This window comes from Ochotona curzoniae, unplaced genomic scaffold (assembly GCF_017591425.1).
Source record: "Ochotona curzoniae isolate NIBS_2020 unplaced genomic scaffold, NIBS_Ocur_1.0 scaffold_274, whole genome shotgun sequence".
NCBI classification, from domain to species: domain Eukaryota; kingdom Metazoa; phylum Chordata; class Mammalia; order Lagomorpha; family Ochotonidae; genus Ochotona; species Ochotona curzoniae.
This window is the reverse complement of record NW_024467101.1, coordinates 3,764,596-4,043,539: the sequence shown is the minus strand read 5'-3', so window position 1 is coordinate 4,043,539 and position 278,944 is coordinate 3,764,596. Positions and strand designations below refer to the sequence as shown.

The window sequence follows — 278,944 nt, the reverse complement described above, 5'->3', positions numbered from 1 at the left end:
CAGGGAGACCTGGACCTAGCTCCCAGCTCTCGCTCACTGTCTGCCTCTCACTCACTTTAAGAATTGAGACAGGCATTGGAGGCATTTGGGAACTAAGCCAGCAGATGGAACTCTTTCTCTCTGCCTCTCAGATAAGACCACGAGGGTGGAAAGAAGCTGAGGGAGGTATCTGGATTCTGCATCGGGATTTTAGGATGCGGCTGGATTGTGTTAGGATCCTGGCTCCCTCCAAGCCATTCTGTCACGGGATCTTGAAGAAACAGGGGTGGACACACCTACTCTGGCAGTGTGACGCTTTATGTCTCCTTGGGTTCTGCCAGAAAGAAGGATTATTCCAGGCAGATTTCCTTCCCTTCAACCGTCTCCTGGGTCAGGTAGATGTTTCGTTAGAGTAATACAAAGCTGAGAGATGCACCTGGGTCAAGTGCAGCTCGTGCCCCCCCAGGGACACCCCTGCCCCCATCCCCACTGTCCTTGGGAACTGGAGACGCATGCTTAGACTTAAGGGTGTGGCGTAGTAAGCTGAAAGTCTGCCTGCAGTGCCAGCATCCCAGGTAGATGCCGTTTGTGTCCTGGCTGCTCCACTTCCCATCCAGTTCCTTGCTAATGTACCTGGGAAAGCAGCAGAGAATGGCCCGGGTCTTTGGGCTCTTGTACTCAATGAGAGAGACTCAGAAGAAGCTCTGACTCCTGGTTTCAGCTAGGCTTCACTCCAGCCATTATAGATGTGTGGGGTGTGAACCACTAGTGGGTAGGAAGAACCCCAATACAGTGGCGTGGGGACAGGAACAAAGCCAGGGACAAAGCCAGGTGGAGGGCCCGGCGGCACCGTGGCCTAGCAGCTAAAGTTCCCACCTTGAATGCACAGAATCCCATGTGGGTGCTGGTTTTAATCCCTGCACCCCCACTTCCCATCCAGCTCCCTGCTTGTGGCCTGGGAAAGCAGTAGAGGACGGCCCAAAGCCTTGGGACCCTGCACCCTCATGGGAGACCTGGAAGAAGCTCCTGGCTTCGGATCAACTCAGTTCTAGCCGTTTTGGTCACTTGGAGAGTGAATCATCTTCCTCTCTGTTTCTCCTCCTCTCTGTATACCTGACTTTGCAATAAATAAAAATAAGTAAATCTAAAAAAAAAAAAAAAAAATCCAGGTGGAGCCCAGCACCAGGCCCAAAGGGTGGCTTCCTCACTTCCCACCCAAGTCAAGGACCTGGGGTTCCTGGGTCAGCAGGGGGTGGGAGATGACCAGCTGGCCGGAACTGCCCTCGGCTCTGTGGCATCCTGGCCTGGCACACCGGAAGTCGATCACGTCAGCTGTGATGACAGGGCAGCCCAGTGACGTCCCCAAGATGTCCCTTTCTTTAGAACAGGAATAGCTGTCCTCAGACAGGGCCCCATCCTGGGTTGGGTGACAGCTGACTGCTGCCCCTTGCCAGCCTTGGCACCAGGAGGAGCCTGGGGGACACCAGCTCTTGGGGATCCCGGGTACCTGCAGAAATAGAAGCAGAGCCTGCACTGCAGCTCACTTCCTAGCTCCTGAGAACACCACAGAGGCCGCAGATGATGATGGAAGCTTCTGGAAGCTTCCGTATTGATGACAGGGTGAAACATTGGTAAAAGTGGCCAGTGCTCTGTCCTAAATTTTTTTTTCTTTTTAAAGATTTATTTATTTTTATTAGAAAAGCAGATTTACATAAAGGAGAGACAGAGATCTTCCATCCGCTGATTCACTACTGAAATGGCCACAACAGCCAGAGCTGAGCTGATTGGGAGCCAAGAACCAGGAGTTTCTTCTGGGTCTTCCATGCAAGTGCATGGTCCCAAAGCTTTAGGCCATCCTTTCACTGCTTTCCCAGGCCACCAGCCAGGAGCTGGAAGGGAACTGGAGCAGCCAGGACATGAATCAGTGGATGCTGGCGTTTGAAAGTGAAAGATTAGCCTGATGAGCCATCACACCAGCCCTCATCCTACCTGTTTTCCTGCTGGCTTCTGTTTTGTTCTTTTTAAGAGGGATGGGCTCTCGGTGCAGTGGTGAAGGCACTGCTTTAAATGCCCTGCAACTTCTATTACAGTGCCTGGTTCAAATCCCAGCTCCACTGCTGACTTCAACTTCCTGCTAATGCACACCCGGGAGACAGCAGGCGGTAGCTCAGGGACTTGGGTCTAGGGACCCATGGGGGAGACCAAGATTGAGTTCCAGGCTGCTCACTTCAGCCTGGCCAAGCCCTGACTGTTACAGGTATTTGGGAGTGGATAGCAGTCTCTCTCTCTCTCTCTCTCTCTCTCTCTCTCTCTCTCTGGCAGAAGGGCTAGGTGTTAACCGCAGTTAAGCCGTTGCTTATAATACCACCATCCTAGCTGAGTGCCTGTTTGAGTGCTGCTAGCTCTGTGCCTATTCCAGCTTCCAGCTAGTGAGCCTTACAGAGTGGCAGGTGATGACCCAAGCAGACCTGGATTGAGCTCCTGTCTCCAGCCCAGCAGGTATTTGGAGGCATGAACCAATGGATAGGACTTCTCCATCTGTTAGATTAAAAGAACAAGAAGAGGAGAAGGGAAGAAGAGGAAGAGGAGGAGAAGGTGGCAGAGATGAAGTCATCTGGGATGGGGGAGGGCATAGTCCAGGGCCCTTGCAAGGTCATGTTTCAGATCTGGCTTCCCAAGCCGGGAAACACATGGCTTGGTGTTTGATTGATTCTGTTGCCATCTTATCAGCCCTGCCAAAGGAGCAAAAACAGGGTATCTGGGGCTCTCACGTGCCCTGAGGGACTGTGGACAGCAAGGCCTTGGCACATAGCCAGCCCTTGCCCATGAGGTGATCAGAGCCCAGAGCCTACAGGTGTGCCCTTGGTGTGTGTGTGTGTGGATGGGAGAGATGGCATGGGTGGGGTGTTTGCCAACCATGCCCTCATGTTCCCAAGATGCAGGTGCCACCCAGGTCAGCTGACTGCACGTGCAGGTACTTCAAGTGGGGGATACGTCCACCAGGTTGTGGTGCCTGAACTGCTCCTCGGGCAGTATCCTGCCCAGGACATCACCCAGCTGTCCTACGCCAAGATCCTTGGCCTCTGCATATACTCCATATACCTCCAGAGGCTGACTAGGGTCCAGTCATCCTGCCTTATTTTCCCGGATCCTTCCCATCCAGCTTCCTGCTTGTGGCCTGGGAAAGCAGTCAAGGACAGCCCAAAGCCTTGGGACCCTGCACCCACATTGGTGACCCAAAAGCTCCTGGCTCCTGGCTTTGGATCAGTTCAGCTCTGGCTGTTGGGACCAGCTGGGAGTGAACCAGTGGATAGAAAAATCTCTCTCTGTTGTCTCTTCTCTCTCTGCCTTTCAAGTAAAAAATAAATAATCTTTTAAAACGAAGATTTTAAAAGTGGCATTGCACCTGCCACTTGATATAAATATTTCAGTGGCAGAGTGAAGCTTTACTGGAGGCAACCAGAAAGGTAACCGCTGTGTCTTGACATAGATATGCATAGTTGAGGAACATCTAAATTTAATCTCAGCAGCACAGGGCACACACACGTGAGCTGCAGACACCTCTGCCCACGACAGCTATACAGCACGCAGCTCTGAACTGTTTACAATATCATGAGAGCACCGGTCGCTGGGGAGCTCAGGCCGCCCTTTGAAGCTGCCTCCGGCTGACCACACAGGCAGGAAGCAGCTATGTGCGCTTTGATTTGTTTAAAGTAAATGAGACACAACCGGCAGCCATGTTTCCTCTCACTCCGAGGAAGTTACCAAGGGTCCCAGGACCCAGAAGTGTCAGGTGACTTTGGAATGAGGAGCTTCAGTTTTCCAGGGCTAAGGAGAAAACAGATACTGCCTGTCCCATCCATCCCGAGACTTTTCACTGATTCAGGTGTTCACTCTCCCCCAGGTACCTTGAAGACCCACAACAGCCAGGATTGGAAGCCAAGAATCCCATCCAGATCTCTGATGTGGGTGACAGGGACCCAAGTACTTTTAACCCAACACCTGCTGCCTGCCATGATGTACATTAGCCAATAAGGTGTCCAGAAATGGCATGGGTTTAATTGTGCTCCTGTGTGTAAATTGTCAAAGGCCCACTCACCAAGATATTATCAGTGACACTAACTCTCAAGCTCATGTTGGTGATAAAAGCCATCCTACAGGGGCAAACAATGCCTCAATAGATTACAGAATTCTTAGTGGGGTGCTTGAGTGTCCATGCAGCCAGGGGGTAAAACAGCGTCAGGGTGGTCAGACAGAAATCCTGCCAAACAGCTGGAAGCTCCCCCGGGCCCTGCCAAACAGGGGAGCTGTTCTCTTCACACCTTCGTGCCATCCACACCTACCGCACAGACCCCAGCAAAGGTGGGTCTGCATGTCCCCTCCTTGGGCCCCTCCCTGGTCCTGTCTCTTTGCTTCCAGGCTCAGCTCCTCTCGCCCGGCCTCACTGCTATCTTGTCTGCTGACCCATCTCCCTAGGGAAGCGCCCACCTCTCCACCAGCTCCAGGGCCACCTCTAGGTCCCAAATGCCTGAAAGTTTGTGGGTGCCTGAAATCCTGCTCCAAGTTTCAGATCCTTTATTCTCCTGGCTTCTCTTGGGATAGCCTGTAAGGCAAAGGCTGTTTGGTGGAGTGGTTGAGATGTGCTGTGTCCCAACCCTGGAAAGCCTGGATCCCTTGCCTGAGTCCAACTTTCTGCTCAGTGTAAATCCTGCAAACCAGGAACCTCTATTAAGTCCTCAACTCCTGGCTCCAGTTCTACTCAGTCCAGTCCTAGCTTTTACATACATTTGCAGAGTGAACCAGTGCATGGGGTATAGACTCCACCTCCAGAGTCAGAGAGAGAGAGAGAGAGAGAGGTTTTCCAGGCACTGCTTCACTCCCCAGATTGCTGCAACAGCCAGGGCTGGGTCAGGAAGAGACCAGAAGCAGTGAGTTTGTTCTGGGTCTCCCTTGTGGGTGCAGGGGCCCAAGCACTTAAACAATTTTTCACTGTTTCATCAGGCACATGAACAGAGAGCTGGATTGGAAGTGGTACAGCTGGGACTCAAACAGGATTGGGGTTAGGGCTAGCATATTGGACGCTGGCATGGCAGGCATGGCAGCTTAACTTAACACACAGGCTCTTATGCCCTAGTGTTATGATTGTTAGTATTAGTAGTAACAGTATTGAACCCTATCTTTTGGGTCACTCCCCACATGCCTGCGATGGCCAGGGCTCCTGCAATCCAGGAGCCAAGGACTCCAACCATGCTTCCCTGAGGGTACTGAGAAGTCCATGTGGCTCCCAGAGTTCACCTGAACAGGAACTGGAGTACCAAAGCCAGGGATCGAACCCGGGTCCTTTGAGGTGGGCACTGAGCACCTGAGCCTGCATATATGCCATGAGGCCAAGCATCTGTCCCAAAGACCATCTCTAGACCCACCTGGCAAGGACTGACATCTTTCTCCTGGGCATGCCAGTCCACCAACATAGCAGAGCGCTCCCTCCATTGAGGAATTCTTTTGTCTCTTTCACCAGCATTTCACAGCTTTCAGCAGAGTCAGGTTTATGCCTGAGTGGGTCCTGTGATTTGGTGCCATTCTGAACGGAAGTGTTCCTTAGTACAGTTTCTGTGTTTTCTTGCTAATAGAGTTCAAAGTGCCTTTGTGAGTTTGCATAGCTTTTGTGTAGATTCCAATGTGTTTGCTACATTAAAAAAAAAAGTGAGGGCCAGGAGCATGGCATAGTAGGCTCAGCTTCTGCCCGCAGCACCTGAATCCCGTATGGGTGCTGGTTGTAGACCTGGCTGCTCCACTTCCCATCCAGCTCCCTGCTAACGGCTTGGGAAAATAGCAGGGAATGGTCCAAGTGCTTGGGTCCCTGCACCCATGTAGGAACTCTGAAAGAAGCTTCTGGCTCTGGGTTTCAAACCAGCTCAGGTCTGGCTGTTGCAGCCATTTGGGGAGTGAACCAGCATGATGGAGGATCCCCTCTTTCTCTCCTTCTCTCTGTAATTCTGCCCTTCAGATTAAAAAAAAGAAAGAAAAGAAAAGAAAAAGAAAGAAAAAATATCTGGCAGGGTGATGAGCGGACTTTCTAGTCTAGTTTGTTCCAAAGCAGCTCTACCTCACTTTCAGTAGCTAAAAAAACAGATTTTATCAAAGCCCCGATGCCAGCAGTTGGTCCTACTCAGACAATCACACAAAGGAAAGCAGGAAGTGACCCAGTGGCTCCCTGGAGGCTGAGAACACGGCCTTTCTGAGCCAGCTTCTGGTGGACCCAGTGTGCAAACAGGCGGTGCCAAAACCCATGTGGCCCCACGGCTGCAGGATGCAGCAGTGCAGAGGTGCCACGCCTCTACAAGCAGAGGGTGGAAAATGTGACTTATGAAAATCTATGCGTGAATTGCATCAAAATCTCTCTTTTTTTCTGTTTAGATTTACTTATTTTATGTGAAAGGCAGAGTTACAGAGCGGGACGTGGCAGATATCTGCTGGTTCACTCCCCAAATGACCACAATGACCAGGACTGTGCCAGACCAAGGTCAGGGGTCAGGATCGTCATTCGGGTGTCCCATGTGGTTGCAGGGGTCTAAGCACTTGGCCCATCCTGCACTTCTTTCCCAGGTGCATTGACAAGGAGCTGGATATTCAAGCATAGAAGCCAGGACTGGAACCTGTACCCATTCGGGATGCCGGCATAACAGGTGGTGGCTTATCCACTGCAGCACAGCCACTCCTAAGTGCACAATGTCCATTTTCCATGTGGTTCCACGAGGACATCCATGGACTTGAACACTGACCATTGGTGGGTGTTCCGTGTCTCAGAAATCTACCTGAAAGCTTCTGATTGTTCAAGCCATGGGAAAAAAATAAAAAATAAAAACAATGACGGTGAGGGTGGCGCCAGGCCACACAGAGGGTCTGCACTGGACCATCGCCATGCCTCCTGTCACAGATCGGGAGAGTCAGGCGCCGGGACCAGCCTCCAACACTCGGTAGCAGGTGCACTGTCATCCCCATGAACTCACCATCACTGGACACAGTGCTCAGCTGCACGCTTCTACAGGCACGTGTGGGAGAAGAGTGCGTGTGGAAGGCCCAGCCAGGGGCCTGGGCGAGCCTGACACAGCATGCTGGAGCCCAAGGCGTCTCTGGGCCTCTGTAAGCCTATGCTTTCAGTTCTGTGAGAAGAAGGAACTGTGCCGTGGTCACAGGGCTATGGCTGCCCTGCCCCTGGCCTTACGGTCTGCAGCATACATGTAGCTCTGCTGTCCTTGCCTCGAGCCCCTGTGATTTAGCCCCAGCTTTGGCTGCAGTCCCACTGGACACTGAGGGAGCCCAGAGGCGAGGTGGGGGTGGGAGGGACTCAGGTGAGGGGTGTGGTTTGCAAAGCTGGTCAGTTTCAGACTTCTGTGACAGTGATGGTGGCAAAGAGCTCTCTCTCTCACACACACACTTACACACGAACACACACATATGCTCACGTGCAATACACCAAACCCAATCACTACACTCTGGTTTGCCTTATGAGATTTCGGGGTGGTAGGAAGCTCTGTTCATGGCTAGACTGTGGAATGGTGGGTCACCTGTTCACCAGGGAACCTGGGAGTGACAGCTTCCACTCAGCCTGGGATCCCACTCTAGGCAAAGGGAACAGCCCGTCCCAAGGACCTGAGGCAGGCAGGGCACCCTGGCTGCCAAGGTGGAGGGCATGACAGCAGGAGGAGATCTTGCATGGTACCAAGTGGCAAGGCTGGCCAGCAGGGCTTTGCACTTATCTATAAGTGAGTAGGAGCCCGCACTGGGCTTGGAGCCCAGATCACGCTGATCTTTGGACTCATTTCCTGTGTCACACTCAGCTGGGGCAAGTCCTGGGATGAATGCTGGGTGAGTATGCTCCTGCTTCCGGCCTAGGGCTTCCCCAGCTTAGCACCTGTTGTAGCAGGGGCCAGTACTTAGAAGGAAGATAAGGGACCAGCGCTGTGGCATAGCAAATAAGGCCACCACTTGCATAGCCAGAATCCCATAAGGATTCTGGTTCAAGTCCCAGCTGCTCCACTTATTCTTTCTTTCTTTTTCATAAACTTATTCATTTTTATTGGAAAGTCAGACATACAGAGAAGAGGAGAGACAGAGAGGAAGATCTTCCATCCCCAAGTGGCCATAATAGCCGGAGCTGAGCCAATCCAAAGCTAGGAGCTTCCTCCCTGTCTCCCATGTGGGAGCCATCCTCGACTGCCTTCCAAGGCCACAAGCAGAGAACTGGATGGGAAGCGGGGCTGCCGAAATTAGAACAGGCACCCATATGGGATCCCAGTGCGTGAAAGGCGAGGACTGGACCATAGTGCCAAGCCAGTGTTCCACTTGTTTTCCAGCTCCCTGCTAATGCACCTGAGATGCCCAAAAAGTCTTGGGGCCCTGAACCCGTGAGAGACCAAGAAGAAGCTTCCCTCTCCTGCCTTTGACCCAGACCAACTCTGGTCATTGCTAATGGGGAAATCCCCTCCCCACCCTGACCCCCAGAAGCAGAACGAAATGCTTATTCACCTGAGAACTGACTAAAAGGGGACATTTCCAGGAGGACAGATTTCAGTTTGCGAATGACATCGAGTGTAGTCCTATTAGGAGAAAGAGGCAGGGACAGAGCTCAGCTTCAGTTTGCTCCCTGCCACCTCCCCTCCCATCCCCTCCCATCCTCCCCTCCATCCTCCCCAGTTGCCTAAGGTCCTAGCATTCCTCCGTGCTCCGGGGGGGGCGTGGTGGTGACGCCATCGGGCAGGGCTTCCGTGCTTGGTGTCCTGTTGCTGTTGCCTGGAACTGGCCACTCAGTCCTGGGAAATCCCAGCCAGGCACGAGCCAGGGGACCTCGCCCCAAACCCCTGGTGATCTCACGGCTGGCTTGCCTGTTTAGCTGCCTGAAGCAGCCTCTACAGGCTCATAGCTGGAAAAACAAGTTGAACACGTATTGTCCAGTTCCACAGATGGGAATGTCCAGGAAACGCCCATTAATACAAGCAGAAAGGGGGTTAATGGCCATCCCTACCCCTCTACGGGGTTAGAGTGGGGAGACACGGGAGTGGCTGCTTCCTGGGTATTGGAGTTGCCATTTGAACTTGATTGTGGTAGCATGGCACCTTTCAAGAACTGGCAAAACCACTGCCTTGCACAAGGTGACTGTGAAAAGCTCCTGCAACAAATGCAGAGTGGGAGCTGGTGCTGCATCACCTGTGAGGCTGACATCCCCTGTCAGAGCGCTGGTTCGAGTCCCAGTTGCTCCATTTCCGATCCGGTTCCCTGCTAACAAGCCTGGGAAAGCAGCGGAGGATGGCCCAAGTGCTTGGGTCCCTGCACCCATGTAGGAGACCCCAATGATGCTCCTAGCTCCTGGCTTTGGTCCTGACCTGTGTGGCCACTTGGGGAGTGAACCAGCTGATGGAGGAGTTTTTTCTGCCTGTAACTCTGCCTTTTAAATAAGTCAATCTTTACCAAATAAATACAAAAGTTCATGGAAAATGAATATTATTTAAAAAAAAAAACCCTATGGTGAACATCAGAAATCTTTTGCAACAGAATAAGCTTACCCTGGGGTGGGCGCTCAGGTATAGTGGTTAAGTGTTGGTTCACCCCCAGCCCGCCTATGAGTGCCTGAGTCCCGACTCCACTGCTAACTCCAGATCCCTGCTAGCATGCACTGTGAGAGGCATCAGCCACTAACTCAAGTAGTTGGGTTTACCCAAGAAACCCAGGTTCAGTTCCCGGCTCTGGCTTCAGCCTGGCCCAGCTCTGGCTGCTGTGTTTACTTGGGGAGGGAACCAGTCGAAAGATTTTTGTCTCTGCCTTTCAAATAAACAATTAAAAATTTAACTTCTTTTTCATCTCAATTCCACAAACTTTTTAAAGATTTACCCGTCTCTTTGAAAGGCAGGATCACAGAGAGAGTGGGATCTTAGATCTACGGGTTCACTTCCCACACTGCCACAATGCCTGAACTGGGCTGGTCTGAAACCAGGAGTTAGGAGCTTCTTCTGGGTCTCCCACACAGGTGCAGGGGCTCAAGCACTTTGGCCATCCTCTACAACTCTCCAACATCATAGCAGGGAGCTGGACTGGAAGTGAAATAATAGGATTTAAACAAGTTTACAAACAGGATTCTGGGGTTATGCCTCTCGGAGGGACCAGCACAGTGCTCACATTAGACACCGCATAGTGGGTTTCTGTGGGTCATCTGACTAGGCAATAGCACCCACTGGCGCCCATGAGAGTCGGGTTTGGGGCCCACTGGACCAACATCTCAGAACAATCCAGACCATTCATGTAACACCCTTAGGACATCCCCCCACCCCGTCTGGAGGTCTCTGGGATAACATGAGAAACCACTGCTGTTTGCTGGCATCGATGGGATCTGGCAACAAGGAGAGACACGTGATCTTCTCCCCTACCCCTGACCTTCTCCCCACTCACCTCCAATTGTGGTCACAGGGTGGGAACCTAGTGACATGACTCACTGTCTTAATTCTCACCTTACAAGCACCAGGGTCCCGGGCCCGGTGGCGTGGCCTAGTGGCTAAAGTCCTCGCCTTGAATGCCCCGGGATCCCATACAGGTACCGGTTCAAGTCCTGGATGCTCCACTTCCCATCCAACTTTCTGCTTGTGGCCTGGGAAAGCAACAGAAGATGGCCTAAGTGCTTGGGACCCTGCACCTGCTTGGGAGACCCAGAAGAAGCACCTGGCTCCTGGTCGGCTCAGCTCCTGCCATTGTGGCCATTTGGGGAGTAAACCAATGGGTGGAAGATCTTTCTTTTTCTCCTTCTCTCCATAAAATCTGATCTGCCTTTCCAATAAAAGTAAATAAATCTTTAAAAAAAAATTTTTTAATTAAAAAAGAAGGTGAGTGGGGCTTCTCCCCACCCCCATCCCTCTCTGTCCTAATCAGTTGCCCACATGGTCGCTAATCCTCTCACCTCTAATATTTTTAAAAACAAAAATGAAGTTAAAAAAATGTAAAAATGATCAATTGAATTTGGTGCCAAAGAAGATTTTTTTTTTAATTTGGAAAATGAAGCAGAGGAAGAATCTTTAGAAAGTTCACAAAGTTCACAAAAATGCCTGTATTTCAAAGTATTCTATATGCAAATCCATTCCTTTGTTTTGTTCCATTTCCCAAGACCTTCTCAAGCAGAAAGGGCTGTGACAACTCAATAAAGAAAAAGAAATCCTCCCAAAGGAAAACGGAGAGAGATCTCGCATTCTCATGCAAGCTGCCCAGAGCCAACAGACAGCCTAGGAGCGATGGTCCAGTTCGCCAGTCCTCAGCAGAATGTAAACTCCAGCAGGCACAAGATGACCCTTTTTACGCACCAGATAAGGGCAAGATTTATGGGGGAAATCCAGGACTGCAGAAGTGTGGGGAACAGGCCATGGACAACCTTGTAAAACCCAGAAAGGTGCATGCCCTTTGACCCAGAAATTCCACTTGGAGCCTACGTAAACACACGAGCTCACAGCAGGAAATACAGGACAGGCCCTGCAGCCCGCAGTGCGGCCTGGGACACCAGGAAAGTCTACAGGCGAGGGAAAGGCCCTGCCAGTGAGAGCTGATGACGTCAATAGCGGGGTGTCTGTGCAAGATGGTGCTGAGTAGGGACAGAATAGGTGGCGGATGGAATGTGTTCCTGGTGTCGGTGTGTGTGGCAGGGGAAGGGAGCTTAGGGGAAGACCCCTCCTAGACTCTGTTGTGCTATCAGAAATAATATTAAGCCATGACAAGCTGTTGGGATATGATCTTATTAATGCAAGCATATGGGTTGATCTATATATTGCATGTAACTAGAAAGAAAATGGGGCTAGGGGTTGGGATCATGGTGCTGATGGGGTAAAACCAGGCTCCAAAAGTGTAAGAACTCAATATCAGTTATTTAGAATCTACCAAGTCTACAGTACATTTTGTGATAACACAGACTGAGATAAATACTACAGACATGGTAACTTTAAAAACAGTTATTTTATTTGTATTTGAAACTCAGGGTTACCAGACAAAAGAAGAGAGAGAGATCTATGCACTGATTTACTCCCCAAATGGCTGCAATGGCCAGAGCTGAGCCAATTTGAAACCAGGAGACAGGAGCGTCTTCCAAGTCCCTGACATAGCTGCAGGTAGCCAAGGATTTGAACGCTCCTCCACTGCTTCCCAGCCCATAAGCAGTGAGCTTGATTGAAAATGAAGCAGCTGCAATACAGTGTAAGCAACAATAAAAAAAAAAAAAAAAAAAAAAAAAAAAAGAAAATGAAGCAGCTGGAGCTCCAACCAGGACCCATAAGGGATGCTGCCATTGCAGGCAATCACAGCGTGAAAGCTCCTGACCTGTTTTATTTATTTATTTATTTATTTGTTTTTGGTTTGTTTGTTTTAAGAGCTGGAGAGCCGACTGAGATGGAGCCAGCCTGCAGCTAGAAGCTGGGAACGCAGTGTGATTATTCTCTCTCATGGGTGGCAGAGATGTGACTACTTGGACCTGCCAGGGTCTGTGTTGATGGGCAGGAATCTGGCATTGGCAGCCAGCGCAGGGATCAAACCTAGGTGCACTGATAGGGGTTACAGGCTTGGTGACCAGCCGCTGAGCCAACTGCTTGTCCCATCATTTGTGTTTCAGCTCCATTTTCCATGGACTTTTTCCAGGCACGCTTCTGCCCTGCGAGTCTGTGCAGACTCTCACACCTTCCTGTGTTACTCATAGACACTTGAGCGAGGACGTAAATGGTAGACTTTCACCCACATGCGTGCACGGCCCCCGGGGGTGGGGGTGGCCAGAGGTCAAGGTCACACGTAACTGGAAATCCTTGCTTGGACCTGCTGGCTTTCCCACATGCTGTTTCTCAAGAATCAGAATCGGAACTCATCAGCATAGTGATGTAGAGGAACTACCTCATACTTCAGGTGGTAAAGTTATTTGGCTGCCAGCCGGGTCACTTGCTGCGGCTCTGTCACACCCTTCCCGAGCAAACACAAAGAGATGCGTCCCCCATGAGAGTCACCTAGTTGGCTGAACCAGGCACCTGCTCGCCTTGCAGGAACGCTTCCTTCGCGGGGGGTATTTTTCTTCCCCTGCACAAAGCTGTGCCTACGATGGACGGCAGCGGCGTAAACGGCCAGTGACAAAAACAGGAAAGCCCCATCTGGGGAACCAGGGACGGCTCAATAATGGGACCTGGCTGCTCTGCAAATAGGATCCCACAGAAAACAAAGCATGCCATTCTCTGTGTGTCCTCTTCTAAATTAAGCCCCACAGTCAGAAGGAGCCGGCACAGGCTTCACCACGTAGAAGCTCTGAGCTCCTGCAGGCTGTGTGAAACGGACAGGGATGCACATACTTACCCCTGGCAGAATCAGCAGGCACCCCACTGTTAGGTCTAGCAGCTGTGACCTGGCGATACCACAGGCTTATTGGCATCTTAGCCTTCTCCCTACCTGCAATGGTTGATATTTAAAAGCTCGGCGCCGTGCTGTAGTTTGTTAGGCTTCTGTCTGCGGCGTCGGTATCCCACACGGGTACCAGTTTGAACCCCAGCTCTGCTCCAGTTCAGATCCCATTAGCTCCCTGCTAATGTCCCTGGGAAGACAGTGGGCCTCTGCATCCAATCCATTGCTTTCCCAGTTGTATTATCAGGGAGCTGGATGGGAAGTGGAACAGCTGGGACACAAAGCAGTGCCCGTATGGCATGCCAGTGCCACAGACTTAAGCCTAACTCACTATGCCACAACGGGCCATGCTGGCCATCTCAAGCAATCACCACAGTGTCCCTGGAGGGCAGAGGCCCTTGTCTCTCACCCTTCGGCTTAAGCATCCAACATGCACTGCTTGCTCCTCCCCCCAAGTCCTCAGCAGATTCCCCTATTGGTTGGACTACAGACAGAGGCTGTCTATCCAGGACTAGCGAGGCCAAGAGAAGGCCTGCAAAGGCAGTTCTTGGTCTTAGGGCAATAGTTTTAAATGTTGAGCAACTGCCATTGTTGCTGAGACTTCAAAATTTAAAAAAGAAAATAAAACGTCGCTTGCCTAGAGGTCAAGTTTGAGGTCCTTAAGCCAACAGCTGATTTTTCCTCTTTCAAACGTGATCTGGCATGTTCAGGGTGGTATGGCCATAGACTGATTCTTCCTCTTTCAAAAGGAATGAGCTCGGTTGGGTCAGTTATTCCACCCTGTCCTAGCCTCACTCGGCCTCATCCCACCCCTGCTCCAACCCTAGCCATGCTAAACAACTTTCATCCCCTTATCCTCACCTCACTCTGCCTTACTCCGACCCAAGCCCCACTCCATCTGACTCCAAGCCCAGTCCTCCTCACCCCACCTCACTCTGGCTTCACTCCCGCACCTCCTGCTTCACCCTTCCCCACCCTCCTCCATCTCACCCCAATCTTCTCCCATCCTGCTTCACCCCAGGCCAACCCAGCCCTCCTGTACTCCATCCCCCTCAGTCAACATTACCCCATTCTCCATCTTGGCCCACCCTTACCCTACCTTCCTCCTATACCTTGCCATAATATTCTGCCACCTAATCCCTCCTGACCCAACCTAACCCTTCCTGACCCGACCTGATCTCAACCTTTCTTCACTTCACCTTACCTGAACCTTGCTCCAACTCACTATCAGTCAAAATAGCAATGGTGATCAACACCTATGCCTTGGGATGTGGTGAAGATAAAGTAAGAAAATATACACAAAACACTCTATGAATATTAACTTTTAAGAAAAAAGTTTTATTTATTTTTTATTCAAAAGGTAGCTATAGAGACAGAAGGGGAAAGAGAGAGCGAGGGAGGGAGAGAAAGTTGTTTTCCATCTCTTGGTTCACTCCCCAAATGGCTGCCAATGACCTGAGCTGAACCAATACAAACTCAGGAGCCAGGAGCATCTTCCAGGTCTGTCCGTGGGTACAGAAACCCAGGGACTTGGGCCATCTTCCACTGCTCTCCCAGGCACATTAGCAGGGAGCTGGATTAGAAGTGGAGCAACCAGGACTCAAACTGCCACCCATATGGGATATCGGCACTACAGGCAGAGGCCTAATGCACTACAACACAGCATTGCTCCAAGCAGCATCTCTTTCCTATCCTCTGATCTTGTCCCTCGTGTGCCTAGGATCTCTCATTTCCCTAAATCTTAGCCCCAATCCTCCAGGAAGTCTTCCCTCCCTACCTGTCCCCTCTCCTGGTTCCCCAGGGAAGGACAACTACAGGTCTAATGCCTTGTACCACAAGGTTGCCCAAATGCAACTACCTGGTGATGTGCCTGCCTGCCCTTCTTCAACAGCAAACCCTTTGCAGGCCTGGCGCCAGCCCTGTACTCATCAGAGTCTGAGGAGTGACTCAGCACACGTAGCAGTCGTGCCGGACTCCACTCAGGCCCGGGAACCAAGGATGCACGTCAGTGAGCAGCTTGAACCCCCTGGGGAATCCTACCTCCTTCTGCATCCCTACTGCACCCGCAGGCTCCCAGCCGCATTATCTTCAAGACTATGAGACTCACTTCCTTCCTCCAACATCCTCTTTGGACAATTACGGTTCCCGTCTGGCTCCCGCCAGGATGTCTTTCCTGAAACACATGGCGGGCAAGTTCCCGCTTGGGACCCTCTGCTTTTCCCCACACTGCTGGCTGATGTGGGTGGCTTTCCCTGTCTGCCTGTTCCCCCAAGCCCACCTCTTACCCTACACAGGGCTAGCAGCCATTAGGAAATCCCCCCAGCCTCTAACTCACCCTCCCCCATGCTGTATGCATGCTTCAAGACCCGCTTTTTCGCCAGGGACACTCCACTCCCTGCTCATTCTTCCAGGTCACCTCCCCTACGAGGACCCCATAGCCCCTTCCTCCGATCTGTCCCCATCCACACTTCCAACAGCAGGTCCCTCCTCAATGCCATCTTGTACACCCAAGGCAAGTGGCCGTCTGTTTAAGATGTTGAATGCCTCCCTTTCTTAACAATGGGAAAGGGGCTAGCAAGATGGCAGAGCAGGTTGATCCTACACCTGTAAGTGCCAGAATCCCATATGGGCATTGGTCAGAATCCTGACTGCTCCATTTCCAATCCACTCCCCTGCTCATTTGCCTGGGAAAGTAGGAGAGATTGATCCAAATCCTTGGGCTTCTGCATCCACATGAAAGATCCAGAAGAAGCTCCTGTCTCTCGGCTTTGGAAGGCCCAGCTCCAGCCATTGGGTTCATTTGGATAGTGAACCAGCAGACTGAAGATCTTTCTCCCTCGCTCCCTCTCTCTCTAACTCTGCCTTTCGAACATCAATCAATCAGGGATAAAGAGCTCCAAGACCACGTTCTGGCAGAGCTGGAAGCCACACTATCTGTCAGACACACCTGGCATACCAGCAAGACCTCGGGAGGAGCCGCCAGGGAGCACACTCCAGCGGGTGCGTGCTTAGAGAGGACGCTCTGGAAGCTTCCCCTCCTGCGGACTCTAGTCTGTCCACTGATTCAGCATGTGTTCCCCTTCCACACTTCAGGGCCTTGGAGTTATGCTTTCTTTCCCAGGCGCTTGGAGAGAGCTTGGGAGGCGCATGGAAACAGGGAGTGCTTCCGGTACCCGTATCCAAGGTGCCCAGATACGCCCAGCATCTTGTCTGAGCCCAGGGCGGTACTGCTCCCTACACGCATTTGCGCCATGCCTCCCTGGCGCCCCGGCACGTGTGGACCAGGCAAGCCGTGCCAATGTATACGCAATCCTACCCTAAGTCCGGGCCCTTGGCGGCTCCAGGTGGTGGGGCTTAGTGGCCTTGCGTCCTGGTTGTGCTGGAAGTGGCAGGACCTCGAGTGGTGCGAGCCCCACTCCACTGCAAGCGTAGGTGTAGGTGCACAGGCGGCTGCTACTGGGCTTCCAGCAGCGGTGGCGGCGGTGGTGCGGGGAGAGGGGCTCCCTGTCCATCATACACAGTGATTATGTTGGGGAGTGGGTGCTCAGGGATGAGGGGACAACCCACATTTCCCACACACACCTCCTCCCACCCCCGGATTTTGGTTTGCGCCCCTCAACGCAGTGGCTGTGTGTGCGCGCGCGCATGCATGCCTTGCAGCTGGCTTCGAGAAGCAGGTGTCAAGCTCTGTGTCCCGCTGGCTGACCTTCTGACCCTGAGCACTCCCTTGGGCCTCTGGGCAGTGCTGGTATGACCCAGCTTCCCGGGAAGGTAGCTAGAGAGGAGGGAGATGGCTGTTGGCACAGATTGCGTGTTTTGGTGCTTTTATTGCTGTTTTTATTAGAGCTGTGTGTAACGGGATGTTTAATGGGCCTTTTCCTGTTAGTGAGTCAGGGCAGAGAGGTGAGGCCCCAGAGGCATTCAGGATCCCCCATAGGAAGGAGAGTTCTTCACGAACGAGCACCCAGAGCCACCCCAGGGCGGCCCCACCCCAGGACAGAGACCCCCTTAGCAGCCTTAGCCGGGTTGACTAGGCTGGGGAAGGGTGCTGGACCATTCCTGCAGCTACCTGGGTGTAAGTCCCACGGGGTGACTCCAGTGAGCCCAGGGGCCTGAGAAGGAGAGACCAGTGTGGACACGTAAAGTGGCTAACTGGCCCCTCCACATGGTTTTGCTGCCATCTAGGAGACTCAAGAGAGCCCGGTGGGTGGATGGGCTAAAGCTGGTCTGTGTGCTGGAGATTGTCCAGTATAGCAGCCCCTCCGCCAACCAGCCCCGGGGAAGCTCGGGTGATGAAGCCAAGTGGTACCAGGAGGGAAGGAGGTGGTGCCAGAACCGAGTTTCCCATCAGCAATGCTACAGAGGCAGCTTGGAAAAGATTGTGAAAAGGAAGTGTGTTTGGGAGCAAAAAGGTTTTGAAAGGGAAGGGGTGTCTTCAAGAATTCATGGAAAAGTGCATGTATTATGAAAAAAAAACCCCTATGTATGAATTCCAAATATCTTGTTCCACAATTAATATTAAAATTTATTTATTGGGATGTACAGGCTAATCCTCTGCCTACAGTGCTGGCACTCCAAATAGTTTGTGATTGGAGTCTCCACTACTATACTGCTCACCTAACTCTCTGTTAATGGCCTAGGAAAGCAGTAGAGGATGGCCCAAGTCCCTGGGCCCCTGTACCCACACGGGAGACCCAGATGAGACTCCTGGCTCCTGGCATTAGCCTGCCCCAGTCCCTCATTCTTACCCACCCAACCACCACCCACACACACAAACACACTGTGACTTGCTTGTGGGTGGCTCAGCTCATCAGAGCAGCCAACTCTGTGCACCATGGGGAAGAGGAGTTTTGTGGGTGCACCTGTTCTGAGGCTTTTTCCCAAGTGAGCCCGGGATGCTTGGGGAGAGGGGCACAGTTGAACTGCAGAAAGGATATGGGCTTCGCCTGGGGGAGGGGAGCTGAACCCTCAACCAGAAGCCTGCTCTGCAGCGCAGGGTCCATGGTCACTCCTACCTCCCCCTCAGAAGCAGCAGTCAGTCCCACCCACACATGCCCACACCCCTGCCTGATCTCCCCCTGCCGGGGCCGCCCCTCCACCGCAGACCTCTGAAAACACTTGGCCAACTGCCCCCTAGCCAGGCTGGCTTCCAAGCAAACATATGTTTTGGACTTTTATAAGTGGCCCAAGATTAGGGATGGGTTCTGGGAAGGGCCGAGTCTCTGTTACGCGACCTTGGGAAGGTCCCTTGAAACTCTGAGATTCCATGTGTTGCTGTGGCTGGTGCCTAACCATCTCTCTAGGTGCCAGAGCCTGTCTCTGGAGGCAGGTTGGAGGCTGCGGGTTGAGCAGAGTCCAGGCGCCCAGCTCCATGCTGTGTTTCCCAGGAGGCAGGTATGTAATGCTGGGGCTGCAGCTCCCAGTGCATGCATACATGGACTGCGAGTCCTTGGCCATGAGCCCCTTCCTCCCAGCCGCCCTGCTGTTGTTTGTATTGGTTTTGTTACAAATTAGCAACCATCTCTGAGGAAGAAAAGCTCACACTGGGATATTTGCCAGCTCCTGCTCTGGCATCGCAGGCGGTAATCAGTCCTTCTGCACCAGCCCTATCCGCTGAGTGAAAAACGACACCTGGGCACTATCTCCCGTCCTCCCAACCTTCCAAGCCTTTTGTTACCTTTAACACTTCCGAGGGTGGGGGGTGGGGGGGGCGTCTCTGAGGCTGAAATGCAGGTTCCCAGGCCCCTGAAAAATTATCTGAATTTGCATGGGCCCAAGGAGTCTACATTGGCAGTCCTCGCCCCTAGTTAAGTGCTCAGCACTTTAAGGCTTGAGAGGCACCCTCAGTCCAGTATAATTAAGTCTGTCCCCGGCAGGGATGGTTTTCCGGAATCTCAGAAGCCGACATACCGGCTGGTATCAGTGAAACCAAAGAGGGAAAAAAAGCAATGAAAAATTGCAAACAGCCCAGCGCAGGAGCCTAATGGCTAAATCCTTGCCTTACATATGCCAGGATCACCTATGGGCACTGATGTGCATCCCTACTGCCCCACTCCCTTCCAGCTCCCTACTTGTAGCCTAGGAAAGCAGTAGAGGCTGACCCAAAACCTTGGAACCCTGCATCCATGTGGGAGACCCAGGAGAAGCTCCTGGCTTTGGATCAGCTCAGCTCCAGCCATTGCAGCCACTTGGGGAGTGAATCAGCAAATGGAAAATCTTTCTCTCTGTATCTCTTTCTTTCCATAGATCTGACTTTCCAATAAAATCAATCTTTTTTTTTAATTGCAAAAAAATTGGATAGTTATATACTGAAAGGAAACCAGGACTCCCATCTCACACTGTGAATACAAACTGTCTGAAAAAGGACTAAATAGGGCCCGGCAAAGTGGCCTAGTGGCTAAAGTCCTCACCTTGAGTGACCTGCCGGGATCCCATATGGGCACGGGTTCTAATCCCAGTGGCCCCACTTTCCTTTTCAGCTCCCTGCTTGTGGCCTGGGAAAGCTGTTGAGGATGGCCCAAAGCTTTGGGACCCTGCACCCGTGTGGGAGACCTGAAGGAAGTTCCTGGATCCTGGCTTCAGATAGGCATAGCATCGGCCGTTGTGCTCACTTGGGGAGGGAATCATCGGACGGAAGATCTTCCTCTCTGTCTTTCCTCCTCTTTGTATATCTGACTTTCCAATAAATAAATAAATCTTTTTAAAAATATATATTCTTTTTAAAAAATTAAATTTTATTTGAAAGGCAGCACTGAAAGAGAATCTTCCATCTGCTGATTCACTCCTCAAATGGCCACAAGGCCAAGGGATTGGCCAGGCCAGAGCCAGGAGCCCGGAGCTTCACTTGAGTTTCCCATGTGGGTACAGGGGTCCAAACACTTGAGCCATCCTCCACTGCTTTCCCAGGCTATAAGCAGAGAGCTAGATTGAAAGTGGAACAGCCAGGATTCAAAACAGCATTCATATGGGATGCCAACACTGCAGGCAGAGAATTTAGACTGCCACACCACTGCGCCCATTCCTCAGTTCAGCTTCTGCATTCTGGGTTTCTGCCAGTGCACACCCTGGGAGGCGGCAGTGATGGCTCAGTTAGTTGAGTGACCACACCCTTATGGGAAATAGGGACTGAGTCCCTGCTCCAGCTTCAACCTGGCCCAGCCTCAGCTCTGGGTGTTACAAGAGTTTGAGCCTTCTCCCTTTCTCTATAAATGAGCTGGCTTAAGGGAGAGAGAGTGAGAGAGACAGAGAGCTGTAGGCAGCTGCCATCAGGTGTAAGCTCTTGAACTTGGACCCCAAGTCTCAATCATGACCAGCTTCCTTTCTTTATGACTTACTGTGTCTATGGTGTCGTTTATTAGCCGCCAATAGCGATAACGGACTGAGCCGCAGCCCCTGCTGTTTCCTGCCAGGCCCTGCCTTTCTTGCCCCCCAGCTGCATGGGGCAGTCCGGCTGCTTCCTCCCCCGCCACAGCCCTAGGCCTTGCGTGCATGCGTGCAGTCAGTCAGGGGCCCCTTTCACTCAGTTCACCCTGGCGACCCTACACCCAGCTGAGGGTCCCCTCAGGTCCCTGGCTCCAGCTGGGCCCTGCAGTGTCCTTCCCTGTGATGGCCAGTGCTCTCCCTTAACAGAAGTGCTGGAGCCTTCTGGTCAACCCGGCTGTTGCTCATGCTTGTCATTTTCCATGTTACCATGTGCTTTTCAGTGTTCGGATTTCCTCTGTGTCGTATTAAACGGGACTTGAGCGGGAAAGGCAAGGATGCACTGGTTCTGCCAGCTGCCGGGGACCCTTCCCAGGCCAGTCCTGAACCTCGTGTGCTCTCGTCTCTCTGATCCCTCAGAGCCCCCAGTGGAGCGGATGTGCGTCCCTTGGTGGTGGAGTAAGGGTGGTCCCTGCATGTTGCTGAGTCGGGGGTGTAATGCCCCATTTTCTATAGCCGCAGTAAAATTCAAGAGGCCAGCTGCTTTGCAAAGAAAGCTGTGTCCTCTGCAGTGCGGACAATTGCTGGGCCAGCATGCACTGCAGCGTCAAGCCAAGGTGTGAGGAACAGGTGTCAGCAGGAGGCCAGCGCCGTGAGCCAGGCTGCTGAATTACAAGCGCGGCAGCAGCACCCACACTCCAGGGCACGCCAGCACCCCCACCCCCAACCACTGCCCAGGAGGTACAAGCTAATGCGCATGCCCGATGCATCCAAGCGTGCGGAGCAGGGGGCTTGGTTGCCCCTAGGAAAGCCTGCTTGTGCGCTGGGCGTGGTCTGGCCTGGCCCTGCGTGCCCAGCTCTGGCTCTTTGTTTGGGCAGATGCTGACCCGAGCCAGATCTGAATGCCAAATCCCGAGGGCTGGACAAAGGCAGGAGAGCCAGATAGGATCTGGGGCCCCCACTCCTGGGAACGCTGTGGGTGCCCGCCCAGTGTTTGCTCGGTGGCTTCCTGCCCCTGGGCGCTCTGTCTGGTGAGCAGGGTGTGGCTGCCGTCTGAGTAGGCAGCGGGTGGGGGCATCCTCTCTCAGCCCTCCCAGCGGCCTCTCACAGCTCGCCCAGCCAAAGCTGGGCAGCAAACAGGCACGGTGAGCTTGAGTCCAGATCCTCGGGGGGGCCCTGCCGGTGGGAGGCTGGGGAGGGGCAGAGTTGGGAAGGGGGTCTTCAGAGAATTCATGGATTTTTATTTTTGCACTAATATTAAAAGACTTTTAATTATATTTCTCCACGGACTCTTTAAAAAGTTTTCGGGGTTTTTTTTTGTTGTTATTTTATTTTTGGTTTTGTTTTTGTTTTTAATTTGAAATATAGAATTAGAGAAAAAGGGAGATATAGGAGCCTAGAGATGGAACCTGTACGGTCTCCCACGTGGGTGCAAGGGCCCAAGCGCTCAGGCCATCCTCCACTGCTTTTCCAGGTGCGTTAACAAGGAGATGCATCAAAAGTAGAACAGTGGGGACTTGAACTGCCACAAGTACTACAGTTTCTGTCACCCATGTAGGAGACATGGATGGACTTCCAGGCTCCTGGCTTTGGATCAGCTCAGATCTGGCCATTGCAACCATGCGGGGAGTGGAAAAGTGGATGGAAAATATCTCCATCTCTCTTTCTCTTTGTAAAGCTACATTACAAATAAGAATAAAATAAATTTTTTAGAAGATTTCTTTGTTTTTATTGCAAAGTCACATACATAGAGAGGAGGAAAGAGACAGAGGAAAATCTGCCCGCTGATTCACTCCCCAAGCAGTCACAATGGCCAGAGCTGAGCCAATCCGAAACCAGGAGCCTGGAATTTCATCCAGGTCTCCCACATGGGTGCAGGGTCCCAAGGCTTTGGGTTGTCCTCAACTGCTTTCCCAGGCCACAAGCAGGGAGCTGGATGGGAAGTAGGGCTACTGGCATTAGAACTGGCACCATATGGGATCCTGGCACATACAAGGCGAAGAATTTAGTCGCTAGGCTATCACGCTGGGCCCTTAAAAAGAATTAGAGAAGGTTACTATGTTCAAAATGAACTTCTTTTGCATTTCTATACATTAGCAGAAATCAGTTAGAAAATAAATAATTTTAAAAGTTTATTAATTTGAAAGGCAGAGCAGCAGAGATAAGGGAGAGAGATTGTCTATCCAGTGGTTCTCTCCCCTCAAATGACCACAGCAGCCAGGGCTGAGCTAGACCCAAGTCAGGAGGCAGGAATTCTATCCCGCTTTCCCACATGGGTGGTAGGGACCCTGGGACCCAGCTCATCCTCCACTGCCTCCCCAGGCACATTGGCAGGGAGTTAGTATTCTGCTACGGGACGCCGGCATTGCATTCGGCAGCTTAACCAGCTGTGCTACAATATCCATCCCTAAAGTGACTGATTTTAAAAAGTGGGCGTTTCATATAACACCATATCATCATGCCTGGGTTCGATACCCAGCTCTTGTTCTTGACTCCAACTTCCTGCTAATGTGTGTGGCCCTGGCAGGTGCTTGAGAGCGCTCTCTCTCTCTCTCTTTCTGCCTCTCAGAAGAATGAATAAATGAAGGAAATGAATTAAATAAATTAGATGCAATCTAAAATACAGAATGAGCATCAAAAATTCTGAAGTGTCCCTTACTCTGGAACATGAGATGCAACCAATTTTAGACTTTGGAGTTTCAGCTTAATAATGCTCAGCCAATAGAGTCTTTGTAAATATTCCAAAATTTTATATTCTGTGACCCGAAACACCTCTGGTTCGCACCATTAAAGGATGCTTAATCTGAAGCAACAGGAACAGAAATAATCCAGGGAGGCCAGCATGATGGTCAAGCGTATTAAGGCACTGCTTGGCACACCAACATCCTGTATCAGAGTATGGGTTCAAGTCCCGGCTGCTCCACTTCTGATCCAGCTCCCTTCGTAGGTAGGCAGTGGAGGATAAGCCATGCACTTGAGCCCCTGCCACATACATGGGAGACCCAGATGGCATTCTGAGTTCCTGCCTTGGATCCTGGCATAACCTCAGGGCACTGTGCCATCTGGGGAGTGAATTGAAGGAGGGGAAATTTCTCTTTCGTAGTCTCCTCCTCTGGGTCACACAGCATTTCAAACAAATGAAATCTTTTCATTTTGAAGGAAGGAAGAATCCAGGAGCAAATCTAGCAAAAGTGTGACCCCACACCATAGTAAAAATAAGCCTCAGTCTATGCAGCAGCTACGACTTTGTATGCTCTCATACAAGAACCAACTCAACCCTCTCCCTACCCTGCACCTTGCTTCTGAGGGAGCTGGTCTACTCACACTGCACTTGAGCATCAGAGCAGAGGATTCAGGTCCACACAGCCCAGCCCTGGGACCTGCATCATAGCCACCATCTATGGAAAGCAAAATTAAAAATCATTTGCTTTGGTGCCAAAATGTTTGAAACCCATGCAGTTTTTCTCCTAATATTCATTTTCTATGAACTTTAAAAAAAATTTTATTTATTTTTATTGGAAAGTCAGATATATGGAGAGGAAGAGAGACAGAGAGGAAGATCTTCCATCCGAAGATTCGCTTCCCCAAGTGAGCGCAACAGCCTGTGCTGATCCGATCCAAAGCCAGGAGCCAGGAACCTCCTCCAGGCCAACAACAGAGGGACACCTGGAGACCCATGGACATGGGAAAGCAGCTGAGACTGAGGAGTGATATTGCAGTGATTAAATACCCCAGTGATGGTTAGCAATTGGGGATCAGAGCTCCACCAGTGGCCACATGGGAAGGAGACTTCACCAGGAGCTCAGGAGGTGAACCCTGGCATAGAACTGTCAATCTGCTGACTTGCTTGATTCAACCAGAGCAGAACTGGCAGAGCCCAAGCAGGCCAGTACAGGAACAGGATGGAGTTCACAGCCCAGACCCCCAAAGGATGCCACATTGGATGCCATTTTGTATACTGAAGAAAAGGCTGTGGGGCTGGAGGGACAACATCGAGCTGCACAAGCACTAAGCCAAGAGTGAGTTCATTTCTGGCTTGACACATTGCACTGCTCCCACAGGGAAAGCAGTACTGACTTGGCATCCTACAGGTGCCACCCGAAACAGGTCCAGGTGGCCTTCAGACCTAATGGCCAGCAGGTTCCAGCAAGACCAGCAACCCAGTGATTTATGACAGCTGGTGTCTCCCTAATCTTGGCCAGTGCTCCAACTGGGCTATGCAAGCAGCAATGTAGCCACAGCACAGGATCACAGGGGGTAGAAAGTGGTGAGCCAGGAGCCAGGGCTATGGAGAGCATAGTGGAAGCCTAGCAGGAAAGCCTAGGACTGAAACTTACTGGAGAGAGTGGCACAAGTGACTGCAAATGAAAAACTGGGTACTGAAATCGACCTGTAGACCAGTGGGCAATGCAGCTTAGAAACCTGCCCTAAGGAGAGGAATCTGCTGACCAGAATAGCAATGGCCACAAGCAGAAGAAGAGACAGAGGTACAATGAGTATTACTGTTACCACCTCTGCAAAGGAGCAAAAGCCTTTGCCAACCTCAGAGTTAACTGAGAAAGACATCGAGGAAATGGAAGATAAGGCATTCCAAAAACTTATTACAAAGCTTCTTAGCAACAAAGAGAAGCACATATGGAGTTCAAGGAATTTAAAGAATATGTCATACAGGAAATAGCAACACTGAAACAAAATCAAGCAGAATTATTTGAAATGAAGGACACAATGGATTCAGTGGAGTCTCAATAATACAGTGAGTGGGGCAGAAGAAAGGCCCTCAGAATTGACAGATATTTCTTTCAACAATGGGGGAAAAATAAAAAAGCTGGAAGAGGAGCTGAGTCAAGCTAAGAAAAGTATTCGAGAATTAAGGGAGACCTGGTGTCATAGCCTAGTGGCTAAAGGATCTCTCTCTTGCATGCACCAGGATCCCATGTGGGCGCAGGTTCTAATCCCAGCAGTCCTGCTTCCCTTGCAGCTCCCTGCTGGTGACCAGGGAAAGCAGTCAAGGATGGCCCAAAACCTTGGAACCCTGCACCCACGTGGGAAACCTGGAAGAGGCTCCTGGCTTCAGATTGGCTCTGCTCCAGCCGTTGCAGGGTTTGGGAAGTGAATCATCAGACAGATGACCTTCCTCTCTGTCTCTCCTTCTCTCTGTATATCTGCCTTTGCAATAAAAATAAATAAATCTTTAAAAAAAGAAGAAGAAAATAGAAGAAAATTCTTCCACAGTTAAAAGAAAAAAGCTCAAAGAATTCTCCTCTTTCAAATCTGCCCTACAAATGATACTTAAATATGTTCTATTGACAGAAAAGGAGTAGCACCTACTAAAGACAAACGTGGAGGACGTCTCAGTAAAATGACAAAAGAAGGCTAAAGCAAACAATTGAGAATTTAGTGTTAAAATGATGGCACCAAATTACTCCCTATCAATATTAACCCTGAATGCAAAGTGCTTAAACACATCAATCAAGCATCATAGATGAGCAGATTGGATCAAAAAACAAAATCTAGGGCCCGGCGCGGTGGCGCAAGTGGTTAAAGGTCCTCGCCTTGCACGCCCGGGATCCCATATGGGCGCTAGTTCTAATCCCAGCAGCCCCGCTTCCCTTCCAGCTCCCTGCCTGTGGCCTGGGAAAGCAGTCGAGGACGGCCCAAAGCTTTGGGAGCCTGCACCCGCGTGGGAGACCCGGAAGAGGCTCCTGGCTTCGGATCGGCATAGTATCGGCCCGTTGTGCTCACTTGGGGAGTGAATCATCGGACGGAAGATCTTCCTCTCTGTCTCTCCTCTCTGTATATCCGCCTTTCCAATGAAAAAATAATAAAAATAAATCTTTAAAAAAAAAAAACAAAATCTATCTGTTGCCCACAGAAGACCCATCTCACCAACAAAGGTTTGCAGAAACTGAAAGTTAAAGGGTGGAAAAAAGATATTCCAGGAAAAATGAGCTGGTGCAGTCATTCTAATATCAGATAATATAGAGTTCGATGTGAAAAATATTAAAAGCGATGAAGAAGGACACCACATAATGATCAAAGGATTGTATTGTGCAAGATCACCTTACTAATTTGTTATAATGTTTTCATTCTCATCTCTAAATTTTACTTGAATTTTCTCTCTTGCTTTTCTTTGGCCAAAAGTTAGTTTTACTCATCTTCTTAAAAAAAAAATTGCTCTTTCTTGTAATTTGTCGTTTTTAGTTTCAATTCCATTTATTTTTGCTGTGATTTTTTATCATTTCTTGCTGCATGCTCATTTTTCTTTAATAAGTTCTTGAGATTTCATTGTTAGATAATTTATTTGAGGTATTCTAATTTTTTATAAGCACCTGATGTGATAAATGTCCCTTTCAATACTGTTTTTGCTGCCTCTCATGAGTTTTGATATTTTTGTTTTTATTTGCATTTCTTCAAAAAAAGGTTCTTTTATTAATTTCTTCAGTGACACATACGTCATACAATAGCATTACTTTCTTCAAGAAGATTTTTGATTTTCTTTTTCGTTTCTTTCTTTTTTTTTTTGGATTTATTTTCATTACAAAGTCAGATATACAGAGAGGAGGAGCCACAGAGAGAGACCTTCCATGTGTGTTGTGGGGAGTGGCAGGTTGGGATGGGGTGGTGTAGACTGGTGGTGATGTTGTAGCCCAGCAGGTTAAGCCTATAACACTAGCATCCCATATCAGAGTGCTGGTTCGAGTCCTGGCTACTCCACTTCTGATCCAACTCCCTGCTAAGGTGCCTAGCAAGGCAACAGAGGATGGACCAAGGCCTTACGTCCCTACACCCAAGAGGGAAGCCTAGATGGAGTCCCCAGCCATTGCAGCCATTTGAGGAGTGAATCAGCACATGGAGGATCTCTCTCTTGCTCTGCTTTTCAAACAAACAAAACAAATCCAAATATACGTGAATGTGCAAGAGTTAAATAGTTAAAATGCTGTAACATGGAATTTATTGTCATCACCATGTCTTAAGCAGACACTTGGTTAGTCTCATATAATTTGGTATTCTGCGACAGATCTCCTAAAGCTGAACATGTGCATCCATTGGAGAGCTCCCGCCCCAGCGCTCCTGGCCCCTGGAAGTCACCATCCTCGCTGCGTGTGCGTGCTGTCATTGCAATGGGTCTATTTATTTCCTTTGAGACTTCCTCTTTGGCCTGCGGCTCATTTAGAAGCACGCTGTTTACTTTGTGAATTTTTGGCATTTTCCTGTTATCTTTCTGCTATTGTATAATTGGTTTCCAAAAGCTCTTCCTGTGCTGTTACATTTCTTGGGGGATCTTGCTTTCACGACTGAAATGCACATGTTGAGGCTGTGACGCAAGTGATTTAGCAAGTTATTTCTTTCCCTGCAGTGCCAGCATCCCATATGGTTGCCTGTTTGAGTCCCGGCTGCTCCGCTTCCAATCCAGTTCCCTGCTAATGGCCTTGGAAGGTAGCAAAGCACGGCTCAAGTCTTTGGGCCTCTGTAGCCATGTGGGAGACCCAGAAGGAGCTCCTGACTCTTGGCTTCAGATTGGCTCAGCTCTGGCCATTGGTTTACTGGGGAGTGAACCAATGGGATGCGAGATCTCTCTTTCTCTGTATTTCCTCTCTCTAGAAATCTGCCTCTCAAATAAAAAAATCAAATAAAATAAATCTTTAGATTCTTGTGTTACTCTTTTTGTTCTGAACAGCTGCCCAGAGCAGTAACTCGCAGATCCTAGAGCTCACCATTTTCAGATGCACATCAGGGTTGGCTGGCAGCTGAGCCTCTGTCAGGACGCCTGCAGCCCACATCGAAGGGCTGAGGTTTGATGTCCTGTCCTCTATCTTCCTGCTCCTGCAGACTCTGGGGAGGCGGCAGTAATGGCTCCTGCGAGTGCATCCAGCTTCCTGCCACCCACGTGGGAAGCCTGGGTTGGGTTCCAAACTCCCAGCTTTGAATTGGTCACTATCCACTTGTTTCACATTGGATTGGCACACTTCAGTTACCTAGCAAGCAATGCACAAGTCCTCACACCTCATGTCTCGTTTAACAAGGATGCGACAGCCTGCACCAGCATATCATTCCTTTTCATGACTGACTAATATTCCTTTGTGTGGATTCACCACATTTTTGCTTATCCATGTACCAGTTCATGGATATGCCGGATGTTGTGTGCAAATTTTTTTAAGTTTTGCTTTTTTTATTCCAAAGACAGATTTTACAGAGAGGAGAAACAGAGACAGAAGGCCTTCCAGCTTCTCCCCACAGGTTGGCAATGGCCACAGCTGAGCTCAATCAGAAGGGGAGCAGCCAGGACACAGACTGCCTCCCATGTGGGATACCAGCACCACAGGACAAGGATAAGTTTGCTGTACCACCATGGCAGCCCTTGCACCTAACTCTTAGAACTGAGTTGGGCAATGCCTTCTTTAATATAATACCGAAAGTACAAGGGACACAGGGAATCAGAATAATTGGTAAAACATTTTTTTAAAAAAAGGCAATTTTCATTTTTGCATATCTCATAGGGAACTTCTATATAGAACACATGAAAAAAAAAATCTTACAGCTTGGTGACTGAAACAATCCCTATTTAAAACATAGGCAGAGGGCTCGGCGCAATAGCCTAGCAGCTAAAGTCCTTGCCTTGAACACACCCTGATCCCATAAGAACACCAGTTCTTTTTTTTTTAAAAAAGATTTATTTTATTTTTATTGGAAAGGCGGATATACAGAGAGGAGAGACAGAGAGGAAGATCTTCTGTCCGATGATTCACTCCCCAAGTTAAGAAAGCAATTCTAGGGCCATCGCACCGGGCCTAGAATTGCTTTCTTAACTTTCTATTGCTCATAGCTAGTGCTCAGAAATACAATTTTTTAAAACTGGGTACTATAGGGCCCGGTGTGATGGTGCAGTGGTTAAGGTCCTCGCCTTGCATGCCCGGGATCCCATATGGGCGCCGGTTCTATCCCAGCAGCCCCGCTTCCCTTCCATCTCCCTGCCTGTGGCCTGGGAAAGCAGTCGAGGATGGCCCCAAAGCCTTGGGACCCTGCACCCCCTTGAGAGACCCGGAAGAGGCTCCTGGCTTCGGATTGGCTCAGCACCAGCCATTGCGGTCGCCTGTGGAGTGAATCATCGGACGGAAGATCTTCCTCTCTGTCTCTCTTCTCTGTATATCTGTCTTTCCAATAAAAATAAAATAAATCTAAAAAAAAAAACTGAGTACCATAACATGCCTCCTGGATAAACTCTGCTCATTGGAATAATTTTTAGTGGATTTTCTAGGATTCTGTATATGACATTTCAGTTGCAAATTACAGGTAGCTTCATTTCTTCCTTCCCAATATGGATAGCTTCTGATTTCCTTCATGTGTAGTTGCCCTTGGTTACAACTCCAGTACAGTGTCCACTGTTGGGACACTGATTAAGCCCTGGATACCACTGCTATTTCTTATGAATGCCAGCTCAAGTTCTGGCTGTTCCACTTCTGATCCAATTTCCTGATTTCCCGCTCATGCTAAAGAATATACTCCCTGGATATACAATCTTGAGTTGACCTTTTAATTTTTTTCCAGTTCTTGAGAAAATGTGCTTACAGAGGCAGGCATTTGGTCTAGCGATGAAAACGTTGATTGGGATCGGGTCAGATCCCTGGCTCTCCTCCTGAGTCCGGTTTCCTGTAGTTAAGGACTCCAGGGACAACACTGGGTTCAAGGGTTTGGATTCCTGCCATACTGGGATTGGAGTCCTGGTTCTGAGCTTTGGCTTCAGCCTAGGGCTGGTCCAGGCATTTGGGGGAATGCTTTAGCATATGGTGCCTCTCTCCTCACTTGCTCTCGCCTCACTCTCTCTCACTCTGCTTGCGTTCTCTCCGCCTCTCAGATCAAAGATGATGGAAGGAAAAATAGGGGCTGACATTGGATCCCTACATGAGCTTTTGGCTCCCCATACTTTGCCTGGGTTGAGTGGTACATCTAGAAGCTTCTGACACCCTTTTCCTGTACCTTTGGGAGAACAGGCTTTGCTAGGACATTTTGACCTAAATGCGTTTGCTTTTCTGGGTGCCTGGCTTTTCTCCTTCTTCTCCTCCTCTTCCTTCTTCTCCTTCTTCTTCACCAAAATTTATTTACTTATTTGAGAGTCACAGGGAGAGGGAAAAAACAGAGATGGAGAGAGAGATCTTCCATCCGCTGGTTCACTTGTCAAATGGCCACAGCTCCCAGAACTGCGCCATCCGAAGTTAAGGCCAGGAGCTTCTTCCAGGTTTCCAATGCAGGTGCAGGGTCCCAAGGCTTTGGGCCGTCCTCTACTGCTTTTTCAGGCCACAAGCAGGGAGCTGGCTGGGAAGTGGAGCAGCCAGCACATGAACTGGTGCTCACATGGAATCCTGGTGCTTGAACGGGGAGTATTACCCAATTGAGCCATTACTCTGAGATTCATGCCTGACTTTTCTAATGTGCTGCCTGGGATCCTGTGCTAGGTGGTTAGCCTATGATGGTTTTTGAATGTACTGAACACAAACACTCTTTTCTTCCTTGTCCTTCCCTAAGTCATCTAGGGTAACAGCGATTCATGTAGCATTTGCATTGTATCAGGAATCATACATGATCTGGAGATGATTTTAAATGTACGGAGCAGGGCAAGTGCTGTGGCAGTGTGTCAGGCTGCTGCTTGGGATGCCTACAGCCCATGTGACAGCGCTGGTTTGAGTCCCAGCTCCTCCACTTCCAATCCAGCTTCCTGCTGAGGATCACCCCTGGAGGCAGCAGATGTAACTCAAGCGCTTGGCCCTTTGCCACCCACCTGGAAGCTTTAGGCTCCCGCCTTCAGCCTGGCCCAGCCCTGACCATCGTGGACATTTAGAGAGTGAGTCTCCCTCGTGGTAGAGAGGCCCAAACACTTGGGTCACTTGCAGCTTTCCCAGGCACCTTAACACGGAGCTGGATTGACAGTGTAGCAGCCAGGACTCAAACGAGTGTCCCTGTGGGATGGGGATGCTGGCATCAACAGTGACAACTTTACCCGCTATACCACAACGCTGGGACTGACACGATGCCATTTGGGATAAGGGATTTGAGCAGGCCCACAGAGAGCCCTGGAAAGGGTTTTCCCTGCCTCCCCAAGACAGGGAGGACCAAGTGTGACCCCCTCACTAGTGCTGACTCATACCCACCATGACCCTAGCATGGCTTCCCCCTGGGCTCCTCAGTTTGGCTTTGATGTCCAGCCATTGTCACTCCCACGTCTCAGAACCTTCCAGGACAAATTGTTCAGGGTCACACCCGTCCTTGAACGCAGTCAAGGGAGATTTCAACCTGCTACCAGTACCCCTGACCATGAGGGTGTCCGGGGCCAAGGAAAGAAGGGCTCACAGTGCAATGCCGAGTGGAAAAAGTTGATCCTGACTGCTTCTAAAACTTACTGATTTGAGAAGCAGAGAAAGTGAGAGACAGAGAGAAAGAGCAAATGAGTGGTGGCTGAGCCCAGCGGGGAGAAGCCTGGAGCTTAGTATGGGGTCTCCCACGTGGGAGACCGTGACCTAAGTGTACTTGAACTATCAGTGTTGTCTCCAAAGGTACACAGTAGCAGGAAGCTGGAGTTGGGATTGGAGCCAGGAATCAAATCTAGATCCGATTGATGTGAGATGCCGGCATCTTAACTGCTAGACTCAATGTCTACCCCACCATGTGGCTTTGAGTGGAAGGGAAGAGATTGGATGAGGAAAGAGAACAGCAGAGTAAAGATGAGGGTTGGGGAGGTGGAGGTTCATTTCGAGCTTGGGGAATGGAGGCACTACTACTGCTTTCTCTGAACCTTGGCTGACCTCCCGGGGTTGGTGGGAGTGGTGAGTGAGCTTAGACCAAGCAGGTACCCCTAGCAAGGGCTCTGGCAAGCTCCTGCCTCTACCCTCTTCCCTGTAGAGGAAATACAAGCCCATAGGCATATCCAAGCTGGACCATCAGCAGAAGCTGCCCTGAGAGGTTGGTACCAGTCAGGTTGACAAGGTGCAGCGAGGCAGCCAGGAGGCCTTGGGAACATGGTGCGTGCTTGGGGCTGGCCGCAGAGCCCCGGCCTGACAAGGAGGCAGTGCCACCTGCGCTGCTCAGCACTAATCAATGTACAAACAGGGCCCGGAGCAGACCATATCTTCAGTCTAGAAGATTACTCTCTGTAAGAGCAGAGCCTGTTCTATTCCATGCTTACTGTTGGTCTTTTTTTTTTTAATCCAATTTATTTGCAAGGTAGTTACAGAGAGAGAAAGGGAGAGACAGAAAGATCTTCCATCCACTGCTTCACTTCCCAAATGATCCGAATGAAGCCAGGGGCCTGCAACTCCATCCTGGCCTTCCACATTGATACAGGGGCCCAGGCACTTGAGCCATCCTCTGCTGCTTTTGTATGCCATTAGCAGGAAGCTGGATCAGAAATGGAGCCACCAGGACTGGAATTGCTACCCACATGTGACGCTGGCATTGCAGGAGGCAACTTAATCTACTATATCACAACATCCAGCCTCTGCTCTAGGTCTTTTTCCTTTTTAATAAAAAGATTTGTTTATTTCTATTGGAAAGGCAGGTCAGACTTGTGGAGAGGAGAGTCAGAAAGATCCTCCATCCGCTGGTTCACTACGCAGGTGGCCGCAATGGCCAGAGTTGAGCCAATCTGAAGCCAGGGGCCTAGAGGAGTGGCAACAATCTCCCAGTGGGTACAGGGTCCCAAGGCTTTGGGCCATACTCTACTGCTTTCCCAGGCCACAAACAAGCAGTTGGATGAAAAGTAAAGCATCCAGGAAATAAACTGGTGCCCAAATGGGATCATGCTGCTTGGCCAGTAAAGTGAATCTAGGCTAATCCTCCTCCCTGTGGTACTAGCATTCCATATGGGAACTTGTTTGTGTCCCGTATGCTCTGCCTCTGGTCCAGCTCCCTGTTTTGTGGTCTGGAAAAGTAATAGCAGACAGCCCAAGTGTTTGGACCTCTGCATACATGGGAAACCCGGCAGAAGCTCCTGGCTCCTGGCTACAGGCCTGCTCAGCTCCAGCCATTGCAGCCACTTGGTGAGTTAAACAGTGGTTGGAAGATCTTTCTCTGTCTCTCCTCTCCTTCTAAATCTGTCTTCCAAGTAAAAACAAATAGATCTTGAGAGAGAGAGGGAGAGAGGAAGCAGACTTGTTTTGTTGTTAGCTGGGAGCTTCCCTGAACCCCTCAGTCCTTGTGCAGAATCTGGAGCCTAAATTTAGGCTGTCCTCAGAAGGTCACCGGATTCCCCCTCCCTGGGGGCAGGGTCAGCCAGCAGCTGCTCCAGATAAACTGTTTCTGCCGACTAAGGCCTTTCTCTCACACAATTAATGAGATCCTGCCTCACTTCCCCTTGGGAAAACAGAACAATAGCTGTGAATGAGCAGGTGGCCTTGGCTGGGATTGCCAGGCCAGCTCCCTGCAAGCTGGGGAGCAGGGATTCACCCCTGCCCAGCCATGTGCGGATAAACGGATGCCCTGTGACCTTAGCCCGTGGACCCCATGGAGGGCATCCTGCCATACAGGTGGCTTCTAATGCCCCTTCCGGCTCAGGATCTCACACCAGCTGCTGGAGTGGCTTTCCTGGGTCCCTGCTGAGATGCAAGCCTCTAAGAGAGGTGTGCCCTCCCCCAGGTCTGCAGTGGGTGTGCAGAGGGCAGTGCCAGCCCCAGCTGGCTCCCTGGGTCTCATTGAAGTGGTGCTGGTTTCTTCCACTACAGGCTGGGACCACAACCAGCATCAGTGGATGACAGGTGGAGCCTGTGGCCACTCCATCAGGACCCTGAGATGCTGGGAGGTTGTTGCTACCCTTCCCCCAGGTGCCAAACTGGAGACGACGGATTTAAAGGGCACAGTGCCCTGCATCATGCATACGGGAGTCTCTTGTGTTGAAATTCATTCCTGAATGCCAGGCAAGAAAACCAACAAAGCCAACGGCCAGTGCCGATGTGGGCATCCGGGAGCCATGCTGGGGGACACAGGACAGACAGGTGTCCTGGGAAGTAACGTGAGGGACTCAAGACTTAAGCCAAGGCACAGGCATTGCAAGGTTAAGTTTTGGCGGAAGAGGCCATGGATAAGAGGCCGGATGGTGGCTGAGAGGAAGGCAGATCAGCTGGAGCATGAAGAGCATGCATGGGGTCACGCTGAGCCCAGCTGGCTGGTCCTGATGTGCACAGGACCATGCTGGTCCGGGATGCTCCCAAGAGCTGGTTCTTTATCCTGGAGCAATGTGAGATGTGGAGGGCTTTAGGCAAGTTGACAGGGGGTCCAGAAGAGGGGCCTGCCAGAATGTCCCCAGTGGCCAAGAGTAGAGGCTAGTTTGGCTGTGGAGTTGGATTGTGTGGCAGGTGGCATAGAGAAGAAAAGACCAGGAGAACAGGTGCCTGGACTTGAACCCCAAAGAAGCAGGGTGGAGTGAGTCCCTGGGAGAAGATACCCAGAAGAAGCCTGCTTCTGGGGGACAGGGAGAGGCCCAGGAGCCTGCCGCTAAGGAGTTGGTGGCTTGGAGCAGCACCCACACTGAGCAGGCAAGGTGGGTCAGAGTCCTCAATGAGCAGACATGGGTCTATCCCAGGAGGATGCAAGAACTGGCCCGGGAGAGAGACTTAACACAGCTCCAGCATTGCGAAGCAGCCTCTAGCAGAATCACAAGGCCACCAGGAGCAGGGAGTGTGGTGGGGCAGGAGTTGGGGGTGGATGGGGGAACCGAGCTGCATCCAGGGCCCGGAATCCAGGCTTTGCTGGAAACAAAGGGACCAGTAGGGAGCAGGGAGGGGACTGCCAGAAAGAGGCTGGTGCCCCCATGGGGTGCGGACCTGGTGCCCCCACCTGAGCCTCAGGGGGCCCCTGCAGTGTCCACCCCAGTCGACTTTTCAACAAATGGCTGGGCCATTGTGAAAAAGAATGCCAGGAAATCCAGCACCTCCCTCCTCTAGCGAGGATGGGGGCGCTTCCTCCCAGGGGCCAGGAAACTCCAAGTTGGCTTCCGGAGCTGGGGGGCTGGGGTGGCAGGGGCGCGCTCCTGTCCAAGGGCCAGCAAGAAGACCACAGTCACTGCAGGGGCAGCACAGTCTGAGTGGGGACTTCCAGGGGTGGTGGGGGCTGTGTAGCATCAGTGGAAAGGTTGAGGGGGTCTGGAAAGCCCCCTCTCCAGTCCCTAGCTTCCTGTCAGAGCCTTCAGCTTCATGCAGACTATGAATCGTGTAGGGGTGTTGTGGTCCTGGGCACGACCTTAGATGAGACTTGGGGATCCTGAGAGGGCCCCACTTTCAGGCACAGGCCAATCAATGCTCTCCACTAGTGGGGGACATACAGCGCCCACAGCGGTACTGCTGGGTGAGAATGTGCCCAAGAAGGGGCTTGGCTGAACCGGGGGAGAAATGAGGTTGCAAAGACTCCGCCATGCACACCTCATACACCCTGGTGGTGGTGGTAGTAGTGATGGGGCGTGTCTCCCACGGACCTTGGTCGAAAAAGAGCTGACGGGCTCGAAGGGATCATCAGGCTGGGTTGAGGTCTTGGGGTGAATAGGGTGGTGGTGGGTGGTTGGGTGGAAGGAGAGACTGCTGTGCAGTTTGTAAGGGGAGCGACAGGGATGCTGCGGGAGGCGGCACACTCCAGGCCAGCTCAGAGCGCTCTGGACAGCGACTCCAGCAGCCGCCGCCGGGTGGAAGTCTCAAGTCCCAGGCCGGGCGAGAAAGCGGTCCCGCGCTCTCTAGGTGCTCGGAGCCCGTTCGTTTCCCTAACTCCAGCGGCAGGGGTGAGGGGTGGGGGCTATGGTTAGCTACGGGTCAACGGCTCGCGCCAGGATTGGCTGCTCGCGTCAGAGGGGCTGCGCCGGGTCGCGAAAGGAATCCGCCTTCCGAGGTTTCAAATACAGAGCCCCCCCAAAGAAGACCAGCAGACGCGAGATTGTACTGCACACCGGCAGGGCACCTGGACGGAGAGGTGGGCGCGCGCCGGCGAAAAGGCATCAGGACCCAGCGTAGGGCTCTAAGCCGCACCACCAAGGCAACGCCACGCTTACCCCAAGGCCCCGTGGACGTCGGGCAAGCACTTCACCTGCAGTCATGGGGTCGGCAGCGCTGGAAATCCTGGGCCTGGTGCTGTGCCTGGTGGGCTGGGTTGGCCTGATTTTGGCGTGCGGGCTGCCCATGTGGCAGGTGACTGCCTTTCTGGACCACAATATCGTGACAGCGCAGACCACCTGGAAGGGGTTGTGGATGTCGTGCGTGGTGCAGAGCACGGGCCACATGCAGTGCAAGGTGTATGAGTCGGTGCTGGCGCTGAGCGCAGAGGTACAGGCGGCGCGAGCGCTCACCGTGGGCGCTGTGCTCCTGGCGCTCGTCGCGCTCTTCGTGACCCTGGCGGGCGCCCAGTGCACCACCTGCGTGGCCCCCGGCCCAGGCAAGGCGCGTGTAGCCCTCACCGGGGGCGCGCTCTACGCTCTCTGCGGGCTGCTGGCGCTCATTCCGCTTTGCTGGTTCGCCAACATCGTGGTGCGCGAGTTCTACGACCCTGCGGTGCCCGTGTCGCAGAAGTACGAGCTGGGCGCCGCGCTCTACATCGGCTGGGCGGCCTCGGCGCTGCTCATGTGCGGCGGTGGTCTCGTGTGCTGCGGCGCCTGGGTTTTCGCTGGCCGCCCCAACCTCAGCTTCCCGGTGAAGTACTCGGCCCCGCGTCGGCCGGCAGCGACCAGCGGCGACTACGACAAGAAGAACTACGTTTGAGGGTGGGCGGACCCCTCTGGGCAGGCAGCCAGGCCGGAGAGCCTAAGGACCGGTGTGGGGAGCCCATGTGGAAGGTGGTCTTGAATGGGTTGCGCGGCGCACAAGCCCCGCGGAACGCCAGGCTTTGCGCGCAAATACCACCCTGGGACCAGCCCCTGATCGCGCTGTATCCTGCAGTCCTCTCTCGACCGGTGACCATCCAGCCCCTGCTCTGAACAGATGAAGGGCTCTTTCGAGGACTTAATCGGCTTTCCTTTTCTGTGAGCAGAGGTGGCCACAACCTGGGTGGGACTCAGCCCAGTGGGCACCACCCTACAGACGCCAATTCCTCCTCCCATCTTCCGAAGTAAGGCTGCTTTCTAAGGGCAGGCGGGGAGCCCAGGGTCCCAGCCAGGACTGCTGGCTTTCACCCCAACCGGGACTGGAGCACAAGGACCCCACGGATGTGCCTTGGACTTCTGTTGTCCCACCCAGCAGTAACCCAGGCAGGGCTTGCGAAGGGTGGTGGTGGTTGGGAGGGGAGGCGGCCCTGCCTGCCTCCACAGCTTGTGGGGTGGGAGTGGGGAGGTTAAGAATTTGCTTAGTAAATGGTTTGAACATTCTCCCACCTGTGTGCCGTTTTCTGTCCTGCCTCCTCCCGGTTCGTCCACTCATGGACACCGTGCTCTCCCACCCCATCTTCCATCCTCTCGCCAGTCAGCACAGCTACGGGGGGGTCGGGGGTGGTGGGGTGGTTGTTGGGGTGGGGCCCTACAGAAGATGCAGGCTGGAACCCCACTAGGGGGAGTGAGGAAGGAAAATGTACCAAGGTGGGCAGCTGTGCCCCTGGCCTCTCCCAGAAAAAGGCCCAGTACCCATGCACCACAAGCTGTTTTTCACCCTCCCTCTTGGGACTGGCCCAGCTCCGGGGCCTCTCAAGTGGCCATAGACATCTGCACAGTGACCAGTCAGGACCTCTGCAAAGGTGGGGCGGGAACAGGGGTCAAAGCAGGATGTGTGCCCAGTTCCAGCAGGGCCTGTTGCAGGCCCACCACAGTGTTGTCATGGGGAAGAGGCACTGCAGTACGGCTGTCCCAAGAGTCCTGGGCTAAACTCCAGACCCTTGTACTGGCTCCCTTCTGCCAGATCCAGCACAACCCTGCGTGGGGGCCTGTTCCCACTGTGCTGGCCTGGGCAGCCAGCCAGACTGGTGCCAGCCATCAGCACCCCTGTCAGCCTTTGCTGGGAACACCCTGTTGTCTAGGGGTGAAAGCTGGCCCCTGCTGGGTACTGGGCAGAGGGTGGAGGGTGAGGTGGAGTGCAGGGGTGCTGGGAGAACAGGAAAGCCTAGGGCTATGTCATCACTGCTGAGAGTTCATTGTTTCCAGTCCTGTTCCAGGCACTGTGAATGAAAGCCTGGCTGCTTTTTGCCAGAAGGTAAGGAGCAGAAAAGAGCAGTGGAAGAGCGGGCAGCGGCTGCGAGTCCAGCCAACAGGAAGACTTGACATCTGCTCTCAAGTTTGGCCTGAAATGTCTGGGGTGTACCTGGCCGCTAGAAGACTCTCAGGCCTAGCTGGGCTCCCCACTGTGGGCAGGAGGGAGCAGCCCAGGCATGTGGGTGTTGAGGGGGGCTCAGGCTGGCCGCTGTGCCCGCTGTTGCAGATTCCCGGGGCTCACGGTGGAGCCAGCAAGTGTGAATTCCAGATTATGCCTTCTCAAAATCTGAGCTCCCAACAGTGGGCCGCAAGGTGGGGCCCCGTGGCCCCAGGGTCTTCAGCAGGTCTATGCAGCAGGTCTCTGAGCACATAACCCTGGGCGGGTCTCCCAGCAGAGATCTGATACTACCGCACCTACTGGCCCACTCTTGAGGGCTGGATGGTGCCAGTCTCACACCGAAGCTGCCCAGTCTCTGATCTTTTCCAGGTGGGTGGGCAGCCCATCGGCCCTCGGGAGCCAGCTGGCCACGCAGCTGGCCCATGCCAAGAGAATTAAAGGCAAGCTGTAACTTACTGCTAGTGCTGTGACTAGCCAGAGGTCAGGGGACAGGAGCCAGCCTCCAGTCCAGCTCTGACCCCACTGGGATGACGCCCTTTCCCACGGGCTCACATACACCCAGTCCCAACCCCCTTGCTGGCCACCCTTTCCAGACCCTACCAACTCCCTCCAGCACCTGAGTCCCTAGGCGGTCTCCTAGGATGAATTCTCTCCACCAGGAGGGGTGCCAGAGAACCAGCTCTCCCTTCTAACCCAACATTCATGGTGTGCAGGGGACCCTGGGAAGGGTGGGAGAGCTGACTCCTGACTCCCAGCGGGGCAGGGCTCCTGGCTCTGCTGGCCGGAGATCCCAGTCAGCCTGGATCTGTAATCAGGATGTGGTGGTGCTAGTGGACCTTGGGGTACCCTCTGCCAGCCAGCTGGGCCTTGGCAACCTACAGTCTTCCTCTCACTGGTCTCTGCAGTGCAGGCTGCCCACTCTTCTGCCTATGGGGGTGGGGTGGGCAGGTGCTTGGATGGTGCAGAGTATGAGGCAAGGATGGCCAAGAATATGGACTGGCAACATTTTGGGGGCCTATCAAGTGTCAGGAAGAGGGCGGACAGAGGCAGGGGCTGGTCGTGGTCAACACAGGTGCTGTGGGGAGCATGCGCAGTCCTAGGGGCTGACCTTGAGGGCCCTCAAGGTCCAGGACAAAGCCCCAGTTCCACAGAAGGCACAGGACAGCCCCCGAGCACTGGCCCCAAGACCAGCATCGAAATAAAAGAACCTAAAAATAAGCATTTTATTCCCATTAAAAAACACATCCCTGTCCCTACTCAAACTCCACCCATAAAACCCTCTAAAGAAAGTCAATTCATATAAATAAGGAGGAAGAGGTCGGATCTGAAGACACCAATTTCTGGAAAAGGAAAAAACAAAAAGAGAAGTAAGTTTCACAACAATCCCAACACCCCAGTTCAAACTGTTCAGGGCTTCCCTCTGACACGGGGGACTACAGTTTCTGAGTTGCTTCAATGTGGGCTGAGGCATGGGTGTCCATGGAAGAGCAGACTGCCCCAGGGTAGGTACTATGGCACAGTGGGTTAAAGCATTGTTGGGAAAACCACATCCAGTGGTTTTTGCTGGTTCCAGTCCTGGCTCCTCTGCTTCTGGTCCAAACTGCCACGTAGCATATCCTGAGAGGCCACAAATACCAGTGCTGCACCCACACAGGAGACCCGGAGAGAGTTCCGGCCTCCTGGCTCTGCGTTTCAGATAAACATGCATTGAGCAGGCTGTAGGAACGGATCAGGTGGTTGAAAGAGGAGTCCCAGCCCAGGCTCCCTGTTCTTGAGGCTCCACCCCTGTTAGTTGAGGAAGTTTAGCCCCATTTCCAAATGAGACAGAAAGCCCAACCTAACGAAGGCGTGGCTAATGAGTGCCCAGAGCAGTGAACGTGACAGACCCACCCCCAGGTCCTATCTTTGGGGGCCTTCTCCCTGAAGCTGTAGTAGTACCTGTCCCCCAGAGCGCCAGGAGGAACAGAGGCCCCCACAGCCCTGGCACAAGGAAGCCTTGGCCAGCCATGCTTCCAGCCTGGGCTCCGAGGCAGGACAGGGTGGCGCCCACAGTGGGGCACCCTGGGATGAGGTGGTCCTGTAATGAGGGTAGGAGGCCATGGGGCAGCATCCTGGGCATTCGTGGCCCAACAGTGCCTTGGGACATAGCTCTGCTTTCGCCAGGGTCTGTCACACCAAGGCTCCAGTCTGTGTGCTGGAGACCCTGAAGGCTGCGGGGCGCCTCCTGAGGGCAGCAGCGGGCAGTCAGAGTGCCACTTGAAAGTGCCCAACCCGTGGCGTGGTCAGCAGAGGGCAAATGACTGTGTCTTTCTGAAGGAATCACAAGGACTTCATTGAATTGGCCTCCTCAAAAATACCCCATGGTGGGACACACTCGGGGACCCCGGCGCCAGGCAGGGAGTCAGAGTGGGGCTATGAGAAGGGTCATATGATGGGGCTCCCTGAGGGCTCCTACCCCAGCTCACCTCAGGACAGGAGGGAGACGAGGGCGTCCAAGAACTTGTTCCGGTCTTCAGCTTTGAGTTCAATTACTGAGGTAATGAAAGAAAAACACCGGGAGAGATGGAGGAGGGAATGAAAACAAGGCCGAGCGCACAGTGGCCCTCCCCACATGCAGGCTGGAGCTGCCGGAGCTGCAGCAGCCTGGGGGTGGGGGGGTTTCTGCTGTTTTGTCTCAGTTATCTACCACCCCGGATTCTTTGCTGGCCACGAAGGCCAGAGCTGTGGCCTACAGGGAGGGACTGGGGGCAATTGGAGGAGACCCAGGGGATGTGACAGCTACGAGTGACACACCTGGATGGTGAGCTTGCCCAACACAGACACCTGCCCTCCAACGGCCTGTGGGAGGCCCCGTGGTGGGCAGGGCTTCAATTTCCAACGTCATCTTCTATGAGGTGGTCGGGGCAGGGAAGGGGAACATAAGGCAGATTGTCTTTGTTCCTGCAGCGCCACTAGAGGCCCAGGGAAGCACATGGTCTTGCATCAGACAGCAAAACCAGGCCTGGTCCTCATTACCTTGCCCCGACTCCGAGAGTCCCAGGCCCACCTAGAGCTCCCACTGCCCCACCCCTGCCATTCCCCCTCCGTCTCTCCATCCCCGAATCATCCCTGTGAACCCCCTCCCACAGGCATGAACCCCAGAAACAGGGTGAAAGAACACTGCCCAGGGCCACAGCTGGGCTTCCTGCTGCTGGAGGCTGGCTCTGAGACAGCCGAGGCCTGCCCAAGGGTCATCACGGGCTGGTCACCGTGAGGGTGTAGGGAAAGTTTAGAACAGGCCCTTTCCGAGATGAGGGGTTTTGGGGGGTAGTACTCAACAGTGTTCCTGCCAGCTCCTGCTTTGGAGTCTTGACCCTTGGGACCCTCCAGAGTGCAGGTAGATTCAGAGACACAGCCCTCAGAGAGGTGAGGAAGGTAGAATAAGGACCTCAGGTACATCTGCATCCCTCCGACGAGACTGGTGTCCCCCTCAGAATGGACCAAGATGCAGAAATACACAGAGGCACAATGCCCGTGGGAGGAACACCAAAGAGAGGCTTCAGAGCACACCCGCCCTGCCCCACGCTGGGCCCGAGATCAAAGCAGGCGACTTTGGCTTTGGTCCCCATCCTGTGGCATTGCTGTAACGCAGTGTCAGCAACTGGTGGGAGTGGAGTGGTACCAAGAATCCCTTACCTTATGCAAAGACGGCTAAACATGGAACTGTATTCCATGCTGCTGTTGCCAGCGTTGGGGAAGGGGGAACACCAGGTGGAACCCTGCACTCTGGGTTTATCTGACATGGAAGCAGGGCCTGTGTCAGGTGGCCAAGCAGTGGCCTCAGGCAGGACCCTTTATGACAGTACAGGCCTCTAGAGCGGGGGATGGCAATGTTCTCGGGTGGCCACAAGGCCCTGCTATCCCCCTGCCCACACCATGGGTGACCCTAATGGGCAAGGCTAGTGCCTATAAAACAGTGCCAGCTAGTCCTCCAGGACTGGTGGGAAAGTTAGTCTCCTTCACAAAATACCTTTGCCTCTTCCCAGGGCCCCCCAGACCAAAGATGCTGGGCTAGGCTGGGGGGGGGGTGCAGGAAAAGGCGGAGGGTCTCGGGTTTTGCAGGACTCCCTGAGCCACCCGAGCATCTAGGGTTGGTTGTTGGAGGACAAGAGAGCTGCCGGTCAAGTACCTCTGGCACTTCCAGCTTGCCCAGTTCTGGGGTCAGCGCCGACCATAAAGGCTCAGGCAAGGAGAACTACGGCCAAGGGCCAGGGTCTCTCACCTGAGAGGTCAAAATGGTTGTGCAGTGTCCGGGAGCTGGTGCTTTCCGCAGCCTTCTCAAACGCTCGCCCAAAGAAGCTGCGGACAGAGGACAGGCATGGTGCAAGGGGCCCTATCCCTCCCCCAGCCTCTGTGACAGACGCGGAGTGGCACATGCCACTCTACTGGGCAGGCCTGATGCCCATCCCCCAGCCCAGGGCACCTTCCAACACGAGGCGATGCCACTCACTTCTTCCTGTCCGAGCTGTCCGTTTCTGGGGGGATGCCCACCATGGTCACTGTGCCATGCTCCACACTCAAGGGGGCGGCCATCACCAGGGGCAGCAGCTTACAGCGCCGGTTCTTTGTCTGCAGGGACAGAGGGACACCCTCAGACCAGTCATGGCACCACAAAGACCAGGAACACCAAGAAGTGCCCGGGGACTTTGTCACGGGAGATGGACTTGAGTCCCACACACCTACACGTGCTCCTGTGGGTCAACCACCCTGCTTCCTCCAAGTGTAGCCACAATTGTTACCTGCACCTGGGGGTCCCAGCCTTTTCCACCAGTCCTGTTCCACCCTCTGTGGCATGTGACCCCATCTGAAGCCACACCTGACATGTGAGTTCCCACAGGGTGGAGGCGGAGTGCTTCTTTCACTGCTTTGCCTCACAGCACCCACACTACGACCATGGTGACCAGCCATCCCCATCTACCTATGACTTAGGGATGGCCAGTCACAGGAGCTGACAGGTGGGAGTCACCCAACAGATATGGGACTGGTGAGTGGATCCTGGAAAGTGGGTATGTGCCTGTCCATTTTACAGATGACACAACTGAGGCTCCAAGGCCAGAGAACCTCAGAGAACCCTGCCCTGATCAATGAAACGCCTGAGATCTGAATCCAGCTCAGAGGACCCTCAAGCTCACACCTTCCGGCATCAAGGGCGTATCTCAGAGACAGCTATAGGGGAACTATCTCCTATATAACATATAAGGCCTTAAGTCACATTGTATGTTCTGGTGTCCCAGCCCAGGGGAAAGCTATTTATCTGACCTTGTGGCCTAAAACAAAGTGTACCATGGCATCATGGCCAACCAAATCACGTATATACAATTAAACTGAAAAAAAAAAAAAAAGCTTCACTGCTAAAAACAAAGTAATCATCCATCTATCTGAGCTCTCAAAAAGTGGCATAATAGATTTGCTCAATTCAATGCAGGGTGGACAAAACCCCTCAATCTATAAAAAAAAATTCATAGCAGGAAAAGAAAAATCTGAAGTGCAACAAAGTCAACATCAATAAAGTCAGATCTCCAGGCTTGACCACCTTCATAGAGCACGTGTGCGCGGGAAGATGGCGATGTCACGTGACGTGACACATTCTGTTTACCGTGGCCCTCGGCATAAACCCTCAGCTGGAGTCTGAGCAGGACTTTATTAAAGGTGTGGGACCGTCCTGCCCATAGTCACATCCCATCCTCAGCCAGGTCAAGTCCTGCCCGCAGGCTGGCTAAGTTAGGGTGTGTGCTTCCGGCCATGGCCAAGAAGAAGAGGCCACGGAGTTAGACCAAGTTCTGAGATGCGGGAGGTGCATGTCACAGCCTGGCAGTGGAAGGCGAGCTCGGCTCCAACTGGGGGAGTCTGTGTGGTCTGGGCAGTGAGTGGTAAGATCAGAGCTGGTGGGAATCACAAGGTTCCTAGGGATCGGCCGAAGGAAATCTGACTTAGAAAATCTAAGGGATCTGCCCAGATCTTGCAGCTGGTGAATAGTGACAGACACTGCCAGGCCAGCATCTCAGCACCCGGGATGGTGCCCTCCCAACACCTGCCTACCCAGCTCCTTACCGAACACACAAAGGATTTGAGCAGGTGTCTGCTGAGCAGGCTCAGGGACGCAGGCTTTGAGAAGAGTACGGCGTCTGGGGTGCCCTGGGAAGGGGGGGACAGAGGTCGAGTCAGAGGCTAGCCGCCAGCGCGGTGTAGCCGGTGCCCCTGCCTTGTGAGAAGTCTGACCTCCATGAGGGAGCAGTAGAGGAAGGGGCCCTGGGAGATGACGAGGTTGGTGCAGAGGCAGCTGGCGATGGTCTGCTGGGTGGCACGCAGCTGCTTCTTGGCGAGTTCCAGGCCGTAGTACAGCTTGTCCAGGTTACTCCTATAACAGGGCAGACACCCGGTTGTCAGTATCTTTTGGGGAAACAGGTCTTGGGAGAATCAAAGAATCCACTTATTTTTTTATTGGAAAGGCAGATTAACAGACTGAATGAGAGACAGAAAGATCTGTCTGCTCGCTTACTCCTCAAGTGGCCGCAACGGCTACATCAGCCAGAGCTGAGCCAAAGCCAGAGCCAGAGCTTCTTCGGGTCTCCCATGTGGGCACAGAGTCCCAAGGCTTTGGTTCATCCTTCACTACTTTCCCAGGCAACAAGCAGGGAGCTGGAAGGGAAGTAGAGCGGCTGGGATACGAAGCGGTGTCCACATGGGATGCTGGCATATGCAAGGTGAGGACTTTAGCCACTAGGCTACTGTGCCAGGCCCTAACATTTATCTGAGAGAGTTACAGAGACTAAGGCGAGACACAGAGAGATCTTCCATGAGCTAGTCTGCTCTCTAAGTGGCACAATGGCCTCTCTCTTTCTCTGTAGCTCTGCACTTAGAAACAAAAAACAAAAGCTTCCAAATAACCAGACATGGAACATTAAAGCAAAAAACATAAGACAGTATCATTTCCGGACCAAAGCAACCTCATGGAGGCAAGACAGAAACCCTCGGCCTGAGGGGCTCATGGGAGAAACCCGGCAGAATGCAAGATGCCAGGTCCACACCAGGAAGCCTACAACACCGAGAATCAAAGAATCCTGATGGCTTCTTGGGCTGGGCTCAGGCTAGGACGCTTTCAGAGGAACAAGAATCGGCCTGGGCCAGACTTCTGCTTAGCAGCAATGGCTGCTGGGAGATGGGGTCCAGTGGGATCCAGTCGGTGGGCATTTGCCTTCGGACCTCAAGTCTACTTGATCTGTGTTAGCAATCAAGTAAGGCAGGACGGGCGAGAACTCGGGAGGTTTGTCTCTTGCGCACTCTTTGTTTGAAGGTTGAGAACTATGTTCGGGGAAAGCAAAGAAGCAAGCTGAATGAAGACATCGATGCCAAGCAACACTGCATCTTAAAAGAGGCACGGCCACAGGACATCTGTGATGGCAGAAGGCTGCAGGCCCGGACAGCTGCAGTTTCAAGCTCTCTAGGGAAAAGGGGGTTCGGAGAACTGGGGTGGGGAGGAAAGGAAGTGGTGAAGGAAGTCATTAAAAACTCCATGAGGCCCGGCGCCATGGCCTAGTGGCTAAAGTCCTCACCTTGAACGCGCCGGGATCCCATATGGACGCCGGTTCTAATCCCAACAGCTCCACTTCCCTTCCAGCTCCCTGCCTGTGGCCCGGGAAAGCAGTCGAGGACGGCCCAAAGCTTTGGGACCCTGTACCCGTGTGGGAGATCTGGAAGAGGTTCCTGGCTCCTGGCTTTGGATCGGCATAGCATGGGCCGTTGTGCTCATTTGGGGAGTGAATCACCAGATGGAAGATCTTCCTCTCTGTCTCTCTTCCTCTCTGTATATCTGACTTTGTAATGAAAATAAAAATAAATCTCTAAAAAAAAAACTCCATGAAAGGGATGGGTACTACGGCACAGTAGGCTAGGCTGTTGCCTGCGGTGCCAGCGTCCCAATGGGCACTAGTTTGAGTCCTGGATGCTCCATTTCCAATCTGTCTACCTGCTACTGTGCCTGGGAAAGCAGGGGAAGACTGCCCAAGTGCTTGGGACCCTGCACACATGTGGGAGGAGACGCAGATGAAGCTCTTGGCTCCTGGCTTCAGACAGGCTCAGCTCTGGCCATTGCAGCCATTTAGAGAATAAGCCAGCAGACGGAAGGTCTCTCACGCACTGGTTCTCCCCTCTCTCTGTAACTCTGCCTTTAAAAAAAAAAAAAAAAAAAAACTTAAAAAAAAAAAAAGCTCAGGAAAAAGAGCCAAGCACTAATAAGATTATATATGTTATATTATGATATATAAGATTATATGTGTATATATTACATGTAAGTTTATATATATATATTATCTCTGGAATAGCTTATTATCTTATATAAAGGAAAAGAAAAGCATTTAGTCTAGTGCTTACAGATGGCAGTTAAAGGGGCTGATGCAATGGCTCAATTGGCTGATCCTCCACCTTGTAACCACTGACATCCAAATGGATGCCGGTTCTAATCCCGGCTGCTCCACTTCCCATCCAGCACCCTGCTTGTGCCCTGGGAAAGCAGTAAAAGACAGCCCAAAGCCTTGGAACCCTGTGCCTGCATGGAAAACCCAAAGAAGCTCCTGGCTGTTGGCTTCAGATTGGCTCAGCTCAGACCATTGCGGCCGACTGGGAGTGAACCAGTAGATAGAAGATCTTTGTCTCTCCTCTCCATAAATCTGCCTTTTAAATAAAAATAAGTAAAAAAAAAAAAACCTTCCTTAAAAATGCCAATGAAGACACCATATTCCGTATTGGGATGCATGCGTTTGACTCCTGTCTCTGTCTGCAGGTTCCACTTCTTACTGATACATGCCCTGCAAGGCAACAGATTAACAGCTCACACATTTGGGTCCTTGCGACCCATGTGCGAGATGCTGGCCGAGCACTTGGGGAGTGAACAAGCAAAAGGGAATCCTATCTCTCTAACAATTAAAAAAAAAAATCTAACCTACAACGAAAGAGGAAACGTCACCTATCCTGCTGTCTACCCAAAGATTAAGCCTTCTCAATCTTGAAAACTTAAAAGCACACATTTTAAAGACTAGGAGACCCGAGGAGCACAGTAGTGATTTAGCATCTTTTCCTTTTGTTTTGTCTAAATTGAGAGAGAAAGTGTGGGTGTGAGAGAGAGAAAACACACACACTAGCAACAGAGAGACAGACGGAGAGAGGCTTCTTATCTACTGGTCTAGCTTCCACGTCAGGGGCTGGCAGTGTGAAGCTGGGACCTCAGGGCACGTCTCCCACACGGGTGGCAGGAACCCGAGCCCTTGAACCATCACTGCTGCCTCCGTATCAGCAGGAAACGGCAATCGGGAACAGCAGCCGGGAATTATGGCCAGGCACGCTGACGTGGGTGTGGCCATCCTACCCGGTGTCAACCCCTAAGCCAAACACCCACCCTGCCTTTTTCTTTCCCTACAAGAAGGATGGCAACGAATTGCTGAAGGGAGATGTAGATGTTACTAAAAACAGTGACGAGACTGTACCAACAACAGAGACGGAGGACAGGAAGTGGATAAACATTCTTTGTCATAGCAGGAAGTCACTACATAATGTCTTAAAAACTGACTGGTGGATGATGGAACGACAGGGACAGTGGCTTTTGCTCTCCTCCGAAATGCTAGATGAAAGACAGGGCAAGTGGAATGAAAAACCAAAAACCCAGGACCCGCTTTTGCAAGAAAACAAGGTAACACCACCAAATGCTAAGACACGAGCAGGTGGGAGCAGACCACCAGGCAGCCACGAGCTTGGTGTAATGTGATCAGTGTAGGACAAAGTGGAGAGGGAGCAGGGGAATCTAAGGACAATGAAAACCTCCAGGATATCAGACAGTGGTACAGAACAAAAATGGGATCCTGTCGCAGGCTACAGCCAGGGCAGGGCAGCTAGAAAGGAGCGGATAAGGAAAAGACGACGTCTCTCCTGGCAGGCGACATGACACTGTACACAGAAAGGAATCCACGAGGAGGACTATCAGAACCAAGACACAGGGTTAACAAGAATGAGGGCTATAAACCAAGAAATAAAAGGCAGGAACTAATAAACGCGGTTAACAAGGCTGCAGGATACAAACCAATAAACAAAACTCAGTTTGCAGCGCTGGGTGTGAAGTGCTGGCATGGAAGATTAAGTCACCAGCTGAGACTTCTGTATCCCACACGAGAGAGATGGCAAGTCCCAGCTGCTCTGTCTGCAGGCCAGCTCTCTTACCAACTCCCCTGTGGGAGACACGGATGGAGCTCTGGCCTTCTGACTTGGGCCTGGTCCGGTGCTGGAGTTGCAGCCATTTGGGGAGTGAACCAACAGATGGAAGATCTCTTTTCTCCTTCTCATTTTTGCACTTTCAAAATAAATAAATGTTTAAAAAAGGAAGGGAGGGAGGGTAGGAGGAAGCCAAGAGACTGGTACATTCACTGATCCTTCACCTGTAGTGTAGGCATCCCACAGAGGCACCAGTTCACGTCACAGCTGCTCCACTTCCGCTCCAGCTCCCTGCTTATGGCCTGAGAAAGCAGTGGAGGATAAGCCTGCACCCATGTGGGAGACCTGGAAGAAGCTCCTGGCTCCTGGCTTCGGATCAGCCCAGCTTTGGCTGTTGTAGTCATTTGTGGAATGAATTAATAGATGGAAGTATCAGCCTATCCGGGCCCGGCGGCATGGCCTAGCGGCTAAAGTCCTCACCTTGAACGCACCAGGATCCCATATGGGCGCCGGTTCTAATCCCGACAACTCCACTTCCCATCCAGCTCCCTGCTTGTGGCCTGGGAGGGCAGTCGAGGACGGCCCAAAGCTTTGGGACCCTGTACCTGTGTGGGAGATCTGGAAGAGGTTTCTGGCTCCTGGCTTCGGATCGGTGCAGTACCGGCCGTTGCGGTCACTTGGGAGTGAATCATCGGACAGAAGATCTTCCTCTCTGTCTCTCCTCCTCTCTGTGTATCTGACTTTCCAATAAATAAATAAATCTTAAAAAAAAAAAAAAAACCCGGCCTATCCTCTCTCTGTAACTCTGCCTTTCCAAAATACTTAGAAATAAATGTAATTAAAGAAATATAAAGTCTATGAGCAGGTTAAGCCACCACGTAGGAGGCCTACATCCCATATTGAAGCGCTAGTTGGAGCCCCAGCTCCACGACTTCTGACCCAGGTTCCTGCTGAGGTCTCCTGGGAAGCAGCCAGTGATGGGTCAGTACCTGGCTTCCTGGCACCCATGTGAAAGACCCAGAATGAGTTCTAGGCTTCTGGCCAAGCCTGGCACGCAGCCCTGGCTGTTGCAGAGGTTTGGGGAGTGAACCAGCATTTAGGAGATCTCTCTCCCTGTCCGTCTGCCTTTCAAATCTTTTGTTTTTTAATATATTTATTTGAGCCCGGCGCGGTGGCCTAGTGGCTAAAGTCCTCTCCTTGAATGCGCCAGGATCCCATATGGAAGCCAGTTCTAATCCCGACAGCTCCACTTCCCATCCAGCTCCCTGCTTGTGGCCTGGGAAAGCAGTCGAGGACAGCCCAAAGCCTTGGGATCCTGCACCTGTGTGGGAGACCTAGAGGAAGTTCCTGGCTCCAGATCGGCACAGCACCGGCCGTTGCGCTCACTTAGGGAGTGAATCATCGGATGGAAGATCTTCCTCTCTGTCTCTCCTCCTCTCTGTATATCTGACTTTGTAATAAAAATAGATAAATCTTAAAAAAATAAATAAATAAAATGTATTTATTTGAAAGTCAGAGAGAGAGGTTTTTCACCTGCTGGTTCACTGTACAAATGGCTGTACAGGATGGGGCTGGGCCAGGCCAAAGCCAGGCGTCAGGAGCTTCCTCCAGCTCTCCCATGCGGGGGGTGCAAGCACTTGAGCGATCCTCCACTGCTTTACCCAGGCGCATCGCAGGGAGCTGGATGAGAAGTGAGTGGAGCAGCTGCGACTCAAACCAGCACCCACAGCAGGTTGAACTGGCTATGCTGCTGCAATGCCGATACCATGCAAGCTTTTTCAAATGTGCTTGGGCACGGAACAGCCAAGTCCAGAAAGTAGGTTTCTCTCCCTCTTTTTTCTTGCTTTTGTTTTGTGAACCACTGTACAAAAGCAATACAAGTGGCAACTCTGTGGAGTTGGAGAAGCCTTCTCGTGCCTCTTCCTAAAAAGAGAATCCATATTCAAACACCAAGGTCAAATCCCCTCCATGACCTTCAGACGAAAGAGTAAGAACAACCCCCTCTCAACAATGAAAGGCACTGCAAAGATGTGCCAAGAAAAGATCAAAACGGTTCTATTTTAAAACAAACTAAAAGACACAGAAAAATTAAAAAAAAAAAAAAAACCCTTAGGTATCTCAGGAAGTGAGATAAAAAAAATCAGCTCTAAAAGGAAAATAATTAAGAAATGAACACCAGATTAGAACTATAGGAATGAAAATATAAACAATAAATAATGCCTTAGGAGATACTGAAGTTGAAAACAAGGAGGGAGCGTCTGGCCAGGAGGTTAGGCCGCTGCTTGGCAGGCCTGCATTGCAGAGGCTGGGTTCAAGGTCTGGCCCCAGTTCCAGCATCCTGCTTATGTGGTTCCAGGTTTGCAGCAGGCGACGGTTCAAGTACCTGGGTGCCTAGGAGACACGGGTTGGCTCTAGCATTTGGCCCATTAGGGCGTGAGTCAGAAGATGGGAGATCTTGGTCTCTCAAATCTAAGAAAAGAGAGATGACAGGACTCAGGAGGTGACAGACCCCGAGGAATGGCAGTGTCATGTGTGTGTGTTGTGTCCAGAAGCTTTCTGTGTGGGTTTTTGTTGTTTTACTTTTTTAAAAAAAGATTTATTTGAAAGGCAGAGTTACAGAGAGAATCTTCCGCCTGCTGATTCTCACCCTGGCCGGGGCTGGGCCAGGCCAGGAGTCAGGGGCCCAAGTACTTCAATCATTATCTCCCCCTGCTTTCCCAGGCACATTAGCAGGAAGCTGGATTGGAAGTGGAGCATCCAGGACCTGAACTAGCATCCGTAGGGAGTGCCAGCGTCGTAGGTAGTGATTTTATGTACTATGCCACCAGAACACTGACACCAGGCAGTGTCATGTTTTAGTGTCCATGTAACTGTCACTCTCACACTCTGGGGTCCCCACCACTGGCAGGGTGAGGCTGAGGACTGGAGGCAGCCTCTGAAATGGGCAGCCACCCACGGTCATAACACACTACCTGGAGAGACTGTCCAGGGCCTGGATGAAGTGATCCGTCCCCGAGCCATCCTTCTCGGGGCTCTCCATCAGAGACATGGTGGCAAAGACCACGTCACTGGCCAAGAACTTGTGTTTGAACCCAAAGTGGATGCTGAAGGTCTGTACACGCATGTCCTTCATCCTGTCACGGAGGGAAGAGATACAGCTGTCACCCTAGTGTTGTGGGAGAGCTCCTACAGCCAGGCCAGGCCGGGCCAGCAGATGCCCTGCCACCCCTCACAGACCCTAGCCAGGGCAGGTTGGAACACCAGGACATGCCAGCCCTGTAGCTGCCTTATCTGCAGAGGCTCCACTGGGCTCCACGCATGTGCAGGCTCCCTCCCTACACGCCAGTCAGGCCCACTGGCAGGGGCAGGTGCAGCCTGACACACAGGGGCCTTCAAAGTGACCAAGGACCTGACGAGGCAAGGGTCACCTGACCCGACCCTGACCCTGGTGGTCCTTTGCCCGTCTCCCATGAAACACAGGCTGGATCAGCCTTGGGTTTTAGGAATCCTAAGTTCACAGGCCCTTTACTAAAGCCCATTTTTAACTCAAGAATGCAGAACTTTAGGAATGTGTAGACTCAGGTCATGCTCATTTGTACATCTTTGGCGTGTGAGTTTTGTTTTGCTTTGTTTTATTTTAGGAATGAAACTAAAGCAGTAGCCTCGTCTTCAAGGTTAATCCAGAAAGGGGGGAAAAAAAAAGTGTTTACCCAAATTTATTTGCAGACTCTTCGATCATTTCTCGTAAATTCTCCTTCAAGGCCATGTCCATGGAGTGAAACTTCTGCTTCACTTGTTTCAGAGGAAGTCTGGAGAAAGCAGGCCCACGTGCCTGGGTGAGATGCAGTGGCACTGCCAGCAGGGAGGGGAAAAAGCTGGGGCGAGGGGCGCCCTGGGCCAGGCAACACAATCCATGCATGCATGTAGACGCCATGCAGGGGAGCAGACACACCTGTGCCAGGGACGGCCCAGGCTGGGGGATGGGGAACTGCTGATGGCGGCTGGCACTCACCCCATGTCTGCCAGGAACTCCTGGAGCTTCTTCTGCCCGTGCACCGACCAGAGCTTGAACCTGGCCGCAGTGTAGCTCGTGTTACACAGGCTGTCGTGCAGGGACCAGTGCTGATAGAGGGCTAGGCGGAGGCTGGGCCGAGGTCAAGGAGCACACATGGAGCCTGATGCCCACGCCATGCTGCGTGGTGACCCATGACTTTGGCAGTGTCCAACAGTACCTGTGGAACCCTTCCTCCTTGCTGGGACCTGCCTGTAGGGGGCCTGTCTGGACAAGCAGGGCTCAGAGCTCTTCTAAGTTCCACCTGACTTGCTGCAGGAGGCCAGTGAAGTACTGGACGCTGACCAAGATTCTGCAGAGCCGTGTCCTGTGGTCACCAGTGGTGGCCGGTCCCCTGTCCTCCCTGCACTTCCTGCTCTGCTCGGCCCAGCCTTCCCTTGTCACCCATCCCTACTGCCATGGGCTGTCCCCAGTGGCCCCCTTCTCACACTGCACTGTGCACAGCACTCTGTGTGTGTGAGTAAAGGTACCCCCCAACTCAGACCAGCCCTGTGTATTCCCCACTGTTGTGTGGGTCCTCTGGATACCTCGTCTGGCTACCCTCACTGCCACCACTTTCTCTTGACTCACGGGCCTCTGGGCTGGCCCCCGCCTTGACTCTCAGTGGCTTCCCCAGGGCCCAGACGCACAGCCCTGTAACCATCCAGAGGACAATGCCCAGCGCAATACAGGCCACACTCCCTGAGGGATGACAAAGCCGGGGCACCCTCAGACGGCAAAGCACCCTGAAGATGGGGGCTGGTGCCTCCTGCAGAGGCCCCGTCAGGCCCCCAGGGCGAGGATACTCATACTCGAAGGAGATGCGTGTACAGTCCACGGATAAGGTATTCTCCTCATCCTCGTTGCGGTGGTTGTGCCGGGACACGTGACGCTGTAGGATGCCAACGTCGGTCACGTACTTCATCCTGGGAAGAAGGCACCATAGGTCTGGGTTGCCGGCCTCCGGCCCTCACCAGGGCAGCCAGGGGGCAGGCTGTGTCCCCGTCTGCCTCCTGTAGAGCCAGCCTCTTCAGCTCATGAGGTCAGCAGTGACAAGAAATCAGAGCAAACAGGAGCCTGGCAGCCAAGCCTCCCTGCCCGTCCCCCACCAGGGCTGCCGCTTTTAGACCCTTTGCACATACCCAATGCTACCCTCGAGAACACCTTGCTTAGGCCCAGGTGGGCCCCGGCCCTTCCTGCCCTCAGAGGCAGCAGCAGGGCCCAGATGGGGCTGGGGTGGGAAAAGGCAGGATGCGGGGGTAATGTGCACATGAGGGGCCATCTCATGCCAGAGGGGATGGAGCAGGACCATCCATTAGCAGGGTTCAGAGACTAACAGGTGGGGAACCCCCCACTGCAGGAGCCAAAGGTCACTACACCTCAGACCAGCTCCTACCCCATCCAAGCGGGCCTTCCCTTGTTTCTGAGACCCACTCCCACTCCCACTCCCTGGCAGAGCAGCCAGGGCCTTTGCTTGGTTGGACACCTCCTCTTGTTCTCCCCCAGGTCCTGCACCTTGCCTGGGCCACATCTCAGTGCCTGCCTGAGCCAGCCTTACTCCGGCAGAGAACGGAGGAGCACCGTCCTTTGCTCGCTGGTGCCACCTGGAGGGCACGTCAGAGTAGAGGCCGAGGCCAGCCCAGGCCACACTCTTCCAGGGCTCCATCTAATGCTAAGCCTTTCCTGTGTGACAGCTCCCTAACTCCTTCTCTCTGGGACCCCCGTTGAGAAGCTGCCCATCTCTGTACTGTAAGCTTGGGAACCCTGCACATGGCCACAGCATGGAGCCGGTCATAGGAAGTGAGGCAGCGTATCCTTACTGTGTGATCTTGTCTTGCACCCACTGGTCTGTTAGTCCCACGATGGCCCACCTGGAAGGAGAGAAGGCAGTGGAGTCTGGCCCTAGCCCACAGGCACTATGGTAAGGGGAGAAGTATCAGCACCCACGGGCCCAGGCTCCATTCTCCAAGAGCATCCTACCAACACGGTGAGACCCCGGCCTGCTTTCTGACAGGGGGCCTCCCACCTTAAGGTGGACAAACAGAGGGCTGACTTCTGACAGCAGGGTGACGAGTGTGTCCCTGGGCCTGTGTGGCTCTGCACCAGGCCCAGGCACTCGAATGCAGATCACGCTAAGCCTCTGTTACGGCCATCAGCAGCAGAGGGCACGTGGCAGGCAGCAAACTCGAAGATCTGGGACCCCAGCAGAAGGCGAGGCAGTGCAACCAGGCCAGATTCTGTCTCTCCTAAGCCCTGCCCGCAGCCTGCACCGCAGACTCGGAGAAGAGACTGCCTCCAAAACTCAAGCTCCTTCTGCATGAGGGTTGCTCCCCAGCTGCACCCTCAGGCCCTCTGTTCTGATTTTGGATGAAATCCTTAGGGTCTCCCAGATGGGAAGAAGGCCTGGGAGTGCACAAGTTCCCAGTGAATGCGTAACCCCAAATACTCCCTGATGCGGATGAGGTCAGGAGCTCTCGCCATAGGCACTGATTCCCCACACAGGCCTCCCCGGACTACGTACCATAACATGTCGTTCAGGTCCTTGGACATTGTCCATGCCAGGTCGAACATCACCATGGCCGACTGCAAGGAAGCAGAGAAGCCTGAGAAAGGAAGCAGCGTCAACAGCAAGCATGGGGCTGGATGGCAGTGGGCGGAGCTTCCTTGGGTGGAACCTCTGAGGGGCGGGGCTGGATGCCAGTGGGCGGAGCTTCCCGGGTGGAGCCCCTGCGGGGCGGGGCTGGATGCCAGTGGACAGGGGGCTGCCCTAGCAAAGCCACTGCAGGGATGGGGCTCTTCCCAGCTGAGGCACCTAAGCGGGTTCCCGCCAGGCACGGGGAACAGGTGTATACCAGACTGCAGGGAAGAAGGGCTGGGAGCAGCTCAGCTGACCACCACGCATTTCTCGGCTGGCAGAAGTCACTGCTACCTGTGGTGTGGAGGGAGGCAGCTCCGGCCAGCACTGGGCAGGGACTTGCACCCCAGGCAGGCACCGATGCCTGATGCCTGAAGGCCAGCAGACCCGGTCAGCCCCTGGGCCTAGCTGCACTTCTCCTGCCTGGCTGGTAGCCTCAAAGATGTTCCTGGGAAGTCTGGGCCCTGGTCCAAGGAGGGAGGGGGACCCAAGACCCTCTGTGAGGACAATTTTTCGGAGAGGACTCTCCCAGGTGAGTAGAGGGTCTGGGTTTGGTGGGAGAAGGTTCTGTGAGGGGGCTTAGTATCTGTAACCTTGCTATAGTGTGGGTGGCCAGTTCCAGTCCAGGTTCCCAGGGGACACAGCTGGGAGATGTAAGGAAATTTGTTTTTTTTTTTTTCCCTTTTTTAAAGATTTATTTATTAACTTGGAAAGCAGGGTTACAAATAAGAGACTTATCGCTTCCACCCAATGGTTCATTTCCCAAATGGCTACAATGGCTGGGCTGGGCCAAGCTGAAGCCAGGAGCCAGGACCTCCATCTGGTCGTGGTCCCCCAGCACTTCGCTCATCCTGTTCAGCCTTCCCAGGAATATAAACAGGGAGCTGGATAGGGAACATTTCAGCTGGGACTCCAACTGGTACTCCAGTACAAGATGCTGGCATCACAGGTGGTAGCTAACATGCTGTGCCACATGGCTGATTTCTGTAGGTAATCGGAGGTGGAGCCCAGTGTGGGGGTGGGGAGATCCTCAGGTCATCTGGGGTTCTTGCAATGAATGATGGCTGATCTCCTTAAAAAATTGTTCTATAGGGCCCGGCGGGGTAGCCTAGTGGCTGAATTCCTCGCCTTTGTACGTACCAGGATCCCATGTGGGTTCCTAGTTTGTGTCTTGACGGTCCCACTTTCCATCCAGCTCCCTGCTAGTGGCCTAGGAAAGCAGTCAAGGATGGCCAAAAACCTTGGAACTCTGTACCCGTATGGGAGTCCTGGAAGAAGCTCCTGGCTCCTGGCTTCGGATTGGCTCAGCTCCAGCCAGTGCAGTCACTTGGGGAGTCATTGGACAGCAGATCTTCCTCTCTGCCTCTCCTCCTCTCTGTATATCTGACTTTCCAATTAAAAAAAAAAGTTCTATAAAGAGTGAGCCTAGAATACAGACTAAAAATTGAAATGTCTATGAAGAAGTCACAGGATGTAGTTAAGTAAGAACCCGCATTTTCCTATTAACATACTGTTAATCAATACCATGTCAGTTAATGCCATAAGGTTGTAAATGGTTGTTGATGTTATGTCGGAGCTTCTAATTGGTTGGGATGAGACTTTGCCAGCTTTACCTTCAGACCAGAGATGGTCTCACCAAGAAATTGTTGAACCCACTGGGATAATAAGACGCTGGACTTTATGCTTGGTAAATACTCCCAGTGCCTTTAACATTGTATCACATGATGCAATAAAATTAATTAAAAAACAAACAAACAAAAAACAATGTGTTTCACCAGTTTAAAAAAAAAAGAGCCTAGAGCCTGATGCAGTAGCCTAGTGGCTAAAGTCCTCACCTTGCACATACCGGAATCCCATATGAGTGCCAGTTCTAATCCCACCAGCCCCATTTCCCATCCAGCTCCCTGCTTGTGGCCTGGGAAAACAGTCGAGGATGGCCCAAAGCCTTGGGACCCTGCACCCGCGTTGGAGACCCAGAAGAAGCTACTGGCTCCTGGCTTCAGATCAGCTCAGCTCCAGCCATTGCTGGAGCCATTTGGGCAGTGAATCATCAGATGAAATATCTTCCTCTCTGTTTCTCCTCCTCTCTGTAAAATCTGACTTTCCAATTTAAAAGTGAATAAATCCTTTTTTTTTAAATTGGAAAGACGGATATACAGAGAGGAGAGGCAGAGAGGAAGATCTTCTGTCCAATGACTCACTCCCTAAGTGAGCGCAACGGCCGATACTATGCCGATCTGAAGCCAGGAGCCTCTTCCGGGTCTCCCACACGGGTGCAGGGTCCCAAAGCTTTGGGCCGTCCTCGACTGCTTTCCCAGGCCACAGGCAGGGAGTTGGAAGGGAAGCGGGGTTGCCGGGATAGAACCGGCGCCCATATGGGATCCCGGGCTTGCAAGGCGAGGACCTTAACCACTTGCGCCACTGTGCTGGGCCCTAAAAGTGAATAAATCTTAAAAAAAAAAAAAAAAAAAAAAAAGAGGCCAGTTCAAATCCTGGCCACTCCACTTACAACCCAGATCCCTGTCTGTGGTCTAAGAAGGGCGCAGAGGATGGTTCAAAGCCAGCCTGGAGGAGCCACCTGGCTTTCTACCTGTTCAGTTCTGGCTTTTGTAGCCACTTGGGGAGTGAACCAGTGGATGGAAGATCTCTCTCTCTCTCTCTCTCTCTCTCCTTTTCTCTGTAAATCTGCCTTTCAAATAAACATGGATAAACCTTTAAAAATGTGAGCCTAGAGGCCGGTGCTGGCTGAAGCAACCACCTTCAGTGCCAGCAACCCATAGGCGTGACCATTCCAGTCTTGGCTGTTCTGCTTGATATACTTTTTAAAGATTTATCCATTTCTACTTGGGAGACAGTTATAAAGGGAAGGAAAGAGAGAGGAACGGATCTTCCACCTGCTGGCTCTCTCTCCAGATGGCTATCATGGCTGGAGCTAAACTGATCTGCAGCCAGGAGCCAAGAGCTTTTCCTGGGTCTCTAGGACATGGGCCATCTTCCACTGCCGTTCTAGGCCGTAAACAGGGAGCTGGAGCAGAAGTGGGGCGGCCAGGACTCTAACCAGCGCCTGTACGGGATGCTGACGCTGCAGGAAGATTAATCCAACACACCACTGTACTGGGCCCCGATCTACTTCCCATCCCGCTCCCTGCTCATGGCGTGGGAGGCCGAGGAAGATAACCCGAGTGCCTGGGCCCCTGCACCCGCGTGGGAGACCCAGAGGGAGCTCCTGACTCCTGCCTTCAGCCCAGCCCAGCTCCAGCTAGTGTGGCCTTTGGGGGAGTGAGCCAAAGGTGGAAGACTCTGTTCCTTCCTCTATATAAATCTGCATTTCAAGTAAAAATAAGTAAATCCTTAAAAAAGAAAAAGTAAACTGAGCCTAGACCCTCCCTTTCCCTCTGCTTCCTGCACGCACGCCAGCCAAGGCTTACTTTCTGCACTTTGGGCCTCCCCAGGAGCTGAATCAGGGCCCCTGCCCTCAACCACCAGAGTTTACACTTCAAGCCAAATAAGACTTTTCTTCAGAAAGCTAAGATGATACCGGTCCCCTTAGCCATCTCTGCTGAGCCTCGTCCAGGCCCAGCAGCACGTCCAGGGGCACACCCTGCCCAGTCCTGAGACAAACATCCCTGCGGCAGCTCAGCACCCTCCCCAGCCACTGCCTGGAATGTTCCATTCACCAGGGCTGAGCAGAGAAGACTGAAGGATGAGCTGTCAAAGGTCATAGTCAAAGGACACTGGGAAGTCGGGGCTCACAGGTCTAGGTCCTAGGCCCAAAGGTCACAGTGCAGAAGGCTGGAGAGCCCAGACTGGAAACAACTGTTTGTGTGCTCCCAACTCCATGGGGCTCGGGCCAGGGGGCGGCAGGTTAAGCCACTGCTTGCAGCATCGGCATCCCATACAGGATGCTCCACTTCCAATCCAGCTCCCAGCTAATGCGCTCAGGAAAGCAGAGGAAGGCAGCCCAAGTGCTGGGGTTCCTGCACCCGCGTGGGAGACCTGGGTGGATTTCCAGGATCTAGGCTCTGGCTTGGCCCGTCCCTGGCTGTTACGGTCATTGGGAAGGTGAACCAGCAGGTGGACTATCTCTCTTTGCCATTCTTTGTCATTCTCTCTAATAAGTAAATCTTAAAAAAAAAAAAGGAAATTTAAACGCTGAAAGCCCATGCTCCCTTCTGCCCTGGGCCACTGACCCCTGCAGTCAGAACTGCGTGTGACTCATACCCACTCGTACTTACTGATGTCCCGTGATATTCATACTGCTCGTAGTCGAAGAGGATGTCTCTCCTGGAATGACACACAGCAAGGGTCTTCAGCAGCAGGCAACAGCCCAGGAAGTCAAACACTGGGGAAGATGCTGCATTCGGGGGCCGGTGAGATGGCTCAATTGCCTAATCTTCCACCTGCAAGCCCCAGCATCCCATATGGACACCAGTTCATGTCCTGGTGGACAGACTCACCTCCGGGCCTCCCATTCTCTCCGCTGCCTCCTCTTCGTAGTTCGCTCTATTATCTCCTGCGACAGGGACAGAGAACAGAAGGATGACAAACACTCCAGAAATTATCCCCACAGCCCAAGAAAGCTCCAGCTGGGCAGAACCTGAGGGAGAACACACATCATTCACATGTCCTAGGTGCACCTGCTCCTGGAAAAGGAGCTGAAACCAAGGACAGCCAGAACCTCTGCTGGCCGCCGCTGAGGGACACTGCAGACAGGAGGAGTGGTCCTGCCACTGGCATTGCCAGCCTCCCATACAGGTGTCAAGTTCAAGTCCTAACTGTTCCACTTCCAATCCAGCTCCCTGCTAATGGACCTGAGAGTGCTTGGGCCTCTGCCACCCTTGTAGGAAAATCTGACCGAGTTCCAGGCTGCTGGTTTTGACCTGGGCCAGCCCTGACCATGTGGTCATCTGGGAAGTGAACCGGCAGATGAAAGATATCTATTTCTCCCTTTCTTAACTTTGCCTTTCAAATAATTACTTTTTTAAAGGAACAAGCAGAAGATGAACAGTGTAAGCTAGAAGTATATAACTGACATTTCCAGAACACTCTATCAATAACATACTACATCCCCCTTTTTCTGAGTGATCGTAATTTCCAGTTTTTTTTTATTTAAAGATTTATTTATTTTTATTGGAAAGTCAGATATACAAAGAGGCGGAAAGACAGAGAGGAAGATCTTCCATCCGATGATTCATTCTCCAAGTGGCCACAATGGCTGGAGCTGTGCTGATCTGAAGCCAGAAGCCAGGAGCTTGGGTCTACCAGATCGGTACAGGATCCCAAGGCTTTGGGCCGTCCTTGACTGCCTTCCCAGGCCACAAGCAGGTAGCTGGTTGGGAACCAGAACATAAACCAGTACCCATATGGGATCACAGCGGATACAAGACAAGGACTTTAGCCGCTAGGCTACTGCATCAGGCCTGTAATTTTTCGTTTTATATTTAGTTTGTATTTTTTTACTTTGACTTTTGTTACCCCTGAGTTCACCGTCAGTACAGAAATAAGTGACATCTATATAATTCTATGCAAGTATGAAATACACATAGAATGTGTCTCACTGCAAAGCGCATCAAGCTCCTTGGAGGAAAACTGAACTATTTACATATGCAACAACCTGGATGAATCACCTGGGGATTTACCATGCGTGAAGAAAAGCCAATTCCATTTTCCACCTGCATAACATCATTGAAATGACAAAACTGGAAAAATCGAGATCTTTAGTGGTTGCTAGGAGCTCGGGAAGGAAGCTGGGTGTGGCTAGAAAATGGGGACAAGAGCTATCCTATGCAGAAAGGCCGACTCTCTCAGTGTCAATGTTCTGATGAGATGATACTGTGTTGCCACTGCAGGAAACCAGCAAAGTATCTAAGTGATATATATATGTATATATACTGCCATGAAGGAGCCCTTGGCATGCATGGAACAGTTCTCTTATGATGGCAGGGGTGGCGACAGATTTTGTTTGTCCATCTCATCCAGCTGCATAGCCGGTGTGGAAATGAAGCTCCATGAAATTTTACGAAGAACGCCTCCACAGTTTGAGATTTCTGGGACCCTCTCCGCACCCACACAGTGCATGGTGGAGTCCTGTCCCTTCTGCCTGTGGCTAGAGCACGCCCCGAGGACCCCCAGGATGGCCAGAGGAGTCAAAGACAGCCGTCCCGTGGGGACTGGACCGTTCATGCTGCGAGCCACAGCTGCCGTGTGCAAAGGAGAGACCTCGCCTGGGGTCGTAGTCCTGGCTCTCTCATTGGTCGCTTCACTTCCCACTTTCTCCCAACAGCCGGGACTGGGCCAGGCCGAAGCCAGAAGCCAGAAGCCAGAAGCCAGAAGCCAGAAGCCAGGTCTCATGTGTGATGGGCAGGGACACAAACACTCGAGCTTTCAGCTGCTGCCTCCCCGGGATCCACTTCACCTGGAAGCTGGAGTGAAGAAGCGGAGCTGGGAATCAAACCCAAGCACTCCAACGTGGGGTGCAGGGGCCTTAGCCGCTAGGCCAAAGGCCTACCCCAAAAAAAGCTTCCAGGTTGCACACCCAAGGATCAGCAGAGGGCACAGCTGCTACACCGGGAATTCTTTTTCTTTTCTTTTATTATTATTATTTTTGTACACTGGGAATTCTAAACGCTGGAATAAACACAGCCCTGGCAATAGAGGAAAAACCACCTCCTGCTCCTAACTGCATCTAACAGAAGCCTTAGCACTGGACAAGCCCCCTCTACTGGACAAGCTGAGTTCCTACAGCTTCTCTGATTCCACAGTGAGGAATGCTGGAGGGGAATGGAAAAGAGGAGGCTTGTGCTATTTTATTGTTTATTCCTATATCTATTTCTATATGTTTATTGTTTATAGCTATTTCTACATGTTTATTCTTTTTCTATAGCCCTTAAAAAATGCACTCTGATATACAGGGTTAAGCAATAGCCTGCAACGCTGGCATGCCGTATGGGCACAGATTTGAAGACTCTTCCGCACTTCAGTCCACTTCCTTCGCTGTGCCAGGAAAAGCAGCGGAGGATGCCTCAAGAGCTTCGACTCCTTCAGCCGCGTGGGAGACCCAGAAGAAGCTCCTGGCTCCTGGCTCCAGACCAGCCCAGATCTGGCTATTGCAGCCATTTGGGGAGTGAATCTTCATATAGAAGACCTTTATAACTGCCTTTCAGATAAGGCACGGTAGCCTAGTAGCTCAGGGCGGTAGTCTAGTGGCTGAAGTCCTCGTCTTGCACACGCTGGGATCCCATATGGACGCCGGTTCTAATCCCACCAGCCCCGCTTTCCATCCAGCTCCCTGCTAACGGTCTGGGAAAGCAGTAGAGGACGGCCTAAAGCCTTGGGACCCTGTAACCGTGTGGGAGACCCGGAAGAAGCTACTGGCTCCAGGTTTCGGACTGGCTCAGTTCTGACCACTGCATCCACTTGGAGAGTGAACCAACGGATGGAAGATCTTTCTATCTCTCCTTCTCTCTGTAAATCTGACGGTCCAATAAAAATAATTTTTTTTTAATGCCTGCTACTTAGCTGCTAGGGTTTGGATGCCAGTTTGGGTACTGAAAGAACCCCAAAAGCCGATGTGTTAAAGATCTGATTCCCCAAGTTCTTAAATTCATGACATGAAAAGGGCCGATACTTAATCCAATTATGGTGGCTGAGGGAAGGCCATCTTAGGAAGTGACCAGGTTGGACTGGGTTATTAGAGTGGAGACCCCAGGAATAAAATTGGTAGCCTTGCCTGAGACTACACAGACACAGACGCACGTTCCTTTCGCCAAGGGGCACTGACTGCCAGCAGGAAAGCTGTTGCTAGAGGCAGAAGCAAGTGGGAGACATACCAAGTGGGGGGGCTTGGAGTGAAGACCTCCAAAACTATGAACCCAAACAACCCTACCGCCCTAAGTCGGGGATCCTGTGTAGCGGGGATCCCCCACCAGCCGGAACGTCACTGCAGTCAGCGGAACCCTACCACAGAAACAAGGAAACCACAGCTCAGAGGGCTCCAGCCACCTGTCAGGGGCCACACTGCGAAGGGGCAGCAGAGTCTAAGGTAAGGTCAGCAGCTGCACCTGCCAGACTCCCAGCAGGCACCATGGCTGACCTCTGACCTCGGGATGTCAGCAGAGGCTCCACCCACCTCCTCTAAGCGCAAGCGCTTTCCAGAAGGTTCTTCTGCCCCTTGGTCGTCGCTGTCCTCCCCCGAGTGCTCCTCATCCTCTTCATCATCCCTAAAGATTTCCTCGTAGGCGGGCACTTCGAGGTCATCATCTTGCTTAATGAGCAACTTGATCTGTGTGAGAAAAAAAAAGCAATCGAGTCGCAAGCCTTTTCGCCTCCAAGCGCTCTGCAGCCTCCTGCTGAAGAAGCCACCCTCCTCAGGTGTGGGCTTGTTCCCCTCACTGCTCAGTGAGGTGCTGGGCTCACACCCTACGGCTGGCATCGATGAAGACAATCGAAGCAGCCTTTGAAGAAGCATCTAGAATCCCAACTCATAGTGTGCCCTCTGACCTGGAGATTGTGCCGTTGGCTCCCCGAAGGTTCCCATGCTGGAAGCTTAATTTCTAGCCTGGTGCTTGGGTGGTGGGAGCCTAGTGGATGCTATCTAGGCCTTGGGGGGGTTCCGCCCCTCACAGACAGGTCAGGTCTCACGAGAACAGATGAGTTCTCGCGAGAAGAGGTTATTCCTGTGGGAGCTGGGCTTTCTAGGCGCTCTCTCTGGCTTCCTATTCCACCACAGGGCACCTCTCTCTCTCTCTATCACACGTGTTTCTGCCACTGGGATGCCACACACCCTGGGCCTCACCAGAGCTCGGCAGATGTCAGTGTTGCCCTCTGGCAGAAGTTTCCAGAACTGTGCCCCAAGACCTCTTTTCTTCATAAAGGACCCAACTTTGGAGGGAGGGGGAGGGGGGTCTTAAAAAAAAATAAAGGGACCCAGCCTGAACTATTGTATTACAGTCACAGAAAAAAAAAAAAAAATGAACCGAGAGAAGCTGGAACGCAGTAAGTGAACACAGCTGCTTCTGGAAGCCACGGCAGGTTGGTGTCTCTTGCAGAAGCTCCTCCTGTGAGCCTGGCAGGGCCAGGCATGCAGGGGTGGGAGAAGACGGAGGCATAGAATGCTGGGGGGGCACTGCTCGGGGCTAGGGTGGGCATGCTCACGGCTCAGGGCTTCCAAGAAGTGCAGTCCTTTTAAAGGCTCCAGGGCAAGCAAATTCTAGAAGTGGATCCCAAGCATCTCCAAGGACAAGGTGCCTTATCTGTCAGCTCCGATAGGAAAGGCCAAACTTTGGGGTTCAGCTTGCTCCCCCTTGGAGAACCGGCCTCGGAGGGCTGGGTAGAAGAGGGTATGGAGCAGCAAGGGGCATGGGCGGGTAGAGGGGGAGCGAACTGGAGAGGGGAGAGGCCCCTAGAAGGCCTCAGTACCTGGGTGTCATTGTACACGTTGATGACATTGATAGGTCTGTGGCTGTCACACACGAAGAATACAGAGTGTTCGTCTGGCTGCAGGATATCCAGCAGGTCTGCGTTGGCGCCGCAGTTTATAAGGATAAAATAACGGAACTGAAAGAAAGACGGCAGTGCCCAAGTTACTCTCCAAGTAAACAGCGAGGAGGCCCCCGGCCCCGGCCACCCTCAGCCCGAGGCTCGCGCTGACAAGTTCAAAAAGATCTTGATCATACAGTGGTACATCGAGCGTCTGTTCCTTATGCACACTGAATTGGCCCAGGCCCCTCATGACAACAGGAACCCTAGGCAGAGATGTCACCCCTGCCAACACGGTTCCAGAGACTCCAGGGATGCTGGTCCACGCTCCCCAGCCCCCCAGCCCCACGCTGTGAGGCCCACTGTGTCCCAGCTGACGTAAAAGTAGCAGAGATCCTAGCTGTTAGCTTTTACCCACAAACCCAAGCTGCCGACAGATCAAGAGAGCCACGTGAGAAGTCTGTATTTCAGCGAGAATCATAGCGTGGGTTAGGGAGAAGATGAGAGCAGGGCAGAAAGGAGGGGGGGTGGACAAAGAATAGAGCAGAGAGAGAGACGGAAGAGCACAGCACAGGAAAGAAGAAAGAACCAAGGGGAGAGGCATCTTTTCCGGCCTTGGGGTAGGGAGATAGGGAGTGCAGGGTCAGGGAGTGGCAGATGTGGCCCTAGGTAGATACCAGGGATGGGATAAAAGCCTCAGGAGACTGGTGCAGTGCACAGTTTAAACTTGAAGGTCAGTAGGCTTAATTAGGCAACTGGACTTTAAGGGGGTTGAGATCTAGGAGGTTTACGGTAGTGCTGTGCAACCAGGTATTCAAGGGGACGAGACCTAGGGGGTTTAAGGCAGCACTAGGTAAACAGGCCTTGAGGCATTCAATGTGGCAGAGTCCAGGATGGTGGGGTTAGTCTTAGGGTCACTATTTGAGTCACTCTTTATACTAACTGTTTTATTCCAGGGGCCAGGACCCAGCACGGTAGCCTAGCGGCTAAAGTCCTCGCCTAGCACATACAGGGATCCCATATGGGTGCCGGTTCCAATCCCAGCAGGCCCCACTTCCCACCCTTGCCTGCTTGTGGCCTGGGAAAGCAGTAGAGGATGGCTCAAGTCCTTGGGACCCTACACCTACGCAGGAGACCGGATGAAAGCTCCTGGCTTCAGATGGGCCCAGCTTTGACCATTGCAGACCCAACAGATGGAAGGTGTTTCTCTCTCCTGCTTTTATATACGTTTTTAAATTCCAAAGAGAACAGAGTAACGTTTGGCTCAGTGGTTAAGAAGCCAATATCCTATGTCAAGGTAGCCGGGTTTGACTCCCGGCTCTGGCATCCAACTCCAGGTTCCCGAGAACACGGACCCTGGGATGCAGTGGCGGAGGACGCAGCTTGAGGGTCCAGCTTCTAGCTGCCAATCAGCATTGCCCATTGTGGGCGTCTGGGACGTAAACCAGGGAAACGAAGCTCTGTCTAATAAATAAATCCATCCCAGAAGAAGTTATATGCCTGGATTTCAAGCTGGAACATGGGACGGATTCTTGTGTAGAGATAACAAGACAGTAGTTGATTTATTTATTTGCTACAAAGAGAGGAAGAGACAGAAATCCTCCATCCACAGGTTCGTTCCCCAAATGTCCTCAACAGGACCGAGCCAGGCTGTTTCTTCCAGGTGCCAGAAACTGCAACCTTCCCTCCAGTGACGGGGCTGGAGCACCTGCTGCCTTCCCAGGTGAGAAAGTAGGAAACGGCATCAGAAGCAGAAGCGTCATGGGCTGTCGGCATGCCAAGCAGTGGCTTAACGCACTGTGCCACAAATGGCAAACCCCTCGCCATCAGATTTCCACCCAACAACTTCCTAACCTTTGGCACCTAGTCATTCCAAAGTGTTTCCTGCGTACCTGTTCTTTATGCTCAAGAAAGGCAGTTTCGAGTTCTTGCCACCCAGAAACCGGGACCAGCGTGTACTGTACGTGATCGCACTGGAAAAGGGCCTGCAGAGAGAATTTCAAAGCCGACCTTATTTACAACAGCCGCCAAGTGACCTTGACACACGTCAAAACAAAGCTAAAACAAAGGATGGAATGACCCCAAGTGAGTGAAGCTTTCCCGGCAGAAGCCAGGGGTGGGGCAGGTTCTGGTAACTTTGTTGCTGGTAGCTTTGTTGCAACTCCAGAAACAAAAACAAACAAAAAAAAATTGAACCAAAACAAAGAAACAAAAAATTTAATCACAAATAGTTTTTTTTTTTTTTTCAAAGTAAAATGCTGGGAGTAAAGCTGATCATATTTGCAGGTCTTCTAACAGGTTGCTAACCCAAAAGCTGAGAAGCTCAATGTCAATGTCAAGGACTTCCCTCACAGATCAGCAGGCTCCCCTGAGGCCACCACTGCCCCCCTCAGCTGTCAGATTCCCCTCAGGCCACCACAGTTTTGTCTCCCACCCAGGCTATTGCAAACACTTGAACTCGTCTACACCGGCGGTTCCTCCGCTTCACCTCCCGCCAGCCAGCCCCACTCTTCCCCTCCCCTCCCCAGCCCACCCAGGCCCCCAGAGCTCACCTGAAGGATCTTGCAAGCGCACAGAGCATCCACGTCCGAGGCCACAAAGAGCAGGACCCTCTGCCGGGGAGGGGGAAGGGCGGGCGGGCTAAGCGCGGCGATCGGAACCCCCGGCCACCCCTGGACCACCACCACCTCCCCGCCACACACGACCTTCCGCCCCCCACGCGCGCCAAGGCCCCGGCTGTGAGGTCCGCGCTCCGCGGGGGATCGGTCACCTGGCTCTGGACCAGCTCATAGAACTCCCTGCGGAAATCGGACACAAACATAGCCACGGCCGCCGGACACCCCGCGCTCCAGTGGGACACCACGAGCCCCGCCTCCAGTCAAGACTCCCGCCAAATCGCGGCTCTTCCCATTGGCCCAGAGCCCCCAACCAATGGCTTTCCGAGTCCCAGCCCTTCCTCCGTTGCGATTGGTCAGCAGCTCCGCCGCTCACACCTAGAAAGGTCCGGCCCATTCTCCCAGCTGGCAAGCCACGTCAACTCGGAGGCCGGACGCAAACATTGTGCCCTGATTTACCCAGAAACCCCGGCGTTCAGTAGACATCTTTACTTCGGGAAGGGAAGCTTACGATTTCCCACCGGGAAGTCCAGAAAACATTTCACATCTAATCATACATGAAATTTAGTTAGACATTAATTGAGGCCGGCAGTTGTGCTTACAGTACCATGTGGATCCAGTTCAAAGTCAGATGTGTAGCTTACTTCCGCCCGAATCTTCCCTGGCTGAGGCAAAGGCCAAGAAGTGTGGCTGCATTCTGGGTAATGTAGTCAATAACGAGAATGGGCTATACCAAATTCGCTAGGAGGGGTGTAATGCTAAAACTTAATTTTAAAAGATTAAAATGTACCTTAGGAGGAGACATATGCTAGTGAAGAGCATTTTTCCTATTTACGTTTAGTACGTCTCCCATGACCTTTACCTGGCTTTACCCCGTTTGCAGCAGATTCCTGGCCTCGGCGTGTCCCCCCCACTCCGGGTCCCAGGTTCGGCGCTTCCGGTAGGCGTCCGGGATCCTTCCGGGGCGTCCGGGCTTCGGTGAGGCGGCGGCTACAGACGGTCAAACTGTCGGCTGGTTTCCATCGCTCGGTTCTCTGGGAGCAGCGGCGTCGGCGAAGCGGGGTTCATCATGGTGAGTGAGCGGCGCGGGGCGGCGGGCGGGACGCGCCGCGCGAGGCCGGGGCCCGGCGGGGAGGGCCGGGGGCGGAGATGCCGAGTCACCGGAGCGGGCCTGCGGGCGCCCACGGCTGCACCCGGCGGTGGGCCGCGAACCCGGGGTCCCCCGGCAGAGCAGCGGGGCTGTGCCCGACGCCCCCTTCCCCCGGCGTCGCGCTTTCGGGGGTGCTGAGACCCCGGGCAGCTGTGCAGTGCTCACAGCCGGTCCTCGCGGGGTGACAGTCCGAGGAATGGTCAATGTAGCAGGGTCAGGTCGCTTGCGCTTCTAAGGGGGTTCCTCCTACAGACCCTGGGTATCGGGTCAGAGTGCCTGGCGTTGAACTAAGCTATCAGTGGTGTAAAGAAGAGATACAGGAGCCCGGAGAGGTAGCCTAGTGGCTAAAACCTTGCCTTGCAAGAGCTGGGGTCCCATATGGCTCCGTGTCCTGTCCCGGCTCCCCCGCTTCCCATCCAGCTCCCTGTTTGTGGCCTGGGAAAGCAGTCAAGCAGGGCTCAAAGACTTGGGATCCTACCCCTCGTTGGAGACCCGGAAAAGGTTTCTGGCTCCTGGCTTCGGATCGGCTCTGCTTTAGCCGTTGCGGCCGCTTTGGGGAGTGAATCATTGGACAGAAGATCTTCCTCTTTGTTTCTGCTTCTCTCTGTAAATCTGACTTTGCAATAAAAATTTTAAAAATAAATCTTTAGAGATTAAAAAAAAGGGAAGACAAGAGCAGCGGGTCCCTGCTCAGGCTCATGGATAAACTGAAGGGAGGTTATTCACAATATAAAAATGGCTTTATTTGAAAGTCATAATAATAACAGAGAGATGGAGAGAAACAGATCTTCCATCCACTGAAGGCACAGGTTTTAAATACCTCTTTAAATTTATTTTTATTAGACAGGCAGATTTAGGAAGAGAAGGAGAGACAGAAAGATCTTCCGTCAGTTTGGCTCACTCCCCAAGTAACCACAAAGGCTGGAACTGAGCCAATCCAAGGCAGGCACCTCTTCCAGGTCTCCCATGCAGGTGCAGGGTCCCAAGGCTTTGGGCCGTCCTCGACTGCTTTCCCAGGCTACAAGCAGGGAGCTGTATCGGAAGGGGAGCATCCAGGACGCAAACTGGCATGCACCTGCATGGGATCCCAGTGCGTGCGAGAAGAGGATTTAGCCCCTGAGCCATCACACGGGGCCCTGCTGAGTCCCATTCCCTCAGGTGACTGCTCCACTCGTGGTTCGCTGACCTGTCCAGAGCATCTGGGTGGCCGCCACCTTCCCCCGCTGGGAGCGCAAGTGTGCAGATGGCTGCTCTAGATGCTGCTTTCTGTGCTTGTGAAAACATAGCTTTGTAGGGGCCTAGCAGGGTGCGTGTGAGTGCAAGTTGGAATCTGGAGCCGTGGCAGGACTGGACGAAGGCCACTGGGAGTGGGTGACTGTCCCGACCAGTGGTGTAGCCACTACACCAGCCACCTGCGCTTTTATTCTCTTCAGCACTGTCGTAATTCCCATACGCTCGGACTCCACCTTGATGTGCGTGTGCCAGGTTGGCAAAGCTTCCCTGGAGTCCGTAGCTCAGTTTTTCTCCTGATGTGACTTTGCTTGTTGACCTGTGGAGCGCAACCCGTGTACCTGCTGTGTGCTGGGAGAGCACGCTGGACAGGCTCGAGGCCCAGTCCTGGGGCAGCCAGGCAGTGTTCCTGGAGAAAGGGCAGGAGGCCTGAGGAAGGCACCTGTGCGTCTTCCTCTTCACGGCCTGGCTGCCTGTCAGGCCACGTGCCACTCTGCCCCTCTGCTCAGCGTCTCTTATGGAGCATTCCCGGGGACAGTGCTGTGGCATAGCAGTGCCAACATCTTGTCCGGTCCAAGTTTTGGCTGCTCCACTTCCAGTCCCGCTCCCGTTGTACAGATCCATCACTCTCTCCCGTGCCTGGGAAAGCAACAGATAACTCAAGTCCTTGGGCCCTGCACCCGTGTGGGAGGCCTGGAAGAAGCTCCTGACCTCGCTCTAGCCATCTGGGGAGTAAACCTAGGAGTGAAAGATCTGCCTTTCAAATGTTTTGTGATATAGCCCAGTAGATAACAGGCACTTAATAAAGAGATGTTTTTAGGAGCGGGTGATTTTCCAAGTAGAGAACTAGCCCAGCAGGTGCAAGGCAGGTTTGGGAGCCTGTGGGACTGTTGGTCACTAGTTCACACACAGTGTGCTAGGGATCCTAAGGTCAGGAGGCAGACGGCAAGGGGTGAAGGGCAGGCTTGGCGTGGCCAGGAAGACCCCACCAGATGAATCTGTAGAGACTAAACTCGGGGGCGAGGCTGGGCCCCGCAACCAGGAGGCGAGGTTCCCAGGCCATTGTGGTTGATCTTCAGTGACGTTTGGCGACACCGACGCTGACCCTGAGGGTTGCCTGCGCTCGCGTCCGCGCGAAGCACAGTCCCAGCGTCCTGTCGTAACATCAGCCTTCCCTTTTCTCCTCCTAGTTCTCGTTCAACATGTTCGACCACCCGATTCCCCGTGTCTTCCAAAACCGCTTTTCCACACAGTACCGCTGCTTCTCCGTCTCCATGTTCGCCGGGCCGAATGACAGGTCAGATGTGGAGAAAGGCGGGAAGAGTATGTGCTCGTTTCTATTTTGACTACCATAACCTCTCCTGTCCCGCGTCTAAATGCTTGTCAGCCTTCCCCAGGCCTCACCACACCCTCGGGGACCAGAACAGCGCCTGTGGGAGAGCGTGACTCTTCCCCGGGGCTGGCATGGTGGGGGGGTGGGCTGCGGCTGCGGGGTCCCCACTTCAGCTCCCCAAAATAAATGAGGCCAAGAAGATGCTTCCTGAAAGATGATTATAAAATTCTGACTACCCTTAAATTCCACTTAAAAACGTTGTTTGCAAAGACAGAACAGAAACCACATCTTGCCTTGGTCTGTCCTTGTTTGTTTGTTTATTTATTAATATCTCTTAAATGTTCTTTTTTACAGTAATTATGCCGCCCTCGGCCCTGGATCAACTCAGTAAGTATTTTCCGGGTGACTTGACAAGTCTTAGGTCATGTCATGGATAGCAGGAGTCAACCTAGGCTCCCCGAACATCAGGCCCAGACACCCTGTTTCCCCTTCTGACCAGGAACTTACCCCGGAGAGCACCTGTTTGACAGGGAGGCCTGAGCCCAGGGCACCCAGGGTGGAGAGAGGGTGTGCTTGTGGCCAGGGTGCAGGCCAGGTCACAGAACCCTGAGTGCCTCAGCTTCCCTGTGGGTGGCCTTTAACATGATGGCAGGGGACCCCAAATGCTTTGTGCTGCGCCTGCATAGGCGCCCCAGCTTTTCTTCTAAGGGAAAACATGATCTGACGCCAAGAGGATGACCCCAGCAGCAGGTTCCTCCCACATTTATTTTGTTTTTTTAAAGACTTGTTTACTGGAAAGTCAGATTTACATAGAAATGGAGAGATAAAGAGAAAGATCTTCCATCCACTGGTTCACTCCCCTAAGTGGCCACAATGGTCAGAACTGAACCAGTCTGAAGCCAGGAACCAGGTCTTCCAGGTCTCCCATGCAGGTGCAGGGTCCCAGGCTGCAAGCAGGGAGCTGGATGGGAAGCGGGGTGACTGGGTCACGAACTGGTGCCCGTTAGGAACCCAGTGCCTGCAAAGCAAGGACTTCAGCCATTAGGCTACTGTGCCAGGCCCCAATGTCACCTTTTCTAACCAGGGCCATCTATAGTGCCACTGGATGTGTGTGTGTGTGTGTAAGAGAGAGAGAGAGAGAGAGAGAGAACAACCCCAGCCCATCTGGCCCCAGCCACAAGGAAATTGGGGTTACCTTGAGTCAGCACCAGCCATGGCCATACCCAGCAAAGTGGACAGTATCTGGCGGGGTTCCCTGTCATCAACAGACCTGATATAGAGGCAGGAACAGGCCCCAGGAAGGCCTTTTGGGATAAGCTTACCTAGGAGCTGGGCATTGTTTGTGAGCCTTGGCCAAGTGCCCAGGAGAAAGCCAGGCAGGCTTGGGTCACTGACCAACAAGATTCAGATCCTGAGTTGATCGAGCCCTTAAAACGGTGGAAACCACTGCAGGGCATTCTGACTTATAAGATAACGGGGTTGGAGGAAGGGAGGGGATACAGAAGGCTGGTGGAACCCCCAGGGCGCTCCTGTCTGGTACAAGAAGAAGTTTGGGGGTCCCTGGAAGGAGCCATCTGGGGCCCTTGGCTGGAGCCCATCTAGCTGCACCACCAGTGAGCATCCTGCAGATGGGGCTGTGGTCCTGAGCATCAGCAGCCCTGGGAGGTGCACTTGTCTGGCTAGTCCTCCCCTGGAGCTTGCTGCCCCAGCTCTTGGGCTCTCCTTGGTGGGGAGGGCCCAGATAGGGCCTGCTTTAGGTCCTAAAGCTCGGTGGGAATTCTGCTGAGCCTGCTAGTCTTCACCTCCAGCAGCCGTAGTGGTCCAGTTCCCAGCCTGAAGCCAGTGACTTGGCTGTGTGTCCCAGAACTGAAGTCAGGCTGGGTGACCCTGAGCACGTGACATAACTTGTGGGCTTGGTTTCCCCATAGATGAAAAGGGGCAATGTTGGGACCTGCCTGATGGCCTGGAACATCCATACCATCCATGCTTTCTCAGACTCCTCCCCAGTGTCTGGGGTCTCTGGGATTGCTGGCAAGCTTCTCCCTAGGATCTGCTGACTCCCACCCTCTGAGCACCTCTCCCTGTGTGGGGAGCCTGCCGAATCAATAGCAAATGCTGGGCTCTGGCACTAGATCCTCCTGGGCGGTGGCCCGGCCCAGCCTCCCTCCCCAGTGCCAGGTCTGTCTCATGCAGCTGCCAGCCCTCACCATGCCTAGGCTGCCTACCCTGCCTGAGAGTCTCTCCCTGGCCCAGCGGCTCTGCCCTACCTGGGGGCTCCCTCCCCACAGCATCTGCTACATCGGGGTGCACCTGTGTTCTTTCTCACCTTTGTCATAGAAACCTCTTAAGGAGAGGATTTTGTCCAGCACGTGGCATATAAATTGCCTATGAATGAGTGAATGAATGTGTCACTTTGAAGAGTAGCGCTTTGAGGTGATCGCACATCAGTGCCAGTGACTGTGTTATAGGGTCATCAGGTATCCCCAGGCTGCTGTGTGGGCCACATGCTGTGCTGTGCCCCGCCATTACGCAGGTGATGCCTCCAGGGACTCGGGGGGCATGCTGGGTGGTGGGAAGCTCTTTCCAGGGAGGGCACTGGGAGAGCAAGTGTCTCTCCCTTCCTGGGAGCCGGACCTCAATGCCTGTGTCCTGTGTAGGCCGACTTAACATCACCTACCCCATGCTGTTCAAACTGACCAACAAGAACTCAGACCGGATGACGCACTGTGGCGTGCTGGAATTTGTGGCCGATGAGGGCATCTGCTACCTGCCCCACTGGGTGAGTGGGCCTGCCGCGGTCTCGAGAGGCTCTCTCCTCGCCTGCTCCTGCTGTGCTGCGTGGGTGTGCGCGCCCTCGCACTCCCCCTCTGGGGGCACAGGTCGTGTCCTGTTCATCAATAGTGCACCTGCTCACAGAGGCCTCTCTGGGCAGTTGAAGCACAGGCAGGGGCTCCTCCCCAGTCCCCTCTGCACCCGCACAGGCCCCCTCTGGCAGCTCACCTGTAGAGGTGAAGGGCGTGGGCCCTGGGAGAATGTCATAGCTCAAAGATTCTCCTGGACCTCGTAGAGCTGGGGGGCTGCGAGCTGCTTTGGGTGAGAACACGGAATGAAGCCCCGTCTGTAAGGTGCATCACGACTACCAGGATGCCACTGGGTGGGCTGCGAGGCCCCCTGTGTCTGCTGGACCCCCAGGGTGTGTGAGCAGAGACCTGGTCTTGGCCCGAGACAGCTCCGTCCACCTTGAGCCCCAGCTCCTCCACAGGCAGCCAGCCAGGCCTTCCCCTGCTGAGAAGCCTCTATTCCTGCTTGAGCCTCTCCTGAGTGCCCACCGTGCTGTGTGTGCTCTGCTGGGCTGGAGTGGAGTGCCATCTCTACTGCTGACCTCCTTGCCACCCTCAGGGCTCTTCCGGCAGGTTGGTTCTCCCTCCCAAGCCCTGGCCTGGCCCTGTCTCCTGCCCCTGCTGTTCACACTGCATGGCTATGTCCTGCTTCTGGCCAGGCTTCCCTCAGGCCTGCGTGGACTTCACAGCCCCTCGTGCTGACACTCAGCCGCCTTCTACTCACTGCCAGAGACGTCTCCCTAAGGGGCTGGGTGCTCAGCCTGCAGCAGATCCACTTTGATCAACCTGCTGCACCTACCCAAGGCATCCGGCAGGCAGACCGCCCTCTGTTCCTGTCATGTCTGGAATGCCGCGGTCCTTTCCATGCAAGTGTGTTAGGACATCTGTAGGCTCCTCTGGTTCCTCCCCTAACTGCAGCAGGAGGTGATGCCCCCTGGCATCTCAGGCAAGCCAGGGTGGGAGGGACAAGGGGGACAGGACTCTGGGGAAGAGAGGAAATGGACCATGGTGACCCCTGTTGGTCATCACCATGGTCATCAGGACCAGGCGTGCAAAGCACACTTGCACCATTCTCCCTATGTGGATGCCTGACATTCTCTTGAAGAAGGTTTATGACAAGAGAAGCAAATTGACCCTGAGCTGGGTTTTGGCCCCCTGCAGTGGACCCTCAGGTCCCCACAGGCTCTCTCCACCTCTCTGTCTTGCTCTTCACCAGGGGTTTCACGGAGGCAAGACTTAAGAGTTCTCACTGTCACTTCCTTTATAACCCTCTCCAGCAGGCCTCAGCCTGCCTCACAAGCAGTCCTGTTTGATCCCGGCCCCTTGTAGGTTGCTCTCCATTCAGGGCCTCCTGGAGCTAGCACCCAAGCCGGCCAAAGGCAGCAGGCTACAGCCCCAGGGACATCCCTTCTCTCACTCCTGACGTCACATCACAGTGGACTCGGCTGCTGCTTCCCAGCAGTCCAGGTGTCCCTTTGGTCTGCTTACTGCGCTGGCCGGCCGGCCGGCCATGGCCTATAGACTGCCTGGTTCCCAGGAGCCTCAGGCAGCCTTGTTCATGGTTCCAGATGATGCAGAACCTGCTGCTGGAGGAAGGAGGCTTGGTCCAGGTGGAGAGCGTCAACCTGCAAGTGGCCACCTACTCCAAGTTCCAGCCACAGAGCCCCGACTTCCTGGACATCACCAACCCGAAAGCAGTGTATCCTTTTGAAATGAGAGGGCCACTAGGCAAAGGAGGGGTGTGCTGCCATGAAAGATAAGCTTTAAAAGATTAATTTATTTCTATTGGAAAGACTGATAAGACCTAGGGAGAAAGGGAGAGATAGATTCTCCACCACTGGTTCACTCCCCAAGTGGCTGCAGCATTCGGGGCTGTGCCAGTCCGAAGCCAGGAGCCAGGAGCTGCTTCTAGGTCTCCCACATGGATGTAGAATCCCAATCGGGCTGGCCTCCACTGCTTTCCCAGGCTACAAGCAGGGAGCCGGATGGAAAGCAGAGTAATTGGAACAAAAACTGGCATCCATATGGGATCCCGGCACTTGAAAGATGAAGAGTTTACCATTGAGCCATCACACCAGGCTCAGAGCTGCCTTTTCATGTAAAATCTGCGAACTGAAAAGGACCACATGTTTTGTGTATGCACATGAATAGGCTGCCCCCGTATGAACACTACCAGTGCCCATATGGCTTGCCCGTGCTTGAAGGGGGAGGATTAGACAGTAGAGCTATTGCACTAGCCCCATGGGTTTCTGTTTTTAAAGTTTCTTTGAAAGGCAAAGTTGCAGAGACAGACGGACCTTCCATCTGCTGGTTCACTCCATAAATGGCCGCAGTGAACAGGACTGGGCCAAGCCGCAACCAGGAGCCAGGGCTGCTTCTGGTCTCCCACATGGGTGCAGAGGCCCATGCACTTGGGCTGTCCCCTGCTGCTTTCCCAAGCACCTCAGCAGGGAGCTGAATTTGAAATAGTGTAGCTAGGACTGAAACCAGTACCTATATGGGATGAAGGGCTCTCATTCCATCTTCTGTGCTCCACAGGATTTTTTTTTCCATGCAGTTGTATTGAGGCCTAATTTACACATTAACACACGTGCCTAGTCCTGTTTGATAAGCATGTTCACCCGTGCCATGGTTTTCATGAGTTTTGTGAAGTTTCCACCTTGCCTTGGCATTAGGTGTGTGTATAAACAATGCTCCCATCTTGTACTAGGGGTGCGTGTGTGTGCGTGTGTGCGCGTGTGTGTGTGTGAGTGTGTGCGTGTGTGTGCGTGTGTGTGTGTGTGTGTGTGTGATGTTCCCATCTTGCTTGGCTTCTTGACACTGGGTATCCAGTTTGGAAAACGCGCTCAGGAACTTTGCCTGTCTGACCACCGGGGACGTCATTGCCATCAACTATAATGAGAAGGTAAGCCTGGCTTGCACCCAGCAAGAGCCACTGCCATGTCCTTTCTGGTGTGGGTTGGGGCTTTTGTATGAGCAAGGATCCTGAGCCCTTAGCCCCTCGTTACTGCCTTGTAGTCTGAGTTAAGGCCTCCTTGGGCCTGGGTCCCCGACCTTGTGATTCCTGCCTGTGCTATGGCAGTGTGTTCGGTGTTTCTTGTAAACTGTCTTCCAGTTTCCCTCTTGGCAGCCTCCATCTGTGACCCGCTCCTGCTGTGACCTAGTACCTGTCCCAGCAGCAACAAGCCCCAGCGCTGACTGGGTAAATATGTCACAGCCACTCAGTGACACATAGCCCCACTGGGCCCTCTTGGGGTTTCTTTCATGATGGAACTCTCCAGATCTGTGTAAAATGATTGCAAAAGCGAGATGCGGTCAAGGTGCAGAGAAGGAAGCTGTGAAGGTGGAGGACAACGTCCAGGGGCCGCCTCTGCCTTCTTTACCCTCCTTTGCAGGCCTCAGGTCAGCCCAGACACAGCAGCTTTGCTGTTGGCCACACGGTGTCCCCTTGTGTAACTCTGATTTGTTCATGTGGGGCAGAGAAAAATCATTCAACTGATCTATGCATAGGCATTTGGCAACGTTGGAGTGAGCACCTTAGGACTTTTCTTTCTGAGGACTCAACTGTTAATTTACAATAAATGCCTGGCAGGGAACTTCTGACTTCCACCCTCTTCCCACAGATCTACGAGCTGCGGGTGATGGAGACCAAACCTGACAAGGCTGTGTCCATCATCGAGTGTGACATGAATGTAAGTGACTGTCCAGTTTCAGGGAGCATGAGCCCTGAGAAGGCAGGCGGTTGGTGACACCTGCCAACTAGGGCCCGCAGAGGGTGTCACACAACCCCTGGGACCACTTGGGTGAGGAGGAGGCCAGCAACCTGGTGGCTGTGGTAGGGTCTACCCCCCCAGGGCTCAGCCTGGAACTGCCGGAAGGGTGAATGAACTGTTCAGATCGCGGGAGGCCCTCCCAGCTTCCTGAACGGGGCTGGAGTACCCCTCGCCTGTGGACTTCAGAGCCTTCCTGGAAAATGGAACTGAAAGATCAGCTAGTTTCAGTGCAGAAGTATTTGAAATACATGCATATGAGGGAGCTGCAAAAAAATGGATATTATGAAAAATGATGGATTCTAGACTGAGAGAGATCTTCCATCCGCTGGTTTCCTCTCCAAGAGCTAGGCCAGGTTGAAGACAGGAGCCTCGCACTCCATCCTGATCACCCCGTGGGTGGCAGGGACCCAAGTCCCTGGACCATCGTCTCCCGCTGTCCCAGGCGCATTAGCAGGGAGTTAGGTCAGAAGCAGAGCAGCCGGGACTTGAAGCAGCACTCTAATATGGGATGTCAGCCTTCCAGGCATTGGCTTAATCTGCTGTGCCATGGCACCTGCCCCTTTATCTTTATTGAAAAGGCAGATATACAGAGAGGAGGAGAGACAGAGAGGAAGATTTTCCATGCGATGATTCACTCCCCAAGTGGCCACAATGGCCAGAGCTGAGTCAGTCTGAAGCCAGGAGCCAGGAACCTTCTCCAGGTCTCCACGTGGGTGCAGAGTCCCAAAGCTTTGGACCACCCTCCACTGCTTTCCCAGGCCACAAGCAGGGAGCTGGATGGGAAGCGAGGCTGCTGGGATTAGAACCAGTGCCCATACGAGATGCTGTCGCATTCAAGGCAAGAACCTTAACCACTACGCTATCACGCTGGGCCCCACTAGCCGAAATTTATTAGTGGTATCAAGCTTTTAAAGACTGGGGATGACATAGGATAAGGGAGGAGGTATTGAGGAGCTTACATAGTTCCCATAAGCCTGTGTATGGAACCCATCAGTTGATTCCACACCTTTGAAAGTGTCTGTTTTGTATATCCAATCAACTGTTCCCATTCAGATGGTGTCCAATCAATTGTTCTCATACAAATGATGTCCCATCAGTTGTCCTACACACACACACAGTGCATGGGTCCCTGCCACCCACATGGGAGACTAGGGTGTAGTTTCTGGCTCCTTGCTTCAGCCTAGCACAGATTTCGTTGAGGCCAACTGGGTAGTGAATCATTTGGTTGAAGAACTTTCTGTGCCTCCCCCTCCTTCTCAGTTTCTCCTTTTCTGGTACTCTGCCTTTAAAATAAATTAATTTTAGGGGTCAGTGCTGTAAGTTCAAGCCACTGTCTATAACATTGGCATTCTGCATGGTTGCCGGTTTCGTCTTGCTCGGCTTCTGATCCAGCTCCCTGTCAGTGGCCTTGGAAAAGCATCAGGAAAACATAGGAGACTTGGAATAAGTCCCTGGCTTGTGCCACGCCACGCCCAGGCTGTGGCAGCTATTTAAGAAGTGAACCGGAAGATGGAAGACCTCTTTCTCTCTCTCTCTCTCTGCCATAATGCTTTTCAAATAAATAAATAAGTCTTTAAAAACCAAAACAAACGAGAAATCCAAATAGGGTCGTGTTGCAAAGATTTTACTTTTCATCTTGGCAACCTAGGTGGACTTCGATGCTCCTCTGGGCTACAAAGAACCCGAGAGACAGGTGCAGCACGAGGAGTCAACAGTGAGTGACTTCAGCGACGCGGCCCCCGCCCCCCCCTCCGCACCCTGCACGCTTCCTGGTTTGGGTTCTGGGACTGCTCTGAGTTGTCCAGCTTTCTCCAGGCCTGTTCTGGGGGGTGGAGATGGGAGACAAGCGATATGGGATGGCCCGGTGTTGGGGTGCAGGCAGCAGTAGACACGGAGGCTCAGGGAGGGGCTTGGCAGGCCTCTTGGGAAGCTCACCCCGGGTCCCTGTCTCCCCAACAGGAAGGCGAGCCTGAGCACAGCAGCTACACTGGAGAGCTGGGCTTCCGCGTGAGTACTGGACCCCGTCACCTTGTCTGCTGGTCCCCACCAGGCCCTCTGCTGCCTCCACCCCAGGCATCCTCTGATGCTGGGCCATCAGCAGGGGCTGAAGCCTGCCGTCTGCTTAGTTACCAAACCCCTTTACACCCACTTTCTCCTGGAGTGCTCCCAAACAGCCCTATAAGGTGGTGCTCAGTTCTTCCTTCCCCAGATGTCTCCCCTACCATCACCAGGCACACACGTGTCCTTTCCTCAGGTTCACCACTGTCCTGTTTCCCTTTGCCTGTCCCATTTGAAGGCGAGTATAGTCAGAAACAGCCGCCTGGCCAAGCTTGCTGGTGACCAGGTGGCAGGGGCTCAGCTATGAGTACTCTGTACTTGCTAGCAAGTAGCAGCTGGCCAAGAGAAAGCTGAGCAGGAGTCAGACACATCAGAGGCCGACAGGCCAGCTCCTGCAGAGGCCGACAGGCCCATGAATGCATCCATGGCTGCCAGCCAGCCAGAGGGACCTCCTCAGCTCAGCCTGTGCAGGGCAGGTGGAGAGCGCTCAGCAGTCAGCCCCAAGCACCTGGGGAAGGAAGAAGAGGAGGCAGCCCCCAGCTTGCATCCCTGCAGCTGTCTCAGCACAGGGCACTTGGGTGTCAATCCGGGGGCTCAGCACCTGACCCTGTGACTTGCCTTCCTAGGCCTTCTCCGGCTCTGGGAACAGACTGGATGGAAAGAAGAAAGGGGTGGAGCCCAGCCCCTCCCCACTCAAGCCTGGAGACATTAAAAGGTGAGTCTGTCCTGGCTCTGCTCCTGGTCGGGGAGCCATGCTGTCATGTAGGGAAGGTCCGTGCCAGCCACTCCCCCGGGCAAGGGCAGCCTCGCTCTAGCTCCTGTGACAAGCCCCAATGGGGTGGACTCAGCCGCCTCCTGTTCCCGATTGGAGGGAGAGTCCCTGTGGGGTCCCAGCACCCTCCCAGCAGATCCCTCCCCTGGCAGCCATCACAGCATAGACAATAAGAAATGGGGTTCCTACTGAGTCTCCAGGGGGGAGTGTAGCCTTTTCAGACCTCCCGTTATGTCCCTGTGACCCTAGAGTCTGCAGTGGCCTGCCCTACACTCAGTGTGTAAGCCAAACCTGAAATCTGTACTTCCCTCCGGTCTCCCTGCTGGGAGGGTGCTGCAGTGGGATGGGTCCCCAAGGAGACGCTGTCCTTCCTGCTGGCCTCGCCCTTGACCGTCAGAATCACCGTGCGTCCTCTCCTGCCTCTGAAATGAGCGTATCTCCTTCTCTGTCATTACAGGGGAATTCCCAATTACGAATTTAAACTTGGTAAGATCACTTTCATCAGAAACTCACGTCCACTGGTCAAAAAGGTTGAAGAGGTGAGTTTGTTTCGTGGGTAGTGAGAAGCAGTATTTGCTGACAGTGACTGGGGGTGGGGGAACCTTACCATTCTTAATGGCATTGTTCCCATCATAACTACCCCCATTTCCCATTTCCAAGACCCGCCAGCCCCCGTGGCCTGCTTTTCCTGTAGAGCCTGTGTGGGCATGTGCAGGCTTTGCCACCAAACAGCAGGGTGGCTCCTGTGGGTCACATTCTGTTTGCTCAGTTGTGCCAAGGTCAAGGGCTCTTTGGGAAGCCCTCTGCAGCACTAGCGGCAGGGGAGGCCTGCGCAGCAGCAGGTATGGGTGGGCCAGGCCTGGTAGTTAGCCCTTACACCCTGGCTCCTCCGTCAAGTGCTTTCCAGGCTTGCAGCAGCTAGAAACAGGCTTCTCACAGTGTCTGGCTCAGCCCCAGGCTCACCCATTGCCCGAGTGTAGATTTACTAAAGTGACGGTGACACCAGCAGGCCAGATGTGTTTTATCCACGCATAAACCCTACAAGAGTACTTATTAAACATGGAAGTTAGACACACATGCAGCTCCCTAGCCTCAAACCCAGTAAAGCTGAGGCAAAAGAGGAGGTGGGTGCAGCAAGATTTCAGAGGCTTCACGGCAGAAAATGGTGCGAAAACGTGCGCAACAGACTTGGGAAGCCACATCCTCTGGCGGCGTGCAAGCATGCGCTCTGGAAAGACAGGACGGAAAGTCTTATCAGAAAGCAGTTAGCGTTCCGTCCCCTCCCGGCCACTGCCCCACTAGGCCTGGACCTCCACCTGCCTCAGCCCAGGAGAAGGCGGCACGGAAGGCCTCCTAGACGGGGGACCTTGACTGGTCAGTCAACAAGATGCAGGTTAGGGAGTGGCACTGTGTGTCCTCAAGGTCGGTGTATGTGGGACCCAGAGCCTGGGCCCTGGCAGCCAGGCCTGCTCAGTGTAGTCTCCGAGTTCATTTATGCTGCACTAGGCTGGGCAGCTGTAAAGGAAGGAGGCCTGTTTGCCCAGGCTTCTGTGAGGGCCTCTGCATGCACAGCATCACGTGCCAGGAGCATGACGCAGGAGAGAGAGCAGCGAGTGGCACATATCGCAGGAGGAGGCAAGAAGGCAAGCTGAGAAAGCTGGACTCTCCACAGCAACCCTCGGGCCCTAACCCCCCACCTAGAGTCCGCCCTGAAGGCCTTCCAAGAGCAGCAGTGACCGACTCACCTCCCACACCTCCCCAAAGTTCCATCACCTCTCAGTTCTGTCATGTTGGGGACCACCGCTGAAAACAAGCCCCATCCAGGCTGCAGCACAGCTGGAGGCTGGGCAAGTTGGGTCTGATCAGCCTGAAAGGCCCAAAGCTGATGATAAGCAGCAGCATAGACACAGGCAGAAGAAGGTGCCCAGTCCTCACACGCGCACAGTAAGAGCTGCTGCAAAGAGGGACCAGAGACCTCACCTGGGAAACAGCTGCTTCAGAGCACCGATTGGAAGGGCCCACTGGGCTCTAGCCAGGGAAGGGCGATGGCGCCACCCAGAGGCCAGGAGGAGACATCCATGCAGGACACACAGGAAGCTGAAAGATCGCCAAGCCCACAACCTTAGAATGGGGCTGGATCTTTTTGTAGAGAAAGAATCCTGTTTGGAAGGCAGAGATATGTTCCATCTGCTGGTTCACTCCAAAGGCCTCCAGTGGCAAGGACAGGCCTAGCCAGAGCCTGCAGCTTAATCTGGGTCTCCAAGTGGCTAGCAAGGACCTAGTCACTCGAGCCATCGCCCAGTATATCCGAGGGTGCATATTGTCAGGAAATCAAAATCAGGACTAGAGGTGAACTTAAACCTAGGCACCCCAACATGGGGTGTGGGTATTCCAAGCAATGTCTAAACCCACTGAGCAGATAACATGAGCGTTTGCCTGCTGTGATCCAGCGAACGGAAAATAACCTTGACCTAGCTTTTTGATAATAGTTGCGGGAAAGGCAACTCTCTGGCCATCGCTCACGTTCGTGGTTGTCACCACAGAAACTGAACCGCCCCTGGGAGGTACCCAGTGCTTGTGGGAAACAACAGGATGCTTGTCCTGTGTGTGGAGAGTAACCAGATTATGCCCCATACTGTCCAGCAAGGAAGCTGAGGGAAGTACCTGCTCTTCCCAAACGTTGAGATAAAATGAGCCCTTTTCTTGCCAGCAACGGCACAGCAGCCTGGAGTATTCCTGAAGCTGGTTAGTCTTGGTTAGGGCCAGGACACCTTTCTTCTGCCAGGGGCCACGTGGGTATTTACAGCATTTTTCGCAGGGCCATTATCAGCCCAGAAATGAGTCAGCTACGGATTGGCTGCATTCTGATCTTGCCACAGGATGGTGCCATGGCAGGGCCAGACTCAGTGATTTCATGCAGGCTGGCAGAGCTGCACCCCTGCTGTCCAGTTTTTTTGTTTTTGTTTTTTCTTATCATTCAGAGATTTTTTAAAAAGATTTATTTATTTTTATTGGAAAGGCAGATATACAGAGAGGAGGAGAGATAGAGAGGAAGATCTTCCACCCAATGTAACCGCAACAGTCGGTGCTGTGCCGATCAGAAGCCAGGAGCCAGGAGCTCTTCCAGGTCTCCCACACAGGTGCAGGGTCCCAAGGCTTTGTGCCATCCTCAACTGCTTTCCCAGGCCACAAACAGAGAACTGGATGGGAAACGGAGATGCAAGGACATGAACTGGCACCCAAATGGGATGCTGTCACATTCAAGGCGAGGGCCATAGCCACTAGGCCACCACACCAGGCCCACTGCCTAGTTTTTTGTTTTTTATGTTTTGTTTTTGTTTTGTTTTTGTTTTTGTTTTTTTAACCTTTTTAGGACCAGTTAGAAGCATGGCAGACCTTAGGCTGCAAGCATGCAATTGAAAATGCTGCAACGTGTTAATTGCAACAGCAATTAAGGCACTACTTGAGATGCCCACCTCCTATACTGGAGTGCCTGGGTTTAAGTAATGGCTCTGGCTTACAATTCCAGCTTCCTTTTAGTACGCACCCCGGAAGCAGTGAGAGGTGACTCAGGTTCTTAGACCCACCTTGGAGACCTGCATTGAATTCCAGACTCCTGGCTTTGGCCTCACTCAGTTGTAGCTATTGAGGGCATTTAGGCAATGAACTAGTAGATGGGCATTGGGTGTGGTGTAGTGGGTTAAGTCACTGCTTGCAACACCAACGTCCATATCCCGGTGCCTGTTCAATTCCTGTGATCTAGCTCCCTGCTAGTGTGCTTGTAAAGGCAGCGAGTGATGGCCCAAACATTTGTGGGAAAACAGGGTGGAATTCCTAGCTACTGCCGCTGGGCTGGGCTGGCCTGGTCCAGCCACTGTGACCATTTGGGGCATGAACCACCAGATGAAAGATTGTCTCTCTCTCTCTCTCTCCCTGCTTTTCGTGTGTGTGTGTGTGTTCACATACGTACATTCCAAAGGCTGCTGACAATACTGTCACACAAAACAGTGCATCTTCTACCATGGAACAGTCTCATTATTTCCAGGTTTACAGTATGTTTGTTTATATATACTATATATAAACAGCACATATATTATATATGTATTACAGTATGTTTGTTTATATATTATATATGTATACATAATATATATACACACACATGCATTGGCTTCAGAATCAAGTGTGAAGACAGCTTATATAAGCATGTGCAGAAAAGTAACTGGAAATATTATCTTTGTGTGGCAGTGCCAGGTGACTGTGGGGTATAATTCATGTTTTTTTACATAGAGCATGATTATTCTGTGAAAGGATATACATCTCTTCCCCAGCTTACAATGGTTCAACTTGGTAATGGTGGAAAAGCAATAGATACCCCAGTCTGAATTCAGGATGTGGATCTTTTCCTGGGTTAGTGCCATGTGGGACAGGAGCCGGTGGCTGTGCTAGGCAGTGGGAAGATCCCAGCTTCCGGTCAGCTCCACGGTCACAGCGGGGTCAGCAGGGTCAGCAGACGCCGAGGTGCACTGTGCTGCATTTGCCAGGTCAGGGGGACAACAACGCCGTCGCTTTACGGGTGTTGTCAGGATAGGATGGCTGTGATGGCTGGGCCCCTTGGAAGCTGAGGAGCATCTGATACTGCTCTAGGTTCACCTCTCCAGGCAGGACATGATGGTGTTTATGTTTGTAGTTGGAAGTTAGGAGAACGGAAGGCTGGTACATGAGTCACGTGATAGCATCCGGGAGTTTGTAACAGAGCATTTGATCTTCACACCTAGGATGAAGCCGGCGGCCGATTCATCGCTTTCTCTGGAGAAGGACAGTCACTGCGCAAAAAAGGAAGAAAGCCATAAATTGGGACTTTGGTGGCTGCTTTGAAAATAAAAGAAACCCTGGCAACATACTGGCTTTTAGTTACTGGCTTGGACAGGGACGGGGCTGCTCCACTGGGCTTCTTAAGGTTTGTTCCCCAAGATGTTCAGATCCGCCGGGACGTTGAGCGGCTGGATGCATAGTTGTGAGCTTGACTTTGGAAAAGAGAACGGGCTGCTGGAGTTGCAGAATTGCTGTGGACAGCCACCTCCTTTCTGCCTTTTGTTGCTAGCCTTGCGAGGGGACAGGGCCTCTCAGAGAGCAGAGGCCACCCCCCCCCCCCCATTTGTGACAAAACCAGCAAAGAGGATGGAACTGCTCTAACTGGAGAGGCTTTCTCCTTTATTTCTCCTTTTCCCAGGTTGATTACGTCCGCATTGCCTTTGACCTAGAAAAAAAAATGGTTTCAATAAAAACAGTTGTTCATAAATGATAGCTGTCACATTACTCTGGCTGCAATTTAAGTATCTGAGAATTTTCCTGTTTTTATTTTACATGTTGATTTTTTTTTTTTTCCTGAACATGCCACTTGGCAGAATGAAGCCCGGATCTGAGTAACCTTACCCTTCTGTTGTGAACGCGTAGGGCCACCAACCCCTCGTGACAGAGAGGTATTAGAAATGAGTGAATGCTACCGATGACGCCCCTTTGGCTCCTCCTCATAGTGCCCAAGCCCCCAGCTTTACTGGTCGCATATTCCCAGGTTCTGCCAGCCTGTCTTTATTTTGGATCAGTACCCATCTGGTCTCAGATCACTTTCTGATATGCCAATCCTAATAATTTTTCCATTTGTTCCTTCAGAATAATTCTAAATCCGTGAATTCCAAATAAAAACAGTGACCAAACCCTGCCTGTATATGCTCGATTGACAGCTGGCTGGATGTTCCAGGCAGGCCCCTCGCGGGTGCCCCATGTGTAGCTTCTGGAAAAGAGACAGGATGCCCTGAACCTGGTGACAGGAGCCAGTGATCAGGCCCAGCCCACTGCCCGCATGTTCCAGGGGCTGCTCTGGACGGGGTGGCCTGCTCTCGAGGGATCTGCCCTGTGGCACACACACACTGCCCTCACCAACCGCCACATAGGAGACAGAAGCCCTCTAGCTGCGTGATGGTGTTGGCTGACAGATGTCTGCTGTGACGTTTGGGGCCATGTGTTGTCACCACGGGGTCGCATGGAGCCTGGTCCAGCCCTTCCCCTCAGTATCCTGTCCACAGTGGGTCACTGAGCCAGCCGCCTCAACAGCCTGCCTTCCTGGTAGGGGCCCAGCCACACTGCCGTGGAGATGATTCTGCAGACAGACCCCGGACAACCGCGGCCTAGAAATGAGGGGGATAATGTGTGTTGCCTTCATTGTCTCCTAATCAGACACCAGCTATGCAGTCTCCGTGTCCCAGGACACACAATGCACCCGATCGGCCTCCATCGTCTTGTGAATTCGCCCGTCCCCTGAGTGGATGCCCAGGCGACACCACAGTAGCTGCTGTGTCTGCAAAAATAAACCGGATTTTAGCTTCAGTAACAAAGCTGCTGAACAGAACTGGCCTGAACCGTGCAGTCTCAGCGTTCGTGACGTGCCTGGTTGTCCCGGGCGCCAGCGGGCCACCATGCAGGTGGCGGCTGCCATCCCCGGGCCGAGGTGCCCGCCACTTCCTCCGTCTCCCGGAACACGCCTCTCCTCGGCTCCGCCCCCTGCTGTAACGGGCTGCATGGTCCAGGCGACATGATGATTGGTGCACTTCAAGGAGGCCATCTCTTGCGCTTATTGGCTCTTCTAGCCGTCAATCAGTACTTTCTTCGCCTTTCATTGGCTAGGAGGTTCAGGCGGGCGGTTTGGCAGTTGCTTCAACATGGCGGACGGGGGCGTTGGGGGCGGTGGCGGTGCTGGGGCCGGTGGCGACGCTGGCGGCGCTGGGGGCGCTGGCGGCGCTGGCGGCGCTGGGAGAGGGGGCGGTGGCGGTTGGCAAGTGAGTGTGGGCGGCGTTGGGGCGGGCGGCCTCTCCCGGGGCGTGGCGGGGCTGGGCGGGCCGGAGGGTGTGTGCGAGGCCGGCCCCGCTCAGGCTTCGCCTCTCCCGCAGCCGCCGCGCTCCTGCGAGGCCTACCGCGCCGAGTGGAAGCTGTGCCGCAGCGCCCGGCACTTCCTGCACCACTACTACGTCCACGGCGAGCGGCCGACCTGCGAGCAGTGGCGGCGCGACCTGGCCCGCTGCCGGGAGTGGGAGAAGCACGGCAGCCTGGAGGCCCAGGTGCGCGGGGCCCGGCCATCCCTCACCCTCGACGTGAGCCTCCGGGAGCGGTGCGAGGGTGATCCTGCGGGATGGAGCGGAGACGGGGAGCCCCACAGGGCAGGCGGGGTGGTGGGCAGGCCTAGCAGCATGATTTGACTTACTTTTTTTTTGGTAAAGATTTGTTTTTATTGGAAGGTCAGATTTATAGAGAGAAGCACAGAGAGGAGGATCTTGTGTCTGCTGGTTCACTCCCCCAAGGGGCCGCAGCGGCCGGTGCTGCGCTGATCCGAAGCCGGGAGCCAGGAACCTCCTCCAGGTCTCCCACTCGGGTGCAGGGTCCCAAGGCTTTGTGCCGTCCTCGTTTGCTTTCCCAGGCTACAGGCAGGATGGGAAGCAGGGTGGCCACGACACTAATGGGTTCCCATATGGGATACCGGTGCATGCAAGGCAAGGACTTCAGCCACTAGACTCCTGCACTAGGCCCTGACTTACTTTTTTTAATTTCTTGAAAGGCGCTGCACAGAATGCTCTATGCGCAGGTTCATTCCCCAGATGCCCAGGGCTCAGCCAGGCCAAAGCCAGGAGTTTCATCCAGATCTCTCCCATGTAGGTACAGGTGCCGTCTTCCACTGCTTTCCCAGGTGCATCAGCAGGGAGGTGGATCATAGGAGGAGCAGCCGGGACGCGAACTAATACACATATGGGAAGCTGGCAATGCAAGCCATTGGTTTACCTGTACCAGGGCCCCCTGGCTGTGGAGAATACAACACCAAAGCAGCAGGAAAGAGGATGGGATGTAACTGCAAGTCAGACAGGAGGACTGGAAACAAAGAGGGGAGTAAGCTGGCAGCTTGTGTGGCAAGAGATTCAGAATGAGACTGATTGCGTGAGCATTTGAAAGAAAAATGGAAAGATTTCAAAATTTTTAAAAAAAGAGAGAGAGAGGCCAGTGTTAGCATCCCCTGTGGGCACTGGATCCAGGCCTGGCTGCTCCACTTCCCATCCCTTCCGGCTCCCTGCCTGTGGCCTGGGAAAGCAATTGAGGACGGCCCAAAACCTTGGGACCCTGCGCTCCACTTGGGAGATCTGGAAGAAGCTCCTGGCTCCTGGCTTTGGATCAGCTCAGCTCTGGGTGTTGTGGCCATCTGTGAAGTGAACCACCAAATGGAAGATCTCTCTGTCTCTCCTTTTCTCTGTAACTCTGACTTTAAATAAAAATGAATCTGAATAATAATAATAACAATGAGCAAAGCACACCAAGAAGCAATTCACTGGAGAAGGAAAGTAAATAGAGACAGGTACACAAGTTAGAAATGGCAGGGTGTGGATGAAAGGTTAGAGACCCCCGGTTCCTTGTGTAGTGTTGGGGGTGAGGGGCGAGATGTAGCATTCTGACCGGCCATATGTCAGTGCCATACCTTTTAACCCCTAAGTTTTCTCTCTAAAATTTCATCCTAAGGGACGTAAGTGTATCACACCACCCGATGAAGAGATCAAAATATTCCACATGTCACTCTTTGCGATAGTGCGGAAGGTGACCTAAATTTCACCAACAGGCATGTGGCCAGATCATGTTTTCCACACAAGCAGGGTACAGTCTAATCACTTTTTAAAAACAAAAACAATTTGAGTAAGAACAGACAGGCAGACAGATTGCATTGCTAGGAATTGTCTAGCTCCTGACTCCTGGCTACTGCACCCCGTCTCAGCACCCTTCCCTGTGTCTGTGTTTGGGGATACTTGCTAAAAGGAGCTGGTGAGTTGCACAGTCACACGTCTGTAGTCAGGACACCTCCTGCTTTTGCTTCATCTGCCTCCCTTGCCACCATGCTTCTCTGTAGTACCCCTAGCCTCAGCCCAGCAGGTGAGCCTGCCCTAACCTGCCCCAGGTTCACCAAGGGCAGCTGCAGCCCCTGAGTCCCGAGACCCACAAAACGTATTTCCAGATCCCTCAGATTATAGTGGCAACAGCCTGTGAGAAAGAACCCTCCCGGTCCACATGTGTTAACATGGAACCGCTCGCCAGGCTACTTTAGCTGCAAGTGGCTAGCTGAGATGTGGAGTTGTGCAGACCACTCCGTCCCCAGCGCGTCCATCAGCGCCCAGTAAGGTGTTGATGCACAAGGGTGGTCTGGGAGCCATGGGGGGTGCTGGGGACCTTGGGGGCATGCGAGGGGAAATGACCCAGCTCCTTCTTGCACAGCAATCCCTCTGTGAGAGCGAGCGGGCTCGGATGCAGGCTGCGTGGAGACAGGTGTTGGTGTGGACTCCGAGGCAGAACCCTCCTGCAGACTGGCACCTCCCCCTGCCACAGGAGAAGGACAAGTGACAAGCACACCTCTACCCTTGGCCTGTGTAGCAGTGTCTGATTTCGTTCAAGTGACACTGTCACACAGCTCTAAGGACTGTAACCAGACCAGGGGTCCTGCTGGCTCCCTCCTGGCCCAGAACAAAGAGCAGAACCCCAGCAGCCTGACATACCCCCTCTTCTATACCTCAGGGCTTCCACCACCATAATGCTTTGAAGATCAAGTGCACCCACCCCATGGCTGCTAAGACTTCAAGCACTTTGGCAGGATCCTGCCCAACCCCCTCAGGGATAACACCCCAGAAATGGCAATCTTTAAGGCTAGCAGTCTCAGGCAAACTTGACCGGGAGCCCAGACCCATATGGGCCCTGAAGCCACCATACACCAGCCTTGGTGACTCCTGTGTGTGGCCACAAAACATGGCACTCCCTTCTGCTCAGCTCTGGTTGCTGGTGCACTGGCCCCCTCTACCCAGCACACTTAACCCCAGGCACCAGGGCAGACTGTGGACACTAGGTGAGGTCGGGTGCAGGGACTTGGAGGAGAGGCGGGTACTCCCTAAACCCCATCTCAGTTATCTGCACATACTAGGTGGGCTGACTGTGCCAAACCAGGAGTTGCCGAGACAGCTCAGACTAGGGAGTGGGAGGGTCAGGCCACACCCCCAGAACGGGACATGATGGTCACATGAATGCCCTCATTCAAGACACCTCTTTACCAGTCCAGACACATGGGTCTCCCTGTGCCCCTCCCTATGTTCATGACTGTGAACCAGAAAAAAAAAAAAAACAACTTGAAAATCCCAAGCCATTTCTCATAAAGCTAGTGTCCAGTTGGACACTCCATAACTTACCTGTGGGCAGTGCTTTCCTATTGTTTTGCTTTAAATAAAAGTTATGTTTCTGTTATGCTTGTACTTGCTTCCTAGTTGTTTTTTTTTGTTGTTTTTTGGTTTTGTTTTGTACGAAGCTGTGAAAAAAAAAACACTGAGCTTCACTGGTAACACTGGATTTTAAGAAATATGCTGGGCATGGCATGGTAACCTAGCAGCTAAAGTCCTCATCTTGCAAGTGCTAGAATCCCATATGGGTGCCGGTTCATATCCTGGCTGCTCTACTTCCCATCCAGCTTCCTGTTTGTGACCTGGGAAAGCAGTAGAGGACAGCCCAAAGTTTTGGGACCCTGCATCTGCGTGGGAGACCGGAAAGAAACTCCTGGCTCCTGGCTTTGGATCAGTTCAGCTCTGGCCATTTGTGGAGTGAACCAGCAGATGAAACATCTTTCTATCTCATTCTCTCCATAAACCTGATCTACCTTTCCACTAAACATAAATCTTAAAAAAAAAAAAAAGATTTCATTTCCAATATGAAAAGAGATCTCCAGGAGAAAAGCACCTTCGTATCATATATTATTGTTTCTTTTACATCATTCTAGTAGTATCTACTCCACTCCAACTTTAGGCAACTGCTTAGGTTTTATTGAACTCTCTCCTCTCTGCATATCTGACTTTGCCATAAAAATAAATAAATCTTTAAAAAAAAAATTTTTGCCTTCCATGCCAGCATCTGCCAGCTGATGCTGCAGCAAAGCCCAACTCACCCACACCCACTCTGACTTACACATATACCAGAAGGCACAGTCAGGCTTTCCCCTGATCCAGCTCACATACAGGCCATCAGCTGTTGTGGCCCTGCCCGACCTGGTCTGTCCCCATCCCAGCTCTCATGCTCTCCAGTGGAAGTAAGTGGCTCAGTACGGGGACCCTTGTAGCCCCCCACTGGGTCCACCCCACCATCTCCCAAATTTCACATGTGCTCGTTGGGTGCTGTGGCCCAGTCTGCAACAGCCTGCCTCACCTCAGCATTTGCCAGTGGGTGCTGTAGCCTGGCCGGGCAGGCCCGGCCCACCCCCATTTCCAGTTCACACTGGTGGGGGCAACTGCCTATCCCAGCCCCGCCAGTCCCCACTCCTGGCTCTAATGTGGACTTTCTGATATTGCATCCCAAACCGGCCTAACCCACACTCCATTCTGGCTCTTGGATTTGCCAGCGGGTGATGTGAACTGGGTCAGCCTGGCTTGCCCTTTATCTGTGCCAAATATATACTGGTGGGTACTGTATTTTGGCCTGGTTTGGACTGCTCCCCATCTTGGTTCTTGCATTCACCTGCAGGGAGTGTGTCCTGACACAGGAGTTATCCAAGCTTCTCCATCAGGATCCCTCCCAATGCCAGATCTCACGCACACTGGTGGATCCATGGGCCAGCCCCACTTAGTCCACCTCCTGTCCCACAGGAACAGTGACCTGTCCTGACCAGCCCTCACCCATTCTGGTTCTTGTTGGGTGCTACAGCCCAGCCAAGACTGGTCCGCACCGAGACACAGCTCATAGATGGCTCAGCAGGGGCAGACATTTAGCCTTGCCTGTCCTACACTCACCCTGGTTCTCATGAGCACCAGTGGGTGCTGGAATCTAGCCCAGTTCGGTGCATCCCAGACCCAGCCCACACCCATGCCGAGGGATCCTGCAGCCATATCAAGACCAGACCTCAGCCCCGACTCTGGCCCTCATGCTCACCAATGGGAATCACACCCCAGCCAGGGCGTACCCTTAGTTCCCCAACCAAGCCTGTTCCCATCCACAGTTCTCGCACATGCCATGGATTGCTCTGATCTGGCCTGGCATAGTCGCTCATTTGTCTTAGCCTTTGCCTTCAGATGCTGCAGCCTCACCTGTCCTAGCCAGTCCCCCAGTCCCAACTCTCACTGGCGGGTACTGCAACCTGGCCCTGCTCAGTCTGCTCCCATCCTGGCTCATGTAAACCAGTAGGTGTGATACCATAGCCTGGCATTACCTGCACTCCAGCCTGCTTTCTGCACTCACCAGTAGGCTAAGGTTTGTTCAGCCCTGCCTGGTCAGCCCCCTTACAAAACCAACTCACACACTTGCCAACAGATGGGGCTATCTTGCCCAGCTTGCTCAACCACTAGATCTGGACCATGTGCTCAGCTGTGGGAGCTACGACCCCATGTGGGAGTTTCCCAAGTTCCCCTACTCGGCTCACTCCCAGATCTAAGTCTCACATGTGCCAGCAGGTGCTAGGCCCTTGCCTGGCATACCCTGTCCCTCCATCTTGGCCTTTGAGCTGGTGGATACTGCAGGATACCACCCCACACCTCTTTTAGGATGCACGTGCAGGTGCTGCAGCTTGGACCTGCCCAGCCTATTCTCAGTCCCATCACCTGTGAGTGTTGGCAGGTTCCGTGTTCACACCTAGCTCAGCCCATCACCACCCCAACCCTTGAACTAATCAGTGGAATTTGGATTTCCACAGGGTTAAGCCCACTTGTCCCCTGTGGAATTTACCCCCAGACCTGATTCTCTCGTGTGCTGGTTAGTGTCACGGCCCCACCTAATGTGACCTGTCCCCTGTTCCTCACCTTGAACGCACTGGATGTCACATGGGTACTGGTTCTAATCCCGGAGGCCCTGCTTCCCATCCAGCTCCCTGCTTGTGACCTGGGAAAGCAGTCAAGGACATCCCAAAGCCTTGGAACCCTGCACTCGCATGAGAGACCTGGAAGAGTAAGCTCCGGGCACCTGGCTTCAGATTGGTGGAACATCAGCCATTGCGGCCCCTTGGGGAGTGAATCATCACATGTCAGATCTTCCTGTCTCTTGTCTTGTTTATCTGTATTTGCAATAAAAATAAATCTTTTTTAAAAAAGAATATACCTTTTCCAAACCTGCCCTACAAATGATACTTAAAGATGGTCTCTTCACAGAGAAGAGGAATAGCATCCATCAAAACCAAAGGTAAATGCAAAAAACACCCCAGTAAAATAACAACAGAAAACCAAACCAGTTAACAAGCCATTGCTAAAATTACCACCCATAGTATTTTGGGATCAAATTGCCACCCATTCATATAACCCTGAATATAAAGGGTGTAAACTCATCAATCAAACATCATAGATTTGTAGATTGGATTAAAAACACAAAACCCACCCATTTGCTGCCTACAAGAGACATCTCACCAAAAAGACAGTGGAAACTGCATCTCATGGATTTTGATTTTTTTTTAGCTTTATCTCTTTGAAACACTTTATTAAATTCTTCACTGACTCATAGATCATACAGTAACAATTTCTTCAAGAAGATTTTTGACTTTTTCATTTCTTCAGTGACACACTAGTCATTCGGTAGCATGTTATTTAACTTCATGGTAGTTTTAATTTCTTTTTTTCTTCCTGTTGATTTTGTTTTGTGGCTTTTCATTTAAGGAGATGCACAGTAACTATGTAATAGAGATTATCATATCCAGTAGCATGTTATTTAAATTCATGGCGTTGTAAATTTCTATTTTTCTTCTTGTTGATCTTATATTGTGACTTTTCATTCAAGGGGATGTATAGTAACTGTGTAATGGAGACTATCATATCCAGATGTGAGGATACAGTGCAGTATGCATCTGTTTCCATATCAAAGATGGACTTCCACTGAAACTGTTTACTATATCTTAACAATAGGATGCTGGACTCCCTGCCATTGTCCATGGCCACAAGGATGGACATATGATTGTTTATGAAGAACTATACTATAAGAATAGCATAGGGGAATTCAGTGGGTGAGGGATTGGATTTAGGAGAAGGTAAGGGAAATCTCAATGGTGCAGCACTAGCCATTGCAGTCACTTGGGGAGTGAATCATTGGACCGAAGATTTTGCTGTCTGTCTCTCTGTCTCTCCTCCTCTCTGTATATCTGAGTTTGTAATAAGAATAAATAAATCCTTAAAAAAATCTGCCTTTCCAATAAAAATAGAGCCCGGTACAATGGCCTAACAGCTAAAGTCCTCAGCCTTGCTTCCCATTCAGCTCTCTTCTTTTGGCCTGGGAAAGCAGTCAAAGACAGCACAAAGCCTTGGGACCCTGCACCCATGTGGGAAACTTGGAAGAGGTTCCTGGTTCCTAGCTTCTGATCGGCACAGCACTGACCCTTGCGCTCACTTGGGGAGTGAATCATTGGACAGAAGATCTTCCTCTCTCTCTCCTCCTATCTGTATATCTGACTTTGCAATAAAAAATAAAAAGAACAAGTCATCAGGGTAACTCTATGGCAGTGCTTACTAAGAGATCAGGTCACAGAATAAGGGAGGGTGTGAGACCACATGGAGCTGGCCACCTGCTGGTCACGGGGAGGGTGTGAAGATGCAGGAAGGGGGCCCCTTGATGGTCATGGAGAGGGTGTGAGGATGCAGGGAGTTGGCCCCTTAATGGTCATGGAGAGGCCATATATGGAAATGGGTGTGGTGCCTCCACAGGCTGATCCTTCATTTTACAGCAGCAGTTTTACAACGTGCAGGTTCAGGCCCCACTTCCAATCCAGCTCTCTGCTTATCACCTGTGTATGCAGTGGAGGATGCTCAAAGTTCTTGGGACTCTACAGGCATGTGGGAGACCCAAAAGCAGCTCCTGGCTTCAGATTAGCTCAGCTTTGGCATTGGTAGTCATTCGGGGAGTGAACTAGCATGATGAAGACCTCTCTATCTCTCCTTCTCTCTGTAAATTCTGACTGTCAAATAAAAACAAATAAGACATCCTGAAAAAAAAAAAGGGAAGACATTTCCCAATTTCTTGACCTTAAGAGCTGCAGCCCATGCTGAGAACATGCTGACCTGGGCTCCGCAAGCAGTAATAATTCGTTGTGAAGTCCCAGTGGACTCAGGTCCGCTGCTCACCCAAGCAGTCAGTAAAGAGACCAGGTGCCTGCACCACCCGTTTCAGAAACTGCTGCATCCCTGGCTTCTAACCCAAAGGCAGCTCCTCGGGACTCCAGCTCCCAATCTGTGCACCCTCCACCATCCCTCCTGAAGGCCTCCTGTCTGTGCACCCTCCACCTCACCTCCTCTGGCCTCCTGTCTGTGCACCCTCCACTCCACCTCCTCTGGCCCCGCTGGAGGTGCCTTTCAGCTCATACTGGAATCTTTCTTTAGTCCCATTGGGGTGCAGTCACTGACATCTTTGCTTTTCTCTTCCAGGAACCCTCCAGAGGTCCAGCAGAGTGGCCCACCCCATTCACCCTCAGGTGAATTAAGTTTGATCCCAACACAAGACAAGCAGATATACCGGACTGAACTTTTATTCATCAGCAGCGCATAATTCTATGGAGAACTTGAATCAGATTGTCCTGACCCCATGGAGTGGGGCGTGTCGAGCTGCCTGCAGCTCTATCTCTTGAACTCTACTTGTGTGTACACCTTGGTGATGTCATTGTACCTGCCCTCAGGGGGCTGGTAGCCGGGGACTGGTGGTGTGTAGTGGGGTCCTTCTTTCTCAAAGGGAAACAGGCTGGGGTCCCGCTTGATGGCCTCACTGTAGAGCTCCGGGGACTCAAGCTGCAGCTCCCGCAGGGCTTCCTGCTGGGCCTGGCACATGGCCTTGATGGCGTCCCTTTCCAGCGCGTGTTCCTGCTGCTTGTACTGGGACCATCTCTTCAGAAGCAGGGCTCTGCGCTCACTCTCCTCATAGGACAGCTCCACCTCCGGCCTCTGTCTGCAAGCAAAGCAGGAGGGGATGGACTGGGGTGGGTGGGGTGTCTGCCAGGTGCAAGTGGCATTCGGGGACGAAAAAAGTAGGAGGCCTAGACACATGTGGGAATGGAATGTTAAATGTGGCAGTGGCTGCAGCCTGGGCTGGGGGTCCTGCTCTCCCCTAGGTGAGGAGACAATGCCCCAAGAAACCAGCGGAGCTTCCCTCTGCCATCGCAAGGGTTCTGGAACTCCGGTCCTAAATTCTAGAGAGTCGAGGGCCTCTGCCTGCCCTGCAGTGCCCCACTGGAAGGCAAGGTGCCACTCGACAAAGTGCGCACATGCAGCAATACCCTGGCAAAACAGGGGCCTAGAGTTCCTGACCAGCGGCCCGCAGACCCAAAGCCAAGGCATCAGTCTCATGCCACTGGGGACCCTGATAGCAGTGCTACCCCCAAATCTCTCAATCATCTGGCCTGGACTTGTCAATTCAAGAGTATCCAGGACATCCCCAAAGAAGCCAGAATCAAGGGAAGAGATGCTGGGAGCGGGGCGGGCTTACCAGTTCACAATGACACCCGAAGGGCCTCAGACCCTACCTCGCCTTATCCAACAGCTTCACGGGCGTGATGAAGTCCTCGATGGGAATGAGCTCCTGGGTGGCCTTCTCCAGCTTCCGGATTCTCTTTTTCAAGCGGTCCTTTGCAGCCTGGTCTTTTTTAGGGTCGACCTTCTTCTTCTTCCGCAGAGGTTCTGCTCTGTCATGTGAGAAGCCAACGTCAGGGGGCGCTGTGGTGGTATAGTGAGTAAAGCTACCTGTGGTGCTGGCATTTCACGCGGACGCTGGTTTGAGTCCTGGCTGCTCCACTTCTGATCCAGCTCTCTGCTAATGTGCTTGGAAAAGCAGCAGATAGCCCAAGGTCTTGGGGCCCCTGCACCCACTTGGGAGACTCAGAAGGAGCTCCTGGCTCTTAGCTTCAGCTGTTGTAACCAACTGGGGAATGAACCAGCAGATAAGGATCCTTTTTTTCTGTGTCTTTCAAAGAAATAAATCTTTTTTAAAGAAAAGGAAACTCCTAACCTAATGTTCTAGAAGCTTATCATTCACATTTTATTACTCCCCAAGTGGCTGCAACAGTCAGAGCTGAGCCGATGGAAAGCCAGGAGCTTCTTCCAGATCTCCACATAGGGTCCCAAGGTTTTGGGCCGTCCACCACTGCTTTCCCAGACCACAAGCAGGGAGCTCGATGGGAAGTGGAGCAGCTGTCACCCACATTGGATGTCCCTGCTCACAGGCTGAGGGTTAGCCAGTTGAGCATTGTGCCAGTTCCACTTTGGGTAATTTCTTAACACTGGCAAGAGTCCGAGTTACTCTTAGGAACACATCCTTGTACTTTATGATGAAGAATCGAATGTTCCAGCCTGCTTTCCCAGGCGCAGTGGCAGGGAGCTGGACAGACATCAGCCTAGACTGGAAACCACACTGAGGATGGCAGGGTAGCAGTGCACCTGCCCTGCGAGCCATGCCCTTTCAAACGCAGAAGATCGCTCCCACACACATTGGGGTTGAAGCTACTCTCAGGTTTCATTTTAAACACAGCAACGCAGAGTAGAAAGAATGTACAAAAATCCGCCAGGCGTCCACCCGAGTCGGGCAGCGAGAAACACCGCGCAGGCTGTCGCCTTTGCACACGGACGGACGGCCTTGCTGCATCGTCGCTCCACACGCACCCGTGCAGACCGCACTCTCCCAGGAAGAGTTTTACCTCATGGGAACGAGCTCCCAGAAAGCAAACAACGAAGCCCGCTGGTGAGCTTCTCGAAGCTGGGTCCGCCACACTCCCAGCGGCCTGAAAAAGACAAAAAGTGTCTGCAGAAATGCCCGACCCCTACAGGCAATAGACAGAATCCACAGCGCCTGCGAGCCCAGGTCAGGCGTGAAGGCTGACAGCAGGATCAACCGGAAGGAGGGGACGTCTCACGGCAGCCCCGCTGTCGCCACAGGCGTGCGGACTAGCCAGGGTTTTCATCCACCAGAGCCGCCTCATCACCCCCCCGCCCAGAGGCCCACGGAAGGAGCGGCCGGAACAAGAACACGAACCCCGACCCCTTCACAAACGCCCCCGGGGCACCCCGAGGCTCGGCGGGCATCAGCGCTCACCCGATCTGCGGGCACAGGGCCCGCGCGCCCGCACGCAGCACGGAAGCCGCCATGCCCCTGCTGCCGCCCACCGGCCGCTTCCGGGCGCGCGCCTCTCGGCGGTCCGGCCTCGCGGTGCCACAGCCAGGAGTCCGGCCAGCTCGTTGCCTCGCATTCCCGCGTTCCGGCTGCAGAGGTGGGGCGAGGGATGTGGTCAGGCTCCGCCCCCTCCCGACGCAGCCCCGCCCCCCGACGTCCGCACGTTCGGGGCGCCTCTCGCCGCGCGGGGCGCGTGCTCTTCCGCCTCCGCCCCGTGCGAGCGCCGTTGCGCGTGATCGCGCTCTCACCCCGGCGCGGCAACCTCAGTGGCTGCGAGGGCATGGCCTGCGCCCCTCGGCGCCCGAGTGTCCACGTGTATGAACTCGGCCCCACCTGGCAATAAACGCGTCCGCCCGCCTCCCGCCGCGTCACCCTCCCGGGGGCTCGGCTCGTGCCTCGCCAGCACTCGGGCCAAGGGGTTGGTGGCTGCCTCGCTGGGCCTGGAGCTGCTTAGCGGCCCGCCTGGGCGCCCCGACGAATGACCAAAGTTAGTTAAATCATACGAAGTGGGACTCGGAGCCCGTCCCTCCCCCGCCCCGCCACGTGCAGCCGCCGTCGTCGTCCCTGCGCGGCGACTCCCCTTGGCCCTCCGAGCAGCCCCGGGCGGCCACGGCCGCGTGGGGCGCGGTTTCCCGCCGAGGCGATTTGGCAGGTGCGCGCCGTGACTTCCGGCGTTGCCCGGGAGCCGCCGCAGGAGGAGCGGCGCAGGGGATGCGGCTGTGGTGGCGGCGGCGGCGGCCGAGCGCGGGGGGCGCCTGTGGCGGCGGCGGGGGGCGCAGGCCGGCGATGGCGCGGCGGCGCTGAGGGCGTGGGGCGGGCGGCGGCCGGAGGGCGGGCGGCGCGGGAGGAAGCGGCGGCGGCGGCCCCATGGCCCGGGCGCGCTGAGGGACGCGGCTCTTGCCACAGCCCGGCGGCGGCGGCGACGACGGCGGCCGAACAATGAAGCTCCTGAAGCCGACCTGGGTCAACCACAATGGTGAGAGTGCGCGCGGGGGTCGCAGGAGTCCGAGGCCGGAGTCGGCGCGGGGGGCGCGGGGGACCCGGGGTCAGGTCCGGGGCGGCGCGCGCAGGCCCCTTGCCCGGCTGGCTGCTCCCGGTGCCCGGGGGAGCCGGAGCAGGAGGAGCCGGCGGGAGCGGACTTTGTCCTGCGTCCCGGCGATCCGGGGGCACGTGCTCCGAGCCGCCCTGGATGCACTCCCCCAGGCCCGGGCGCCGAGCCCCTGAGCAGGCCTGGCACGTCCCGCGGAGCCGGCCAGGGATGACAGTGCCCTCAGCCGGATTGGGGAACCGGGGCTGGGCTTGCAGCACGGGGAGAGCTCGCAGGGTGGCCGGGGTTGGGGCGGTCGGGGCGCGCAGGTGTGTGTGTGTGTTCCCGGGGAGCCGGGGTGGCCGCGGCGCCCCAAGCCCGGCGCGGAGGGAGGAGCGCGCGTGCACCCGGGGTGGGACTGGGCTCTGCTACAAAGAGGCCAGCGGCGGGCATGGTTGACAACTCCTGCCGGAGTTGGTGTTTGCTCTCGCCTACCCCCACCCCATCCGCTGACAGCGCTCAATGCGTCCCCCCCACCCCCACCCCAAGGGGACTGTGGCCCCGATTCGCAGCCTGATGATGCTCCCGTCTTGCGGCTTGCAGTGTGATCAAGCAGATGTGATGTAGCTACTTTTGCCTTTTTCATCCCTGCAAGTTTTTTATTTTTTCCCCGTTTTGAACCTGCCCTCTGTGGGTGCAGCCGAATAGAACTGTGCACGTGTTATCTCCCCGGCCTTCTGTCTGTGTGTGTCAGGGCCCCACTGCTTTGTGAGGTGGTCTTGTGTCGGAGCCATTGCTGCCCGGTTACCTCGGGTGGGTGTTCCGCGTCCCTGGCCCCCTGCTCTGCCTCCCGTGGAAGCTCAGGGAGTACCCCGTGTGCCCCACGCTGAGTCGGCGGCGGCCCACCAGCGCCTGCCTCACCCTGGGTATGTGACAAGTGTTGGCTAAAAACGGATGGAAGTTGGGGCTTCCAGAATTTAGACAGTCTTTTCCGGGCTCACTGTGCAAGAGAGCGGGGACGCTGAGCTTCTGTTTGGTTTCTCGTGGTGATCTCCAGGAGCACTTGTTGGTAGCAGGGTGCAGGTCTTTCCCCTGGAGAACTGAGTGCAGGTTGCCTTTGTGGTCAGGAAATGTTTCATTATCACCTGGTTTGCTTTCTAAGTGAAACGTCTGAGCGAATTCCTATTTTTTTGTTTGTGTTTTGTCTGAATCAGTTTGTATAACCTACCTTTCCTCTCCCAAATGCCCACAGCAGACGGATGTGGCAGGGGCCAAAACAGGGGGGCTGGAGACTCAGTCCAGGCCAGCCGCGTGGGGAGCAGGACCCAACACCTCCAGCTGTCACCACTGCCTCCTCACGGGGCCTGCCATGGCCGGGTGCAGGCATCGGGCGCTCAGAGCAGGCCCCCTGTCGCAGGCCACGGGTGTCTTGGCTGGTGTCTTCATCATATGAACGGATTCCTGCTTTCTTTGCCCTAGTGTCCACCCTGGTCTGGTGGAGTCTTCAAGGGCATTGACAAATCACTGACCACTGTCCTGGCAGAAGTGTCGCCGGCTGAGCAGCCCTTGGCAGACAGTAGGGGTTAATGGAGGATGCTGGGAGCTAAGGCCGCGGGGCCAGAAGCCTGCGTGGTGGACAGTGGCCAGTGAAACTTGTCTCAGTTTGGATGAAGTACTTAAGAGAGTGCATCTTTGCACTCCTGCTTCCTCAGCCTTTCCATCTCCCACCTTGCCTGAGCAGGAGTGGAAACCTTAGCTTTTTTTCCCCCGGGAGTCGGCAGACAGGCTGTCATGGCAGCAACAGTGGTGATGGCTGAGAGCAGAGGGAGAAATGTGTGTTAGAGTATATGCCTATCCAGGTCTTCATGTTTCTGGATATCTCAGCCCTTTGTGCGTTTGGGGCCGTGTGGTTGATCTCGGGACTGCCGTGTGTGCTGCCGGGTGTCGGGCAGTGTTCCTCACTTTCCCTGGTAGAAACCGCAACCACCTAGATGTAGCCATCAGATATCTGCAGGGGCCAGCCTTGGGGTGCAGGGGTTAGATCACCTGTTGCAATGCTGGCATCCCTTATCAGAGTCTGGAATGCTCTGCTTTCAGTCTAGCGCTTTGCTAATGCAACTGGGCAAGCAGCTGTAACCATTTGGAGAGTGAACCAGCATATAGGAGGTCTCTTGATCACTCTCAGCCCCTCTCTGTCTCTTGTCCAGTCTTACAAGTAAAGACATTCTGAGGTTGATGCCGTAGTTTACCATGCTGGCCCACTGCCTGCTGGGCTGATATCCCACGTGGACACGAATTCCAGTTCTGGCTGATCCAATTTCAGTTCAGCTCTCTGCTGATAGCCTTGGAAAGCAGCAGAGGATGGCTCATGAGCTTGTCTGCGTGCAGGACACCCAGCGGTGGTTCCTGGCTCCTGGCTTTGAATAGACTCAACCCCAGTTGTTGTGGCCATTTAGGGAGTGAAGTAGCAGATGGAAGCTCTCTCTCTCTCTCTCTCTCTCTCTCACTCACTCTCAATCTTCTCTGTAACTCTGGTTTTCTAGTAAAAATAAATACTGAATAAATTTTTACTTAAAAAGAAATTATTGAAAATAAAAATTTTAAAATTATGTCTCCAGTCGTTGCCAACATCCTCTGCTGGCAATGCCCAAGTGAGAATTACTGATCCAAGATTTGGCTTGGCTAGTTCATTGTGAAGTTGTATCCCGTGAAATGAGCTTTGAATAGAATCAGATTGGATTTAAGATTCCATCATTTACTAGCAATGAGTTCTTGGGCTTGTGACTCTACTTCTGGACCGTAGTAAAACTGTATAAAGACTCATCTTTTCTGTTTCACTATGTACCCAAGAAAAATAGTTAAGTCTTTTTTTAAAAAAAAGGTACATAGTAGGAGCTCATATTGTCTGTCATCTATAGAGAAATGAGTGTTAGGTATTGTCCACATATATGAATTTGACACTTTTTTTTTAAAGATTTATTTTTATTACCAAGTCAGATATACAGAGAGGAGGAGAGACAGAGAGGAAGATCTTTCGTCCAATGATTCACTCCCCAAGTGAGCCGCAATGGCCGACGCTGTGCCGATATGAAGCCAGAAGCCAGGAACCTCCTCCAGGTCTCCCACACGGGTGCAGGGTCTCCATTCTTTGGGCCATCCTCGACTGCTTTCCCAGACCACAAGCAGGGAGCTGGATGGGAAGTGGAGCTGCTGGGATTAGAACCGGCACCCATAAATCCCAGCGCGTTCAAGGCAAGGACTTTAGCTGCTAGGCCATCGCGCCGGGCCCAAATTTTACTTTTTTTTTTTTAAGGATTATTTTTGTTTCTTGGAAAGGCAGATTTACAGAGAGAAGAAGAAACAGAGAGGAAGATCTTCCATCCACTGGTTTATTCCCCCAAATGGCTGCAACGGCTGGGGCCGAGCCAATCTAAAGCCAGGAGCCAGGAGCTTCCTCCAGGTCTCCCACGCAGGTGCGGAGTCCCAAGGCTTTGAGCCATGTTCCACTACCTTCCCAGGCCACAAGCAGGGAGCTGGATGGGATTCACGCGTCCCAAGCAGTTACGTGTCTGTTGCATTAGATGCCCTCCCCTGTAGTGTTCTTTATATATTTTAATTCAGGCTGGACAACAGTAAACCTCAGTTAGATGAATATCATAGATTGATTGGAAAGGAGAGCAGTTGGGTTTTACAGTATTTTGTCTATCTAGAACATGCCATCAGATTTGCCACTGTGCCATCACTGGGCCTTTTCCTGGCAAAGTTTTCCTGGGATTGTCACTCCTGGGCCAGCAGTGCTCATGTCCAGCCTTTGGAGAAGCCCGTCCTGACCAAGGCAGCCAGGGTTGAGAGAGTTCGTGTCCTTCTTTGCCTCTGACAGCATCAGGAAAAAGGTATTTGGTCATTTTTCAGTAATGGGATAATTTGCCAGTCAGTCATTTTGCAGTGTGGGCTTTGTTCCCCAAACCCCTGTGCTGTTTTTCACTCTCTTTGCAAAAAGGATTTTCAGGCATCCTGAAATGTATACTACGTGAGTGTGAAAATTAATGCAGTAAGCAGTCCATATGTAAAATACTTAGAGGAATGGTGTGGTACTAGAAGGTTAATCTTCTACCTGCAAGTGTTGTGACAGCCATATTGGTGATGATTCAGATCCTGGATGCTTTGACCCGGCTCCCTGATTACAGCCTGGGAAGGCAGGGAGGATGACCCAGGCCCTTGGGCACCTGCTCCGGCATAGGAGGCTCAGAGGCGGCTCCTGGTTCCTGCCTTGGTTGGCTCAGCCCTGACTGTTGCAGCTATTCAAGGAGTGAACCAGTGGATGGAACATCTTTGTCTGTGTCTCTAATGTGTTTTTAATGTCTTTCAAATAAAAATAAACATTAAAAGAGAGGTATAGGGCCCGGCGGCATTGCCTAGTGGCTAAAGTCCTCACCTTGAAGACCCCGGGATCCCATATGGGTGCCGGTTCTAATCCTGGCAGCTCCACTTCCCATCCAGCTCCCTGCTTGTGGCCTGGGAAAGCAGTTGAGTATGTCCCAAAGCCTTGAGACCCTGCACCCATGTGAGATACCTGGAGGAGGTTCCTGGATCCTCGCTTCGGATCAGCATAGCATCAGCCGTTGAGCTCACTTGGGGAGTGAATCATTGGACAGAAAATCATCTTCTCTGTCTCTCCTCCTCTCTGTATATCTGACTTTCCAATAAATAAATAAATAAATCTTAAAAGAGAGGTATAGATGTACTTTTTTCTTTCCCTTGCCACTGTTTGTTTATTTTTTAAAATTTATTTGTTGAAGGCGAGGACTTTAACTGCTAGGCTACTGTGCTGGACCCACTTCTTGTTACTCTTGAGGAAAGCATAGATACAGGCTAGTAAGTGGGGTTCTTTAAACATTTGTTTTTCTATAACAAATTACTGAAAATGAGCTTTCATTTTGTCAGCAGATTCACTGTTAAGCAGCTTAGGAGGGATTGTTGAGCAGCCCTGGTCTGGCCGTGACCAATGAGGCCAGTTAGTGGATCTGGTGCCATTGTGCTGATCCTGGGTCTTTGCAGTGACCAGGGAGAGGACGGGCTGGGTCTGCCTTGTCCCCGCCCTTTTCCCCAGAGTGTGGCAGCCTGTCTGTCCATTCATCTGTTAGGTGTGCCTCTAGGCTACAGGTGTCTAGAAAGTGAAGCAGAGACCTGGTGTGAGCCCTAGGCCCCAAAACTTGATGCAAGTACATTTATCACCCTGGCAAGATGAGCAGCAACATCCGGAGAACCGAGTGGGACCCTTGGCATGTCCATCTTGCTCAGAAGTGGAGGGGGTGTTGCAGCTCCTGTGCGGTGCCTGTCCTCTCCTCTTCTGACAGGCCAGGCTGTAGGAGCAAGTCTGGAAAGCCAGGCGCTGCTGGGGGCGGGGGAGTGCCAAGGGGTTTGTTGAGGAATGGCCCCTGGTGCCGTCCAGCCAGGGAGGTAAAGGAGAGATTTGTTGGGGATAAAAGTGCCTGGCAGGCTGATCCCTTCTGCTGGGCCTCCTGGGTCTGCTAGTGGCGGCTGGCTTGTGACCAAGAGGACGTTACTCACCCAGAGAATGACGGCCCGCTGGAGGAGTGTGGCTCTGCCAGCTGCCTAGGTAAGGAACCTTGATAGTGCCCTCTCTCAAGATTACCTGGAGTAATAGAACACTCTTGGCAGTGGGTGTTGTGGTGTTAGCAGATAGAGTGGCCACTTGGGATGCCAGTGTCCCCTCTGAGTGCCAGCTTGTGTCCTGGCTGCTCCACTTCCGATTCAGCTCTCTGATAATGGCGTGGGAAAGAAGCAGAGGATGGCCCAAGATACCTGGATGAAGCTTCTGACTCCTGGCACGACTTAGTCCAGGCTGTTGGCAGCCATCTGGCAAGTGAATCAGTGGGTGAAAGATCTTTCCATCTCTGCTCCTTCCTTTCCTTTGTAACTGATTTTCAAACAAATAAATCTTCGTTTTTTAAAGATTTATTTTATTTTTATTGCAAAGTCAGATATATAGAGAGGAAGATCTTCCATCTGAAGATTCACTCCCCAAGTAGCCACAGTGGCTGGAGCTGTGCTGATCTGAAGCCAGGAGCCTCCTCTGGGTCTCCCATGTGAGTGTAGGGTCCCAAGGCCTTAGTCTTTCCTCTGACATTTGCACTCCATGGCAGACCATGGATCCTGCACTTCTCTTCATGGTTGGGGTTCTGAGTCTGGCAGTTTGGGGAAATCCCAAAGAAACTTTCTTTGAGGTGATCCCAGACCAGATTCTTGCGTGTTCTTGCCAGTACAGGGCCTGGCTGGCTTTTGTTTTGTTTTTGTTTTTGTTTTTTGACATCTTTACATAGTTAATTAGGGTAAAAAAAAAAAGTACAAGGGCTATAGGAAAGACTATTATTTCCATATGGTTCCCTTCATGTATCTGAGGTAAAGGGAGATATTGAGGGAGAAGCCCCACCCAGTTTCCCACCCACCCCAGGTCCCAGATGTGGGGCACGCTCCGAGATTCTTGCTCAAGAGGTTTTGATAGTTCACCAGTTAGGAATCTCTGCCCATCTCGCCACTCCAAGCACGATGAGGTCGTTGAAGAATCCGCCGATTGACATAGTCCATCATAGAGTCTCCATTTGCGCAGTATTTTACTGCCAAAATATAGCTGAGGTGGTTGCTTGACTTGTTCCGTTTCTGTCATCCTGGTCAGGGTTCTGGGTCCGGCATTTTGATTGGAGAGATCCCCAAAGAAACTTTGTCTGAGGTGTTCCCAGACCAGATTCTTGTACCTACTAGCAAATACAGGACCCGGCTCAGTCCATCGCCGTGATCAGCTGGTGGTTGCAATTGCTGGGTTGGTTCTGTTTTCCGCCCCGACTTCCACTGGAACCAATGGGTGTTGCAGTCCAGCCTGGTTCTGCCCAGCACATACTCGGCATCACTTAAACCAGTGGGAGCTATAGCCTGGTCAGAGCGACCACAATAACCCCCACCAGGCCCGCCCCCTACCCTAGCTTGCCAGTATGTATAGCAGATCTGGCTGGCTCTTATAATAGATCAGATTGTGTGTAGTGAGGGAGGCACCCTGTCCTAACTCTTTTCCTAGGAGCTCCTTATGTGATCGTATCTTTCAGACCTTTTAGGAAGGGAAGTAAGTGACACAGAACAGATAGCGACTAGCCTGGAACACCTCTGGTGAAGAGGAAACCCATTTAGATCAAAATGTGTTGCCTGAGGGCCTGGAGCAGTAGCCTAACTGCTAAGGTCCTTGCCTTGCAAGTGCAGTGATCCCATATGGGCACCGTTTATAATCCCTGCTGCCCTGCTTCCTATCCAGCTCCAATAAAGAAAACAGATCTTGGGCCCGGCGCGGTGGCACAAGTGGTTAAAGGTCCTCGCCTTGCACGCCCGGGATCCCATATGGGCGCCGGTTCTAATCCCGGCAGCCCCGCTTCCCTTCCAGCTCCCTGCCTGTGGCCTGGGAAAGCGGTCGAGGACAGCCCAAGGCTTTGGGAACCTGCACCCGCGTGGGAGACCCAGAAGAGGCTCCTGGCTTCGGATCGGCATAGTATCGGCCCGTTGCGCTCACTTGGGGAGTGAATCATCGGACGGAAGATCTTCCTCTCTGTCTCTCCTCTCTGTATATCCGCCTTTCCAATAAAAAAATAATAAAAATAAATCTTTAAAAAAAAAAAAAGAAAACAGATCTTTAAAAAAAATTTTTTTTTGGACAGTCACATTTTTTTTTAAACTGCAGTTTCTTTTTTTAAATTTTTTAATTTTATTTCATTTGTTTTATTTTATTTTTATTGGAAAGGTAGATATACAGAGAGGAGAGACAGAGAGGAAGATCTTCCGTCCGATGATTCACTCCCCAAGTGAGCGCAACGGCCGATGCTATGCAGATCCGAAGCCAGGAGCCTCTTCCAGGTCTACCAGTGGGTACAGGGTCCCAAAGCTTTGGGCCGTCCTCGACTGCTCTCCCGGGCCACAGGCAGGGAGCTGGAAGGGAAGCGGGGCTGCTGGGATTAGAACCGGCGCCCATATGGGATCCTGGGGCGTGCAAGGCGAGGACCTTAACCACTGTGCCATCACACCGGGCCCTGGACAGTCACATTTACAGAGTGAAAGAGACACAGAGGGATAGATCTTCCACCAGCTGGTACATTTCCCAAGTGACCACAATGCCAGAGCTAAGCCAATCCGAATCCAGGAGCCAGGAGCTGCTTCCTGGTCTCCCACACAGGTGCAGGGTCCCAAAGCTTTGGACTGTCCTTGAGCACTTTTCCCAGGCCACAAGCAGGGAGCTGGATGGGAAGTGAAGCAGCTGGGACGTGAACCAGAATCCACATGGGATCCCAGTGCAAACAAGGCCAGGACTTCAGCCACCAGGTTACTGTGCTGGGTCCAAAACTTTCTTCCTTTTAAAGACTGCATGATATTCCATTGTGTGTCTAAACTTGTTTATTTATTTATACATCCATGGACGTTTGAGTTGCCTGTTGACTATTGTAAATGATGCTTCTATGAATATGGATATGTAAATAAATATCCCCTCATTTTAAAGTTTTTTAGTGTTTAATATTGTTTACAGAATTGAAAGGGATGCATCCCCATGTGGGCTTCTGTTAGGGTGGGGAGGGTCAGGCATGGAGGAAGGTTGGTTTTTCAGGGTTTTTTTTTTTTTTTTCCTTTTGTGTCCACAGTGGGGAAAGGGTTGCTCTTTTTGTCAAACTCTACCAGCGCCCAGGGATGGGGGATGATCATGTGATAACCCCTTAGAGACCCCTGATAAGCGGAAGAAGGTTCCAAGGGTGTTTCTGGGGTGGTTTCGATAGTTCACAGAAGTTTTTGGTTTCATTTCCAGGATTGAGACAGTCTTTCCAAGGTCGGTCTGGTTTTGGTTGATAGAGTCTGCCTTAGGGTATCCACAGCCCCAGGAGCGTGCTGCAAAGCTTGGCCTACTCTGCTGTCTGTCCTCTCACAAGGCAGTCCACATCCCCTGCTGCTCTGTGTGCCTGTGGGCATGCTGTCCACTGCCCAGGCATCAGCAGCTGAAGAGGCCCGATCCAGATAACATGCACTCCAAGGTCTGGCCGCACAGCCCGTGGCCAGGGACTGAGTCCCCCAAGAAACCTCTCCTGCAGTGATCTCAGACTTGATTCCGCTGTGTGTGTCAGCCAGTTGAGGATCGGGTTTGGTCTGTCTCCCACACTAGACAGCTCAAATACTGGTAGATACAGTTGGGTGGTCAGTTCTGTCCCAGCCCTATATCATGCAAATCGACAGGTGCTGTGGCCTAGCTTCGCTGGTCCACCATAGACCCGGTCCTCACACGTACCAGCTGTTTGCATGGCCCATCCAGGGTGACCCCTAGTGCTGGTTTTTGCACATGTCAGACTCTGCTGTGGCCTAGTCCAGCCCAGCCCACATTCCATTCAGCTCTTGCACATACCCATGGGTACTGTAGCTTAGTTCAGCCTGGCCTGTTCTGTTCCCAACACTCATGTATGCCACCAGGTGCCGCCGCCTTGTCCAGTCTGGTTTGATCTCAGCCCCTGTTCTTGGACTCAGCAGTGGTAGGTATAGCTTAGTAGCGCAGTGCCCATCGTTCTACTAGACATGCTCCCCGTCCTGGATCTTGTGCCTGCTATGGAGTACTGCAGGCCAGTCTGACGTGACTCGCACCCAGTCCTGGCACCTGCCAGCTGTTGCAGCTTAGCCCAGCTGGCTTGCACTTTTATTTTGGCTTTCATAAGCACCAGCAGGTGCCGCAGCCTTCCCCGCCTGATCCACTCACAGCCTCGTCTCTCACGCTCTCCAGTGGGAACTGCAGTCCAGCAGGAGAGTCCCCAGAGTTCTGCTGCCAGACCTGTTCCCAGCCCCAGGTTTTGCATGTGCTGATGGGTACTTTGACCCAACCTGGCATGGTCACTCACTGGCGGGTGTTGCAGCCAAGCCTAGTCTAGCCAGGTACAGCCCACGCCCTGGCTGGCCCTGCCCCCTACCCTCTGCCCAGGCTCTTGTGTTTCCCAGCAGGAGCTGCAGCCTGGTGGGGGAGTTCACCAAGTTCCCCTACCAGGCCTTCTCCCACCTCCAGATCTCAATGATCCGATCTCAGTCCTGGCCATTACATGTGCCAGTGGTTGCTGCAGCCTGACCCCACCCAGCCTCCTTCCAGCCCTAGCTCCTGCAAGTGTTGGGTGGTTTTCTGTCAGGTGAGTTCTGTAGTCTGACTTGGCCTGTCACCTGTAACCTTATATAGGGCCTGGACATCTTTTTTTTTTTTTTTCCTAAGCGGGTCAGCAATGACAATGCCATCAGTATAGTAAATTACAAGTTTTTGTGGGTCTAGTTGGGAATCTGTAAACCAGGACCTACCTACTGGTGGCACATTAACAGAGGAATGAAGGTGTTTCTGCAGAAGTAGAGTAGAAGTACACTGCAGACTATTCCATGTGAAGGCAAAGAGGTTCTGATGGCTGTTCCCCAGGAGGACGGAGACAAAGGCGTTAGCCAGGTCAGCACCAGTCTCCCATGTGGACCTTAATTGCCTCTGTGACAGCAACAATGTCAGGAGCTGCAGAAGCTCAGAGCAGGGCTCACAGGGGCAAGCCCACAAGTCCCCTACAGAATCTGCCCCCAGATATGGTTCTTTTGTATTCTGGTGGGTGCTGAGGTATAGCCCCACTCTGTTCTTTTTTTTTTTTTTTTTTTTTTTTAAAGATTTATTTTTATTATTTTTTCATTGGAAAGGTGGATATACAGAGAGGAGAGACAGAGAGGAAGATCTTCCGTCCGATGATTCACTCCCCAAGTGAGCGCAACGGGCCGATACTATGCCGATCCGAAGCCAGGAGCCTCTTCCAGGTCTCCCACGCGGGTGCAGGTTCCCAAAGCTTTGGGCCGTCCTCGACTGCTTTCCCAGGCCACAAGCAGGGAGCTGGAAGGGAAGCGGGGCTGCCGGGATTAGAACCGGCGCCCATATGGGGTCCCGGGCGTGCAAGGCGAGGACCTTAACCACTTGCGCCACCGCGCCAGGCCCAGCCCCACTCTGTTCTGAAACATGTGGGAGGGTACTGCATCTTAGCATGCCTCCCCAACCATAGCTTTTGCAGCGCCAAAAGTGCCCCAGTATTGTGGGTGATGCCATTTAGTCAACGCAAGTCTCCCACATGGCTGGGTGCCTTTGCCTAACCCAGACATGCTCTCTCAACTACATAAACAATGTTAAAACTAAATAAATGTGTAAACAGTATTAAAAATAAAATTTAGGCCGTTGAACTTATCTGGACAATAAGATGCTGGACTCTGTGCTTGGTATATGCTTGCAATGAAAGAATCTCAACTGAACTTGAACTGTGGTTATGCAACAAGGTGAAGAAATCCACCATGGAGGAGGGGTGGGGGGGAATCCCAGTGTCTATAAAACTGTGTCTTATAATGCAATGTAATTAATTAAAAAAAATAATAAATAAAATAAAATTTAGAGGTTGGTAGCCTATTGGCTAAATGCTCACCTTGCATTCACCTGGATCCCATATGGACATTAGTTCGTGTCCTGACTACTTGGCTTCCCATCCAGCTCCCTGCTTGTGGCCTGGGAAAGCAGTAGACCATGGCTCAAAGCCTTGGGACCCTGTACCTTCATAGGAGACCTACCAGAAGCTCCTGGCTCTTGGCTTCAGATTGGCTCAGCTCAGGCCATTGTGGCTATTTGGGAAGTAACCAGAGGATGGAAGAGCTTTCTCTCTGTATCTCTTCTCTCTCTCTATCTGCCTTTCCAATAAAATAAGTAAATCTTTTTTAAAAATTAAAATTAAATAAAAAGTGAAAAATATTAGTGGTAATTACATTGAATGTATAGGTCACTTTGAGTAATTTTGACTTTGTAAAGATACTGAGCCTTCCAACCAGGATTTTGCTGTGTGTTCCCACTGATTTGTGCCTTGTGAAGGTACCCTTCTGCCATGCTTTGTAGCTTACAGTGTACAAGCAAAGGTTTCCCTGCTTAATTTACTCCCAAGTTTTTTGTTTATTTATTTGTAATTATTGTAGATGGGATTACTTTCTGGATTTTTTTTTCAGGTTTTTCACTGTTAATGAATAAAATCATAGCTAGTTATTATTGATTTTTCATCCTGCATCTGTCAAATTTATCTATTAAAATCAATGCTTTTTTCCTGTGGAATCTTCAGAGTTTTCTACATACAACATCATGTCATCTGTACCCCCCTGCTATTTTAATATTTTTTAACTTCCTTTTATTATCATTTTATGATACAATTCCATATGCACTTGAATTTCCCATATCCCCTCCCCAGTTCCCTCCCTCTTCACTGAGTTCCCTATATCATTACTATAATATAGTACTTCATACACAGTCATATGTCCATTATTGTGGGCATGGACAATGGCAGAGAGTCCAGCATCCTATTGTCAAGATACAATAAACAGTTTTATTGGGAGTCCATCGTTGTCTGGAAGTAACAAGGTCGCAGTGTCCTGAGAAGGCCAGGGGCCTCACCTGCACATAGTACACTCCAGCTTAGCAGGTGGGCTTACCACACAGTGCCAGCTAGCACTCTGTCCTTCCCTCTCCCGCCTCCTGTGTCTCTCACCATGGCCTCTGCATGGGCTCCCCCAGGCAGTGTCATCTTCAGTCTCAGCAGACCCAACCCTGTCCCTGTACCACAGCACGTAAAGCCGCAGGCTCTGAGCTGGAGGTCTGGATGCCTTGGGCAGGAGTCCTGATCCCTCTGCGTCTCCGTGCTCAGTTTATTACTCAGCTCTACACAGATTTCAGAAGGTGTTGAAGTTTAGGGAAGGTGGGTTCTGGCGTTGGAAAGGCAGAGTTCCCCTGGACATGCCCTAGGGTGGCTCTGGCTGGAAAACACTCCTGGAGGCTGGCCGGCTGTGGCTTCGCCAGCGGGCCCTGGTGAGGTAGCTTTGCTGGTGGGACTAGGTCTCCTTTCTGCTGCTGTCTTTACCGTTCTTGAAACTTTTGTATACTGAATTTCACAAGATTCTTAGAGATGCTAGTTGATCTCTGCCCTCTGATGTCCAGTAGGACTCATAGCCTGAGTCTCAGTGTTGGGTGCCTCAGTCAGTCTTTTAAGGATTTGTTTGTTTAAAAGGCAGAATTACCCAGAGAGAGAGATTGAGATCTTCATTTGCTAGTTTATTTCCCAAATGACTGAGTCAGGATCCAGGAGCTTCCTTTGGGTCTCCTATTTGTTGTAGGGGACTAAGCACTGTAGCCATACTTTGCTGCTTTCACAGGTTCATTAGCAGGGAGCTGGATTGAAAGTGGAGGGCCCAACTTGATAGCCTAGTGGCTAAAGTCCTTGCCTTGCATGTGCTGGGATCCTTTATGGGCACTGGTTTGTGTTCCGGCTACTCCACTTCCTGTCCAGGGAAAGCACTAGAGGATGGCCCAAAGTCTAGGGACCCTGCACCCATGTGGGAGACCCAAAAGAAGTTCCTGGCTTCAGATTGGCTCAGCTCCAGCTGTGATGGCCACTTGGGGCCTCTCATTCTCTGTGTAAATCTGACTTTTCAATGAAAATAAACAAATCTTCAGAAGAAAAACAAAAGTGGAGTGCTAGGACTCAACCTGGTGCCTTTATGTGGTACCAGTGCTACAAACAGTGGCTTTATCCACTACACCACAAGAGCCCTGACTCAGCGCTTTTATCACAAACGACTCGCAGCCTTTGCTGACACCTGTCCCTGGCAGGTGGCAGGTGGCTGGTGCTGAGACGTCCTTTGGGGTGCATCACTGGTACTGATGGCATGGTTGGTCCCACTGTTGAACTCGTGCATCTAATGTTGCTTGATGTCTTCCAGCAGTTAGGAGTAGATAAAATCACTGGTTTACCCACAGATAACTGGTCCAGAGCTTCTTACTGATGCCCTAGCTGTGGTGGTTAGAAATATTACTTGAATAAACAGTATTTTAAAATTTTGAGTGTGTTGCTCAAAATAAAAGCTAAATGACACATGTTGATTTTTCTCCTCTGTTTCCAGGCAAGCCAATTTTTTCAGTTGATATTCACCCTGACGGGACCAAGTTTGCAACTGGAGGACAAGGTGAGGTCTGGGAGTGATCGCTGTCCTGCATTGCTCCACCTCCCGCTGGTGTCTGCTGAGCCGTGGAGAGAATGCCTGCTGTTTTAGTATGAATGGAATGAACATAGCTTAAAATGAGTGGTTATAATCTGTTCTTGGTACAGGTTTCATCAGAATCCTTTTTGCAATAGCATTCACTCTAAAAATGTTGGTGCCAGGGTTCTCATCCTGATTCGTATTTATTGACTAAATGTTAAAATCCATTTGGACGAGCCCAGAGCGATAGCAGAGTGGTTAAAGTCCTCGCTTTGTGCATGCTGGGATCCCATATGGGCTCTGGTTCGTGTTCCAGCAGCTCCACTTCCCATCCAGCTCCCTGCTTGTGGCCTGGGAAAGCAGTTGAGGATGGCCCAAAGCCTTGAGACTCTGCACCCGCATGGGAGTCCTGGAAGAGGTCCTGGCTTCTGGCTGTGGATTGGCACAGCCCTAGCCATTGCAGCCGCTTGGGGAGTGAACCAAGAAGATCTTCCTCTCTGTCTCTCCTCCTCTGTGTATATCTGCCTTTCCAATGAAAATTTAAAAATCTTTTTAAAAAATCCATTTGGACATGCAGACTGAAACTTGTAGAGCTAACGTGGCTGTGTTTGGAAACACAGTGCATCTCTGATGCCGGAACACAGAGGTGCACACAGTGCATTCCTCCTGAGCAGCCACAGCCACTTCTCCTTGGGGGCGTGGCATACACTCAACTGTGCTTCTTCAGGTCAGGCTTGGCTGCAGAGACCCCTGCCTACTGGCAGCCAGCAGATGGGGAGTGCAGGGAAGCTGTGGGCAGGAGGGCCTTACTGCCCTTCTGCGCACTGGGCATGAAGCCTGCAGCCTTGCGTAAGCACACTGTGCTGGGCTGGAGAGCACAGCGGGTTTGCCCTTCGCTACCATGCTTATGTCAGTGAAATCTAGGAGAGATGTTTAGGAAATTTGCATGCTGCCCAAGAGGAACTGGTGAGCATGCCTCACTGTGACTTTCTTTTATTTTTTTTTTTTAAAGATTTATTTTTATTTTTTTTTAAAGATTTATTTTTTTATTGGAAAGGCGGATATACAGAGAGGAGAGACAGAGAGGAAGATCTTCCATCTGATGTTTCACTCCCCAAGTGAGCGCAACGGCAGATGCTATGCTGGTCCGAAGCCAGGAGACTCTTCTGGGTCTCCCACGCGGGTGCAAAGTCCCAAAGCCTTGGGTCATCCTCGATTGCTTTCCCGGGCCACCGGCAGGGAGCTGGAAGGGAAGCGGGGCTGCCGGGATTAGAACTGGCGCGCATATGGGATCCCGGGCGTGCAAGGCAAGGACCTTAACCACTGCGCCACCGCGCCGGGCCCCACTGTGACTTTCACATTCTCATTTCCAGAGGTTCGTTGGCTTTTGCCCCTGATGGGAAGCTGAGGAAGAGGAAGCATTAGTACAATGCACCACAGTGTATGAGCTTCTGACCACGGAACCATTCAGTCCCCTTCTCAGTTGCTCTCTCTGCTGGAGGTGACCGCAGAGGTCAATGAGCCCGTGTGCCTGTGTGGAAGGCACATTTCCCTCTGGGATCTCAGGGCGTCCAGGCCTGTGTGGAGCAGCCATGGATTCCCTGCAGCATCTAGGAGGGAAGGATGCCCAGCAAGAACTATGCTTCCCTCCTGGCTTTCTGGGTTTCCCAGGCACAAGCCTCAAGGGTTCTGGGACACCAGCTTTGCATCTTCTTCATTTTGCAGATGACAACTCTGGGTCCTGGGCAGGAGTGAGGACCTTCCAGAGAGACCAGCGCTCGGTCCCCTCCTGATTTCTAATGGAGTTTCTTTGCATAAAATCAAATTAGACTCAACCTCCTGCTGAATCCATGTTGTCTGAGGCCTCCATGGTTGCTTATTTATCTTCTCTGTAGTACGTTAGTAGTCAAATCCAGTTTCCTTAATCTAGTCTGATCATGGTTCGTGGAAGCTGAGTAAGGATTTCCCCTGGTTACTATGATATGTCGTTGTCCATTTTTTGCTGCACATTGAGCTGTTTATGCTTCTTCCCTCCAGGGCAGGATTCTGGGAAGGTTGTGATCTGGAATATGTCTCCAGTCCTCCAGGAGGATGACGAGAAGGATGAAAATATTCCCAAGATGCTTTGCCAGATGGACAATCACTTAGGTATTACAGAGTGGCCCTTTGCAGGCTTTGCGTGTTGGCAGAGTGCCCAAGGTTAGCACATGTGTTTGTAATTAGAAAGCTAAGGCCCGTGCGGCGGTAACTCCCCTCGGCCTGCTGTCTGAAGGCACAGATGTTGGCTACACACCTGGGTGAGTTACTCGGCAGAAGACTCGGCCCGCTCACAGAACCATCTTTGGACAGTCTGCAGGTACCTCTGGTGATTTCCTGCTCATGAGTCGTTACTGCCTGATTCCATGGGGCTTTGGGGCCAGCGACCTGGACACAGTAGGGTTCTAGGGAAGGGGCCGACACTGAGTCAGGACACTCTGGGTTGTTGGACAGTGTCATGGTTTCCTTTCCTGCTGTAATACCTTAGTTTCCCAGCCCTGAGGTGCTCCATTAATAGTTGCTGGCCCTTGGGCATCAGCCCCTCCCTTCATTTTGTGTGTTCTTGTCCCCCAACATGCCTCTCGGCGTCCTTGGACCTGGAGCACACATTACTCAAGAGGCCGAATGTGGGCTACAACTTTAGTCGGGTCATCATATTTCAGTTCCCCCAAAGGGTGAACTGAGAGTCGTCCTGGAGACTGACCCCTCCGGAGACTGGAGGAATGTCTGCTGCTCTTAGCCTGCAGGAACAGACTCAGTCAAGTCACAGTGCTGACAAACTTGGAAATTGCAAATGTAAAAGGGCTACCCTCTGATATAGTGGAGTCAGAAGTGTCATACTCAAATGACTGCCCTGAAAGTTCTGAAAAGTACTTGTTGGCCTTTTTAGCACTTATTGTCATTTTTGAGAGTAATCTCTACTCAGAAGTCTATCTCATTGATAGATGGCTCATTTGGAATAATTAGATAATTAGATTTAGTCATCATTTATCACTTTCCTTGGGAATCAGCCTCTTGCTGATTGTTTCATTCAGCACTGACAGTTCTCAGATGACGTGTACTTCAGCCCCCAGACTGTTCTGATAACTGTTATTACAGCACAAGTAGGTTAGTATTTCCACTGAATTGTTTTTCTGGGACTCTCTTGCAGTAGATGCCTTACATAGATTAGACAGAATAGCTTTTATGAACCCTTTACATCTTGTCAAACTCTGCATAAAGCCAATGGATGTGACTATTGGATTTTCATCACTCTATTTTTTTTTCTTCCCAGCATGTGTGAACTGTGTGCGGTGGTCAAACAGTGGGATGTATTTAGCTTCTGGGGGAGATGACAAACTGATAATGGTGTGGAAGCGGGCTACGTAAGCATCATTTTCCTTTATTCACACTCTATTTTTAGAAGCTTCTTTGCTGGTCTTTACCAAAGTCATCTTTCCCACCCTGCTGCTGAAGTCTCCCCAGGCTCCAACTTCCATTAGTGGCAGGGAACGCATGTAAGTCAGGAACAGATGAACTGGGGGGTCGGAAGCTGCCCCCCCTGCAGGACCGTGGGCTCCACCTGGCAAGAGGGGCTGGCTCCTACTCCTGCCAACAGGATGGCTTCACTTGCATGGTCCTTCAAATGAGAGTTTACCTGGAACCCCAACACAGAAAGTGGCTAAGGGTTGCAGAGCTCTGGCGGGTACGGCTGGGCAGTCCTGAGCCCATCCTCTTGGCTACTTCCTGTATTCTGTGCCACTGTACAGCTTGAGCAACTCCTGCTCTGCACCCATGGAGCTCAGCATCATCCACAAGTTATTGTTCTTTACCCCTAAGCAAGAAGTGTCCCTGAGTGGATTCTAGGGCTTCATCCCATAATATGTTCCCCCCTGCCAGGTAACTCTGGGGACCATCAGACCTCACACCATTGCTCAGCCACTGTGGCTCTTCCTGTAGTCATCCAAGACAGGACTGTTTAATTCATCAGAGAGGGATGCTTTTGCTATCTGAAATACCCAACATAAGTATTTAGTACACAGTTTGGGAAAGTAGAAAGATGCAGAGAAATAAAAGAATCTGAAAATCTCACCACCGATGGTTAATATCTTGTTGTTTTTGGTGCGTGTCCTTCTGACCCTTCTTCCACATCTAATGATAGCCTTGTTGCGTGTATTTGTCTCTCTGCATAAGTGCTATAGGCAGTATCGTGTTGTCTCGGATATACTGGGACCTACCTCTGTGATTACCAATTCCTTAAGAATGCAGTCCCATGCAACGTTTGCGAAGGCTATATAGTCTTCCGTCAGTGCGTGCATCATAATCTATCCCTTCGGCCCTTGTGTTCAGCAGCCACTCAGTGCTTTCTGGGTCTGTGTTTGCTTTGTTCTGTCTGCTGTGATAAGCTACGCTGCAGGGAGCATCTCTGTGCAGCGTCTGGAACCCCCACGCGTGCCTGTCTGACTGCTCTCTCACACAGGTACATCGGCCCCAGCACCGTGTTTGGCTCCAGTGGTAAGCTTGCCAATGTGGAGCAGTGGCGGTGTGTCTCCATCCTCCGGAGTCATTCAGGCGGTGAGTGGGACAGCCTGTTGGCTGGGTGGGCTTCCCTGGCAGCTGCCTCAGGTCAGTAGCAGCACCTGCACATCCCCTCTGCGGCTGTTTGTCCTTAAAGCTTGCCCTCTCTCTGGGTTGTCCCTCCCCTCACCATTGGTCACCCCTGCCTGTCCCTCAAGGCCTGTGCAGTCGCCATCTCCACTGCTGCCCTCATGGGGTGTATGTTTATATCTTTAATGTAGAACTTCCCACCTTCTGCTGTTTATCCTGCTGAACGGAATCAGTACCTTCATCAGTGGATCACTGAGTCCGTAAGCGCACTTTATTTATTCCCCAGAAACCAGCCCAGAGGTGCCCAATGACAAAATTTCTCAGTTTTACCTAGAGTGTGGCTTTAAAATGTTTAAAACAGACTTGGTATGGAAAGAGGCACATTTTTCAGAGTTAGACTGAAGAAGAGGAAGCTCAGTGGATGACAGCGTGAGCCAGTGCCCTGGGTGCCCGGGGGAAGGCAGGAGCTTAGCCTGCTCTTAGGAAGCCTAGGGTCTAACTCAATGGTGGACTAAAGAATGGTAAAAGAAGCGAGAAAGGTTTGGCGTGATTGGTGGGTTGGAAGAGTTTAACTGTGGCTGACCCTTTACAGCAAGGCAAGGAGCAGCCCATAGTAAGGCTGGACAAGTGTGTGGGACTAGGTCATGGAAGGCTGCCATACCCTGGTGGAGCAGAAGAGACATTGGCCATTAAAAGTAGTGCTGAAGCACATGAGGGAGGTTGTTGTCAGCTCTGTGAAAAAAAAGTTAGGATTCAGTGGGTCAGGGGAGAGCTGCAGGAGTGTGAACTAGGCCTAGGATAGCGGAGAGATTGAGGAGGAAGGGGAGGCTGATTGGGAAGTTCCAGGTCAGATCATAGGGAGGAATGATGTAGGTTCTCAGCCAGGTGCCTGGATGGCCAGAAGTGTCTTCTCTGGAGCACTGACCATGCGGTGTGGGATAGGCCAGCTGGGGATGGGGAGGAATGGCAGGAAACTCAGAAGTTTGAGTCCGGAGTGCAGTGGGCAGAGGATTAGGATGAGTGGGTTGGGAGGTCTGACCTCCCGTATCCCATGGCAGTATATGCTCAGCAAGTGCTCTGTAGACAGTTGAAAAGTGAGCAAACCGCGTCTCGGTGACTGCAGGATGAGTCCACAGTTTGAAAGGCTGGAGTAGGAGCTATGTATTATTGTTTGGTATCAGAGTGCATCATTTGCCCTTGTTTGTGTCACGACAGCTCATAGAGCATTTAACTTACCCAGCCACTCATGTAAGGGGCTGGTGAGTTAATCCTCTGCCTGCCGATACCGGCATTCCATACGGGTGCTTGTTTGTATCTTGGCTGTTCCACTTCCCATCCAGCTCCCTGCTTATGGCCTTGGAGAGCAACAGAAGATGGTTCAAGTCCTTGGACCCTTGCACCCGCATGGGAGATCCAGAAGAAGCTCCTGGGTCCCAACTTCTGATTGGCGTAGGTCCAGCCGTTGTAGCCATTTGGGGCATGAACCAGCAGATGCAGAGCTCTCTCTTCCTGTGTCTCCCTCTCTAACTCTGACTTTCAAGTGAATTAAATAAACCTTTAAAATAAATAAACAAATTGACTTCATGTAAAATCAGTTGAAATTCTTTATCTTTAGGCTGTCTAATAATAAAAAAGGGAACTCTGGTGCCCAGGCCTAGCTTTAGCTATTTCAGCCATATGGGCAATGGATCAGCAGATGGTAGATTCTGTCTCTGTCTCTCCTTCTCTCTCTGTAACTCTGCCTTTAAAGAGAAAGCAAAACAACAACACTTTAAAAAAAAAAAAAGGAACTCTTATACAATAGTATCAAAAATCAAGAACACCAGGAATAATCTTACTGGAAATATTGAAGATCTCTAAGACAAAAAGTACAAACATATATAAAATAATCACTTTATAAATGGAAAAACTAACTTATTTATTTACCCATGTGGCAAATATTTATTGAGAGCCTGCTATGTTCCAGGTAGAGGGTGTGTGTATGTAAGGATATTTATTTAAAAGGTAGAGTTACAGAGAGAAATCTTTCCTCTGCTGGTCATTCTCTATATTGCTGCAATGGCCAGGCCTGAGCCAAGAGTTTCTCCTCAGTTCCGCACATGAATACATGGGCTAAGGATTTGGGCCATCCTCCACTGCTTTTCCAGACACATTAGCGGGGAGCTGAATCAGAAGTAGGGCAGCTGGGACTTGAACTGCCACCCATATGGGATACTTTCATTACACCTGGCTGCCTAACTTGCTGTGTCACACTATAGTTTCTTCCCTGATGGAGTTTTCTTTTTTTAAGATTTATTTATTTTTATTGGAAAGGTAGATAGACAGAGAGGAAGATCTTCCATCCGATGATTCACTCCCCAAGTGAGTGCAATAGCTGGAGCTGCGCTGATCCGGAGCCAGGAGCCAGGAAGTTCCTCTAGGTTTCCCACGCGAGTGCAGGGACCCAAAGCTTTGGGCCATCCTCGACTGCTTTCCCAGGCCACAAGCAGGGAGCTGGATGGGAAGTGGAGCTGCCGGGATTAGAATCGGCGCTCATATGGGATCCCTGCGCACTCAAGGCGAGGACGTTAACTGCTACACTATCCCGCCAGGCCTGGGTTTTCATTTTTTTAAAGGGGACTGACAGTGAAATCGTAGTCATACAGGAAACTTGGGAGATGAGCACTAGGGAGAGAATTGTGGAAGACAATGTTGGGGAGCTCTACATAAAAGGGGAGCCATTGTAATGAGGGTCTTCAAGAAGACCTCCCTGAGAAGGTCACACTGGATGGGTGACCACTGAGAGGTGGGGAGGTAGCCCTGTTGCCATTTAAATTTAGGAGATGTAAGGGCAGGGCCCTGGGGCAGAGGTGAGGAATAGGGCAGGCACCAACTAGCGGAAGGACTGCACCGAAGTGGCCTTTGGCTCTTGGCAGTATGAAGGCATTACTGGGCGTCATGATGGCCTGGGCGCACTGAGCTGTTGGGTGTGCAGGAGGGCTGCAGTGGAAGCAGGGCGGAAGCTTGCAGTGCCATGACTTGGAAGGTCTGTGTACACAACTATGGGGATAGATGTGGTAACCAAGGCTATCTAGAGGAAAAATTTAAGGAACGAGGAGCCCTGAGTGTTAGAAGGGTGTTGTGCACAGGGAGAAGAAAAAGGGATGGTATGTTCAGTCTGAAGAGAACCTGCAAACCCAGAGTGTAAGGAGAAAATAATGTCCCATTTGTGGATTTGCTGAGGACTTAGCAGCAATAACCCAAGCCACATGGGCAGAAGTTAGGTGCAGACAGAAACACTTGGTTTCAGTGCTGGTGGGGCACACTGACAGGTGCAGTGTACCCAGAACTTGGTGAGTTGTTTTGGAGGGGTAACTTAGCAGAAACAGAGGGGATTGTTCCTAGATGTTACGAAGTAATCGCTAAGCAGCTTGTGAGGGATGAGAAATCCGTCTAGTATACCAAATAGAGCACACACCAAAATAAATCCCAGATAGTAAAGGAATAAAATCTCTAAAGTCATTAAACCTGAAGAAAATGGAATTAAACATTTATCAGGCTTCTGCCAGAGGGATATTTTCCAAAGTGAATAAGCAGTACAAGAAATGGCCGAGGAGAGTGTGGAAGAACATTGACTGCATTGCAAAGTCGAATGTGTAGCTTATGTCTGCATTGTAAATAATCCTTGGAAACTGCTTCCCGTGTTTCCACCTGACCCTCTCTTCCCTGCCCCAGGACCTGGGTACTGGCGGCAGCTCCGATGTGTACGTGATGCCCCTTCAGCACTCCTCCCTCTGAAGAAAGCTCCTGTTTATTTTGTAGGCATCGTGTTTCTGTATCTTACCCACTGTACTGGAAGGCCTCCCAGTCATCATATGTGAGCATTTAGTTCGTGAAGACAGTTCTAGAGACTAGAGAGACTTAAGGAAACTTCACTTTCACTATTCCCAGTACAGTTTGTCAACATTAAAGGCAAAGGGGTCCATTTAGCCTAATGGTTAAGATACCTGTGTCCCACATCAGACTAGCAAGGTTTGGTACTCAGCTCTAGCTCCTGACTCCCGCTTTGTGCAGTTAACGCTCAAGGAATTGGGTTCCTGCCAATGGAAGCTCCTGGCTTCCACTTGGCCCAGCTCTGGCCATTACTGCCATTTGGAAAATGAACCAGCAGATGAAAGAGCTCTCCTCTGCTTTCTATAACTACCGTTCAACTAAATAACTCTTTAAGAATAAATAAAAGTGATAAAAGTACATGTAATAAACTAGAAGGAAGAACATAATCCTTGTTGTATTCTCCCTCTAGAGATGTGGGGGTATAAAAGTAATTGGAGTTAACCTGTAATATTTAAAGATGTATTTATTTTTATTGGAAAGGTAGATATACAGAGAGGAGGACAGAGATGAAAATCTTCCATCCAATGATTCACTCCCCAAGTGACTGCAACAGCTGGAGCTGTGCGTATCCAAAGCCAGGAACCCAGAGCCTCTTCCAGGTCTCCCACATGGGTGCAGGGACCCAAGGCATTGGGCCGTCCTTGACTGCTTTCCCAGGCCACAAGCAGGGAGCTGGATGGGAAGCGGGGCTGCTGGGATTAGAACCGGCGCCCATATGGGATTCTGGCATGTGCAAAGCTAGGACTTTAGCCACTGAGCTAAATTAGTCCAGTCCCAATCCATAATTTTTAAACACACAATAAAGTAGTACATGTCTATTTATTTATTTATAAAGATTTATTTTGTTTTTATTGGAAAGGTAGATCAGATTACAAAGAAAAGGAGAGATAGAAAGATTTTTGCATCCACTGATTTCACTCCCCACATGGCTGCAACAGTGAGGGCTGAGCTAATCTAAAGCCTGGAACCAGGACTTCTTCTGGGTCTCCCACGTGGGTGCAGGGTCCCAAGGCTTTGGGCTGTCCCCTACTGCTTTCCCAGGCCTCAAACAGGGAGCTGGATGGAAAGTGGAGCAGCCAAGACACAAACTGGCACCCAATGTGGGAATCTGGAGCTTGCAGGTGGAAGTTGAGCCTGTTAAGCCATCATGCCAGCCCCAGTACTCAGTGTTAATTTAGGTCTGCTTGTAGTAGTCAACTTATGGCTCCGAGCGAAAGCAAAGAAGATATGAAGAGCGCACAGGCAATTAGAGTGTGAAGTAAGCATGCCAGTGCATACACAGTGTGAAATAGAGTGCAGCACAGTGCACAGAAGTCTGTGGCACTGCCACGGAAGTTCAAAGAATAGTGCGATGGAATTCCTAATATTCTGCTTGCATCTCCTTTTCAAAACGTTATAGGGGAGAAACTAAGCAGCTGGTAACTTGCCCCTCTGTTTTCCTCAGTTCACCAGTCGCGCTTGAGTACACTTTAGAGAAAGAGACCGAGATGACGAGATGGGCATGGGGTTTGGCATTATGGCAGACCCTCACCAGTGCCTTGGTGTGTGCTACAGCACTTTTGCACGTCAAAGCCTCACCACAGCCTTGTGTTTCCTCATCTGCACTTAACAGATGAGATAACCGAGTGTCAAAGAAGAGAGTGTGATTAATTTTCTGCAGGGAAAGGGGTGCAGGGTGCTCTTGGCAGGTCTTCGAGATCTGGTTCCTGAGCAAAAGGGCCCGAAGATGGTGTCTTTGAGCTGGCCTGACTGCGTCTGTTGAGTGTTCGGAGGGTTTTCTGGGGAAGGCCTGGTTATAAGTGCAAAAGCAAGCTAAGTTAGGAAGGAAGAATGTGCCAGAAGCCTCCAACTGTGGTTGTACTCATACGTGCATACAATGGCCACGTGGCAACCAACTCCTGAAATGAATCCTCAGTTATTTTGTTTATAAAAGGAGCGGGGCTCTGGGGTCAATTAAATGCTTGAAATTCTATGACCAGTTAAAGGGTCTTGGTAAGGCAGTTTTTCTGGTTGGCTTCAACAAAAGAAGTCTAGCGCAGACGGTCGCAGTTCAAGAGCCCTCAGAGGAGAACTCCAGGAAGCCGGGCCAGCAGGCAGAGGAGGATGCTTCTGAGCTCTGCCCTTGCCGGAGTCGGTGCCGGGTGGAAGTGCTCACCACCAGCCCCTCTGTCTTGCAGATGTGATGGACGTGGCGTGGTCTCCCCACGATGCCTGGCTAGCCTCATGCAGCGTGGACAACACTGTCGTTATCTGGAATGCTGTCAAGTTCCCAGGTGAGGGTCTGCTCCGAGCGGCAGACCCCAGAGATGGGCTGCTGGAGGCAGAACTGCCTGTTGGTATCTCAAGTGTGGGGTCGGGTCAGGGGGACCAAGAAGGCCGAGGAGTCTTATCTCCTTAGCCTTGGTGGTGTCAGATGCTTCCCAGTGACTGAGAATTGGGTGTCTTAGCAGTGATGCAGTTCTTCATTTCCTCATCAGTTATGTTTATAGTGTGAAAGCAGCTTTGTGCTAAGGGGAAATAGAAGTGAGGTGATGTACGTGTGACTGGCACTGGGGACCCAGTGCTCCCACACAGGCTGTGTGTGCCTGCCACCGTTGCACTCTGGCCTCCGTTCAGTGGCTGTCTCTATGAAGCCCTTGAACAGGCGCAGGCTAACATGAAGACAGTTTTGCGAAAGGTAAGTTTTCCTTGTTCATGGCGAAATCTGTCCTATGATGCAGTTTGTACCTAGTAAAGTACTTCTGATGTCCCCGCGCTGTGTCTGGACTATGTGCTCCTCCTGGACTCAACTGCATCATCCACAGACTGGGATCCAAGTGATTTTAACCCTCTTTCACATGCAGACCTGTAAGAGGCCTTCAGCTATGAATTTGAGGAGACTGCAGGGACCTGCTAGGAAGGCTCACCTCAGATGTGCTGACGTCACAGCCCAGCCGGGCTGACACAGGCATGGCCACCAGCTACAAATAAGAGATGGAGGTTCTAGTCTGTTGCCTGACCCTCTGGAGGCACATGAGACCTTAACCAGCCCAGAGTTAGCTGTGTCTGGAGGGAAGTCACAGTGCCCTTCTCAGGGTGCCATCCTGTCTGGGGGTGGCTTTTGCCTGGGCACAGATCAAATTAGGGGGCTCTTGTGCTTGAGCCAATGTGTAGGGGCTGCTTAGGGCAAACTCCTGAAGTCTTGCTTGTCTGTGCCGTGACCCAGGGATGGCAACCTGGGCTTTCTGTTATCAAGTCATGTTTTCCCCTAGGTAATGCTTTTCATGTTTCTCAAGGATTTTTTTTTTCCCCCACAGAAATTCTTGCTACACTAAGAGGTCATTCCGGCTTGGTGAAGGGGCTGACCTGGGACCCCGTGGGCAAATATATCGCCTCTCAAGCTGATGACCGCAGCCTGAAGGTGTGGAGGACCCTGGACTGGCAGCTCGAGACCAGCATCACCAAGCCCTTTGATGAGGTAACAGGGTGGGCAGAGGAGCAGGGGCCAGCAGCTCGCCAGCCCCTTCCTGGCCTCCGTGGGTGTTCAGTTTAGTGGTTTAGGTTCCCGTGTGCTCTGTCCCAGCGCCTGGCTTTGATTTCTGACTGTAACAGCTCAAACAGTTGGGTTCCTGCCACCCACCCACCTTGGAGACTTTGATTAGCCTCAGCCCATCCCAGTCCCAGCTGTCAAGGAGATTTGGGAGTGAACCAGTGATTGGGAGCGCTCTGTCTCTGCTCTCTCACTGCCTCCCTAATAAATTCTTTTTTATAAAAAAAAAAATCAGTTCGGAGAAACCACTTAATAACAAACTTTGAAGTGAAAAAGTTTCATAGCTGTTAAAGGTGAAGAGAATCTTAAGAATGTCCCCACATTGCTGCGTCACCCAGTTCATTGCCACTGCTGCAGACATGAATGGAATGGTGACCTTTCATTACTGTGTGACATTACCTTGAGGTGCCCTTCGGCACAGCTTGCTGAAGGGAGCAGGGGAGGAGTCTCTGGCCGTGCCTGGAGCTTTGCTGCCCAGTGTCTGCTCTGTGAGCCAATTCTCTCTTCTCCTTCAGGGGAGTTAGATGTAGGCTTTGCAGAATGTTCGGAGATGGTGAATGCACATGGCTTCTGTGGTATTTGACTGTCTCATCCTTTATCAGATTTCATATAGAATCAGTTCAAGGATGATGTATTTCAGTAAACACTCATGAAGTGCCTAGTGTATGTAAGACAGCAATGGGTGTGGAGACATAAAAGTGGGTTGAAATGGAGTTACTCTCCTTCCTGTGTATAGTCTTATTGGGGAAGATGGACAGTTCTACCAGTTGTGAGTGTGGTGATAGCATTGTTCAGATGACCAGAAATGTCCTGGAAGGGACGGTCCTGTCTGGGCAGCCTTCTCAGAGCAAGGGCCACATGTATGTGAAGATTGGCATGAAGAATAGGCTTTTGCCCACTGGGCAGTGCTTGCTGCAGAAGGACCACCAAAATCATAGGTTTATTTCTTTTCTTTTTTTTTTTTTTTAAGGTTTATTTATTTTTTATTACAAAGCCAGATATACAGAGATGAGGAGAGACAGAGAGGAAGATCTTCCGTCAGATGATTCACTCCCCAAGTTAGCGCAACAGCCGGTGCCGCGCCAATCTGGAGCCAGGAGCCAGGAACTTCTTTCCGGGTCTCCCACACGGGTGCAGGGTCCCAAGATTTTGGGCCATCCTTGACTGCTGTCCCAGGCCACAGGCAGGGAGCTGGATGGGAAGCGGAGCTGCCAGAATCAGAACCGGCGCCCATATGGGATCCCGGCACATTCAAGGCGAGGACTTTTAGCTGCTAGGCCACGCCACCGGGCCCCATAGGTTCATTTCTACTGCAGACAACACTGGCTCTTGGCTGCATCTGTACATGCCGATTTTCATCTATTTAATCCTGCCCTCCTTAGCAACAGCTGCCTGCTTCAGGTGACCTGTGTACTCACTCAGGCCTGCTGGAATCTCTCAGGGCTCTAGCACGAGGCAGCTGCCAGGCTCTTTTCAATACCCTTTAGCAGTCTCCACCAGACCATCTATTGGGTTATCCATCTCACCTTGGGTCAGTGGCCTGTCCTGGAAACTGAAGCAACACTCAGACCCAGTTTTTTTCATTGGGAAAGACCCACCTTTCCCATTCTGGGGCTGTGAGTCAAGAGATTAATTCCAGAATCTTCAGGGCTGTCCATGGATGGCCTTGAACTACAGGGGCCATGCGTTGCACCTGCATCCTCTCCCTCGAAGGGAACCTCTCCTTCAGGCCTCAGGCCTTGTCTTCTGTACTGCCTCTTGCAGTTTTTACAACTTAACGAACATCTTTTTTGTGGTTGTCTTACCACACTTGGATGAAGAGACAGATTCAAGGGTGTAGTTGGTTCTTTCACTTGTTGGCTGCACCCCATTTCAGGCTGCTGATCCAGGCTGCACGTTTCTGGAGGATATTCTGCAGATGTCACTCAATGAGGTACTGAGACCAGAATTGGCCCCCGCAGAGTTGACGGCTCAGAGGCGGCCTTGCTGTGAACCCCACAGGGCTGAGCTTCCCTGCCGTCCTCCTTGGAGGGCAGAGGGTGCTGCAGACGCTGCACCTCTTCCCCTGAGGGTCTTTGTCTTGGACCACCTGGAGAGCCTGGAGTGATAGCTGTCAGCATAGTATAGCCTGCAGCGTGGGCTGCATTGCTCAGCGGCATACATTTGTAGACTGAAGACTGATGCCATCTTTGATGCCAGAGATGTGGTCACGGAGTTGGCCTTGTGCTCCATTCACGTGCAGGTGTTTCTTTCAGTGTGGAGGGACGACCCATGTATTGCGGCTCAGCTGGTCCCCTGATGGGCATTACCTAGTGTCTGCCCACGCCATGAACAACTCTGGCCCCACCGCCCAGATCATTGAACGGGAAGGCTGGAAGACAAACATGGATTTTGTTGGGCACCGGAAAGCTGTGACTGTAGTGGTGAGTGCGCGTGATTTTGGTTCTAGTGGTTCTGGGCACTGTCCCTGTGTGGCCTATCATATTAAGTATCAAAACCTAATCCTAGTCAGGTGCTGTGGCTCATGCCTGTGGTCCCAGCAGTCGGAGGCTGAGACACATTGACCCAGGAGTTGGGCCATAGTGCAGCGTGCCAGTGCATAGTTCAGGTGTCAGCATGGTGACCCCTCTGGCAAGGACCACCAGGCTGGCTGCCTGCAAAGGGAATGTGAGTCCACTCAGGTCAGTATTGGGATCTTGCCTGGAAATGACATACCCCTCAGCCTGGGCAACAGAGTAAGACCTTTAAAAAATTCTTAAAATTAAAACTTAATTCTATGAAGCAGAACACATGCATTTTCAGCCAGTGTTAATGTGGTGACTGTCGCCCAGGGCAGTCTTTGTCTAGGAGCATTGCCATACTGCCATTTACACAGTCTGGCCTACTTGCAGGTGCTCCAGTGCCTCACTCCCCTCACCCTGCCCTTGGGACCACAGTGCTGGGGCTGGGCAGTAGTGGGCACTTACACACCTCATGTGGTCTGTCACAGCTGCCAGGTGATGCTGTAGCTCCCTGTACTGCCTGCTCAGCTGGTTTTGTAGGGGCCGGTGGAACATGCTTGGCGGTGTGAGCTGCCTTGGATTCTTTGGACTCCTACTCTTTTTGCTTCTGGCTGACTAACTGAAGTGTGTCCCAAGAACACATTAAGACAAGCAGCTAAGTACTCCTCATGGCAAATAACCCATGAGGACCAGGAGTCTCAACACCAGGCAGTTTGAGCATTGATGAGTCCAACAGGGTCATGATTGCCTGTGTTTGCATTGGTAATCGATGCTGTTCCTTACAGTGTGAAGTATGCATGAATGATCCTGCTGGAATCTGTTGGATGTTGCTTCACACTAAAGCCTTGTAGTTGGCACAGTGCCTCTGAGTAATGCTCTCCTGTGGCTCTCATAGCTTTTTTGAGAACAGCTGATAGCACAGAGCCTGCCTCACACAAAGGCCCACTCAGTGCTGATGGGGACTGGAGCCCAGGGTGCTTTCCCTGGGTTGTGTTCTCCAGTTTCTTCACCCCTGGTTCTGCTAGCACCTGGAATCAGAAGCCCTTGAGGTCAGTTGACCCCAGGCTGAGGAGCCACCCCTTTTCCATTCTCATAGCCTGGGATTCCTAGAGCTGCCACATCCATTTAATCAGGAAGGTGACAAGGGATTCAGTGTGTGCCTCCAACCGTTCCAGAGTCGACAGCCAGCTCACTCTGGGTGGCTCCCAGGGCTGGCTGAGCAGTCAGTCAGGTACATTTCTGTGAGGCAGCCATCATCCTTGGCCCCTTGAGGCTATAGCAGCAGGTCCTGCTGGACAGCTACAGTGCCGTGAGAAGAGGCCACAGTACTGCAGTGCTGCAGGCTGTGCTGCTGCCTACAATACCAGCCTCGCATGAGCGCAGGTTCTGGTCCCGCATGCTCAGCTTTGATCCAGCTTCACGCGGATGCACCCGAGAAAGCAGCCAAAGATGGTCTACACAATTGGGTCCCTGCCTCTCACATGGGAGATGTGGAAAGAATTCCACGCTCCGGGCTTCCATCTGATGCATCACTGACCTTTGCCACCCGTTGGAGAGTAAACCAGCAGGTGCAAGCGCTCTCGCTCACTCGCTCGCTCACTCTCCCTCTCTCTCCTTCCCTCTTCTCTCCTCTCTAACTCTTCTTTTCTAATTTAAAAAAAAAAATCTTACAAAGCATTTTAAAAGACATTCATCACATTCATCTCCTGCCAGTCCCTTTGCCCTCCCTCAGGAGGTGAGAAGTGAGAAGTGAGCAGTTCCTGATGCCAGAAGCACCCTTGCAGGCCCAGCTTCTCCCCAGACCCTAGGGACAACACTGACAGTCCAGAAGGACCTGAGAGGACCCAGCTGCTGGCACCTCAAGTGCACAGTTTGATAAAGGCAGCTTTGAACCTGCACTTAACCTCTTAGTTATTTTGTACCTGTGCCACATTTCCTGTCTTCGCTGAGCCTCCTAGGTGTTCAGGAAGATGGAATGGGGCATGCCTGGGGTCTGGGCTCAGGCTGGGTGGGGCTCCCACTGGTGGAGTGGGACTTGGGGGTCCTTTAGTGCTGGGGCACAGGGTACATGCTTGATGTTTGGTCATCATTTTGACGTTGGCTTTGTGGCTTCAGAAATTCAACCCAAAAATCTTCAAAAAGAAGCAGAAGAATGGGAGTTCTGCGAAGCCCAGCTGCCCATACTGCTGCTGTGCTGTCGGCAGCAAGGATCGCTCGCTGTCTGTCTGGGTGAGCCCCCTGCCCTGAGTTTACACTGCATGGTGGGAGGTATGGGCAGGGAATGAGACCCCGAGACCCTGCAGGCAGGAGAGACCGCTGCTGCCCCGCACCTGGGCTCAAACCTCCTCAGATGCCTGCAGTGCAGCCCGGGGAGGCCTCCCTGCCTCTCAGCTGCAGGAATTCTTGGGTCCAAGCTCAACATCTGGACCTCTGTGATCAATGCCACGGTTAGCATGCTGTGTTTGCTTGCTGTGAGAAAAATGTGAGGTGTACTCTACTGCAGCTGAGTGAGCTGTTATAACTGTGTCACCACTACCCAGAATGTTCTTTTCCTGTTAAGTCCCCATCCTCATGCCAGGGCAAGCTACTCTAGCAGCCTTTGTGACACTGCTATTTTGCCTGCTCTTGACCTTCATGGGAATGCAGTTTGTATACTGTTTGGGTTCTTGAATCCTGCATTTCTTTTTCTTGGTGTAGTGTTTGAGATTCACATATGTATGTATATTTGACAATAGTATATTCCTTATTTCTGTGATGTTCCACTGTATGGATATAAAACAGTTTGTTTATACATGCTCCTGTTGACCATCATTAGACGTTCAGGTTTGAGATTCTGTAACTGAAGTGGTTAAAAATATTTTTCATATTCCCTCTTGTGGAGGTAGTTTCACTTGGAATTGTTACGGAAAGAGAAGTAGAGATTGAGAGAGAGATTTTCCATCTGCTGGATCACTCTCCAATTAGTTGTGAAGGCCACAGCTGCGCTAGTCTGAAGCTGGGAACTAGGAGCTCTTTTCCATGTCTCCCACTTGGATGTAGGGCCCCAAGGTCTTGGGCCATCCTATGCTCCTTTCTCAGGCCATAGCAGGGAGGGAGCTGGATCAAAAATGGAACAGCCAGGACATGAACCATCGCCCACATGGGATGCTCCATTGCATCAGCCCACTTCGTTTATTTTTGAATTCAGATCTAGAATCGTAATAGCTAAAATTTTAAAAAAATTCAAGATGTTGACAAGGAGATGGTTAGCAGACAGGAATACATTGCTGATAGGCATTTAAGGTCATACAAGCTGTTTGGCAAAGTGTTTGGCTATTTCTACTGAAGTTTTGCCTAAGGCCACACAGTTAAGCTCCTCAGGATATAAGGACTGATCCGTGCTTGCATCCGCCAAAGCCATCTGAGGATTCCCCAGGACTGACTTGTTAGTTGATTCCATTCAACTAACCTTAGGGCATCTTTGTCTTCTATACTCTGTGACAACCGTGAGAGAGGAACCTCACCTTTGGTTCCTTAGCTTCCGCCCTTCCCACCTCAGTGCCTTCCAAGGAGCCGGTAGTGTGTGGGTGGAGTGTTAGGGCCCCTGAGTGTTGATAAGTTGCTTACCACCCAAGGGGCTGGCATTCTATGACCTCAGATTATCTGGCCTTCACATGTAGTGCCCACAGAGGCCCTGCCATTGATCATTGAACCACTTTCTTGGCCCATGTTTGGTACAGGGGCCGGTGCTGTGGCATAGTAGGTAAAACTGCTGGCACACACCAGCATCCTGTATGGGTGCTGGTTTGAGTACTGGCTGTTCCATTTCTGAGCCAGCTCCCCACTAATGACTACGAAAAGCAAAAGAACTTGGCCCAAGTGCTTGGGCCCTTGCACACATGTGGGAGACCCAGAGAAATGCATTTCTGTAGGTATTGTGACTTTGCTTTTTTAAGGCCCACAGTTCATTTAACACACTTACTGGAACTTGAACCACAGTGCCATCATGTGTGTGGTTTTCTTAGGTTCCTGTCTGCCAAGGCCTGTTGAAGGCATATGTCTAAAACAGCCCTTTGTTAGCTGCTCTTACGTGTAAGTGCTTGGGTCAGGTCTAACAGGGCTCCGGACTTCTCAGGGGACTTGTTGACACTTTTTAAAGATTTATTTCATTTTCATCGGAAAGTCAGATATATGGAGAGGAGGAGAGACAGAGAGGAAGATCTTCCATCTGATGATTCACTCCCCAAGTGGCCGCAATGGCCAGAACCGAGCCAATCTGAAGCCAGGAGCCAGGAGCGTCCTCCGGGTCTCCCATGTGGGTGCGAAGTCCCAAGGCTTTGGGCTGGATGGGAAGCAGGGCCACCAGGACACGAATCAGTGTCCACATGGGAACTCGGCGTGAACAAGGCAAGGGCTTTAGCTGCTAGACTACTATGCCAGGCCCTGTTGGCACTTTTTAAATACTTATTTATTTATTTGAAAGAGACAGAAAGAGATCAGTCTTGCATCCACAGGTTATTTCCCAGATGTTCGGGCTGGTCAGGGTTAGACCAGGCCACAGCCAGGAGCTTTATCTAGCTCTCTTACATGAGTGGCTGAGACCCAAACACATGGACCATTTTCCACTGCCTTTCCCAGGCCATTAGCAGGTAGCTTGTTCAGAAGTGGAATATCCAGCATATATAACCAGTGCCCGTATGGAATGTTGGCATTGCAGGCAGCAGCTTTATCTGCTTGCCACAATGCCAACTTTATTTTTTTTTTTAGATTTTTTATTTTTGTTGGAAAGTCAGATATACAGAGAGGAGAGAGAGGGAGGAAGATCTTCGTCCACCGATTCACTCCCCAAGCGGCCGAATGGCTGGAGCTGAGCCAATCCAGAGCAGGAGCCTCTTCCAGGTCTCCCACGCAGATACAGGGTCTCAAGGCTTTGGGCCGTCCTCGACTGCTTTCCCAGGCCACAAGCAGGGTGCTGGAAGGGATATGGGGCCGCTGGGATACAAACTGGTGCCTTATGGGATCCTGGCATGAGCAGGACAAGGACTTTAGTCACTGAGGTACTGTGCCGGGCCTCACAATGCCAACTTCTGTTGGAAAATTTATGGTAAGAAGTTGGAGATATTTTTTTCTGGAATTTGGTTAGTTGCCCCTCCAGCCCCTCCCTAGGATCACACTGTAGCCTCCAGCTGCAAGTGGAAGGTTCCACAGTGCATCACCCCCTGCAGGAGATACAGCAGCACCCTGGGAAGCCCAGTGCCCCACAGAAGAACTTGTGTCCAGCAGGCCACTGTCCTGTGCCCCAGGGTCAGCCTCTGTACATAGAAGTGCCATAGTTACGAAATTGTGGTGTTAGAACACCTTCCTACATTAGAGTGGCTAGCTGGGAAATGACCACATGTTATACAGTCATCCAGAAAGGAGTTTTGCAGAATTCTTAATTACGTACTCATGTAATCTGAAAAAGCAGACACAACTTGTGCCTTATTTTGAAAAATAAAAGACAAAATATACCAGAAGAACATAATTAAAGTATTAGCAGTATTTAACTTTGGGATTGGTTTAAGGACAATTTTTGCTGTCCTGTCTATAGAGATTATAGAGAGTGAACCTGCATGGCTTATGTGACCAGTTCACACTGTACTTTGTTTAATGTCTCCTAAGGCTCCATGAGCCGGAGAAGATGTCCTGGGTTCTCTCTGGGGCTGCCTTGTCTCTGGCAGCCTTGGCATCTTGCCTGCTGCCCCATAGATCCTCTGAACTCTGCCCCGGGGCCGTCCCTCTGCTCAAATCTTAGCCCTTCCACTTTACCTCCTCCATTGCTTGTCATCTGCACATGAAGCCATTTCCGCTTTTAGATCACAGCAACCCTTGAGGCAAGGGCAGCTCTGGTGTCTCTGGCAGTCTCTGGTTTGTACAGTTTGGGGTCTCAGGTATTTACTCTTTGAGTTGAATGTGCTTCGTCTATCAGCAGAAACTGACCACATCAGCCGAGTGCACAAAATCCATTCTCAGTGATCCCATTGACCCTTTCTCCTTCTCTTCCAGCTCACGTGCCTGAAACGGCCCCTAGTTGTCATCCATGAGCTGTTTGACAAATCCATTATGGATATTTCCTGGTGAGGTGGATTCTTTTTAGGATCTGTAGGCTATAAGGAAGAACATGAGGCCCTGGGATGGGAGGAGAGCCAGGTGGCATGTGGGGCACAGATCCCATGTTGTCGTTTGCTAGTCATGACCGACAGTCGTGCACCTGCCGCTGTGACCATGTCCTGCCCCTGTGGGATTTGCCACTAGGAGATGCCCTCTCAGACAACTGGGGTTTGTTTTGAGACAAGAATACCCGCACCTTTGAGTCCTTGAGGTTTCACACATGCTGTCATTACCTGACCTGAAAGGATAAGGCCTCTGCTTCTCAGCGGCCCTCTGTAGAATATACGTCCTCAGATATTCTTAAAATGATTTCCAAATGATGGTAAACAGAACAGAAAATTCTTGGAAAATGTGGCAAGAAATAGCTTGTACCTAGAAGCAAAGGGTACAAGGACCCTCTGGCACACAATTGGCTTCCCCCACCCTTAGGCCACAAAAGGTCACCAGATGTTTCCAACATCTACTCAGAGCACCATCCCACTGTCATCCTGGGCCAGCCCTTGTATCTGGCTGGCTACTGACGACCATCTCTTTCAGGACGCTGAATGGTCTGGGCATCCTGGTGTGCTCCATGGATGGCTCTGTGGCGTTCCTCGACTTCTCCCAGGATGAGCTCGGAGACCCACTGAGCGAGGAGGAGAAGGTAGGCTGAGGGCCAAGAGAGGCCCCTTTGACTGGACTCTCCCTTTGTAGGATACATAGTCACAGCATTTGTTAAAATTACCTGGAACAGTCACCTTCTGCAGATAGCAGGCTTTCTTTAATAGATTAACTTAAAAGTAAGTCTCTGTTCATGTCAGAAACAGGTCCTGGGATTAAGAAGCAAAAACAATGTGAGATGTCATCTCTTGCAGTGATAAATAGAGCACCCCCGGGAGGTTTTCACCCTGGAAGACAGCTGGGGTACTCCTCAAGGGCTCCTCTTCATGGCAGCTTCTCATCATAGTTATCAAGTCCTGATATCACACCAGTCAATACTATTTATCATTTCTCTCTTTTTTGAGGAGAGAGGGGAGTTTAGATTTATATAGTTACTTGTTTTATTAGAAAGACAGATTTACAGAGAGAAGGAGAGACAGAGAAATAGCTGGAATGGCCAGAGGTAAGCAGATCCAAAGCTGGGAACCAGGTCTCCCATGTGAGTGAAAGGTCCCAAAGATTTGGGCCATCCTTTTTTATTTTCCCAGGCCATAAGCAGAGAGCAGGATCTGAAGTGGAGCAGCCGGGTTTGAAGCAGTGTCCATATGGGGTGATGGTGTGTCATAGGGTAGAGGATTAAACTGTTGAACCATGGTCCCACTGCTCGTCATTTCTTAGCCCAGTTGTGTACCAGGCTCTGAGCCATGCTTTAATTTTTTTTTTTTAATTGAAAAGGCAGATACACAGAGAGGAGGAGGAGGAGGAGAGGAGGAGAGACAGGAAGATCTTCCATCTGATGGTTCACTCCTCAAATGGCTACAGTGGCTGGAGATGAGCCAATCTGAAGCCAGGAGCCAGGAGCTTCTTCTGGGTCTCCCCACGCATGTGCAGGGTCCCAAAGCTTTGGGCTGTCCTTGAGTGCTTTCCCAGGCCACAAGCAGGGAGCTGGATGGGAAATGGAGCCACTGGGATTAGAACCGGTGCCCATATGGGATGCCAGCGCATTCAAGGTGAGGACTTTAGCCACTAGGCTAAAGCACCGGGCCCTGCGCCATGTGTTTTGCATCTTCTGTTACTTCACTTAAATAATACAAAATCCTTTAAGGTGAGGCACATCTGTGAGGTCACTACACCTCAAAATAGCATGTTCCCTTGCTCTACAGCCACATGACCCTTGAGTAACAACAGTAGTTATGAGCAAGACCTGCTGCCTTTGGGCCAGGCCTTCTTTGCTCTCTGCTGTGTTAGGCCGTCCTGGGGCTTCAGAAAGGCTCTGCTATGCCTGTCCCAGACCTCAAAGCCTGCTGTTGCACAGTCAGGCCATTGCCCACACTGAGTGGCATGTTGTCAGTGGTCTGACAGGAGCCCTCTGCAAGCCCGGAGCAGGTGAGTACTCTCCTCAGCATGGGCTCTTGCTGGTGGACGCTTCCTCTGAAGTCACACATACAGTCCTGCAACATGCACCAGAGGGATCCCCCTAATAAGTCAGGAATCCATTGAGATGGAGATCTGCCTTGCTGGCTGCTCCTAGAAGGGAGTCTAGCTCCCCATTAGTCATTTCTTCTCTGTTTAAATTTTACTTATTACAAAGTAAACATAACAGTTGGAGCCGGGTCAGGCTGATGCCAGGAGCCTAGGAATTCCATCAATTTTTCCCATGTAGATGGCAAGGGTTCACATACTTTGAACATCCTCTGCTGCTGTGCATTGTGAGGGAGCTGGATTGGAAGCAGAGCAGCTGGGACTTGAACCCACACTCTGGTATGGGACGCTGGTATTATAGGTGACAGCTTGACTTACAAAACCACAGCACCGGCGTCAGAAGGAGTAAGTATCTCAAGTAGCCTCAGGTCTTGGAGCTGTCACTACTGCCAGGAGCCCTGGGATTGATGTGTGATCCCCTGTGGGGACTGTGTGACAAACTGTATAGTTAACCTTGGCCAAACTGTGAACTTTGCATTGAAATTATTTCAGGGGTAGATCCAGGAGAGGTGGAAGGAGCCAAGATGGCAAGGAAGGGAGGGAGGTTCCTGGTCACCTGCAGGTCTTAGAGAAGTGAACCCCAAGGCACCTTTTCTGGGAAGCTGCCTCCTGCCTACCTCAGTGCCCATGTCCGGTTAACCTCAGGAGGTCCCTGCTCCTGAGCAGAACACGGAGCCAGTCATTTGTACATCCTGTGTGAGTTGGCCCCTCTTCACTCTTTGATGAGTGTCAGTCACTAGAGTGTGCTGGGAACATGTCCCTGCTCTCGGAGGCTCCTGCTTGCTTGCTTCAGCACAGGACCATCAGGGTCTAGGAGGATGAAAGGGGCGGGCTGCTGTTGTGAGGGATCTAGACACGTTACGTGGCACCTCGGGGGAGCAGAGAAGGTGCTGTAAGCAGACCTGTGGAGACCTACCTACAGACAAGAACAGTGGAAGACTTTTGGTTCCAATGTCTTGATTTCTGAACATTGTTTGGAGTCCTTGGCATGATTCAGGAGCCTACAGTTAGCAACTTGAGTGTCTTTGTTTCCTTTGAAACAGTGTTTATTGCCATTTGTTCTGCACCAGCTGCTGTGGCAGGTGTTTTCCTTAAATCAGGTATCTTGTTCACTATCATCCACGGCAGGTTGCAAACAGCTGGGGAAGGTTCGAGCTCAACAAAGCTGTTTAAGCAGAGGCACACAGCACAGGCTGGGGGAGGTGATAAAGCACTGGCACCCAGACCTCTTCTGTTCTGAGTCAGGAGAGTCTCCTGCTGGGCCCCTGTTGCTGAGCAGTACTGGCCACAGTGGTGCTCAAAGCACGGTGTCAACGCCCTCCCTGCCTCCTTAGAGCCGCATCCACCAGTCCACCTATGGCAAGAGCCTGGCCATCATGACCGAGGCCCAGCTCTCCACAGCTGTCATCGAGAACCCCGAAATGCTCAAATACCAGCGGAGGCAGCAGCAGCAGCAACTGGACCAGAAGAGTGTGGCAAGCAGAGACACAAGCTCAGCCTCCTCGGTCGCAGGTGTTGTCAATGGGGAGAGTTTGGAAGACATCAGGAAGGTAAGGGCTTGGCCTGGCAACACTGAGGATGGTGGCAGAAGCCCAGGGCAGGACACAGGGGCCAGGCAGCCAAAAAAGGGCACAGAGATGGGCTGGGGTCATAGGTGTGAATACTGGTGGGGCGGTGTGTGCTGAGCCTGCCACAGGACCCACAGTTTAGCCAGACAGGGGCCAGTTGGTCTCAGTGGCTGCAGCTACATGAGGTGTGAAGGTCTGAAGCACTAAGACCTTGTCCTTGGTGGCTGTGGAGACTGTCTTCTTAAGGAAACTTCCAAACCTTAACCTGCTTACCTTTCTTGGAGTTTCTAAATGCTGCAAACAGTGGGTTTTATGCTCCACCCTTAGGCAACTTCTATACGCTCCCTTTCATCTGGAAGCCCAGGAAGGCACATGGAAATGGGGCAGGATCAGAGTGGACAGTGTTGGAATCCCTGGGTTGCCCACATCAGCTGCAGGAGCCTTGGCAAACCTCCAGTGCGTAGTTCTTTGAATGCTCTGCGGGAGAGAGGATTTGAGGATCTTTCACTCACCCTGTGGTGTCAGCCTTTATTTAGTTCCCTCACTGAATCCTAAGACCTCCCCGCAGGGTGGCGGGCGGGGTATGGGGGTGTGGCCAGGCTGGGATGCTGCCCAGGTAAAAGGCACCCATGATAGGAAGGGAGGTACTTGGGCCTGGGTATGTCTCTGGGTTTTGTTTGTTTGTTTTGTTTATTTGTTTTTGTTTTTTAAACAATGCAGGAAGTCAAACACCTTGCTATAAACTGCTTGTGGTTTGATTAAGTTTAGGTGTACCTCAAAGGCTACAAACTTTGAAAGGGAAGTTTGGTATAGACGTATAATTTATGTTTGAAAAAGTACATGTTTAATACATAGAACTTAACAATAAGTCAGATATGGAAGGACAAATGCTGTATAATACCACTAACATGAGCCAGACTTGTGGAAACAGCAGACTGGTAGGAGCCAGGTCCTGTGGGCAGGAGGAAATGGGCTGGTGTGAGGGTACTTCCAAAAGTTTATGGAAAATGGGATTAAAAGTATGAATTAATTTTGGTTCAGACTTTTTATCTTAATTCACAGAAAATGCGTATTGTGAAAAAAATGAATTATAAGAGAAAAAAGTGGTTTTGTTTTGTTTTTTATTTTAAGCAGAAACAAGATTTATTAAGACAGAAACCGACTGCAGCAGTCAGGAGGAGAACCTTTAAGAGAAAAAGAAAACTTAATGAAAGTGGAATCTTTTAAGCACAATTTTAGGAAAAAAAAAATAAAATAACTGCTAACACTCACCAGAGGGTGTGGACAAAACGTATGGAAACACTGGAATTAGAGTCCTGACCTGTCTGCCCTTGATAAAAAAATACAGAAGGGTGGCATAAGTAACTTGTTTCTATTCACATGATGAATGGAAACCTCAGAAGGGTGGGCTCACTACTTCCTTGCTTTTCTTTTATTTGAAAGACCGGCAGAGAGAAAGAAAAAGAGATCTTCTGTTTTCTAGTTCACTCCCCAAATGGCCGCAGCGGGAGTTGTGGGTCAGTCAGGAGTCTGGAACCCCATGTGGGTCTCTCAGTGTGGGTGGCTGTTTTTCTTTTTTCCCCACCTGAGAGGACGACAGACGCATCTCCTATCTGCTGATTCGCTCTGGGCGCTCACAGAGCCAGGAGCCCAGGACTCATGGAGATAGGGTAGCAGGGACCCAAGTCGCTTGAGCCATCAGCACTCTTTCTAGGAGCTGCATTTGACAGTCAGCTGGAATCAATAGCCAGAACTAGAAACCCAACTCAGGCAGTCATTTGGGATGCAGGTGTCTCAACCACTAGGCTTACCACTCAGCCACCAATGTGTACTTTTCATCCCATTTTCCATGAACCGTCCTAAATACCCTTGTATTAAAAGGTACAGAATTTCAGTTGTATAAGATGGATAAATGCCAAGAATCTGTTCAGCATTGTGCTACTGTTAATACTGAGTTACACATTTAGATCTTATTCCAAGTGTTCTAATCACAGCCAGAAAAAAAAAAAAAGTAAGTTTTTTTTTTTTTTTTTTTTTTGCTATGTGGAGACAGTTGGCAGAAGTTTTACCATTATTCATGTGACTCTACTTTGCCAGAATCTTCTGAAGAAACAAGTTGAGACTCGGACAGCAGATGGTCGGAGAAGAATCACGCCTCTCTGCATAGCACAGCTGGACACCGGGTACTCGCTCATTCGCCCAGCTCCCTGGGGCCTTCTCTGGGGAGAACTGGCACTCTCCTTTCTCCAGCTAGCACTTCCATAGGCTCGTGGGCCAGCCTGGCTGGGAGTCAGGTGCAGCAGGCCGGCAGCCTCCGAGCCCTCGCACACGCTGGACTTTGCAGCTGGCGGGAAGCTGCTGAGCCAGCAGTGGGCTCAGGCGCCTGTGCAGTGCCATACTGCTGGCAGGCATGTTAGGACACCCAGGGAAAGCAGTGATGCTAATGTTTTTCTCTCCCCTCCCCCCACCTTTTGTAAGCTTCTATTAGGAAGAAAATATATAATACACATTGTTGAAAATTTACAAAATAGTAATGTCTCAAAGAGCATCATCTGTAACCTACTTGCTCTAAAATATAATTGATTAGCATGTTGGGATCTGTTTTTCTAGTCTTTTCTTCTCCACTTGCTGCTGTGTTTTTGACCTTTTATCCATCTTAATAAATGGTCCTCTGACATATTCACTTGCCAATTATACAGGCTCCTGTCCTGTGGGTTCATGGTGACTTCCTTAACCAGCTCTTTCATGTGTGGCTTTAGCATTTGTTCAGTTTTTTATGATTGGAATTGAATCTTTGTGCACACCTGTGACTGCTTCCTCAGTGTGTTTGCTAGAAATGAAAATGTCTGAGACAAACTTCTCTGGGGAAGTAGATCTTGTGTCGTTTCTTGACTTGGTTCCTCCAGTCAGGCTTACTTTTGTGTTGCTCTACAGGGGCACTGTAGTCAAGCATGTACCTTAACTCAAGGAATGCTAAGGTGCTTCATGAGAGGGACAGAAGGCCTGGTCACTGTGGGTTTTCTACTCATGCAGCCATCCTGCTCAGAGTATCTGTATGTTCTAAATGGAGACCTGTACAGGCAGCCTCTGTGCTTTCCTGGGTCCACTCCTGAGCCCCCCACAGTGCCCCTGCAGTGCGGAGACCTCCACTCATGGGTGCTGGCACAGCCTCTTACATTGAGGCCATGAGGGGTAGAGACCTGGCTGGAGCCAGTCCTCTCACTGGAGCCAATGACTCTCCTTCGACCAAGCCTTCTTCCATCTTCGGGATAATGCCACCTACCTTTTGTTAGTGCCAGCCGAGACCAAGTATGTGAGTGTTCTTTAAGTACTGCTGGGCTAGAAGGAGTAAGGACGGTGGTGTTAGTGATGGTGGACTTTGTTCTGTGGATTCTTCCACGCCTTATCTGGTGAGAAGGTCAAGGAAGGAGGGATTTCTAGCCAGCTTCCTGCCACAAGAGTGCACCACAAACTGATTTCTCCCATTTTAACTTTATCGTCTTCCTGATTTCTATATTTAAACGAGTAACAGCAGAACAGCTAGTTGTTAAGGCTGGAGTTGTGGCACACTGAGGTAAAGCCACTGCCTGCGATGCTGGCATCCCATATGGGTGTCATTTCAAGTCCTGGCTGTTCCACTTCCAATCCAGCTCCCAGTTAATGTGCCAGGGAAAGCTGCGGAAGGTAGCCTGGGTGCTTGAATCCCCTCTTTCTCATGTGGCCGGCCTGAATGGACTTGCAGGTCCCTAGCTTCGGCCTGCCCCAGACTTGGCTGTTGCACTGAGGAATGAACCAGTAGATAGCAGATATTTCTGTGTCTCTCTGTCATACTGTCCTTCAAGTTAAATAAATATGTTTTTTTAAAGCAGTAAGTAATTATCTTAACTAATCAAGAAAGAAAAATGTTCAAAATAGTTAACAGTGGGAAATAATCACAGATAAAGAATAAATCAAAAGAGAGATTTCTTTGCTAAATGCTATGCAAATAGATTTATTGAAGAAAATAAAATTACTGGAAACTGAAGAATTATTGGAGAAATGTTAGGAACACGATTGAAAGCATAACCTCATCAAAGCCATCAGACTAAGAAAGCTTCATTGGGAATGTCTAACGGACTAAAGGAGTGGATAACTCAAATACTGTTTAAATTATGTATTAGAAAAAGAAAAGTTTGCAAATTTTTTGTTAATGAACACATTGACTCCAAAGTATGACCCTCAAAACGTAACGTCTCATTTCTAGATAACATTGGGAATCCTAAACCAAATAGTAATGAAAGGCAGATATACTATGATCAAGTAAGTTTTCTTTTTTTCTGGAAAAGGAAGAAGTTCAAATTTGAGGGAACTGTTAATTTGATTTATGTCAGTTGTTCAAAAGAAATAAGTCTTCGTCGATGCCTAAGAGATTTTTTTTTGACAAAATTCAACATTATTCTGATTTAAGCTCAATTAAATGAGCTTTCCTTGATTGCTTCCTTAACTCTTCTAAGTTATCTTATTTCCAACTGAGTTAAAAGGTAAACAGATTGCTGCTGCTCTTGTAGGTATAATTTAACACTGCATAGAGGTTCTAGTCCATTCGGTTAGCTAAGAAGGATGATACAATTTCTAAGAGAACCAACTGAAAAAACTTCCCTAGGCAATTAAGAAGACAGTAAAATGGGTACAGTCGGCATAATGAGATTAAATAGTGCCAAAGAAGGAATCATTCACAAATGAAATGCTTAGACTGTGATAAGAAATAAACATCTTTTTAAAAAAATGTTTATTTTTATTCAAAAGGCTGAGAGAGATCTTCCATTTGCTGGTTCACTACCCAAGTGCCCAAAGCAGTGGAGGCTGGGCCAGGCTGAATCCAGGAGCCAGGATCTCCCTCTGGGTCCTTTCTGTGAGTAGCAGAGACTCAAGTGCTTGGACCATGATGCACAGTAGCAGCCAACATTGCAAGGAGAGATAGGCCTCAGACCAAGGCACTCTGTGGGAAGCTGGTGCCCTTACACGTCAGCTTAACTGAGGGTACCACAAAGATCACCCAGAAGTACAGGCTTTTTAAGAAGAAAACTTTTCAAATCCTTCTGAATGGCCCATAAGAAAACTCAAAATTAGAAAGGCATATCATTGATTAGCTAGAACAACTCAACATCATAAACCTGTAAATTTCACATGCACCAATGCAAATAGGTTTAAAAATATTTACAGTCAGAAAATGTGGTTTTGAAGTTAAATGGAAAAATAATAATAGCTGAAATATTTGTGAAAAGCAGGGTAGAATGACTGTAACAGAGCAAGGGCATGTATTGTGGCACTGCAGGCTAACCTATTGTTTGGGGTACCTGAAGGCAGCAGATGGCTCAACTGCTTGAGTCTCTGCCACTTATGTGGGGGACCTGGATGGAGTTCCTGACCCCTGCCCTTGGCCTGGCCCAGGCCTGGATGATGTAGGCTCCTGGGGAGTGAACCAGTGGATGGATGCAGCCTCTGCTGTACTGCCTTTCAAATAAATATTTAAAAAAAAAAAAATTTTGTGAGTAGAAGAGTGAAACAGAATATGGGGTTTTCAAAGATAATGTAGCACATCAGTGATGAAATCTTGGTTAGCTGATTGAGTAGGTAGGAATGAGGACTCCCTTGTTTCTTTTACTGCAACCTCGCAACTTACTGTGAAATACAGTCTAAACAGCTCAGAGGCGGATTTTTATGTTTGTTTGATGTTGATGTTTAATTTTTTATTGCTTAAAATCTGAAAATCTTGTCATACCACCATCCCAGCCCAAGGTGGGATGGTAGTATGACACAGTAGGACATGCATTTGACCTTGTGGATAAGACACATCCTCACCCCCCACAACCTTCCCCACCCTCCTCCCCATAAAAATGACGTGTCCCATATCAGAGTGTCTGGGTTCACTCCTGGCTGCAGCTCCTGACCCCACCTTCCTGCTGAGAGAGACCCTGGGAGCGGCAGGTGATGGCTCAGGTGATTAATGCCCGCCACCCACATGAGAGACACGGATTGAGTCTCTGGCTCCCCCAATTGTAGCCTGGCGCAACCTTGGCCGCTATGGACATTCGGGGAGTCAATCAGTGGAGGGGAGGAGGTTCTCACCTGTGCATGCACCTGTGCTCTCTTTGCAATTTTTTTTTTTTAAGAAAAAAGGTTTGAAATATTTTTGCTTTCAAATTTAAGATGATCCTATGGAAGAATATCTGTGTGGTTTCAGAGACAAATAAGTTTTGTTCAAAAATGATGCAAAGTTTAGATCACTCAGGGGCAGATGTTTGCTGAAGCCATTAAGATTCTACTTGGGACACCTGGAGTACTTGGGTTCAAGTTCCAGCCTCGCTTCTGATCCAGATTCCTGCCACCGCACACCCTGGGAGGAAGTAGGCGATCGCTTAAGTATGTGGGTCCCTGCCACCCACATGGAAGGTCTAGACTGACATCCAGGCTCTTGACTGTGGTGTGGCCAGCCCCAATTGTGACAGTCATTTGAGATCAAACCAGCAGATGAGAATGTTGGCATGTTGTCTCTCCCCACCCTGCTACCTCTGTTCCTTTCAAATAAAGTGAAAATAAACAAATTTTTTTTTAAAAATGACAAAAATTAAGAACCTATTTAGGCCATATAAAAATGACCTCTCTGTGGAAAAAAAAAATATGCCTCCCTTAAAAAGTCAAAAAACAGTGCCCTGAGAAAATATTTCCTACTTATAAAAGAAAAATATGTTCATATTTCCAATAATCAAGACCAGGAGTGAAATAGAGCAGTGGATAAGGATGGGGGAAAAAAAGCAGTATGCGCAAAAAAGAAAGATGTTTCTGTGTGGAGAAAATTTGTCTTCACACACAACAAAGCTGGAATGGGTATTTTTTTATGTGTCATATTTTGAAGTATTCAAGAAATTTGATAGAACTGTTAGTAAGGGCACAGTGAAATGGGTGTTCTCTCACTAGGTTTGAAATTTAAACCTCTGAGGAGGGTTTGTTTCATCCAGGTCTCCCACATAGGGATGGTTGGTTCCAAGGCTTTGGGACATCTCCGCTGCTTTCCCAGGCCATAAGTAGGGAGTTGGATTGGCACCAAAGCAGCCAGGACTCAAACCCATATCCCAGTGCCATTGCTGCAGTGAGCAGCTTAATCCACTGTGCTACAGCCCGGGCCTAGAGTCCTCAATCATAACTCTTCATCATCTTGCTTCCTGTCGCAATGATATCTTTCCCAGAAAAGTCTGAGATCCAGCTCTGTCTTTCCTCAGTGAAGTCTTGGTGCAGTTTGTGTATCTGGGCAGTGGTGTGTCCCCAAGCATTAGGGAAGGGAGAAAGAAGCTTTCTATATGGGGCATTGCAACTGACCTGAAATATAGGCTCTGCAGTAACGCCTCTAAGGATGGTCAGGCTGCACTGTCTGATCAATGGCATCTGAAAGAATTAGCGGCACTGTGTTCTTGTTTTCTGGTACATACAATACCTCTTAGATTCAGATAAGTATAGGGTATTAGGTGATCTTTGTTTTGTTTACTTTGCTGTAATTTTCTGAATTATTTCCCATGAGAAAAAAATGGGTTGCTTTTGCATCCAGAAAAAAGTTGTTTGGGATTTTGTCAAAGTGCTTGTTGCAGCCTCTGATTGCCACAGCTGACTCCTGTTCTTCCTTGACGACAGGGACTTCTCCACGGCATTCTTCAACAGCATCCCCCTCTCAGGCTCCCTGGCGGGCACCATGCTCACCTCTCACAGCAGTCAGCAGCTACTGCCACTGGACTCCAGCACCCCCAACTCCTTCAGCACCTCAAAGCCTTGCACAGAGCCCGTGGCAGCCGCTGGTACCAGGCCTGCGGGCGAACCTATCAGTAAGGACAGGTTAGTGGATGCCAGGGCTTGCATCCATCCCTGGGGAGAGTTCAGGGTCTAGACACAGTTCTGGAGACAGAGAATTGTATTCTGGTCGTGCTTCGTGGCCTCCTCAGTTAAAAAGGGAGAGATGAGGGCCTGCGTGGAAGCGAGGGCTTGTTCAGATAAATTGTATACCCAGGACTGTGAAGGTTTCACAGAGTCTCATAACTGACAGAAGCGGCTAAAGGTGGGTGCCAGCTGTTGAGGAGCCCCTCCTTGTGGTAGGTCTATACTGGAGCATGCGCGCTTTCTGGGACTTTGGTCCCCACCCTGCTCTGTCTAGAGCATCACCCACTGTTCAGCCTGGTCAGGACATTCATGTGTGAGCCTGCTGACTCCCCTCACTGGCGGAATTACAGTCACACTGCAAGCCTGTTACTTCACTGACCCTCACCTGGAAGCCAAGCTAGGAGTGAGAAAAGATGAAGCAAAATTGTGAGCAAGAGCCCAGCAGCAGCTCTGGGCCAGCCCATGTTTCCATGTTTGTGTGCTAGCAGGAAGGAGGCAGCCACACAGTCGGAGGTCCCTTGGCATCAGTGACCAGTTGTTGGGAGAGGGATCAGGGCAGGTCTCAGAGAGGGCGTCCCGCCCTCGGCCCATACATGCTGACTCAAGGAGAAGGTATAGGAAGTAGCCTCTAAGGAGAACCAGAAAGGAAGGAAAAAGACTGGGTTTGTGTTCTGAGCTGGATGGTCTGTGCTCTTCCCAGAGCAGCCAAAGAGGCTTTGGGACCTGCAGGGAAGGCAGCTGCAATAGGCAAGGATACCTGAATATGCCCCTGCCCTGCCATTCGTGCCTGACACTGCTGGTGCAGCTGAGAGCTTGTGTTATCACAGCCTCCTGCTTCTGGGTCTCCATTTCTTAGCTGTGGAGTTGGGCACCAAGCATCTGGTGTCACCACTCTGAAGGTTCCGTGAAACGTGTGAGAGGATGGATTGGGGAGGAGACTGAGCAACAAGATCAGGCTTCCTGGGGGAGGGCATATAGCAGGACAGAGTCCCAGAGCTGAGGACTTAAGCTGACCTCCTGGTGGTGCTCCTGTCTCAGGAGCTGAGAGGGAGAACTGTCCGGGGTGTTAGTAAATGTTTGCTGTGAGGTCCAGAGGGTGGGTAACGGTGCCCTGGGTGTGGTCAGTGGGAGGTCCAAGCCTCATTCCAAAGCATGTCGAAAGGCTTGGACAGAAGGGAAGCTGGGCAAGCTGAGGCCTGTGAAGTGGAAGGCAGGGATGATGAGGTGAGCTCCTGGAGGAGGGTATCAAGGCTTTGTCATCACAGTGAGGGGTAGTGTTACAGCCCAGGATGGAGAGGCATGACTGATGATGAAGGCTGGAAACAGGCCGTGACTTCAGGATCCCAGATGAGGTCTTCACTCTTCAAACCCAGTGTTGAAATGGGAAAAGCTGGTGGTGGGAGTGGTTTGACAGGTAGATGCTATGCTTGATTGTGGAAATGGGTTCGTCTGGTTAGAGTAAAGGGTCAGACGTGTTCCTGGGGCTCGGGCTATGCCCAAAGCTCTCAGACAGTGCAGCTGGGAAAGGTGAATGTACTTGCTTCCATCTGCTCACATAGTCTTTGCAAAATTCTCACACGTGGAAATTATAAAGAAATAGAAACCATTGAGTGCATTTTGACATTTTTTGCGTTTTTGGAAGCTTGATGTCTGTGCTCCTTTGAGAAGTCTCCAAGCGATGCAAATCGTGAACATCCTGATGTGCCTCCTCTTCTTCACCCCTAGTATGAATGCTACCTCTGCTCCTGCCGCATCATCACCCTCCGTGTTAACAACCCCGTCCAAGATTGAACCCATGAAGGCCTTTGACTCCCGATTCACAGAGCGATCTAAAGCCACGCCGGGCCCCCCTGCCTTGACCAGTGTGACTCCACCGACTGTTGAAAGGTAGGTGTTCGGTATAGGGGACCCAGGGAGACCCCCCAGAGAGAGCAGGTGCCACCAAAAGCCAGTGGTGCAGGTTCCGCTCTCCTGTTATACAACCTGCTTCCTGCAGGGAGGCAGACCCGGTCACAGGGGACATGGAGCAGGACTGTAGAATTGCTGGTTTTGTCTCTGTCGCTCTGTCTTTCAAATAGTGAATGAAAAAATTTTGAAGATCGTGGAATGTGATGTATTAATTCAAAAGTATTTATGCATTACAACAGGGACAAATCGTAAAGACATTCTGCTAAGTGACAGAAGCTAGTTACAGAGAACCATGTGTGCCATTTATTAAAACGCCAACAATAGGAAAATCCATAAAGGCAGTTAGTCAGCAGTTGCCAGAAGTGGGGGAAATGGCAGGGCAGAGCTTGTTTGCTAATGGGTCAGGAATTTTTTCTTGGTGTTAGGGTTGGGAGCCTCGAGGCCACATGTCAGGAGGCATTAGACAGTGGTGATGATTACAAAACTTTATGAAGATGCTAAAAATTGCTAAATTCTGTACTTTTTTTTAAATTTAATTTTAAATATTGTTTACATAGTTCAGAGGGATGTACGCCATGTGGATTGCCAGTTAAAGTGGAAAGAGTTGGGGTATGAAGGAAGGTGGGTGGGACAAATATTTATTTATTTATTTTCCTCCTGTATCTATAGCCAGTGGGGAGGAATAGGAGGGGACTACTCCTTGCTGTCCAAACTACATCAGCGCCTGAGGTTAGGAGATGGTTCCTTGGTGACAACTTAGAGACCCTAATGTGGGGAAGAGTATTCTAAGGTTGTTACTTGAGTGATTTGGATATTACTGAGATGTCATCAGCTTTGTTGTATCAGGGTTGAGAAAAATATTTCAAGCTCTGTTGACTGACCAGGTCCACCTAAGTGTATCCACACACCGAGGAACAAGTCGCAAAGCTTGGCCAGTAGAGTGGTCCATCCTGCACTGCTTTCCATCCACTGAAGCCCTGGGTGTCACCTACTTGCCTAGATGACATTACTTTCATGTCCCCTGTGTGCATCTGGGCATTCTGTCCACTGTGCATGTGTCAGCAACTGAGGAGGCCCAGTCCAAATACATGCACTATAATGTCATACTACTTATATTGTATTCCCTGTGGCCAGGGTTTGAATCCAGCCATCTAATTCGCGAGTCCCCCAGGAAACCTTGCCTGGAGTGACCTCAGACTTGACTCTTGTGTGCACCAGCCAGCGCACGTACACATGAACGCTGCAGCCTAGCCCAGCCCAGCCTGCCACCGACCCAGTCTTCATGCACACTAGCAGATGTCATGACGTAGTCAGGGCAACCCCTAATAATCTCCACCAGGCCCACTCGCAGCCCTGGTTTTTGTGTATGTTGGAAAGACCAAATGGGATTGGAAGTGAACCAAAAGTAATATTAATAAAAAAAATTAAAATTGAAGTCATAATTACAGCAATTTTAGTCAGTGTAGGGGTGAGCATTTGATACAGCAGTTAAGTTGACTCTCAAGACACACATGGATGGGCACTGAGACCCCTGCAAGCTTACTAGCCCTTCTCAGCCACCAGCTTCAGGTGTGTATGGGAGCTGATAGTTCTCTCCCAGGTACATGGTGAACTTGAGGAGCCTCGAGGCCACATGTCAGGAGGGGCACGATGGGATCTGAGGCGGGTGACTACAGGCAAGCTGGCTGAAGCGCACATGACCTAGAGGGAGCCCCGGCCTAAGTGAGGTGTTTCTGGTGTCTGCTCCACGGCCTGCATGGAGCCCTGGGACTGTGGTTCCTGATGGGCCTGGCTTCAGGTGCCCTGTGCAGGCCGTCCAGCAGAGACACAGGTTGGGAGGCTCCCAGTGACTCTCCGAGGTCTGAGCCGGGCAGTGCCAGCTGGACAGAGTGCCCTTCAGGGCCAGCGTTGCAGTGATCAAATCATTCAAATCAAAATCAGGGATGTATTTGGCAATTTGATTTTGCCGCAACATTCTTATTGCATTTTAAAGATTTATTTTTATTGAAAAGGCAGATTTACAGAGAGGAAACAGAGAGAAAGATCTCCCATCCACTTGGTCACTCCCCAAGTGGCCGCAATGGCTGGAGCTGATCCGATCCAAAGTCAGGAGCCTCCTTCAGGTCCCCCATGTGGGTGCAGGGTTTCAAGGCTTTGGGCCGTCCTCTGTTGCTTTTCCAGGCCACAGAAAGGGAGCTGGATGAAAAGTGGAGCAGCCAGAGTACAAAATGGTGCCCATGTGGGATCCCACCACCTACAAGTCAAGAACTTCAGCCTCGAGGCCATCGTACCAGGCCCCTTATTGTGCTATATAAAACCATGATTAAGCTCTATTGTGGAGTGTAAAAATGAGAAGCAAGGGCTCGATGTGGTGGCCTTGTGGCTAAAAGTCCTTGCCTTGAACCCACTGGGATCCCATATGGGCACTGGTTCTAATCCTGGCAGCCCCACTTCCCATCCAACTCCCTGCTTGTGGCCTGAGAAAGCAGTCGAGGACAGCCCACATGGGAGACCCAGAAGAGGCTCTTGGCTCCTGTCTTCGGATTGGAGCAGCACCTACCGTTACGGCCACTTGGGGAATCTACCTGCTGATTCTCTCCCCAGATGGCTGCATTGGCAGTGGTTGAGCTGCTCAGAAGCCATGAGCTTCATCGGGGTCTCCCTCGTGCGTGCAAGGTCCCAAGGACTTGGGCCATCTGCTGTGTTTCTAGACTACAAGCAGAAAACTGTATGAGAAGTACAGCAACTGGCATACATGCCAGGCCCCAAAAGCTCAGATGTCATGTAGTATCCTGATTTCATTTCCCTATTGTCTTTGGGATTCCCAAGAATGCCTTTCTTCACTAGAGTCTCGTGTTTTGCACCTCTCTGTTTTAATCCACTATGTTACATTAGAGCCTTGTTGATTGGTGAAGTACCGGGGAGAGAAAACAATTTTTTAAAAATATTTTTGGCTGGGCCTGACGCGGTGGCGCAAGTGGTTAAAGGTCCTCGCCTTGCACGCCTGGGATCCCATATGGGCACCGGTTCTAATCCCGGCAGCCCCGCTTCCCTTCCAGCTCCCTGCCTGTGGCCTGGGAAAGCAGTCGAGGACGGCCCAAAGCTTTGGGACCCTGCACCCGTGTGGGAGACCCGGAAGAGGCTCCTGGCTTCGGACTGGCATAGCATTGGCTGTTGCGCTCACTTGGGGGGTGAATCATTGGACGGAAGATCTTCCTTTCTGTCTTCCTCTCTGTATATCCGCCTTTCCAATAAAAATAATAAAATCTTAAAAAAAAAAAAAAAAGTAGAAGTGCCTCTGCAGTGGAGTGGTGGCTCAGCTGACTAATCCTCCACTTGCTGTACCAACATCTGATATGATGCCAGTTCCAACAGTTCAGCAGCAACATTTCTAATCCAGTTCCCTGCTTGTGGCCTGGGAAGGCAGTGGGGGATGGCTTGAGTCTTTGGGCCCCTACAAACATGTGAGAGACCCAGAAGAAGCTCCTGGTTCCTGGCTTTGGATCATCTCATTTCTGGCCCAATTATCTGGGAATATACCAGTAGATGGAAGATAACTCAGCTCACAATGAAATCTGCCAGCTGAACTCTGGCACCTCAGGTCCAGGCCAGCTATGGCTTCCTGTCATTTTCCTCTCTAAGAGTCCCGGTGGCTGTTTGTCCTTTCATTTAAGATGCATTTTGTTTGAAAAATAGTATTATAGAAAGAGTGAGATTTTCCATGCACTGGTTCACTTTGCAAATGGCTTATTCTGTGCTCACTTTGGCAGCACATATACCAAATGGCTGGGCTGATTTGGACCAAAAGCTAGGGACCTTCAAATTCTGTCTCAGTCTCCCACGTCAGTGGCTAGGATACGTAAGCACTCGAGCCAAACTCTGGTACTCTCTCAGGCTCATTAGCTGGGAGCTAGACCGGAAGTGGAATAACCTGTACTCAAACTATCACTCAGACAAGATGCCGGAATCTCATGCAGCACCAGTCCTGATTTTTTAAATTATTATACAGGTAATAAAGATGTGGGGAAGTCATGCATGGCTGTGTCTGTTCAGGTTGAAAGAGCAGAACCTTGTGAAAGACCTGCGGCCCCGGGACCTCCTGGAAAGCAGCAGTGACAGCGACGATAAAGTCCCTCTGACCAAGACTTCCTCACTGTCCAAGCGAAAACTCGAGCTTGAGGTGGAGACGGTGGAGAAGAAGAAGAAAGGGCGCCCTCGGAAGGACTCCCGCCTCCTGCCCGTGTCTCTGTCTGTCCAGGTGAGGCCCAGAGGCTCATGCTGTCTCCAGCATGCTGTGGTGCACCCCACCAGTGTGGGCTTCCTCAGGAACATCCCCCCCTCCTGGAATGTACCATGGAGGCCACACTGACGTTCTTTCAGGCAGCCCAGAGTCCTTGGGGTCAGCCACCTTGCTTTTTTTTTATTATTATTATTATTATAGCCACCTTGTTTTAAAGGTGAGTGTCCTTCTGGCCGCCCCTGTGCATTCCTCCTCACTAAGAATGTAGACATGGCCTGGTGGCAGGCCCAGCCTCGCCTTGAGGTGAGCTGTGTCCTTTGCCTGACACTTACCTGGCAGTGCCAGGCAGGGTTCAAGGACGTTTCTGCTTCTTCAGTCCCCAGCTGCCCTGTCGGAGAAGGAGGCCATGTGTCTGTCTGCACCAGCACTTGCCCTGAAGCTGCCGGTTCCAGGCCCCCAGAGAGCGTTTACTCTCCAGGTAAGGCCCCGGCCCTCCACCCACCCTCTCCCTGGAGCATGCACACATGCTTTCCCGCAAGGGGCACTGTGCTTTGTGACTGTGGGGCTTGTTATCCCAGTGACACTCCCGTTCTGTAGGAGGTCAAAGTGATCTGGGCATCACCAAGACCAAACACGATCGCTGGCTGCCTCGCCCATACCCCATAGCCTTTCCCTCTGCAATCCCAGCTGTGGGGCTATCTTTGCCAGAGCGTTCTCTGGTGCGCAGCTCCTTCAAGACTCATCTCAGACGCACCTTTCCTTCTCCTGGCACCCTCCAGCTTCGTGCCCATGGGACTGTGTGGCTAGAGTCTGTGCCCCAGTGGTACTGGCCTTTCGTGCTTTACAGTGCCAGGCGCAGTCATTATCAGAGCTGTTTAACATCTCAGAGAAGAAGCTTGTAACCAGAGCCAGTGATCGCTCATACCCAAGAGGCCCTCTGGTCACTGATCTAGGCTAGCACCAGTGTCCAGACCTCACCCACTATAGTCCCCTTACAAAGTCACCTTTTGGCATGGCTTTTGTACCTCAGCTCAGGGACCTTTGTGTAAAGGTGGTTCTTGCTGGCTATACTGTTCTAGGCCCAGGCTTGTCCTCCACACAGCAGGGCGCAGATGAGCCTGTGCCAGTTACAGATCTCTATGGGCTGTGGTGCAGCCACAGCCTGGGTCAGCTGCTCCTGTCTTGTTATGGTTTGCACCGCTGAAACGCCGGCTCCCCCAGCAGATGGCAGCACTCACTCAGGCAGGACCTGATGCAGATGCTTTCCTTGATGGCCTGTTCTTGGCCTGGCCTTCAACGCAAAACTCTCCCCACATGCTCTTCCCACCTGCCCTGCAGTGTCTTTACCATGGACAGCTGCTGGAGGCTGTTCCCAATTTCTGGTGCCTGTGTCGGGGCACAGATCCTGCCACAGTGACCCTTGGCTCCAGCTCACCTCCTCATGTGACTGTACTGCAAACCACTTATTATGCTGGACCTTTGCATCTGCAGCATCTGCAGCATCTGCAGGTCAGGCATAGCCTGAGTCCATTGGTGCCAGGAACTAAAACAGATGCACCTGCTAGACCAGGGACACTCCTGCCAGTGTCCTCAGACAGCAGTCATGGGGTCTAGAGGGCACCTTGAGAGCTTCTAAACTTTCCCTCTAAGCACCAATACCTGGTCTGTTCTTGTCACTCACACTTACTACGTCTTTGAAGATTGTTCTGGAGAGAAACTGGAAAGTTGAGTCTTGCTCCTGCTGTCCTTGGCTGGTCCAGTCCTCAGTCGTGTCTCCTGGCAGGTCACTCACCTTCTCTGCAGCTTCCTTGTTGAGCTCATCCTCCTGTGCCAGTGAGCCAGCCAGCCAGCCCTACCACGGGGTCCCTGAGCATCTCACCTACCCAGCAGACCCCTTGTCTCCCCAATACACCTGTGCTTGCTTCCCCCACTCAGGTGAGCTCTGACCCCTCCATGTACATTGAGGTGGAGAATGAAGTGACGGCTGTCGGGGGCGTGAAGCTGAGCCGTCTCAAGTGCAACCGGGAAGGGAAGGAGTGGGAGACGGTGCTCACCAGCCGGATCCTCACTGCGGCGGGCAGCTGGTAAGACCCATGTGCTGCCCATGGGGATGCCATTATCATCCTGGAATGTGGCCTTCTGTAGGAGGTCCCACAGTGCCTCCCACCCAGCTCAGGCGTGTGTGTCACAGAAGTCCCCACAGCATCCCACACGGTTAATATCACTAACCCACGTTACAGAGAGCAGACTGAGTCTCAGGATCACCCAAGTCAGGCTTTGAACTGGTGATGAGCTTCCTTTCTCCTGGCAGACCTCTGAGGCCTTGGGTTCTCGAGTGCCTAGCTAGCTCTCCGTGACCTGGGCAGCCCCAGTGCAAGCCCTGCCAAGCTCATCAGCCCTGTGGACAAGAGGGACACAGAATCTCCTTCACCCAGGATCTCGGGCAAAAACCCAGCCTTGCTATCCCAAGCCTGTCCCCTCTCTTCCTCTGGCTGCCCTTGCTCAGGGTGATCCCATGTCAGGCCCAGGCAGCGCAGAGAGATGCTCTGCATCCCCAGAGCTGCTGCTGCTGCCTCAGCACCTGACCCCTGTGACGCCTGTCCCACCTCTGCCTCCCAGCGACTTGGTGTGTGTTGCTTGTGAGAAGAGGATGCTGTCAGTGTTCTCCACCTGCGGCCGCCGCCTCCTCCCTCCCATCCTCCTGCCGTCCCCGATCTCTACTTTGCACTGCACGGGCTCCTACGTCATGGCTCTCACAGCTGCAGCCACACTGTCCGTCTGGTGAGAGTCAGGCACAGGGTGGGACAGGCCCCAGGCCCGTGTTAGCTCACTGCACGTGTGGAGACGGGGTGGAGAAGGTTGGCCTTTAGGCCTAGATGGAAGCCCTGCCAGCTTGCAGTGTTGCTTGTGTTGGGTGCCCATGTGGGCGGGAGCTGAGGGGGGTCTGTGTGAGGTCAGGTGAAGACCCCAGCCTTGCTCTGACCCTCACAGGAGCAGACCTCATGCTTCCCTGGCTTCATAGCTGTGCCAAGGCCCTTAACTGCGCCCATCGGCAGTGAGACAGCTGATGCCATGGCTGCTGTAGCCAGCTTCCCCCCATTGTAGATGTGGGCGCTGGGTCCCCGATGACTCAGGCCTGGGCTTCTGTTACTGAGACGTGCAGAGGGCCGGGGCCGTGTGCGAGGACCTTGGTGTGGGAGCAGCCACGACCTGCCCTGTCGCAGTGACTTGTGTTGGAGAGTAAGCGGTTCCTGTCTCTCTCAGGGATGTTCACAGGCAGGCAGTGGTGGTGAAAGAAGAGTCTCTACACTCCATCTTGGCAGGTAACCCTGACAGCGGGCCCTCCTGTCCATGGGTGCCCAGGGGGTGACAGAGTCTGGTGGGTGGCACCGAGAATGGCTGGCACGGGACATTAGGCAGCCCATGCTAGTGGCTAAGTGGGCATACAGGCACTTGCTGCAGGACTGTGGGAGCCAGGGTTCAGATTCTTCCTTGACTACATGTGCCTGTGCACCCGAACTTATGCCCGTGCTGTCTCCCAGGAAGTGATATGACGGTGTCGCAGATCCTGCTGACACAGCATGGAATCCCCGTGATGAACCTGTCCGATGGGAAGGCATACTGCTTCAATCCGTCACTTTCTACATGGTAAGCAAGCTACCCTGCTGCCCAGGAGATCCTCCATCTGCTCTGGGTGCTGCAGCACAGGCTCCAGGTCCTGTGGGTTCAGCTGCCTGGCCCTGCTTTTCCTGGAGTGTAGGCCATAACAACAGCCAGGGTGTGCCCTGCCATCCCCATGGGATACTGCCAATGTCCCCAGAGCCTGTGCATTATTTTGTGGGGCCACATTTTTAGAATAGGCATTTTTTGTTTGCTGTTGAAATTTTTTTTCCCCTCATCTACTTGAAAGGTAAAGATGGGAGTATTCCACCCACCGGTTTACACCCTAAATGCCTACAACAGCCAGTGCTGGACCAGGCAGAAGCCAGGAGCCCAGAGCTTTTACATGGGTCTCCCACATGCGTGGCAGTAGCCAAGAACTTAAGCACCATCCACTACCTAGTGGGATGCATTAGCAAGAAGCTGAATCAGAGGAAGGGCAGCCAGCGCTCAAATCTGCATTCCAGTGTGGGGTGCAGGCACTGTGAGTGACATTCTAACCCACTGCAGCACCTGCCCCAAACTGTCTTGTTTGGGGTTTTTTTTTTTTTTAAGATTTATTTATTGTTATTACAAGGTCAGATATACAGAGAGGAGGAGAAACAGAGAGAGGAAGATCTTCCGTCCGATGATTCACTCCCCAAGTGAGCGCAACGGACAGAGCTGTGCTGATCCAGAGCCAGGAGCCAGGAACCTCTTCTGGGTCTCCCACACAGGTGCAAGGTCACAAGGCTTTGGGCCGTCCTCAACTGCTTTCCCAGGCTACAAGCAGGGAGCTGGATGGGAAGCAGAGCTGCTGGGATTAGAACCAGTGCCCATGTGGGATCCCGGCGCGTTCAAGGCAAGGACTTTAACCGCTAGGCCACGCCGCTGGGCCCTTTTTTTTTTTTTTAAAGATATATTTATTTTAATTGGAAAGACAGATTGACAGAGAAGTCTTTTAAGATCTTTTTTTTTTTTTTTTCCCCTCCATTGGAAAGGCAGATTTGAGACAGAGAGCAGAGACGGGAAGATCTTAATATGGGTTTCCACACAGGCCCTATTAGCGCAGCTGAACTCCAAAGTAGCCCTGCCAGCGCCTGTCTAGCCTAGTGGAACAAGGTAGACCTTCAGACTTGGAGAACTACCAGCGGTGCAGTGTGGTCTGTTCTCTTGCCCTGCACAGCTTGGGCTTTGGAGCCCGTCCTAGATTTGTAAAATATCTGAATTCATAGACCATTTTATGTTAAAAGTTGCCAAACAGGGCCAGTGTGTGGTACAACAAGCTAAACCAGCCGCTGTGACACCAATATTCCCTATGGGTGCTGCATTGAGACTTAGCTGCTACGCTTCCAGTCCAGCTGCTGCCTGTTAACATGCCTTGGAGGACGGCCCGAGTCCTTTGGTCCCTGCACCCGTGTGGGAGATGCAAAAGCAGCCCCAGGCTCTGGCGAATGAAGCCCCGGACAGAAGAGATCTCTTTTGTCTGCCTTTCAAATAATAAATAAGATTTTTTATCAGGACAGAAACAAGAGCCAAGCACAAGTAACTGTTTCTTAATCGAACTGAAAAACGTCTATAACCTGTTCTCCCAAATTGCAAAAAAAAAAAAGGAGTGTTACATGTGATTGTCATAATAATGGGTACAAGCCCAGTATTTAAGAAGTGTTGATTATAGGCATCTTTGTAATTTGGATGCACTTTCAAAAGCTTCCAGGCGTTTTAAAACTGTGTGAGCCACTTTTAAGATGAGAAGGATCCAGAGAAGGTGGCAGAACTGCCTGCCCAGGGATGTTGAAGTCCAAAAAGGCTGGAGACCTGGCACTGCTTGGCTGCCATCCAGGCCACGCAGGTTCCTGGGCAAGCCATGGTGGTGTGTGACTCAGCACTGAGAAACACACTTTACCCACGGAATTCCTCATCTGTCCTGCTGAAACCAGGGAGCTGGACTCTTTCCCAGTAGAGCACTGTTGGCACCATCACTGCTGCAGTCTTTCTTCTGGAATAGTCACTTCCCAGGCCCATCACCAGGGTATGGGCCAGGCCTGGGCACCAGTGTAGAACTGCAGTATGGCTCAGGGTGGTTTGGTGGTAGAGCTGCCTCTGCCATGGCCATCCTGCCAGCCTCCTCTGACTGACTTACTGATGTTTCTGAGCTTTGCTCCTCCTGCCTTTGCCTCCTCAGGAACTTGGTTTCTGATAAGCAGGACTCCCTGGCCCAGTGTGCGGACTTCAGGAGCAGCCTGCCATCCCAGGATGCCATGCTGTGCTCAGGACCCTTAGCCATAATCCAGGGCCGCACCTCCAAGTACGTGAGCTGAGTACCATGGCCACTGTCAGCCAAGGCAGGCTGGGCGGGACTGCCTGGGGGGCTGAGATTTGTGGGCACTCATTGGGTGATACTTCAAGGAGGTGACTTGCACATATGCCTTGTCATTTCAGGGACTCGGGGGGCAGTCTCTTGAGTGCTGAGGGTCAGTATTTTGGGTCAAGGGAATGGGTCACTGGCATGTCATCTCAGAAGCCTATGGCTGGCATACCTCTGAGAACTCCACGATGTCTTTCAGCAGACAGCCTAGTAGATGGGAAGCCTCAGCTGCCTGGCTGACCTCAGGGGTCCTCAGGCACAGGGGACAGCCCCCTGCCCCTCTCTCTCTGTTGCCTGCTACCTCATCTTGTGTGTTCTGCCCACCCCTACAGCTCGGGAAGGCAGGCTGCTCGGCTCTTCTCTGTGCCTCACGTGGTACAGCAGGAGACCACCCTGGCCTATCTAGAGAACCAGGTCGCAGCGGCACTCACCCTGCAGTCCAGCCACGAGTACCGTCATTGGCTCCTCCTCTATGCGCGGTACCTTGTGAATGAAGGTGAGCGTGCTGGCAGCCCCACGCAGCCTTGTCCTGCCCTTCTGGCCTCCCTACACAGCTGTGCCCCTTTGAGTTGGGTGAGATGTGTGTGGGCCCAGGGTACTCTGCACTCTGACCATTGCCAGTCCCACCTCTTAGCACAAGACGCTGGCTGCCTGCCCAGTGTGCTCATCCCTTCAGCCCCTCAGTCCTCAGCCTAAGCTGCACTCAGGGCAGTGCAGCAGCAGCCAGGCTGCACAGGAAGAGTCAGGGTTGAAATGAACCCTCTGCAAGGCAGATGCCACATAGTCCACCTTCGTCCCTCTGATCATGTGCCTTTTGGTGATGCTTTATGTTCCCATGGCTTCAGTTACCGTCAGGTGCTGACAGAACCCTGATTCAGCCTCCACCCTTGGCACTGGCTGCACCCAGGATCTGGTGACTAGACCCTCGCTGTGCGCCCTCTCAGCCACCCCTCCTTAAGCAGAGCCATAGCCTCTCTATCCCCTCAGGCACCTCACACTGCCTGTCATCCTTCCTCCAACAGGCCTCACTGCCATTCTCCTCCTGCAGTTCCTACACTACCCAGTCCCTTGGGAGGGCCTCACAGAGCTGGCCACATCTTGTCTGTACTGCCTTTCCAGCACACAAGTGCTGATGCTGCCCAGGGAGTGGGCGAGGGAGTGAGACGCTGGGGTCCTGGTTTCACTGCCCCACGCTGAGATGTGTGCAGAGGGGTTTTGCATGTAGTAAGCAGTGACAGGCATTCATTCATTTCTTTTGGTAGAACTACAACAACTTATCCTTGATTTTTTTTATTTTTCTTTGTAATGTGTCCCTATTTCTGTTTTGTTTTTCTGTAATTAGGGTTTGAATATCGACTCCGAGAAATATGCAAGGACTTACTGGGTCCAGTTCACTACTCCACTGGAAGCCAGTGGGAGTCAACAGTAGTGGTAGGTGCTGCTTTCATTCTTGCTGCGAGAATTTCTCTCTTGAACCATGGAAGTAGAGATGTTAAAAGTAAGCCAAAGTGCTCCCAAGTTCGTCCCTGCTGGTGCTCTCCAGCACCCTGCTTAGGTCCTGGTGCCAGCACAAGGGGCAGGCCCTCCTCCACTGGAAAGGTATGCAGCCCTTGGCATCAGGAGGTCTGTGTCACATGTCGGTGCCAAGGGCAGCTACCTGTAAGGTGCTGCCAGACTGGAGGAAGGCAGGTGTAAACAAGCAGAAAGGTAAACTGACAGGAGACTGAGACTGAGTTACTGCTAAGAAGGCATATGCAGGGTAGTAAGATGCCAGTGCCCAGGGAGGAGTGCTGAGAAAATGGCCCAGGTGAAGCCCATGGAAAAGGGGTCAGCCTGCAGAGCCGGGGACAGGGCCCGATGGTGAAGAGACGACCTGCCATACCCCAGGCCACTTTGGCTGGCACAAAGGAGGCAAGAGGAGAGAGGAGTGGGTGACAGACAGGTAGGGAGATGAACAGGGGACCATGGCAACCTCAGGAGAAGCTGCGGCAGCATTGATGTGAGATGAAATGGAAAATTGCCCTGGGGCAACCAGGATACAAACCAATGCCCATATGGGATCCTGGAGGATGCAAGGCGAGGACTTGAGCCACTAGGCTATTGCACTGGACCTATATTTCACATTTTTTATGACTTTTCTAAGAGCCCTCATATGCATAGACTTCAGTTTCTTTTACATAAAAATAAACATCTTTTAATTTCATTCTCCACAAAGCCTTTTTTGTTGTTGTTAAGTTTTTACTTTTTTTCCCCTTAAGATTTGTTTGTTTATTTTTTGAAGAGGCATATTTACAGAAAAAAAAGAGCCTCCATCTGCTGCTTCACTGCTCAGATGTCTGTAATGGACAGAGTTGCACTGATCCCAAACCAGGAGCTCCCTCCAGATCTCCCACACAAGTGCAGGGTTCCGAGGCTTTGGGCCATCCTCTACTGCTTTCCCAGGCCACAAGCAGGGAGCTGGATGGGAAGTGGAGCAACTGGAATACAATCCGGTTTCCATATGGGATCCTGGCACTTGGAAGTGGAGAATCTAGCCAGTTTAAGTATTCTTGTGTTTGAGGGTAAGCACAAGTGCTGAGTGTGAAAAGAACAGCTAAGCCAAGGGCAGTGGGCAGGCCAACGAGCCCATCCTCCCAGGGCTTATAGAGGCTTTGCATACAATGACCTCCTGTGTTGTTCACTCCGTTTTAAGTGTGGTTGCAGTGTGTCTTAACTTGGTTGAGTTATGGTGTCTTAAGTTCAGTCTGTTCATGTTGCTGTCCTGCAGCGATGGGCTTGGTGCACGGAGCCGATAACATGTGTGGATTCTGACTGATGGTCAAAAACCAAGGTTTATGGGTTGCTGACTCGATGTGAGGAGATCAAGTTGAGTCCCTTAAGAGCGGGGAGAGAAAAGCTGTATGACAAGGTTAGACAAGATGCATAAAAAAGAAATATTCATGCTGCAAGCATTTGCATGGCAGCTAAGACGCCGCTTAAGAGCCTGTGTTCCATATGGGAGTGGGTTCGAGTCCCAGCGCTCCAGTGCACCGAGGGAGGAGGCAGCCGGTGAGGCCCCTGTGTCCACCTGGGAGATTCTGTATGTCTTCGCCCTGGTCTGACTGGCTGCTGCAGCGTTAGGGGCTGAGCCAGTCCTGGGTGGTCTCTCCCTGTGTCTGTAGGTTTCAAATAAATAGATCTTCACTTACCCCGACTGTAAAAAAAAAAAAAAAAAAACACAAAGCCAAGGTTTATTAGGGGCATCAGACTTTATACAACAAGGGTCACATGGGATAAGGGAGGAAGTGTTGAGCTTATCAACAGAATCCATCAGCTATTTCTGTACTTTTGTTTGGAACTCCTGTTTTGTATATTCTACGAAGTGTTCTCATTCACATGCTGTCCACTCAGCTATTCTCATGCAAATGATATCCATTTAGCTATACAAAAGGTACACAAATGATGTCCAATCAGTTATACAAAAGGTATCCTTTCAGTTGTTCTCATACAAATATTATCCAATCAATTGTTGTCCTCCTTGACCTTCTAGTGTCACAATGTCTTTCTACGTGTTCCTCTTAAATCTTTGACAGTATTCTTCCCTGGACTTGTAGCATCCCATGTTGTATAAATGACTGATTTACAATGCTTTCTAGGAATTCTTGGGATCCTAGACCTGGTGCAGTAGCCTAGCAGCTAAAGTCCTCGCCTTGCAAGCACCTGGATCCCAAATGGGCACCAGTTCTAATCCCAGTGGCCCCGCTTCCCTTCCAGCTCCCTGCTTGTGGCCTGGGAAAGCAGTCGAGGACGGCCCAAAGCTTTGGGACCCTGCACCCGCATGGGAGACCTGCAGGAGGCTCCTGGCTCCTAGTTTTGGATTGGCTCAGCTCTGGCTTTTGCAGCCACTTGGGGAGTGAATCATTGGACAGAACATCTTCCTGTCTCTCCTCCTCTCTGTATATCTGTCTTTCTAATAGAAGTTTTAAAAAATAAATCTTAAAAAATTCAAGAATCCCATCTTGTTTTGAAGATTGACAAAACATCAAGGCCTTAACCCTTGAGGACAGACAGCAGTGACTTTTCTTTGATTCTTGTTTTTGTTTTCTTCATTGTCTGAAAGGTGAAAATTGCACTTCGTAAAAATTTGCTGTATGCATATTTATATTTTCAACTGTCAGATTTTCAAGTGAGTCGTTTCTCTGCTGGAGTTAACTGGGTTATTTATTTTGGAAGGTAGTGAGCATTTATCCCCCCAGCTTACACTCAGCGTGAACTTGCCCCCATAGTCTCAACTCTCAAGACTGCCTTTGCTGAGGATGCATTCAGTGTGTCAGTGAGGAATCAGTGTTCAGATCCAGAGCCTGATTCAGATTCTTTTGATATTGTTCACACACTTGACAAGAATACAGGCCCATAGGGACCATCAGATCGGGTGGGGAGAGTCGTGGAGTGGGGGAAGATGAGCAGGGCAGTGGCTTCCAATTTCTTTTTTGTCCCTTTTCTCCTGTATGGGGTGAGGGGAAGGGAGGAGGAAGGGACTTCTCCCAACTGCTAGGTCACACCAGTACCTGGGGATGAGGGATGCCTGCTTGATACTATCTTAGAAACCCCGATGTGAAGAAGAATGTTCTGAGGTTATTGCCTGAGTAGCTTTGAGAGTTCCAAGACACTGTTGGTTTCAGTTCTCCGAGACTGAGAAAACCCTTCCAAGGTCCATTGGCTAACAAAGTCTACCCTAGGGCTCCACTCCTACACCCGGGCATGCTGTCCACTGCACAAGCATCAGCACTTGAGGAGCACCAGTTCCAAAACACGCATTCCAAGGTCAGACCACTAATTCTTTTGGCTGTAGTTTTGAGCCTAGTGATCTAGTTGAGAACTTCCCCCAAGAAACTTCTCCTGAGGTGACCCCACACCTAACCCTTGATTGTGCCAACCAGTAGAGGGTCCTGTTTAGTCTGTCACCGTATTAGCCTACACACACGTACACATACAAACACTGGTGATTTTAGTTGCCAGGTCAGTCCTGTCCCCATCCCCACGTCCCATGAAAACCAATGGGTATTGCAGCCCAGCATAGCGTGCCACAGACCTCACCCTTGTGCACACCAGAGGGAACTACAGCCTAATTGGGGTGACCCCCCAATAACCCTCACCAGGCTAGCCCCCAGCTCCAGTTCCTGCACATGCTGGTATGTGCAGCAGACTAGTACAATCCGTGCCACATCCAGTTGTGCTCTTGTATGTTTGTGGCAGCTTATTTCAGCTCACCTGACCCCACAAACCAGTCCACACATTGCCAACGAGTGCAACAGAGCTTGTTCAGCCTGGCCACCCCAGCCCTGGCTCTCCTGTCCACCAGCAGGAGCTACAGCCCAGCAAAGAAGTGCTTGCAGTTTCCCTACTAGACCCACTGCAGTCCTAGATCTTATACTTTCCAGGGAGTATGGAGATCCAGTCTGACACGACCTGCACCCTGTCCCAGCCCTTGCCAGTAGATTTTGCAACAAGGCCCAGTTGGCACTTATCTCGGCCTTTGCATATGCCAGCAGATGCTGCATCCTGACTCTGGCTGTGACAAGCCTGCCCCTAGTCCCAGCTCTTCTGGGAGGAACTTCAGCTTACCCCAGACTGGCCAACCTCCAGTCCCAGCCTTAATGTGAACTGGTGGATACTGTGTCCCACTCTGGCATGGCCTACACCCCGTCCTGACTCTCACATCTTCAAGTGGGTGATTCAGACTAGTCCAACCCACCTCACCCCCAGACCCGACCCACATGTATGCCAGTGGGTCCTGTAGCCCAGCCTGGACTGGACTGCCATCAGCTTCAGTTCTCCCCTATCTGACTGGTTCTGAGTCACAGATATCACACACAGTTGTGGGTGTTTGGTTTAGTCCTACATGGCCCACCTCCAGTTCTGACCTTCATCAGTGGGTAGTATGGCCTTGCCAGACCAGCTCACACCCAGTTTTGCTCTCACTGGTGGGTGCTACAGCCCAGCCCTGCCTGGCCCACCCCCAGGTGCAGCTCTCATGTGAAGCAGCGGGTGCCACAATCTATCCCAGCCCATCCCACACCCACTCTGACTCGCGAGCACCAGCAGGTAGTGTATAGTAGCCCAGTCTGACACATTCCTAGACCCAGCCCAGCATATGTTGAGGGATCCGTAGCCATGTTCAGCCTCATTCGTCCCCATTCCCAGCTCTTGTGCTCACCAGGGAGAACCTGCAGGCTGAGAGATCTTCCTGTCTCTCCTTTTAAAAAATACATTTTTCAAAAAGAAAGATAAGAATTATAACAAAGAAGGCTACATTTAAAGGTACACACACACAAAAAGTATATACACAGTTTTGGAAGTGAAATTGGTGTTATAAGACTCATTCACTCAAGAGATATTTTCAATATTTGAAATTTTTCTTTTTTTTTTTTTAAGATTTATTTTTATTATTTTTTTATTGGAAAGGCAGATATACAGAGAGGAGAGACAGAAAGGAAGATCTTCCGTCCAATGATTCACTCCCCAAGTGAGCGCAACGGCCGATGCTATGGCGATCCGAAGCCAGGAGACTCTTCTGGGTTTCCCACGCAGGTGCAGGGTCCCAAAGCCTTGGGCCGTCCTCGACTGCTTTCCCGGGCCACAGGCAGGGAGCTGTAAGGGAAGCAGGGCCGCCGGAATAGAACCGGCGCCCATATGGGATCCCTGGTGTGCAAGGAGAGGACCTTAACCACTGTGCCACCACGCCAGGCCCCCAACATTTGAAATTTTTCAAGTTAAAAGAACAAATGTGACAGTCATTTTTAAAATGCTATGTCTAAAAATGCATTTGAATGTAATCATCATCATTATGTTTATTTCCAATGACCTCAAATTATGTTTCAAATTAAACTGCCAAGTTGAGGTTCCTGGAAGATGCCTGGAAGATGTTTCCATGCGTGTTCATACATGTGAATTGCAGCCAAAATATCAAGTCTGTGTCACACCACAGCAGTTACTTCGAGAGCACTGCCGCTGAGTTCTCCAGTGGCAGTGGAGCACACCTGGAAACTCGGTGCCCATAGCAACATCCTCAGGTAGCTTGAAGCATTCCCGTCTCTTACCGAGGTTGCAAGCCCAAAGTTGGCAGATACTCTGAGGCTGGTACAGTGAAAGCACAGGAGAGTCTAAATGCCAAGCATCAGAATGTACACTGCATGGAAGATCTGCTTCATGACACACTTTGATGTGTGTACTTGTGTTGCTGGGCGCACACTCCCCCTTGACAGCACCCTGCAGTGGTGGCGACAGTGGCAGCAACAGCGATTGCCCATATATACCTCATGCCCGCAAGGGAGAATCAGGGGCCATGTCCCCACCGTGCTGTGCTGTGCTGTGACCTCTTGCTGATGGTTTGGTTTTTGGTTTTGGGGGTTGTTTTTTGTTTTTGTTTTTGTTTTGTTTTTTTGAAGATTTATTTATTTATTGGAAAGGCAGATATACAGAGAGGAGGAGAGACAGAGAGGAAGATCTTCCGTCAGATGATTCACTCCCCAAGTGAGCACAACAGCCGATGCTATGCCAATCCGAAGCCAGGATCCAGGAACTTCTTCCAGGTATCCCACACAGGTGCAGGGTCCCAAAGTTTTGGGCCATACTCAACTGCTTTCCAAGGCCACAAGCAGGAAGCTGGATGGGAAGTGTTGCTGCCGGGATTAGAACCGGCGCCCATATGGGATCCCGGGGTGTTCAAGGTGAGGACTTTAGCTGCTAGGCTGTGGCGCCGGGCCCTGATGGTTTGTTTTTAAAAGTTGATGTTGGGTAGTTCTGGTGTTGGGAACTCCAGTGGGTCTGTCCTTGTTACCTACCAGTGCTTCCAGTGGTTGTCACTTGCACTGTTTTATCTTTTGTGACTTTTCTTTCCCCATCTGCTGGACATTATATTTAAATATTACTTGTAGAAGTTACTTGAGGAGCTGGTGCTGTGGCACAGTGGGTTGGACCTGCCATGCCAGCATCCCGTGTAAGAGCTGGTTCCAGCCCCGCTGCTGCACTTCCTAATGCACCAAGGAAGCAGAAGACAGCCCAAATGTGTGGGTCTCTGCATCCAAGTAGGGAATCTAGATGGGGCTTCTGGCTGCGGCCTGGCTGAGACCCAGCTGTTGCAGCCATTTGAGAAATAAATCAATGCATGGAAGAGATTCATTCTTACATTTCTCTCTCTATCCTTCCCTCTCCGCCACTCCATCTCCTACCCGTCTCCATAACTCTGCCTTTTAAATAAACAAATATATGTTTTCTAAAATCTGGAAGTCATTTGAGATGTGAGGTAATGTTATATTCTTCCACAAGGTACTTTTGCAAAGATTCTTCAAAACATGAGTGGAAAATATATATTATGAAAAGCCAATGCCTAGAGTTCAAAAAGCATGTGTAACAAAACTTAGGCTTAAAAAATGGTTTATTTTGAATTTATTTGGAAATCAGATAGGAAAACAGAGATCTTCCATCCACTTAGTCCCATCTACCTATTCCCCAAATGCCTGCAGAGCCTGAGGTTGAGCTGGGCCCAAGCCAGAGGCCTGGAATTCAGTCGGTCTGGCACCTGGCAGCTTAGGTATGTGAACCATCACCTGCGCCTCCCAGGGACTATATCCGCAGGAACTGGTCTGGCGGCCAGAGCCAGGGCTCAAACCAGGCACTCCGGTGTGGGACATAGGCGCCCCAAGTGTTGCCATAACTGCAGTGACAAGCACCTATCCCAAAATTTTACTTTTTTTTTTTTTTTTTATTGGACAATCAGATATACAGAGAGGAAGATCTTCTATCTGCTGCTTCACTCCCCAAGTACCTGCAACTGCTGGAGCTGAGCCAATCAAGAGCCAGGAGCCTCTTATGGGTTTCCCACGCGGGTACAGGGTCCCAAGGCTTTGGGCCATCCCCGCTGCTTTCCCAGGCCACAAGCAGGGAGCTGGATGGCAAGTGGAGCTGCCAGGATTAGAACTGGAGCCCATACGAGATCCTGGTGTGTGTTCAAGGCGAGGACTTTAGCCACTAAGGCCCACATTGGCCCTTAATTTTTATGTTTTTAAAGATTTATTATTTGAAAGGTAGAATTAAAGAGTTGTTTCTTTCCATGCGTATGGGAAGAACGTGTGTGGTGTTGAGTTGTGGTGCCTCCCCCTGTGTGTCTGACACCATCAGCTCCGGAATGGTGCAGAGTCTGCCCTCTGCCCAGCGCTGGTGGAGTGTGCACTGAAGTCTCCCTCACAGGGTGGTCCCCTCTGTTCCGAGGCTCTTTAATGCCACGCGCGGACTTTCAGTCATTGTAAAATGATTTGGCTTTGCACCATGCATATCTTTTTCCAACTTCAGCCTTCCCAACTGGATATTTATGTTCCTGGTTCATGTCTAAGAAGCTGTTTACTCATGGCTGCATCCATCCAGGTGCATTTTGGCTGGCTGGCTGGCTGGTTGGTTGCCTTTGGGCTTTTGGACCTAGGTTAGCTAGGAGAGGCTGGATTGTGTTCCCTCTGCTCTGCTTTTAGCTTCTTGTGAGTTTCTCTCCTGTTACGCTTACTTCCTTTTGACATTTTCAGGGGGGGTCTTTCCCGTGATCAGTCTCTTGAGGTTCTATAATCCTAAAATGTTTGTATTGCCCCCTGGTATGTGAATAATTATTTAGTTGGATAAAAGCATTGTAGGTTAGGAGATCTTTTTTCCCTAGCATGTTATGAATCCTGACATTTTCCCTTTGAGAAAATTTCAGAATCTGTCTTTGACAGCCTTGAAGCGTGTCTGTTTCATCCCGATGTGTCCGTCTTCTGTCACTTGTTTGATCAGCATTCTGTGAGGCCTTCAGTCTAATGCAAGTCTCTTGACTTAGGTACAGTGTGTCTGCCTCATTTCCACATCGACCCCCCCACTGTGTGTCAAGCTGCCCGTTCTTCCCCTGCTCTCCGCCTTGACCTGCCCTTGGCCGGCTTCCCCGCTGCCTGCCCCTTCCACTCCAACTCATACTTGAACCCTTGCTTCTGTTGCTCGTCCCCTGCAAGGACTGCTGCTCAAGCCTGGTAGCTGCATGTCCTTCTTTCCCTTCATTTCATGCCCTGTTACAAGCATAGCTGTCATGGGTTTTGTTTTTGGTTTTATCTTAGACCCTCCCTTTCAGTATATCTGACTACTCTCCCCATCACCCCACCTCCCCCTGGCCACTCCACTCCACCCTGGGAGGCAACTATGCATTTTAGAGGTCTTGGTTTTTATTTTTATTTATTTTTTTGTTAAGACATTTTTAGGGCCCAGCGTGGTGGCCTAGTAGCTAAAGTCCTTGCCTTGAATGCACAAGGATCCCGTATGGGCACCGGTTCTAATCCGAGCAGCCCTGCTTCCCTTCCAACTCCCTGCTTGTGGCCTGGGAAAACAGCCAAGGATGGCCCAAAACCTTGGGACCCTGCACCCACATGGGAGACCTGGAAGAGCTCCTGGCTCCTGGCTTCGGATTGGATCTTAAATAAGATTTATTTTTTAGTTGAACGGCAGAGTTACAGAAAAAGGAGGGAGAGAGAGAAGCTTCCATCCTTTGTTCATTCCTCAAATGGCCACAGGAGCCAGGGCTAGGCCACTGCAAAGCCCGGAGCCAGGAACTTCTGGCTCTCCCACGTGGGTGCAGGTGCCCAAACACTTGGGCCATCCTCCACTGTCTTCCCAGGTGCGTTATCAGAGAGCGGGATGGGAGGTGGAGCATCCAGGACACCAACTGGCCTCCATATAGTATGCCAACATGGCAGATGGAGATACAATCTGCCTCACCACGGTGTAGGCCGCAAAGGTCTGCTCCTCTGGTTGACACAGCGAAGACTGCATGTGGTGGGCTGTGTTGCCAGTGTGTTCAGGCATGTAGACTCTGGGAAGAGACTAGCATGTAGATTGGTGGGAAGACGTGAGTTAAGATGCCCATGTCCCACATCAAAGTGCCTGATTTGAAACTCGGCTCTTGTTCCCAGTGCCAGCTTCCTGCTAATGGAGATCTTGGTACCAGGCTGATGGCTCATGCGATTCAACACCTCGCTTGTCCTTGCCTCCTCACCCTCAAATAATTAAAAGCAAACCAACAGAAAGCACCACCATGCAGAGCGCAAGCACTGACACCAAAGTTACTCACTGCCCCAGGTCCCTGCTTCCCCCAGAGTCACACAGCAGGCTCCGAGGGAGGGCCCAGGGAAAGACGCATTCTCACAAGGTTGCAGGCCAGCCTGCCTGCTGCCTTAGAAATTCCTCTCCATCTTTCCCTGGAAGGCCAAGCCATTGTCCAGTCTGGAGGGCCAGTGACAATTCTGTCAGCAGCCCCAGGGCTGACAGAGGAGCAGCACCTGCCCCAATCCTCACCTCCTTCCACTTGCCACTCATCCCCCCGGGCACAGCACACATGGTCAGCTCTGCCGCAGCTTTTGCTGTGTGGAAAAATGGCTCTCCAGGCTTCCCCAGTGGGCAGGTGCCAGGGTCTCCGTGAGGCTAGGGATGCCCTCGGCCTTCTCACTCACCTGTCACTCCTGTACCCACAGGGTCTGCGCAAGAGGGAGCTGCTCAAAGAGCTGCTGCCAGTCATCGGGCAGAACCTCCGCTTCCAGCGCCTCTTCACTGAGTGTCAGGAGCAGCTCGACATCCTGAGGGACAAGTAGCACCCCCTTGCCTGCCCCGACTGCAGCTGGGGCAGGGCCGCACCGACACCACCCAGGGCCAGCTGTCCCCGCCTAGCCCGGCCCACAGGGAAGAGGAGACATGCACAGGAGACTGTGCTCCCCGGCAGATGGGCCCTGTGACCTGGGCCTGATGCCACCAGAGAGGCGGGCAGCCCAGCCCTCCCTGCAGGCACACCTGTGCAGACCCAGGACCTGGACCCGCCCAGCTGCCCTGAAGCAGACACTCGTCCCTGCCCGACAGATGTGTGCTGCTTCAGCTACAACAAATGAGCCATTTGTGAGAGCAAGAATCCAGACCCCTTAGGTATCACGCAGTCAGCCGACAGGCGACCAGAGCCGCAAGTGAACAGAATGTTGTTCTGACACACGGACTATTTTTGTACTAGGATTTGCTAACTTGTAATATGGAATTTTCCTTTGGTCAATAATCAGGATTTCCCTATAAGTTACTTGGACATTGGTCACTTGTAGGAAATTTAAACTCTAATTATGACAGCTACACTGAAAAAATAATTGTACTGAAATTAACTTGTCTATCTTCATCTGGTTTTAATTTTTAAATGTTTGTAAAAAGAGACTGTTTTTTGGGGGATGGGGCAAAGGGGTGGGCAATTTCTTTTGTAAGTGTAAAATAAATGAACACGCATTGGATATCAAACTGCCCCCGCTTCCTCCTGTCCTACCGACGTCCACTCTCCTCCCTGTGCTGAGGGGCCTCCTGAATGGCCAGGGACAGAACACGGGAGCTGCAGGAGACCTTTCCCTGGCATCGCATCCTCCTAGCCCCACACCCAGGCCACCTTCCTGGCAGTGCAACACCTCACCTACCCTGGACCAGTAGGTAGCCACTACCTTGCACAAATCACCTCTCAAGTGAGGTGCCCCCATCCTTGGTTGGTTCTCATGTTGAGGCCAAGTCCCAATCACGCCGGACACCAACACCTGCAGGATGACGGCTTAGCCAATTTTGTGTGAAGAAATCGATCCAAGACAGTCTCAGATACACTAAGGGGTTTTCTCCGTGAGTGGACCAAGATGCTGACCCACTGGACAGGAGAAAGAATCACAGGGTCTTGAAGCCTGGATGGTGGCTTGGCATCCTCATCCTTGGAGCCCTACCTCCCACCTCAGAAGGCCTGACGTCTCAGGCTGCTTTCCTGTCTGCATGCCATCTCCTATTCCAGTCTCGCACCTCGGGCACCCAGAGGAGACCCCGGTGCTCACGCATACCCAGGAGAGCCAGCACGCGCTGTGTGGATGCATCAGAAACCAGGCTGCTGTGGGGACTTGGAGTGAAACTTAGGCCTCGCCATGTGGTGGTTCTGGGAGGAAACACAACCACAGGACTGTGGTAAAGTCTGCAGTCGCAAGGACCACGTAAGCAGTGCCTTTTCTCTTCGACAATGCTCCTTGGAGGGAAATGTAGGCAATCATGAATATCACCACCACTGCTGTGTGGGAGGGATGGAAAAGCAACAACAAAAAAACTGAGGCCAGGGATTGCCACTTCAGCCAAAATGGAATAACAAGAAACAGACTGACCTTCCCCCTGAGATGGCCGGGGAACTCATCAAAATGCACAACAGTGACTCAAGGAAAGGAAGGATACTGGGTGAGTCCCATTATGGTCGCCTCTGCTCTGGGTCACAGCATAGGCAGCCAGAGCGCAGGTACAGCCAGGGAGATGAGAGGCCTGTGCTGCTGACATTCATGGGACAGAATATCAGAGAAAGTTTCACAGCATGACAGCCCCCAAGCAGGTGAGGGCTGGCTGGGTGCAGTAAATTGCCATATGAGGCAGTACAAAAGCCAGACAAAAGATAGGAACAAGACCCAAAAGAGTCCTACTAACTTTAATTGCATCGCAAAGCCAAATTTAAGATTTATACGAACCTGCAAAATGGGGCTGCCACTGTAAGGCCATCACCTGCAACACCAGATCCCAGAGGAATGTGAGTTACCTGACGTGGGTGCTCTACTTCCAATCTAGCTCCCTGCTAATGCTTCTGGGAAAGTAGTGGAAGATGGCCCAATTGCTTGGGCTGCTGCATCCATATGGAAGACCCTGATGAGCTACTGTCACAGCCTTAGCCATGGCAAGCTATTTGAGGAGTGAACCAGAAGATGGGAGATTCTCTCATTCTCTTTCTGTAACTCTGACATTCAAATAAATCTTAAAAAGAGGGGTGGTGGGGAGAGACAACACAGTAGCCTAGTGGCTAAAGTCCTCACCTTGCATGTGCTAGGATCCCATAAGGACACCAGTTTTAATCCCAGCAGCCGTACTTCCCATCCAGCTCCCGGCCTGTGGCCTGGGAAAGCAGTCAAGGATGGCCCAAAGCCTTGGGACCCTACACCAACATGGGAGACCCCGAAGAAGCTCCAGGTTCCTGGCTTTGGATCAACTTGGCTCCAGCTGTTGCAGCCGCTTGGGGAGTGAATCATCTTCCTGTCTGTCCTCCTCTCTGTATATCTGACTTTCCAATAAAAATAAATAATTTTTTTTAAAATCCGTGTTTTCTTCCTTATTACATCACATTCTTGCTTTGGCTTGGGTTTCTAATTTTTTTCTGAAATTTCTGTTTTGTCATTTCCTTTACTGTTTTAAACCTAGAATACTTCACCAAAGATACCAAGGTAGTAAATTAAGATGTCTGACAAGAAAGTTTGCCACCACATTGGGAAGCAGAATGGCAGTTCATTGAACAGCACATCATAGAGCTACATGACTTGGCAATGCTCGAAGGAGATGCATCCAAGAGGAAGTTATGCCCACTCAAAGACCTGTACAGCACAGCACTGTGACCCACGACAGCCATTCGAGCATCAGAACAGTCCAAATGACCACAGGAAGTGCCAACGTGAACAAACGTTGGTCTGTCCACTCGACGGTCTATTATTTCACCTTCACAGGAGTGACAAGCATGCTGACAGCCCCAACACACCATGTATTCCATGACCTCATGCAAGTGAATGTCCTTCATACACACTGGATGGCTGGCTTCCAAGGGATAATGGGGCTAGGGTTTCTCTTTTTAATTATTTTATTTTGATAATCTTTACATAGTTGATTAGGACACAAAAGGTCAAGGGCTACAGGAAAATGGGTAAGATTGTCTTCACATTTTTTTTTTTCTGTATCTGGGGGAAGAGGGGAATAAAAGGGAGAAGCCCCATCCAGCCTCCCAACCATCGCAGGGTCCCCGACGTGAGATATGCTCCAAGGGTCCTGCTCAAGAGGTTTTTGATAGTTCAGCTGTCCTGAATTGCAGCCAATCTTGCCATTCCAAGCACAATGAAATCTCTCCAGAATTTGTTCTAATTTGTTCTGTCCTCCATCCTCTGTTGTGATACCAGGTGTCCTCTGCAGGTTCTGATGGATTCCCATATCCTCCATGTCCAGCTGGATATGCTGTCCACTGTTCCATCTGAGCCTCTGAGGAGGCTCAGCTTTGACACATGCACTCCATGGTCAGGCCATGGAACCTTTTCTTCATGGATGGGGTTCTGAGATCAGAAATTCTGACTCATACAGATGTTCTAGTCTCTCCCCTCCAAACCACCAGCCGGCCCCTAGATGCTCATTTTTCTTTGAGAGTATTTTGGTAGGGCCCAGCACAGTGGCCTATTGGCTAAAGCCCTCGCCTTGAATGCGCCAGGAACCCATATGGGCGCCGGTTCTAATCCCAGCTGCCCCGCTTCCCATCCAGCTCCCTGCTTATGGCCTGGGAGAGCAGTCGAGGATGGCCCAAAGCTTTGGGACCCTGCACCCACGTGGGAGACCCAGAAGTTCCTGGCTCCTGGCTTCGGATTGGCACCTGCACGGGAGACCTGGAAGAAGCTTCTTGCTGTGGTTTCAGATCAGATTTCAGCTGTAGTCACTGCAGCCATTTGGGGAGCAAACCAGCAGATAGAAGATCTGTCTCTTTGTAAATTGCCTTTCTAATAAAAATTAATAAATCTCACCATATAGGTGCCAGTTTGTGTCCCAGCTGTCCCACTTCCCTTTTGTCTCTCTGCTTGTGGGAACGCAGCAGAGGTTGGGCCTCCCTCACTGATGGAGGACACCTGGAGGAAGCTCCAGGCTCCCAGCTTTAGGTGAGCTTAGCTCTAGACACTGTGGCCATTTGGCAACTTAAACAGCAGATGGAAGATCTGTTTCTCTCCTTCTGTCTCTCTGATCTGCCTTTTGAACAAACAAATGACTATTTTAGGAAAAAAAAAAAGGTTAATTTTTATTGGAAAGGCAGATTTAAAGAAAGGACAGAGAAAGGAAAATCTTCCATCCCCTGGTTCACTCCCCAAGTGGCCACAACATCCAGAGCTGAGCCAATCTGAAGCCAGGAGCCAAGAGTTTTTTCTGGGCCTCCCACATTGGTGCAGCATCCCAAGATTTTGGACCATCCTCTGCTGCTTTGCAAGGCCATAAACAGAGAACTGGATCAGAAGTGGAGCAGCTAGGACACAAACCAGTGTCCATATGAGATGCTGGTGCTTGCAGGTAGAGGCTTAGCCTGTTGAGCCACCACATTGGTCCCTAATAATTCTTTCAAAAAGAAATACATGGGCCTGGCATGGTGGCCTAGCGGCTAAAGTCCTTGCTTTGAACGTGCCAAGATCCTGAATTGATGCCGGTTCTAATCCCAGCAGCTCCACTTCCCATCTAGCTCCCTGCTTGTGGCCTGGGAAAGCAGTTGAGGAAGGCCAAGGCCTTTGGACCCTGCACCCGTGTAGGAGACCTGGAGGAAGTTCCTGGCTTGAGGACTTGAGATATCCTCCTTTGCTTTCTCAGGCCACAAGCAGGAAGCTGGATCAGAAATGGAGCAGCCAGGACATGAACCAGCACACATATGGGATGCCAGTGCTGCAGGTAGAGGCTTACCTTGCTACTCCTCTAAGCCAGCCCTTGTGTCTTGCTTTCTTTAATTACTGGTTCACTTTGTTGTTGTTACCTTTTTTTTTTTAGACAGAGTGATTATTTTAATGAAGTTATTTATTTTTATTAGAAAGTCAGATTTACACAGAGAAGCAGAGACAGAGAGGAAGGGCTTCCGTCCAATGCCTCACTCCCCAAGTGGCTGCAATGGCTGGAGCTGAGCCAAGCCAAAGCCAGGAGCCAGGAGCTTCCTTTGGGCCTCCCACATGGGTGCAGGGTCCCAAGGCTTTGGGCCATCCTCGGCTGTTTTCCTAGGCCACACACAGGTAACTGGATGGGAAGTAGAGCAGCCGGGATTAAAATCAGTGTCCATATGGTATCCCGGTACGTGCAAAGTGAGGACTTTAGCCACTAGGCTCCCTTGCCGGGACTGTTGTTGCTTTTGACACACACTTTTCTGTTTGGTTTGGCTTCTGGAGTTCTAGGAATTCACCATTTCCACCATGCAGATTAGAAATCAGAGTGTGCACACACACACACACACACACACACACACACACACACGGAAAACTGAAAACATTTTTTTTTCTGGACCACTTGGCAAGTTTCCCACCAGAGTTGAAATTCTTAGAATCCTCTTAAGAAGGAACATTTGGTTTCGTTACAAGTAGACAACTATGTGGAGTCCTGATTTATGAGCGAGCCTGTCATTTTGTTTAAGCATTTTTTTTTATTTTATTACAAAGTCAGATATACAGAGAGGAGGAGAGACAGAGAGGAAGATCTTCGTCTGATGATTCACTGCCCAAGTGAGCGCAACTGACAGAGCTGTGCCGATCCAAAGCCAGGAGCCAGGAACTTCTTCTGGGTCTCCCACATGGGTGCAGGGTCCCAAGGTTTTGGGCCATCCTCTGCTGTTTTCCCAGGCCACAAGCAGGGAGCTGGATGGGAAGCAGAGCTGCGGGAATTAGAACCAGTGCCCATATGGGTTCCTGGCGCGTTCAAGGCGAGGACTTTAGCTACTAGGCCACGCCACCGGGCCCTAAGCATGTTTTTAAAAAATCCTTCCTTTTGGAGTACAAGTTTTTGTTGTTCTTTCTTTAAGACTTTAATTTTTATTGGAACGGCAGATGTACAGAGAGGAGGAGACACAGAGAGGAAGATCGTCCATTAGTTGGTTCACTCCCCCAAGGATATAAAAAGAGCCTATTTGAAGCCAGGAGCTTCTTCTAGGTCTGCCATGCCGGTGCAGGGTCCCAAGGCTTTGGCCTGTCCTCGACTGCTTTCCCAGGCCACATACAGGGAGCTGGATGGGAAGCGGGACTGCCAAGACAGGAACTGGTGCCTGTAAGGATTTTCAGTGCATGCAAGGTGAGGACTTTAGCTGCTAGGCTACTGCTCCAGGCCCAAAGTTTTTTCAGTTTTGATCGCTGCCTGCCCCTCTTCCCAACACAAAATAATGTGGGCAGCGATTTGGGAGTGATAACATTCATACTAGCTGTCAGGGTAAGGAATAGTTGAGGTCACAGGCATTATTGCCTAAACAGAGTTGAGAAATGTAGTGTTGCCCACAGCAAAAACTTTGTCTATTTTTAGGAGGTGAAGCTAGCACAGCCAGCAGAGGTCTTGGCTAATATTGGAGGAGAGACTGAATCTGAAAGTGGACAGTTCGTTCTATTCCTTAACATCGTTTTGGCTACTAGATGGCCAAGCCACCACACAAATGATTGCACCATCTCTGTGCTATTTACAGGAGACCATTCATCGCTCTCCCTCTCTCCACTGTTCCCTCAGATTTATTCATTTATTTGGATGGTAGAGTTACACACATACAGAGGGAGAGAGAGAAAAATCTTGTTCCCTCCCCAAATAACCTTAACAGCCAGGGCTGGACCAGACTGAAGTCAAGAAGCTAGAGCCTCATCTGTGTTCCCCAGTGGGTGCAGGGGCCCTTGTGCTTGGGCAGTCTTTCACTGCTTTCTCAGCCTCATCAGCAGAGGAGCTGGACGGGAAGCAGAGCAGTGGGAGGAGCGAGGGGGCAACGAAGACTCCAGCCTCTACTCATCCAGGAACGGGAGGCAGGGGCTCTGCCCAATGCGCCACAACGCAACCCCTTCCCACCCATCTCTTACAATGACCCATGAGCCGCAGCGGGCTAGAATTAGTGAACACCGCAAGTGAAAGCCCCAGTTAAGAAACAAAAGACTTCCCTATGGAGCTGAGCCGTCTCCATGCCTGGGTGCGTACGCGCGCGCACACACACACTCACCGCCTAACCAGCCTGCGGGACCTGCTAGAGGCGCTCTCCACTGCCCACCTGCGCGCACACACACAGACGCACATCCCCTAACCATCCTGTGGGACCTGGTAGAGGCGCTCTCCACTGCCCACCTTCTGCCTGCTGACATGAAGCATTTGGTGAACGCTCAGAAAGAGGTGCTCCCCTAATAGGAGACTTTAGGAAGAAACATTCTTTGCTTTTTTTCGGTACCCAAGGATCTCTTCCTCAAGGCGATAAGCCAGGGCAACCCAGGAACTTCCTTCAACCGGGGAGCCTAACCACATCTGGTGTCCAGGGCACAAGCGTGGGCAGCGCTTGTTCTTGGGCACACCTGTCTGGGGTCTGGCTAACTCAAACTAGGATTTCGCTGCCCCTCCACGCTGCGCACACCATCGAATCCTCGCATTCTCCTATGCCCACCTGCTCAGGAAGCCCCAGCCCACTTTCCCGCGCACAGCTTCCCGCGCCGAGGCCCTCCCACGCGCGCGCACCTGTCCTGGGTTACCGGCCGACCAGGACGCACACGTGCAGTCGGGCCGGGTGAGAGATGAGGGGTGCGGGATGCCGGAAATGCGGCTGCGCCCAGCACTACTTTTAGCGGACCCCTCGGGCCGGGCGGAGGGATCCTCTGAGGAGCGCGCGGAGGGATTCGCGCAGGACGCGCGCGGGGGGCGCGGTGCCGGCGACCCGGGACAGTGCGCCTGCGCCTGTGGCGCCGCCGCCGCCTCCTCGGCCGCTGGCGCGGGGCTGTCCGCGCGAGGGAGAGCCGCCGGTTCCTGCCATGGCGCAGATACTCCCCATCCGCTTTCAGGAGCACTTCCAGGTGAGGACGAGCCCCGCCGCCGCTTCTGCCGGACGGGCACAGGGAGTGTGACAGGGGGGCGGGTCGCGCGCCGCGTCCTGTCAGTCGCCCCGCTGTCCCCGACCGGCTGCCCGCTGACTGAGCGACCGGCGGCTCCGGCCGGGCTCCCACCGGCTCCCACCGGCTCCCACCGGCTCCCACGGACACCAACCGGGCTCCCACCGGCTCCCACCGGCTCCCACCGAGCTGCCACCGGGCACCCACCGGCTCCCACCGGCTCCCACCGGGCTCCCACCGGGCTCCCACCGGCTCCCACCGGCTCCCACCGGCTCCCACCGGCTCCCACCGGCTCCCACCGGCTCCCACCGGCTCCCACCGGCTCCCACCGGGCTCCCACCGGCTCCCACCGGGCCAGACCCCCAAACCGCCATGCCCCGTGGCGTCTGCGGGCTCGGTAGCCGCACGTGCGGACGCGCTCGGGGCTCGGTGACTCGGGGGGGTGGGGCCCGCAGCGCAGCCCGACGACCCGCTCCCCGCTCCCCGCTCGGAAACTCCTTGATCCTAAATGTCCCTTGGCTGGCATCTACGATCCTTACACATCCGAGTGCCCGTGTCAGGTGCAGAGTGCCCCTTGGTGGGCGGGAGAGCACCGGGGAAAGGCATGGGGATTGGTGCGGTAGTCTGAGCGTGGCTTATTGTTCACTCCTTTGGCATTGTTCTTGTAAATAACGGAAGCAGGTGCTCCAAGACCCTTTGGGTCTAGCGCCTGCGAAGCTTGGTCCCCGTTTGTTCTGCCAGCCTTTTTGTGGGCGTGCGAGCTTGGGAAGGTTTCAGAAAGTCGCTCCCATGTCCTGTCCTCGGGCTCACGTGTCACACACCTGCGAGGGTGTCACTTTTCAAGGGAAGAATTGGGGCCCGGACGTTGGATTTGTGAGGGCGCAGAGTAACAGCTATTGGTCCCGGGCTGAGTGCTTAATGTGAGAGAATCGTAGCTGTCTTCTTCCCAACTTTTCTGAATGAGGAAAAAGAGATTGATTTAGGAGTCAGATTTCAGGTTGCATGGGGCGGTTGCTGTGCTGCCAGGAATGAGGGGCGGGGTATGCGATGGTCCGGTTTCTGCTCTACAGGTGCACTGAGAGATGCGCAGAGATGCAACTGAGAAAGGTGTGGGGAGATGGGGTGTGTTACCGTGGCCAGCCCGGCCGAGGTTGGCTGAGGGCTTCCACCTCTTTATCTCTGGCTGGCACCACTCCAGCCCCTAAGTTGGGCAATGCCACTAAAGTGACTGCTGTGAAAAAAATGATAGTCCTTTAGGAAGTCTGTTGGCAATGGAACCAGGGGCCATCAGGGGGCTGGACATGTAGCCTGGCAGCTCAGATGCCTGTGGAGTACCCAGGGGCCCTGGCTTTGGTTCTGCCTCCCGACCCCAGCTTCCTGCCCATCCATGTGGGAAAGCTGGGTGGAGTTCCTTGTTCCCATAGTGGGCTCCAGCCAGCCTGGGCAATTGTAGGTATTTAGAAAAGTGAACTAGTGGCTGGGCATTTTCTGTCTCCATCACTCTCAAAAAGGAAAAACAAGATTTTTAAAAAGATGAGTTTATTTTGGCATACGTTTTTATTAGAAATCCATGCAGCCTTTTTCTACTATACAGTTTCAAAGGTTTGTCTATGGGAAAGGCAGAGTTCCACAGAGAGAGGGAGAGATGACTGCAGCTGGTGTGGTCTGAAGCCAGAAGCTTCTTCCAGGTCTCCTACGTGGGTGGCAGGGACCCACGCGCCTGAGCCGTCCTCCACTGCGTTCCCAGGCGTACTAGAAGGCTACTGGATGGGAAGTGGGGCAGCCACGTGGGATATCAGCATCAGGGGGGTAGCTTAATCCCCTGTGCTACAACACTGTTCCCCAGTTTTTTAAAATATATTTGGGAGGAACCATTGCATCCTCTGGTTCATTCCTGGATACCCCCAACAGCAAGGGCTGGGCCAGGTTCAAGTTGCGAGGCAGGAACTCCATCCTGGTCTCTCCTGAGTGGTAGATTCTAGTGCTTTGTCCGTCACCACGCAGCCCCCAGCTCTGCTTTAGCAGGAAGCTGGGGCAAGGAGCCAGGGCTGGCAAGCCGTCTTCTCCCACGCTGAATGACCTGAGCCGTTTCTCTTGGCACTGGCTCTTTCCATTGAGTCCTCATGGTGGCTGGAGAGAGTCTTGTTTCTACCTGATGTAACCGAGGTTCTAATCAGGCAGAATCACATAGCCGCTCTGGCGTCCATCCTGCCCAGGTCTCTGCCTCCACCACGCCCGCTCACCCCCACTGTCTAAATGTGCCGATTTCCAAGGACAGGAAAGTGGCCAGTGTTTACGAAGTCCCAGAGGACTCTTACCTTCCCCGATCTGTGAATGAAGCTCTGTGCTGGCCACGGGGAGTCACTGCATGAGGCTGGGCTCAGCTCCGTGCCTCTGTTCAGTGTGTTCTGTTCTCATCACAGACCTTGGGGAACTTGGGCTTGGTTTGGAATCTCTGATCCCACCACGCCCAGCATGCTGCCGGCCAGGACTTGGAGGTGATACAGCCGGGACATGAAGGACCGTGTCCCTCTGTGTCCTAGATGTTGAACCTCCCCCTCCCCCCAACAGTCTGCTCTGGCCAGGGTCACAGGTCGGCAGCAGGGCGCAGCCTGTCTGTACTGAGGGCTCTTCCATTTTTTTTTTTTTTTAATTAAGCTTCATTTATTAAGAGGAGTGCCTCCCGTGGCTCCATGGTTTTGTGGGGTTTCTCTTTCCTTCCTGCACACACCTGTTCGCGTTGTGTCCCTGAGTGTGGGGTCTGCCCCGAGTCCTTTGATCTTCTCACTCAGGTGACTTTTGGGTTTCCCCCATATGCTCAGTGCTCCTGCGGAGCCGCCACGTGGTGCGGTGGGAGGCAGGAGCAGCTCACTGCTGAGGTGAGCTCAGACTGAGCCAGCAGATCAGAACTCCTGTACTGACTGGCCGTGGGGATTTGGGAGGCAGTGTTTGTAACCCTTTGTCTTCCTCTTTGTAAAAGAGATGTAGAGTTCGTGGAGGTATGAGTCCATTTTTCATTGCTGTCGTCAGTCCTGAGGACTCGGGAGCACTGACAAGCAGCGTGACACTCGTGGGGCCTCCCCGCAGTGGGTGGCAGTGTGGAGGGCAGCGTGTCCACAAGGGAGCAGGGGCCCGGGCTTTGTGCTCTCTGTAACAACCCTGTCTGGAGAACTGAGTCAGTCCCGTGGGCCATGGGGTCTGGCTTGAGCGCTAATAGCCCTGGACCGCACACCTTGGGTCTCACCACCTCAACCCCACATCCGAACCCGAGCCCATGGCGTCCTTAGAGAGTTGCCGGGAGGTTTGGGGTTAGTAGCCGTCCGGTGCCGACCAGAGTCCAGCACATGGTGAGTGTCTTCAGCTGATGCTGCCGTCCTGAAAGCCCCGTGGTAGAGGAGACCGTTGTCTGGTGACTGATTTCCTCAGAGATGTCATGTTCAGACTGGGGTACTTCCTTATCCCTAGACGCCTCTCTACCCCAGGTGCCAACCAGGCATCTTGGCTGCCTGCACGGTGCCCGCTCTGTTCCTCATCCCCTGATGTCCACATCATTTTGCCGCTGTTGTCATGACTGCCCCTGCTCCCAGGCCATGCCACTCCGCTGCCCACCCTCCCCACTCTCCGCCTTGCCTCTGGTCCTGCCCACCCCCCTCCCCCGTCCCTTCTGCAGCACACTGGCACCATAATCCTCTTGGAGGCTCGGCATCTGCCCCTCGGATCCTGTGGGCAGGGTGTGGCTGGTGAGTGCCCTTCAAGGGCTGCCCAGTCCGCTGCTCAGTCCTGCACCTGCTGGACTCTCTGGCTGCCTTCACGTCACTCCACAACACGTGCTCCTCCCTTCCCTCATGTCTGCTGAGTACCACTCACTCCAGGGGACTCGGTGTGCCCAGGACCTGAGGGGCTCCCCCTAGAGCAGCCTTCTTCCCCTGGCATTGTGCTTGTCCGATTTCCCTTCTGCACTGTAAGCGGAGCAGTGTGCTGTGCTTGGTTGAGAGTGTTCACATGTAGGGAACAGCGGTGTGGGACTGAGAACCACAGACAGCTTGAGGTTGCGAGATGGAACGAAGATTCTGCGAGGAGCCCTCGAGTGCTGTGCCCCAGCTGTGAGTGGAAGCTGTTCCACAGGACTGTGGACCAAGGCACAGCTCAACACACGGAAAAGGGAGTTGTAATTCCAGAATAGTCTGTGGGGAGTGGAATTCAAGTAAAGGTAGTGCCATTAAAAAAGAATGGTCCTAGGGCCTGTCGCAATGGCGCAGTGGTTAAGGTCCTTGCCTTGCACGCCCCGGGATCCCATATGCGCGCCAGTTCTATCCCAGCAGCCCTGCTTCCCATCCAGCTCCCTGCCTGTGGCCCGGGAAAGCAGTCGAGGACGGCCCAAAGCTTTGGGACCCTGCACCTGTGTGGGAGACCCGGAAGAAGTTCCTGGATCCTGGCTTCGGACTGGCATAGCATCGGCTGTTGCGCTCACTTGGGGAGTGAATCATTGGACGGAAGATCTTCCTCTCTGTCTCTCCTCTCTGTATATCCGCCTTTCCAATAAAAATATAATAAATCTTAAAAAAAAAAAAAGAATGGTCCTGAAATGCAGAGGTGGAAGCTAAACATAGATTTTGATTTTTCTTTTTTCTTTTTTTGCCTTAATTTAAACATAGCGTTTAATTTTATTGTCCATGAACCTTTTGAAGTGAGCCGTGTAAACTATAGGAGAATGACCACTGGAGCTCTGAGACTGGACGGGAGCCTTAAAAATACCTGTGTGGGGCCCGGAGCGGTGGCCTAGTAGCTAAAGTCCTTGCCTTGAACACACCGGGATCCTATTTGGGCGTCAGTTGTAATCCCAGTGGCCCCACTTCTCATCCAGCTCCCTGCTTGTGGCCTGGGAGGACAGTGGAGGACGGTCCAAAGCCTTGGGACCCTGTACCCATGTAGGAGAAAGAAGTTCTTGGCTCCTGGCTTCGGATTGGCGCAGCACCGGCCATTGTGGTCGCTTGGGAGAGTGAATCAGTTGGGGGAAGATCTTCCTCTCTGTCTCTCCTCCTCTCTGTATATATGACTTTGCAATAAAAATAATAAATACATAACTCTTTAAAAAAGAGTACCTGTGTGGGTGCTGGCGGTTTAGTACCTCAAGGTGAGCTGGGATGGCCACATCCCATATCCGGGGCAGTTTGAGTCCCAGCTACTCCGCTTTCTGTCCCTGGGCTTCCAGATGGTGATCCAAGTGCTTGGATCCTTGGCACCCATGTGGGAGACCTGGATGGAATTCCAGGCTTGGGACCGTCCCACCCCTGGCTAAAATTGGCAGGCATGTGGGGAGTGAATCAGAGGAGGGAGGATCTCTCTTTGTTACTATTTCAAATAAATAAGTATTTAAAAGAAATGAAGAGCACTTCTGGGCTGTGGCGTCCTGGGCCTAGGAGCATGTCAGAGAACCTGCCCAAGTCTCCCATGACTCCAGCTTCCCGTTAGCCAAGACCCTGGGAAATAGCAGATGATGGCACGAGTTTGGGATTTATGGCTTTGACCTGACATGCTTCTGAAATTTAAAAAAAAAAATCTCAATAAAAATTGTTTTTGAAAAAAGGAACCCTTCTGCAGGACATTGTATCAGAATCTCAGAAGTGGGAGGGCACGGTGGTGCCTCCTGTCAGGTTGACCGTCTCCTGAGTGTTAGTCATTAACAAAAGAAAGAGGCTACTGTTGGGAGGCTCCGACAGGAAGAAAGGCCAGGCTGTGGCACAGCAGGTGGCACTGTGTCTGGGGGGCTTCAGGCATCACTCTTCGAGGGGCAGCTACCACTGCCCATTCTGTGCGTGTTGTCGCTTGGCAGCCAGCCAATACTGTGAAATGGTTTAAATATACCACGAAGGCCAACAGCTGTTAGCTCACTGTGTCCGAAGGAAATAATACACACCTCTGTATCATTTCTCTGAAAGATTCTGTGTGGAGTGTTTGCTTTTGCCTGTTGGTATTGGAAATGCATGTTAAGCAGTCACTTCCCTGCTGACATTGTCACCAGGGGAGGAGAGAGGCCCACTGGCCTCAGCAAGCCTCTCCGGAAGTGGAAGCCCTGTGCGAGAGGCCACTGCCGTGGCATTGTGGGTAGGCAGGTGGTAAATGAGTTTGGATGAGGAAGAAAAGCAGATTGTCCTTTTAGGATACAGCGAAGTGCGAGTCCCTAAATGCCCAGGGTTGTCAGTGCTGTTCCAATTGACAAGGTTCAGAGTCACTATGTCACAGGAGGAGCTTGGTCAGTGTCATGTGTTTCCATGGAAAGGGAAGGCCCAGGGAGAGTGGCTGTGGAACTCAAGCCTGGGTGTTCCAGCTCAGACTGCCTGCGTCTGCTCCAACAGAAACACTGTTTTTTTGAAGACAAAAGAATCCTGTGACACAGGGCCTGGTGCGGTAGCCTAGCAGCGAAAGTCCTCGCTTTGCACACGCCAGGATTCAGTATGGGCACTGGTTCTAATCCTGGTGGCACCGCTTCCCACACAGCTCCCTGCTCTTGCCCTAACTCCAGACTCCTGGCTTTGGATTGGCTCAACTCTGGCCGTGGCAGCCGCTTGGGGATTGAGTCTCTGTATATCTGACTTTACAATAAAAATAAAATTTTTTTTGAGAATTCTAGAAATTTTTTTCTTTATTTTTGACAATCTACATGGTTGATTAGGGCACAAAGGCTCAAGGGCTACAAGAAAGTGGATAAGACTAGTATTTCCACATTTTCTTTTTTTTTTTTTTTTTTGTATCTGGGGTAAAGGGGGAGATATATAAAAAAAAATTTTCTGTGACACATGCCCTCCATCCTGTGCTTTTGTGGCTCCCAGCACAGTCCGCAGCTCTCCCGGTGGGAACACGTACAAACGATGTGCTTGTTAACAAGCCCGGAGCCCGGCGCGGTGGCGCAGTGGTTAAGGTCCTCGCCTTGTACACCCCGGATCCCATATGGGCGCCGGTTCTAATCCCGGCAGCCCAGCTTCCCTTCCAGCTCCCTGCCTGTGGCCCGGGAAAGCAGTCGAGGACGACCCAAAGCTTTGGCACCCTGCACCCGCGTGGGAGAACCGGAAGAGGCTCCTGGCTTCGGATCGGCATAGCATCGGCCGTTGCGCTCACTTGGGGGGCGTGAATCATCAGACGGAAGATCTTCCTCCCTGTCTCTCCTCTCTCCTCTCTGTATATCCGCCTTTCCAATAAAAATAAAAATCAATCTTTAAAAAAAAAAAAAAACAAGCCCAGAGGCCTGCCACCTCACAGGGCCTCTGCCCAGCATGCAGCTGCCCACCAGCTGCCCACCACCTCTCCTGGCACCGCGTTCTCGTGCTGCGTGTGCTCGAGGCCTGCTGCAGCTGGCCTCCAGGCCAGGGATGCTGCCGCTGCTCTTGGCTGGCAGCAGGAAGATGCCACGGAGCTGGGGTAGCAAAGTTCAGTGTCAAAATTAGATCTGCACAGATCTCTGCAGGCTCAAGTCCAACAGGCTGACATTTAACGGGGGGTAAATATAGAGTCTTATGCATTAGTTTCAAAATACAGAAAACCTGCGCTGGTGTTGCTTGACAGAGGTTCCCTGAAGCACCATGAAGTGAAGTTACCTTAATTATTGCTGAGCTCCTGAGGTGTAAGTTCCCGAGAGACCTCAGAGTCTTTCCTCTTGATGCTGTGCAAAAAGAATCCTGGGTAACTTGGAAGTAGATCGTGGATTTTCCACACCCCGCTCTTCCTCTTTGAGAGACACAGATACCCTATCCACTGTTGACCACCCAACAGCTGCAGCAGCTGGTCTGGGCCAGGCCACCGCCAGGAGGTGAGAACCCAACCCAGGTCCCCCACAGTGGGGGCAGGGACCCCCCACCTGAACCACCACCTCCTGGTGTGAGTTACAAGCAGGGGCTAGAACCAGGAGCTGAGCTGAAGTCCAAGGCCAGGCAATCCCCAAACAGTGTCCTAAACACCATACCAAACACCTACCCCCGGAAAATATATGTGTTCTTAGATTATGTAGGAGCTAGACATGAGAGCTTAAAAGAAGCAACTTCTTGGGACCAGGGTTGTGGTACAGTGGCTTAAACCTCTGCCTGCAGCATTAACAAGAAGTATTGAGGGCCCGGTGTGGTGGCACAGTGGTTAAGGTCCTCTCCTTGCACGCCCCGGGATCCCATATGAGCGCCGGTTCTAATCCCGGCAGCTCCGCTTCCCATCCAGCTCCCTGCCTGTGGCCTGGGAAAGCAGTCGAGGACGGCCCAAAGCTTTGGGACCCTGCACCCCCTTGGGAGACCCGGAAGAGGCTCCTGGCTTCGGATTGGCATAGCATCAGCTGTTGCGATCACTTGGGGAGTAAATCATTGGACGGAAGATCTTCCTCTCTGTCTCTCCTCTTTGTATATCTGCCTTTCCAATAAAAATAAGATAAAAAATCTAAAAAAAAAAAAAAAAAGAAGTATTGAAACTGAGAAATGCATTTAAATCAGATTTATATTTGATGGTGTTTAGGGAGATGTTTTAAGCGTCAATGTTTGGCTAGTTTTGTTTTGTTTTCTGAGTTTTTGGAAAAACCAGTTTTTGTGTATTCTTCACTCATCCTCTTCCTCCAAGGACTTATTTGTGATGCCTTCTCTGACAGTAAGGTCTTTTTTTTTCCTCAAAGATTTATCTTAAGGACCGACATGGTGGCTCAGTGTCTGCAAGCACCAGCATCCTGTGTGGGTGCAGATCGCGTCCCAGCTGCTCTGCTTCCCACCCAGCTCCCTGCTTGTGACCTGAGAGCAGTAGAGGATGGCCTGAAGTCTTGGGGCCCTTATAACTGCATGGAGACCCAGAAGAAGCTCCTGGCTCCTGGCTTTGGGTTGGCTCAGCTCTGGCCATTGTGATCATTTGGGGAGTGAAACAGTGAATGGAAGATCTTTCTGTTTCTGTGTCTGTTTCTCTGTATAAATCTACTTATCAAATAAAAATGTATAATTTTAAAAAACAACTTAAGAGAATACTGCTAGGATAGAGCTGATCTGCGTCAGAGGGGGAAATTTTCATCAAATCCTTTTGTTTTTTTAAGCTCCAAAACCTGGGAATCAATCCTGCCAACATTGGATTTAGCACACTGACCATGGAGTCTGACAAGTTCATCTGTATCCGAGACAAAGTTGGGGAGCAGGCCCAGGTGGTGATAATCGACATGCAGGACCCAACGGCGCTGATCCGACGGCCCATCTCTGCGGACAGTGCCATCATGAACCCAGCCTCCAAGGTGATTGCTCTGAAAGGTGAGTGCATGGGCTGTTGAAGTTTTGTTTATTGAAAGGCAGGAGAGAAATCTCCCACCTGATTGTTCACTCCCCAGGTGCCTGCTACAGCCGTAACTGCCGACATTCTGATATGGCATGCCGACTTTGCAAGTGATGGGTTAACCCGGTGCACTACAATGCTGGTCCTAGGAACCAGATGAGATTTTCTGAAAAGGATTCTATCTCACTGTAGCTTCTTGGTTACCATAAAGATTGGAGCAGGTGTCAGGCACAAACTGTCATCAGCACTGGTCAGCTTACCCTTAGTGTCCTGCCTCTTAAGACACTGAGGGCCAGAGCTGCTGTGAAGTGTCACCCATTGTAACACACACACACCACGATGGAGCCCAGGACCTGGTCCTGGTGAATATGTAGGTACAGATTCCCCAGGAGGGCCTAGGCATCCTGGGACACAAGCCCAGAGACTGGCGCCTCTCCTGAAATGCAGCAAGGACAGGAGAGCAGGAAGCTCCAGGGTGAATATCCCCTATCGGAAATGCTTGGAGTTTGGGGTAGGAGATACGGCACAGTGGGTGGAGACCTCTTAAGATGCCCACATCCCACACTGGAATGCCTAGTTGGACCCCCCAGCTCCCATGTGCTTCCTGTCCAGCTTCCTCTTACTAAGCTTGGGAAGCAGTGGAGGAGGGAGACCCAGATGGAGGTCCTGACCCCTGGCTTCCGCCTGACTCACACCTGGCTGTTGGAGCCCTTTGGGGAGTGAACCATTGCGTTTAGCTCTGTGTTGCACTCTCCTCTGGTAACAATGCTTTAAGCCAAATGCTTGGGATTAGCAGAATTCTGTATTTCAGAATTTTTCCTTTTTTTTTTTTAAATTTTAGAATTTTTTTTGAATTTTTCTTTTTGAGGTTATTACCACCGGGTATAATCTTAGCAGTAGGAGTATTTGTAGATAATCTTTTGAAGCTCTTTGAAAGAATAAGTTGAGGACCTGGCGTGGTAGGCTAGTAGCTAAAGTCCTTGTCTTTCACACGCTGGGATCCCAGATGGGTGCCTGTTCATGTTCTGGCGGCCCACTTCCCATCCAGCTCTATTGCTTGTGGCCTGGAAAAGCAGTCAAGGACGGCCCAAAGCCTTGGGATTCTGCACCCGTGTGGGAGACCTGGAGGAAGTTCCTGGCTCCTGGCTTCGGATCGGCATAGTATCGGCCGTTGCGCTGACTTGGGGAGTGAATCATCGGATGGAAGATCTTCTTCTCTGCATCTCCTCCTCTCTGTGTATCTGACTTTCCAATAAAAAATAAATAAATCTTTTTAAAATACAAGAAGCTAACTTTAAAAAGTAAGAATCAAAAAATATCGAAGTCCATTTTTAAAATTCTGTTTCTCTTTCTTATTTCTTGGCTGTTTTTCATGGAATACCCACCTTTAGTGTGCTTCCCCCAACCCTATTTCATATTCTTTGAACAATTTGGTACCACAGCAGAGAACTGAGTACAGAACAAAGCAATCAAATACCCCAGCCATGTGTTGGCAATGAATATCTGGGCAAATGGTCACTGTAAGGTAGTCTATGTCAACCAGTGGATTCTGCAGTGACTTCATCGTGCTTGGAATGGCGAGACTGGCAGCAATTCAGAACTGTTGAACTATCAAAACCACTTGAGCAGTGCCCTCAGAGCATGCCCCATGGGGACCCTGCCATGGTTGGGAGGCTCGGTGGGGTTTCTCCCTTTATCTCCTCCCTTCCCCCAGATACAGAAAAAAGGGAGAGAGAGAGAGAGAGAGAGAGAATGTAGAAACAGTGATCTTACCCACTTTCCTGTAGCTCTTGACCCTTTGTGCCCTAATTAACTATGTAAGATTATCAAAATAATTTTTTTTAATTTTATTTAAAAATATTTCTTTATTTGATGGTCAGAGAGGAGAAACAGATCTTCTCTCTGATGGTTTTCTTTCTGGATGGTTGCTGTGGTCAGAGCCAAGAGCCAACAGCTTCCTTCCGGTCTCCCATGTGGGTGGCAGGGGTCAAGACACTGGGGCCATCTTTCACTGCTTTTTCCAGGCCATCAGCAGGGAGCTGGACTGGAAGTGGAGCAGCCAGAAGTGAGCCTGCCAGGCTTGGCAAGCCTGAAGTTCTCTCCCAAAACGTTTTCCTCTGAAGGATTTGTGTTAAATACTTTAAAGCTAGAGGTGAATGTTTCTTTTTTCAAAAGGCAGAGTTACAAGTAGAGCAGGACAGACAGAAGTTCTTCCATCAAAAATCTTTACTTATTAATCCATCTACTTCTTTATTTGAAAGGCAGAGTTACAAAAAGCTGGGGAGACAGAGACAAAGAGAATCTTCCATCTGCTGGCTTACTGTCTCTTACTTCCCACTTAAATGGCTGCTGCAGCTGGAGCTGGACCCCTTCGAAGCCAGGAGCTTTTCCTGTATGGATGCAAGGGCCCAAGCACTTGGCCCTTCTCCTGCTGCTTTCCCAGACACGTTAGCAAGGAGCTGGATCATCATTTAGCAGCTGGGACTCAAGTCGTGCCTATGTGGGAAGCTGGTGCTGTAGGTGGCAGCTTTACCCAGTCCTGACAGCTCCCTTGTCCCAAAGCCTGTGGAGTGTGGTGGTGGAATCTCTGCCCGCTGCTCATTCTAGTGCAATGACCTGAACTGGGGAACTGGCAGACTGCATGCTTTTTTTTGCAACTCCAGAGCTTAGAATGCTTTTTTGTGAAAAATTATAAAAGCCAAAACAGATTTTTCTTGTTTATAGAAAGCATCTGTATCTTGCATTACTGACCCAAGGATGGTATTCCTACTTTTATTATGAGACTTTATATTTTGGATATTTTGCTGTGGTTTTTACAAGCCACTTAAGTTTTAAGAGGCAAGTTGAGTGTGCACGGCTGGGGACTCCAGCTGCCGTGGAGGGGAGAGGCTGTAGCATGGCTCCCCCTTGTGGCCGGCTTATATCCGGCCCGAGATTGGCTCCCTAAGCCGGTTCTTCTTATGCTTCATGAAATGCAGTCCTTTTAAATCCACCCAAGGACAACTTTTCAAGCTAAAGGCAATTTCTCCTGTAGTCCAAGTCTGTTTGAAATGAAGAGATACATCCATACTGTGGGTGGACCTCCAATCCTGTGTTTCTCTGACCGCTTTGTTCTGGCAGGGTTTACATACCAGGAGTCTCACCTGTCCTGACTGTGCTGTACCTGGATTTTGGTGAAGTGACAGAGCTGGGGAGCCATCACCTTCATCTAGTTCTGCTCTCTGTAGTCACTCCCCCAGCCCTTCTGCCTCAGTGCCTTTGCCTCTCATGTGGTCATGCAGCAGTTTCCTCTGGATCCTTTTGGCAGTGTGACTGTGCGTTCATCCAGACTGCAGCCTGGGTTGGTGCCTCGTGCCTTTATTGCCAGCTAACATCCCATTGTAGCTACAGTGCACCTTGTGTCTCCACAGGCCAGTTGGTGGACCTGGGATTGCTTCCGCTCTGGGCTGATAAAGAATATGATTCTTCGAGACAAGTGTTTGGGACAACGGTATCCCATATCACAGTGCCTGGGTTTGAGTCCTGGCTCCACAGCTGATCCCAACTTCCTGCCAATGTGTACCCTGAAAAACGAGCTATGCTTGGGCCCAGCATGATAGCATAGTGGTTAAAGTCCTTGCCTTGAACGAGCCGGGATCCCATATGGGCACTGCTTCTAATCCCAGCAGCCCCACTTCCCATCCAGCTTCCTGCTTGTGGCCTGGGACAGCAGTTGAGGACGGCCCAAAGTCTTGGGACCCTGCACCCGTGTGGGAGACCTGGAAGAGGTTCCTGGCTCCTGGCTTCAAATCGGCTCAGCTCTGGCTGTTGTGGCCACTTGGGGATTGAACCATCAGATGGAAGATCCTCCTCTCTGTCTCTCCTCCTCTCTGTATGTCTGCCTTTCCAATAAAATAAATAAATCTTCATTAAAAAAAAAAAAAACCAAAACTCCTGGCTCCAAGCTTTGGATCAGCTCAGCTCCAGCCGTTACAGCCATTTGGAGAGTGAGCCAGTGGATGGAAGATCTCTTGGTCCTTTTCTCTGTAAATATACCTTTCAAATATGAAGAAATCTTTTTTCAAAAAGGAAGTTAATTGCAAATAGAACTCAAAGATACTTTGGAGGCAAAATATTTTTTAAATCCATAGGAAGTTTTTTCATAGTGTCTATTCTGTGTGAACTCTGAAGAACCCTCATATGCGTGGATTTCTAAGTTGTTGGCACCAAAGGAAACTTACCTTGTAATTCCATTTACCACCTTTTTGAGGTACCCTTGTAAAAGGAAAAACTCAGCTCCTGAAATGCGTTCCATTCGATACACTTCCTATGCTTGCTAACCATTCTCAGCAGGCAGCAGTGCCACTTGGCAGACACTTCTACGTGATGGCAGTTGTCCAGATTTTAAGACAAAGGAACTGTTATGAGCAAAAGTTGGTTCAATGTGAAGGGCTGCTTGTGTAATTTCCCGAAGGTTGGAGGAAGACCTATTTGGTTTTTGCTGCCGTATCTGTAAATGTGTTACTAAAGAAACCAGTCTCTTTGAGATTTGCTTCCATGGAGCCCATTTCTGATTGCTGCCCATATGTTCTGAAAAGAGTCGGGCCTTGGCGTCTTTCTGAAGAAGGATCTTGATGCCAGTAATTGGCCATTCAGGTACCAGTTCTAGCAGGGCACATACCACAAAGGCAGCCTTTCTGCCCTCTTCGTGTTAGCTTAAACCATTATGCTTTGAAGTGATGCTAAGAGGGTTTAGAGTTAAGTGTATAGACTTTTCTTTTGAGTTATTAATTTATCTTTCTCTAACTTCCCATCAAATCTAATGCTAGCTGAGAAGACACTTCAGATTATCAATATTGAGATGAAGAGTAAGATGAAGGCTCACACCATGACAGAAAAGGTGGTTTTCTGGAAATGGATCTCGGTGAACACGGTCGCCTTAGTGACTGAGACCGCGGTCTACCACTGGAGCATGGAAGGTGACTGCCAGCCCACCAAGATGTTTGACAGGCACGCCAGCCTGGCAGGGTGCCAGGTGATCCACTACCGCACCGACACGCATCAGAAGTGGCTGCTGCTCGTCGGTATCTCGGCCCAGGTGAGCTTGGCCTGAGGTGGCCTGAGGACTGCTGCTCCAGCCCAGCTGCCAGTCTCTGGAGGTCAGTAGGTAGCAGGCAGCAGAAACGGGCCGTAACCCACAGAAACATAGGTGACCAAAAAATGTAAACTTTAGGTCCGAGCAGTTCAGCTGGGGTTAGCTGGTGTGTTCTGTCGTGTTGCTCATGTTCATTCTGCATACAGCTATTGACAGTTTTGTGAAAGGGATTGTTGAGGACCTCTGTGGAGCAGGTTGGACCCGTAGTTTTAGCAAAGGTATTCTTTAGACTCTATTTTAAGGGAATGCTACTAACACATGTAATTTTCTGTCCTTCCTTTTCCTTCCTGGAGACTAAGCCGGTGATGAGGCACTTAAGGCCTCCAATATGATTGGCCCTGGAGATGTACAGTCCCAGCTCAGGACACTGTGCGGCCACATATCTCAGATCAGGAAAGATCCACCACAGAGAGGGCATCTCAGCTGCATTTTCCATTATTTTAAAGTGCATTTTGGGGCCTGGCTTGTGGCATAATGGGTTAATAAGCCATTGCTCACAAGGCTGGTATCCCATGTGGGTGCTGTGTTGTTCCACTGCTGATTCAGCTTCCTATAAAAGCAGTAACCTCAGATTTTATAGGGAACAAAGCCTAAGAAGGGGAAAGGTTACACTCGTCACCCACAGCGAATGGTAGGCTGCCATTACTCTGCAGTAGCACAATGGGGTCAGCAATGGCTGCGAGGCTGTGAGAGGTTTCCTTCCCAATGAGTCAGAGTCAGGGGTCTGAAGAAGTGATTGTGGCAGCTCAAATCCCCAGTGGGGAGAACAAATGAGAGACCTGGGCCCAGCATGGTAATCCAATAGCTGAAGTCCTTGTCTTGCACACACATCCCATATGGGTGCCGGTTGGTGTCCCAGCTGCTCCACTTCCCATCTAGCTCTCTGCTCGTGGCCTGGAAAAGCAGTTGAGGATGGCCCAAAGCCTTGGGACCCTGCACCTGCATGGGAGACCTGGAAGAAGCTCTTCCTGGCTCCTGGTTTCAGATCAGCTCAGCTCCAGCCATTGCAGCCACTAGGAGAGTGAACCAGCAGATAGATCTTTCTGTCTCGTCTTCTCTCTGTAAATCTGCCTTTTCAATAAAAATAAGTCTTAAAAACAAAGTTCTCAGACATAGATTACTGAAAATGACTAAAAAAATCTGAGTAACTCTGCAATAATTTAAGGTTGAATTAGTAATAAAAACCATCTACAAAGAAGAGCCCTGGCCCGAATGGCTTCATTTGTTAATCTGACCAAATATCTGAAAACAGTTAATACCAGTCTTCTGTAAAAGCTTCCACAAAAGGGAAAAAGGGTCCATTCTCCAGGTCTTCCTGTGAGGCCTGTGACCAGACAAGAACATCCTAAGAAAAGAAGACTGCAGCCCATTATCCCCTCTGAACTGTGATGAAGAAGTTCTGAACAATGTACCAGCATACTGAATTTAGAAGATTATGAGAAAGCTTGTGTAGTACGACCAAATTGGCTTTATTCCAGGAATACAAGGTTGGTATAATATACAAAAATGAATTAATAAAACCTTGTAGTCATCTTGGCAGAGAGAAAAGCCCGACATCGCTTCGTGGTAGGATATTTATCCAACTAGGGATGGAGAGGAACGATGTCATCCTGACCAGGGATGTCTAAAGGACTCAGTTCTCTGTACAAGACTGAACGCCTCGCCTACGGCCAAGGGCAAGGCAAGGATGGCTGCAGAGGTTCTAGCCAGGGCAGTTCAGCAAGGAAGAAAGGTGCAAGTCATCCCGTTCTGTTTGTGGACAATGTGATCTTGTATACTGAAAATCCTAGGGCCCACTGTAATGTCTCAATTGGCTAATCCTTCCCCTTCAAACGCCAGGATCCCGTGCGGGTGCTAGTTCATATCCTAGCTGCTCTGCTTTCTATCCAGCTCCTTGCTTGTGGCCTAGAAGAGCAGTGGAGGATGGCTCACAGTCTTAGGACCCTGCACGCATGTGAGAGATCCAGAAGAAGGGGCCCAAGCACTTGGGTTGTCTTCTGCTGCTTTCCCAGGCCATAAGCAGGGAGCTGAATCAGGATTGGAGTAGAGGGCCCAGCACGATGGCTCAGTGGCTAAAACCTCACCTTGCAAGTGCTGGGAATCCCATGTGCGCACCAGTTCATGTCCTGGATGTTCCACTTTCCATCCGGGTCTATTTATTTGAAAGGAAGAGTTATAGAGAAGGAGAAAGGAAGAGAGAGAAATGAGAGGAAGTGCTTCCATCTACAGATTTCCTTCCCAAATGACTGTAACAGCCAGAGCGGAACCTGGCCGAAGCCAGGAGCCTGGAGCATCTTCTGAATGTCTCATGTGGGTGCAAGGGCACAAGCACTTGGGTCATCTGTTACTGTGCCAGGCTATGAGCAGGGAGCCAGATGGGAAGTGGAGCATCTGGGACATGAACCAGCATCCATGAGAGATGCTATGGCACTGGCTCACAAATTATCTTTTCTGTGATCTTACTGTTTTCCTAGTGTTTGCTGTCTTTCCACAGTGACATCATGCCTTTAATGACTATTGAACTTAGTTTTTAGAAAAAGGCTTAGCAGTATTTGACTCTCATTGCAGAAACATTGAAGATTTTTTTTTACTCCATCTTCTATCTCTTCTGTTCATTAGTCTCTTTCTGTTCTTAGCAAAACCGTGTGATTGGGGCAATGCAGCTCTATTCTGTGGACAGGAAGGTTTCTCAGCCCATAGAAGGCCACGCCGCTGCTTTTGCAGAGTTCAAGATGGAGGGCAATGCCAAGCCCGCTACCTTGTTCTGCTTTGCTGTTCGCAGCCCTGCAGGAGGCAAGGTAAGACACCCTCCTGACCCCTGTGCCTTGTCTGCTTGCCTGTTACACAGCTGTGAGTCAGCACCATGAGTCTCAGGGGTGGGGCTGAGTGTGGGCCTGGCTCACAGCGCTATTTAGGGTCTATGACCTGGTGTGCACTTCCATGCTTTGCATACCCTGAAGTTGGTTACATTTCCCCTAAAAACACTCTTGGGCTGTCATGGGATAGGATATAAAAAGAAGTGAAGCCCTCTTCCCATTGCTGGGGTCAGACTCGCAGAGGGAGCAGCTGTGTCATCACCAGCCCAGAGCCATCTTTGCCATGGGGACCAGGGCCATAGAAGCTGGGAGAAGAGGCTGTCCCTGGGCATAATGAGAGTTTGATTAGGTTCAGGGGCACCAGCAGCACGTGTTTGGCAGGCCTGTGATTGGGGGAGACCTGAGTTCCTGGGGTTGCAGCATTCACTCGGGAAGCTGCCTAAAGGTGGAGTCCTTATACAGGGACACTTTTCAGAAAAGCTTCCTGAAGCCCTTGAGTAGTCCCCAAGGAGAGGCTGGCATCCCACACTGCCGCCTTTGAAATACACTTGTCTGAATGGCGTGGGTTGGTGTGTGGTAGCCCACTTCACACCCAGGAGAGAACTAGGAGGAAAACAGAAATCAGGTCAGACATCCGTGTTGCTGCTGGTAGAGAGCCGGCCCTGCCTCACCTGCAGAGGCAGTACCTGTTCACAGCCAGGGGCCGGCCACTTCAAGCCTCCCTCTCAGGAGCTGAGTCCAGCCAGTGAGCTCCCTTGCAGACAAGAACTCTCCAGAATGAGCCTTGGGAGGGGGCCATGCTCAGCTATCTCCTGCTGTGAGCTATCCTGTGTCTGCTCCCCACTGCCAGCCAGAAGCAGTGGAAAGGGCCTGGAAGTAGCCTTCCAGCCTGGCCCTGTCTGTGCAGGGAGCAGTAGCCTGGGAAATGCAGATCCCTGCAGAAACCTCGTGTGCTGCCCCAGTTCTGGGGCTGACTCTCAGCTCCCCTAGCTCGGTCACGGCATGGGGCCGCTTGCACACAGCTTCCTTTTCCCTGGTCCCAGCTCCTCCATGTGTGTAATCTGAGCTGCGTTGCTGCCATGTCCCTGCTGCCAGCCACCTCTAGGTAGCACAGCCTGATCCCCTGCCACCCCAGGAGCCTGGTGTCCTTTCCTGTGCCTCCGCTTTTGTCCTCTTCAGTTCCACAGCTCTTGCTCCCTTGTCATAGTGTAGCCCGTAGCAAGTCCCATGGCTCTGGGCCTTGTGCATTCCGTAGGTCCTCAGACTCACTCCAGCCTTTCTTACTGATAGGCCCAGCCCGAGAACTTTCCTAAACTACCTTCTGTCTTGAAGTGCCTGCCAGTTCCTGAGACATTTGCATCTCCTGTTTGGGATGAGACCACTCACCTCTTTCAGTTTTCCTCTTCTCCTTGGCTCAAAACTCCTGTTTCTCTCGGCATGCCATATCGATACCCAAACTTACCTGCAAGGATACCTTGCCCGTTTCCTCTGCCAGGCCACCCTTGCTTTGCTGGTGTCCAGTCTGTGGTCACCTCTCTACTGAAGATTTCCCTCCAGGTTGTTTTGGCTGTGGTATCTTTGGTGTAAATCAGAAGCATAGAGCTGTTCTGATAAAAGCAGAGACAGGCGCTGCAGCCACAGTCATTCCTCCCGACTTGTTATCCCTACACAACCCTCAGGCTCTCAGCCCTGTGCCACAGAAGGACTCGCATGCAGTGATGAGCCCTTGTCATGTGGCTTATTGCCCTGAGCCATGGCCAACGGCTCAGGGAACACATCTGAGCTGGAGCCTTTGGTCTCAAAGATGCCGATCCTGAGGCCCAGAGAAGGGCGAGGAGATGGGTCAGCAGCTTGGAGCTGAAGGCTCCCAGGTTTGCTGTTGCGGTGCCCCTGGCTGCCCTTGGTGATGGGGATCACCACAGGCACCTGGTGAAGGATCTGTGGTGCTTCGTTTGAATGAGTTGCATGGAGCCTAGGCCTGGGACCCTGTTATGCTGCACCATGGTTAGCACCCATCTACCACCACGACTGCATACTTGGACTGACCTACAATTCTCTCCTAGTTGCATATAATTGAAGTGGGACAGCCAGCGGCAGGAAACCAGCCTTTTGTCAAGAAAGCCGTGGACGTGTTCTTCCCTCCTGAAGCCCAGACTGATTTCCCGGTGGCTATGCAGGTAGGCATGTGCTGCTGTGAGCTGCAGCCTGCGCTCTGGCACCTTCAGAGTGGCAGGAAACGCCATCTACAGGCTGCTTTTGCTGCCTCCCGGCACCTGAAGTCCTGACTCTTTCAAACCCATTTGGTGGCCTGGAACACTGGTCAGTGATTCAGAAAGGTCCTGTTGATAGAATGGATGGGTAAAATAGCAAGAGGCTCCCCTGCTCACAGACCAGAGACCCGTGTGTTAGGGCTGATTTTGTGGCACAATGGATTAAAGCTGCTATCTGCCAAGAGGGCATCCTGGCTGCTCTTCCAGTCCAGTTCACTGCTAACGTGCCTGGGAAGGCAGCAGAAGATAGTCCAAGTCACCTATGTAGGGGACCCAAATGGAGTTACAAACTCCTGGTTTCTGAATCCCCCAGCCGTGGCCATTGCAGTCATTTGGGGATGCAAATGGAAGAGCTCTGTCTGCCTCTCCCTCTCTGTATAACCTTGCAGGTAAGTAAATACTTTTTAAAAAGACTAAGTATTCACTGTTGTACATGATCTACAAAGAAGAAAATAGTGCCTGAACTAATCTGAATGTGAAACATGTAAGAATATTTATTTGCTCTATTATGTTGTATGATTTTTTTAAAAAAAAAGCTTTCTTGGCCCCAGTGCGGTGGCCAGATGGCTAAAATCCTCACCTTGAACGTGCCGGGATCCCATATGGGTGCCAGTTTTAATCCCGGCAGCTCCACTTCCCATCCAGCTCCCTGGGAAAGCTTGTGGCCTGGGAAAGCAGTTGAGGATGGCCCAAGGCCTTGGGATCCTGCACCCGCGTGGGAGACCTGACTCCTGGCTTCAGACTGGCTAAGCTCCAGCCATTGCAGCCGCTTGGGAAGTGAATCATCAGATGGGAGATCTTCCTTTCCTCCTCTCCTCCTCTCTGTATATCTGACTTCGCAAAAAAATAAGTAAATATTTTTAAAAAAAGAAAGAAAGGTGAGAACCACATCACAGATTTCCTCGATTTGCTTTAGTACGGGCACTCCACACAGAGCACAGCCTGCAGTTCCTGGCCCACTCTCACTCTCAGGTGGCCAGCAGCATCCCACTTGCCTACTCATTACAGAAAATTCTCCTCTATGATTGCTTCTCTTTGAGTTACTGTTAATCATCTGGTTTGACAAATTCAGTTTTATTTTCTCCAGTCCTTTGGTTTTCCCTGTGTGTTTTAAATTTTTTCTGTAAAAGTTGGTGATCCTGGGGCCTGGCGCGGTGGCGCAGTGGTTAAGGTCCTTGCCTTCCACGCCCGGGATCCCATATGGGCGCCAGTTCTAATCCCGGCGGCCCCTCTTTCCATCCAGCTCCCTGCCTGTGGCCCGGGAAAGCAGTCGAGGACGGCCCAAGGCTTTGGGATCCTGCACCCGCGTGGGAGACCCGGAACAGTCTCCTGGCTTCGGATTGGCATAGCATCGGCCGTTGTGCTCACTTGGGGAGTGAATCATTGGACGGAAGATTTTCCTCTCTGTCTCTCCTCTATGTATATCTGCCTTTCCAATAAAAATAAAATAAATCTTTAAAAAAAAAAAAGTTGGTGATCCTTGGCAAAGGCCAAGGATTAGTAAGTGTTGGTGGAGGGTAGGCTGGGATATAAATTTGATGTGTGGGGTTTTGTCAAATTTCCTGCCTTTTAAAAAAATATTTGTTTTTTTTATTTATCTACCTATTTATTTTATTGGAAAGGCAAATATGTAGAGAGGAGGAGAGATAAGAGAGGAAGCTCTTCTGTCCACTGATTCATTCCCCACTTGGCCACAATGGCCGGTGCTAAGCCAATCCAGGAGCCTCCTCTGGGTATCCCACATGGGTGCAGGTTCCCAAGGTTTTGGGCCATCCTTGACAGTTTTCCCAGGGCACAAGCAGAGAGCTGGATGGGAAGTGGAGCAGCCAGGACACGAACCGGCACCCATATGGGATCCTGGTGCGTTCAAGGCGAGAACTTTGGTCACTAGGATACTACACCTGGCCCCAAAATATTTATTTTAAAAGAAAGGTTTACAAGGAGAAAAGGAGAGACAAAAAGAGCTCTTCCATCTGCTGGTTCACTCCACAAAAGGCCACAGTGGCCAGAGCTGATCTGATCTGAAGTTGGAAGCCCAGAGGCCCTTCTTTCATGTGGGTGCAGGGGCCCAAGCACTTGGGCCAGCCTCTGCTGCCTTCCCAGGCCATTAGCAGAGAGGTGTGTCAGAAGTAGAGCAGCCAGGACTTGAACTGGCACCATGTGGGATGCTGACACCGCAGATGCAGACTTAAACTACTGCACCACATTGCCAGCCCCACTTCTTTTATGTGAACTCATGGCTTGCTTAAAGGTGTTTGGAAACAAGCTGTAGAAAATATAGCTTCCATTGGAAAGATGTAAGAAACAGACTATTCTCCTTGGCTCTTCATTACTTTACAAATATTTTTGTTCATCTTTTTTTTTTGAAAGATTCATTTATTTTTATTGGAAAGTCAGATATACAGAGAGAAATAGAGACAGAAAGATCTTCTGTCCATTTACTCACTTCCCAAGTGGCCGCAACAGCCGGAGCTAAGCTGATTCAAAGCCAGGAGCTTCTTCTGAGTCTCCCATGCAGGTACAGGGTTCCAAAACCTTGGTTTGTCCTCTACTGCTTTTCCCAGGCCACAATCAGGGGGCTAAATGGGAAACGGGGCCACCAGGACACAAACCAGCATCCATATGGAATCTAGGTATGTGCAAGGCAAGGTCTTTAGCTGCTAGGCTACCACTCCAGACTCTTATCTTACTTGAAAGGCACAGTGACAGAGAGGGGTAGAGATGTCTTCCCTCCATGAGTTCGCCCCCTAAATGCCCATAATCACTGGGGCTGGGTCAGGCTCAAGCCAGGAGCCACAAACTCTGTGTGGGTCTTCTACTGGGGTGGCCCAAGTAGCCCCATTGGGCCACACATCTGCCTCCCAGACACATGAACAGAAAGCTGGATTCAAAGCAGAGGTAGGACTTGATCCAAGGCGTTCTGACATGGGATGTAGACATCACAGCTGGCAACTTCACCTGAGCTGCTGTGCCATAATGCTGCCCTGTCCTCGGGCCTTGGAGAGTAGTTGGGCCAGATATTGGCCTATAACTACTTCACAAAGGATGGGACTTGGAATCCAGGCCTCAGGGAAGCCAATTTCCCAACCAGTTATGTGACCTGACATTCAGTAATCTTCTGTGACATTTATAATCTTTCTCTGTGTGACGTGTGGTGTGGCGTCTCTGTTCTCCTCTGCCTTGTTGTTCTCTGTCTTTTATAGATTGGAGCCAAACATGGTGTTATCTACCTGATTACAAAGTCTGGTTATCTTCACATGTATGACTTGGAGTCTGGCGCGTGCATCTACATGAACCGCATCAGTGCCGACACCATCTTTGTCACTGCTCCTCATGAGCCGACCTCTGGAATCATCGGTGTCAATAAAAAGGGACAGGTGTGTAACTCTGGGACTGGAGCCTGAACTCCTTCCTTCATGAGGAAGGAGGCCAGGTATGGTTGGCCCCTGCTGTTACACTTCCTTCCCCTTCATGTCATCACCTGTCCTTGGCAGTAAGGACCGGTCATAACCCAGGGTCACTTCTGGGAGGGAAGCTGCTCCCTGCTGCAGCCGTTCCAGCCGACACCACGAACACGCTCATGTGATGCATGCATTGACCGGGGAGTGGGTGTCGGGGCACCCCTCCTGTCTAACCCCTCTCACCTGAGGGTCTTTACAGGTGCTGTCAGTATGTGTGGAGGAAGAGAACATCGTGAATTATGCCACCAGTGTGCTACAGAATCCAGACCTGGGTCTGCGTCTGGCAGTCCGCAATAACCTGGCGGGGGCAGAGGACCTGTTTATGAGAAAGTTCAGCGCCCTCTTTGCTCAGGGAAACTATACCGAAGCCGCCCGAGTTGCAGCGACTGCACCAAAGGTGACGGGACTGGAACACTGGTGGGCCATTGCCAAGTTCTAAGGAGCCACTTTGCGAATGAAGGAAACCCCAGAGCATCTCTCTGTTAACCCTGGAGCCATTCTGTCGGTGCTTCTGGTTGTTGGGTTTTACCAATGACATGCTGACCTCAGACACGCTTTCTGTGCTGGCGTAGTTTTCCTCATCGTCCTCCGGGGCCTGTCTGTGTGGATGTGTCTCCGACCCGCAGCCTCACTCACCTGTGGTTGTGCATCTTGGTCACTGGGGCTGCCTTGTTGTCAGACACATGATTCTATGACGCCCCAAGTCCTTACACCCACCCTGTTTTGCCATGGTCCCACTGTGGACTGCCTGCTCTTCGATAGAGTCTTAAGTGTGCTGTTACTGCCTTTGTCTCAGCTTGTGTCCTTCAGAGAAATGGTCCTGAGCAGATAAGGGCTTTCTCGTTGCTTTTCCTTCTAAGTTTTCTCTTTTTTCCCTGTCTATCAAACAATGGTTATGAACAAAGCATTTTTAAACATTTTACTGATTTTTTTTTTAATTTGAAAGGCAGAATTAAAGAGATCGAAAGACAGAAAGAGGTTTTTCCATGTACCAATTCATTCTCCAAATGCTCCAGATTCTCCAGATGGAGCCTGGAGCCCCATCTGGGTCTCCAGTGTGTGCAGCAGGGCCATCATCTCTTGCTTTGCCAGGTGCATTCGGAGGGGGCTGGATGAGACATGGAACAGCAGGGACTCAAACCAGTGTTCCAAAATAGGATGCTTGTACCATGCACCATGGTGCTGGCCCCTGAACAAGCCATTTCTTTTTAGTTTCTTGGCTTTTTTTTTTTTTTAATTGGAAAGGTGGATATACAGAGAGGAGGAGAAGCAGAGAAAGATCTTCCTTCTGATGGTTCACTCCCCAAGTGACTGCAACAGTCAAAGTTGAGCCAATCCGAAGCCAGGAGCCAGAAACTTCCGGGTCTCCCACACGGGTGCAGGGTCCCAAAGCTTTGGGCCGTCCTCCACTGTTGTCCCAGGCCAGGCAGGAAGCTGGATGAGAAGCAGGGCTGCTGGGATTAGAACCGGCAACCATATGGGATCCCGGGGTGTGCAAGGGGAGGACCTTAACCACTGCACCACCGTGCTGGGCCCGTTGTTTTGGCTTTTTAAGACTTACTTATTTTCATTTGAAAGGCAGATTTACAATGAGAGGACAGACAGATATTTAGTGTTGGTTTATTTACTTCCCAAATGGCCCAAATGTCTGGGGCTGGGCTGGTCAGGAGCCAGGATCTTCTTTCAAGTCTCCCATGTGGGTGCAGGGTTCTACAGACTTGGGCGATCCTGCTGCTTTTCCAAACCAGCAGTAGGGAGCTAGATATGGAAGTGGAGCAGCTGGAACTCCACGGTGACCATGTGGGATTCCAGCGTCACAGGCGGAGGCTTATTGGACAAGCCGTTTTTAAAATTCATCTGGGACTCTGTGTGCTTTGAATTAGAATATAATGAGGGCATCGCATTGCTATAACAGTACTGATTACAAGATTTACTCTTGGCTAGCACGTACTAGGGCGGGAGGAGCGTAACTCAGGCCGCTGTATGCCCTGACCCCTGTGCTCCAGATTCTTGCCCTAGCAGGAGGCTTTTGTGGCTATCTTGTCGGTGTGGAATCTCACCACCAGGTGGCTTTTTGTGTGTGTGAGTGGGGAAGGGCATGTCCTGCAGTTGTAGCGCAGTGACAAGTGTTCCATTTGTTCTCAGGGAATTCTGCGGACCAATGACACGATCAGCAAGTTCCGGAGTATTCCCACCCAACCTGGGCAGCCCTCTCCTCTGTTCCAGTATTTTGGCGTCCTACTTGACCATGGTCAGCTCAACAAGCTGGAATCCTTAGAAATCTGCCATCCAGTTCTTCAGCAAGGACGCAAGCATCTCTTGGAGAAGTGGCTGAAAGAAGATAAGGTAGAAACACGGGGGAGAGCACAGCCCCCAGCCCAGCTGGCAGTCGGCCCCGGCCCCGGCTCCTCTGACCCTGACCTTGCCTTCTGTTTTGGTCGCCACAGTTGGAGTGTTCAGAAGAGCTTGGGGATTTGGTCAAAACCACTGATGCCACACTTGCTCTAAGTGTGTACCTTCGGGCCAGCGTGCCAAGCAAAGTTGTCCAGTGCTTTGCAGAAACAGGCCAGTTCCAGAAAATTGTACTCTATGCCAAAAAGGTAACACATGGCCCTCTGCGTCTGCTGTTCAGTGTGGGAGGGTTTTCAGCATTGCTGTTGGCAGCTGCCATTCATTGGTGGTAACTGGGTTGTATTCTCTTCACTGCATTATTCTCTTTGTTTTTACAGTCCTTCTCCCGTCCAGTTGGGAGCTTTCCTGCACTTGTGTCTTAGTCTTTCTTCCTCCCCGCCTTGCCAAGCTGCTGCATGTTGCCCGTGTGTTTGTACCGGCTCTCGCCTGTGCTTGTGCCATCGGGGCAGCTTGGTCACACTGCAGACTGTTGTGTACTTTGTTGCACTTTTGTGTGCAGGGCTCCATTCATTTTATTAGATACTGTGCCCGGTGGAGGGTGTCCACACCCAGGCTAATGTTGTTGCTCATTTCTTTGAAAGCTCAAGTTCAAAACAAAGCATGGGGAACCTTGTTTTTCATGTCTAAAGTGTTGTTTGCAGGTCGGATACAGCCCAGACTGGGTATTTTTGCTGAGGAGTGTGATGAGGGTCAGCCCAGAGCAGGGGCAACAGTTTTCCCATATGCTTGTACAGGACATGGAGCCATTGGTCAACGTGAACCAGGTAAGCTCAGAATGTGGCTTTGTGGCCGTCTAGAAGATTCTCCATCACTTAAGTTTCTGTTAATGGGCTTCTTTTTACTACTCACTTTCCACTTTAAAAACCCAGCATAGTGGGGCAGGTTGTCATCTGGTTTTTATTGTTTGAACACTTGTTTTAACTTTGTTTTGAAGTGGTTTAGGAGATTTATGTCAGGCTTTTAGATTTTGGTTGCCTTGTGTGGTGACTGGTAGCAGGGTGTGAGGATGTCATGGAGGCCCTGCACCTTGCCGTGTGCCACGGTAAGTGTCCCCCCAATTACCAAGACGGCTCTGTTTCTGGGGGTACCTCCCTGGCTGGCCTACATGAGAGCAGTAGTCTGAATTTTTTAAAATTTTTTCATTAAATTATTTTTTTTCTTTAGTGTTAGCTGCTTAGTATATCACAGAACAAGACTAGCAGCCTGTGTGGAAGTAGTAAATGTGTCTCTGTTAGGTTTCTGAATCAGGGAATTCACAGCTGTTTTGGAGATCTTCAGTAAAGGGATGTGAGCCTCACTTACTTAGCTTTCAACAAGAAAGGAATCTCCAGCTCAACTCTTTATTTGAAAGACAAAACGATAGAGACAAAGAGATCTTCCATCCCGCTAGTCCACTCCCCAAATGGTCAGGCCAAATCAGGAGCCTGGCACTTTATCTAGATCTCCCACTCGAGCGACAGGGACAGAAGCAGAAGCACTTGGGCCACCTTCCACTGCTTTTCCAGGTGCATCAGCAGGGCGCTGGACTGAAAGCGGAGCAGCCAGGACCTAAATCCATGCTCCAGGATGCTCATGTCACGGATGGTAGTTTAACCCATTGCTCCACAACACCTACCCCATCTAGCTTAACTCTTGATGAGATTTTATATTTTAGCTTTTCAAAACTACTACAGTTACTGTTCTCATTAACGTCCATGAATTATGTGGATTTTGATGATGTGGGACAATGTAAAGGAAGAACAGGGCTACTGCATTTCTCAGCAAGGTTGTATTTCAGAACTTGTCTCAATAGAAGAGCCCTAGGCTGTGTCCTCTGAGGGAAACGTGCCTTGGTTCTGTTTCAGATTGTGGACATTTTCATGGAGAACAGTTTAATTCAGCAGTGTACTTCCTTCTTGTTGGATGTCTTGAAGAACAATCACCCGGCCGAGGGGCATCTGCAGACTCGGCTGTTGGAGATGAACCTGGTTCATGCACCCCAGGCAAGTGAAGCTCCTGGGCTCGTTCTGAGGGGTAGGGCGCCTGTACCCCTGAACAGTAGACCTGAGTGCACGTGGATTTTCCGGGGTGCACTCCTGCCAGAGGTTTAACTTTGTCCTTGTCAGTGGGTGCTCTCCATATGGCTTCTCCAGAAGTGAGGTGCACGGAAGTCTTAACTCAGCATTGATTAACTCTTAGCTTCAGCCAGGATCCGTCCGTCCATCCATCCATGCATCCATCTGTCCATCCATCTTTCCTTCCTGCTTCTCTCCCTTCTTTCCTCTCTCCCTCTCTTCCCTCTCTCCCTCCACTGTAGTAAAATAGACGACAGTTTACCATGCTAGCCGTTTTCAGTGTACCATTCAGTGCTATTGGAACATTTCCACAACTATACAACCATTGACACTAGACAGTCCCCAGACAAGAACTGTAACCAGTGAATGGGGTCTCACTGTGCCATCCTGTCCCAGCCTCTGGCAGCCCCTGTTCTGCTTCCCTTGGTCTCTGAGAATTTGCCTGTCTTGGGTAATTCCCATAAAAGAAATCGTAAAATGTTTGCCCTCGTGTCTGGTTCTTCACTTAGCATGTTGTTTCCAAGGTTATTAATGCTCCTACTGCAGCATGCGTTAAAATTGACTTCATTTTTAAAGTTTTATTCCATTGTGGGTACTTGCATTTTGTTTCTCTTTTTACCTGTCGATTGTTTATACCTTCTCGCTGTTGTGACTAATGCTGCTGTGAACAGGACACCCAGGGCTGTTGAGACATTGCTTTCATTTCTTTCAGTTGTGTATCTGAAAGTGGAATTGATAGATTGTAATTCTGTATTTAGCCCTTTTTACTAATCTGTTTATTTTCATGTTACTTGAAAGGCAGAGACAGAAACAGACACAGAGAGGAGCTACCATCTGCTGATGCACCCCCAGCTGCTTGTAATAGCAATGCTGGCCCATGCCAAAGCCAGGAGTCTGGAAGTCCATTTGGGTCTCCCACTTGGGCTGTCATTTGCTGCCTGTCAGGATGCGTGCTAGCAGGAAGCTGGGTCAGAAACAGAACAGCCAAAAACTTGAAGCAGGCAGTCCTGTGGGATACAGGTGTCCAAGTAACAAGTTAAGCCTCTGTGCCAACACCTGTCTCACCAGACTATACTCCAAGAATCTGCACCAGCAGCACCCAAGGGTTCCAATTTCCCTGTATCTTCACTATGTTTATTTTCCCTTAAAAAAATATATATGTAGGCATCTTAAAGTGTTTATTTATCTGAGAATCAGTGTGACAGAGAGCTTTAATCTGCTGGTTTGTTTTCCAAATGCCAGGCTGAGGCAGTCTGAAGCTGGTTACCTGGAATTCCACCTAGGTCTCCCACTTGGTGGCAGGGGTTCAAGTACTTGAGCCATCTCTGCTTCCTCCCAGGTGCACTAGCAGGACACTGCATCAAAAGTAGAGTATCTGGGATGTACGGGAGGTGGGCATCCTAAGTAGCAGTTTCACCCAGTGCCCTAAAGCACCTGCTCTACGATGTCCATCTCCATGGTGTGGGCTGTCTCCTCTCATCTGGCATTGCCTCTCAGCCTGAAGGGTGGTGGAGGTCTTTACACTTCTCTGCTTTTTGATTTTCTTTCTTTTCTTTCTTTTTTTTTAAGATTTATTTATTTTTATTGGAAAGGCAGGTTTACAGAGAGAGACAGAAAGATCTTCTGTCCACTGGTTCATTCCTTGTGTAGCTGCAGCGGCTGGAACTGAGCCGATTCAAAGCCAGGAGCCAGGTGCTTCTTCCAGTTTCCTACATGGGTGCAGGGTCTCAAGACCTTGGGCCATCCTATATACTGCTCTGCAAGGCCATGAGCAGGGAGCTAGATGGGAAGTGTGGCAGCCGGGACACGAACTGATGCTCATATGTGTTTCTAGCACATGCAAGGCAAGGATTTTAGCCACTTACCCATTTTGCCAGACCCAAGAGTACTGGTTAAAAACAATGATAGCCTCTTCTAAATTCTTTCCAGGTATATTTTTTGTTTATTTAAAAATCATTGTTATTAGTGGTCAGATAAATGGCAGGCATAGCTTTTATCCACTGGTTCCCTCTCACAAATGACTGCCAATGACCAGGGCTGGACTGGGCAGAAGCCAGGAACTGGGAACTCAGTCCAGGTGTTCCACGTGGATGACAAAGACCTAAGAACCTAAGCTGTCGCCTGCTATCCCCCAGAGCTGGATTGGCAGGAAACTGGAACCAGGAATCTCGTGTGGGATTGTAGGCATCATGAGCACTGGGCCAAACGCCTGTCCTAGTGTTGTTCATATTATTATTTAAAGATATATTTTAGTGTTATTTGAAAGGCAGATTTACAGAGAAAAGGAATGACTGAGAAATATCTTCAATCTGCTGTTCCACTCCCCAGATGGCCACAAATTAGCTGAGCCAATTCGAAGCCAGGGGTCAGGAGCTTATTCTAGATCTCCCACGCTAGTGCAGGGTCCTAAGGATTTAGGGTCCTATTCTCCACTGCTCTCCAAGGCCACAAACAGGGTGCTGGATCAGAAGTGAAGCAACTGGGACATGAAGCAGTACCCATGTAGGATGCCAGTGCTTGAGAATGGAGGATTAGCCTATTGAGCCACAGTGCCAGCCCCAGTGTTTGTTTTGTAAGTGTACCCAAAACTCTCAATGCCTTAGGGAGATTTCCTAAACACAAGTAAGATTTGTAACTCAATACTTCTCTGAGTTCCACATGAATCTTGATGAGAACCATGTCAGAAAGTGACTGATCTGGATTCATCCCAGTCCTGGCATTTGATTGGGGCATCAGCTTACCTCACACACACTGCCCCCTGGCTACTAAAAAAGGGCCTCAGGTGCCTGGAAGGGAGCCAGGGCTCTGCTTGGCATCAGTCAGTGCTGCTGCTACTGCTGCCCCTGTGGACATGCTGGGGTGGGCAGCAGCCTGAGAACCCTGGTCCCGAGCTATAACCCCTCATCCTGGGGACGTGGCTGCACAGTTGCTCCCTGGAAGTGCTGTCCACCCACCAGCCTTTCTTACTGACTGTCTTGTAGGTTGCAGATGCCATCCTTGGAAATCAGATGTTTTCACATTACGATCGGGCCCACATCGGCCAGCTCTGTGAGAAGGCGGGCCTCCTGCAGCGGGCGCTGGAGCACTACACCGACCTCTATGACATCAAGAGGGCTGTGGTCCACACTCACCTCCTCAATCCTGAGGTACTCCCCTGTAACTGGGGTGCGTCCAGTCATTTACCTCATAGGCTCCCTGAGGTTCATCTGTCTGGATTGTGGGATCGGGCCTGAGCCTGGCCACAGTGTGCCATCGCAATAATGTGCAAACACCACCTGCCCAGAAACAAGTCAGGGCTCCATGTCCCCTGTCTTTTCAGTGTCCACCTGTGACAGTCTGGTGGCTGGAATGGGGGTGACTTGATAATGGGGACACTGGCAGAGCAGCTGTCATATCCTGAGTCATGCACCAGGTTATAGTGTCAGCTGTTGGACATCGCAAAAATGACAGCTCAGGCCGCTGTCTTGCATTTACTCCTTGCTCCTGCTTTTCAAACTGTGATGTGTAGTCTTTTCTTCAGTCCTTCTGACCAGAAATTCTCGTAGCCTTCCAGACATGCAGGACTGGGTTGGGGATGCCCCACTGCTTTCCCCTGTGCCAGCAGCCTCTCAGCTGGTGTGCGAATGATGTGGACTGGTCCTTCTTCGTTCCAGTGGCTTATCAACTTCTTCGGCTCCTTGTCTGTGGAGGATTCCTTGGAGTGTCTGCGGACTATGCTGTCTGCAAACATCAGGCAGAACCTGCAGCTGTGCGTGCAGGTGGCCTCCAAGTACCACGAGCAGCTGGGCGCGCAGGCCCTAGTGGAACTTTTTGAATCCTTCAAGAGCTATGAAGGTAAGCGTGCCATTGGCCCTCTAGCCACAGGACTATGCCTGTTACCACAGGGGTTGTTGTCCATGTGTCCCACCCAAAACCATCTTCCTTAGCCCTGGGCAAGCTGCTGTAGCACTTGATGCTCAGTCAGGGCCAGAATCGCCTCCGCTGTGTGCTTCACTCTGTGCTGCCTCCAGAGAAAGAAGCCAGAGTCCTGCATCTGTGCACGGGACAGACCAGTGCAGAATTCACCTGAAATGCTGCATGGACGATCCCGGGTGCCACTCCTGTGGGAGCGGCTCCCTCACCCTCTCCCAGCTGTGAGCCCAGGGTGGATGGTGTGTCTCATGTTGTTGGCCACTAGGCTTTTGAGAACACTGAGGTCATCCTTTGTCCTTCTATAGGGGTCACACCAAAAAAGTGTGCCACGTGGAAGGAAGGATGGGAGTGGCTTTGCTGGGGACAAGCTGGGAGCATTCTGTTCTGCCCAGGATGGAGCAGAGCAGTCATCCACTGGGGGCATCGATGCTGCCGTGTGCCCGATGAAGGCAGGATGTGGAGGAGGCAACACTGCCCTCTGGGAGCCAAGCTTCGTCCTGGAGGACAGGGGCAGAAACCTAGGTGGGACTGAGGGGAGGGAGTCCCAGGGTAGGCATGTGGGTTCTGTTGGCCTTGAGACTGGCTATTTAGCCCATTGTCCATATCATGGTTACAGCTGGCAGCCACCAGTGAAAGTGGTCTTCCCTGATGGCCTGGCCTGGTCAGCCGGCTGGGCGCTGTCATTAGCCTCTTGAAATGATAGCCTCTGTGACTCCTCTGTGCCTTCAGCTCCATGTGGGCTGGGAGGCTCCTGTGGGGCTGTTGCTTGCATATTCTGTTCTGGGTATGTCATTTTGTTTATTATTTAATTAGTTTTATAAGATTGATTTATTTGAAAGGCAGGATGACTGACAGGGTAAGCAAGAGGGTGAGTGAGAAAGAGAGCTCCTCCATCTGCTAGTTCACTGTCTGAATGGCCACAGTGTTTAGGGTTGGCTCAAGCTAAAACCAGGAACCCAGAGTTCCATCCAGGTCTGCCGTGTGGGTGCAGGGACCCAAGTACTTGGGCTATTTTCTGTTACTGTTCCAGGTTGATTAGCAGGGAGCTGGATCAGAGTGGAGTAACCAGGACTAGAATCAGCATTGTACTGAGGGACGCCAGCATCACAGGTGGCAGCGTAACTTGCTGTGTCACAACATCAGCCCTTAGGCATGTCTCTTCAGAGCAGCCATCCTAGTCCTCTGAAGTTATCTCATTGTCAGTGCTGCCCCCCCCCCCCGGGAGAAATGTGTACAAACCAGATAGCCAGTATTTCTTTTAAAAATGTATTTTTGGGCCCGGTGCAATAGCCTAGTGGCTGAAGTCCTCACTTTGCACAGGCCAGGATCCCTTATAGGAACCGGTTCTAATCCTGGCAGCCCCACTTCCCATCCAGCTCCCTGCTTGTGGCCTGGGAAAGCAGTTGAGGACGGCCCAAAGCCTTGGGACCCTGCACCCGTGTGGGAGACCTGGAGGAAGAGGCTCCTGGCTTCAGATTGGCTCAGCTCCAGCCATTGTGGTCACTTGGGGAGTGAATCATTGGATGGAATATCTTCCTCTCTGTCTCTCCTCCCGTCTATCTGCCTTTATAATAAAGATGAATAAATCTTAAGATGTATTATTTATTTTACTTGAAAGAATTACAGAGAAGGAGAGGCAGAGAGGTATCTTGCATCCACTGGTTCACTCCCTAAATGGCCGCAGTAGCCAGAGCTTGGCTGGCCAGAAGCTTAAAGCCAGGAGCCTTCTGGGTCTTCCAAGTGGGCTTGTATGCCATCCTCAACTGTTTTTCTAGGCCACAGATAAGGAGCTGAATCAGCCAAGGCATGAACTGGTGCCCATATGGAATGCTGGCACTATAGGAGAATTAGTCTGCTGTACCATTGTGCTGGTTCTATGATAGCCAATATATTTTTTAAAATTTGTTTATTTTTTTATTGGAAAAGACAGATTTACAGAGAGAAAGAGAGACATCAAGAAAGATCTTATATCCACTGGTTTACTCTCCAAGTGGCACTCATATGGGATCCTGGCAGTTGCAAGGGAAGGATTTAGCTATTAGGCCACCCCACTGGACCTGATAATATTTTACATCAGAACATCCAGGTCGGGCCCAGCGCCGTGGCCTAGCAGCTAAAGTCCTCGCCTTGCACGCCCGGGATCCTATATGGGCACCGGTTCTAATCCTGGCAGCTCTACTTCCCATCCAGCTCCCTGCCTGTGGCCTGGAAAAGCAGTGGAGGATGGCCCAGTGCTTTGGGATCCTGCACCCATGTGGGAGACCTGGAGGAGGCTCTGGGCTCCTGGCTCCAGATTAGCACAGCACCAGCTGTTGTGGTCACTTGGGAAGTGAATCATCAGAAGGAAGATCTTCCTCTTTGTTTCTCCTCCTCTCTGTATATCTGACTTTCCAATAAAAATAAATCTTGAAAGAAAAAAAGAAAAGAACATCCAGGTCTCCTCCAGCTTTGGTGAAAGTGTGATTGAGTAGCCATTTGTTTGTAGATCTCAGAGAAGCTAGACTTTATACAGGTGATGAATTCTGAGCAGGCTGTGTGTACCTGGAGGATGGATTAGGGCCATTGCAGGCTGCCTGTCAAGGTCAGGACCCAGTGACGTCGGAGAAGCAGGTGCGTGTTAGGAGGACAACTGAAACTGTCTGTCTGCATAGGCCTCTTCTACTTCCTGGGCTCCATCGTGAACTTCAGCCAAGACCCAGACGTGCACCTCAAGTACATCCAGGCCGCCTGTAAGACAGGGCAGATCAAGGAGGTGGAGAGGATCTGCCGAGAGAGCAGCTGCTACAACCCGGAGCGGGTGAAGAACTTCCTGAAGGTATGTGCAGGTATCTCTGAGGTTTGGCCAAACTTCCTGAGAGCTGCTCCTTCCTCCCCAGTGGCAGACCCCGCATTTTGGCCCAGGATTCTGGACAGAACCCACCCAATACGTGTCTTTGTGGCAAGACGCTTGGGGCTGACAGATGAGTGGAGGAGTGAGTTTATCGCTGTGTTGTAGCTCATCAGCTCCAGCCATGCCTCTGAGGAAGGTGTGACTGATACCAAGGTGCCCACTCAGGGGCAGGGCACCAAGAGCAAGAAGCCTGCTTGGGTTAGCACACTGCTGGGAGGCCAGCATCCCGCGGTCAGAGTGCTGGGTGTGAGACCTGGCTCCACGTCCTGTCCCAGCTAATTGACGTTCTGGGAGGCGGCAGGTCATGGAGCCAGTAGTTGAGTCCCTTTCACTCACAGAGACCTGGATTGAGTTTCTGGCTCCCAGCTTTCTCTGGGCCCAGCTCTGGCTTTTGTGGGCTTTTGGGCTGTGGGGTCAGCAGACAGGACATCTCTTCACCGTCTTTCTCTGCCTTTCAAGTAATCAGTAAGTACTATTCTAGAAGTCTGCTCCTTTCTTACGGGAGAGCCTGGGTGACCATGGAGCTAAGTGTGCTGGCGTCCCTTCCCACCATCTGTCACAGAATTGCGTGGCCTGGATGCTGATGGCCCAGCCACATGGAGGAAGAGGAGGGCACAGAGGAGCCTTGTGGGTTGCTGTGACTGGCACCAACAAGTGGCGGGTGACACTGGGACTCATGTTCCCTTGAAGGACATGAGATCACGTGAACACACAACCTTCAGAGAACCTGGAAAATGCAGTATGGGTTTGGTCCCAACAAGAAGAGGTGGTTGTGGTGACCTGCAGGCTGTCCTGCCTGTTTCTGTCTGCGAGCAGCCCTGCAGCCAAAGGCCCAGGTTGTAGGGTCAGGCTGCTTGTCCTTCCCCCAGCCTGCTGCTTTGCCCTGGCTTCTTTTTATTTATTTTATTTTATTTTATTTTATTTGAAAGGTAAAGTTAGAGAGAAGCAGAGACAGAAAAGAGAGTAATCTTCCATCTGCTATTTCACTCCCAATGGCAGCAGTGGCCAGAGCTGGACCTGTTCGAAGCTGGGAGTCAAGAGTTTCTTCCAGATCTCCCATGCAGGTGCATGGACCCAAACAGTTGAGCTGTCCTTTGTTGCCTCTCCAGGCCCTTAGCAGAGAGTTAGGATTGGAACTGGAGTAGCCAGGACCCAAAGCAGAGCCCGTATGGGATACTGGCACTGAAGGCAGTCTTATCTTACTACATCACAGTACCAGGCCCTCTGTCGGCTTAAGCAACCTGTGTAAAAGGTGTTGGATTTGGTGCAACATAAGAACATAACTGACAAAGTTAGCAGGTTTTTTTTAAACCAAATGTTATTATTCCTAGCCCCCTATTTCCCAAGCCAAATGCTGCACCCCCACACACATACACATCTCCAAGTAAATACTTGAAATGCCATAGCATCTGGCACGGCAAGTGAGATCCCAGGGCAGTGCTGTCCCTGCCTGTTACCATCCCCAGGCTCTGGCCCTGGGCCCTGTCTGACTGTCCTGTGCTTCCCACCCCTCAGGAGGCCAAGCTGGCAGACCAGCTTCCCCTCATCATCGTGTGTGATCGCTTTGACTTTGTCCATGACCTGGTCCTCTACTTGTACCGCAACAACCTGCAGAAGTACATAGAGATCTACGTTCAGAAGGTACTGCTGCGGGGGAGGGACCCTGCTGGCTTGCCAGGGTGGCACCGGCTGCCTTTGGATCACTTGGAGGGCTGGCTGCCTCTGACCCTGACAGTGTCAGGCTGCTGGTCTGAAGGGCAGAGCATCAGGCTGCTCAGGCTGCCAGGTCACAGTGTCACAAACCAGGCAGCTTAAATACCAGAACTGAACTTGTCACACTTGTGGAAGCCCAAAGCCCATGGTCAGCGTGCCAGACAGGTCAGTTTCCAGTGAGGAAGCTCTTCAGGCTTTCAGATGGCCACCTCTTCACTGTGGCTTCACATGGCGTGACCTTTTCCCTCTCTCTGTGCACTCTTGATACCTGTACCCCTCTTAGAAGGACTCCAGTCCTGTCAGTCAGGCCCTTGCTCTCCACATTACGGAGCTCCTTCAAGGTCCATTTCCAATGATAGTCCCACGATGAGCTAGGCCTCTGTTGGAATGAGGTTCTGTCCTGCATAGCAGACCTCTCGTTTTTGCTCACACTCTCTGCATCTCAAGGGGGCTTCTGGCAAGGACCTGTGTCCACAGCCCCGTAGTCACCACCTCGACTGTTCTAGGTCAATCCTAGCCGGATCCCAGCTGTGGTTGGAGGGCTGCTTGATGTGGACTGTTCTGAGGACGTAATTAAGAACTTAATCATGGTAGTGAGAGGACAGTTCTCTACTGATGAGCTGGTGGCTGAAGTAGAAAAGAGAAACAGGTACAGTACCTCACTCGGTGTTGTCTTTTGCCCCCAGATCTGAGGGTTTCTTCTTCGTTCTTTGCTTACTTCTCCAAGATGCCTTCATGGTCAGGCTCCCAGCCCCTGGACAATCTCAGAATGGGTTATTTACAATCGGTACTGAAGACCTGTTTGGGGACAGTTCACTGAAAAGCAGTCTGGAGACCTGGTCTGCCTGAACCTTGAAGCACCCCTCAAAGTCCCAGGGTGGGCCTGGTTGTTCCCAGGGGTTGTCTGAATCCTTTCACAGAATCTTTTCTTCCAAAGGCTCAAGTTGCTGCTTCCATGGCTGGAGTCTCGGCTCCAGGAGGGATGTGAGGAGCCCGCCACTCACAATGCTCTGGCCAAAATCTACATCGACAGCAACAACAACCCGGAGTGCTTCCTGCGAGAAAATGCCTACTACGACAGCAGTGTGGTGGGCCGCTACTGCGAGAAGCGTGACCCCCACCTGGCCTGCGTGGCTTACGAACGCGGGCAGTGTAGCCTTGAATTCATCAAGGTGGGTGTGCCCAGCTCCTGTGGGGCTCTGGCCCGAGGGGACAGGGCTTCAGCTGTGTGCCTGTGGAGGCTGCAGAGGGTAGGAAAGGTGGTGCTTTGCCAGTCTGCATTGGTCGTGGTTCTGGCACCTGTTGCATCCTGCTCCTGCCAGAAGTGGATGTGCTGTACCTGTGGGCCTAAATGACCCTGCAGCCATCCCATCAGCCTGCAGGGTCACCTCATTGACCCTTTGGTCAGCCACCCGAACTGGCCTGTAGTTCCCAGTGGTTCCCGTCCCACTTCTTAGAGTAACCCGCTACCTCTGCCTCGTCCATCCCCTTCGAGCACACTTGGCTCTTGCTCCTGGAGGCGTCTTCCCAGGTCTCCTGCATATTTTTGCCCAGGCTTGGATCTGCCTGTGTGTAATGGCATTTTTTTAAGTTGCACTGTGTGAACTGCTGGTGTGAAATCATTTGACTCCAAACTCTAGCAGTGTCATATGGATGAGCTCTGTGTGGGCTCTGTCCCCACACCCCAGTGTATCTGACCACCTAGTGTTCTGGCAGCAGCTGGAGAAGGTGCACTGTAGGGCAAGCGTATGCAGACTTGAGTGTGGGGAGCAAGTCACTGGCTTCTCACTTCACCTTCAGTTTGGCCACTGACTGCAGAAGTGACAGGACAGGGTGGACATAGCCTTTCACCCGGCAATCTGGGAACTGTGACGTGAGTTGGATACTAGCCAGCCACTTATTGGCTTAATTTGTCACCCATATCTGAAAGTCACCCCATTGAGATCCTGACACACCTGAGTCCTCTCAGGCAGTCTGAGTTTAGCTAGGAAAGAGATGGTCAGCAAGGCCTGCTCCGCAGTGTGATTTGTGGAGAGAAGGCCTGTTAGTTGGGGCCTGCGCTGAGCACACATGGACAACCAGCCTGGCATCCGCAGACACACATCTCGGTGGAGTACTTGCCCATCCCATGGACCACCATGGCTGTGATATTCGCCAGTCCTCAGCCAGTGCCTCATGCACTGAAATGGTCAGTGGGCTGTTGATATTTAGCACTCAGAGAAGGGTCTCAAGCTCGGACTGAAAATGCATATTACAAGGATGGGTTGTTCTGTTCAAGGGTACTTCAAAAAATTCCTGGAAAGGAAAAATTTAAAGCTAAGTTTATTGTACAGAAAAGTTTGAATATCGATGCACTGTGTGTGTATGTGTGTGTGTTGATAACACATGTTTTCTTGTGTCTTATGAAGACCCCTTATGCCAGGGTTAGGTTGTTATAGTAATACTTTCAAGATTGTTTAGAACTAGCCATGTGTGATGCTTTCGTGAAATTAAGATTGCAAGTTTAGTTCCTCAGTTGTACATGCCATTATCAAGTGCTCGCTAGCCTCTAGTAGCTGGTGGTGGTCATGTCAGACAGCACAGAATGTTCCACTGGCTGGAGTATGGCGCTTCCCTGTGGCATTTTTGGGGTGCCTTGTCTCCTTGAGGGTGTGGTAGTAACCCTATGGCATGCAGCTTGTCTGTGCTCAAATAGCATCCTGATAGAATGCAGGCTGTGCTGAACAAGAGCTGGAGACTGAGGGAACTAGCTGGGCAGTACCAACCCAGATGGCATCCAACAGTTATATCACACACAGTATACTCTTTCCAGGTTTGCAACGAGAATTCTCTATTCAAAAGCGAGGCTCGCTACCTGGTGCGTAGGAAAGATCCAGAGCTCTGGGGTCATGTTCTGGAAGAGACCAACCCATCCCGGAGACAGCTGATTGACCAGGTGAGGCACAGAACCCTCTGGAACATGCACAGCCTGACTTCTGTTCTCTAGTCCTCCTGGGGTGCCAGCAGCTGCTGTTGCTGTTGCAGCTCACACCTGCAGCTCTTGCAGAAGGGGCTGGCCTGGAAGTGGCTGGCTCACAGGACAAGCTGACTCAGTGGAAGACTGGCCTTTGGGCAGACTTGGCCCTTGCCCCCACAGCAGGACTGTACAGTACCTGGTGGCTGCCCAAATGTGTTTCCTTGGTCCTTCTGCCAGCTCAGTCCCTGGGAATAGAAATGGAGTGACTTCAGGCTGGCTCAGCCAACTTTTCCCTTGTGTTTTATTGAGCACCACCTTGGGGCTGGAACCCAGTGCTGGGGTTGGGGATTGTCAGCAGACATAGGATGGCATGTGGGTTTCCTGCAGCTCTGATAAGAGACCCAGCCCCCATCATAGCCTTGCAAACTTTAACCTTATCCCCTGGGCTGTTGCATGTATGGCTTAGGGATGGGCCAGGACCCTTATGTTAACAAAACCCTGGTCCAGCCCATGAGGCAGGTCCTATACATTCACTTCTACCTCTGTTGAGTCTCGCCCTGTTTTCTGTCTACCACCCCCTCACATCCAGGCCATTAGTTCTTTTAAAGTTGATGTCTCAGTTTTGAACACTTTGAGACTTCTGAGTCAGCTTCAGACTAATCAGTCTTGGTGATTTCACTTCATCCAAGCGTAAAAAACATTGAACAGCAAAATACCAGGAACGGGGCCATCTGAGCTCCACTGGGACTCAGCTGCAGGTCTGCAAATGTCAGCCACCTGATCATTCTGTGGGTGACCTGTTGCTACCCCCCCCCCCGGGAAGGGGAGCTTCCACACTGTGAGGGCTGAAGCCAGTGGGGGCTTGTGGTCTTGCTGCTTTGTGCTGGCCTGGTCCTTGTGACTGCTCTAATGGAATGCTAAGGCCACCTCCTGGTGGGACGCTCTCCTGCAGTGCTCTCTGATTGGGGGCACGTGACAGAGGCAGACTGCTCTTGACGCGTGGTGTAAAATCTTATTATAGAAAGGTTGTTTACAAGGAGCTTTGTCCCAAGGTACCCTAGGCTAGGTATCTTGCGTTGACTCAGATATATATGATAGAAACTTTTTGTTTGTTTTGGTTTTGGTTTTTCTTTTTGGTGGAAACTTTTTTTTTTTGCCCTTAGACAATCTGAGTGTAGTTGTTGTAACTGCTCTAAGGTTTTCAACAATGAGCAATTAGATGCTGCCATTGGCTAGACTAGATGTGTTAGATCCTGGGGACCCCATCCCAGTTTGCTTCCTCAGCTACTGTGATTTCTGCTTTTCTGTAACTCCCATCTATGTCTGCCTGGACTGACTCCTGCAAACCCTACAGTGTTGGAACAACTTCTTCTTTTAAGATCTTTATTTTCTTTTATTGGAAAGACAGACTTACAGAGAGAAGGCGAAATAGGAAGAAAATTTTTCATCTCCTGGTTCACTCCCCTAGTGGCTGCAATGGCTGGAGCCAAGCCGATCCAAAGCCAGGAGCCAAGAACTTCTCCTGGGTCTCCCACGTAGGTGCAGGGTCCCAAGGCTTTGGGCCATCCTCTGTTGCTTTCCCAGACCATAATCAGAGAGCTAGAAGGAAGTGGAGCAGGTGGGACGTGAACCAGCACCCACATGGGATCCTGGTGCATGGAAGGCGAGGATTTAGCCACTGAGCCATCGTGTCAGAACAAAGGTGGAAACTCTGCATCTCAGAGTGGCATTGAGAACGTGAAGATGCCTCCCCGGAGGTAGACGGGACTGATTTTGATTTGGTTCCATTTTGGCCTTCAGAGTGACAAGGTAAAAGTTCATAGCCAGATGAGGATATTCATTTTGTAAGACCTCAGGGCCAGCTGTTCATTCCTGTTAATTTATGACTGATGCCCACTGCTGAAAAATACCAGAACCTTGGCAGCTTTGGTAGAGCCCCCGGGTCACTGAAAACACTGGCTCAGAGGGCAGAGCCTGCGCCCTAACCTGCTGTTGTTGGGACATATGCTCTAATAGAATAGCTTCCACCCAGCACTGAGGTTTAGATGGTGAAGAACCTTTCCTTAAATAAGAGCAGCATGGCCCGACCCTGGGGTCTCTGCTCCAGAGCCTGGCCCTGAGTGGCTTCCTGCACTTCTTGGCTTGCTCCTGGCCACGCACCTGCCAGTGGGTAAGGCCACACTGGCAGTGGTGCTCTACAACCAAGAGGCTGCCCAAGGCCCCTGCTGTGTCTCCATTACACAGACAGTAGCTGTGTTTGCCAGGAATTGTGGCTTCAGAGTCACAGATGAAAGCTCACACACTGCTTTGTGCTCTGTTAACTGGCTTTGGAGTGAGTTTAGATGGAACAGAGGAAGAGCCTGTCCCTGTTTGATGTCAGAATAGAGGTTTCATGAAATGTGCTGTTGAGACGCCCGCCCCTCTCTGACCCTGGGAAGCCTGCCGTTTCCTCTGTCTGCTGCACACCATCATGAAGGAGCCCTCTGCTGTGTTGCACATCAGTGGTGCGGCCTAGAGTTAACTTTGATCAATGTCTTCCAAATGCTCTTGAAAACCAGGTGGTACAAACAGCATTGTCAGACACACAGGATCCCGAAGAGCTGTCAGTCACCGTCAAAGCCTTTATGACAGCTGACCTGCCCCACGAGCTGATTGAGCTGCTGGAGAAGATTGTTCTGGACAACTCCATCTTCAGCGAGCACAGGTGAGGGTGGCTAGGGATGGCCGTGGGCGGTTGTGGACTTGGCCAGTCCAGACGTCCGCTTGGCATTCACAGTTCTGGCGATCGTGTCGGTCTCACCATCCACTGCTGCCCAGACTCACTGCCAGTCTCATGGCTTCCTCCTGTATCTTCCTTCGGTGCAGCCCGTCTCTCCTTTGTTCCAAACCTGGCAGTCTCTTACATCCCAGTCTAAAGATCCCTTTACCCAGACCCTCATTTGCCCTGCTGCTCTGGCCTGCATCGTTGTACTCAGTGGTGCCTAGAGGCAGATGCCAGCATTCCAGGAGGGTCTTGTGTGGCCCCAGTGTGTGTTAAGCTCATACAGTCAGGGTGAGCATGGCTTAGCAAGAAGTGGCAGGAAAACCAGACCTCTACACGTTTAGAACCCATCTCACTGCGAGCCTAGCTGAGCAGGGGCCAGGGCAGAGGATTCTGGGCAGGAGGACGTCGTGCAGGTGCGAGAGCACGCTCATCATGGAGCCACCTGGTGGATTACCGCTTTAAATTCACTAGTAGAGTTGCTGGGCCAGTTTATACTGGATTCCCATCATAAATTCTGCTATTAGGAAGTGATTGCAAGATTTATTTCATAGACCAGGACAGCTTTCTGGGATATTGTAGATATTATAGAGAGACTACTGTTGATTGATTTATTTACTTATTTGAAAGAAATACACAGATAGAGAGAGAGAGGCAAACATCTTCCACCTGCTGATTTACTCCCTAAATAATTGCCATAATGGCTGGATGTGGGCCAGGCCAAGCCAGGAGCTTCTTTTGGGTCTCCCATATGGGTGCAGGAGTTCAAGAACTTGGATCATTCTTCACTGGTTTTTCCAAGCCATTATCAAGGAGCTGGATCAGAAGTGAGAGAGCAGAGACACGAATTGGTGCCTACATGGAGTACTAGTATCAACGGTGGTGGATTAACCCACTGTGCCACAACACTGGTCCTTTTAAATGTGGTTTTTATTTTTTGAGATTTCTCTGTGCTGAATTATGGACTATAAAATTATGTGTTCATACACTCAGTCTCTGATTACAAAATGCCAGTGTTACAGTGTGTGACATGGCTAGTGTGTCCTGCTTTGCTGTCTGAACAGCCTCCACTGCTTGTAAAGGGATTCTCATCTGCTGCCTCTTGAAGGACACAAGGGACTTTCAGCATGGGCCCAGCATGGTAGCCTAGTGGCTAAAGTCCTTGCCTTGCTCGTGTTGGGATTTCATAATGATGCCAGTTCTAATCCCAGCAGCCCTGCTTCCCATCCAGCTCCCTGCTTGTGGCCTGGGAAAGCAATCCAGGACGGCCCAAAGCCTTGGGACACTGCACCCACATGGGAGACCTAGAAGAGGCCTTGGGCTCCTGACTTCAGATCAGTGCAATTCCACCCATTGTGGTTACATGGGAATGAATCAACAGACAGAAGATCTTCCTCTCTGTCTCTCCTCTCTGTATATCTGCCTCTCCAATAAAAATAAATAAATCTAAAAAGATTTTTGTCCTGAAACTGACTAGATACAGTCTTATGTATCAGTGGGAATAATTGGCATGGACTAGACACACAGAACAAGACGAATCTGGGTACTGTGTATGACCTGTCTATTGAAATGAACCAGTGAGCTGGCAGATAAATAAAGGCAGCTGAGATTTAAACATAGTGATAAGGGCTGCTGTTTGGCATGGTGGTTACGATTGCTTCAGACACCCCTAGTCCAGATCACCATGGCTGGCTAGCTTTTGATTCCAGCTGTGGACCCTGCTACCCACGTAAGGGTCTGGGCTCTTGGCTTTGGCTTCATCAGGCCCTGCCATGGCTGTTGTGGGCGTTTGGGAAGAGTGAACAAATGAATGGAAATTTTCTGTCCGCTTTTTAAGTGAAGTGAAAATAATAACTAAATAAAGTAAGTGGGTAGAACGCAGCAAAGAATGCAGTTCAGCTAATCCTGCTCCTGGTGAGCCCAGACTGCAGTCCTCAGGACCCGCAGGACAAGAGGACCAGAGGTGCGATGCGGGGGTCCGTGTGGTGGGTGTGGAAGACAGGAAGGTGTGGTAAAGTATTGTTCCACTGCAGGCAAGGTCGCAAGGAATTTCCTGCTCTATGGCAGGGCCCTGCGGATGTCTCTGCAACCCCCTGAATGCAGCTCCACCTCCCTTTGCATGGACTAGTGGGGGTCCTCCCGCCCCGCAGAAGAAATCACCCGACCCTTGAGAGAGAATCTCCAAGGAGCTTTATTCCGATCTTCCGTTAAAAACCATTATGACCGTTAATTCTGTTATGCTCCAGCCCCCCTCTCACAAAGCCCCCCCCCCCCCGCTTATCTGTCAAACTTGTCCAATCAGCTTAAAGAGAACCAAGGCAGACCAATCAGGGCAAAGGGCCAATCACAGGGCAGGAAATTGTCAGTGGCCCCAACAATGGACACCAGACAATACCACTGAGAATTCTGTAATCTATTTAGGCATTGTCTGCCTCTGCAGAGTTAATGTTTACTACCAATGTGAGCTTCGAAGTTGATGTTGCTGATACCATTTTAGTCAAAGGACATTTTATTATTGCTGCTCCCCAATGACCATATACTAATCAAGGGTGTTCAGTCCCCAGGTATAGTGAGAATCTGTTCTTTCCCTCTTTCTTTGATCTTTAGGTCCTTCCTTCTGTGATGCAATTCCTCCCTTAACTGATTCAAGGTTAAGTTGTAGAATAAGGATTGTAGTAGGAATATGTTACTGATTGATATGCACCATCTACCGAGAACTTTTTTAACCACGGGCGCCGGGATGGATAACATTCTGCTTTAAAGTGGAAAAAAAAAGGCAGAATTATCTTTAGAAACACACACTTGACCATGGCGTAAAAAGTCTGAGTCAGAGTTTGGTCCTTTATAAATGAAGCAGACCGCTTTTGTGCACTGTCCACGATGATCGTGGAATTGTAGTGGTCCATTTCGTTCTTCTTTACGCCTAATCCACGCACCCTTCTTGAGTTCTGAACTCGGCTAGAACTGGACTCCCACAATGCGTGGGCTGCTGCAAGGATCGTCAGCAGTCACTTCGGCCTGTACTTCAGGCCAGCCACAGCAAGCAGGAAGCCTCCATTTTGAACCATAGTGCTAGGTGACAGACAACACAGCTGACCCTGACAAGCTGGTCCTGGGACGGTTTCACACAGGTTCACGTTAACCTGGCTAGTGTTAGAGGAATTTAACTTGATAGGACTGGCCATTGGATAGTTAGATCTTGCCAGAGACAAACATAAATCCTGCTCGGAAAAACCTACTTGGAAGCAGAATTGTGTGAGCAGGTAGGGAACCACTAAGAAGAGCCAGCAGTAGCAACGGAATCAAGTCTGCAGAAGTGTAAACACAGAGAAGAAAATGACATGCAATGGAGGCTGGCATCATGGCACAGCAGGTAAAGCTGCGTCAGCCTATCCCCCAGCCTGGCCATTGTGACCGTCCAAGGAGTGAACTAACAGATGGAAGATGTTTCCCCTTTACCTGTAAGTCAGATTTTCAAATACTAAATCAACTTAAAAGAAGCAATAAAACAGAGAAGCTGGGAGTCAAAACTGGTGCTCCAATATAGGCTGTCAACATTACAATCACCTGTGGTATCTTAACCCTCTGTACCACAGTGCTGGCCCCTGCTATCCACATAGGGGTTTTAAAATGCATGAATAAAGGTTAAGCTGGTATTTTAAAGTAACAAATACATTTTATTCACACACATATTTTGAAATAAACTGAGTTTTAGCAACGTTACAGAATTAGTAAAATTGCAAAACTGTAGCTGAGATTGAGTGAAAAATATGAAAGCGGTTAAGCGGTGTGGGGGCTGATGGGAGATCTGATCAGTGAGAGTGGAGCGTGACAGGGGTGGAGAGGAGGATGGAGACCTTAACAGCTGACAGGTTTCCAGCTTTCAGGAGGCCCGCCAAATCCCAGGGAGGATTAATGTTTTAAATCCACCTTTGCACACATTATGGCCAAACTTCAGAACACTGAACGAGACATTGAAAATACCCAGTAAAGAGAAAGACTTCCTACAAAGGCCTGGGCTGTCAGGATGTTTATCGGTAGCCCCAAGGGAAGTGATAGGAATTCATTGTGCTCATAGCACTAACTGTCAACTTAGAATTGTGTGCTTCTTTGACATTAATCTGAGATAGATATTTTGCACAGATTGTCTGAATAGCAGGACTATAGTAAGCTCCCACCCACTGGTTCACTTCCCCAGATGCCCCCAGCCAACCCTGGCTGGTATAAGCCGGAACCAGGAGCTGGGAATTCCACCTGGGTTTCCTCTGTGGGTGTCAGGAAGCCAACTGAGTCTTCCCTCGTGTCTCTCAGTGTCCCATCAACAGGCAGCTGGCATTGGCAGCAGCGCCAGGACTCCATCCCTGATACCGAATATAGCCTCCCAAATAGAGTCTTCACCACAAAACCGAATGTCCAAATCAAAATCAAAACAATAAAATATTAAAACTAGTCAAGATGCTCCTAAAATGTAGAAAGTAAATTACAAAGCAGTGGGAGGGATGTTAGATCAAAACCACACCAAAACAGTGTGGCTACCGAGACCCACAAAGATGATAAAACCAGGCTTTTATTGGGATCTGCTCCCAAGCAAGAGGGTGAGGTAAAGGTATGTGTTTTCTTCTGATTGGTCAGCTCCATCTCAATGGGAAAGCAGTCTAGGACGGCCCAAAGCCTTGGAACCCTGCACCCATGTGGGAGACCTGGAAGAAGCTCCTGGCTCCTGGCTTCAGTCACAAAGCATAAACCCTTATGAAAAGCCACTAGGCCTGTGATACGCTTAAGAACTTTATCACAAAAATAGAAAAAGGAGAGCTGGCATTGTGGGGCAGTGGGTTAAGACACCATTTTTTATTTTAAGATTTATTTCTTTTTATTTGAAAGGCAGATATATAGAGAAGAGGAAAGACAGAGAGGAAGATCTGTCTGATGATTCACTCCCCAAGCAGCCGCAACGGGTGGAACTGCACCGAATCAAAGCCAGGAGCCCGGAACCCCTTCTGGGTCTCCCACGTAGTGCAAGGTCCCAAGGCTTTGGGCCATCCTCGACTGCTTTCTCAGGCCACAAGCAGGGAGCTGAATGGGAAGCGGGGCTGCCAAGATTAGAACCAACGCCCATATGGAATCTTAGTACGTACAAGGCAAGGACTTTAGTCACTAAGCTACTGTGCCAGGTCCATTAAGACACTACTTTACACACCTGTAGTGGAGTACAGGTTTGAGTCCTGGCTGCTCTACTTTCCAGTCCTGTTTCCTGCCAGTGCGCCTAGGAGAACAGCAAAGGGCCGAAGTGCATGCACTCCTGACTTCATCTGTTCTAGACCACTGGGGAGCAAATCAGCAGATGGACAATCTCTGTATCTCTCCCTCCATCTAAGTGATTCTGCCTTTCAAAGAAATAAATCTGTAGAAATTACATTTGGGGAAAAGGGAGTTGGAAATTAGGAGAAGCCATTTCCAGCAACATAAACGTAAGAGAAGACCAGTATGGAGAAGATGCCATGGAAAAACACAGCAGCCCTATGAACCAGCAAGCAGAGCTCCCTGAGCCAGGCCCTGGGTGAGAGGAGGGCTGCTGGGGAGGAGCAGGGCTGCGGGCACCTCCCTGGCTTCTGGGGAAGGAGCAGGAATCAGGCTCCTTAATCAGTGCTGATGAGGCCTCCTGCAGCCCTTCTGGGGAGCTCATTGCACTGGCACAAGTGCTGCGGGAAGAGGCACGTATCCAACTGTTTTTCCCTTGGTTAGGGGCCCTAAAGGAGCTAGACTCATGTGCGTTAGAAGTCCTGGAAAGAGGCAGTGAGAACCCGAACAATCCAGCCAACTATCCGTCAGCAGGTTGTGGAGCAGCCAAATGGTGTGACACCAGATGGCATCCTAGAAGCTCCGTGAACAGTAACATTGAGCTGCCTGTGCAGTACTGGGGATGGCCCCACACGGAGTGTGTAGTGTGTGTCCACCATGATCCTGAGACAGCAGCCCCAGTGCCTTGTACAATGCCCACCAGCTACCCTGTCTGCTCCACCACCTCCAGCCCCAAGTCCCAGCCCCTGGCACGGGGCTTTTCAGGAATGTCATGTAAATGGAATCACAGTATGTGGTCTTTCACATAGACTTCTACATAATGGTGATTACCAAGTAGCTGACTTCCTGCTTTCCTTCCCTGCATGACTACTCTTTGAGGGATGTTTGTCTACCTCTAAAGGATGTTTAGGTTGTTTTCCATCTGAGGTGATTGTGAACACAGCTGCTGTGAACGTACCCCACAGTCTGAGTCCTGAGCTATGTGTAGGCTGAACTGCCAAACTATTATTTTCTAGAAAGACCGTATCATTTTATATTCCTTCCAGCAATATGTGAGCATTCCAGTCACTCCACATCTACACCAGCAGTTAAAAAAAGATTATTTGTTAATTGGAAGTTTTTTTATGTTAATTGAAAGAGTTACAGAGTGGCAGATAAAGATTTTTCTATTTATTTTTATCGGAAAATCAGATTTACAGAGAGAGGGAAAGAAAGATCTTTGTTCTGCTGGTTCACTCCCCAAGTAACCACAACGGGTGGGAGCTGAGCTAATCCAAAGCCAGGAGCCAGCACCCTCTTCCAGATCCCGCACATGGGTGCAGGGTTCCAAAGCCTTGGGTCATCTTCCACTGCTTTCCCAGGCCACAAACAGGGAGCTTATGGGAAGTGGGGCAGCCAGGAGTCAAGTCAGTGACTGTATGGGATGCTGGCATTGCAGGGTGAAGATTAACTTCCTATATCTCTGAACCAGCCCCACATTTTTTTTATTGACACTTGAAATTGTTTCGGAGTCATTGGGGCAGTTTTGTTGCTTTCAGAGGTGATGTCTCATCCCTTTCTTTGCTTTACCTTGACGGGAACAGCAGGAGTGGGCCTTCTCTCTGGGTTGCCCTAGGCACCAGTGTGCTGCTTCCCACAGCCAGTTGCCCTTGGTTGACATTGGGCCTATGGTCAGATCAAAGAAGCTGAAATTTTGTCAGTTGTTCTTCTTGCCTCCAAGGTATCCTCGCCTCCTTGCACACCCAGGATCCCATATGGGCACCTGTTCTAATTCCTGCAGCCCAGCTTCCCATCCAGCTCCCTGCTTGTGGCCTGGGAAAGCAGTTGAGGATGGCCCAAAACCTGGGACCCTGCACCCATGTGACGCAGCACTAGCCATTGCCATCTTCTGGGGAGTAAATTGTTGTGCCGGTTTTTTGAAACCCCCAGATAATCATCAAGTCTGAAGTCGGTGCTGAGGCAAAAAGGTGGTTTATTCAGGTTAGCATGGCTGGGCGGGGGAGGGGCAGCCGCAGCCGAGGCTGCAAGGATCCACAAGGAGGACAAAAGAAGCGCGAGCCAGAAGAGCCCAGGGAGCCCAAGCCCCCCAGTTCTTATACATTTCAGGCTATTAATTATACAGTCGCGATTTAGTAGGCTTCTATTGGTGGGTTTGAAACAAGCAACTTTTAAAAAGTACAAATCAATGAGCTATTGGGCTGTGAATCTTATCAAACACCAGGTACCTCCTTCCTGAGGAGTGGTCTGCCTATGCTACCTGCCAGGTGTCACATAGACTATCAGGCCTGAGGTTCACACAGCCCCCAGCCAAGCCATTAAGGCAGAATCACAAAAGGCAGAAAACGCCTAGGTTCTTCAAAATCATCGGACAGAAGATCTTCCTGTCTCTCCTCTTCTCTGTATATCTGACTTTCCAATAAAAATAAAGAAATGTTTTAAAATATATATTATGTATTGGTTTTTGTCCCACATTTCTAAATATGGTTAAGGAGAGATCTGGCAAGAATACATCAAATATGACAAAGGAGAGTTTAAAAATATGAAGAACCCGGCGCAATGGCTCAATAGCTAAATCCTCACCTTGCAAGTGCCAGGATCCCACATGGCCACTGGTTCCTGTCCCAGCTGTTCCACTTCCCATCCAGCTCCCTGCTTGTGGTCTGAGAGGGCAGTGGAGGATGGCCCAAGGCCTTAGAACTCTGTACCCACATGGAAAAATAAGTAATAATAAACAAATAATAAAAAGATAATATATATAAAATAATAATAAAATAAATCTTTAAGTGTGGAAAAACTACCTACATTGCACAAAGATGTGGGATGTGGAGCACAACTAAACAGAGCTGCAAAGACACTGCAGAAGCACTGGGGGTGGCACTGTGATGGGGCTCCAGGGGCTCAGGCAGAGGTCCCCCAGAACTTTGCCATGGTGTCTCATCTCAGCTTCCGTGAACTTGACCATCAATGCCCTGGTCTTTCTGCCCATAAGTTGGTGTTTTCACTTACATTTTTTTTAAAGATTTATTTTATTCTCATTACAAAGTCAGATGTACAGAGGAGGAGAATCAGAGGAAGATCTTCTCCAATGATTCACTTCCCAAGTGACCACAATGGCTGGTGTTGTGCCGATCAGGAGCCAGGAACCTCTTCCAGGTCTCCCACATGGGTGCAGGGTCCCAAGGTTTTGGGCTGTCCTTGACTATTTTCCTAGGCCACAAGCAGGGAGCTGGATGGGAAGTGGAGCTGCTGGGATTAGAACCAGCGCCCGTATGGGATCCTGGGGTGCGCGTTCAAAGCGAGGACTTTAGCTACTAGGCCATGGCACCAGGACTGTTTTCACTTATTTTTAAAATTCCGATCTTACCAGAGGGCACTATGAGCAGCCTTCATCCCCCGTCCCTTGTCCTCAGGAACCTCCAGAACCTGTTGATTCTGACGGCCATCAAGGTGGACCACACACGGGTCATGGATTACATCAGCCGCCTGGACAACTACGATGCTCCTGACATCGCCAGCATTGCCATCAGCAGCGCGCTCTACGAGGAGGCCTTTGCCATCTTCCGCAAGTTCGATGTAAACGCCTCTGCCATCCAGGTGGGTCTCCAGTGGTCATGTGGAACCCCAGTTAGCACCTCCTGGAGGCCGGGTCGTGGCCTGGGATGTCAAGACCTCATGTCCAGTGCCCTATAGTCCCTTCCCAGTTGCTGGTTATGGCACCCCTTCCCCCATCCCTCTTGTGGATGTGGGTACCTGGCCACATGTGGTGAACCCTAGAGACGGGACATCTCAGATGCACTGCTACCTTACCCCATGTGGTGGAGGTTAGGCCGCTGTGCTCATTAAACTTCCACCCACACTCCCCAGGACACACCATTAGCAGAAACTATTCAGAGGTTGAGCTCCTGGAGCAATCTTTCCAACTCCCTGCCCCTCTTCCATTCCCCAAATACACTTAATGTGAGCCACATCCCTTCTTCCCAGTTGGGGCCTTTCCTACTTTTATTTCCAAATTAATTTTAACCCACAGCATGTGTCCCTTTAACTGCCCTCCTACCAATGTTCCTTACTTCCTGGCCTCTTACCATTTTTCTGTACCCTCGTGTATAAGCCCTTCTGTCGTGTGCAAACATGGGCCCCAACCACATGAGGGGGTGGCTGCCTGTACTGTGACCCAGTCTTCTAGGCTGCTGAGCAAGAGGAATGCCCTGTCTTGCTGCACAAGAGGTTGAGCTTGGCCATCTCCTTTGTCTATGCTGCTTTGCTAGAGCATCTCTTCTCTCGTTGAGTATACTCTGCATGGAATAGCTCTTGTCTCCCCCTCAGTTCACTTATTGGAGAAATATTTGGTCCCTGGTTGTGAGGATGGGATTGAAGTGGCCATGCTGCTTTGGGCAGAAGAAGGAACCAGCCCAAAGCAGGTCTATGTCTGGCGGTTGCTCCAAATCTTCTTTTGTCCCTAGGTCCTGATTGAGCACATTGGAAACCTGGACCGAGCCTATGAGTTTGCAGAGAAGTGCAATGAGCCTGCTGTGTGGAGTCAGCTGGCCCGGGCCCAGCTCCAGAAAGACCTGGTGAAGGAAGCCATTGACTCCTTTATCAGAGCTGAGGACCCTTCTTCCCATCTGGATGTTGTCCAGGCAGCCAGCAGGAGCTGTAAGTACATCTCCCCTTCAGGGGGGAGCCATGCCTCACTGCTGCGAGGGGCTTCCCAGGAGCCTCTGGGTGCTGTGAGTCCACCCAGTGACATCAGCAGGCACAGCTTGGTGGATATTTTCCAATAGCCAAGACAGTTTCATGCGGTCAACTAAGCTAGTTTGGCCTATGTGAGCCTCCTTCACAGGATGATGCAGTCAGTTGTGCTAATTCTAAGGTCTGGGACTTGGCCCACAGTTCCCTGGTAATCTTCTGGCCCCAGCCTCTCCCTGCCCCTTAAGAAGCCCTCACTTGGGGACAAGGAGGTTCCTAGCCCTGGGGCATTTCACCTGTGGTTCTGCCCCTTCTTCCCCTTCTCTCTCCAGGAATCAGACAAGTGGCCAAACCTGCTGGCCTTGCCTGGATGCCAGCTTTTCTGCAGGCACACTGGGGAGGATGGCCTGGGACATTGAAGACCTGTTTGAAATGAATCAGAGCTGGATTAGCGTGTGTCTGTTTTTGTCTCCAGGCAACTGGGAAGATCTAGTTAAATTCCTGCAGATGGCGAGGAAAAAGAGCCACGAGTCCTACATAGAAACTGAACTCATTTTTGCCTTAGCTAAAACCAGCCGTCTCTCTGAGTTAGAGGAATGTATTAGTGGACCCAACAATGCCAACATCCAGCAGGTAGGCTGTGTCCTTGGACCTGCAACGCACAAGGTCTTTGTCCCCCTCTCTTCCTCCTTCCTTCCTTCCCTCCCTCCCTCTCTCCTCCCCCCTCCCTTTCTCTCTCCCTCTTCCCCTCCTAAGCTTCCCGTCAAATAAATAAGATAAATCATAATAGTGAATATCTGTATTTGTGTGTGTATATGTGTGTGTGTGTGTGTATTCACTTGAAAGGTAAAGTGAGAGAGAAAGATGAGTTTTCCATCTGCTCGTTCACTTCCCAGATGGCCGCAGTGACCCTGCTGAGTCAGGTGACAGGACACTAGAACTCTGTCTCCCACACGGGGCGGCAGATGGCCCAAGTCCTTGCAAACAAAATTCTTGGGCCATCTGCTGCTGCTTTCCCAGGAACATTAGCAGGGAGCTGGATCAAAAGTGAAATAGTTGGAATTTGAGCCAGGACTCTGATATATGTAATGCTGGCATCCCGAGTGGCGGTTTCACGTGCTGTGACACAACATTGACCCTTCTTGTTTAAAATGTATTTGTTAGAAAGGCATCTGCTGGTTCACTCTCCAGATGTTCACAGTAACCAGAGCTGGGCCAGGCCAGAGCCAGGAGCCAAGTACTCTGTTCTCTCACGTGGGTGGCAGGGACCCAAGTGCCTGGGTTACTGGCTGCCTCTTGGGTATATGTGCAGGCAGCTGGATCTGGAGCAGAGGTGAGTTTCAATCCAGCCACTCCAACATAGTCCCAAACAGTGACTTAGCCACTGCACCAGAGCATGCATCCTAAATTTTATTTTATATACTAAGAAAGCCAAAATGTAAATGAACCCTAACATTCCCCCCTCAATTTTCTTAAATAGAAAAGGATATAAGTAATTATAAAGCTGTCATGCAGATAAAATGTTACCCCTTGGAAGACATGACAAAAAGAGATAGAGAAAGCCCGGCACTATGGCTCAATTGCTTAATTCTCCCCATGCAAGCACCAGGATGCCATATGGGCACTGATTCATGTCCTAGCTGCTCTATTTTCCATCCAGCTTCCTGTTTAAGGCCTGGGAAAGCAATGAAGTATGGCCCAAAGCCTTGAGACCCAACACTTGTTGGGAGATCCAGAAGAAGGTCCTGGCTTCAGATCAGCTAAGCACTGGCTGTTGTGGCCATTTGGGGAGTGAACCAGTGAATAGAAGACCTCTCTGGGGCCCGGTGCAGTGGCCTAGCAGCTAAAGTCCTCATCTTGAATGTGCCAGGATCCCATATAGACACTGGTTCTAATCCTGGCAGCCCTGCTTGCCATGCAGCTGATCTTTCTCTCTCACTTTACCTTTCAAGTGAATACACACACACACACACACACACACACACACACACACACACACACACACACACGATGGCCTGGGAAAGCAGTGGAGGACAGCCCAAAGCCTTGGGATTCTGTACCCACACGGGAGACCGAGGGGAGCTCCTGGCTTCGGATTGGCACTGGCCATTGTGGTCACTTGGGGAGTGAATCATTGGATGGAATATCTTCCTCTCTGTCTCTCATACTCTCAATATGTATCTGACTTTGTAATAAAAAACAAATAAATCTTTAAAAAAAGACTTCTTTGTCTCTCCTTCTCTCTGCAAATCTGACTTTCCAATAAAGAGAAATAAATATTTTAAAAAAGAGAGAGATACAGAGACAATGTGCTGCCTTGGAAGTCCACAATGATTCCAGATGTGCTTTTACTTTTTAAGATATAGTTATTTTTTCTGAAAGGCAGAGTTACAGAGAGGAAGAAACAGAGATGTAGGCAAAACTGGGCCAGTCTGAAGCTGGGAGTCAGGAGCTTCCTCAGGCCTCCCACATGGGTGCAGGGGCCCAAGCACTTGGGCCATGCTCTGCTGCTTTCCTAGACCACTAGCCGTGAGCTGGATGAGAAGTGGAGCTGCCAGGATGCGAACCAGCGCTCACATGGTTGTGGCCATGGCAGTCCCTGGCTGCTCCTGATGGACCACAAGGTTGTCGCAGCATAGCAGCTCAGGGATGGCGGGAGGAGGAGCAGCTGTGCATCCTGACAGGAGTCAGGGTTTGCTCCGTGATTGTTGGCGGGCAGGAGAGGGAACACACTTCCTCAGACCCAGTGCAGGTGTGGCAGGTGACAGCCAGGACCACATAGGAGTAGGTTAGAAGGGACAGGGCTGGGTACCCCACAACAGCCTGTGCTCCTGGGATACTCAGAAGAAACACACTTCCTGAGCAACCTGAAGATGACTTCTACCATACAGGCTTAAACACCCTGGGACTGACTGGTTGACTTTGCACTGGGGACTGAGCTGCTGCTTGGAATACCCGTATGCCACATCGGAGTCTCTAGTTCAAGGCCCGCATCTTCTTCCAGTACAGTTTCCTGCTCATGTGCCTGGAAGGCAACAGATGATGGCCCCAGTACTTTGGTACCCACCTGCCACCATGTGGGAGACCCTGGTGGCTGGTGGCATTCCTTGATCTTAACTATGGCAAGCATCTGGGGAGGAACAGCAGGTGAAAGATCTCTCCACATCTGCTCTCCTGTCTTCTCATTGCTTTCCCCCCATCTCCAAACTCGCTCTGGGGAAGTCTTCCCAGGTCACGTGTCTCAGCAGAGTTTCCCCAATTGTTCCTAGGTTGGAGACCGCTGTTATGAGGAGGGGATGTATGAGGCTGCCAAGCTGTTGTACAGCAGCATCTCTAATTTTGCACGCCTGGCTTCTACCTTGGTCCGCCTTGGTGAATATCAGGCAGCAGTGGACAGCAGCCGCAAGGCCAACAGCACTGGAACATGGAAAGAGGTAAGATGTGGGAAGTCCCCAGAGGAACGTGGGCCAGCAGTCACTCTGCTTGTGCTTCCTGCTATGTCCAGAAGGGCAGAGTCTGCTCACTGGCCCCTTGTCCAGGCAAGGCTGTAAAGCCTCTGGATGGCTTAGAGGACCTCATCAGCTGGCCTCACAGTGGGAAGCAAAGGCCCACTCAGCTCCCAGGGGTCTTAATAGTAGGGGATTGTCAGTGTGAGGTGTTGCAATGTTTGTAAAAATTCTGTCCATCTCATTACTAGCGTCCTGAGTGTTAGCTGGCATTGTTAGTCTTTTACAACAGGTGAATAGGGCAAGTCACCTTGAGGTTCTCTAGTAGTATCAGAGACATCTGTAAGTAGAAAATGCTTTGTGAGCAATGGAGAGCTTCAGCGAGTCTGACACATTCAGATGTCCAGCATGAAGGCACAGTCAAGGAGTGTGTTTGCCATGGCCCTGCCCTGTTGCTCAGGCTGAGTGAACTGACAGGCTGTCTGCAGGGCAAGCACATGGTGTCCAGGAGCACTGGCAGGGCATTGCTGTATTTACCACTACATGAACTGGTGGAAAAGAGCCTGCATGCAGCTCTACTCCATGCCACTTGCTGTCCCCTGCCTCAGGCCAGTCACTGTTTTTGCTCACCTGCACATTCCCAGCTTTGTAAGAGCATAAGTTGTGTGTGGACAACTGGGAAGCAGGGAAACTTCCCAGAAAGCCAGCCATGGCTCAGGGTTGGCCTGGTTTGTCCCCATAGGACGTGCCACTCCCAGGGCCCTTGCTGCCAAGTACACAATGGTGGCGTGCACCCAGTAGGAGTTGAGTTGAGTGGGACTGAAATGACCTCCTTGGGGGGAATGTGCTCAGAGGAAGCTGCCCCAGTGATAGTCACTGTGTGGCATTGATGGACGCTCCGACACCCCAGCTGCTCTTGTCACTAAACAAACCTGCACTCCCAGCATGAGTGATAATGCGTGGACCTGCCAGTGACATGTCATCAGTTTTCCCCAGTTTTTGCTCATCTCCCATCAGAAAGGCTGGTGGTAGGAAGGAGAGTTTGGCAATCCATGGTGTGGTGTATTTAATGATCCACATTTTCTGTTAGTTTCTTGGAGCCCTTCATGCTTAGGTGGGATCTAATTTGAGAGTCCACAGTGCTGGTGTTTTTCCGTGTCAACCAGCTGCCTGGTACTGTGTGGTACTGCCTCACGCCGACCCTCCTTTCCCCAGGTGTGCTTCGCCTGTGTAGATGGCCAGGAGTTCCGCCTGGCACAGCTGTGTGGCCTGCACATCGTCATCCATGCAGATGAGCTGGAGGACCTGATTCGCTGTTACCAGGTGACGACTGCTTGGCTGGGCTACCCTCTGCTAGGGCAGCATGTGTTCTCCCCACGGAGGCACAGGCAGTCATGCTGCCCAGCACATGGAGGTCACAGGTGGCACCTGCGGGGAAGCACATGCATAGCACTGTCTCTGGGTTCTGAAAAGTCCTCGTTCTTCCCTGGCATCCTTGGGCTCTCAGAAGCCCCTCAGTGCAGAGCTTGCCAGGAACACCAGGCCAGTGGTAACAGAGCCTCATCCCAACTCTAGTTCCCCAACATGTGCAGCTCACGGGGTCTGGCCATCAGATGTCCTGGGTGCAGAGTGGGGCACATGTGCGAGAGGGAGCCCTGGTAGTCGTGAGGTTCACATGGCAGTTCGGCTCTATGAGCTCCAGAGGAACCCTGGTGAGTGTTAGATCTGAATCACACTGGCATGATCTGGCCGCCTAGGATTCGGTATTGCTCAGCTGGGTTGCTGTTGCCATGAGTTCAAATCCCAGTCCCCCTCACTCAATGAAAAGCAGCCAGGAGGGGACCCTGACTGGCAGAGGGAAATGCTTGGACGGAAACTGTAAAGCAAACAGACAGCTGCAGCATAGCCCTGAGTAACTAATGCTTCTGTGAGTGTCTCTGCACCTGCCGGGTCCCTGGCGTTAACTAGGGACATTGTAGATTGCATTCAGTGAGATGGACAGAGAGTAGCAGACCTGACTACTAATGACACTGGGCTTCTGAGGTAGTACGTTCTAGAGGAAGTGAGGTCCTGGGAGGGCCTGAACTCAAAAGGATCAGTTGGCTATACTCATGGAGAGAGGAACATTGGAGCAAAGACCTGAAGAAGTGAAACATTTGGCCCTGGGGACACTGAGGCAAGGGTCAGTGCCTGCAGGTTATCTGAGGCAAGGAGCAGAGAGGGGAGGGAAGGTGGACGGCATCTAGCTATTTGGAAGAGTTGTGAAGAATTCAGCCTGTGCCGAGAGTGGAACCTTGCTGTGGAGCTACTTGTGAAGGGGCTCTCCGGCCCCTGTGCTGAGAGCAGGCAGCCCCAGTCAGGGTCAGGACCGGGGCTGGGCACACGCCTGGAGACTGGCAGTGGATGAGGCAGTGGGTGGGGATGATAGAGCAGCAGGGCCTGGACTTGTCTGGGGTGCGTTTGCATGTGCAACTGACTTGACAGGCTCACGGAGATAACTGTGAAACAGTGACCATCGCAGCGTGGAGAGAGGACCATAGATGGCACCTGCTGGGAGGGAAGCCAGCGGTGAGCGAGCTGAGCTGGAGCTGTTGATCGGCTCTTCTGGAGCGTGTCAGGCAGCTGCAGCAGAGTTTCATGTTCCAGGAAGGAGCCTTGTTGGGGAGAGTGAAGTGGGATTTGCTGAGAGGTGATGTCTAAAGACTCAGGATTATAAGAGGTGCTCTGGGGTGAGTGCTGGTAAAGGACTGCCAGAAGCCTCCTGCCCAAGTAGGGTGAGAAGAGGAGAAGCAGGGAATTGAAGGTCTGTATTGTAGGTGATGTGTCTCACAGCTGCTGGGCTGGTGGAAGATCGCTGGTGACCAGGAGTCCTGGTGGCATCCCTAGCCTGGCCAGGTGGCCTGGAGGGCACAGAGCAGTTCACCTGAGGGAAACTGCTGGTAGCAGACACAAGACTAGGAAAGGAAATGAAAGGCCAAGAGAGTGAGACATGTGCCCAAAGCCAGCTGGGGAAGGTGGAAGCCATGTGGGATGGAGGGAAGCTGCTGGTACAGGGGCTGAGCAGGCCAGCGGGCATCAGGAGTGAGCTAGGCAGCAGGGACGCCCTGAGAGGGGCCCAGCGTGTCTGTGTGATTAGAAGTGAGAGGTCCTCTGTAGTCAGTGGCCACTGACACATGGGGGGACAGTCGGCAGGGCCAGGGCTTTGTGTGGAGAATATGGCAGAGGAGACCTGGGCCTGAGTGCAACAGGCTGTCTGTCACACAGGGACCAGAGGGTGCTGTCCTGACAGGAGTTGAGGGCTTATTGGAGCCAGGGTCCCAGAAGGCATGAGCTACAGGGACAGAAAGCAGAACAAGTCACCCTTGCCCTGTTGCCCTGTTGCCCATTGAATTTGCTCCACACTTCTCACAAGACACTTGACACAAGAGTGTCAAATTTCCCAACCAGTTGCCGAGCAGGAGGGTGTGGATACAGCAGGGGCCTCCCCAGGATCCTCTCATTGGGAAGGGTAGCTGCAGCCAGTGACTGAGACGCTGATGCTGGGCCCCACATATGCCTGTTGGTCTGCCAGGATCGCGGCTACTTTGAGGAGCTCATCTTCCTGCTGGAGGCAGCTCTGGGCCTGGAGCGGGCCCACATGGGCATGTTCACAGAGCTGGCCATCCTCTACTCCAAATTCAAGCCGCAGAAGATGCCAGAGCACCTGGAGCTCTTCTGGTCGCGTGTCAACATGCCAAAGGTATCCCACACCTCTTCCCAGATCCCAGCTGCTGAGGGGGACCCTGGCTCAGTCAGCCTGAGCTCGCCTGTGACCTCCCCACAGGTGCTGAGGGCTGCAGAGCAGGCACACCTGTGGGCAGAGCTGGTGTTCCTATATGACAAGTACGAAGAGTATGACAACGCCGTCCTCACTGTGATCAGCCATCCCACCGAGGCCTGGAAAGAAGGTCAGTTCAAGGACATCATTGCCAAGGTAAGCGGGGACATGGAGCAGCCACTTCTACCTGCATCTGCTGGGCCTTGTTTGGGTGTTCAAGTGGAGCAGGGCTGCAATGAAACCAGCATGTGCTCTTTGCGCTCTGTGCACGTTGGTCTTCTGGGAGTGTTGCCATACCCTGGGCAGGGGGCTGTGATTCCTTCTACTTGAAGGGAGTGGACACAGAGGGAGGCAGGCTCAGTTGAAGACAGGGTCAAGTGCTAGGCCACACGCTAGGGCCCCTCTGTCAGCCACTCAAGCTGTTGGCTTGTCCAGGCTTGACCAAAGCATCAGGTGAAGATTGGTTGGTTTGTACTTCTAGTCTCCAAGTGGGGCTGATCTGTGGACTCATCAACTCTGCACCTGAATTGGGAAGAAAGGAAATGAGATTCTCTTGAAACTGACAGCCAGTCCTTTGTATTGCATGTTTAGATTTTTTTTTTTTTTTAAGTATTAGAAAGAGAAAGAGAGCTCTTATATCCATCAGTCTACCCCCCCCTCCCCCAACACACACACAATGCCCACAATAGCTAGTAGGCCAGCCAGGAGCCCAAAACTCAATCCTAGTTCTCTGGTAGGATGACAAGGACAGTCACGTGGGCTGTTGCCTGCCCTCTTGCAGTGTCTAGTATCAGGACTCAGAGCCAGGAACTGCACCAGGTACAGGTGGCAGCCTCACCACTAGGCCTTGTGTCCCAGGTCTTCCTTAGTGTACTGGAGGAGCTGCCTTGCATTAAGCTCCTCCCCTCTGCTGTGTGCCCAGGAAAGGAAGTATCTGAGTATGATTTGGTTCCACCCCCTGGATCTGGGGCTGGGAATGGCAGTCCAGCAGCCTCTCCCAGCTGGGGGCTGTTGCAGCTCTTGTGCCAGCCCTTTCCCCCCACACACATACACACACTGAGGTTGGCATGGGTGGCAAGTGGGCTCAGAATGAGGCCTTCCACCTCTAACCTTCCAGGGAACTGTTAGGAGTGGTCCTCTAAGTTCCACAGCTGTTCCAGAACTTCCCAGGGGAGGATGGCCATGTCTCCCAGCAGGCATGAAGCCAGTGGCCTCCCACGGGTGTGTTGCCCAGCGCAAGGACAGTGGGATGCTGCTGGAGTGTGGGTAGGCTGGGTAGATAGGCCCAGCTGTGTGCTGTTTGTATCTCTTCCTCATACGAAGTGCATTTGAAGACTGACACTCCTCCATGGTGGATATGCCAGTGCTCTCTGTTCCAGTGACAGGGACACGGGAGATCTGCTGGGCAAGAGCACAGCATCTCTCATCTGTTGCTGGCAGAGCTGACAGCCAGGTCCTGCTTGGCTGCACACGTGGTGATTCTGCCTGCTCTGCCACACAGGGCAGAGGTACCAAACCCACATCGTGGCAGGAGGACAGTAGAGCAGTCAGAGTGGAGACGGTCCGTCTGTGTTCTGTGCATGTGCGTGGGCTGCTTTGGAATCTGCCTGTCACCAGGCTGGGCCTTGCTGACACAGATAGGGCTGGCGTGTCACTTCACTCATTCCCTATGTGTCACTGCTGTGCTCCTCGGGGCTTGTCACTTCAGTCTTTCACCGTCTGTCACTGTGACCCTGGTGTCCCTGCTGTTTCCCTGGGTGATCCCATCAAAAAGACGCACAGTGACTCCTCCTCACTGAGCAGTGGCAGAAGCCCGGGTATGCTGGAGCGGCTTCTCACAGTGACTGTGAGGATGTCCTCAGGAGCCACCACCTACCTCGGAATGCAGCAGCAGGTCATCCACAGATGCTGCCCAGCTCCCAGGCCCTGGGGCCCAGCAGGGCATGCACACAACGCACTCCCTCGGGCTCACCGCATGCCCAAGTGGGCTTGGCCACTGACTTTACCCTGTGCTATCTCCCCAGGGGCTCCAGAGGACAACACTGCCCCATAGAGCACTGGACACTCCAAACAGCCCCTGAGACCCGCTGCGTCCTCAGGTGACAGAGGGCACGATGCTCCACAGGCCTTGGCACCGAGCTGCCACACAGACTTGTTTGTAGGGGCTGAGCACATCCATTGTCCCAGAAGAGAACCAGGGCTCCTGGTCCCCACTGCCATGAGCACCATGGAAGCTCTGTTGGCACATATTACCCAGCACAAGAACCTTTGTGCCTGGCCTCTGCTCTTGCCCTAGCAGCTCTGGGCATCTTGTGGTGCACAAGTGAGGCCAGTGGGGCTTCGAGGAGGTAACTCACCCCAGGAGAACTTCAGCCCTGCCCACACTCCTCCCCCGTGTGACATTCTGAGCACCCCTCTGTGTGTTTGCTGTCTGAGTAAAATTCTCCTGTTCCACCTCGGGGCCAGCCGAGGGTAACAGGTTTCAGTGCTGTGATGCAGGCCTGTCCTTGGCAAACAGTGGGCAGAGCTGGGTCCAGCTGGGACATGGGGGAGGCTTTATGATAGGCCAGGTCACTGCCTGGCTGAGTGTCCTCAGGCAGGTCCTAGGCACCTCAGACTGGTGAGCTGAGTGCTGGAGCCCAGGAGGAAAAGAGCTGAGGAGGAGGAGGAAGAGCAACTAGTTACTCAATGCTCGAGGGCCTGGGGCTGCTCTCCCTCCACCTGCTGTCTTATGTGACTGCATTCCTGGAGGCGCCCATGGTGCCCACCCCTTCCCCAAGCCTGGCGAGAGCACATCACTGGACTGGACACTGTCCTCACATTGTCCTTGGCTTGTGCCCACCCATGGCAGGAGTTGCCTGCTCCCCTCATGGCAGAGCTGTGTGAAGGCTCCAGAACATGAGTGCCACAGTCGGCAACCTGCCAGATAACATTGCTCAGCAGGAAAGTGATGAGGGGCCAGGAGGGCACCTCCCAGGGACAGCAGCCTGAATAATGCTGGCATGTGACAGACACCTTCCTGTCAGAACAGGGTTTGCCCAGCGTGGCCTAGCACCTATCTAGGGCACCAGGCTCCTCTGGGGTCACAATGCCCTGAGGATGTCTCAGATATCCCTAGCAGCTTGAGCACAGAGGGCTGGGGTATAAAATGGGATGCATCTGGTATACACTGGCAGGACCACCTCTCAGATTCATTCAGCCGATTGACTGCACAGTGACCATGTGTCAAGACTTGGGGACAGATGCTGGGGTGAGACAGGACACAAAATTCTGCCTTTCTGAGCAATGCATGGTGTGTGAGGTGCCTGAGCCCAGCAGAAAACCTGCAGGCTCACAGGGCCTTTCATCTCATGGGGCTAGTCCAGCAGCCTTCATGAACCAGGTATCTCTGAGCTGGAGGGCAATGAAGTGGAGCCAGGGTGCCTGAAGATGGGCAGGCGCCAAGCTTGAGCTCTCCCCATGCAGGTCGCCAACGTGGAGCTGTACTACAAAGCCCTGCAGTTCTATCTGGATTACAAGCCCCTGCTCATCAATGACCTGCTGCTGGTGCTGTCACCCCGGATGGACCACACGCGCACCGTGGGCTTCTTCTCCAAGGTGAGACCCCGTGACACAAAGGCCTGGCCAGTCTAGGGGGTAGTTGATCCAGCACTGCACCCACGGTGTCCCCAGATGACATTGGTGTCAGGTGGCTGGCCTCAAAGTTCTCTCATGGCCCTGTGATCCTCTGTGTCCAAGGATGCCCTGCAGCTCCTGAGGCAGGCCCATGCCCTCCTGCCCCTCTGTCAGTGTGTCCCAGGCACTTCCACATGCATCCAACACTCTTGGCTGAATGTCCTGTGTCCACCTGTCAGGTGGGCCATTTGCCCCTGGTGAAGCCATATCTGCAGTCGGTCCAGAGCCACAACAACAAGAGTGTGAACGAAGCGCTCAACCACCTGCTGACAGAAGAGGAGGACTACCAGGTAGCTAGGCCGTGGAGGCAGTGGCAGCAGCGGATGCCAAGCTGGGGTTCACAGTATCTCCTCCCTCATGGAAAGCCTGTCTTCCCAGGGCCTGCGGGCGTCCATAGATGCCTATGACAACTTTGACAACATCGGCCTGGCTCAGCGGCTGGAGAAGCACCAGCTGATTGAGTTCCGGCGCATCGCAGCCTATCTGTATAAGGGCAGCAACCGCTGGGTCCAGAGCGTCGAGCTCTGCAAGAAGGACCATCTGTACAAGGTCGGTGCCCTGGTCCCGGAGTGGAGGTGGTAGTGGTGTGTGTGTCCCTCCCTTTTCTCGCTGAGGTCTAGCTCTGAGCCCCACCCAGGGATCCTGGAGGAGAGACTGAATGTAAGAACATGGAGTGAAAGTTCAGTTGAGAGCCCCTTAAAAAGTGTATAATTTGGAAGATCTTTGTGGAGTCCTGCAGAGTGGGTTATCCTCCATCAGCGATTTGTGACTTCTCTGCCCAGACAGGGCTCCCTTCTTGCCACCTGCTTTGTTTCCTATCAAAATTTTAGAAATGAAAACCTAAATTTACATCAAATTCAAAACATTTCCAGCAGTGACAGGTAGCCTAGCACTACTGTCAGATGTGGATCTGAGCACTTGAGGGTCAAGCTGGACTGCCTGGCAAGTTGCCAGACTCATCATTTGCATGTCCTGCTCCTGTCCCAGTGGGACAAGAATTGCATAAGAGGCCATTGAAGCTGGTGTGATGTGCTGTGAGAGGCCATGGTGTGCTGTGTGAGCCATGAAGTGCTGTGAGAGGCTATTGAGCACCGTGAGAGGTCATGGTGTGCTGGGTGAAGCCATGGTGTGCTGTGTGTACTCTGTGAGGCTGTGGTGTGCTGTGCATGCTAGGAGAGACCACGGTGTACTGTGTGAGGACATGGTGTGCTGTGTGAACTGTGTGACTCATCTGTGCCCGAGGGTTCTATGTCTCAGGAGATCCTGGAAGCCCCAGCAAGTGGTAAGTTGCTCTGGGTTCTCACTCTTTGAGTTGCCTTTGGCATTCTGAGTGTGTTTCCAGGACTTGTGGATAGAGACTCATTCCTGTGGCCCCTGGGCTGCAGTTGCAAACCCTCTGAGTCATTAATCCCTGCTGTGTCCCCTCCCTGTTGTCTCCTGGAGAATGGATTGTTGATGGCATTCTGGCCTGTAGTGACAGTGCTCAGGGTTCCTTGGGGTAGAGTGGAAATGCTGCCCAAGCTCGGAGGTGGCTGGGCATTGGCTCCTACGGGAGGCAGCAGCCCTCAGACACTGCCTGGAAGGCTGGTTGCATCTTCCCTGCCTGTCCTGTCACTCGGGCAATGACAAGGTTCTGCCAGGGAGTGGCCTCTTTCAGCCACAGAGGACAGAGCCAAGGGTGGAAGTGGCTCAGCAACTCTGCTAGGCCAGAGGTCCCCATTCTGCTGCAGTTTTGGACCCCTGGTACCGTTGGCTATCACTAGCCGGAGGCATGCTCAGTGGGGGTGGGGGTGGGTGTCACTCAAGAGATCCCCTGTGCCGTGGTCCCTACATACCCCAGAGCAGAGCTGCCTGAGAGTCACCCTGGGAGAGAGCAGCCCCCATGCAGCATGAACAGGTGTTGTTAGGATGTGAGCTTAGAGAGAGCCAAGAGCATCAGTGCAGGGTCAGCCTGCCACCAAGTGTACAGGGCACAAGGCAGGGGACCTTGAGGGCGTGAGCAGGCAGGGTCAGGTGGGGCCAGCATGGAGGCACAGGCTATGCTCTGAGAGGAGGAGGATCAGGGCTGTCAGAGTGGCAGGGGTGGGTTTGCTGGTAAGAGGAGCACAGGGAGGCAAACACTGAGGGCCAGCTCAGGGGAGCCTGCAGCTAGACCTGTATCCTAAGCACAGACCTGGAACCTCCAGAGGTACCCACCTTTAGCTAGGCTGACTAGAAGCTGGCCAAGGGTAGGCCATCTACATGAAGGACTGAGGTGGGGGGCACACCTATACCTGTAGACCCCCTGAACCTGTGCTGACTCAAGCCAAAAAGGCAGAACCCCAGAGGCTCTTGTAGGAACTGAATGAGGACCTGGCCAAGCAGGTGGAGGATGCTCTGAGGAGAATGCTTACCTGGGACTCCAGGATTTGGTGCACAGGACATGTTTAGAGACTCAGGCTTGTGCTGGTGCTGTGCAGGGTGATCAGCGAGAACATCTCCCCTCTGGCACCCTCCCCACAACAGGTATGCCTGGAGAGCACAGAGCGTGGTCACTGGGGCTGCCTCTGAGGGTCCCCGCTGTGAAAGGGGACAGTAACATGCAGCCAGAGGGCCATGCTGAGGTCAGGTGACATGGTCTGGGGGATGAGGGCAGGAGCCAGCATTGTTTCTCTGTGTACAGAGGCTCTGGGCCTCTGCCTGAATGTGTGCCTCGGTCACAGGATGCCATCCAGTACGCTGCCGAGTCACGTGACACTGAGCTGGCCACGAAGCTGCTACAGTGGTTCCTGGAGGAGGGCAAGCGGGAATGCTTCGCAGCCTCCCTCTTCACCTGCTATGACCTGCTGCACCCCGATGTGGTGCTTGAGCTGGCCTGGAGGCACAACTTCATGGACTTGGCCATGCCCTACTTCATCCAGGTGGTGAGGGAGTACGTGAGCAAGGTAAGTGCAGATCCCTGGTGAGCCTGTGGGAGGCCTGCCCTTGCCTGCCTTGGGCTCCCTTTCGTGGGTTTCTGCTGGGCAGTCATGTCTTCTAGAGTCACCTGGAGTGCTAAGCAGAACTGAGCATTTCCCACCCCCAACAGGCCACTCTGTGTACAGTAGGTGCCACTCAACACATCAACTCCCAGGGCTGCCAGCACACAGCCCCCAGCCAGGCAGGGCAATCTCACCAGAAAGCTTCTAGCAGGAGAGGCAGGGGGTAGAAGCTGTTGGCACAGCTCTTGGAGGTAACCCCCTACTGCTGGGCACTCTGTCAGCATCTCATCCCTGTCTGCGTGCTTCCCCACACACCTTGTTGAGGTGGCAGTGTCAGTATGGCACAGAAGCCCATGGGCCCAGTGCGATGGCGCAGTGGTTAAGGTCCTCGCCTTGCACGCCCGGGATCCCATATGGGTGCCGTTCTAATCCCGGCGGCCCCGCTTCCCATCCAGCTCCCTGCCTGTGGCCCCGGAAAGCAGTCGAGGACAGCCCAAAGCTTTGGGAACCTGCACCCGCGTGGGAGACCCGGAAGAGGCTCCTGGCTTCGGACTGGCATAGCATCGGCCGTTGCGCTCACTTGGGGAGTGAATCATCTGATGGAAGATCTTCCTCTCTGTCTCTCCTCTTTGTATATCCACCTTTCCAATAAAAAATAAAATAAATCTTAAAAAAAAAAAAAAAAGAAGCCCGTGGTGTGGTACCTAGCTTTACTGTCCAAAGGTCTGCCTGGCCCATTCTGTTCCCAACACTGTGGAAAAGCATCTTGGGGCTGCACCTGCTTGTCCAGCCCCCATGCATGTTTTTCCACAATGCTGGGAACAGATTGGGTCAGGCAGACCTCTGGACAGTAAAGCTAGGTCCCACTGTCATTGTACAGAGGCTTTTTGCCACGTTGTAAAGGCAAGGGGGCCTCCCAGCTTAGTGTGGGGTACGAAAGGAATAAGTGGAGGAAGTCTGGCACACAGCCTTTGGGGAGCTGCTGCACTTGTGTGGCAACAGCCATCCCAGAAGCTGTCTTACGAGTAGTCCCCCAGCTGCAGGGCTGTGGCCCAGTCCCATCAACATAGCATGTCTGGGTGCAAGGCTCTGAGTGAGGGGAGGTGGCATCTCTGGCTGTGTGGCCTGGGGCCACGGATTGGTTGAATTGCCAAGGGTCCCTGGTTCCTCAGCCCATTGGACAGCAGCTCCCCGTGGGAGGCGTCTGGAAACCATTTGCCCTTTGGTAAGCTGCTCTTCCATCCACAGGGGCCTTGACCTGAGAATGTTCCCAAACAAGGGGAATGATTGGAAGATCTTCCTGCAGTAGCAGCCCAGGGGTTAGTGCAGGAGGACCTGGGGCCCACTTGGACCTCAGCTATGGGATGCAGAGGACCCTTTAGCACTGGGAAGCACTGCCCTCCTTGTTGTGGATGATGGCCGTCGTCCTGGCAGCCACTGTCACTGGTCAGTACTGTGACCACACAGCCTCCACTAGTACCCTAGGCTCTGCAACCTCCCGCTGACATTTCTGCCAGGGCCAGACAAGCTGCCAGCCACAGCAGGAAGAGTCTTCAGCCCTATGGGCTGGTTCTCTGCTTCAGCTTCTCTAACAGATGCACTGAGAGGATAAGGGGTCCACACGAGACAGCCCTGACTCCCTCTCCTTGGACAGCGGGGACCAGGGAAGCTGCAGACTGTACCTGAGAGAAGGTACAGTCTGACGCTCCGTGGAGGAAGGGTGCAGGCCTGGCTAAGACCTGCTTGTGCCGGCAGGAGGCCCACAGTGCCCACAGTGTCCTTCCTGCTCCTTTCTCAGCCCTGAGCACAGCCAGTAGGGATTAGCACCATTCTAACTACCTGGTGCTTGTTTGGGAGAAACCCACCCCAGCACCACGCTGTCTGCTGCCTAATCAGTGGACAGTGCTCAGAGGCAGCCTTGTCCAGTGTCAGCATGTGGTGGCAGTGGTGACTGTCCAGAGGCAGCTCCCAGGAGCCCACTGCTGCCTCACTGGGAAAACAGGGCTGGGGCAGCAGCCACCCCACTCACATGTGCCCAGCACTTCCTCTCCTAGAGCCCTGTGACTTGGTGCCATCAGGTGGACACTCATGAGCCTCTTTTGCAGATGGACAGATTGGATGCCCGGGTCAGTCTGTGCAAGCAAGAAGAATACATGGTGGAGCCCGCCCCACTCGTCTTGGGCAGGGGCGGGGCAGGGGAAGAGGCTGCTGGCTGCCAGGCATTGGAAGGTCAGTGTGTCCAGGAACACGGTGCGGCTCTGTCTTGCCTGCTTGCAGGTGGGGGTGCTGCCCCAGTGGGTGCCGCTGTGTGCGCCCTTGCTTCCTGTCCAGGCGGAGAGCTTGGCTGGCTGGCTGGCTGGCTGGCTGCCGGGGGTGGTGAGCACTGCCGGCCCCACTTCCACTTCCTGCCAGGGCGTCCTTCCCAGGCCTGACCACCATTAACGTCCATCTGGTTTTTTTAGATTTTGATGGGCATGAATGAAACCCTGCTGATTGAGCTATAAGTAAGTGTCCCGTCTGAGGACTAGCTTGCCTCTAGCCCCGCTGGTGGTGGCTGGTCCCACAGCCGCTCCCTGGCCTCCAGGCACCTGCTCTCCCCACGCCCCACACCCCACGCTGCAGCCCCTGGGCGCTCAGGGCCTTCACGTGGCCCTGGCTCCTCAGCCCCGGGGGCAGCTCCACTCACTGGGCTTTCCTCTGCAGGCCAGCCGCTGCTGCTGACCACAGGCCCTGGCCCTGCCAGCTTCTCCCGTGGATTCGCGACCTTCGCCTTCTTTCAGCCTCCCACATTTGACTAGCGTGCAGTGGGGTGCTCTGTGGTGACACAAGTTTTCCACATCATCACCCTCTTCCCGGAGCCTGTCCCTCAGAAGCACAGAGGATCCCGCTGGGCGGCGGGGACATTCGACACATTATTTATTTCTGTTGAAGCTCAGTGACGGCAGCCTCGGAGCCATCCTGGTGTATGGGGAGCCTGGGGTAGACTCCAGACTGCCCAGCGCTGCCAGCCGAGAGCTGGACCCACTCCCAGGAAGGCCCGCGGAGCCCACTGAGGCCACTTTGCACCACATATGGACACGGGTGGAGGTCTCCGCCCTCCCTGCGTGGCTCGGGGCCTCCCGCCCATGGCAAATATTAAAGTCACTTTATCAAGACAAAACTGCAGTGCTTGGTGTGGGTGAGCGGGACCAGGTTCGGGATGGGTGTGGGGGCTGCCGAGGAGAAAGCAGAGCGTTGCACGCCTGCTGGGCTTTCAGGTCCCAGCTCGCTGCCTGCAGCTACGAGCCCGAGACGGCCAGGGCGGTAACCCCAGACTGCACGCCCGCGGCGGCCGGGCCCACGTGTCGGGGCTGCGGCGCCCGCTCCCTGCAGGCCCCGGCGCGCCGTGGGCGCTGCACCCTGACCTACAGCTCCCGCGGGCGCCGCTCCGCCCCCGGCCCGCCCCCCGGCCCGCCCCCGAGCTCCGGGCCGGAGAGGTGCAGCCTATTGGCTGCGCGGCGCGCCCCGCCCGGACGCCTGCCTCGCCGCGCCCCGCCCCGGCCTCAGTTTCCCAACCGGGGCGGGGGCGGGGCGGGGCCCGGCTCGGACCACGCTGGGCGGAGCCCGGGGGCTGACGCGGCCGCCCCGCCCTCAGGACTATAACCGGCCGCCGCACCGCGGACCGGGCGCCCCTTGTCAGAAGCTCGGACCCGAGGCCGGTCCCGGGCGCCCCGCCTCCCGCCCGCCATGGCCGCGCCACCTCGCGCTCTGGCGGCCGCCGCGCCCGCGCCCGGGAAGGCCAAACTGACGCACCCGGGAAAAGCTATCCTGGCAGGTGGGCCGCTCCGGACCGCGGACCCCCGCCCCGCCCGCTTCCGGGTGGGCCCGGGACGGCGAGGCCCCGCCCCACTTCCGGGTCGGCCCGGCGGCAGGGGGCCGGGGGCGCGGCCGGGGTCCCCCACCCGCCGCCTCGCCGGGACCCCGGGGCGAGGGCGCGGGCGGGCGGCGGCGCTGGACGGAGTCCGTGGCGGGGGAGGGGCGAGAGCCGGCCTGGTGGGGCCCGCGGGGCGAGGGTCTGAGGCGGCGGGTGCCCCGTCCCGGCAGGCGGCCTGGCGGGCGGCATCGAGATCTGCATCACGTTCCCCACCGAGTACGTGAAGACGCAGCTGCAGCTGGACGAGCGCGCGCACCCGCCGCGGTACCGGGGCATCGGTGAGGAAGAGGCGGCCAGGGGCGGGCCCGGGCACGCGTACCCCGGGGCGACGGGGTGCTGACCGGCTCTCCTGCTCCCGCAGGCGACTGCGTGCGGCAAACCGTCCGCAGCCATGGCGTCCTGGGCCTGTACCGCGGCCTCAGCTCCCTGCTCTATGGCTCCATCCCCAAGGCGGCCGTCAGGTGAGGCCGGGGTCCGGGGCGCCTGGCGCGGGCTGCAGCAGAAGCCCCTGTCTTACCCACTCCCCTCCCGCAAGGTTCGGCACCTTCGAGTTCCTCAGCAACCACATGCGGGACGCCCAGGGGCGGCTGGACAGCACGCGCGGGCTGCTGTGCGGCCTGGGTGCCGGCGTAGCCGAGGCCGTGGTGGTCGTGTGCCCCATGGAGACAGTCAAGGTATGTGTGGGGGCACCCGGCATGAAGGGGGTGCTGGGCTTCCTGAGGCCATGGCATAGATTCCGGGACAGGGGCCAACAGGTGACTGCTGGTGGACTTTATCCCAAACGTGATATCAAAGTATGGAGGAAGGTGGTATCAGCGTGTTTGAGTGCCCCAGAGAACAAAATGTGGGGGCTGGGGTACATGGACAGGGGCTTGGGTGCCCCTTGGCAAGCAGCTGGCAGTTGGGGCCTTTGCCTCTGTCTCTCAGGTCAAGTTCATCCACGACCAGACCTCCCCCAACCCCAAGTATAGAGGGTTCTTCCACGGAGTCCGGGAGATCGTGAGGGAGCAAGGTAGGCTGGGGGAGGCCCCTGCTTTTCTTGCCACCCCCTCGGTCCCCCTCCCTGGTGGTGACTGACTCCTGGCTGCCTCACTGGCCCCCAGGGCTGAAGGGGACATACCAGGGCCTCACGGCCACCGTGCTGAAGCAGGGTTCCAACCAGGCCATCCGCTTCTTCGTCATGACTTCCCTGCGCAACTGGTACCGAGGTATGCCTGCCTGGCCTCAGCACACCCCTCTTCCCAGCCCTGGCCCCCCCCAGAGCCCTTTCTCCTTCTCAGCACCCTCTGACCCCACACCCTGCCCTGTCCTGCCCACATCCAGGCGACAACCCCAACAAGCCCATGAACCCGCTCATCACTGGGGTCTTTGGGGCCATCGCGGGAGCTGCCAGTGTCTTTGGGAACACCCCACTGGATGTGATCAAGACCCGGATGCAGGTAGGGGCTGGGGCCAAGGGAGGAGGGGCCCTGCCCTGAGAGCAGGCCAGTAAGGACCTGGTTGGTGTCCTGCAGGGGCTGGAGGCACACAAGTACCGCAACACGTGGGACTGCGGCTTGCAGATCCTGAGGAAGGAGGGGCTCAAGGCGTGAGTGCCCCAGGAGGGTTGCCCCTGCTTGCCCTGATCCCCTCCCCACTCCCCTCCTGCCTCTTCTGGCATTAACCTTCTTCCTCCCTCCCTCCTCCCCCCCCGCATCCCCACAACCTCTGCAGGTTCTACAAGGGCACGGTCCCCCGCCTGGGCCGGGTGTGCCTGGACGTGGCCATCGTGTTCATCATCTACGACGAGGTGGTGAAGCTGCTCAACAAGGTGTGGAAGACGGACTAAGTCCGGGGAGGGGGGACCAAGCCGGGGTCTGGGGGCTGCCTGGGGCCTCTGGGCTGCCACACCCCCTCCTCGCGATTCCAGTGTATTTGTGCCAAAAGGGCTGCTGCCCGTTGTCCCTTGAGCTCTGTGGTCTGGTCTTGTCCGTTGTGGCTCCCATGCGTTCTGTAGTGCCACGTCTTCCCAGTATGTGCACGCATCCAGCATGGCCGTGGCTGGGTGTCCCCGTGGCCTGTGGCTCCGTGCCCACCCGTCCGCGTGCTGCTTACCCCTGAGCCTGTGCTTCTGTCTTATGTTCCATGTCATGTGTCCCTGTGTCCCGCTCTCCCGGGGTGCCCATATGGCCTGGGTCCTATAGCCATGGCCCGGTCCCAGTCCGGTGCCTTCCCACCCTGGGCAGTAGGGGCGCCTGCCCCGGTCTACCACAGCTGCCTCTGGGCCGCAGCCTGGCCTCACCGCATTCCAGGGGCCATGTGCCCCCTGCTTTTCCCGCCTTTGGCCTTAAGTGGCCCTCGGGCCCTCCCTCCGCCCGGGACAGGGTGGCACTGCCACTCTCAGGACCACCCTGCTAAGGCAGAATAAACCGGATCCTGTCACAGCTGCCTGCCCTTGCATCCGTCCCTGTACGGGCCCATGTGGGGGGGGGGCACCCATGGCCATACCTCCACTGGAGGGATGGGGGTGTGGACAGCAGGCAGGGGGGCATGGGCAAGCTTGTGTCCAGCCAGGGTCAAGCAGCCATGGCTGCAGAGTCAGCTCCTTCAGACGTCTGGCAGCAGGCCGAGAAGCATCTGGGCTGATACAGGCCTCGCTGTGGCCTGTGGGCAAGACCCTGCAGAGTCAGCTGGAAGGCTGTGTCCACAAGGTCCTGGGCAGCTGGGCAAACAGCATGAGTGAGTAAAGGAGAGAAAGGCCCAGGCGAAAGTACGCAGGACATCTCCTGCCCAGACACGCCTGCTTTTGCGCCTCAACAGGTGGCATGAATCTGCAACATGGGTCATTCATGGGACACAGGGTGCAGGGATCAGGACCTGCATCTTCCAAGGGGGTGGCCGCTGCTGCCTGGGGGGAGGAGCTGCTAGGATGGGGCCTCCCGTGCCCTGTGACCCCATGCTGCACCCCAGCCCCAAGCTCCACATAATTGGAGCTGGGGTCTGAGGACAGGTGTCAGCACTGGGCACCAGAGGTGGCTGTGTGCTCCCCCAGGAACCAGCCCGGCAACAAAGCTCCCCCCGAGAAGCCGTCCTTCCCCTTCTTCCTTCCTACCACACACGCCAGGGCTGGGGCCACACGCAAAGAGGTTCCATGTCTCCTTATTCCAGGCCACCATCCCTGAACAACGGAAGTTTTGCTGTGGGGGGTGGAAGCAACACAGTGCCACAGTGTAGGCCACCAAAGGGTGCAGGGCCACTGGGGTGGCCTGCAACCTGTTAGCCACCCTACAGGCTACAGCATCTGTGAGCTGTAAGAGTCACCTGTGGGACAGTGTGACCTCAGGCAAGCCACCTAATCTCTGCTAACTTACTGCTACCAAAAGCAGCCACACTGGGTTTCAGGGATGACATAACCTGTCGGGGGCTTAGAACATCAGGTAGCAGAGTAAGCCAGTGCAATGGCTCACAGGCTAATCTTCCACCTTCAAGTGCTGGGATCCCATATGGGCACCAGTTCCTGTCCCAGCTGCTCCACTTCCCAGCCAGCTCCCTGTTTGTGGCCTGGGAAAGCCATAGAGGATGGCCCAATGCCTTCGAACCCTACACCTGCAAAAGAGACTCAGAAGTGGCTCCTGGTTTTAGATTGGATTGGCTCAGCTCCAGCCATTGTGGCCACCTGAGGAGTGAGCCAGCGGATGGAAGATCTTTGTCTCTTGTCTCCCCTTCTCATAAATATGCTTTTCCAATTAAAAAGAGAAATCTTCAAATAAGTCAAGTAAATCTTTAAGAAAATATTTAAAGAGCAGTAAGGGAGAAAGAGAGAGCTTCCAGGCCCTGTTATACTTCAGTAAAAATGGACATAATAGGAAGGGCCGGGCCAGAGCCCAGGAACTCCATCCAGGTCTCCACTGTGGGTGCTAGGGCCCACACGCTTGGGTCATCTTCCACTGCCTTTCCCAGGAGCATTTGCAAGCAGCTGGGACCACAACCCACAGCTTAATCCACTGCCACACCCAGGGTCCGCACCTGACTCCTGTTTACAACGGGTCAAGGCTGCCTTGCACTGAGAATAAGGTGCAGTGCCTTGGGACTGCGGCCCGCTGGGTTGCACCCCTTTGCGGGGAGCGGTAGGGCCCCCCCCCCCCGGGGCCCAGGAGCTGAGTCTTGGTCATCTTGGGATCATCAAGCACAGTGGGGTGAAGAGGGGAAATGGTTCCACTCGCCTTGGCAGAGCCCACACTGCAGGCCGCTTCACAGTTCACCTGCAGAAGGGCACCTCCATGCACATTCCTGCGCCTACCAGCTTTAGCAACCCTGAGGGCAGGAGACAGCAGGCTGGGGCCACCAGACCTGTCCTGGGGCGGTGGGGTCCAGAAACAAGCTGGGCAGGTCTCTAAACCTATGTAGGGGCGCCACAGGCTCCACTGCCCCCACCCGGCCACTCCGCACCCCGAGCCTGTCCCTGCCACACTCAGGAGTGGCAGGCAGAGCTTAGGAGCTTAAAAAAAAAAGCCAGAGGTTCCTGCCAGCTTCTTCCGTTTAGCCAACAAAGCTATGGTTTCCGGTTGTGTCCTTGCCAGCACGCACGGCCCACATAACCTCAGAGGAGGACAGAACAGCAATGGGTTTCCTCGCTTCACTTTATTTCCACATTGTCACACAATCCCCGGCAGGGGTCTCAAGGGGATCTGAGGAACGGGGACGCAGGCGCAGCAGCGAGCCAGGGCCTGTGGCGACCAGCGCAGGTGGCCCCAGAGCTCCCCTGGGATGGGATGCTCGCCCCGACCCTCCTGCACGTGGCCCTTTGGGGCGCTGCGGGTCCCCTGGCCGCACCCAGCGCCGCCCACAGCATCGGCCAGTGACCCGGCCGGACCTGGCCGAGTCCCCTCGGACACAGAGCGGTCCGCGCCTTAAGTCCTCAAGGGACACAGCTTCTCACCCGCTCCGCGCTCGGCTTTCGCTCGTGAGGGGCACTCGAGGCTCCGCCCGAGGTTCCCCCGGTGCCCGCGTTGGGAGCCTCCCGGTCAGCGAGGGAGCAGGGTGAAGAAAGGGTTCCCTCCTCCCCTCCCCGGCCATGGAAGTCCGTGACTGCGAAACCTCTGGAAAACTGTCAGGGCTCCCATTTCTGAAACTGGGACCAGCCGGGAACCGCGGAGCTCTCGGGGAGGAGGTCCTGGGAGGCGGGGACGCTCGCGCCCTGAAGTCGGGGCGGCGCCGGGCGAGTGCGTCACGAGGACGCGCCGGACTGCGCACGCGCTCTGCGGGGCTTGGGAGCCGGCTCTCAGCGGTCTGTCAGTCAGGGCTTCCGCGGTGAGCTGACCGGCTTAGTCCTCCTCGTCGTCTGCGCCGCCATCTGCTCCTGGTTCTCGGCTTTCTCCTGCAGCGCCCTGTCCCCAGCCACCATGGCCCACTGTCCCGGGGTTCCCGGAGCAGTGGGCGCCAGGCTCCTCGTTGCTCGCCCCCTGCCCTGGGGTCCTGCTCACCGTGGCCAGCGGGGGTTTCTCCCCTTTGCCGAACGCCGTCCTCAGACCCAAGTTCCACCGGGGGCCCATTGTTCCTTCCCTTAGGGAGGCCTCAGGACTAAATCGGGGTGGTTATTTCTCTCTCTGTCGTGACTCCAGTCTCAGGCGTGGGAAAGGGGGCTGGCTGAGGTAGCCCAGGGGGTGTCGCGAGCTTCTCCAGTGCACATCCTAGCCGTCTGCGGGGCCCAGCCACCTGTGGACACCCGAGTGGCCGCCTGCTAACAGGCACGCCTGTAAAGGCAGCAGGAAGAGGAGGGGGCACAGAAGGCGACGAGGGTCGCAGCTGCACCGCTGGTGCCTCATCCATCCTGGCTCGGCCCGTCCAACTCCGGCACAAAGGACCTGTCTGGGACCCCGGGAGGTGGAGTCCCCTCCCAGGGACCCATGAAAGATGGCAGGACCGTGAGTGAGCAGGGCTTCCCAGGGGCGGGTCCCACGGCCACAGGGAATGACCAGGCCTCATTCCCTCAGCTGCGGGCAGGGCAGGGCAGGGCTGTGGCCCCCGAGGGTCTCCAGCGGGCCTGTGACCACCGCGCGTCCCCGGCGGCGAGCGGCCGAGCGGCCAAAGCAGATTAACCCAGGTGTTAATCCCCGCTAATGGTTTCAGAATCCGCGTGCGCGCGGCGCTAAGCCGGCCTTTCTCTGCCGCCCACGGCCCCGAGGCGGCGAACGAGGCCGCCAAGATGCTATCGCGGCCGCGGGGCCTCAGGCGCTAATCCCCCCACAGCGCTCGCCCGAGCTCCCGGCCCGACCGAGATCGCGCCGATTGGCGTTTGATTAAGGTCCGCTACCGAGGGCCCCCTTTGTGCGACGAGGCCCTAAATCCTCTAATTCCGTGATAAAGGCGGCATTAGCGGGCGCCTGCTGCAGAGAAAGGCATCGGGATGAAAGAAAGCAATCAGGGGGATCCTGATGGTCTTGCCCGCACTGCCCGGGGCGGGGGCGGCGGTGGCCTCCACCACCGGTGCCCGGACTTCTCAATTTCCGAAGCTGCCTTCCTCGCCGGCATAGAGAACCCCCCCAGCACCTCTGTGCTGGCTGCTGTTTGGGCTCAGATGGGCAGGAACCTGCCCGACTCCCTAAAATGCGAAACTTCTTGGTGGTTGCACAGGGACCAGGAGCCTCAGGGTGGAGTTGGGAGGCCCCGGGCCAGTGTGAGCTCTGGAGCCTTGGCAGAGCTGACCCGGGGACATGGGCACAACCAGGAAGAAGCGGGGGACAATAGGAAGGGACATTGGGAAGACCAGCGTGGCATTAAGTGGGAGCATCTGCAGAGAGCAGCCTCCACAGACGCAGGTGGGCAGGTGTGTCCTCACCAGGTGCAGGTGTGTGTGTGTGTGTGTGCCCAGGTGAACAAGAGTGGGGGTAGGGTGGTGACAGAGCTGAGTGCTAGTGGGTAAATCTGTCACTGGCATCCCATATGCCGTTGTCAGGTAGGGGTCTTGGCTGCTCTGCTTCCAATCCAGCTCCCTGCTGATGGGCTGGGCTCAAGTCCAGAGGGCCCTGTCCCGTTGTGGGAAACCAAGAAGCTCCTGGCTTCAGTTTGGCCCAGCTCAGTCAACAGACACATGGGATGGGTGTATTTGAGTCCCGGCTACACCACTTATGGTCCAGCTCCCTGGTAATCTGACTTGGAAAGTAGCAGGATGGCCCAAGTGCTTGGGCCCCTCCACCCAAGGGGACCTGGATGGAGCTGCACGTTCCTGACTTTGGCCTAGCCCCATCTGTTGCAGCCATTTGTGGAGTGAACCAGTAGGTGGAAGAGCTGTATCTTCTCTAACTCTGCTTTTCTAATACGTAAATAAATCATTTTGAAAACCAGTATGAACAGTTGCAGGGTGGACGACAGTGACGATGGGGCATATCCAGGTCAGGGTCCTGGGGATGAAGGGCGGGGATACTCAAGGGGGGCGGGGGCTGGGAGGTCTGAGTGGGCACCCTTGAGCCCTCCAGCTGCACAAATTGCCGTTGCCACTGGGCTGAACAATGGTGACTCCATCTCACATGAAAACCGTGTCCAAATCTCAGATGAGGGCCTGGCAGCATGGCCTAGTGGCTAAAGTCCTCACGCTGAACTCACTGGGATCCCATATGGCGGCCAGTTCTGGTCCCGGCAGCTCCACTTCCCATCTAGCTCCTTGCTTGTGGCCTGGGAAAGCAGTCGAGGACGGCCCAAGGCTTTGGGATCCTGCACCCATGTGGGAGATCTGGAAGAAGTTCCCTGCTCCTGGCTTCTGATTGGCTCAGCACTGGCTGTTGCAATCACTTGGGGAGTGAATCATCAGACGGGAGATCTTCCTTTCTGTCTCTCCACCTCTCTGTATATCTGATTTTGTAGTAAAAATAAAAATAAATCTTAAAAAAAAATAAATCAAAAATGAGGCCAATAATTTGTTCTCTGAAATTTTTAAAAAATCTATTTGGGGCCCGGCGCGGTGGCACAAGTGGCTAAAGGTCCTCGCCTTGCACTCCTGGGATCCCATATGGGCGCCGGTTCTAATCCCGGCAGCCCCGCTTCCCTTCCAGCTCCCTGCCTGTGGCCTGGGAAAGCAGTTGAGGACGGCCCAAAGCTTTGGGACCCTGCACCCGCGTGGGAGACCCGGAAGAGGCTCCTGGCTTCGGATCGGCAGAGTATCGGCCCGTTGCGCTCACTTGGGGAGTGAATCATCGGATGGAAGATCTTCCTCTGTCTCTCCTCTCTGTATATCCGCCTTTCCAATGAAAAAATAATAAAAATAAATCTTTAAAAAAAAAATCTATTTAAAAGTTACAGAGATAGAGGGAGAACAGAGAAATTTTATGTCTGTTGATTCACTCTCCGGGAGACTGGAGCCTTTTCTTTTGTTCTTTTATAAAGATTTATTATTATTACTATTATTTTGGAAAGGCAGATGTACAGATAGAAGGGGAGACAGAGAAGAAGATATTCTGTCGGATGATGCACTCCCCAAGTGGCCATAACAGCTGGAGCTGAGCCAATCCAATGCCAGGAGCCAGGAGCTTCTTCCAGGTCTCCTACATGGGTGCAGAGCCCCAAGGCTTTGTCTCTCCTACTCTCTGTAGATCTGACTTTACAATAAAAATAAATAAAACATTTTTTAAAAGATTTATTTTATTGAAAGGGCAGATAAGATTTATGGAGAGAAGGAGAGGAAGATTTTCCATCTGCTGGTTCACTCTCCAAATGATTGCAATGCCCAGAGTTGAGCCAATCTAAAGCCAGGACCCAGAAGCTTCTTCCAAGTCTTCCACATGGGTGCAGGGTCCCAAGGCTTTGGGCCGTCCTCTTCTGCTTTTCCAGGCTACAAATAGGGAGCTGGATGGGAAGTGGAACATGCAGGACATAAACTGGCACTCATATGGAATTCCAGCATTTGAAGGGGGAGAATTAGCCAATTGAGCCATTGTGCCTATCCCTACTAATGATTTTTTAAGATATTATATAGAGAGAGGGGAGGAGAGATAGACTGATGATTCACTCCTCAAGTGACCGCAATGGCCAGTGCTTCACCAATCAGGAGCCAGGAGCTTCTTCCAGGTCTTCTGAGTGGGTGCAGGGTCCCAGGGTTCTGAAGAAACCCTGTCTGCTTTCCTAGGCATCAAGCCGGGAGCTGGATGGGAAGCAGAGCCGCCAGGATTAGAACCAGCGCGCCCAAATAGAAGATCTTCCATCCACTAATTCACTCCCCAAGTGACTGCATCAGCTGGAGCTGAGCCAATCTGAAGCCAGGAGATCTTCCAGGTTTGCTACGTGCTTGCAGGGTCCCAAGGCTTTGGGCCGTCCTTGACTGCTTTCCCAGGCCACAAGCAGGGAGCTGGATGGGAAGTGGGGCCGCCAGGATTAGAACTGGCAACCACATGGGTTCCTGGCGTATGCAAGGCAAGGACTTTAACCACTAGGCTATGATGCCAGGCCCTGATTCTTTAAAATTTGCTTTCTACTTGAACAGCAGAACAACAGAGAATCAGGGCAATTTTCTACTCACAGATTTACTCCTCTAATGCCCACTTCAGCCAGTGCTGGGACAGAACGAAGGCAGGAACCCTGACCTTCAACCAGAATAACTACTTCAAAATGTTTTTCTGGGCCCGGCGCGGTAACCTATTGGCTAAAATCCTCATCTTGCATACACCAGGATCCCATATGGGTGCCAATTCTAATCCTGGGAGCCCCATTTCCCATCCAGCTCCCTGCTTATGGCCTGGGAAAGCAGCAGAGGATGGCCCAAAACCTTGGGACCCTGCACTCAGGTGGGAGACCTGGAAGAGGCTCCGGGCTCCTGGCTTTGCATCAGCTCAGCTTCAGTCATTGCAGCTGCTCTTGAGTGAATCAACAGAAGATCTTCCTCTCTGTCTCTCCTCTTTGTATATATGACTTTTTAAAAAATGACAATAATAATAATATTTTTTGTGTTTATCTTCAGAACAACTTTATGGGCCATGTTACTATATATGTAATGTCCAGGTTGTTAAGATGTCTCATTTCAACGTTTTTATTCAGTTTTATCCTGAAAGTCTAGGCATCTCCGTAAGCCAAAACATCAAGAAATAATGGCTAGAAACAGTGAAGGAAGTAAAGCTAGAAAGATATTGTCAGATGGTGGGATTTAATATTACCAGGTAGTATTACTATGGATAGAAACTCCACTGTTTACAAGAACAAATTAGATGGATCTGTTGACTGACATCAACAAGGGCCTTAGAAAGAGCCACTGCAGGAGGAATTAGCAACGTGAAGATCAAGTTCTGCTATAGGTGAGTGGCCCCTAGTTCACTAAAAGTGCCAAGCGTCCTTATAAGAATACTGTGTGTGTGTGGGGGGGGGGGTCGGGTGCTGGAGCAAAGCAGCCAGAGTTGCCACCGGTGATGCCGGCCTCCCATATGAGCAACAGTCCAAGCTGGCTGCTCGACTTCTGATCCAGCCCTCTGCTTGTGTTCTGCAAAAGCAACGGACGCTCACCCAAGTGCTTGGGCCCCCTGCACCCATGTGGGAGACCCAAAAGAAACTGGCTCGTGACTTCACACTGACCCAGGTCTGGCTGTTGTGGACATTTGAGGAGTGAACCAGCACATGAAGGATTCTCTCTTTCTCTAACTCTGCCTTCTGAATAAGTAAATACATGAGGTGTGTATGTGTGAGAGAGAGAGAGAGAGAGAGATCAGGGCCCTTAGTGTAGTATGTTGTCCTTAGAATCCCTACATCCCAATGCCTGAGTTCAAGTTCCATCTTCATCTCTGATCTAATCTCCGGCTTATGTGTACCACGGGAGGCAGGACACGATGGCTGCAGTCCTCGGGTCCCTGCCCCTCTGTTGGAGAAGACCTGACTGGAGAGCCAGGCCCTCGGCTTTGACCCAACTTTGGCTATTGCAGCCAACTGGGGAATGAGCCAGCAGATAGGTCTCTGTGTTTCTCTGTAACTGTGCTTTTAACTCTTTCTTTTACTTAAAAGTGCAGTGGAGAGATAGGGAGAGAAAAAGAGAGGGATCTTCCATCAACTGATTCACTCCCAGATGCCTGCAATAAGAAGCTAGGAGTGGGCCCAGCATCATGGCTCAGTGGCTAATTCCTCCCTTACGTGCACTGGGGTCCCATACAGGTGCTGGTTTGTGTCCCGGCTTCTCCATTTCCCAGCCAGCTCCCTGAGTATGGCCTGGGAAAGCATTGGAGGACAGCCCAGAGCCTTGGGACCCTGTACCTGTGTGGGAGACCCAAAGGAGGATCCTGGTCTCGGCTGAGATCCAGCCGCTGCAGTCATTTGCGAGAGGATGGAGGATCTTTCTGTCTCCCCTTTCTCTTAAATCTGCCCTTCCAAGAAAAATAAGTAAATCTTAAAAAGAAAAGAAGCACCAGCAGCCAAGGCTTTCTTCGGGGTCTCCCATGTGGGCAACAGGGACTCCAAGTACTTGGGTCATCCTCTGCTGCTTTCCCAGAAACATTTGCAATAACATGGATCAGAAGTGAAGCAGCTTGAGCCCGGTGCGGTAGCCTAGCAGCTAAAGTCCTCGCCTTGCATGTGCCAGGAACTCGTGTGGGTGCTGGTTCATGTTCTAATGACCCTGCTTCCCATCCAGCTCCCTGTTTGTGGCCTGGGAAAGCAGAGGAGGATGGCCCAAAGCCTTGGGACCCTGCACCCATGTGGGAGACCCAGAAGAAGCTCCTGGCTCCTGGCTTTGGATCGACTCAGCTCCAGCTATTGCAGCCACTTGGGGATTGAGCCAGTGGATGGAAGATCTTCCTCTGTGTCTTTCCTCCTCTCTTTATATCTGACTTTCTAGTAGAAATAAGCAAATTAAAGAGAGAAGCAGCTTGAACTTGAACCAGTGCCCATATGGGATGTCGGCACTGCAGAATGTCATGACTTGCTGCACCACAGTACTGGCCCCTAAACAAACTTTTGTAATGAAGGAAAGGAAGAATATGATTGGACACGGGGAGAGCACCACGTTGCAACGAAAGCAGGCGTCAGTACCACAGAGCTGTAGGTTGAGGACCAACAAAGACATTGGCTTCAACCAGAAGCTGTGGCAGAGGCAGGAAGAATCTCCTGCAGGCTTCAGAGGAAATGAGGTGCAGCCCCTGGAGCCCCGAGTACATGGGGTCCCATCGTTCCATGCTCTGCCTGTGGAGGCCTTGGGAAGCTACAAGACGGCGCATAGCCTCAGTCAATGTTCACATAAGTACATGTTTCCGTACACTCGCATAGACAACTGGAAAAGTCAGCAAAAGCAATGTTCCTCAGTGTCTCCTCCAAGGAGCTGCGTGTGCATGAAGGAGATGTGTTATGGCTCACGGTTTCAGAGGATCACAACCCAAGACCGGACAAACTTGGGTCATGCAGGTGCTGCACGTGGGCAGGGACGGCAACCAGTGAGCCAGGAAGCCAAAAGACCCAGGACACCCTCCGCTTCGCCCTCCGCCTGTGCGGTCTCCGTTCTGAAGCCCCAGTGATTGTATCTGCGGGGCTCTGTGCCCTAATCCAATCCAGCCACTTCCCATAATTGGATCGAGTCTCCATCGTAATCCATCAGCCGGCAGCATTAACCCACTAATGATTACCACAAGGCTTTGAGGGTTTAAAACCTTGCAAGATGAGTGGTACGGAGGAGAATCCTGTGAAAGCCACACCAAAACCCACCGAGTGACTTAGCAGGAAGCCTTGTGGCCCAACGAGACCTGCAGGCAAAGCTAAAGGAAGTCACAGGCGACTAAACACGTGAGGATGAGAAACCCTGCCCGCAGATTGGAGATCTGAGGTTGTACGGACACAAACTCTCCTGAAACCAATCTAGAAGTTCCGGAGTTCCACCAGTCCCAAACAGACTGGCAAGAGATGTGTGATCACCGGGAAATCATTCAGAATGTTGCCAGATCATCTGAGAGCAATTTTGCCAAAGCGGGAACAATCGGTTTTTCACTCGGCACCACCTGTGAAGCCACTGCGGCCATGGCAGCATGCTGCCTGCAGGAGCATCTATACACAGAGCAGGAGAGCCAACATGAGAGTGATATGACAGGGCTCCAGCCTGCCGCTTCCCTGCCCAGCTCAGCTGGGTCTGCCCAGGGGTGGCAAGGACTCAGGAGCGCCTGAGCTATTGCCCCCGCTTCCTTCCAGCATGTACATGAGAGGGAAGCTGGGGACAGGAGCTGGAGACAGGAAGAGAAACCCAGCACTCCCACTAACACAGCCAAGGGGCTACAGACGCACACAATTGTTTGTTTTGGAAAAAGAAAAATATTTTCTTTGCTTTTTTTCCCCCAAGATTTATTTTATTTATTGGAAAGACAGAGTGACAGGAGGGAAAGAAACACAAATCGATCTGCTGGTTCACTCCCCAAATGATCACTATGGCCAGAGTTGGGCCAGACCGAAGTCAAGAACCTGGAATTCTAACTGGGTTTACTCTCACCCAGTGAAGCGGCCATCTGTGACGCCAGCATCCCGTATGAACACAGGTTGCAGTCCAGTTTCCTGCTAATGCACCTGTCCCCAGAACAGTGGCTGACTCTGGAAAAGTTGATGCAGGGGCCTGGACAGAGCTAGACAGAGGTTAGAGATGGCGGGGAGGAATCTGCAGGCTGGGGCGACGTGGTGTTGCTCCCATAGCTCCAGGGGAGCCCATGCCCAGGACCTCCAGAAGGGTCTTGGAGGGAGAGGACCACTGTCACCAGAGACACAGTGAGAGTCAGACAAAACACAAACCAAGTAGGTAATTGCCTGATCACTCTGTGCTCCTCAGGCCAGCAAGCAAAAGAGTCCCCACCTGACTGGCAGAGGTGCCCAAATCAGCTCTCAGTGAGAGCCAGGGCTGCTTGACCCAGAGGGCATGGCCTCTGGCGTTCCCTCAGATGTAACCCATGCCACCATGCTCCAGGGAGTCACTCAGACTTCCCAAAGCACTTCCTTAAGCCTGGAAGGAAGCAGGTGATGGTTCAGGGAGAGGCAGAAAGACATTGGCAGATGGGCAGCACCCTACTGGTTCACTTTCCAAATGGCTGCCTTGTCCATCGTGGTCAGGACTGCGCCAGTTCGGAGCCAGGAACTCCACCTGCAATTTGCACCTGAGTGGCAGGAGCCCTGGTATTTGAGCCATCGCCTGCTACCTCCCAGGATCATCGGCAGGAAGCTGGAGCCAGGGTTTTGTTTTTGTTTTTGTTTTTTAAGACAGGAGGTCTGATCAAGCTCCGAAAACTTTTTTTCTTTTCTTTTTTTTTTTTTTAAAGATTTTATTTATTTATTGGAAAGGCAGATATACAGAGAGGAAGATCTTCCATCCGATGATTCACTCCCCAAGTGAACACAATGGCCAATGCTATGCCGATCCAAAGCCAGGATCCAGGAACTTCTTCTGGGTATCCCACACAGGTGCAGGGTCCCAAAACTTTGGGCTGTCCTCGACTGCTTTCCCAGGCCACAAGCAGGGAGCTGGATGGGAAGTGGAGCTGCTGGGATTAGAACCAATGCCCATATGGGATGCCAGCACTTGCAGGGGGAGGATTAGTCAGATGAACCATTGCACCGGGCCCAGCCACCTCCTTCCTAGTGGAACTCCTGAGTATGACAGGTTCAGGACTTCTCTGATCTATTGGCAGTCTGCTCAAGCGCACTGTAGTGAATTTAGACAATTTTGGCATGGAAGTGTGATGATATTTCTGCGGAGGAATGAATTCTTTGCTTTGAACAAAACATGGGTTGTCTAGAGCACTGGCAGCAAAGCAGGCCTGCAAATGGCCAAATCCCAAGAGGAACCATGTTGGTCAGTTTATAGATTGGGAAACCAGGGCACAGAGGGGGTCAGGAAATCTATGCAGTGTCACAGACAGGCAGTGGCAGAGGTCCAAGGTGACCAGGGTAGGGTAGGACTAGCCTAGAGCCAGAAGTGGGAAGGTGGCATCCACCTGCGACATGAGACAGCCTCACTTTGTGTGTGTGTACACATGAACATATGTGTTGGGGGTGGGGGTGGGCGTGGTTGGGCTCAGCAGGGAACAGGGGCTGGAGTCCCTCAGGGAGAAGGCGAGGGATGGCAGGGGGGTGCCCAGGGCAGGTGACCTGTTGCCGAAGCCAGGAAAGCTACGGGGCTGAGGTTCCTGCGGTTGTGCGTCCTTGGGTCCCGTTCGAAGCTGAGGAAAGGGGTTACGGTCGGGGTACCAGGCATCAGCGAGCTGGCAGGGCACGAAGACCTCCACGGGACCCCACCAACCAGCCCCTTCTTCGTTGCCCCGCTCCCTCTTCGCGCACCCAGGCGGGGCGGCCTGGTCGCCGCCGCCGTACTTGGGGATTAGCGAGCTCCGGGACGGCGCGGCGCGCGGGATTAGCCCGCGTGGACGCGGCGCTCGGTCCGAGGATTACGGCGCGCTTCCCCCCACCCCTCGACGTATATATTCCCGTCGCGGTGGCTGCGGCCGCCGGGCGGGCCGGGCATGGCGGTGGTGGCGACGAACCGCAGGGGCCCCGGGCGGCCCTGCCCTTTCTCCATCGAGCACATCCTCTCCAGCCTGCCGGAGCGCAGTGCCCCGGCAGGGACAGCCCGTCCGCCGCCGCCGGCCCCAACGCCACCGCCGGCTCCCGGCCGCCGCCAGCGCCCCGCGGAGCCGGGAGAGCCCGAGGCACCGGACGCCGTGCCCTGCGCCTGCTGCTGCTGCTGTGGGCCCCGCGCCGTGCCCCGCAGGCCCGCGGAGGCGGCTCCCGGGCTAGGTGAGTGGGCGACAGCATGGCGCGGGGCCGGGGACTCCCTGGGGACGCGATGGGTGCGAAACTCAACCGCCCGGCCAGCGCCTTACCCCGCCGTCGCTCAGCAGGTGCGCGACTGCCGTGGCCACTGAGGCTGGGTCCCGCGGCGCCTTTACCCTTGGCCGCGCCGCTCGGCGGCTCCGGGGCACTATCGGTGGCAGGCGGCCCCGGCCCGCAGCGACGCACGCGTCGCCACCGCACCATCTTCAGCGAGGAGCAGCTGCAGGCACTCGAGGCACTCTTCGTGCAGAACCAGTACCCCGACGTGGGCACGCGTGAGCGCCTGGCCGGGCGCATCCGCCTGCGTGAGGAGCGCGTGGAGGTGGGTGTGCGGGCCTCGGCGCCCCGGGCGCGGGCGAACCCTAGAAGTGAACCGGGAGAGGTGCGTGCGTGCATGCGCACGGGCGTCCTCGGACCTGAACAGTAAGGTTCTCTCCGCTTGTTTTGGAGCTCACGTTTCAGAACTGACTAGGTTTGGTGGCTTTGCAGGGAAGAGGGGCTCGAGGAAGCCCTCTGCCCGCCTCTCCGAGCCTCGAACCTCGGAAGGGTGCGGGGGCGTGGTCCCTGCAGCACCTGAATACTCCCTCCTTCTCTTCCTCAGGTCTGGTTCAAGAACCGGAGAGCCAAGTGGCGCCATCAAAAGCGCGCCTCGGTGTCAGCGTCGGCGAGGCTTGGCGCCAAGAAACCCCTGAAGGAGAGCTACTGAGGGCATTGGGAACCGTGTCAGGGTCTGCCACGAGAGTGGGGGGTGGGGGGTGGGTGCTATGTGTGTGCCCAGCACCAGGCGCCCTGATGGGAGGTCCCTGGAGAAGGCTTTGGAGGTGGGGCGGCCTCACGCGGCCGTCACTCCACCCCCTTGGGGGGGCAAGAGCTTCAAGTGCTGCCCAGGGGAGCGCCTGTCACTCCTGGCCTTCCTCTGCTGGCTGGGTGGCGGCTCGGCTATCCACACTTTGGCCTTGGCGCACAGATCTACAGAATGGGAATCTCTGCGACCTTGCTTGCCAGCTCCCAAATCTTTGAGCCTCCACCACTAAGAAATAAGGCAGCAGTCCAAGAAGCTGTGAAAAGCCCATACTGGGTGTGTTCCCGCCCCCGCAGGGGTAGGGGAGGGCTGTCCCAGAGTGGGGAAGGGCAGGAGGGGGGGTCATGTGTCTCCACCAGCACAGCCCAGTATGTGCAGTATGTGCCAGGTTCCCACCATCCAGAGAACTCTGCAAATGGCGCCGGGCTCCCTGTGCAGACACCTCCGCGGATGGCGCCCTGCACCCTGTGCGGACACCTCCACAAATGGCGCCTGGCACCCTGGCTGTCTGCGGAGGCTCCAGGTTTTGCTTCTTGGGCGTTTTCCTTTAGGAGTTCACTGTGCATCTCCCTCACAGCCATCTCTGCCACCTTAGTGGAAGTTGGGTGTTTGTTCCCAGATGGATCCTCTGGGGGGGGGGGGGGCAGGTCGCAGGTGCCCAGATACCCTGCATCTGCCCTCCCCAGCCCCACTCTTGTCTCAGCAGCCCCTTCGGTCTCCTTTCAGGTTAGAAAGGCTAGGAAGGGTGGAACCTGCAGGAGACACACACAGCTCAGTCGTTAAAAGCTGGGAGTTCAAGGGCTGGGACAAGGCAAAGTTGACCAGGCAGGCTAATTCCAGGCTGCCATGGGGCTCCTGGCCAGAGCTGCCCTGACCTGCCAGGCTCAGGCTCCTGCCTGTATGCTCTGGGGTGCTTGCTCCGAGCTGCCACGAAGCTCTGCACTTTGTGTCCCAGCCTTGCCCCTGGCACACTGGGTTGTCACACCTGGTTGGGCCCTGCAAGGGAGATGGTGGGTTCCATCCACTGCCCCCTTCTCTCTTCTCTACCTGTGTTGTTTCTTTTACCCTCCCCCCCCAAGCTCTGACTCCGCTTGTTTTTGAGCTCACGTTTCAGAACTGACTAGGTTTGGAGCCTCCTCAATCCCGTACTTGCATGTTCCATCCAGGTCTGCCACTGGGATGGGTCCTGATGTCCAACTGTCCCCTGGGTCTACCAGGCACCTGTGTCAGAGAGCTCCCTCTCTGTCCCTGCTCAGGCCCACAGCAGGGCAGTTGTTGGCCTGGATCTTCCTTCTCTGCTGCCATCTGCCTCCTTGTCCACTGCACCTGTTCTGGGGGCCCCTGGAGTTCAGAATACAGATGAGACTCCTCGCTGTGGCCCCAGAGGCGCTGGTGCAGCCTGGCCTGATGTCTGGCTTCCCCTCACAGCTCTCTGCACTCTGCAAATCCAAGCAGGTGCTGGGCAGTGTGCTTTTTCTCCCTCCCACCGCCAGGCCCTCGAACACACCCTTCTCTCTGCACCTGACCAGTGTGCACAAGTCTATCTTTTGGGTTTACAATCACACTTTTTTGCCAATGAAATGTCCTATGGCTTTCCTCACTGGGCCATGGTTCCCCAAATAGAAGCTTTTTTCATTCTTCTGCAGTTTTTTTTTTTTTAACAGATTTATCTATTTATTTACATTTTAAATATTTCTTTATTATTTTTATTGCAAAGTCATATATACAGAGAGGATGAGAGACAGAAAGGAAGATCTTTCATCCGATGGTTCACTCCCTAAGTGGCTGCATTGGCTGGAGCTGAGCCAATCTAAAGCCAGGAGCCAGGAACTTCCTCCGGGTCTCCCACGCAGGTGCAGGATCCCAAAGCATTGGGCCATCCTCGACTGCTTTCCCAGGCCACAAGCAGGGAGCTGGATGGGAAGCAGGGCTGCCAGAATTAAAACCAGCGCCCATATGGGATCCCAGTGCATTTGAGGCAAGGACTTTAGCCACCACTAAGCTATTGTGCCGGGCCCTCTGTTTATTTATTTAAAAAGCAGAAATGCAAAGAGTAGAGGAGTCAGAGAGAGACCTTCCAACTGCTAGTTGGAACTGGGCTGATCAGGAGCTGAGAGCTTCTTCCGGGTCTCCCACGAGGGTGCAGGGGCCCAAACTCTTAGGCTATCTTCTCCAGATGCATTAGCAGAGACCTGGATTGGAAGCGAAGCAGCTGGGACTTGAACCTGTGTCCACACAGGATGCCACTATTTGCAGCAGCAGATCAAACAACGACTCAGCCAATCCCCAAGCTCTCTTCTGCAATTTTGCACTTCTTTGTGGCAGGATGTAGCTGATATGTCTTATGTGTTTGTCATGATAGGATTCTCCGGTGGGGGCAGGGGAGCAGCGGTATAGGATAAAAAGCAAAGCTGTGCCACACCATTTGGAGCAGACATATTGTATCGGACCCTACTCGTGGTCTTCCTGAGGGGAGACATTCCTCAACAGTTGCTTTCGGGCCACCACAATGGGAATTAGTGCTTTCCTAGTGTTCAGAGGCCTCACAATGCAGACACTTGGTTTTGTTCTTTCTCCTCAAGAGGGAATCTTTGGAGGTTCTCTATTCTCATAAAGTTTGAAATGCGCACAGATTGAGGTTTTTCGGAGCGTGTTTCTGTGAATCACGTTGACGCGTGCCTTGATTTGTTTACTTGAGTTCAATTCCCGAATCCTGGGTCGGTGCAGAAATGTCTGCTAGCATGAACGACACGCCCATGGCTCCTCACCCACCACAGCGCCCCCGCGTGCCGGCAGCCCATACACGCACGAAGTCAAACTACAACTCCCAGGAGGGGCTGCGCTCTGAGTGACGCAACTACTGAGCGCAGACTAGCGTAAACACATGCGCAGTGTCGCTATTGGCCAAAGGGGAGGAAGCGCCTGCGCAAAGGAGGGCAGGCCCGCGTATAGCCTCCCAGACGCGCCTGTGCAGCCGTCCGGGCGGCGCTGGGATAGAGATGGAGACACCCGGCTCGGGGACTCGGGACTTGTCGCTCCCGGCTACGTCCGGGCGGCCGAGGAAGCGCGGGGCGAGCGAGTTGGGGGCTGCGTCCAGCAAGCCTCGGGTCCTGGACGAGGAAGAGTTTATCGAGGTACGACCTCCGTCTGGGCACTGGCGACTTCCGGGTCCCTCTGCCACTGCGGGGGTCCCTGGTGTTGCTGTGCGGGCTCTTCCTTCAGTGTGCGCCCTTGGAGTGCGCACAGTCCCGAGAGCCGAGTGGATGGTGCAGAGGGAGGTGTCCGCGGTGGCAGAGGTCCTGGGCAGTATAGCCAGGGCCGGGAGGGGCACCTGCATGCGTAGGTGTGGAGAGTGAGGACTGGGCTGGGGACCTGTTTGGGGAGAGGCGTGCCACGCAGGAGGGACGGTATCGGTGGACCCATGAAGGCTGAGGGTCTTTACATGACCTGCGGTTGTGGTGGCATCCCTGAGTGACTGAATAGTGGCTGGAGCCCGGGAAGGGGGTGTGGTCCTACTGTGCTCACGCAGCCGCAGAACCGCACGTCTGTCAGCTTGGTTCTAGACTGTGTAGGCAGCTTCTGAGTGGCAGATGTGCAGCTCAGAGGCAAACCTGGCCGTAGGTATGGGTTGCTGGTGGTGGCAGCAGCACCCACGTTGGTCTGGCCTGCGTGCAGGTGCAGCGGGCCCCGGCAGCAGAGGAAGGCCGTGTTGACGTCAGAAGAGCGATGTTGGCTGCTGCAGCCCAGTCCCGGGAGATGCTCGGGCTTCCTGCCAAGGGCCTGCAGAAAGCAGGTGGAGCGGGGGCTTAGAGTGAACTCTGGTGACAGCTGTGCTTGGTCGTCTCCTGGCAGGGTCTGCAGAAGGTCATTCAGAGGGATTTCTTTCCCGATGTGGAGAAGCTGCAGGCGCAGAAGGAGTACCTGGAGGCCGAGGAGAGCGGCGATCTGGAACGCATGCGTCAGATTGCCATCAAGTTTGGCTCCGCCCTGGGCAAGATGTCCCGAGAGCCTGCGCCTTGTAAGGGGACCTTGCAGAGGTGGGGGTGGGGGCAGGGGCACGGAGTTCGGGTGAACGTGCTAGGCTATAGCTTCAGGATTGCTCTAATCCACACCTCCTCTTCCTTCTCCTAGATGTGACCCCAGCTACATTTGAAACCCCTGAGGTGCACACAGGCCCAGCTGTGGTAGGCAACAAGCTCAGGCCCCGAGGCCGAGGCCTGGAGGATGGTAAGTGTCTCCTTCTCCCCTTCTTCCCAATTCAATCACAGAGTCAGGGGTATCTGGAAATCCCACTCTTATGGGGCCTGGGGTGGCGTGTGGCCCAAAGGGCTTGCAAACCTCATCCCCGAACGATTCTCCATGCCCACATAGCGACCTGAGGGGTGCAGCTGCTAAATGTGAGGCCACCGCAGGTGAGTGTTGGGTGGGTGGGCCCAGAAGGCCCCTTCCTCCCCTCCTCCAGGTCCCGGGGCTCCTGCACTGGCCGATCAGCCCTCCAGGGAAACCTCACTGTTGCCTGGTGCCTCAGGTGTCCTGTGGCTCTTTGCCTAACTCCAAGACGTGATATTGAAAAAGGCTTCTGTCCCTGTGGTTGTCAGCTGCCCTGAAGCCTAGTGTCCCCCTCCCCTGAGAGCAGGGCTGTGATGGGTCCGTGCCTTTCCAGAGCTGTTCCAGGAAAGCGTGCTGCCCGGCTGTGCTCTTTAGCACTTAAGGCACGTGGGCATGCAGCAGTGTTGTAAGCTGGAGTCTGACTTCAGGGGCCCCCAAACCCCAGCGTCTCTGTCAGCAGAGACTGTCCGTTATGCCTGTGCAGATGGTTGGGGCACTGTCACCTGTTGGGTTCTCATCTGCGACCGGCTGTGCTAGCCCAGCCGCCATGCCCCTCGTGCACACCAGGGCAGCGGACCCAGCACCTGCAGAGTGCTCTGGTTCATGGGAGACCCTGCCACAGGGCCTTAGGTGACTAACACCCACCCACAGGGCAGCCAGAGGAAGGGAGAAGCAGGTGGGATAGGGATGTGCTGAGGAGAAGGCTGTTGAGGTAGATCTTGGGGGGATGAGGGAAAAGTCCTGCCATGGTGCTCAGTGTACCCCCCCCCCCCCAGTCTGAATCAGGTCACACAATTCTTGTTATACAGCAGGTGAGTGAAGCTGGCAAGGTGCCCTTGAGGGCTTCGTGGGGTCACCTCTGGCAGTGTGGGTTCCAGGGAGCACAGCCCTGGGACAGGGTGCCGAGTGGTGTCAGTGCTGTGGGTACACCGTCCCCCACCCCACTCGCTACCCACAGCAGGGGAGGCTGCCGAGGAGGAGGAGAAGGAGCCACTGCCCAGCCTGGACGTCTTCCTGAGCCGCTACACCAGCGAGGACAATGCCTCCTTCCAGGACATCATGGAGGTGGCCAAGGAAAAGAACCGAGCCCGACATGCCTGGCTGTACCAGGCCGAGGAAGAATTCGAGAAGGTGTGACTGAGAGCATGGGGGGGGGGGCCGTGTAGCGTGTAGGCGCACTTCTTGGCTAGGGGGAGTCCCAGGGCTGTAGAGGGGCCCCCTTGATTGACACTCACTCTCCCCAACGCGGTTGCAGAGACAGAAAGATAACCTTGCGCTCCCGTCGGCAGAGCACCAAGCCATCGAGAGCAGCCAGGCTGGCGTGGAGACCTGGAAGTACAAGGCCAAGAACTCCCTCATGTACTACCCTGAGGGTGAGTGGCTGGGCTCCTTTGCGCGCGTGCGCGCGCGTGTGTGTGTGTGTGTGTGTGTGTGGTATGTGTGTGTGTGTGTTGGTGGGTGAGTGGCTCCTTTGCGTGTGTGTGTGTGTGTGTATGTGTGTGTGTGTGTGTGTGTGTGTTGGTGGGTGAGTGTCTGTGTCCCTGAATCACTGCCCTTCAGGGCTGGGCCCATCCCTCTGACAACTTGCTTCCACCCACTGTGACACCCACCCCCATCTGCCAGGTGTCCCTGATGAAGAGCAGCTGTTTAAGAAGCCCCGGCAGGTGGTGCATAAGAACACGCGCTTCCTCCGGGACCCCTTCAGCCAGGCCCTGAGCCGGTCCCAGCTGCAGCAGGCAGCCGCCCTCAACGCCCAGGTGAGCCAGAGGGGTTGGCAGGCTGTGGTATGGAGAAAGGGGGGCATTTCCCTGTCTGTGCTGAGCCAGGACTGTCCTTGGGCTGAAGTGGAGCTCACCGGTAGAGGTACCTGCTGGGACTCTTACGTGGCAGTCCCCAAGTCCTCCTTGCTGTTGGGACCCTGTCTCAGTGAGGCCCGCTTTGGGGACCCAGATCTGTGCCAGCTCCCTTGATGCTGAGGGTATGAGAGAAGCTGGCCAGTGAGGGCTGTGGGTGGGTGGGGGGGAGTGTGGCCCCAGAGGGCAGACTGGGGTGGGACAGGGCTGGTGGGGGCAGATCTCCCCAGCCTGGGAGCAGGCTGAGAGGGTGTTCACTCATGGTGATGGGACCAGGGCAGGAGGTGGACACGTCAGAGGCTTTCCAAATGTCGCAGAGGGTAGAGAGCCCAGACCCCGGAGTTTGTGTCGCCCTGGCTGAGGGCCTGCCATTGGTGCCCTCTGGGAGTAGCTGGGGTGGGCAGCCACCCGTGGCTGGGGCCTGGAACTCCCTGGCTGAGAAGAGGGATGGCACCCTGCTGTGGTGGGGAGGTTCCCCCTCTTTCCCCAGGAGGGCTGGTAACTTTGTTTCAAGGATGCTTCCAGCAAGCCTCTCCTCACCTCTCCTGTGGCCAGTGCGGGGAGTGGGTGCCCGCCCTTGACTCTGGCCTTTCTGCTTGCATCAGCACAAACAGGGCAAGGTGGGCCCTGATGGCAAGGAGCTGATCCCCCAGGAGTCCCCCCGCGTGGGTGGCTTTGGATTCGTTGTGACGCCTTCTCCTGCCCCTGGTGAGAAAATGGGATGACTGGGGCCCTGGTGGGAGGGGGCCGCACTCAGGCAGGCCTGACCGGAGACATCCCATTCCTTGTTAGGACAGCGGGTGGGGTGTTGAGTGAGCCCTGCTTGCTCACCCAGGTCCAGAGGGCACTGGAGAGTGGAGCTCTGGGCCTGGAGCCCCGAGTGTCCTCACCTAGAAGCTGGAGAGACCTTGATTGGTCCCGTAGTACAGAAGGGCCTTTGTGACCTAGTGCCTGTGACACAGGCCAGGGTGTGTGGATGTGACTTCTAGGGCATTGGTGAGCCTTGAGAAAACCTGAATTTCTCCTCCACTGGGGCAATGGAGATTGCCTGTACCTGGTGCGAGGAGGGGCAGGGCCTCCCAGCTCCCAGGCTGAGCCCTTGGCTGCAGAAGCCTGGGACGGCCTTGCGCCCCCAGATGATGGAGATGCTAGTGTTCTGGAATCCTGGGGTGGAGGGGGTGGAGTGCCCCTGGGGCTTTGGCTGGCTGCCCCGCCAGGGTACCCTGACTGAGGTGGTGGTGGGCTTTCTATCCACAGGTGTCAATGAGTCCCCGCTGATGACCTGGGGGGAGGTTGAGAACACCCCGTTGAGAGTAGAAGGCTCCGAGACACCCTACGTGGACAGGACTCCTGGGCCAGCCTTCAAGGTGCGTTGGGGTGTGGGGAGCAGAGGAGGGATGCCATGTGGGTACCTGAGGAACCCCAAGTCCCTGCAGGTTAGGATTGAGCCTGGGGTCTGACACTTCCACCCGTCCTCCCCCACCCTGCGCGCAGCTGCTGGAGCACGTCTTAGAGCCGAGGTGGATACGTTTATCATGCATGGCTTCTGTTCACAGCCAGCCAGGCTGTTGCTGCTCCGTAGGCCCCAGGACTGTGGGATAGCAGCTTTGAGGTCGAAAATGTGTCTGGGATGCAAGGGTCCAAGACAAAGGTGGGGGATGAGGAGGAACCTGTGCCGTAAGGCGCTCGAGCTTGTCGTGAGGCCCCGTGTGCCTTGGGACCCAGGAGCCGTGGCTTGGCACAAGGAGAAGGAAAGGTAGAGCTTTCCTGTCTGCTGGCCCATGCCCCAAATGCCGCCAACAGCTAGGGCCTGGCCAGGCTAAAGCTAGGAGCCAAAGGGTTTAAGCCATCTCCCTTCCTGCATCCTAGGTGTATTGTCAGGGAGCTGGATTGGAAGCTGAGTAGCTGAGATTGGAGCCGGCATTCCGGATTTGATCTCAGATCAGCTCAACTCCAGCTGCTGCAGCTATTTGGGGAGTGAACCAGCGGATCGAAGATGTTTATCTCCTTCCCTCTACAAGTCTGACTTTGCAATAAAAATAAACCTTTAAAAAAGAAAGTGGGAAACTTAAGTATGGCATAAAAATAACTAAAATTGTAGCAAATAACTGGAAGATGTGTATGACCTGAAGCTGCTAATTGATACAGATAAAGTCCTTGTAAGTAACGAGGGCAAAATGGCAGCCCAAGATAAGCACCTGCCAGGCAAGAAAGCGAAGGATCAATACAGACAGATGCTTGCTGGCACCGTGAGCCAAAAGGTACCCCTTTTTCTACAGGCTCATCAGGGGTCCGTATCTTAGCAGTCCTGGCTATGGGAGGCTGGGAAGGCCACTTCCAGGCAGGTGCGTCAGACATGCTGGTGGGAGGTTTCCAAAGGACCTAAAAAGGGGAGTCAACAGTGAGTCATTGAGACTGGCTGGTCCCAAAGGGAGAGCCTGGTACCCACAGTGACTGTCCTTCCAGGTAAGGAGATACCTGGCTCAATGTCAGGACTGGCACGAACCACTCCTCACACCTGTTGTGCTTGTAGATCTTAGAGCCGGGCCGCAGGGAGCGGCTGGGGCTGAAGATGGCCAATGAGGCAGCTGCCAAGAACCGAGCCAAGAAGCAGGAGGCCTTGAGGAGAGTGACGGAAAATCTGGCCAGGTGAGGGATGGCTGCTCCCAGTCCTAGCTCCGCCTGCCCTGCTGTGTTGGCCACATGGCTTGCTGAGCTTCTCGTGGGTTTCTCCATGGGTGCCACGCAGCATAGAACGTGCAGCCCTGTCTAGCTGCTGTCCCCACGCTGCCCCCCAACCCACCCCCGACAGGTGCCTAAAATAGCCCTGTGGATAAGCTATCTTCCTTCCCCTTGGAAAAGGGTGGGGGCTGCAACTCTCAGAGGCTGCAGGTCACCTCAGCTCCCAGACAGGGCCATTGTGGTTCTGTCTTCCTTGGTTACGATGGCCATGCACCAACAGGGCTCCTCCAGGGGGCTGAGTGATGCTCTGCTGCTGCAGCCCCTGGTCCACCTAATCCTGCCTCTCGCCATTCCTCCACCACAGCCTCACCCCCAAAGGCTTGAGCCCAGCCATGTCCCCCGCCCTGCAGCGCCTTGTGAGCAGGACGACCAGCAAGTACACAGACCGCGCCCTGAGGGCCAGCTACACACCGTCTCCAGCACGCTCCACCCTCCTCAAGACCCCCGCCAGTGGGCCGCAGACCCCCACGAGCACACCGGCCCCTGGCTCGGCCACACGCACACCACTCACACAGGATCCAGCTTCTATCACAGACAACCTGCTGCAGCTCCCCGCCCGGCGCAAAGCCTCTGATTTTTTTTAGGGTTGGGCCCGGGCCAGGCCTGCGGACACTTACAGAGCCTGCTGGGCAGCTCTGCTCAGTGGAGAGAGGACTCCAGCCGCCAGGGACCCAGGCCCGGGCCAGCAGCAGTGGGAGCATGATGACTGCAGCGGACAGTGCCTGTACCTGCCCAGTGGCACTGGCCCATTCTGCAGGGGTGCTGTGCCCTGAGCCCTCCTGGAACTCTTTTCTATGGAGCTACCCCCAGGCTGTTATTAAAGAACAGCTGGCTGGCTCAGGGGGAACCTCCTTTCCTGCTCCTTGCATTTGCTCTGTCAGGGAAAACTAGGAGAAATCCTCAGGTTGGGCCCCTGCTGTTCCCCAGGTGTCCTGGGCACTCTGGGCTGGTCTACAAAGTTGAGGGACACTACCCACTGAGCCTAAGACCTCAGTCTACCTGCCATGCCCTTCTTTCCTTGGGCATCCACTGGCAGTTCCCTGGATTCTGAGCCCCCGCCCCAGCCTGGCCCTCCAGCCCTGGACTCTAACCCCCTCTCCTCCCCGCCCCCGTCCCGAGTACTGACTCTGGGGCCTGGTCCAGGGCCCACACCTTAGCCCAACAGTCCACAGTAGGATCATTGTGCCCTGGAACCCACAGCAAGGAACACTGCGAGGGGCAGGAGGTGGCGCTTTGGGAGTCCTCAGGCAGTAGGGAAGCAGAGGCCTGTGGAAGGAAGGGGAAGAGCTGCTGTCCAGGAGCTGGCTGTCTCCAGCGGGCGTGGCCTGCACAGCAGGGCATTCCCCTGGTCATCCCCTGGAAGCCATGGGTGACCAGAGAAGCACAGGACCTTGGCCAGGGCGCCATCAGCCAGTGCTGCTATCGGAGCCTGCCAGGCTCACCAGGTGGGGAGGGCGTAGGACAAAGGTCGGGTGGAATACCCCTAGGGTTTGAGGCGGTTCCTGACCTGTGTGTTCTCAGAGAAGAGAACACAGAGCAAGGGAGCCGAATGAGGCAGATGGGCTGCTCTGTAGAGGCAGGGGAGAGGTGTGGCGCTGCTCCGTTGGAGGTATTAGGAATGGGCAGGTCTGGGGAGGATTCTTGCCAGGACTTGGGGGGGACCCCCATCCAACAGCTGTCCTCTTCTTGCCCTGTCCACAAGGCCTCACCCTGGGCTTGCCTGCCTGTGCCTAAGCGTGAGTCCCTGGAACCTCCTCCCATCCATCCCCCAGCCCGCACTGCAGAGCAAGCAGCTGGCTGAATCCTGCAGAAAAAGACTCCTCATCGGGCGTTCCAGATGCTGGTATACACTTCATGGTTTATTTGACTGTCAGCAGTTTTTTTAACGTCTTCGCTACTAAGTGGAAGAAAGCTAATAGAACGTAATCAAAATAGTGTTTTAATTGATGAATTTTACTTGTTCGGTGCACCTGTGCCTTCTTCCGCTCCTATCTGCCTACTTGGTGTACGGGAAGCACACACCACGAGCAGTGCCCCTCCCGGGTCCTCAACCACTGCTAGGTGCTGGCTTTCCCCACTTCAGCTCCGGAGATGTGATGGTCTTTGGTCCTGGGGGTCTCGGCCAGCCTCTCTTCCACCTTGTCCTCCTTCTCCGGCATCGCTAGAAGCCTTTGCTGGGCTTTGTTTCCCAGCTTGTGCTCGGGCCGGGAGGCCTGGCGAGCATCCAATTTACACTCGGCTCGATACTTGCTGTCCCCCTCCCTCTTGAAGGAGGCTGAGGACATGGCCTTGGGCTTAGGCGGCTGCAGCCAGGAGTGGCTGAGGATCTCATCGATCTGCAGCCGCCTGCTGACGTCCGGCTGCAGGATGCGATAGATGAGGTCCTTGCACTCACCTGTCAGGTTCTTGGAGCGTGGGAAGTCAACGCGGTGCTCCTTCTGGATGCGCAGCATCTTCTTGATGTCGGAGTCGTCGTAGGGCATGGAGCCACACACCATGATGTAGAGGATCACGCCCAGGCTCCAGATGTCATAGACCTTGGGCTGGTAGGGGATGCCCTGCAGCACCTCGGGGGCCGCATATGCTGCTGAACCACAGAAGGTCTTGCTGAGGACAATGCGGCCGCTCCCGTCCCGCAGGCAGCGCTTGGAGAAGCCGAAGTCTGACAGCTTGATGTTGAAGTCCTTGTCAAGGAGGAGGTTCTCACACTTGAGGTCGCGGTGGACGACATCCAGGTCATGGCAGTACTTGACGGCTGAGGAAAGCTGGCGGAACATCTTGCGCGCCACGTCCTCATGCAGAGCCCCCCGACATTTGATGAACTCAAGGAGGTCGCCCTGGACCCCGAGCTCCATGACGATGTAGATGCGACCGTCTGATGTCTCGAAAATCTCATAGGTCTTTATGATGGAGCGGTGGTTGACGGTCGCCAGGATGTCCATCTCCCGAGGAAGGAACCTCTCCACGAAGTCGGTGGGCGTCTTCTTGCGGTCGATGATCTTGACCGCCACGTTGAACTTGAGGCGCTCAGAGTAGGCAGACTTGACCTTGGCATAGGAGCCCTTGCCCAGATTGATGCCCACGATGTAACCCTTCTTCCTTAGGACCGCGGCATCATCCATGGTGCCAGGAGCGGCCGGCGCCGCTGTCCCTCTACATCCCCTCCCCACGTGGGCCAGTGGGCATGGTCCTCATTTGCACTGCAGGGAGTCGTCTGGCCAGGCTGGGCCTAGACTCGGAGAGGGGTGTGGAACGCTCAGCATTGTCTCCAGATGACTTCAGCAAATGAAGTCATAAAGCCAGGCTGCCAAGTGGAGACTGGGCTGGGGGAACCAGGCCCCTGGAACCCAGGAGGTCAGGCCAGCCTGCCAGGAACACCTGCTGCCCCCACCCACTGGAAGGAAGCTGGTACCCACGATTATGGTAACCTCTGGGCTCCTCTCCCCTGCGGTCCCCCGCGCATACACACACACCGAGGGAGGTGTCGGGCCAGCCGAGGTGCCAGTCCTGAGTCTGCCCTCGACTGGTGATTAATGGGGACTGACCCGGCATTGCTCCTCATCACACTAAGTTTGATTTCCTCCAGCTCCATCCCATGGTTTTGAAGAAAACCCCTTTGGTCTCTTGTGTCCTTGGAACCCACAGTGCTGCCAGAAAGGGTCTGCCTTGGTCCAACCTGATGGATGGAGGCTCTTAGCCAGTGGACAAAAAGCAGGCTCGGTATGGGAGCAGGAGCCAGCAGTGGCAGAGAGCTGGGGAGATGAGTGGCTGCTGCTCCTATGAGCAGGGTTGTGGGTATTGTGGGTATGCACCTGCAGGCAGTGCATATATGCCATGGGTGCCTGGCTGGGTGGGCCTCTGGGATCTGAGGGGCAAGCAGAGAAAAGCCCCCCCCCCCCGGGTCTGGTGCAGTGGTCCTAGGTGCTGAGGGGTTCTTAGGGCTGGCAACATCCAGGCCATCAAGCAGGTGAATGGCAAATATATTGTGTCAGATGAAGCTGAGGAGGCCCCATCCTGTCCATGAACAGGAGCTGCCTGGCCTTGCATCGCTTAGACCGCCTTTTGCACCTGCGAACGGAAACATCCTCTTCTCAAATCTGTGTGTGTGAGAGGGAGAGAAGCTTGAATGTCCCTGTGTGTGTCCCCTTAGTGCTCTGGACGTGCTAGTGGTGTCCATTGCCCAATCAATCCCAAGCATCTGCACCTAAGAGAGCTGCCAGGACAGTGGGGCTATGGGGCTTAACAGGACAGGGAAAAAGGTCCAGGGGTTGGGAGAGGTCATGGGAGCTTTCAAAGAGGACATGGTATTGGCACTGGTACACAGGGTCCAAAGGGCTCCACTGGGTCATCAAGGTGGATGGGCTGTGCCAAGCCATGTGACTTCTTGGCCAGGAGCATGGCCTTGTGGACATGTGTGCAGCAGGCAGAGTGCACCCTCTATTTGGTGGCTGGGATGGAGGATTTGGGGAGCAAGCCTAAAGCGAGACAGGGAGATGTTGGAGCTGGTGGGAGGGGTATGGCACCTGCAGGGACCACCTACCAGCATCACGACCTCCAAGTCCCACTCTGCCAAGCCTCTGTCATTGGAAGCCTCAGCTTGATACATCTCTTCCTCCCTCCTGCAAGCTATTTTTTGTTTGTTAATTCTAATATTTATTATGAGGGGGGGTGGCAGACTCCTGTGAGCTTCCAATTACAATGGAGATGGTCATGGTGGGAGGAAAGGTGGGTGAGATAAATGTTTTCCTCCTGTGTCCTTCTCAGGGGTGGGTGGGAGGGTAGAGGGGAAATGGAGGTCCACCATTCCTAGCTATTGGTGTACATCAGCTCACTGGGACAGAGGGGGCAGAGATCATTTGATGTCCCTTAGAGACCTTAGTTTAGGGGAAAATGTCCTGAGCGTGTCATTTGAGTGGCGTTGATTATTCTGAGAAGTGGTTGGCTTCCTTTGCAGCAAAGGTAAGAGATTCTGAGTCTGTCAGCTGTCCCTGTCTGCTTCAGTGTGTTCACAGACCTAAGTGAGTGTTATAAAACCTAGCTTGAAGTGCTATTGAACCTGTCCTTCCATCGTTTGAGGAGGTATTTGAGGGCCTCTGTTGCCTTAGATTAGCTGGCTGTCATGTCTTTTGGGGTATGCTCTCTAGAATAGGAGTCAGCCGCTGAGGTTGCCCAGTTCTGCAACATGTGCTCCGGGGTCTGACCACATACATGTCTGTGGTTTCCCTGATCTCAGGAATAGAGTGGTCCAGCTGGGGCATCCCCTAAGAAACCTCAGTCTGAGAGGTCCTCAGATCTAACCGTCATGTATGCCAGCTGGTGAAAGATCAGGCTCAGCCCGTTCCCTGTTGTAGCCAATGCTCATACTAGTAGGTACAGCTGACTGACTAGTCCTGTCACCCAGCTCCAATTCTCACACAAACCCGTGGATGTTGTTGAGCCCA

The 278,944-nt window shown here is 52.3% G+C and overlaps 11 protein-coding genes across 12 annotated transcripts; 8 read left to right on the top strand and 3 right to left on the bottom strand.

The window, feature by feature from the left end:
• Positions 1-36,846: 36,846 nt before the first annotated feature.
• Positions 36,847-37,956, top strand: CLDN5 (claudin 5). The gene has a single exon (XM_041003838.1). It carries the CDS (start codon positions 36,861-36,863, stop codon positions 37,518-37,520), a length of 660 nt encoding a protein of 219 aa, XP_040859772.1. The 5' UTR covers positions 36,847-36,860; the 3' UTR covers positions 37,521-37,956.
• Positions 37,957-40,305: 2,349 nt separating this feature from the next.
• On the bottom strand, positions 40,306-68,339 carry CDC45 (cell division cycle 45). The gene is made up of 19 exons (XM_041003516.1): positions 68,223-68,339; positions 68,005-68,064; positions 67,345-67,437; positions 65,393-65,530; positions 64,104-64,256; positions 60,433-60,488; positions 60,211-60,259; positions 55,862-55,923; positions 55,161-55,211; positions 54,147-54,266; positions 53,302-53,433; positions 53,000-53,098; positions 52,262-52,423; positions 45,312-45,450; positions 45,144-45,227; positions 43,543-43,661; positions 43,315-43,391; positions 41,519-41,584; positions 40,306-40,393 (listed from the first exon to the last, which is right to left on the bottom strand). Exons 1-18 carry the CDS (start codon positions 68,271-68,273, stop codon positions 41,520-41,522), a joined length of 1,710 nt encoding a protein of 569 aa, XP_040859450.1. The 5' UTR covers positions 68,274-68,339; the 3' UTR covers positions 40,306-40,393; position 41,519.
• Positions 68,340-69,017: 678 nt separating this feature from the next.
• Positions 69,018-86,119, top strand: UFD1 (ubiquitin recognition factor in ER associated degradation 1). Its single transcript, XM_041003716.1, has 12 exons — positions 69,018-69,139; positions 71,638-71,770; positions 72,135-72,167; positions 74,438-74,559; positions 76,189-76,319; positions 77,453-77,525; positions 78,244-78,312; positions 80,042-80,107; positions 80,353-80,400; positions 81,078-81,166; positions 81,681-81,762; positions 85,999-86,119. The coding sequence occupies exons 1-12, from the start codon at positions 69,137-69,139 to the stop codon at positions 86,071-86,073; spliced, it is 924 nt and encodes a 307-aa protein (XP_040859650.1). The 5' UTR covers positions 69,018-69,136; the 3' UTR covers positions 86,074-86,119.
• Positions 86,120-87,939: 1,820 nt separating this feature from the next.
• Positions 87,940-91,534, top strand: CUNH22orf39 (chromosome unknown C22orf39 homolog). The gene is made up of 2 exons (XM_041003571.1): positions 87,940-88,368; positions 90,521-91,534. The coding sequence occupies exons 1-2, from the start codon at positions 87,940-87,942 to the stop codon at positions 90,644-90,646; spliced, it is 555 nt and encodes a 184-aa protein (XP_040859505.1). The 3' UTR covers positions 90,647-91,534.
• A 5,214-nt stretch (positions 91,535-96,748) lies between these two features.
• Positions 96,749-99,464, bottom strand: MRPL40 (mitochondrial ribosomal protein L40). Its single transcript, XM_041003443.1, has 4 exons — positions 99,314-99,464; positions 98,919-99,002; positions 97,752-97,910; positions 96,749-97,177 (listed from the first exon to the last, which is right to left on the bottom strand). Exons 1-4 carry the CDS (start codon positions 99,364-99,366, stop codon positions 96,853-96,855), a joined length of 621 nt encoding a protein of 206 aa, XP_040859377.1. The 5' UTR covers positions 99,367-99,464; the 3' UTR covers positions 96,749-96,852.
• Positions 99,465-99,685: 221 nt separating this feature from the next.
• On the top strand, positions 99,686-171,170 carry LOC121171751 (protein HIRA). The gene is made up of 25 exons (XM_041003441.1): positions 99,686-100,367; positions 114,435-114,497; positions 116,550-116,660; positions 117,823-117,913; positions 119,008-119,102; positions 125,186-125,281; positions 126,305-126,465; positions 128,793-128,960; positions 131,154-131,267; positions 135,063-135,133; positions 135,705-135,810; positions 138,623-138,838; positions 140,954-141,039; positions 146,522-146,719; positions 148,487-148,648; positions 152,723-152,927; positions 153,286-153,387; positions 154,845-154,993; positions 155,529-155,690; positions 156,174-156,232; positions 156,452-156,557; positions 158,734-158,856; positions 159,249-159,412; positions 160,259-160,347; positions 170,436-171,170. The coding sequence occupies exons 1-25, from the start codon at positions 100,331-100,333 to the stop codon at positions 170,550-170,552; spliced, it is 3,051 nt and encodes a 1,016-aa protein (XP_040859375.1). The 5' UTR covers positions 99,686-100,330; the 3' UTR covers positions 170,553-171,170.
• A 7,341-nt stretch (positions 171,171-178,511) lies between these two features.
• CLTCL1 (clathrin heavy chain like 1) lies at positions 178,512-246,927 on the top strand. Its single transcript, XM_041003570.1, has 31 exons — positions 178,512-178,553; positions 187,639-187,846; positions 192,677-192,945; positions 195,639-195,800; positions 197,882-197,995; positions 201,292-201,465; positions 201,749-201,946; positions 203,695-203,895; positions 203,997-204,149; positions 204,603-204,725; positions 205,806-205,943; positions 208,997-209,161; positions 209,669-209,849; positions 212,579-212,742; positions 214,333-214,458; positions 215,037-215,179; positions 215,468-215,702; positions 217,343-217,465; positions 220,045-220,190; positions 228,956-229,139; positions 230,006-230,198; positions 230,707-230,864; positions 233,501-233,665; positions 234,893-235,000; positions 237,249-237,650; positions 240,960-241,091; positions 241,349-241,459; positions 241,548-241,718; positions 243,872-244,093; positions 246,235-246,358; positions 246,833-246,927. The coding sequence occupies exons 1-31, from the start codon at positions 178,512-178,514 to the stop codon at positions 246,925-246,927; spliced, it is 5,130 nt and encodes a 1,709-aa protein (XP_040859504.1).
• Positions 246,928-247,748: 821 nt separating this feature from the next.
• On the top strand, positions 247,749-250,463 carry SLC25A1 (solute carrier family 25 member 1). The gene is made up of 9 exons (XM_041003445.1): positions 247,749-247,943; positions 248,213-248,320; positions 248,404-248,503; positions 248,578-248,716; positions 248,970-249,054; positions 249,146-249,250; positions 249,366-249,481; positions 249,557-249,630; positions 249,756-250,463. Exons 1-9 carry the CDS (start codon positions 247,856-247,858, stop codon positions 249,868-249,870), a joined length of 930 nt encoding a protein of 309 aa, XP_040859379.1. The 5' UTR covers positions 247,749-247,855; the 3' UTR covers positions 249,871-250,463.
• A 13,004-nt stretch (positions 250,464-263,467) lies between these two features.
• Positions 263,468-264,483, top strand: GSC2 (goosecoid homeobox 2). Its single transcript, XM_041003569.1, has 3 exons — positions 263,468-263,741; positions 263,846-264,099; positions 264,379-264,483. Exons 1-3 carry the CDS (start codon positions 263,468-263,470, stop codon positions 264,481-264,483), a joined length of 633 nt encoding a protein of 210 aa, XP_040859503.1.
• Positions 264,484-267,544: 3,061 nt separating this feature from the next.
• On the top strand, positions 267,545-274,943 carry ESS2 (ess-2 splicing factor homolog). Of its 2 annotated transcripts, none has more exons than XM_041003764.1 (10): positions 267,545-267,713; positions 268,432-268,597; positions 268,711-268,806; positions 269,870-270,039; positions 270,164-270,281; positions 270,532-270,665; positions 271,367-271,469; positions 272,019-272,128; positions 273,295-273,410; positions 273,808-274,943. In XM_041003764.1, exons 1-10 carry the CDS (start codon positions 267,579-267,581, stop codon positions 274,085-274,087), a joined length of 1,428 nt encoding a protein of 475 aa, XP_040859698.1. In that variant the 5' UTR covers positions 267,545-267,578; the 3' UTR covers positions 274,088-274,943. The 2 variants fall into 2 exon arrangements, with proteins under 2 accessions (XP_040859698.1, XP_040859697.1); XM_041003763.1 differs by having other exon boundaries at positions 269,867-270,039.
• Positions 274,944-275,343: 400 nt separating this feature from the next.
• On the bottom strand, positions 275,344-276,722 carry TSSK2 (testis specific serine kinase 2). The gene has a single exon (XM_041003767.1). The coding sequence runs from the start codon at positions 276,623-276,625 to the stop codon at positions 275,561-275,563; it is 1,065 nt and encodes a 354-aa protein (XP_040859701.1). The 5' UTR covers positions 276,626-276,722; the 3' UTR covers positions 275,344-275,560.
• Positions 276,723-278,944: the final 2,222 nt, after the last annotated feature.

Coding starts and splice junctions, on each gene's coding strand:
- MRPL40 (XM_041003443.1), bottom strand. CDS start 99,366: ATGGCGGCTTCCGTGCTGCGTGCGGGCGCGCGGGCCCTGTGCCCGCAG. Junction 99,003..99,313: donor GCCCTGTGCCCGCAGATCGG/GTGAGCGCTGAT, acceptor TGTCTTTTTCAG/GCCGCTGGGAGTGTGGCGGA. Junction 97,911..98,918: donor TGGGAGCTCGTTCCCATGAG/GTAAAACTCTTC, acceptor CTCACATGACAG/AGCAGAACCTCTGCGGAAGA.
- CDC45 (XM_041003516.1), bottom strand. CDS start 68,273: ATGTTTGTGTCCGATTTCCGCAGGGAGTTCTATGAGCTGGTCCAGAGC. Junction 55,924..60,210: donor ATGAATATCACGGGACATCA/GTAAGTACGAGT, acceptor GCTTCCTTGCAG/TCGGCCATGGTGATGTTCGA. Junction 54,267..55,160: donor GTGCAAGACAAGATCACACA/GTAAGGATACGC, acceptor CCTTCTTCCCAG/GATGAAGTACGTGACCGACG.
- CLDN5 (XM_041003838.1), top strand. CDS start 36,861: ATGGGGTCGGCAGCGCTGGAAATCCTGGGCCTGGTGCTGTGCCTGGTG.
- LOC121171751 (XM_041003441.1), top strand. CDS start 100,331: ATGAAGCTCCTGAAGCCGACCTGGGTCAACCACAATG. Junction 138,839..140,953: donor GTTTGGAAGACATCAGGAAG/GTAAGGGCTTGG, acceptor CTACTTTGCCAG/AATCTTCTGAAGAAACAAGT. Junction 159,413..160,258: donor GCGGTACCTTGTGAATGAAG/GTGAGCGTGCTG, acceptor TTCTGTAATTAG/GGTTTGAATATCGACTCCGA.
- SLC25A1 (XM_041003445.1), top strand. CDS start 247,856: ATGGCCGCGCCACCTCGCGCTCTGGCGGCCGCCGCGCCCGCGCCCGGG. Junction 248,321..248,403: donor GCCGCGGTACCGGGGCATCG/GTGAGGAAGAGG, acceptor CTGCTCCCGCAG/GCGACTGCGTGCGGCAAACC. Junction 248,504..248,577: donor ATCCCCAAGGCGGCCGTCAG/GTGAGGCCGGGG, acceptor CCCTCCCGCAAG/GTTCGGCACCTTCGAGTTCC.
- CLTCL1 (XM_041003570.1), top strand. CDS start 178,512: ATGGCGCAGATACTCCCCATCCGCTTTCAGGAGCACTTCCAG. Junction 195,801..197,881: donor GCAGCCCTGCAGGAGGCAAG/GTAAGACACCCT, acceptor ATTCTCTCCTAG/TTGCATATAATTGAAGTGGG. Junction 209,162..209,668: donor CTCACCTCCTCAATCCTGAG/GTACTCCCCTGT, acceptor TCTTCGTTCCAG/TGGCTTATCAACTTCTTCGG.
- CUNH22orf39 (XM_041003571.1), top strand. CDS start 87,940: ATGGCGGACGGGGGCGTTGGGGGCGGTGGCGGTGCTGGGGCCGGTGGC. Junction 88,369..90,520: donor GGCCATCCCTCACCCTCGAC/GTGAGCCTCCGG, acceptor CTTCTTGCACAG/CAATCCCTCTGTGAGAGCGA.
- GSC2 (XM_041003569.1), top strand. CDS start 263,468: ATGGCGGTGGTGGCGACGAACCGCAGGGGCCCCGGGCGGCCCTGCCCT. Junction 263,742..263,845: donor GGAGGCGGCTCCCGGGCTAG/GTGAGTGGGCGA, acceptor GTCGCTCAGCAG/GTGCGCGACTGCCGTGGCCA. Junction 264,100..264,378: donor TGCGTGAGGAGCGCGTGGAG/GTGGGTGTGCGG, acceptor TCTCTTCCTCAG/GTCTGGTTCAAGAACCGGAG.
- UFD1 (XM_041003716.1), top strand. Junction 71,771..72,134: donor TGTGGAGAAAGGCGGGAAGA/GTATGTGCTCGT, acceptor TCTTTTTTACAG/TAATTATGCCGCCCTCGGCC. Junction 80,108..80,352: donor TGCAGCACGAGGAGTCAACA/GTGAGTGACTTC, acceptor TCTCCCCAACAG/GAAGGCGAGCCTGAGCACAG.
- ESS2 (XM_041003763.1), top strand. CDS start 267,579: ATGGAGACACCCGGCTCGGGGACTCGGGACTTGTCGCTCCCGGCTACG. Junction 268,598..268,710: donor GTCCCGAGAGCCTGCGCCTT/GTAAGGGGACCT, acceptor TCCTTCTCCTAG/ATGTGACCCCAGCTACATTT. Junction 271,470..272,018: donor GACGCCTTCTCCTGCCCCTG/GTGAGAAAATGG, acceptor TTCTATCCACAG/GTGTCAATGAGTCCCCGCTG.
- TSSK2 (XM_041003767.1), bottom strand. CDS start 276,625: ATGGATGATGCCGCGGTCCTAAGGAAGAAGGGTTACATCGTGGGCATC.